Source organism: Polyodon spathula, chromosome 1 (assembly GCF_017654505.1).
Source record: "Polyodon spathula isolate WHYD16114869_AA chromosome 1, ASM1765450v1, whole genome shotgun sequence".
Taxonomy (NCBI): domain Eukaryota; kingdom Metazoa; phylum Chordata; class Actinopteri; order Acipenseriformes; family Polyodontidae; genus Polyodon; species Polyodon spathula.
In genome coordinates, this window is record NC_054534.1 from 61,071,463 (window position 1) to 61,309,866 (window position 238,404).

At 37.2% G+C, this 238,404-nt stretch overlaps 8 protein-coding genes and 1 pseudogene across 17 annotated transcripts in view; 7 read left to right on the forward strand and 2 right to left on the reverse strand.

The window, feature by feature from the left end:
* The window catches only part of si:ch211-197n1.2 (EF-hand calcium-binding domain-containing protein 6), a 34,594-nt gene extending 26,834 nt beyond the window's left edge, over positions 1–7,760 (forward strand). The window contains exons 13-18 of the mRNA XM_041258802.1: positions 1,542–1,677; positions 2,370–2,494; positions 3,797–4,040; positions 4,447–4,619; positions 5,895–6,063; positions 6,853–7,760. Coding sequence (XP_041114736.1) covers positions 1,542–1,677; positions 2,370–2,494; positions 3,797–4,040; positions 4,447–4,619; positions 5,895–6,063; positions 6,853–7,095 — 1,090 coding nt within the window. The 3' untranslated portion in view covers positions 7,096–7,760. The remainder of the gene's footprint in view (positions 1–1,541; positions 1,678–2,369; positions 2,495–3,796; positions 4,041–4,446; positions 4,620–5,894; positions 6,064–6,852) is intronic.
* Positions 7,761–13,751: 5,991 nt separating this feature from the next.
* Positions 13,752–16,047, reverse strand: LOC121297625 (hairy and enhancer of split-related protein helt-like). Of its 2 annotated transcripts, none has more exons than XM_041224176.1 (4): positions 16,018–16,047; positions 15,208–15,312; positions 14,679–14,775; positions 13,752–14,236 (listed from the first exon to the last, which is right to left on the reverse strand). In XM_041224176.1, exons 1-4 carry the CDS (start codon positions 16,042–16,044, stop codon positions 13,752–13,754), a joined length of 714 nt encoding a protein of 237 aa, XP_041080110.1. In that variant the 5' UTR covers positions 16,045–16,047. The 2 variants fall into 2 exon arrangements, with proteins under 2 accessions (XP_041080110.1, XP_041080032.1); XM_041224098.1 differs by having other exon boundaries at positions 13,752–14,233; positions 16,018–16,044.
* An 8,478-nt stretch (positions 16,048–24,525) lies between these two features.
* Positions 24,526–59,820, forward strand: LOC121320469 (long-chain-fatty-acid--CoA ligase 1-like). Of its 3 annotated transcripts, none has more exons than XM_041258832.1 (21): positions 24,526–24,621; positions 30,389–30,602; positions 43,332–43,446; positions 43,655–43,719; positions 44,010–44,111; positions 44,926–45,025; positions 45,716–45,891; positions 46,234–46,266; positions 46,363–46,414; positions 46,643–46,716; positions 47,428–47,505; positions 48,505–48,639; positions 50,099–50,233; positions 50,489–50,584; positions 51,309–51,381; positions 54,221–54,309; positions 55,227–55,343; positions 55,891–56,034; positions 56,535–56,636; positions 57,622–57,693; positions 58,256–59,820. In XM_041258832.1, exons 2-21 carry the CDS (start codon positions 30,408–30,410, stop codon positions 58,394–58,396), a joined length of 2,094 nt encoding a protein of 697 aa, XP_041114766.1. In that variant the 5' UTR covers positions 24,526–24,621; positions 30,389–30,407; the 3' UTR covers positions 58,397–59,820. The 3 variants fall into 3 exon arrangements, with proteins under 3 accessions (XP_041114766.1, XP_041114749.1, XP_041114758.1); XM_041258815.1 differs by lacking the exon at positions 24,526–24,621 and adding an exon at positions 28,411–28,516; XM_041258824.1 differs by lacking the exons at positions 24,526–24,621; positions 47,428–47,505 and adding exons at positions 28,411–28,516; positions 47,550–47,627.
* A 2,877-nt stretch (positions 59,821–62,697) lies between these two features.
* Positions 62,698–96,256, forward strand: LOC121320481 (myb-like protein V). 6 transcript variants are annotated; one of them, XM_041258845.1, is made up of 23 exons: positions 62,698–62,789; positions 63,897–63,924; positions 64,330–64,372; positions 64,953–65,085; positions 65,301–65,469; positions 66,398–66,491; positions 69,433–69,585; positions 69,994–70,182; positions 73,376–73,528; positions 73,939–74,127; positions 78,141–78,293; positions 78,703–78,891; positions 82,939–83,091; positions 83,501–83,689; positions 87,083–87,235; positions 87,567–87,755; positions 90,262–90,334; positions 91,418–91,517; positions 91,963–92,041; positions 92,887–92,934; positions 93,405–93,466; positions 95,140–95,296; positions 95,739–96,253. In XM_041258845.1, exons 1-23 carry the CDS (start codon positions 62,765–62,767, stop codon positions 95,847–95,849), a joined length of 2,832 nt encoding a protein of 943 aa, XP_041114779.1. In that variant the 5' UTR covers positions 62,698–62,764; the 3' UTR covers positions 95,850–96,253. The 6 variants fall into 6 exon arrangements, with proteins under 6 accessions (XP_041114779.1, XP_041114797.1, XP_041114823.1 ...); XM_041258854.1 differs by lacking the exon at positions 62,698–62,789 and adding an exon at positions 62,956–63,297; XM_041258863.1 differs by lacking the exon at positions 87,083–87,235 and having other exon boundaries at positions 95,739–96,256.
* Positions 96,257–105,689: 9,433 nt separating this feature from the next.
* Positions 105,690–115,005, forward strand: LOC121320508 (caspase-3-like). The gene is made up of 7 exons (XM_041258902.1): positions 105,690–105,812; positions 106,901–106,991; positions 107,330–107,469; positions 108,317–108,445; positions 109,586–109,761; positions 110,318–110,435; positions 112,313–115,005. The coding sequence occupies exons 2-7, from the start codon at positions 106,912–106,914 to the stop codon at positions 112,540–112,542; spliced, it is 873 nt and encodes a 290-aa protein (XP_041114836.1). The 5' UTR covers positions 105,690–105,812; positions 106,901–106,911; the 3' UTR covers positions 112,543–115,005.
* Positions 115,006–124,019: 9,014 nt separating this feature from the next.
* Positions 124,020–127,952, forward strand: LOC121320517 (caspase-3-like). The gene is made up of 6 exons (XM_041258914.1): positions 124,020–124,157; positions 124,757–124,918; positions 125,563–125,691; positions 126,146–126,321; positions 127,031–127,148; positions 127,711–127,952. Exons 2-6 carry the CDS (start codon positions 124,795–124,797, stop codon positions 127,938–127,940), a joined length of 777 nt encoding a protein of 258 aa, XP_041114848.1. The 5' UTR covers positions 124,020–124,157; positions 124,757–124,794; the 3' UTR covers positions 127,941–127,952.
* A 4,013-nt stretch (positions 127,953–131,965) lies between these two features.
* Positions 131,966–176,529, forward strand: LOC121320524 (interferon regulatory factor 2-like). 2 transcript variants are annotated; one of them, XM_041258926.1, is made up of 10 exons: positions 131,967–132,208; positions 146,046–146,120; positions 156,550–156,642; positions 157,554–157,653; positions 159,323–159,499; positions 160,213–160,253; positions 161,030–161,138; positions 168,361–168,516; positions 172,346–172,389; positions 175,593–176,529. In XM_041258926.1, exons 2-10 carry the CDS (start codon positions 146,079–146,081, stop codon positions 175,902–175,904), a joined length of 1,074 nt encoding a protein of 357 aa, XP_041114860.1. In that variant the 5' UTR covers positions 131,967–132,208; positions 146,046–146,078; the 3' UTR covers positions 175,905–176,529. The 2 variants fall into 2 exon arrangements, with proteins under 2 accessions (XP_041114868.1, XP_041114860.1); XM_041258934.1 differs by lacking the exon at positions 146,046–146,120 and having other exon boundaries at positions 131,966–132,209; positions 156,548–156,642.
* Positions 176,530–194,789: 18,260 nt separating this feature from the next.
* Positions 194,790–218,194, forward strand: LOC121320538 (glycerophosphocholine cholinephosphodiesterase ENPP6-like). The gene is made up of 8 exons (XM_041258947.1): positions 194,790–195,087; positions 206,177–206,356; positions 206,635–206,746; positions 208,361–208,502; positions 209,039–209,218; positions 209,342–209,479; positions 215,919–216,042; positions 217,632–218,194. The coding sequence occupies exons 1-8, from the start codon at positions 194,844–194,846 to the stop codon at positions 217,832–217,834; spliced, it is 1,323 nt and encodes a 440-aa protein (XP_041114881.1). The 5' UTR covers positions 194,790–194,843; the 3' UTR covers positions 217,835–218,194.
* A 2,885-nt stretch (positions 218,195–221,079) lies between these two features.
* Positions 221,080–221,987, reverse strand: LOC121322255 (annotated as a pseudogene).
* Positions 221,988–238,404: the final 16,417 nt, after the last annotated feature.

Here is a 238,404-nt window from a genome sequence, read left to right on the forward strand (position 1 = left end):
AAACAAGACTTTAAAATAATATCTAGCATACAAAAAAAAAACCTCAAGGGAAGAATAACATGGAACTGATCTGCTGTATCTCAGACCTTTTCTATAAGGTTAAAACTAATCAGGGATTATTCACGTTTCCATTAGTATGCATTTGCTATTTTTTTTCCAAATTTTTTTTTTTTTTCAAAATAAACTATGTGGCCTAGTCACCCTGGTCTCCCTGGTGAATATTAAACACGAAGAGGTTTAATATTCAGGTTGCTGCTGTGGTACTTTTACTAATCTAATGCACACTTTCTGTTTTGGGGAAATGCAAAAGAATAAGTTAAATTGAGCAATATTTTAGCTCAGGCTCTGAAAGTGTGCCTCTCTGAAATCCTCAGCACCTGCAGGAGAAATGCGGGTCATTTGCACACACATAAGTGAATGGGCAATGAATAAATCATGTATCCTTGCCTCCAACAATACCACCTTGCAGCTCCCTCTCCCGTGTCAGTGAATTTGACCATTCCTAATTCTTTTTGATAAAGTCTTCAAATTCTTGCCCACTGTGAGGCTAATTTTTTTTTTTGTCTTCGCTTGATTGATTTGGCATGATCCTGGGTCAACCTTTAAAACCCACATCTCTCTCCAAGACCAGAGTGGCCCTTATTTCCAAAGGCAATGAAAGTGTCTGCCATTTCCCCAGACAAAAGCTTGGAGGCTTTCAGCTAATAACACCCAGAGGAGCAGCCATGTGGTTCACTGAAGCGCACAAGAAACCCATTAGGGATACCTTTTTTGTTTTGTTTTTTATTTGGATCTTATAGAATTGACCGGTGTGTCAAGTTTGTCAGGTGTTTCAAGTACTTGACTAGCCCACTTTTTTAATAAGGTGAAGGTATTTACAATTTTGTAACTGCCTTGTCAGGTTGTTTAAGTGTGTTTTATAAATTGGGAATTACATTTTTTAAAGCTGTAGAATATCACACAGAGTACATTAATATATATATATATATATATATATATATCTATATATATATATATATAATATAATATATAGTATATATAGATATATATATATATATGATCATACACTGCATACTACATTTAGAAAACATTTTGGTGAAAAATGTTTTCAAACTTTCAAACAGTTACTTAGCTGTCTCAAGAATATAAGTTTAGCCAAAAGCACATCAATATGATGTTTATTTTATGTAAGCTTTTATTTATAAAGTTTACTTTAAAGTACTACAGAAAAATGAATCTTGGATAAGAGTTTTTATAAGAAGTTTTTATCTAGGTGTGATGTTTTTAAGATAACTTGAACTTCAGCAGCAGCTTGTACAATATCAAATGCTAAATTGGAACAAATACTGTAATGGTTCTTCAGTTTAAACATACAAAAAAAGTTTGTTGTCTTATTTATCCAGAATTAAAATGATACACTAAACTCTCTGAATCCCAGCGGTCTGAGCTGATCTATAAATATAGAAATCAAACATTAACGACATATAATTAATGTGTAAAGTCTCTGGTTTTTGTAAACAGTTTTATTTTTGGATTTGCAGGAAAGGAGTGCCCAGCCTATTTGATGTAAAGTCTGAAATAACATCCACCACAAAGAGCAGTGTGGAGGAGATGAAGCAAAACCCCAGTCTAAAACAAGAGAGGTCCCAATACAAGCATGGGAGAACACCAGGCCAGGTAAAAAAAAAAAAAAAAACTAAGCAAAGACTGCAAGTCAAACGAACAAACAGTATGAGATGTCATTTGTTTGACAGTAGATACAGGAAAACTTTGGACTAACCTACACTTAGTATTAGTAGGAAGGCCTGCAAACACACATATGCAAACAAGCAACCTGCATGAACTAAACCTTCATATATATATGGTAATGAGCTACCTACTAAACCAGGTATAGCAGTGGCTAAAAGTGAGAACTATCAAGATTCTAATCAGTAAGGTAGGATTCGTTTATCAAGCATGTTATAGAGTATATAGTAAGTTCAATGGTTCCTACATTTAAACTATGTCTTTCTTCTGTTTGTTAGTCATAACCAGCCTTGGGAAGAATACATACTGTATGACAAAAATGATTAAATGTATTAATCTAAATACTGTATCAGGTTTATATTGATGTTTAAACAGCGTTATTCCTAAACTTGCAAACCCTGTTATAACTTAGACCATTTTCCTCTGTACTGTAGTAGTATTTAGTGATGTTAACACTGGGTCACAAAAACAAATCAATGGTAGTGACATAGTCTCTATCTATTGTTCTGCAATAATACATTGTATAATGCAGAGGATTAATTTCATCAAGGTAGTCTGTCTCTGTTCTTTCACAACGTTACGTTTTATGAAATCCATCTTTTCTTTTTTTTTCTTTTACACAGCTCTTCGGGATTATAAAAACTCTAGTAAACAAAAACTACCAGGCTGTTGAGAAGACGTTTGAGGAGCTGGATGAAAACAACACAAAACGCCTCACACAAGAAGCCATGTACCAGCTTTTAAAAGGGTACTTTTTACTTTACCAAAGAATATAAAATACCAGAATTACACAGTCAAACAGAAGGCAAATATTTGCTCAGTTATGTATTAATTTCATAAATGAAGCCGAGTGTGATTTTTCTTCTTGCCATTTCCTTTTGCTTTTCGGATACTGTCTTCCTTTGACCCTTCTGTTATTATTCCCCTTTATCTCTCTATTCATTTCGGTATAGAGAATTTTGGTCGCTGCCCTAAGTAGAGTTTGAGATGAATAGGGCATCTCTGCTGATTTGCATAATCAGAGCTGTGGCACCAGTTTTCAGACTGGTGAACACATCAGGATTGTGCCAACTATAGAAAGGTAAGACCCTGCTGGAAAGCTTTCCAAAAAAATAATGACACTAGAGGGTTTAATTAAACACGCATGTTGATAGAGGTTACTACATTTGATATTTATGTGTCTTGTATTTTTTTATTATTTTTTTTTTTATTATAACAGTACAAACAATTGTGTTGTATCACTTTTGATTTTCATGCAACCAAGTAAAACCTTTTGTGCTTTTCACATATATTAAATCTGTATTTATTTTGTTTCCAGCACATTTCTATTAAAACTGTTACTGAGCTGTTCATAAACAATATGACTATTATTTGATTAATTATAGAATTAATATTAAGGAATGCAATGGTCCATATTTTGAAGAAAAGGCAAAAGCCAATCTTCCAAAAAGTATAAAACTATCAAACAAATTAGTTGCCAGAAGCAGTTCATTTATTGTTCTTGCAAGTTTTATAGATTAAGAACATTATTTCATTCCTCTGATTAAACCAGGGCCCTTTGTATTTAGAATAAAGAAACCATTTTTTTTTTGTTTATCTTGTTTTATTGTTATTTGTTTTACTACAAAACAAAGTGTTCATATATTTCAAATAAAGTAAAAATTACTGTTATTGTAAACAACAAAGAAAACCATAATGCTAATTTGAAAAAAAAAAAATCTAAAAAACAAAAGTCACAGCCCAATTCACAAAGCTTTGAATAAATGCTCTATTTAAATTATTCTCCTATCCCCTTGAAAAAAGAGCATTCATTAATTATGGAGCTATGTTATCTTATATCTTTCTAAATATATTGTATATTCCTCAGTCATGGTCTCTAATACATTCTGCTGGCAGACAGTTTTTTAAATTCTCGGTAGCCTGCCAAGTTTTGGCATTGCTGTTCTTAAAGAGGTACATTCCCAGCTCCCTTCTTGCTGTGAGATACTTGTATTCATCGTTCTACAGCAGCATATCCCACTTTCTAAAGCTGCCCTTTTTTATTTTACAGATTTGACATCCACCCAGAAGTTAGCCGGGGGGAGATCCGGAGACTTTGGGAAACTTTGATTACGAACCAAGACAAGACGCTCGATTTCTTGGAGTTTGTGAGGCATTTTGGCTACTCTCCCAAGTCAGCCTGTTTTCCCAATGCCAAGATCAGTCCACCGAAGAAAGGAGATGATAATTTCAGGCTCCGCTCCAAAAAACTCAACTGCGCCTCGGATATACTTGTTGATAGTGTGCGTGCCAAGGTAAGGCTGCTAATAAGAACTTGCAAATTTCATGGTTTGTGCTTGCATGTCTCTTTGTTTTTGTGATTAAGTGCTTGTTAAAGTGGCAGGCTGGCTGCACTGGGGACAGAACTCCTCTGTTTATCAACAGAAAATGCCTGCTTTCCTTGACTCTTTACTTATGCCCCATGGCCACTGTCTTAGTTTTCGAAATTATAGTCTATCCTCTGTACTCACCCAATCAGTGGTATCCCTGAACTACAGTACAAAACTATACAGTCCCAGTAAGCAGTAACAAGAATGGGTCTATCATTTGGAAAGTGGTTTTACTTTAAACAAGATGGTGACCACCTTTTGCTTTAAGCAAGTCTTTCTTCTTTTTCTTTTGCACCATTCTCCTGTTTCATTTGCACATTTTGCACCTTAGGTGGAGTACTTGTGGGATGACCTCCAAAAAGAATTTGATGCACTGGACCCTTACCACACTGGATTTGTGACCAAGGAGGAATTCAAAGACATTCTGACTGAGCTCTGTGTGCAGCTCAATGCATACGAGTGTGACATGCTGGAAAAGAAATTTGAAAAAAAAGGAGATGGACGGTATGGTTGACTTCAAATAAAGTATTACTCTGAAATTGACTTGTGAGTATAGAAAGAGACTATCCCCCTTCTGCATACCTATGCTAAGCAGTCTGGTCTAGGGGTCAGGAAGGATGACTTGAATGGACAGCTTAAACACTGACTTCAGACTATGTCATTTCACCTTCTTGTGACTAAATTCATCCAGCTGTAAAACAATATACAGAGTGCTCTATAGCATAACTCAACTGCAGCTTTTCAGCTAGTGCTTACATAATTTAAAAGACAACTAGCATGGTCCAAAAACACACCATGATGCTCTACAAACGAGACCTTAATTAATTTAGTATTTAATATCTAAAGCATAGCTACACTGAGGAGTTTAATTAAAGCAAATTAGTTCAATTACATTTCATCCAGTAATTCTGAAACGTCCTGAAGGCAAGTGCACAAAGCTAGTTTAACATGTCAGGGTACAATATCAACCACCTTCTGTCAGTAAGAAATGTTTACTTGTTATTAGAATCAGTTAAACACTTTCACCTAACTTAGCATTTGAGGTGCATTGCTGCCATTCTTCTTTCATTATGAATATCTAAAGGGACTTTGTGTTGTATTTTTGTTTTCGCTTGTTCACCATATTGGAGACATCCTATCTGGTAAAATATATTTTCAGTTCTGTGATTCCAAGCATTACTTAAAGCTCTAGTAGCTGCTTGCGCAGACTCTGGCCATCCTGCAGCTTTAAAAAAAAAACCTGTAAGAGCGAAGCTGTGGTTGCAAACCAAAGATGCTCTAGATTTGCCTGCCAATCTAAATATAATAATGAATAACCCAAATACTGCCATCTTGGGGAAGAACAACATTTAGGTTAGCTACTGTATTTGCTATAATTAATTGTATCAGTTTAGTTAACTTTGTATTTAAATTATGTGTAAGTGTTATTTCATCTATGCAGTTAGTTTAGGCTGGAGCATGGGGTGTAACAAGTCTTGCAGTTAGAGTAGCGTCAGGCAAACTTCAGCTGAAAGCAGCCAGTGCAGATAACTTGGGCCAGCAAAATAATGGTGTGGTTGCTTCTTTGTCTCAATCAGGTTAGAGTTGACAGGGGTGCCTTGGTGCTACCTGACTGAAAAAAGGCAGTACTGAAAGGTATTTCAAATGAACCAAGGAAAAATCAATATAGTCACACTTTTAAATGTGTCTGAATCTGGGGATGAAGTCTGTCTGAAACGTATTGCAGGGATTTGTATGAATGCTCATGCGCACAAAATGACAAAACATGCATTGTTTCAGAGTAAGCTATCTGGAGTTCTTGAAGCCATTTGCACTGCAGAGACAGATGTGGAGGAATGGCACGAACATGGCAGCCGTCCTACAGCATTCCCACAGAGATGCCAGTGAACCACCAGCTGGCAATCACACTTCAGGACTGGATACTTTTACAACCAGGCTGAGGAATAAGGTAAGAGAACAAATAAAAAATGTAGAAAACTATTTTGGGACCAGTTCAAAAGATGCTATCCTTAAAAATGGAAGCAAACGCCTTTTGGTAGGACTTCAACAGATTCCTACAAAAAGTCATGCAGCCTTTATGAGGGTGTCATGTTTTGAGAAGGGCTCTTAATCTTCTAATGTTGGTAAGCATTTAAATTAAGCATAATAGCTGCCCTCCCCCTTAGACAAGGCCAAAAAACAGGTGGAGGCTGGGAAGGAGGAGACGAACTGACTTACAGCGAGGATGAATGGATTGATTTAATATATAAACCCCTTTCTAGCTGATCATTGGACGTGTTGTCTATCAAATGATGAATGAGATACTAGCCATTTGACAGACGAATGTTTTGTTAATGAGGTTGCCTAATATGTTTGATGTTTACGATTTTAATCTGTCTTAAAAGTGAGTTCCCTTCCTGAACCACTGCTTTGCTAAATGTCTTGTTTGTCTGTATCTGCTTCTACTGCTATTACTCAACAATAACTTGAAATACAGTACGTATACAATGACTGCTTCAGTTATTCCTTACATTTCTACTTCTGCATTGTCTTCTACTACTGCTTCCACTGTAACAATTTAGGACACCCAATATGAGAAACATCTAGGTGGACCGGGACACCAGATGACCTGCCCAACGTGATATAGCAAACAACTATGTTCCCCAGGACTATTAACCCATTATCCTTTCCCATCTCTACCCACCAGATTCCTTCAAATATTAATCTCTTTGTTTCTTTTCTTTCTGTTATCCGACAGCTTCAAGGGGAGTGGAAGAATCTCTGCAGAGCTTTTAAGAAGCTGGACAGTGATGGCAGCGGCTTTCTCTCTATTACAAAGTTTAAATCTGTCCTGAAACTCTGCAACCTTGTTCTGGATGAAGACGAAGTTTATCACATCTTGTCAAAGTTTGATCACAACATGGATGGGCACATAGAATACAATAAATTTCTGGAGGAGGCATGCAAGAAAGAAACAGCCATTGGTGAAAATATTGAGTAACATCTGTAGTTCGCATTAGCATAACATGAATGTTACATATAAAGTTACTTTATAACTTACTTACAACATTGAAACTATTGCACTTAGTAGGACATGCTGAAAGGAAAAACAAACACAAAACTTAAATGTTGTAAACCTGAATGTGTTGTAAAGGTTGAGAACTGTTAGAAGTGTGCAATTAGTGTCATATTATAACAGGGTTTGCTGTGGAAATTAGATCAGGGACCAAATACTATAATATTTATCATTGAATAACTAACTGCACTGTATTCTCCTTTTGATGTTGACTGGAAAATGTTGCTCACCTTCACTGTAATAAATTGCATTGGCATACTTGTTTAAAGGGCATTCAGATGCAATCTGTTAATTTGATAGTGTTGATACGTTGATATTGTCCCCTTTCAGGGCCATTACAATGTGGTACCTCCAGCAAAAAAAAAAAAAAAAAAAAAAAAAAGTGTTTTTCTGTTTTGTTGGGTCACTTGATAAATTAATCCATTCGTTCAGTAATCAAGATGCTTTTAAACAATTGATCATTTAAAGCAACTTTGGTTAATTAATTTGTTTAACTGTTCAGTGTTTATTTGTTTAAGTTTTTTTATATAGTTACTAGTAGATACATTTGTTTTAAAGAATTGTGAGATTAGCTTTGTAACCCAAAATTGTCGGAGATATTACTTTAAAAACTAAAAGAAAAAAAATAAATAGAAAAAGTTTATATATGTTGTAATAGCATCTGATTCTGTTAAAAATCAATTTTATTGGAATTATGGAAATTCTAAATATAATAAATGTTCTTCTTTCTGGAGTATTTTTAGTGATTGATGAGTATCATGGTTCTCCTGTGTGCTGTTTTTGAATTATGTTATCTGTCGTGTAATCTCTCAATTTAGCTAGTATAGCGACTACACCATCCAGGAAAGTTAAACACAGGAAATTAATAAACAACAATAAACGGGCTATTTTGATCTGTGTAGTCAGGTCAGTATTTCCCCCCAAAGAATGCAATACAGTAACGCAGTTCAACCTGGCTTTTATTGGATACAGCACTGGGTCTTAAAACAACACTATGGCCAAACTCACAATGAATATTATTTAAAAAAAAAGAAACAACACCACCACAAGATTAATCAATATAAACAAAAAGAAAAAGGCAAATGCAAAATCATAACACTTGTGAATAAATTGACAAATATAAATAACAGAAATAAATCATGCAAGTTAAACAATATAATACATAAATAAATCAATAAACCAATAACTAAATTGAATTAAATTCAAACTCACAGACTTGAAAAGTAGATTACAATAGATAAGCAAACAATGATTTTAATAGATTTAAAACAATGTATTAAAATACTAATACAACCATGTAAAATACCAAGAACAAAAGATACAAAGGAATAAAACCAGTTACCACAATCGAGAAGGAGGCACGGAGCATGTTCAGATTGACTACAACAAAGCGAGTGGATTTGTTATAAATAACTTTGCTATATAAATAAATAAATAAATAAATACATAACAGAGGGTTTACAACAGTTCTTCATTAAATGCATTGAATAGGACTAGTTATACATACACAGTGCATGTAACCTAAATATTTAAGAATATAGCCCGTTAAAGGGGATTGTAAAACAACAGGACACTGCTCTGCCATTGTTTTCTATGGAGGTCAACCCTTCTGTTATTACTAAATAAAGGAACAGGAAAAAGAGCACAGCTGAAATGATGACACTAATTTGATACACAGGTTCTAAAACCCCTGCTGATGAAACACTTTACATGGACACTCTCAAAAATTGTTTGTCAAGATACCTTTTTTTTTTCAGGCAAACAGAGGTAAATAAATAAATAACTTTAAAAAGTAAATGGTGATAATGGCATTGCTATGGCGTGTTCCTCGGTGATAATGGGACTTCCTTGTTCCTACAATCTCAGGCTTTCTTGACTGAGTTCAATCCATACCTCTTCACGCTCCACAGCAATGCTATTATCTCTTGATTCTAGCACAGTGGTTTTGAGATAACACTTTGTATGTATATATTTATTTATTTTGAAATGTAGAGAGAATCACATGTAACAGCCCAAAACATCACCGTGTGGACCTTTGACCAGAGTCTTTGGATGTTTCAGGTATGTCTCTAATTTTTGTATATCTAGAGATAAGAAGAAAAATGTGTTTTCAGATATTTTAAAACCTTGGCTTGTCGTTCTGTACAATTTTCAAAACGGAACTATGGTAACTCCACAAATAGACCGAAAAGGATGAAGCGCGTGGACAGACAGGTATATCAGCGCTGCTTCTTCGTTGTCATTGAAAAGTCTGACTCATTTTCATCGACACCAGAGCCGGGATATTTAGGAATAAATAAATATCACATTATTTTACAAAAGAAAAGGGTGTACTTCATCAGGCTACACAAACATAAATAAATAAATAAATAAATAAACAAAAAATAAGTAAACAATTACTGTTTTTAAAATAAAGTAGCCTACACGTTCAGTTTGCACTGAAACACAATTGGTCAAAGGACTGCGTTGGAAAATATGTATTTATCTTGGTAATTTTCTGTGCTGACTGATACTAACTTATGCTTCAGAAATAAGTATTTAAAATGGAATTTAGAAACATATTAAGCTATCCAACGTGCTGCCTTCTGCGTCTTACCCCTACCTGCACGCTCGCATCTTTTTGTCATAAAAAAAAGGTTTATGTCTATCGATCAGATTAATGCGATCATGTTTACAGCTGACACCTGCATGCCCCCTTTACATTTAGTATAGCTTTGGGTTTTCCAAGAGATTTGCGTGTGTGGCTGGAACACGTTGATCTGTTTGTTCAATAACGCTTGGGAGCACAAGTGAGCTCTGTATTAAGGAAACCTCGAGCTGGGGCAATCCCGGCTGAGGGCTCCTTATGCCTTAGGACAGCAATCGGGACCCGGAGCACCAGCAATCGGCTTTGCTCCTTCCTTCTACGGAGAACCTTTGATTTCATGTGGGTGATTATTTTTATTCCTGCTCACTCAAGGGTGATGCCCAAGGAATCAGAGATTGTCCCCATTCAGCGTCATTACAAAGGGGCACCTCCAGCAAAAACCACTATGAGTTTTTCTGTTTTTGTTGGGTCTCTCTTGGAAACTAATGCTATACAACTTACTTAAAGAAAGAGCGAGGGGAATCAGGGAGTAATTAATTAATGCATTGTGGGAGAAGGAACACACATTTAAATCACAAGCTGGATTGAATCAATTCCCTCCTGGTTTGAACACACATGTTTAATCTTTTGGAAAGTCAAGCTATCTGCAAGTTCGACTTTTGGCCAAAGTTGGAAAATTTGGGACTTTGGGTAGAGATTTTAAATGGAGGTGGGTGGCGAAAAAAAAAAAAGACTTTCTTATCTTTAGTACGATTGTAGATTCAACGAAGGGTTTGATAAGACTGTCATGGATCACTGAAAGTTTTCAAAATTCTATGTAAATGCTCTAAATTTAAACTGTGGTGACCCTGCATTTAAAACTTTAATCCCAGTTACAATAAAGAACGGTCTGTCTAATTTGCCTAAATATATGGAAATTGCTGGGCTTGCCAAACCTTTGAGTTAGACATTGAAAGAGACATGGTGTGAGATATGTGTATAAACTATAGAAACGAGATGGGTAAAACTATTCCACATTAGTCCGTGTAATCATACATTACAAACAAATATATATAATATATATATAGACACACACACACACACACACGCACACGCACACGCACACGCACACACACGCACACGCACACGCACACGCACACGCACACACACACACACTCGTATATTTAGAATTATACTTCGTTTTGAAAACGACATATTTTCATATGGGACTTCATATTTTTAACGGGACATTAAATATTTTATGCATGTTTACTCCCTGTACCAGAAGAAGCATACAACCCTGAAAGAGACAAAATCCGTACCTACAGTTGATTCTTTGAAATGAATTAGGCCTAAACATTTCAATTCAATACGTTATGACTTATAATAACCCATGGCTGTTACATTGAACAAGGCCTTATCCCACTGTTTTGTTAAAGTTGTTAAGGTTTACAAATTGAGGGTCAGTTGTCGGGTGACCTCGGTCAATAATGTGTCAATCCCCCTTGCCTTAACACACGGGATTAACTCTTAATGTTGATTTTCCTTTGAGTGAAAGTATTTACTAACCGTATTTGTTATTTTCATTCTATTTAAATATAGGTGGTGGCGCATGCAATTTAAATATAGGTGGTGAACATAAGACGCTGTCCACTTTCTCAAACTATTGAAACTAATTTTTAAATTTAAACGATCACATAGACGACGATAACAAAAACATACCAGTCTGATTCCAAATTGTACTGGTTGCTACTGTGCAACTAAATTAATGATTAAAACACCTGATTTATAAATACTAACAATACTACTACTACTAATAATAGTAATAATAATAATATCATCATCATCATCATCATCATTATAATTATTATTTGAACATAGTAAACGTGGGGTATATGTATGTATGTATATATGGCAAATATATATATATATATATATATATATATATATATATATATATATATATATATATCTATATATATTATATCATACTATATATATATATATCCATTCAACTGCGGAACAGCATAGACTACAAAAATATCTACTAAATATAGATTACTAAAAATAAATAATAGGGTTTATTATTTCATAGTAATGTATTTACTTATTTATTTAATATTATAAATAGTTATTGTTTTATTACTCATTCACACACCTTGCCTGGGTCAAACGCAGACACTGATCGTCATACTGGCCACGTGGATCAATAAGATAGATAAACCATAAAATCATATTACAATTGCATTAATAATAAACAATAGAATATAGTTCCAATAAATGTATTCGTTTACATTCCAGTTACAATTTAAAAACATCTGTGGTATCTTTACAAATCCATTAAAACACAGTATTGGTACATGACAATTGGTATAAACAATGAGACCACGTCGGTTTAAGATACATCTGAAACATTCTGAAGCAAAAATAATTATAATACAGATTTTACAGTGTTTAATCTGTGGATGACATGAGGACAGACAGGTGAAAAATATATGATTTTATTATTTTATGACCTATCCACGAATGCGTAAAAATAATGCCCATGAACCCGAATAATTTGAATGCAATACATTGTAAAGAAATCCATGTTTAGTGAATTTGTTTACGTGGGATCATGTTCTTGTTATGTTCTTGTTATGTTTACAAAAAATGTCCAAATCACTTTTAACTAGAAACCTCCGTAAATGAACTGGCGACGGTGTGTTCGCCTCCATTGGCTGAATGATGGCAAACAAGCCACATTTACGCAACAAGAACCATACCTAATATTAGTCATTCAGTTATCACGAACTATGCTTTTGTGTAAATCAACCGCATGACTATTTAATCTGGGCGTTTGTCACAGCATTGCAATGTGACACCAAATGTACAATATCTATTAGATTATAAACACATTTTAGGGTTTATGTTAACTGCTTTATAGACATATTTGGATGTACAAAAAACACGACTGTTACCATAATAAACATTGCAGGGTGAGGCATATAAATACTAAACTGTGTATAGCGAGATGAATTTGAATCCTACATGTTCGTTTTTGCAGTAGACTAAGGTATTCAACCGCATTATAAAACATAGACCTTATAGAATAGATTATACACATTTTGTGTTTATTGTTTTAGACATTTTGATATTTACAGCTAAAGAGTAAAGGATATAATTAAAATGTGTTCAGAATCAGTCGTATAGTTTTTTTTTGTTTGTTTTTTTTTTGTTTTTTTTTTGTTTGTTTTTTTCCCCCTAAACACTTGATTTACAGTGTGGATCACTGCCCTTTTTAAATTAAAATTATGCTCGCTGTCCATGCGGTTTGCCACGATTTAGAGGAAAACTGCAAGTAGGTAGAAAAAAAATATATAATATATATATATATATATATATATATATATATATATATATATATATAATATATATATATATATATATATATGTTGGTAATGCAGACATAATTTCGTTACTGCAATGGAAACCTGATTAAATAGTCTGAGTGCATGTGTTTTCATCAAAGATAAAAGAACAATAATAAAGCGAATTAAACTTTTTTGCCCAATTCGCTTCAAACCACTATAGTATTTGAATTTGAAGGTGTATGCGTATCAGCTAAATTATTTTCTTCAGAGCACCATATGGTGAACAACTAAAACATACTGACAATCTACAGGTTGCCCGTATACACACGACCAGAACTGAACCATTAGTGCACCAGTCTCCAAATCTCTAATCAGATTCTACTGGAATCATAGTTTATTCGTGTTATTCCAAAGTCTTTGGCTGTTAATGACGTTCTTATTCTAAAGTTATTACTGAATAGGACCCATTGTCAGCATTATTTGCTGCATGGTAGTTTTAGAACAAATTCAAAGTATGATACTTAAGACGTCAAAGCAACAGAAAAAAGCAAAAAACATGAACACAAAAAAGGCAATTTAATGTTTTATTAAAACGTATGTATACATGGGACTTCGTGTAACAGATAACTTAAGTAACTATATAAATATTAGACCAGTTGTATTTACAATGCAGCATGTTGTGCACTGTGCAGGCTGAATGCGTTTGCATGGGATTGTCCAATGAAGTTGATGTAGTGGTGGTCGAGTCCTTGCACAGGCGACAAATAGCTGCCGTGTTGCTGTCCATGCGTTGTCACTGGCAGAGCTGAATTTGGTAAATAAGGGATGGCTGGGGTCCGAGCAGAACCGTGCCATGAAAAGTGTCCGGGTCCTTGCTGAAAAACAGAGTCACTCGGGTTGTGACTTTGGAAGTCCGTTGTGGAGTGAAGCTGGCACAAGAACTCTGAGGGGTCGGGCAATGCGCCTAGTGGACTAAACACCGGTTCCGTGACAAAACGTGACTTTGACTGGAGGAAAGTCAGGATCCTGGCGTACTTGGTGTCTTTTGTCTCCATCCTTTCAACTGTGGTCAGGTAGTGAACTAGATTCTTCATACATTCGTGATAGCCGTAGTGAAAATAGTTCGCAAACTCTGCCAACAACTCTCCTGGGATAAAAAACAAATGGGGAAATTAGTACATTGAAATTAACAACGCTTTTAGAATGGTTTACATTTTATCATAACAGGCTACACTAACACATTGGTTTTCCAACCCACAACCAAATAGTGTTTGTCTATGAATGTGTCCAAAAAGGTAAATAGATGTAACAACACAAATGATAATAAAAGTAGTCACATACTGAAAAGGAAAAGTACCCTTCCCTCTCCACATGCCACCCCTTTGCCACATTGTACGACACGTAGACAGTAAGGTAATCAGTGGTGTCTGTCTGGCTAATTGAATATTTAATAGCATAGATGCTTATTTCTATCACTTATCTTATTGTAACAACAGACCGTAATATAATGCACAAAAAATAAATATATCTAGTAGTATCAAACGATGAAAGGTAAGACAAAGCACTTTACAAGTTGCATTCGTATATACCTTTCTCTCTTCCCCGGGGAAAGTCAGCAGAATGAAGGGCTCTTAGATACTGCACGGTCATCTCCAGGATCTCTGCTTTCTCCAACTTACCAGAGCTCTGCAATTAAACCATTATATCTTATTACAAAATATACCAGGGGAAATCTGAATTGAAATGAGAACAAATGCTGGCGCCTTTGTGAATATAACACATACCACAATATAAATAGCCTACACTGTTAACCTAAAAGTTAAAAAATTAAACATACATGTAATGCAACGGATTTTAAACACATATAGATCATGTCTCATATTTTACATTTTATTTTAGTATTACTTCTCAAACAATTAAAATAAACACTAAACGCGTTTAAAATTGTTGCACGACATGCATGCTTAATTCTTAAAATCTGGTTTTACATTTTACCACATCAAATAAGAATCATAATACACCAAATAGAGTATAACACACCGTCTCTAAGTATTGTATACACGTATTCCCTGAATATATGACTATTGCACACAGACCAATAGGGTACCCCATATTTACCTGTTTTGCAAGAGCCATTGGTACGGTTTTGCTAAGTTCATTAAGGCATCGGTTAATACGGTCTCTCCTTCTCTTCTCAATCACCTTGTGCGAAACTGGAGTCTTCTGCTGGAAAATGTAATGAAAGCATTTGTAAAAAAATATATACAAAAGTCAATAATAAAAATAGATACAGACTTAATAGCTGTTATGGCACAGAGGTTGGGTGAAATGTAAAATCACAAGTTGTTACGGGATATAGAAAAGTGCGGGTTATTAAAGTTCTGTCACAATCGATGTAGATATATTTATTCTACTCGGCTTATTTGTGATGTGTATTTAAATAAAATAATAACTATAACTCGAATTCTTAACATTGGTAACATTGCCTGCAAAAACGTAGATCAAATTATTATGTTTTGAAAATGAGTGAAGTGTCTGAGGACTCAACATAAAATCTGTAGATCACTAGCAGAGTGTTTAAAATACATTATCTTGTCCTGAGTTCGTTTACGCTTTGGCATTCTTTATGTTTTCAATATTTTATATTATGTTATAAACTAAGTATACCAATTGTAATTAAATATACCAATTGTATATATATTATATAATAATATATATATATATATATATATATATATATATATATATATGTGTGTGTGTGTGTGTGTGTGTGTGTGTGTGTGTGTGTGTGTGTGTGTGTATATATATATATATATATATTATATATATTATCATATATATATATATATATATATACGTATTTATCTACAAAGCTATTTTCAAAGAATATCCACATTCTCAATACAGAGCATAAAAGGGTTCCTTTACCTTGCGCTCCTTCGTCTTGGAGGACATCGTTTGATAAGAAAGTGAATAAATGAAAAAAAAAAAGAAATCTCTCTATTAGTGGACAGTTCGTCTGTTAGCTGTGTGTACAGCCCTAAGTGGACAAGGTCTGAGCGGCTCTGCCTGAACGTTGCTCCTTATAAAGCGATCATTTGGGCCACTAATGCATTCATAGCTTAAATTATTCCATAGGATTAGAGAGGGGGGCGTTTGGGAAAAATGTGTGCATTTAGGATCAGTTAAAGAAATAGTAAAAAATCTGAAGCTATCGGCTGGGGGGGGGGCAGAACTGCTTTGTTAATCCACGTGGCTCTTCAAAAGACACGTGATTCATTTTAGAATATTATTTGCATAGTAACAACCCAGGCGGGAAATGTGAACTGAGCTTTGAGTCAGCCCTGATCCTTCAGAGCGCAATGCGCATTAGAAAACAAAGCTAAACAAAAAAACTTTCTTTATTCCACCTCGCGTTTCTCACACGATCGCCTGTTTATAAATCCCAGCAAGCTATCTTAACTTCTATCCAAGCCCTGTCTGAGTTTTAAGGCCTGTCCAGAGTCATTAAAGTAATTAAGTAAGCCTTTAATAGGCTGTTCCGCCAAGTTCAAGGGAGATCTTTTGGAGATGGAGTCCCCTCGTTTGTTCTCAGGGTTTCTCACACGACTTGGTGACACGTCCATCTTTTATGAGAGATGGCAAGCTTTTTGTTTACATTCTTTATTTGTTAGAGACCTCGGCAGGTGTGGGATTGGGGCTGGCACCCGAGCTTTGCCTTCCTCCAAGCCAGCGGCTCCAGCAGTCTTTGGCACACGAGGGTTACCACCACTGGATTCTTTTTGGAGAGGCTCAATTTGTAGCCTATTATCCTATAAGAAAATGTCTATTGAAATGAATGAATAGTTTCATTGGCCCACATTTTATTAATGCTGGGAAAGAATGGGGTAAATAAAAAAAGAATGCAGCTGGTCCAAACGTGCATTATTCACTGTCACCTGCGAGAGGGTAGCCTGGAGACCCCTATTCATTTGCCTAATTTTGGTCAACTTAACAAACTTTAGGAGAAATTATTCTGGCATTGTTAGGAAGGGTAAAGCTTTCTGGTCGAATTAACAGCATGTTTTGATCCGGTAAATGTCATTAGAAAGAAAGAAACAATCGCGTTTAAAGGGGTCTGGGTAACGCGCCAAGTGGAGACGCCAAAGCGCAAACATCACAAAGGGAGCAAGTAAATGCCACAGGGGACTTTTGTAGCCTCACATTGCTCAAGTTTTCACAACAAAGGCCATTATTTTATACTTGAATACATTTCATACAACAATTGCCTATTTTCTTCAAACATATTTTCACAGCAAGGTTGACAACAGGTTTATTGTGCCCGGTCTGGCTCACAGTTATAAACTTGGTTTCATGCGCCAAACGGTTTGCTCGTCTGTTTTTTTCACGGGAACCATTTAAAGCTTTAAACAACGTCTGTGTTTTAAAATAAGAAATCGTGTGTACGATTTTAAAGAAAAGAAATACAAGTAGACGTGCAAATTTTAAGTACTATACAGGCTTTCGGAAAGTAATGGGGAGGGTTTTTTTTTTTTTTACAACACTTTAAGAAAAGCACAATGAACAAAATAAATGACTTACATCCCAGCACTTTAAGTGTGGCATTTTCCACATGTTTTATTACAATCGCGCGTTGACATTGAACAACAAATGCCTTATATAGTTGTTTTCATTTTGAAAAGTTTGGAAGTGTGACTTTCACCCATATTGTTGTAGTAACATTCTTCATGGTTCATTGTTGTTTGAATTATGCTGTGCTATAAAAAATGGCATACACCGCTTTCAAATTGCTCAAAAGAAAATGTTATCATCGTATTTTTATTTTATTGTTATGTCTGCGTATGTCTGCATTTTTATTTTTATTTATTTTTTATAATGTGTAACTTGTTTGGTTACACGGTAGTGGCACAATGCAGGTTATATATATAATGTTGTTGTCTTGCTCTCTATAGGATAGCGATGCACATGTAGTCGATGAACGAGCAGTGTTTTGTTGGGAAGTGCCAGTACATTTAAATGCAACCTTACATTTAGACCACTACAAGTCTAAGAACTCAGTAATACATTTGTAAACACTTCCGTGTTCATTTTAGTTCACTTTTTAAACTATATTTACAATTATATTACTGAAAACTGAGAACGGTACAGCAACGGTATGCTTATACAGCATATGACGAATACATCATTTCTCCTGCATGATTTAACACACATACATTTTCATTCTGCATTATAACCATCTTTACTGTGATCGGGGCCAATGCGTATTAAATAAATATTTCAATGTATATCTGTTTTACTGAGAATCAAACAAATAATAATTATCACATTAATAAATAATATAACATTCGTAAAGCTGGGAATTGCTTTTATGGTAACCTGACAATTGTTTTATTTATTTAACTTGGGAATAAAACGAAATTGAAGACGTCTTCATATATGGTTGGGCAAAGAACAAACAAAGGAACAATCTGTTTTTTTTTTTTTAACACCGCCTATCCCATCCACAGGCCAGTCAAAATCTCTAGACGTCTCGAAGTGAAAGAGTTAGATACATTTTACGGTATGGGTATTCACAAGGCTGTGGCGCATGAGTTATGACTTCAACAACCAATTAGAACAGTTTCGTGAATACAGTATTACATGTTGTTTTCAGCATAAAACATAATATTTACGAATTGGAGACAATAAACGTACAAGGTTACACGAAACACGTGTTTTTATCTCAATAGAAATATAGCAATTGGCGAGCCAATAAAACAAACATGCAGAGCAAGTGCATTTTCTTTTTTTCTACTAATTGTTAAAGACCCAATTGAATATACTTTATTTATTTATTATCAATAATTTCTTCTGAGGACCAATCTGACAAGAATGTCCTCACATGCAGCAATTAGGTCGTGAGACACATACATTCACATCCTCCTACATTTCGCTGTGGAGACAGAGAAAGGGGTGTTGAACTGTGCCAGCGGTTAATCAAGGTAGCTAGGGCATTCCTGACTTTTTGCAGACATCCTTTCAGTGACTGGACCTGGACACTCAAGGGATATCCACATGCTGAGAAAAAATTAACAGAAGCCAATCCAGAAATACTACGAAAAGATGTATCTGCTTCAGGAGACATGAAGGCTAACAGCCTCTCTTGCTTGGAGGTCTGAGTTTGAAATAAGCTACATTATTGAGCAGAGACAGTCTGTTGCGCTGGTATAAGTGGGTCAACTATTATGCCAACATAGTGTTGCAGTTTCAAATGTAACGGTTTGGAAGCATGTGCTCAAACTGGCAACAATGCAATCTTAAAGCAAGCATCTTAACCACTGCACAAATAAGCATGCACTCGTGGTTTAAATTATTATTCATATATCAGATGCCACAATCCTTGTATCTATCATCTTCCCCTATCAGTGACCCATTGCTACTGACTGCATATCGACTGGTCCTGTTTGCCGTTCATAAAATAATGTGCTGCACAGTGCTGTTGATATTTAGCCATGGAGATAGTGCTCTCTGTATGTGGATTGGATAATCATACTACTACTACTACTACTACTACTACTACTAATAATAATAATAATAATAATAATAATAATAATAATAATAATAAATAATAATACGAGGAACACATATGTTACAGCAATATGGAGGGGAACCTTAACAAAATCACCAGCATCAGTATGACACGTGTAATTCACAGTCACAAGAGGGTAACTTTGAAGATCAAAATCCTCAGATCAATTACAGATGGTTGAATTGGATGCTACAAGTAAGTAGTCAATTTACGCCCCCATGTGGCAAATAAACGGAACCGCAACTAGATTTAAAAAAAAAATAAAATAAAAATCTAATTGGAACATTGCATACTTTTTTTTTCTCCAGCGATTACATTGAATTTTACGGTTAAAGATTCTAATCCTTTGAATGAAAAAAAAAGACGTTTTAAATCTTTACATACCCACAAAAATGTTAAACAATATTTACCTCTTCCCCAAATTTACCTCTTCTTTTGTTAATATTTTTGGTTTCCAGATTTAATTTGCACTTAGTGAAGCCTATTTATTATTTTGCAATGCCAGAAGTGTGATGTCAGTGCTTGGTTATCTCTTCCCATTCGCTTCCAGTATAACGTCACCCCGCATATGATCTCAATTAGCACCACTGGTATTGCAGCATTTAGTTTCTGCAGCATCCTGTAATAATAACAATGGCAGCGGGCGTTAAAGACATATAACACAAGCGCACTGTCTCTTTCTAGTCTTCTGAGAATTCACATTATCAGAAGAAAGTTCTCAGAAGAAAGTCACCAACAGCTTGTATTCAGGAAGCCCATTTCTGTCAATGAGCAAAAAATGCCTCACACATGTGTACCCATACTGCTGTAGGGTGATCAGTAGTGTATTGTATGTACTGTAGCTATCTGGCTTATCCAAATCCTTTCATTGGTAAAATTAGGGTTGCGTGTGTTTGCAGACTGTTTTTACCGCGCAGTGCCACCGTGTGGCCAGATGCTATAAGACATGACAAGGACTTTAAAAGCAGATCTGACTTTCTCTTATAAAAAAACCTCTTGTAAAAGCATAGAAGAGCAATTAAAAATAAATAAATAAATAAATTTGAAAAAAACACAATAAAAAAAAAAAACAATGTAGGATTTATCTTTTTACAGAGCACGTCTCTTTCATTGTGACAACAATGTCCCCTGAAACAGAATTTAATATATTTTGGATTCTCTTTTTTTTTTAAAGTAAAAATCTAATTATTAAAAATTAAAACATTAAAAGGGAATTATTACACCAAGTGACTTCTTATGGGTCACACTTATTTTATATAAAGAAATTTCAAATCACTGACTCATAGTTGTTAAGAATATTCCTGATTATATGCAAGATGTTACAAGGACTAAATATGTTCTACAAGGGTTCCCTTTACGCTCCCCGGGACCTCGACATGGGGGGTTGGGGGTGGTGGTGGGGGTTACGTTGTATTTGTTTTGCAACATTTACAAAAACAAACCATCTACCACTTTCACTGCAGTGAATCACTTGCTTAATTAAGAACATTTTAAATGTAACAGTATAAAAACAGAATAAATGCCACATTATAGATATGCAACACATATGGTGGTAAACAGGATATATAAAGGTTAGAAATATTATGGCAATGGATAATCTCAATTATCACACATTAAAAACAAGTAGAAATTTGAATATATTGTCCCTGTTGGATCACATCTAATTAAAATAATAAATATAATATACAGCATATTGTAATGAATTAATGATGAATTAACAATGAAGGAACAATCTTCCAAAACAATAACTTGTTTATTGTTACAGCAGGGTATAACAGGTTACAGTAATTCTGCAGGGTACTCACAGTGACTACACATAGTACTTTTCTAATACACCACCTCCAACTGCCCCCAGCTAACTTGCATGCTGCGCTTTTATAACCCTCCCGACCCTACAGCATTTACAACAATGTAATAAAGGGAGAATTGTACTGTCCAATCAGGAGGCTGTCTGTCTGCGCCCAACGATCCCCTGAATCCATCGAATCCCTTGACTCTGTTCTGGGTTGGGGTCATCACTGGTGCAACGTTGCATGCATAATCCCGAACAGTGAAACATCAGGCTACAGACAGAATCATTCCCACGCATGTGGACAGCACAGCTACGGGATTGTGCAACAGCCTTGCACACAATTTGCTGAGAGCAATGCAATATACAGTTCAACACAAACGTACGTAACAAACGCAATATACAGTTCAACACAAACGTATGTAACAAAGTCGTTGGGATTGGAACACTCTGGCTTGTGTCTTTCTCCTTTGCGCCTTCAAAGTCTACCCACCTCGGTTTCCAAAACAGCCAAAAGGGGACTAGTCAGAGAAAATCTGTGGTCCAGTCTTTGTATGTGCTATGATTCAGGCAATTTTACTCAGATGGGGCTTCTTGGCAGGCCTCTCTGACACCAGATCATTCTCCAAGAGTCCCTTTTCTTTTCATTGTCACATTATGTGTACACTACTGGCCGCCCTATCTCTCAAACTTGACCGGTACAGATGGCGATCCTGGTGAGCAGTGCTGACTTTTGGGCATCCAGACCTGGGTGCAGCTTTAGTCTTACATTTCTGGATAATCCTAGTGCTGCCACGTTGTCCCGTGCCGCTGCCAGCGTTGGGGCCAACCTCTGTAAATAAGCCCTGAGAGGTGAAAAGTCAAACGGGTCAAAAGTCAAACGAAAAAGGTTAAACTGGCACCCCTTATAAAAGCCCAGGGGTAACCACGGGGGTTAAACGGGCGCCCCTGACAGAAGACCCAGGACCACCTCAGCCGAAGGAGGAGGTGAGGGGACTGCTAACACCACAACTGTGACTGGCCCCCGTGTCCCAACTCAGTGCCTAGGAGTCAGAGCCCTTGACCACCTGGGCTCCTGGACACCCGGCATTGGTGTCCTGACCTCTAGTCACTGGGACTGGTTTCCGATTCTCTGCTTCACCAGGCACAGTCGGTCACCTGGTCTTCTGCCCTGCTCCCCCTAGTGGCCCAGACGTCACTCCATGGTGGCCGGTTCATGCACCTCTGCCAGTTGATGCACCTGCCGAGTCACCAACCTGCTCTCCCAATGCCCTGTCCACGCCACGACCAATCCACTTGCCAAGCCACCCAGAACAATCCAAAGGAGGAAAGATGGACAATGTTGGAGAAGGCTGGTGTTTCAAGGGAGCAGGTGGCCGGTGGCAGCCATGTGTGGGGGGAGGTAAGTAAATAGTCTAAATAGGTATATGGTTGGCAGGGATGGGGTTAAATCTACCCCTGCCAACAATCACAGGTGTGACCATTCCCTAATTAGGTAATTGAATGGTAATTGGTGAATGGCCACATACTGTGCTAAAACTGTAGCTTCTGTGTCTCTGAGTCTCTTTCCTGCCAGTAAAATCTAGGGCCACAGCGCTGTCCTGCCACACCTAGACAATGTGCTTTGGCTGGCATAACCTCTGTTGGCTATCTGACGACTGCTAAAACCTTTTTTATTTTGTGCGATGATGGCTGAGCATGTTTCCAAGGAGGTGTGGCTCTTCCCCATGGCTTGCAAAACTGAACATAGCTGTAGGGTCTGCAGCACTAAGCTTTCATTTGGTCCTATTAGAACCAGTCTTGGAAGAACCTAAAAATGGTTAAGTTTTAAGTTCGTTTCACCTTTACTGCATCCTTATCACTCTAAGAATGACCTTCAGCTTTCTACAGCTTTCCAGTTTTCTTTCTCAACCCTAAAAGTTTCCTGTACAACCAGCAATTAGACCTATGGCTGAAATCCACCAAATGGAAATTAATGGTTTATACATAGACATTTATAATACTGTAGCTACAGGAGGAGGCCAGTTGTAGGCAGTTAAATGAACATAATTACCAATCACAAAGATGGTGCATTATTGGAATTATTAGAAACAGGCCTAAATATAATTGTCATGGGGAATCCTCTCTGAAATTGGAACCACCTCAGCATACACGAAAGACAGTTGTTACTTAAAACAGGCTTCAGTAATAATACTCAAACAGATTTGTAATTCTAGACTGTATTCTATCTCGTATTTGTTGTTTATGTGTGTACATATACAATAAAGTCACTGCTTTTTGCTCAGGAAGGTCTCAAAGTACTATAGTACTGACATACTTGTTTGGCAAAGCTTTGTTTTACATGTGCAATATCACTCACATTACATATTATTAAATGCAAAATTGCACATGAAAAACAGGCTTCATCAAAACCTAATTTGCTAATTGAAAAATGTTTATATATATATATATATATATATATATATATATATATATATATATATATATATTAATAAAATAAAGTTTTAATGCTACTTGAAAAATATCATGTTGACTATATATATATATATATAGTTGTACTATTTTTCATTAGCATTTTGAAATAAAATAATTTTATTAGCCACTAGAGGGCATGGAAAAACATTTGTTTTTAACTTTCAATGTGATTTACTCTTTCTAATAGCATTAAAGTAAGTACCAGTAAAGTGTGTTTACCTTGATCAAGTTTCCTTGATTTGTACATTAGCTTATTTGTGACATCTAAGTGGAACAGACACTTTGTAAGACAAATATCCCAACGGTGTTTGACTAACCAAACAGTGTGTGAGAATATCACACAATCGTTGTCCAATACCAAAAAACGCTCCAAACGATATTATTTAAAATGACGGTCGGGTGACATTGTTGGGGTAGGGTAAGTAACTTCTGGACTTGGAAGTATGTACAAAGGTCACGGCAACCCCCCCCCCCCCCCCCCAAAAAAAAAAAAAAAACAAGGCTGGATTTGAACGGCACCGGAGTTCAACCCAATCACATTTCGAGTTTGATTGTGACATACAATGTCGATAAAAGAACGCTTTTGATTGGCTAAATACCAGGTTTGCGAATATTGAAGACAAGAAGTGGTTTTCCCGGTGAAGATATATACACATGGTCTGGTCTCTTCTAAAGAAGGAGTTGCAACACACTGTATGAGGTTGGTACTGTAATTTAAACAGCTTGTTGTTTTAGTACGCTTTTGTGCATTGGGCAAAGTATTCGTGATTCAGTACTTTATGGCGTTACAAAAATTTATTTTGTTTTTAGATTCCTTTTTTTTTTTTTTTTAAATCTAAAGCTTAATTTAATGTGATGTGAAGTCGTGTGAGTTTTGGTTTTATACATTACTATATTTCCTGTCGAAATCAATCTAGGTCCTTTGTGGACACGGAATGTAAACAATAGTAAGATCCAAGTTGACTCAGATAATTTCATAAGACACTTCTCATTCTAGTACAATGGGCTGTTTCGGTTTTGGCGTGGGTTTAGAAATGATTATCAACTGACGTGTCCCAGTCAAGGGTGAGGTAGATTATGAGTCATTCGCGAATAAGGATTGCTGGCTAATCAGAACTGTACACACATTGTGGCGATTAAATTGCAGATCCAATAAGTATTGAATTGGATGTGCTTTTCACAGACAAAGCTGGGAGAATGCGAAACCGCGAGAAACCGTCCGTACCTGAGGATACCGGTGTAGGGCCAGAAAGTGATACATTGTCAGAGTGTGATACGTGTACCAAAATTTGACTGTTTTAACGTCAGAAAGTGGTACTATGTCAATGCTGTGATTGACTACTGCAAAAATCACAACGAACAAGACAGGCTGTACTTTACTCATTAGTTAGTCACATATGTTTGCTGAATGTGGTTTTTTTCATATATATATATATAATATATATATAATAATATATCTATATTATATATAATATATATATATAATTGGGGCACGCAAACTCCATTCATGGTACACCTTTCAGCTGGGCGTTTCCTTTTTTGAGAAGGCATTTGCGCATGCCCGGGCAAGCGCAGTACACGCAATGTTGCCAGGTCCGCGGAATTGGGCTACTTCAAAAACAGCCGCGGGAAATACTAAGCGGTCGCGTGTTGGTAATGTAATTAGATTAGTGGAATAACTTTAAAAGATTGAACTGTTTTCATGTTTTAAATATTGTTTGGGATACAGTACTAGCATTAGTATTTCAATAAAGGGATCACGCTGTAATTTCGTTGCTGGTTTGGGATGAATGTTGATTAGGATGTACGAATTTGTTGATAGTGACGTGTGGATGGGCTGTACTGGGGCTTGTAGCTTTTATCAAATTTATACTAGGTATCTATTTATTAAAGTTTTTGATTGTTTTTTTTGTTTTTTGGGTTTTTTTTATGAAAAGTCCTGCATGTTAATAAGCTTGCTTTCAGTTATAACATAATTGGGCTATTTTTTAAGTGACTTTGGGCTATAAACTCTGCAGAAATATGGCAACCCTGTGTACACGGTATACCACTTTAACTCGTACCAGAAAATAACACAACACCGGTACCAGGTTGTAAATACATAACACTATTGTGAATGGTCAGTTGCCGGTAAAGCCAAAGCAATACAAATAGAGTTAATGGTTGTTTATTATTATTTGTTGTTGTTGTTGTTGTTGTTGTCCACAAATAGCACATCTCAGTGGATGTACAGTATTTTGTGATTTCTGGAGATGAATCCAAATTGGCCGATTGCTAGTGAGTCACAGTATGCTGAAAGCCAGATGTGAACATGTTTAGCCTGACAAGTTACCCACAAGCTTCCTTTTTCCAGATTGTTAATTTTGTGTTTCGTTTACAAAATCTTACCATAGTTTATTGACAATGGCTTGTTGCAGTTGGTGGTTAAAATGAACTTCAAGCTGTTTTTTACAACACCTATAGAAAGAGTCTTTTTCAGCCTAGTGTGTGTGTGTGTGTGTGTCTATATATATATATATATATATATATATATATATATATATATATATATATATATATAAATAACATGCTAAACACTGTACATGTAATAGCTTTTAACCTTGCTCCATTGTAACAGTACATGGTAGTACAAGTGGCTGACAATTAAGAGAACAGCTTTTTTTTTTTTTTTTAAAAAAGACCTTGATACCTTTCTGACTGAAATGATTTCCACTCACTCTGACAGGGGTCAGTTTTAGTTTTTTGGGTAAAAGGTGACTTGCTTTCTTTGGTGGCAGTTGCTGCCACCTGCTATTACTATTTTAAAACACCCATTGCACGGCTTCAAAGGTTATTAATGTGCTTGTTATGCTTAGGCTGTGTTTTAGAAATCGGTACCAATGGAATTCCCTATAGGTTGTGGAACCTTTGGAACAGTCGTTCTAGAAGCTCGTAACTGAAATCACCTTTTTGTAATTCCTCCAAATAGTAAAAGAAAAAAATGGATACATGTAGAGGAAAACTCAAAAGATGGTGTACAAGTGATTTGATAATACTGACAGGCTTCAACTTGCAATAAGTATGTGTATTTGTGTTTTGCAGTGTTTTGCAATGGAATGCCATTGGCCAATAGGTTGTTTTAAATGCTGCTGTTCTGTTCAGAGTTGCGGTATCCTTGGGAGGTCCAATTTAGTTTCCGTGATGAGGAGAGCCCCCTCCCCCCCTCCACGTTCCATTGAACCTGGGTGCACATTCCTGTGGCAGCACAGTTCACTGGGTTTGCCTGGTTAACCCCTGGATATACAAGGTCGTACATGATGTACTGAGTGTTTATGTAAGGGAACCAGGTGTTGCAGTGCACAAGGACTGTGGTGGACTTTTCCAAAATACCTACAACGCGTTGTTACGTACTGTAAGTAGCCTATTTATAAACTCCCTGGTCTGTTAGTCAGAAATCATCTCCGGGCAAGGCAGTGTCTGCCTGTCTGATAGAAGACTGATAGTATGCTTGGCTACTAGATTGTAACTAGCTTTAGTGCTAGTTTGTGTCCTGCTACCTTTTGCAGAATGTAAACATTGCACTGGCAAAACAACAAAATGTAAACTGATTGAATGTATTCCCAATGTACCGTGTACTTTGCTTGGAACCCCAACTGGTACAAGTCAACACGAATAAGGAAAAAAAATAACTCTTATATATTTAATTAATATGCATAAACCAATGTAATCAATTTATTATTCATAATAGTTTTTAAAGCGTTACTAGAATAGTTACACAATAATATACGGCTCCACATGTATTACTGTGGGTTACAAATTAGGCATCGCCACAGCATTTGCTTTACTTGTGTCCTGAGTGAGACCCTGGGACTGTGGAGTAATAATGAAACAACTGTTCTCTCTCGATATTTTTATTATTGTAATTGCGCCTTAGATTTTAGGTTTGGAGTTCAAAACTGACTTGCAAGGTTACAGTTCAGAATAACTTAGCTAGAATCAAAAACAACCCAGGAATTTAAATATTTCTTCTTCATCCTGCTTTTACCCAGACAATGTTAAAACTTGTTGCGTCTTACACTGACACATTGGTCTAGTAAAAGCTATCAGAATCAACTTGGCACTCCAATGGCATTCCAGTGATGTACCACCAACATATATCAAATGCATGATGTGGAAAAACGAGTGACTTTGGTTGTCAGGTCAGGTCTCATATATTTAAACAGCTGACAGTGGAGACATTGGGGAAGTATATTTGATAGCTTTTGTAATGTCACAGAAGTAGCTGGCTGAGTTTCTCTGCCTGTCCACCCTGTCACAACGTCTCCTGCCAGTGCCCTGTTGTGGGGTGACTCTTTGCCTTCCCTGTCATTGGCTTGCTCTCCTCATAAGCCAAGTAAGGATTGCGGTTTGCTGTCTAGTTACCTTTAGCCTGGTAGGCGTTTTTTTTTTTTTTGGGGGGGGTGGGGGGGGGAGCTTGCCATGTGACACATGCCCTCACAGACCTTGGCTAATGAGGGAACACCAGCTGACAAGCCACACTTCTTCATGCTTTGGGAGCCTGCCGAGGTGCAGCAGTGTGTTAATGTCAGCTAAGAACTGGAGGATCACACATGGTGGTGAGTGGGATCACAAAACATTTCTTTCAGAAATACAGTGGCATTGTAGTTACTGGGGAACACTGCTGCAACTGTTGCAGAAAGCTGCCTGACATAGTGGCTTTTTATCATCTTTCCATTGGCATGTCGTCATTTTTATAGATATTTTTTTCTCTTTGTCTAACAGAGTCATTGTGATAGGCTGAATGCCAATTCAAAAACAATTTGTAATGCATTTGCAGTGGATTCCATTAGCGTTTGGTTTTCTATTGTAATTCCACGTTTCCCCGATTCTGTGGAATTTTGAAAGTTTCGACGCAGGAACGCCAGAGTTTTCGCTGCAGTGCCAAATATTGTTTAGGTTGTAGATTAAGCTTGGCTTAATGCTGTTGGTTTTGGAGTATTGGGTAGAACCATGCCTGAGTTGCTGTGTTCTCCTGACCTTTAAAAACAAATACCGGAGTTGACATTGAAGGGTCCTATGACCTGGTAAGCTTGCCGGCTGCTTTTTAAGCAGTCACTGTGGCAGTGACAGAACACTTTGATTCGGTTTCCACTGAAACTGAGTCAAAGGCTGTCCCTTGAAGAAGAGAAACTATTGGAGAGCAAGGTGTTGTAAGGTCTCTGCAAAGATGTCGGTGTACTTGTTTTTTGCCGATCAGTTCAGAGTGAGCTTATTGTTCATTTTTAAATGATCTTGAATTTTTCATTGCCGTCATTTCTAGACAGTTGAGGTGTATTGAAAATGCAGACAAAGACGAGAGATTGAGCTGTTTTATACTACTGAATATGACCTTCTTTCGCTTTATAAACAGATTTGATCTGTGGATGCAGTACGGGATTGACAAATGTAGATTGAGCAGTTCACTGTTTGTACAGCTGTAGTCGGACCGCAATACAATTCTTCATTTGACTTGTCAAAACACATTCAGAACTTTTTTACAAATTGCTTGTTCTTTCTTGCAAGGCTGGTAGTAAGAATTGGTAGTTTTGTTTGTGTGTGTGTGTGTGTGTGTGTGTGTGTGTGTGTGTGTGTGTGTGTGTGTGTGTGTGTGTGTGTGTGTGTGTGTGTAAAAAAAAAAACAAAACAAAACAAAAATAATAATGGTATGTATGATAGAACAGGTTTTTCTGGAATGAGTTAAGTGATATGACTCTCCCTTTGCACCACAGTGTGTCAAAGGTTTACCCTGTGTGATCTCTCTGACTGAAATAGCACACCTTGGTTGTGGTTGTGTAGCAGTGGTGACAGAGCTATCGAAACATCAAGAAAGCCTAACTAAAGTTTGAAGTTCAGTACTTCATCAATGACATGGAAATGACAACCCTGTAGTTTCTTTTGAAACATATCTTGAAGAGCATTTGTTTATTGGGTGCCAGATCAGCAGAATATTGTAGGGTGGAAATCGCGTCTAGAAAAGTCCAAGCATGTACAGTACACGCTGCATATCAGAAACAATGACCAAAAAAGAAAATGTGCAAACAAATCCTGCTTCTGAACATAGTGAAGCATTTCAATACAGTAATGAAATTAAAAAGGAGAGAAGTCAAACAGGTATCAGCCCAGCATTGATCGGAATGGTTCAACCTTGTAATGAATATAGTTTACACGAACTGTACTGTAAATGTTACTACTCTGTTGATGCAGGTTATGTCATCCACGTGACTGTTTAGCTCACATACAGTAAATGTGGGGGCAAGCAGATTTGCCCTTGGTGAAGAATTTAAATAAATGAGGAAGTCAAGTAGTTTATACAAATGTGCAGAAAAGGCTACGTTTTTGTTAAGGCACGGTAGAATACTATTTACTTGTATTATTAAATTAAACATGTTTGTGGGGCGCTGCAGCTTTAAGTTCTGAAGTTAAATACTGTCCTTCTTTTGTCTTTGCAGATTCTGAAATAGTCACATAATGCAAGCACCTGAACTGCTAAGACAACTGCGACTGCCTGAGTTTGGAGAGGTCAGGCAATATGTTCGAACTCTTCCTACAAACACGCTCATGGGCTTCGGAGCCTTTGCTGCTCTCACAACATACTGGTATGCCACCAGACCCAAAGCTCTGAAACCGCCATGTGACCTAGCGCTGCAGTCGGTGGAAATAGAGGTATATAAAGCTTATTCAAAAATCAAATCTTTCTCTTTTTACATATTTTATTGTAAACTTTAAACACCCCCGGGTGAGCATGCATATCACCAGCGGTAAGTATGTAGTGAAAGCGGGCTTTGTATGTACTGTACATCCCTCCCACTTTAGAATTTTGCATATGTAGAGAATCACTGGTCCAAATGCTGTAAAACGTACAAGACATTCTTAGTCTGGGAGTATATGTCTATGTATCTACAGAAGAGATTGTTCAACTGATGGAACTTCAGGCATTCTTTTTGCACAACTCATTGAGAGTAGCGGAATGTTTTGTGTGTGTTAGATATCTACTTTTTCATGTTACTGTTGGTTAAGTAATACACAAAAATATTCCTAACCAGGACTTTTTGGCAATCCTAGGTCCACAGCTATTTCAAAGGTTGCCGTTTTATTACTTTAATTTCTGAACAGATCTAGTTACGCTAACATCTTATGAAAAAACATGTTAACACCCGTTATAGATTTATAGATTGCAAGAAATACACCATTTTTGTTCTTCGCCTTGTTGAATGAAATTTTCAATTTATCAGGGAGGGTTTTTGAGCTATATAGTAGACAGTTTGGCTGAGGCCTTCACCAGAGGTTATTGTAAGGAAGGGGATGTTCTGGGATTTATTCAGTAAGCCACTTTAACAGTACAGTGTATGATAGAAAGCCTTTGAAACAAGCTTTAACGTGAAACTAGAAACTAGTCTAGGCCAAAGGTCTTTATGTATCATGGTGGAAATGCCTATTGGTCCACTTGAACTGGAATTCTACACATAGCTTTCACTGAGGGCATGTTCACTGGGGAGGTGGAATAGACAGCCACATGGTTTAGATAGGAAGTTGGTGGCTGAGCTAGGTTTGCAAACCTGTAACTTCAGTTCTATACTTCACACACACACACAGCATCATTCTTCCATACTGTAGATGCCAAATACCTGCCTGTGACCACACCCTCCCCCACTTACTGCTCCCCATCCCCCACAAAGGCAGGTATTGAGTTAGGAATTGCCAGCTGGAGGAGGAGATTACAGGTCTTAGAAGTGGCTTTTGGAATGCTTGCCTCAATAGGTTGAGCCTTTGCCATGCCTGACTGTTTGTTTGTAGAGAAAAAGACATATATATCCCAGAAACTCAACCAATATGAAAGCTGAAGACTTATTTTATGAAATCTTGTGGTTTCAATACTATTATCAGTAAGTTACCAAAATGCTGAGCATGTTATTCACAGAAGGGGTGAATGACTGCAGAGTGGTCTGACTTAATTTCCTGTTAATTAAACACAGCTGTTACGTTCTTAGAAACATTCTGCTTTTGGTTTAATATGAAATATACTGTTTAGATGTTTGTTAGCCTCTAGTTTGCTGCACATTGCAGACCAGTGGTACGCTCAGTAAGCAGAGCGTTAAGTGGAGCTTTCTACTGAATGACCTGCATGCCAAGAGCGCTTCATAACGTTGGCTGACATTCTGAGGAGCTGACTCGTGCCCGTTTCAAAATGGTACAATACCAGTGTGGTGGTTGTGGTGTTGTTTCCCCACATTGGACTTTTTGACCAACGTATCTGTATGTATTCTTTTTTGTAAAAACAAGAAATCTTTATTTTAATTAACAGCAACTTTTTGTTTAAGTTTTTTTAAATAAACAAAAATCTATTTAAGGGGGGTTTGGCGTAGCTTGACAGGTTTTTGGAGAGTAAAATTTGAAGTTTATTCAAAGGCTGCAGCTGTTGCCAGTAATAGGAAACTTAGCATGATGAGATCACAAAATCTGTAAAGCAGATAATTGTTCCAGCTGCTAAAATAGAGGGCAGCCATCGCTAAAAATGCAATTCAGCACGGAGAATCCGCAATGAAGGATTTAATGAACTGTGATGGGCGCTCGGGGCATGAGTGAAAGATAAATTTGGCCATAGGCTTCATCCGTGGTGCTTAATTTTTGATGTAGCCCTTCCTCCAGGCTCTAAGCGCGTGACTGAGAGGCCGAAACAAAAGAAACCACACGGGAGAATACCACACTGAGCTTTTGTGCGCTTGCTAATGACGTGTTGGTTAGGGGCGGATTCTCTTTCCAGAAAAGCAGCCAAGTTTACAATTCAGGGTTTGGGTCAACGGCACAAGAGAAATGAAAATGGTAAAGGATAAGTAAATGCTGGAAAACCCCAATACTCTAAGGGTAACATTCCAAAGAAAGGGAATAGATTTTATGTCAATAATAAACCCAGAATGCATTTCTTGCTCTGAAGCTGTCATGAATACAGAACATGCTTCTTTAACAGGGGAGTACAACAACTCGCAGCTAAAAACTTCATTGACATAATTTGGCTTTCAGCTGGCAGTGACAGGCACCTCCCTTCACAGCTGGCACATACAAATCAGCAGCATTACAATAGCTCGTTTGCAGGAAAAAAAAAAACCTAACAAAAAAAAACACAGTTCATTGAGGGAAAATGTATGCTTTTAAGAATATCTTATTTCTTGATGACCGAAGAGTAGGCTGCCCTATGTTTTTAGTGTTAGTGGTCTGATCTTATTAAGAAACATTGCTCCACTCCTACTTAGCCGACAGGAGACCAGTGAGCTGTCGCAGGATTGGCTAATAAAGCCTACATGAGATAGGATGATGATGGGGAAAGAACAGAGACCCCTGTTGGCATTTTCCCAGTCTATCAGGAATGTAGGCAGCAGACTTTTAGTTTAAGCTCTTGGTGGCTACTTCTTATCGTTGAGTGTACTCTCAAATTGATTTACAGGTTAGCCATTGAACGCTTATAAACATATGACATAATTAAATCTAAGTTCAAAAGAAACAGATGAAGTGCTGATAACGTATTTAGTCTGGTTATTGTGATTATGCTCTGATTTAAGTGTTTAGAATTTGAGTATGAGATTTACCTAAGTGTAGCTGTTGCTTATGTTCTAATGGGGATGCGACTTTGAGTGTGTGTACGTGTATTGTATAAGTGTAGTAAGCAGTTTCAGGTACACTGGGACAGACTTATGAAGGTGTTTGCACCAAAATTTTACAGGTACTGTAAACATTTGCTCATACTGTACATGTTAAAGCAAAAACCTGAAAACTGAAAACTTCACTGGAAGGGATAGCAAAACACACACAATATTTAAGGAAATCCATTAAGGAAAGGGGTGTTTTAATTTGACTTTTCAGGCTGCTTGGATATAAGGATCTGACCCAGATCCAATTATTTTTATATATATATATATATAAATAATGTTAAAGAAACCTGGTAAGAAAATGTGTGTGTGTGTGTGTTTATATACAGCTCTGGAAAAAATTAAGAGACCACTGCAAAATTATCAGTTTCTCTGTGTGGCAGAGCAAAGCTCTGCCCTTTTTAAATTGGCAGGGATGGTGTTAATTTCTCCTACCTGCCTGGGTTTATTATGTTCAGGTGGCTGGGGTTGATTAGGTTAATTAACGATCAATCAGCGCCCAGCCACCTGACATAAAAGGAGGCCTCTGCTTCTCATTTAGGAGGAGGGAGCTGAGGAAGCAAGTTGGTGGGGTTTTTTGGTGGTTTGTATTTTTGAAATTTTGAATCCAGTGAAGGCATTGCCCAACCTGGAAACCTTATTTTTGTAAGTTTTTTGTTTTCTTTGTTTAGGTATTTGTGTTTAAACATCTTTGTTTTGCCCTTGTGCCCTTTTATTTTTATGTATTTATAATAAAATAATTATTTTTTTGAACTATAGACTGTCTCTGGGCCTCTCTCCACTCGCCAGCCTGCCACACTCTGGTTTTACTATTTATAGGTATGTGTTTGGGTAAAATGAACATTTTTGTTTTTATTCTATAAACTACTGACAACATTTCTCCCAAATTCCAAATAAAAATATTGTCATTTAGAGCATTTATTTGCAGAAAATGACAACTGGTCAAAATAACAAAGATGCAGTGTTGTCAGACCTCGAATAATGCAAAGAAAATAAGTTCAGATTCATTTTTAAAAAACACAATACTAATGTTTTAACTTAGGAAGAGTTCAGAAATCAATATTTGGTAGAGTAACCCTGATTTTCAAGCACAGCTTTCATGCGTCTTGGCATGCTCTCCACCAGTCCTTCACATTGATGTTGGGTGACTTTATGCCACTCCTGGCGCATAAATTCAAGCAGCTCGGCTTTGTTTGATGGCTTATGACCATCCATCTTCCTCTTGATCACATTCCAGAGGTTTTCAATGGGGTTCAGGTCTGGAGATTGGGCTGGCCATGACAGGGTCTTGATCTGGTGGTCCTCCATCCACACCTTGATTGACCTGACTGTGTGGCTTGGAGCCTTGTCCTTCTGGAAAAACCAATCCTCAGAGTTGGGGAACATTGTCAGAGCAGAAGGAAGCAAGTTTTCTTCCTGGACAACCTTGTACTTGGCTTGATTCATGCCAAAGCTGCCCGATTCCAGCCTTGCTGAAGCACCCCCAGATCATCGCCAATCTTCCACCACATTTCACAGTGGGTGCGAGACACTGTGGCTTGTAGGCCTCTCCAGGTCTCTGTCTAACCATTAGACAACCAGGTGTTGGGCAAAGGTGAAAACTGGACTCATCTGGGGGTGCTTCAGCAAGGCTGGAATCGGGCAGATTTGTCTTTGTGAAGGGCGCATGAATCAAGCCAACTGAATTTTGCAGTGGTCTCAATTTTTTCCAAAGCTGTATATATGCGAGTACAATGAAATGAAACTTTTTTTTTTTTTGGGTGTAGCTTATAATTATGTGCTGGATTAAAACATTTTTCCTGTTTTGAAGCAAGGTCAGATTGTGGGCATTGTTCCTATTTTTTACATGCCAACCTCAAACCTCTCATTAACAGTTCTGGATTAAACCAGCCCTTGACTATTGTGGATACAGAAGCTGTGTAGCAACAGCAGTCACACTGTGAAATCACATGAATGACAACAACCGTCGTTGTCGTTTATTTGATCCCTAAAGGAGCATTGAGACACAAACGCATACGTGTCACTGCTGGGCATGTTTACTGCAATACTGCCTGTCATTAACTGAACTGGGCACGCTTGAGCAGTGTACACTACATGACTTTCAGCTACAGTATTGTAGAAAAATGTAACGGTAGTTGTTAGTACCACACAATAGGCTATGTGCTTTGGTGGCCAAAAGTTTTGCATCATCTGGAATTTTAGAATTAAGACTTAGAAATAAATCGCTGTAGATTTGATTGAGCACCACTGTTCAGCGACACTGATACTGCGGTATTATATCTCTGGTCTGTGCAGCTCCATTTAATCACTGGCAGCGATATTAGTGGTAAAATAGCGCCTGATAGCCGACAGCATCTCCCAGTGTATGTGTGACCTTTTGTACTATAGTCCCATTGTTATACTAGTAAATTTTTAAACGGTAAAACAAAAATCCTAAATATCGTCATTTAACACATTCGTTTTTATATGCATCTCGTATTATTATTATTTATTATTATTTTTAAATGTATGTAAACAGGGTCTTGATGCATTGTGAAACGCTGTAATAGAATACTAATATATAGAAATAAATCCAATAGTAAAATATAGCAGATGCCTATAAATAGTAAATCAAGTCAAGTTTTTCATTGACGGTTTAAGACTGCTAACACAGGGTTTAAACATTTTAATCGAATAAGGTTTAATCTGAGCCCTACCAATTAACCTCTATGTAAAATAAATAAATAAATAAAACATTTCCTTCAAAGATGATATGGCCACAAAACATTGTTTGTTTATCACTCCTGCACAGAGCAGTGATTAATGACTTCCCTTTGCAACTTGAGAGAAAGTGCTATGTTGATTTTTGTATTGAAAAGATCCCTTGGTTTGAGGCTAAATCTCGACGCTTGCAGTAATTTGATACATATCGTAACTACTGTTCTGCACAAACAAATGTCAAAGTAGCCTGCTGTGAGCATTCCCTGGCTATAAAGGAACTGCTTGCGACATGTTTCCTTAAGCTTGGATTGTTTTCTTGGAATAACCCAGCTGAGGTGGCCATTCACATTTCCGAAAGCATCTTGTGTGACTGTTTTTACACCTAAAAAGGTCAGTCACTGGGAAGTGTGACACTAACAATAACATTCTGTGAAGACACAAACTGAAATTTAAAGAAATGAAATTGAAGAAAAAACAAAACCGCACTCATTTATCCAGTTTATATTTTGCAAAATGAAGTAAATATTTACATTGGTATAAACTACAGGAGTGTACTGCATGTTTGTTTGTTTTTAGTGCCTCCTGTAGTTAACTTACTTATTTTGGTGGAAAATCAGTATTTCAAGACATCCTGATATCAAATTTTGGAAGATGAATAAAAAAAACATGTTCACCATGAAAATGTTACAACAATTAAAATAAGCTATGAAGACGCAATATACAAGTATACCTATGAGAAACTGTTAACATCGGGGAAACTCATTGAATCGGTTACAACAAATATAGTGCACACAGTATGTATAATATCTATGTACATTTCATTTTGTCATTCATTATATCACTCCCCCATAGGCAGTTTAGATAGCAGGTTTGTGGTGTGCTACTGGAAGATATTTTATGATAAATGATATGTATATGATAAATATTTGCCTGGGAATTAAAGTTGTTTTTTGGGTTGTTTTTCACTTGCCGAACCATGGTGATGTCGCTTATTCCCAGGCAAGTGTTTCCTTCTGCCTATTATTAATAGCACCTTTTCAGAAACAGTAAGAGAACTTTCACATTTTGTGCTGGTAATCAATTTTGTATCTTCCTAGACTCTTGACTTGTTTGTATTTTGGAACACCAAATATTTTAGAGTTCTTCTTATTAATGATAATGACTAAAGCTAAGGTTTACAATTTTAAAAATGCCAGCTATCAGGGAATGAAACAGACACTAATAGAAATAGACTGGAGCAAAATAGAGAACACATCCACAGAAAAAGCATGGCTATTTTTCAAAAATGTAGTACTACAGGCACAAAACAGACATCCCAAAAGTAGACTAATCAAAATATAAAACAAAATGGTTTAATAGATCAATTATAAAAAATATCCAGGAAAAAAGGCACTTTTACAGAACATTTAAAAGGAACCAAGTACACAAAGAGTACTTGGAATTGCAATCGCAAGTCAAAAAGGAAGCTAGACAGGCTAAGAGAGAGATAGAAATTAACATTGCCAAAGGGGTTAAAACCAATTCCAAAACTTTCTTTCCAATATTACAATAGCAAAAGAATATTCCATGAGGAAGTAAAATTCATGATTTCAAAAGTACAGTTTAACATAATACACATTCAAACAACTAACACACTAGGAAATTAACTACTTTCTACCACTATTTATCAGTAGTCTGACATAAAATAAAAAAGGTCAATTTGTTTTATATGTTAGTGCTAAAATGTGGCTTGCTCTTATGTTCTTAGCTTGTGTTTTTTGCCAGTATTAAACTTTTTTTTTTTTTTTTTAATGAATAAGTAGAAACTTTGAACTTAACATAAACAAATCAAGTGCAGAGACAACATTATATTCGATCAGTAATTGCGCATTAAACAATTTGATGCTAGGACCAGAAATACTCTCCTTGCGATTTTCCATGCAAGTGTCGAATAAAATGTCTCTGCAAGTGAAAAAAATAAATAAAACCACCTCTAGTGAGCAAGCTTGTCATGCGAGTAAAAACTTAAGTCGACGTAAACCATCTTCCATAGCGTTTGTCGCATATATTTTCTTATTTGCATAAGTTTTGCCGAGCTTAAAAGTTGGATGGAAAAAGGCCTAGCATTGATTTCCACAATTGTCGCTTTCACAGCTACACACGAAGCAAAGTAGTTTTAAACGCAGATATACAAATATCATGGATGAAGATAATAGTTCCTGCACAATACAATGGTACCTGTATGAACAGTTATTGTTAAGACTGCAGTAGTCTAACTTCCCCTAGCAGCAAGAGTGATGATGATTCAGACGAAGATAGCCGCCAGTTCGTTTTAGCAACAGTCGGTGGATAAACCCACCCGCAATTCTCTGTGCAAATATGAACATTGACTGTTGAGTAATTCTCCAGATTTGCACGCCGCTGTACAGCCGCTTTTTAATGCTTCTGATCGTTCAACCTTCCCTTTAGTCACACCAAGTGTCATTTTACAGTAATAAGTTACATATGGTAGTAAGACAGCAGCCTGCATGAAAGTACAATATTCTGTTATCCCAAGACAGGTTCTGGGGACACTGGGACCAGTGTTCCAAAATTGGGACTGTCCCGTCCAAAATGGGACGCCTGTTCACCTTAATCAAGAGGAAAACGACGTTACTCGTCATGTGGAAAGTGAAACTCACAGCACGAATCGCAGAGGAGCGTCGTCGCAGCAACACATTCCATTTGTACCAGTTTCGAATCCCCTCGCTTATAAATGAAGCATGTTTAAAAAATTCTTCTTTTGTAGTAGTTTGTATCATATTTTTAACATGCATGTGGAAATATTATTACATTAAGTGTTTCACATGCACTAAGTTGTGTACATTTTAAAATAAACTCTTACGTGCTGGTTGGATTAAAAACCTGGACCATATGTGAGAGGCCCTACCTTAAGCATAGCACACCAGCTAGAAAGTCTTACCCTTCGGCCTGAAAATCTCACTCTTTGGGACTGGAAGTTCCACTGTTTGATATAGTCAACCCTTGGCAATATTTTTTTTATAAAGCAATTGTTATTTAAGTGTACCGGCAACCTAATTATGAATTTATTTAGAATGTGCAATGAGCCAGCCAGATGCTTCTGGAATTTAAGCGGGAGTAGAGGAAAGAATGCTGTTTTATTTTTATCCTGTATTCCATTGCTAGCAACATGGGCTACTGTCACTACTAAAGGCTTCAGAACAGGCTGCTGAAATGCTGCCTGGCCAATGGGAGTTGAGACAGTTGTGATTCTGGTCAATGGGAGTGCAGAGGAGGTGGAGACAGTCTGCCTTGTTGTAGACTGAGAGAAATGAGGACACGAGCAGTGTCTCTAAAAACTCTCTTACACACACACAAGGAAAGCCTGTCTTTTGTGAGGGAGGATAGGCTATAAGAATTTTGAAGTGTATCTGACTACTTGGGTGGAGGAGCTATGGTACATTAAACCATTGACTCTGAAGGGAAACTGCATGGCATCCGCGAATTGGAGGAGTGGTTGCACTCGGTAACCAAGGGGTCATGGTTGACGGTATATCAAGGAGACGTAGTGATGTGATCTGTTCCTTGTGATGGTTGCGCTAAAACTGAGGGGACCTGTGTTTTGTTACAAACTGTGGTGTTTGTCTGTCTAAACGCACTGTTTTTGTTCAGTAGACTAGATGGCCAACACGGTCCGAAGCCATCTCGCACAGCCAGCACTAAACCCAGACAACACTGCACCACTTGTTCACCATTGTTGTACGTAATAAATTGTACTTCAGCACAAGCACTACAGCACTAATTTTGGACTGGTGACCGTGTGTATGTCTGATTGTGTAAGTACTGTGCTTATTTACGGGACTGCAACCCTTTATCGTTGCTGTGCAGTGCACATAGCTGTGTATTGTAAGCTCTTTTATTATTTACTGCTTGGTCATCAGACCGTTGGATTACAAATAAAAGAAACCATTTCACCCACACTTTGTTTGTCTTTCATTGTTGGATTACTGCACCTGTTCTACACCTGCTCACTAATTACCACTTTGCCACAGCACACTAATAATGTTTTTATTTGGTTGAATGATCCTTCTTGTTTGATTTGGTTGAATATGTTGCTTTCTTTAAAGAAATGTGTTAGTCCTGATGAAAATTACTTCTTTAATGCTAATGTTATCATTAATTTAAATCTAATAATTTTGAATTTTAACCATATTTAAAAACAGCACAGTATAGAATAGTATACAAAATATTATGATATACTCAACCTTAACTTAAATACAAATAATGAGAACATGTATGTGTTGTTATTATTATTAAAGCTTTTCTAATAATCTGTTGAGTTAAAGTTAAGTATGATGCAAATCAAAAACACTAATATACTTATAAAAAAAAAAAAAAAAAAATCACAACTTAATGCTGAAAGACTGGATAGTTTAGATTTTTCTGAAGAAACACAGTGTGTACTTTTAATAGTTATCAAACACATTGCTTGGTATTTTTTTTCCTCCCTCAGAAATGTGGTAAGGAGATTTATTTAATTCAGTTAAATCTGATATTCCAGGAACTCTAGCTGACATACTGCTTTGTCTTTAAACTCAGACAAGTGCTGTACTACTTAGTGGTAAATAAATACAACTGATTTTCAACTGAATCTGTATAGATCTGAAATAGTTAAGTCTGTCAAGCAGAGATGAGTTTTTCAGAAGTAATGTCTCATGACCTTGGTGTATTGTCTCACCCCTAACATTTATATATATATATATATATATATATATATATATATATATATATATATATATATATATATATATAATATATAAATGTTAAAGAAACCTGGTAAGAAAATGTGTGTGTGTGTGTGTGTTTATATACAGCTCTGGAAAAAATTAAGAGACCACTGCAAAATTATCAGTTTCTCTGGTTTTACTATTTATAGTGTTTGGGTAAAATTAAAATTAGTGTTTTATTCTATAAACTACTGACAACATTTCTCCCAAATTCCAAATAAAAATATTGTCATTTAGAGCATTTATTTGCAGAAAATGATAACTGGTCGAAATAACAAAAAAGATGCAGTGTTGTCAGACCTCGAATAATGCAAAGAAAATAAGTTCAGATTCATTTTTAAACAACACAATACTAATGTTTTAACTTAGGAAGAGTTCAGAAATCAATATGTGGTGGAATAACCCTGATTTTCAAGCACAGCTTTCATGCGTCTTGGCATGCTCTCCACCAGTCTTTCACATTGATGTTGGGTGACTTTATGCCACTCCTGGCGCATAAATTCAAGCAGCTCGGCTTTGTTTGATGGCTTGTGACCATCCATCTTCCTCTTGATCACATTCCAGAGGTTTTCAATGGGGTTCAGGTCTGGAGATTGGGCTGGCTATGACAGGGTCTTGACCTGTCTGTGTGGCATGGAGCATTGTCCTGCTAGAAAAACCAATCCTCAGAGTTGGGGAACATTGTCAGAGAAGAAGGAAGCAAGTTTTCTTCCAGCACAACCTTGTACTTGGCTTGATTCATGCGTCCTTCACAAAGACAAATCTGCCTGATGCCAGCCTTGCTGAAGCACCCCTAGATCATCACCGATCTTCCACCACGTTTCACAGTGGGTACAAGACACTGTGGCTTGTAGGCCTCTCCAGGTCTCCATCTAACATTAGATGACCAGGTGTTGGGCAAAGCTGAAAATTGGACTCATCAGAGAAGATGACCTTACTCCAGTCCTCTACGGTCCAATCCTTATGGTCTTTTGCAAACCTCAGCCTGGCTCTTCTTTGCTTCTCATTGATGAAGGGCTTTTTTCTAGCTTTGCACGACTTCAGCCCTGCCCCTAGGAGCCTGTTTCGAACCGTCTTCTCCGTGCACTTCACCCCAGCTGCAGTTTGCCATTCTTTTTGTAGGTCACTTGATGTCATCCTACGGTTGCTGAGTGACATTCGAATGAGTTGGCTGTCATCCCGGTCAGTTGTTGTCCTCAATGTGTGCTGCTTGACCTTGTTCTTATGAACCGCCGTCTTTGAAATTTTAAGGATGGAAGCAACCCGACGCTCACTGTATCCCTCTGCCAGTAAAGCCAGAATTGAACCCTTCTTTTCCTCACTCAAAACTTTCCTTTTCAACTCTTTGGGCATGGTCAATAGTTATTTTTTGATTCCAATTACTTTTGAGGTACTACTAGCACTGTTTTGCCATCCAGCTGGTCCTATTGCAAGAGGATAGTGATGACCACAGGAGTGGTTTTTATACTTTTCCTTGTTAAATAAGATTTGGTTCAGGTGATCCCCTAATCAGTACCTCATTCAGTAGAATGAGGTGTGCCTGTGTTGGAATGCAACAGACACTGGAATGGAATGGCTGCCATACATGTAGAGATGCTGATTTAAGAAAAATTTGCAGTGGTCTCAATTTTTTCCAGATTTTATATATATATATAAAATCTATCTCTGTCTCTGGACAGTATTAAACTTTTGTATTGCGTATTTCTATACGCAATACAATGAACTGTATCAATGTATCTTCTTGGATGTGTCTGTCTTTGTCATGGAATGTACAGAGTACTATCCCGCTATTTAAATAAATATAACTTGTGTTGTTTTTATCATTCCTCAGAAGTGACCCCCGCCCCTCTGGCCCGCCTGAAAATTTTTACTAAAACCAATTAATAAGTAGAGTCCAAAGCATTAGTGCTGTACTTTGCTGAATATTAGAGCTCAAATTTATTGTCATTCCTGGTCAGTGACGTTATGTGAAAATCAAGACTAGGGGTGTATTGGTTGGATTGGATTTGGCAAAGTTTGATTCTTTCAAGTTTGTATACACCTCATATGACACCTCCCTATGAATAAAATATGTATATATATATATATATATATATATAATATATATATATATATATATATATATATATATATATATATATATAGATGCCATCTGTCTGTATGTCACCCTTACCTTTTTCTGTGTTTCCTGTGGACGTAGGTCAAGCTGATTTTAATTGTTAATGAAGCTGTTCACTCTGAAGCGGGGTGATGTTACAGGCCTGCCTGTTTGTTTTGTTTTTCAGGGAGGTGATTTTGCTCGAAGATCAGTGCTTCTTGATAGTGACCAGTCCTTGGCTTTCTACTACAGTGATGCCAAGACAATGTATGACATTTTTCAGAGAGGCATTCGTGTTTCAAGTAAGTGGACACATCCTTTACTCTAAATATTTATACATGTTTTTTTTTTCAAGCTGGTAAATTCAGCATGTTACTTATCTCTTATGATTGTAATGTGCCATGGACCAGAGTCTTCAGGTGTACTCCAAGGTGTGACAAGCTCCTTACAATAGAACAGGCAACACTATCTCTGAAATTGACTGACTTTTACAAACATTTTGTTTTAAAGACAATGGCCCCTGTCTGGGATCCAGAAAACCAAACCAGCCATATGAATGGATATGCTACCGAGAGGTAAGAACCACTTTCATATGAAAACCTTTGTGTAGTTGAATTGATCTATGTCTGTCGTGTTCCTAATATAAAACTGAGGCAGACTGCCACCAAGTGGAACAGCACTACTTGCATGACACCCTACTGGCAGAGCCCTGCACTGTATGAACCTAGGGGAGTTTTCTGAAGCTTGTACTCTGAGTAGCTATCAAATACAAATGCCTTTGAAATGTTTATGATAGAGAGGGTAAAGACAGTTACCCTTGTACAATATTGCTTGTTTTAATGAAGTACCTGATTTTAATCTTCAGGTGGCAGACAGAGCAGAGTTTCTAGGATCTGGATTACTGCACAGAGGACACACACCAACCTCTGAGCAGTTCATTGGAATCTTTGCACAAAACAGACCTGAGGTAATATATTGCTTTACAGCAGTAAATATCTGTATGAATAGCGAGGCAACCTGACACCAACTTATAAAATAGAACTCTCTATGTATAATGTAGAATGACTGCTCGCTTCTGCAATCAGGGGCTCTTTTAAATGACATCATAATACAGAATCGGAGACCAGTGTGGGATGACCCATTGGAAGCTGAATGGAAACGCTCAGGGTAGAGGGTAGTCGGCACTTTTTACACATAGTGGTGGGTGTGTGGAACTGGTTATAAAGACATCTTGTAGCTGCAGATTCGTTGGATTCTTTAAGAGCCAACAATTACCGTAGCCATTATGAACCTGATAAGTGTCAATGGCCACCTCTTATGTGTATCTTTTCTTATGTTATGTAGAAACCATTCGCTATTAAAGTTGGTTATAAATGTAAACAAACAACCAAAGTTTGGTTGCTTCATTAGGTCATTTTGTTATTTTGTATTCTGTGGTTGAGGAATAGATTAACTGTCAGTTGAATCATTTGCCCATTGTGAATTTAAAATTCATTCCAGCTTTCGGTCTCAAAAGTCCAGTTGCATTTCCATGTTTACAAAACGATACCATCTTGTACTGTTTGGACACGTTAACAGACAGGCACGTGGAAACAAGGCTAATGTGACGTGTTCAAAGTCATCATCTAGATGGCATTTTAGAAGCTATATATGATAATAAAACATCCGATCGTGACACAAGCAAGTATGGGGTATTTCTTGTTTCGAAAGTGGTTGTGTTCATGTGAGTGAAGTCATCTGATGTATCTCTGTCATAGCTCTGTGTGTTTTTCTTTGCTCAGTGGACCATTGCTGAACTCGCCTGTTACACCTACTCCATGGTGTCGGTCCCTCTGTATGACACCCTAGGGCCTGACGCCATTGCTTACATTCTTGAAAAAGGTAGGTGGATCGGTGTGACCAGGGTGGCTTGGTTGTGACGTCAGACCGGAAGTAGACAGACTCAGTACTACGAGTAAAGCACTGGTGCAGTTTATTTATTGACAATAAAAGGTTTGAACAAATGGAAACAAATAATTAAATCAGTAGCTTGCTGGTGTAAAAACGGAACATGTTATTTTTATAACTCTTGCTCTGTCGTTCCTCCTCTTAACCACCCAACCCCAGAAACAAAACCAAAGGCCAGTTTTATATACACATGGCCATCTCTGAATTAACAATAAATTAACCAGTCCACATTCTGCACCAGAGTTTTAACTTGTGTGGTCGACAGCCAGTCTGTCAGTAATCAACAACTGCCAACCATACATTCTCACAAAAGGCAGCCTGACAGAGACGAGCTGCAGACATTGCCTCTGCCAAACTACATTTGCTATAACAAATTCACGCGTAAATAATCCCACACAATACATTTAAATACACCCACAATAATACATTTCTCAGCAGGGCTCTTCTGCCCTGCCACTGTCGGCTGTTAAAGCATACAGCTCATCTGCTTCTTTAAAATGAAAATCACCAAAAATGTGCAATGGTTAAGGTGTTATCCCAAGTTTTAGGAACCTTGTCATTTATTAGACAGTATGTATGTTTATTTAACCAAACTGATACTGAAAATGTATAATGTGTTTTCAGCGGAAATCTCCACAGTAATCTGTGACACTCCTGAGAAAGCCCAGCTGCTTCTGGAGTGCACTTCTAAAGGAGCGCACCAGATGAAAACTATCATCCTCATGGATGCTTTTGATATTGATCTGGTGGGGCAAGCAAAGAAACTGGGGATTGAAGTTATCAGTCTGAGGGAATTAGAGGTGAGTGTTTATTTGCTTTACCTTTTTATATGTGACAACCAATGGGAATTAATTTATTTCAACAGTAAAGCAAAAAAAAAAAAAAAAAAAAAACACAATATAGGAACCACTTTTTTTCATTAATCTAGTTGAGTAATATTGGTTGTATACGTTATCTGTACCTCCCTAACTTTTTACTTTTGTATGTAATTTGCTACACTTTTCATTGAAAAAATAGCCAACAGCCTTATTAATTTTTGTTATTTGCTGTATGAATAGTCTTGCTGTAAGATGGTATGTGGAAGTTAATAATGTTGCAAATACTTGGGACAACCTTAAATTACAGTCTGTTCATTTTTTCAGTCTGTTGGAAAGTTAAACCGAAGGAATCCAGTGGTGAGTAATATATCTTAACGTTTGCTTGCAGCTTTTTATAGCTATTGTAGGAACGTGCAATTGGTTGACATCAGATTTTCTTTTTATTATTTGTAGCCACCAAAGCCGGATGATCTGGCGCTTATATGTTTTACCAGTGGAACCACAGGTAAGCAATTGTTTTTAATAAAACATATTCATTTTACATACTATATTGTAACATTTCAAAACAAATGACTTCTTTGAAAAAGACTTGGTGGAAACATTTGTCATTAACTTATATTTGATCATAGTACTTCTAATTTTTTTTAATTTTTTTTTTTTAATAGATGTGGATACTTTCATTTTTATTTGTGTTGTATTAAGCTCGCCGAGCCATGTGTGTTTTTCTTATTAGGAAACCCCAAAGGAGCGATGCTTACTCATGCAAACGTTGTATCCAATGCAGCTGCTTGTATCAAAATAACAGAGGTAAACTCTTACTTATAGGTATGGGGGGTACATACTTTTTGCATAAGTTTATTTTTTACTATTAATTAAAGCTTAATTGAGGCCATCAGGTGGGGGGAGAAGAAAATAAAAACCTTTGTTACGTCAAGGTCTCAAGATAATTTATCCCGGAATCTCGATAAAACTGAAGTGATCACTTCTGTTTTCTTGATCATTTATCTATGGAGATCCTGAGATAAATGATCTCGTGATTACGAGATAACGGAATGGTTTTCTCGTGAACACAAGAAAAATTATATTGTGATCTTGACATAACATTTTATTTTTTTTTGTTTTTCTGATGGCCTCAGCAAGCCTCCGTACATTAATTAGTTTATGCTGAAAATAAAGCAAAGTTTACAATGTATTTTTTCTGTCTGTATAAGGAGCAACTCACTGAAGCCTCCTTCACATTAGCAGAGTAGGAAGAATTAGATGTTGAATCAAGCCATGGACAGGTTTACTAAGAGTTTGTCCAAGTGCAGTTGCAAAGCATGAAAGGAGGCTCTGCTCCCCCTAGCAACTGTGAAACCAGAATCCAAGAATGCAACCCTATGCTGTCCTCTACCTAAATGCCCTGTGTTTCTGAACTCTTTCTTCATTTACTTGTGCTTACTGTGAAGTGTGGCTCAAGTTACATTTTATTTCTGTCGAGCTCTCTCCTCCTTTTCCCCGGTGTTCTCTTCCTTTCAGAATCTGCACATCCTTAGTCCTGAAGATGTAATGATGTCATTCTTGCCTCTCGCCCACATGTTTGAACGTGTAGTTGAGGTAGGCTCTAATCGCCTTTCTCGCCTATGTGTTTGTTTTTCCAGACGTCCTACTGTATAAGCTCCAGTGACACTCATGTTTCCTATTTACCTCTAGCTCATATGTTTGAGCGGTTAGTACAGGTATGTAAATACAAAAATCATCTTCACATTGCAATATCTGGTCTTGAAATGTATGTTTTGTCAAGCAATGTTAGACATGCAAGTCTACGCTCCCGAGTGGAATCCAGGTTATGTCATTGCCGACCGTGACCGGGAGTTCCTTGGGGACGGCGCACAATTGACTGAGCGCTGCCTGGGAAGGGAGGGCTTAGGTCGGCGGGGAAATCCACAGCTAACTGCGGATCAGCTACCCCTGTGGGCGACAGGGCGCCTGTGGTTCTGCAGTGGAGCCACCAGATCTGCGTTGTCGTCCGGCATTATAGGTCTGGTGGCATCGCTGTGGATCTGCAGTACGAAATGACAGATTGGCAGGAGCATGTTTTCGGAGGACGCGTGCTCCAGCCGCCGTTTCCCAAGTCAGTGGGGAGGTTGCGAGCAGTGAGAGGGGGGGAAAACCGGGGTAAAAAATTGGCGACAACTAAAATAAAATAGACACGCATGTCTAATTGTAATTATTGACCAGGCTCTATGTAGGATAAAAGCCTATTGACACCTGACCCGAAGCGACAAGCAAATGTGTAGTACGACAAAAAAAAACTAAACCTGTAGTTTTGAAAATAGCCTGCGATACGACGAGTGACACCTGAAGCAATGCAAAAAAAAAAAAAAAAAAAAAAAAGTTGGATTGGGGTTGATTTTTGGTGAGTGGGAGCTAGGGAACTAACCAATGATCAGAGAAGAGTCGCTTACCACATTGCACATGCCTGACGCTGATTCTCTCATTACTGGTGGTGTCCAGTAGACATCAACCATTTCGCTGCCACATTATTTTAAGGAATTGCCTAAATATTTCAATTAAAACAGTAGACCATCAAAGTTCTGTGCTTCTTCCCAACAGTTTGTCATTTTGTGTCATGGTGCCCGGATAGGATTTTTTCAAGGTGACATCAGACTTCTCATGGATGACCTAAAAACGTTACAGCCTTCTGTATTTCCGGTAGTGCCTCGTCTGCTCAACAGAATGTTTGACAGGGTGAGTTTTTTTTTTTTTTTTTTCTTTTTAACCCTATCATTGTTTGTCCCATAGATATAAACTTGGCAGTAGTCTACAGAATTAACAAGTAAAACGCTACACATTTTCACACATGGCATAATTTGAAAGTGGTGAAAAGGGTTTGGTTTTTATATAAACCAAATATGTTTGTGTGTTGACAAAAGTAGCATCAATGGAACTAAGTCAAGTCAAAAGTACTGTGCTTCCAGTAAATTTAGTTTGATTTGCATGGGCTTAAGCAGTATTTGGTCTATTTATGTATTTAAGTATTTATTTATTATGTTGTGTTCTGTGCCAGAACCAAAATTTAGCACACAAGTTAATCTACCCCAAGCCAGCTCTTTACATGTACATGACACTGATAGCTCTTATATTACAGCCGTGGCAGTAACCTGCTTGTATTTGTAAATGATTGCAGAGGGTACACAGAACTGTATAATTTGTTTTGTGCAGTCAGCCTAACTTTAGTATAAAAAAGCTGAAAATGAGTTCAGATGACAGTTGACGACTACTGTATGCCTTTGAATTTGACACCCTCGAATTTAAGACACCGTCCAAACTTCCAACCCTCAATTTGAGGAAAAAATAGCATCAAATAAATATGAATTTACAAAGATACAACTTCAGTTGTGCACATGGAGGCAGTTTGCGGCTGTCTGCTGTCACATAGAGCATTACAGTTATGTGGTGCTTCTCATTTCCAGTCGTGATTACTCACACCTGTTTTTCTCCCAGTTTGTGAACTATGGTATTGCTTGACATGTCAAAAAATGCGGGGGGTCTGATCAGCGTTTCTGATCTTTCCAAGCTGATACTGTTTGTTAGAAACGCGGAAATTGTAAAAGCGTATCTTTGAATTCCTCAGGAAGCTAATGACGCTTCTTTGAAAGTGGCTGCATGTATGTCATGGATGTTTTGAGATCGGGCAGCATCATTTTGGTTTGTCTTTTTTTTCGTACTGTTTGTGCTACTGCTGTTTGTGTACTCAGGTAGTCGCGTCTTTTATTGCCAGAGTTTTTTTTGTTTTTTTTTAATCGCATCACTACTCAAATTGAGGATGCAGGGTATTTTTAAGAAGCAAAAAATTGTTCAAAAAGTGTGTCTTAAATTCGAAGGAATATGGTATCTGGGTCAGGAGGCAAACTGAAATGAGAGAGCCAAGGTGTTGGCGTGTGATTTATTTATCCTACAGCAGATCATAACTCTGAAGTCTTTTCCAAATCTGTCCATTATCAGCAGTCTTGGAAGATTTCTTTTTTTATTTGACCTGGACACACAATGGCATGCCACAATGAAAGTAATTTCAGCTTGCTGACAGAATACAGCAGTTTTAACCAAACTTCATTCTTTACGTTAGTGTTAAATAATAAAAAAAAATATATAATTGTAGTATGATGTGCCATTTCTTTTTTAATTGTGGAAATGTAACTGTTTTAAGATATTTGGACAAGCTAACACCCCTTTGAAAAGGTGGCTGCTGGACTTTGCGACTAAGAGGAAGGAAGCAGAGCTGAAAAGTGGAATTGTGAGGAACGACAGCGTGTGGGACAAGCTCATCTTCAACAAAGTACAGGTGGGAGTGTAAATCTACTACAGTCTCTAAAATGATCCTCTTTGGCTAGGGTTGCTACATGCTAAATCGTTTTTGTGGTGGTGTTCTGGTATGTTTTTGTTTTTTATTGAAACAGTTTTTGAAGATTTTTTTTTTTTTTTTTTAATATAATTATGATTTTTGAATTAAGACCAAAGTTGCCTAATTTAAAATAAACAAATGGTACTTGTCAACCATTGTCTTGAAATTCAACAAAATGTTTTGTCCCTTCTGTAGGCTAGCCTGGGTGGTAAAGTAAGGCTCATGATCACCGGAGCGGCTCCTGTTTCTCCAACAGTTCTGAGTTTCCTCAGGGCTGCCCTGGGATGCCAGGTGAGTTATATTTGGTATTTGCCATTGGAGTTTGTAATTGGAGCCAGTGCTGATGTTACACACATACAGCTTTTTGCAGTGGGAGGTCATGTGGTGTGGTGTGTCACATTTCAGTAGTATTTAATCAATGGTCTCTGACGTCTTAAACAATTTGGTTCCCGTCCATAGCCTCTGTGCACAAGTCACTAGTGCCTGCTATTTAATTTACTGTATTACTACAATTTTCCATTCAATACAATGGTGTATTAAAAAAAACACAAAAAAACAAGGGTCCCCGGGTGGCTCATCTGGTCGAAGCGCAGACATGTGGTGCGCAGGTAAGTCATACAGCAGAGGTTTGCATCGTGGCTGTGCGAAGGGAGCGTCGCATTGGCTCAGGCGCTCCCGTGGACTAGGGAGGTAAAACCGGCAGGGACCGTTTCTCCTCATCTCTCTGCAGTGAACCCTGCTGGCCAGGCGCCCAGTGAGCTCAGAGCAGACACCTGCAAGGCTGGTCTATGTCCTCCAGAGGTCAGTAGCTCGCTGATATCTGCTCTTGAGTTCCTGGGTAAAAGGAAGCTGGCTGGTCGTGGGATCGGAGGATGCCTACTGAATCTTTGGGTCTCCTGAGCCATGAGGGGAAAAGCGATTGGACATTCCAAATTGGGGGGAAAATATTAAAAAAATGATAACTTAACAAGTTAGCATTCATTAATTTCTGTTTCCTCCTTTTGTTTCTGTTCAGTTTTATGAAGGCTATGGGCAGACTGAATGCACAGCTGGGTGTTCAATGACATTACCTGGAGACTGGACAGCAGGTAAAATACACCAACACTTAGCACTGGTAAAGCAGACCCAGAAATGCAGTATCTAGCAAGTATGTGTAACATGCCTTGATGATTTTTTAATTTGTTTCTTTCTTTGCATCCTTAAACATCTCAAGATTCAAAGACATGTTACCAATGTTGCAGTGTCTTTATTTTCAAAATCATCATTCTTTTATCAGAATTCTGTTTGATTGTAAGAAGACCTTTTAGAAGGGTTGGTTTACTGTATGCTCAAACTTGAAAATACAGCTGTTTGGCTTCTTAGAACAGGTTGGAGGTTTAACTAAAATGATGTCCTGATGCCCACAAATTTGGTGTGTGTGTGTGTGTGTGTGTGTGTGTATATATATATATAAAGCTAAAAAGCCTACAGGATCCCATCTCATAATAATTTCCAAAACAGGTCATTTATTTGCAATTAAATACATTAATGAAGATTACAATATTTTTCTTACAGTGCGAATATGATGCTCTGCAACTACAGTTGTTCAGTTTAAATCTAGTTTTCTTCATGGGCCCGATTTTTATGAATGGGCAAAGTAGTGGCCCTGGCGCTGTTAAAATCTTTAGGGCCATGCAAGGACGTGTCCATTATACAATTTAAAAGTGCAAGTAATCACAGAATACAGGTTAAAAAATAAACAAAAAGAAAGATATGCAGCACCACATTTGTATTTATTAGTTTGAATAGAGCGCATGATATAATTTATCTCTTCGTTAACCTTTTGAACAACACGCAGCTTAATAACTGTGCAATACACAGTAAGCTAAACATTATGGTATTATTACATGAGGAAAACAAACATCAATTTCTATAAACTAACAATTAAAATCTTTAAGGAAAACCAAAAAAAAATAAAATAAAAACTCTTCCAGCCCTTTTAAAATATCTTAATTCTCACCAAATTGATGTTGCACTGTGGTGATGCACGACGACCAAGCAACCTGTTTTATTGTGAGGCTTCTGAGAGGTGCTGATGCTTCAGGAGAGTGGTAATGTCTTAGTTTGGGGTGCCGGCGATCAGGGTTCAACTCTAAGCTTTGTTTTTGTATTCTTTTTTAAATGTATGTATGTTTATTGTGTAGGGTGTTCCGTTGCACTTTTCTTACTCCTTTGTGACCTTGGGAAATTGCAAATGCAAAGCAATGCCATTTTCAGTGCAAAGGGTTACGTTTGCATTTCAAAAGATACTGGTCGAAGAGGCTCTTTCAAAACTCAATCGGCTGCGCTTATAATAAGTTAACTGTAAAAAGCAAATGTTAATCATAGAGGGACATATCCCCTTGCTTTTTCAGTAATGGGTGATTCCCCTTCACATTGCAGCAGTACTAAAACTTGTATTTGTATTACAACTAATCGCTGCATCATGCCCTCGCGGTTAAGGAGAGCCTGGGTTGTTTTTCCACTGCAGAGCCAAGCCGTGTTATTGACGTCAACGAAAGGACAGTTGTTAATTATTGTTATTAATTAACTTTTTGCCAAAAGATGTGCAAACAAAAGGTGTTCAAAAATTAATACACCAACGGTAGAGCTGTATCTTGTATTGCTATATTTTTTAAATATATTTAATTTCTTTAATACACACATTTTACAGATTATATCTAAAAAAAAAAAAAGGTTTTAAAAATATGATCTGCCAAAGATAACCTGTTTTTAATGTTTTTGTTTCTAGAGTTTTTTGTGTGGGTGCTTAAAAAAAAAAAAAAAAAAAAAGGCTATGCAGGTCATCAAGAGCTGTAGTTGTATGTATCATACAGCTGTATTTTGTTTTACTATATTTTATGTTGCATTTCCACATTTTTTTTATATTAAGATAATTTTGTTTTTTTGAGTGCAAGTAAGTGTACCGTACCTGCGGTTTATGTCCATTTGCTTCAAAACGTCAGAAATTTGGGCATAAACTCTCATTTCTGACTCGCGACCAAATCTTGCTGAACACTTCTGTCTACCCACAGAGAAACTAATGCCTGCACTTCATCAGCGCCCCAAGGCTGTAGTTCTCTCATCGCACTCGCTGCCCAGCATGTTGCTTGTTGTTTGTCTTTGTGGAGTGTACTGACTGACACGGCATAATGATGAAAATCCCTAACCCTGCCCCTGGCTCGGCTCGGCTCGCAGCCGGATTCAGAGGTCTTGAGGCTGGAGTTTCAAGGTTTGGTTCTCACTTGGCTCGCCAAACAGCCAGTGGAGAACCACCCGTACCCGTATCGTACCGCGCCCTCACGGGTCGGATATGCCAGTGGAGCAGGGGTGTCAGTAAACTTGTATATAGATCAACCTAACATGGTGTCCATCTCATTCTCTCCAAATACACAGCAAAACACCACACCATCTAAATGAAATGAATGTTTATTTAAAATTGTATTATACTCCAGCTACAGAAACAGCCCAACACCCCGACACACACACACACACACACACACACACACACTTTCGCAACCAAAAAGTTACGCCACAGATTATGATAATAATTATGCTGCTGCTGCGGGTTGAAGTGCTGTGCGCGTATTTCTTAAACAAAAATTAATTAAATAAACAAACAAAGGCACAATGGGCAAAATAAACAGACCCAATGGCTTCAAAGAAAAACAAAACCGTATTGAGCTGGTCTTAACCCAGCACGCATAACTGTTTGTTTCTCTCTCTCTCTCTCTCTCTCCCTCCTGCTGTCCACTCTGAACAGTTTATCCCCAACAAAGATAAGCTTATATATTCGAGCATCACACTCCATACAAGCTTCTCTTGGTCTGCACTGCACAGAATAACATGGGGCAGGTTGGTTTTTACTGCACTGCACACTCCGCTAAACTGCTACACCTGCTTTTCTAGGTCATGTTGGACCACCGATGCCATGTAGTGCTATCAAGCTGGTTGACGTAGCGGAAATGAATTACTTTGCTTCTAAAGGGGAGGGGGAGGTGAGTAGAGACTACACTTTTTTTTTTTTTTTTCCTTAACGTTAAAACAGTATACAGTGTATAATGACCGTAATCTAGTGGGCCTACAGCTATGGCCAAAAATTTAGCATCACCTACAATTTTAGGATTGAGACATCATTTAAAATAAAATATATGTATATATGAACATAATTCAGATTTATTTAACATAATTTTAATCAAAGAAACTACACAATTTGAGTCTACCAGAAGCCATACTAGTAGTATAGCATTTCATGTTAGATTTCAAAATGTCACATTCTTTACATTTTTAAGTATATGAAAAACTACAAAGCGGAATGTAATTCAATATGTTAATGTAACATTGTTCAGTAGGTTGCATTCGACTTTATGAAGCAAAATTCGTTAATTCTATAGGGAGATGCAAAAGATGGAAATGTGTGCCATTGGAAAGCTGTCCAATTCTTTCTTAAAGCTGTACGTTGTTCTGGTTGTCAATAGGCAAAAAAAAAAAAAAAAAAAGGGATGAACTACCATCACCTAACCTTCATTAAAGTCAATTTGAAGTCTGTTCATTTACTAACATCTGGTGCCCCTTAAAGGCACTAGTCACAGGTGATTTATAACACATATACTACTCTATTGGAACAGTTGCAGAACCTTTACTAGGACTGTGATATTTGTTTATTGCTGTAACCCTTGCATACTAAATATCTTGGTATAACTGAATCGATTTATCAGTACTTGTGTAGAATTTTTTAATTTTTTATTTTTCATGCAGTGTGTCTCACAATGCAATGGTGTAACAAATCTAATTTTGGGACATTTCTATTTACCCAAAATTAGATGTGTTTTTTTGTTTGTTGCCGATGCAGTATCTCTTTATATGTCATAATTTGGGGTTTGCGCTTCATGCAGTGTTGCAATGTTGTTTCTAGGTTTGTGTGAAAGGGGCAAATGTATTCAAAGGCTACCTGAAGGACCCTGAGAAAACGGCTGAAGCTCTTGATGAAGATGGTTGGCTGCACACAGGAGACATTGGGAAATGGTTACCGGTAAGGTGACTGAATTGTTGTGGTTCTTACACAGGGTCGCTGCTGTATCTTTTGACCTGATTTGTATATATCGATCAAGAGTCACAACACCTGCCCAAGATCGACGGATCATTTTGCAGCATCTTTGTTATGTCAATTGTTAATCGGCACAATAAAAAGTCACTGCTCTTGCTCTAAACAGAGTTTGTCATTTTTTCGATCACATCTAGTGAATTTTGTCCAAATATAGGCGATACGTTTCTTTTGATGCTCAGTATATTTTAGCATTGTTTTACTTGACAGTGTTATTAAAGGCACAGTGTCCACTGAGTTTCATGGTTGTTGCTTGAAAATATCAGAAGTGTACATGTTTTGGGTTGTTGTGTTTCTCTACAGCTAAAGCTGTGGTTTTGGGAAATGTAAACAAACCACAAGGTTGTCTGCTTGTAGATTTATAGAATACACTGCAATTTTTTTTTGTTTTTTTTGTTTAATGGCTGAAACAATAATTCTAGTTATCCCTTGATTTGAATAACACTGTAGTAAAGTGTTCTCTCTTTACACACAGAATGGCACTCTGAAGATCATTGACAGAAAGAAGCATATCTTCAAGCTGGCCCAGGGAGAATATATTGCACCAGAGAAAATTGAAAACATTTACATTCGGAGTGATGTTGTCGCTCAGGTGTTTGTCCATGGAGACAGTCTTCAGGTGAGCATCATCACTACAAAACATTTTCACGCAGCATATCCTTATCACTACATTGGAGTGAATTACTACATTCCCTTTCTTTTGAATTGGGAACTAATATCCCACTCTCCTGCTCTGCCTCACTCCCCTGCTGTCTGGCTTTGCCTTCCTCCCCTGCTCTACCCCGCTCTCTTGCTCTGCCTCACTCTCTTGTTTTGCCTCACTACCCTGCTCTACCCTGCTGTCTTTGTTTGCCTCACTCCCCTGCTCCTCCTCGCTCTACCCCACTTGCTTTGCCCCACTCATGGATATATCCTGCTTTTCACATCTTCAGTACTCCTCTCCGATTAGTCAGATGCCTCCACTGTTCAGTGACACCATTAACTTTATTGGACTTTCCATTATTCAGGCACTGCCAATGAGTTGCATTGCAATGGCCAAACATGGAACTGAAGTTACATACATTGCATAGAACACTAAGAGGTTTATATGAGTGGTTTGGTTTGATTGTTGTGTTTCAGGCGTGCCTCGTGGCAATCGTAGTGCCAGATCCTGAGGTTTTGCCTCGCTGGGCTAAGAAGAGGGGGTTTGAGGGTTCATGCACAGAGCTGTGCAATAACAAGGTGGGTGTTTTTTAATTTCTTATTTTTTTGTTTATATTACATATTTGTTATCAGTCACATAGTAGATGCATATATATGTATGTGTGTCATGGAACTGTTTATATAAGTTTGAAGAATTCTGGTTAGGGCATTATTTAAGCAAGAGAACCCAAAGAGAGAGCTTTACTGTCTGGCAAGGCCTGCCTCGTGCCGCTAAATGCCGGGAGCCAAAGCCCAAGGGCATTTAACATAACGAGAAGAGACTTGCCAGGCATTTCTATTGCTATGAGAAAATAGATACGTTTTTAAAAAAAATAACATTTCATTTTTCTGTCCCCCCCCCCCAATGTTATCCAGCACTTGTTCTTGTTGCTAATGAATACAAATGTGTTCTTCAATATTCCATGAGCAATGTTGTTTTCTCAGAATTCTATCTGTGCTCTGCTAGCCTTCAGGCTTTATTTTCCCAGCGGTGGACTACGTCACTTGGGCATTTCCAATAGCCTAATAATAATTATAATAATAAAAAGTTATTATTATTACAGCTGTTAATGTAAGGATTATTGCCGTCATTGTCAAACAGGTAACACTGCATTAACGACCCATGATGTCGTACGGAACACACTTTTTTTTTTTTTTTTTTTTTTTGCTAATTGCTCTTCTGGCAGCGATCAGAGGACACACCCCTGATCTCAATCCAAGTGCACTAGAGTTGACATGTTGTTGGAAAGAACTTTAGACCTTGAAACAGACTTTATACTCCATTTGTGAAAAGTTGTCAGGATGTTAACGATGCAAACAGAAATTTCAGGTATGTTATTTAACCAGTTATAGCAACATGTGGGGACATGTAACACTAGATTTTCCCATCCTTTTGATGAAATGTGATTTTAATGTAAGCACTGCTTGTCAAAATTGAGTGCTTGATGTCTAATGTGAAGCATATATTAAGGAGTCTCTTACACTGCCTAGTAGAGACAATAATGTGAAATTTACCTTTTTAAAGGAAGTGAAGAATGCTGTCTTGGAAGACATGGTAAAACTGGGAAAGGAAGCCGGTCTGAAATCATTTGAGCAGGTGAGGTGTCATTGACCACTTTTCTTTGCAAGCCAGTAAAGTGCATTATAAAGTTGACGATCCTTCCCAACTGTAATATAAGGTACCCATTCAGAGCTTAGTTCTATCAACAGGCTTCTATTGAATGCCAGACTGGGACTTTCAATCAACTGTTTCCTGTGCTGCAACCTAGTGCTTTATTGTGTTACTCATATCCTAAAGACATGACATTATTTCCTTTTTGTGTTGCTTCATATGGTTGGTAGCATTATAAATGAAATTGTTTACTGCTTGCCCTGGTACTAGTAACATTGTTCTTTCCAGCACATTTCCTACTATTCCACCCACTTAACCATCTGAAAAAAACATATTTTAGTAGTCTGTATTAATTACTGTACTAAAGATTCCCATACATATAGAAATTGAACTTTGTTTAAAGCTAGAACTGAACCTTAACCTGTTTTAAATTGTTTTCTTAACCCAGTTTATGATTAGTTGTGTTTATTTTTATTTTATTTTTACAGACCTTTGTTCCATATATCCATTGTCTGAAATGTGCTTTTTTTTTTTTTTTTTCAAATAGATTAAAGATATAGTGCTTCATCCAGAGATGTTCTCCATTCAGAACGGCCTGCTAACTCCAACACTGAAGGCAAAAAGAGGGGATCTGAGAAGCTACTTCCGGGAACAGATTGATGGTTTGTACTCCAACATCAAAATGTAACCGACTGGATTCAACGGGAAGAGCAGCAGACAAAGCCAGGAAAATAAACAAAAGGAATAACTTTTTAAACAAAACTCTTTTTTTTTTTAAATGTTAGCCTGCACTCAAGACTGAATTTGTATGTCATATGAATGAATTTAACAATAAGAGCACAGAAAAAGGAAAGCTGCCTTATCAGTTTACTGTTTATACAATTTCAAGGAATGCCTTGCCCTGTCAACGACATTACGTTTTATTTTTTATTTATTTATTTTTTTAATATTCTTGGTAGGTGAGGTTGGTATATGGGTTTATCAACAGTAACAAGCATTGCAAAGTGCTTACACTCCTTCCAGATCAACTGAAGCTGAATATTTCGTATATTTGGTTGTCAATCACTGACCATTGTTACTAGACTGTATTTTAAGACATGGGCTAGATTCTAAAAGCTGCAATATTTATTCAAAATTGTGATTTGTGGAATTTTTATTTGGGGGAAAAAACAAAACAAAACAAAAACACCACTGTCATTCTAAAATGAATAAGAAACAATTCAAGACTACTTACAAGTCCCGAAGTTAAAGATTTTTGTATCTGGTTTGAGTGTGTTTAGCCCATGATCTCAACTTTTATTCAAAAATACAAGATTATATTGGTTATAGATTGGGGTGTAAACTTTACAGTTGTCTGTACATTTTTACTACCATTTGTACTTTATTAAAGGGATGGGTTCTGAGGAATATGAGATGCTGCAGTGACCTTTTAAATATAATCTGCATGCCATGTCTGATCCTCAATTTTCAGTGTAAATATATATTGAAATGCAATCTTGTTGTTTTGTTTGTTTTTTAAACTTATTTTGTATGCAAATGTAGAATATTTAATGACACCTGGAAGTGCAAGTTATGTAACTGGAGAGAGACAACAAGATACCATCGATGCATTCCCTATGTTTTCGTATAAAATATTTTGGACCTGTTGTACAGCAAGGGAAATGCTCCAACATGTCAGATGCAATATACAATGGAATGCTGTGGGGTGGGGGTGGGGGGTGAGACACTGGGGACCCACCATTTTGTTGTTCATATTGATCATTTTCATGAAAAAAATAATCTAGGTTTGTTATCCTTTACTAGTCAACTTCTGTTATTTTAATGAGAGAATACATTGTATGAGTCATTTACAGTGTGTCCTGTTAATGTACTAATGACTAGTTTTCTCCATATGTGCACAGCTGCTGTTAAATTGATTTATTAAATGGTGAAAAATGAAGATTATATGCTAAAATCTTTGAGAAAAGCCAAAACTGTCATTCATGTCCTCCTTTCTGAATTGTTGCTTTAATGTCCTGGCTTTGTATATGTTTTGCAGAAATAGCAGATACATATTTCTCCCAAGAAAAAAAAAAAAACCTGCAATACCAAATAAACTATTTTTTGTGTGTATTTCTTTTTTTCTATCAATCCTGTTTTTAAAATGAATTCAGTTTCATTTTAACCTGTAAAAGACATCTGTCTGTAACTTACAAACGTATATTTTCCCACTGACTTCTACTTAATCCTCCTATTATGTTCACAATTTAGGTACATCTGTTATGTTTTGGGTCATATTGACCCGATGCAATTTCAAACTAATTTAAACAGCCTTAAATTGATTAACTGTTTTTATTTGCAAAGGTTTTACTCTCTTATGCTCTTTTAGTCCAAAACTTCTTTGACTGCCAACCTGGGAGCTCCTCATTTTGGAGTGTCTTTACCAGTGAGGTGCTGTTGCATTACTAACAGAGAAAATTAGGCTCTGCCTTGTAGATATATATATATATATATATATATATATAATATTATTATATGTATATATAAATATATATATATATATATATATATATATATATATATATATATATATATATATATATATAATATATATATAATTGAAGAATATTGTTTTATTATGCACATATATATATATAGTTTGTTTTGTTTATATAAATATCTTCAGACAGGTGCAGCAATTTCCAGAGATAATAATACAAATCTAATAATAATAACAAAATAACAAATTGAAGAATTTTGTTTTATTCCTGCACACAAATCTACATAGATAAATGCCATGGGTCACAGTGACCCAAAACATCTTATTTGTATATATGACCTGTTCTTGGGGGGGGGGGGGGAACACATCTCAAAGGTTCTGTTTCCGGTGTACAAGTTCATGACCCCAACTTAAGAAATGTCATAAAATATTATACAGAAAATGGAAAGAAAAATAGCATTTAAGCTAATTGGAAACTTGAGTCAGGTCAAATAAACCTGAAACCTAATAGGAGGATTAATAAGGTATGTGTTTACAGATTCTATACTATTTACTATTTGATCACAATACAGTGCTCAAAAAAATACAATGATAACCTGAAGCAGACAGGTTAACCTGAAGGTGATTGGTAGTTTATAATTAAACATAAAGGAAAATAAAATACATTGCAGCTGTTCATTGGTACAGAGGAATAATGAGTTACTTAATCTGTATTGATGTGCTGTTACTTGGAGACCACTGGATACAGGACACAATCAACAAAGATTAAATGACTGCTTGGTTATGCTGCTTGTGGTGGCTAAACCAGTAAAGTCAGGTGTCAACATAAGACTTTTTGTATTTTAAGATATTACTAACATTTGTATGTGTTTCAGGACTGTTCAGTCTTTTACTGCTTTTTGTCGTCTTCTCAAAACCCACTTATTCAATCTTTATTTCCAAATTTCTATTTATTTATATTTTGTATTTTCTTTATTTATAGTTATGTATATATGTGTTTGTTTCACATTGGTATTGCCTGTATAATTTATATACTTTCATAGTTTCTTTGATTTTCTGTAAGTCGCTTTGGATACAAGCGTCTGCTAAATTATGAAATAATATTAATGTTTGTAAAGGGATTGATTCTTCTGGTGAATATAAGATGTTCCAGGGAGTTTTTGGCAAGTTAGCAGTAATGTATATTTTCCTGTTATGGCAAAAAGCAATCCTAGGCACTAGTATAAAAGTGTTGATTAAAGAAGGTTAAAGCTAGTTTATTTTACACTTGTGCTAATGCTGTTGGATGTGCGGGCAGTATTCCTGTCAGAGACGTTGAATGAAATAAAAACAACAGGGGCTCCGAATAGAACTTACAATAACAACAGAAATTTAGATTATACAGCACTTTAGTGCAAAGGCACCCTGGTGCAGAATCTATAAACTGTTCTCGAGATATATGAAACAATGTAAGTATAAATACAGTTGAATGGGTGTGGACCGAGGAAACATATATCACCATAATTTGATTTTCTCAATAATTTATGCTAAATACTGTATACCGTTATACACAATTTCATGACAATTGGATTAGCCATTCCCTGGATATAATGGAAAAATGCAAAGTGTGATGTACGTAGTGGCGACTGCCCCTATACCCCATTTGGAGGGGATTTCATCCTCATTGGAGTATCAAACGTTAGGTAATTACCATAACCCTGGTTCCCTGAAAAGAGAATGACAACCATTACCAAATGGGAAGAGCCTCTCTAACCGTCAACCTCTGAGCAAATATACAAAAGCTGCCCTATCAGGGCCCTGTTGTAAGGGGAAGTCCCGCCCACCTCCTGCTAAAGAGGGACGTCCTCACAATAGCACATCGCCATTTTCTTTCGAAAACAGAGGTCAGCTGGGGACACGACCTCAAAGGGTAATGGTTGTCATTCTCTTTTCAGGGAACCAGGGTTATGGTAATAACCTAACATTTCAATTCGAATGACAACCATTACTGTGGCTCCAGATTACCAACAGTACAGCCCCACGGTGATAGCAACAGAGCCCACATGAAGCCTAAGGGCATGCCGCCTGCAAAACTCTAGAGCCCAGAGAGGGTCTCAATCGGTTTGTCACCACTTGGGCATGTCACCAGATCATGACCTTCGGCAAGGCACCAGTCTTGGAAAACTTTCCATTTAAATGAGTACTGGGCTACAGTGCTCGGCGCCCTAGCAGACTGTAGTGTTTCTACTGCTGCATCTGGCAAACCTCAGGTTGTCAGGATGGAGCCACCACTCCAGTGTCTTCCGGCATTGTCTGGACACTCACAAACGCAGAAACAATTTACGACCTGTCTCAAAGAGATGAGATAAAAAAAATGACAATGTGCTACTGTGAGGACGTCCCTCTTCAGCAGGAGGTGGGCGGGACATCCCCCTCATAGCAGGGCCCTGATAGGGCAGCTTTTGTATATTTGCTCAGAGATTGAGGGTCAGAGAGGTTCTTCCCATTCGGTAATGGTTGTTATTCGAATTCAAAGGGAACCAAGAGAAGCTAACGTGGATTCGATGTTGAAGTCTAGGTCACTGATACGTCTCTTTGATGTTGTTCTACTCCTCCCCAGCAGGTGGGAACAGATTTTCTGAACACAACCAATGTATCGTCACAATATACTTGTTGGGTAAAGAAGAAGAGTCCATTTTTGCATTTTTCCATATGCTAATACAATTTATTTTTCTAGAAACAGAATATAACATTTGAGTTATGAATAATTAACAATTACACTAATACTTAAAATGTAGTGGAAATATAGATGACATAGTTATTTGTTACTTTGGTGATACTACGTCAGTATTGTATTATATTTTGTGTCGTCCCCCCCGCCCCTTCTTTTTGAGCTCCCTGGTGGTTCATGCAGTTTCCAATTTCTAGCGGGAGAAAAAGGAAATTAAATAGAGTCACTGTAAGTATAGTTTTGTAGTAGAATTGCCAGAAGAGGGGAATTATAGTGGGTCATTTTCAACGGGATTAGAATAATGAGAATTACGTCCAGAAATGTTGTTTTGTTCATAAGACGTGGATAGTTAAAACTAAACATACAGTTTGCTGTTCCAGTTCCGCCTAATGTAAAAACCGTAAGTGATTATTATTATTATTATTATTATTATTATTATTATTATTATTATATTATTATTATTATTATTTATTACCTGTATTTCCGTTATGCAGTTGTATTTTGCCTGTTAAGTGTATTAATTGTCAGAACCTTCGTTGATCACCATGGCTACCCGAGAGTAAACAATAGTGTCAAAAGTGGTGAACTGTATTATCGTTGTGATGACAAATAGTGTAGCTGTTTGAAAACAATAAAAATCCTTCCCTTCTAAAAATATGTATACTTCAGAATATCGTGGTCCTGAGTTGAGTGACATACTGTATGCTCTACTGACACTACAGCTTGTTATTGTATACCTTACATAATCTGGACTGGAGCATCTTTTTCCTTTGCAGGGAAAGGGTGTGTGTGGTTTTATACTTCAGAAACGAAGAAAAGGGAAAAGGATCCTGCAGCTAAGGGCCCTCGTCAAAATTAAAATCTCCACACTCACTTTTTTTTTTTTTTTTGCATTATTTTCCTAACAAAAACCATTTTCCTAGCTAAAGTTTTGTTTGTGTGAATTTGCAAACCAAGTCTTTCTCTGTTTCAATAACCTTTCTTTCTTCTTTTCTCCAGACTGGGTTCCTGCCAAAGACAAAATGAGGTATTGTGTCCTTAGTGCTTTAATACATGATACGCAACCCATTAATGAACAATAAAATCAATTTATATACAAAGACATTCAATGCAATTTATAACATTTTATTAACACGTATTTGTCCAGTTGACATGGATTGACATCAGTCATATTGTCTGTGTTTGTTTGTTTGTTTGTTTTTATTATATTTGGTTTACCTTTTGAGCTTTATCAACAAAGAGAAAACAAGTTTGGGTTTGGCCACATTTGCCCTGGCACTGTCAGTCATTATAATGTGTTGGGCTATAGTGTTTGCTGCCCTCGCTAAGTATTTATTTAAACAATCTTCTACATGGAGAGTAATTAATGTTTTTTTTTTCTTTTCTTAAACAATACCAACAAAACACTCATTTACATTTCTTGTTGAAACAGTGCCATTAAAAACATCCTGAGAAACATTCGAAATGAATTTGAAGTAAGTTTATGCCTAATGTTTATTTAATTTACCTTTGGTATGTTGTTGGCGTGATCCAGACCAATGTGAATTCATGTTTAACAAGCAATAGAGAATGTTTAATGTAAATATTGTTTTTTTAAATTAATTTTTAATTCAATGTGTATTTTTTATACATTTTGTTGGTAATAGTTTGCAGTTTATCTGAAAAAATAATATCCACTCTGGCTGTTGTCCCAGTTGATTTGTTATGCAAGTCATATGCTTACAATGAAATGTGTAACAATATAAAACAGTACAACCCTATTCTATATTGTTAACACTTAAACTAATTAAAAATATTTTATTTTTAGCTCTTAGTTATCTCCAGTGGAGCTTTCTTAATTGCTTCTGTGTAAAGAAACAATTTAAGACTAAAACACAGAAAGTATGTTTTTAATTTATAAGACATGTACAAAACTATTACACATTTATGGCCAGAACAGAGCATACAATGTGTTTTGAATTGTGTTAGTTATATTCTCATACTTTATTATTCCCACACTATTCAAACGTTGTCTTGTATTGAACTTTTGTCTGCCCATCTTTGTGCATTTTGTAGTCAGATTCAAGGGATGAAATAGATTATGAAGCTGCACCCACACAGAAGTTCCCGCAGATTTCACATCATGAGACTGATATCTCATCAATTACGAAGACTAGTTTCTTGGAGGATGAAGATAGTAATCTTTATGGTTAGTCTCAATCTCTGTTTTGTTTAGGTACTGTTTGTAGTGCAGGATGAGCCACACAGCCGTCGTTCAAATCCCATCTGTACCAATTAGCTGATCTTGCCTGGGGAGCTAGAGCAGGATTTGGACCGCCCTTGTATGGCTCAGCCTGAGCTCCAAACAGCAGTGTTAAGGTCAGCTGGAAATAAACCTGTATCTCTTGTTCCATTATTCTCTAGATAACCCTCTCCACAGCACTGCACTGGGGGATGAGCATAGTGCACAGAAGAAACATGAAGCAGTGTCTCACAATAAGCCAAAGAAAGATAAGGCAGTGTCTAAGAAAAACAAAGGAGTTACTAGCAAGACACTGAGACCTGTGGCAAAGACACAAAAACCAACCTCACGGTAAAATGGAAAATAATTTGCTCCCATACCAGTCTAATTAAAATCGGAATGGATTTGAATGCCATTAAGTTAGTATGTGCCGTTGTTGCTGCACCATACGAACATAAACCAGAGGCAAATAATTCCGACTTTTTTAGTTATAGCTGTAGTTTTTTTTTTTTTTTTTTTTTGTCTAAATCGTTGTGAGTAATAAACTGAACAAGCTGTTCAGTTATATTCATAACTGAGCTTGTGAACAGTTATGTTTTCATCTGCATTTATTAGTTAATTCTAAGTTAATTTTCAGACATCACTGCTCATACCCACGAGTAACTGTATCTTTACGCATTTCTAATTATTCGTAATGGAAGATGAAAAGGTAGTTCCATCATGATTGAACTTGAAGTTTCCTGAAGAAAATGTAATTGCTACAATAGTGTGTTACTGCATTTATTAGGCAGAAATGTTGAATGTGTGCTCATGTAATAGTATTGACACAGATCAGATTATCCAGTTTTGGTTTTCCAAAACAGTGTTTGTTTTCATGAGTTAAAACTTTCATACAGCACATCTACTTTTGCTTATGACTGCAAAAAACACATGATCCATATATTAATGTTTCAAATACACCTGTGTATGTTATTTCTATGCCACTTGGCTAAATGCTGTCAAGCCAGTCAATTAGTAAGACTCAACACAGCTAAAGCAAATACTATTCTGAGCTAAACCTGAATTAAAATAAACATGACCTTGCTGCATGTTTACCTGTTGTAATCATAGAGCAGTTGTGGTTGGACAGTTTCACATGGTTATTGCAAACCTAACCAACCAGAGCATGCATTTATTACAAAGTTTAATGTTAATAATACTTACTTTTTTAGGCCAGTAAATCAGCCTTTAGTCAAATCTGAATTGAACTGTAATTTGTGTTTTTCTTTGTCATTTGTAGCTCACTGAAGCGTCTTTCTGAGAAGCCGGAAAGAGAGGATAGTAGTGATTTGGAAAGTGAAGCCTCGATCAAAGAACCTGATCCTGTAGACAATGTAAGGTTGAAGATGGAGAACAACATACCCTTTTCTTGATAATTAACTGCCTTATGTTTCCTGGAATTTCCCAGTGAGTGTCAGTGGGTAACCCTTCTTTGGGCTCCACCATAGATAACCTTTCCTTCTTTTCCGTCCTACGCTGTCTGCGGTTTTTACAAGGCTTTCCGCCCCTCTGACAGAGCTCATCGTGAACATCAGGCAGGAGTTTGACATCCTTTTTCCCGCTCTAGTTAAGACAGCACATGCAATCTCCGTTCTGTGCACCAAATCTGCTAGTATGGGTAGGTCTTGCATTAAAAAAACCTTATAAGGAAGATGTTCTACAACCCCCTCCCTCCCAACCCACCCTTTACAGATATGCCTGGCCATCCACCTTGACCTTCAGTTCTGCCGCTGGGTATTTCCTCTCATCCCCATGAACACAGAGAATAACTGGTAAAAGTTGGCTTTCGATGTACCTGCTGGTACCTCTCAGCAAGGGTGGCTGTCTCTGTGCCTCTGGTGGGAAAATATTATTTTACCCAGACCCTGGTGTCTGGTCCCAGCAACCGCAGTAGTTTCACCAAAAAGTCCTCCTTGGTATGTTGGTTGAGTCAAATCCACCACTTGTAAAGGCCATTCAGACGATTGTAGGTCTCCCTTGGTGCTTCTCCAGCATGGATCTGCCGCGAGCAGAAATGTTTGCCGATAGGTTTCCTTAGCAATGTCTTATTTCTCCAGGATTGCTGATTTTTATGGCTTCATATGAATCTGTTATGTTCTCGTCCATCAGAACATAGGCAGCAAGAGCTTTACCAGTGAGGATTGGGACAAGCCGTGGGGCCCATCCAAGTCTGCCCAATCCAAGTCTGTATGTTCCATATGCTCAAAGCGTACTAAAAAGTCCTTAACGCCTTCCCCTCTTGGAAAGGCAGCAGTTATGGCTCCCGTCTGGTAACTGCTCCTGTTGTCTACAGTGTTTGCTGTCTGGATGCAGGGGTTGGCAAGACTAATGGTGAGCCAATCTGGGACATTTGTTTTCAGTCGCCCCCCCCCCCCCCATTCAGTTCCCATCAGACACAGGTAAAGACTGGGACAAATTTGTTCTTTGCTTACCATGAGGTGCCCCAAGAGTGGTCTGTGTTTTCCCTATTTCAACGGCTTTATGGGAGACAGGTGTGAGGGCCACTTGATATGCTCCGGGAAGGTTGGAAGGCACACCAATCAGTCCTCCACCAGTGTAGTGTCCTGTGTTTTACAGGTGTGGGGGCAACTGAGGAAAGTTTTACTCAAAGAAAAGGAGAATTACATGGTTGAAAGTTTGTCAGACGTAAACCTGTCATAATGACCTCTCCCAGGTCCATTCCTGTGATTCATGTAGAAATATCATATATTTTTATTGTGGCAAACTAAAATGTTTTCACACATACTTGATTTTTGTAACCTGTTGAACTGTAACTTGAGTGAGACCATAGGCGCCTAACCCTTAGGGCATAGGCGGAGATATTATATTTTGCCCATGTACGTTTTTTGCTCTGTGTATACACAATATTATTCTATGTTTTGTTATAGTTTTGACTTTTAAACAGTTTAAATTGTAATATAAAAAAGTGGAAAGTCATTCAGAAAACACTAGAAGTCCAACAGTAATAACATAATAAAGAACACTCAATTAAACGCACCCTACACAAACATTAGTTTCACCCGCAGTCTGCATTGCGCTATTTACAACAGCTAACATTAGCAGCGGTGTGCCGAAGATGCTGGACAGTTTGTGGTGACTACAGTAATGATGAATCAAAAATAGGCTAGGTAGTTGTTAGATTAGTTTGTTTTTATTCCGTATTAATTAAATGATATGCATTGAAAAAAAAGGCAAGAGAACCAGACAGTTATTTTTTATTTATTTATTTATTTATTTATTATTTTTTTTTAATATGTAAGCGAGTAGGTTCATGTTGCTGTGGGCTGTGAGCGGGTTTAAGTTCAGCACCAACTCTAAATAAAATGTTGTTACTGTTATTAAGCACTAGTAATAATCTGAAGCTTGGTTTTTCAAAATAACAGAAGCCTATTTTTACTTTAGTGATTGGGCTAGAATGTTGTTGTGCTTTTACTGAAATCCGCAAGTAAACAATATGTGTATCAATGCCTCGGAAGCAGTTACATTATTGTTTTAAGTCATTTTATTATGGGCAGCCTTTTAGCCTCTAACTCAATAGAGCTTGTCTATACTCAGTGAGTAAAAGTTAGATTTGTTTTATTATACAGTAAAACTGTTAATGCAAAAGATTTATTTTTACAGTTGGATATTAGCTATTAACATTGGAAATGGTCACAATCCTTAAATTAGGTCTTTGAAAATGGTCCTTAAAGTAATCAACGTTTGTATCAGAAAAACTGCATGAACCCTGTATTTACTGATTTAGTTAAGCAGATATTGTGTGATTTTTGCAGCTGATGTTTTATAAAATTGATATGTGATTTGGGTATATATGTAAAAGGTTTGAGGAACATTTCAAAGACTATGTTAACTAGCCTCATGTGTAAATTGGTCAGGTCGAGCCATCTGGTAAAATGACAAGTTGTACAACCCCAGAGCTTAGCAGCCCCCAGGCCCCCGGCCAAAAGATTGATTTTGCCCCAGGAGTTTGTCAAAATGATCATTGACCATTTTCACCAATGTAGTTAGTATGACTGAATTGTTAATTAATTTTAACAAAATTATGCACTAAAATGTCAGTCAAACAGTTATCTCTGTAAATCATAATCAATGATAAAGATGTTTTACTGAAACTGCTTGGTTGTGGTTCGTCTGTGCTTAAAGTACAGGAAACCGTTTGGGGTAGAATGTTTTACTACAACATTGAAAATGAGACTCAGCGTAAGTAGCCCAGCAGAGAAATCTATAGTTCCTAATGTTCCTTCAGAATTGTAATTATTTTCCCCACATTTACAGACCCTGCCGTCGGAGGCACAGACAGATGCCACAGAAAAGTCTGATCTAGAACAAAGCAGAGCAAAGGCAGGGAAGAAGTATGCTGCTGTGAGCAAACCCAGAAGGCCGTCTCCCTCTGTAGAGGAAAGCTCAGATCAGGAAGAGTCTGAATTGGTGAGCAGGGATGTGTTGTTTTGAGCTCCACAAAAAGATCAGAGTATACTACCATCACAGAGATGTTCTTTCAGGACACTGACATGCTTAATCCACAGTAGTAATAAAAATAAACAATTAGACAAACCTGCAGTTTTAGTCGTTGCCTTTGTGTTATGCGGCTGTTGTAGAAATGAGGTGAGCTGGCTTAAAGCATGAACTACTGTGCCTCATTCTCGTACCTTACTAGCAGTCCTACGTATGAGACTGGCAGTACATTGCCATACAGTATGTTATAAAAACAATTCTTAATCCCCAGGCGTTCCTTACTAACTTTTGCAATGAAAATCTAATAAAAAGACAACAATGTGAAATTGACAGGCAAGAAAGTAAACAAACCGAGTAAAGTATTTTTTCTCTCATTTACAGGGTTCTCAGAGTCCAGATTTATTGTCACAGTCACAGAGGGTTGCCAGAAAAAAGTCCGGACAAGTACAGAGCAGAGCAAAGGCAGGGAAGAAATCTGCTGCTGTGAGCAAGCCCAAGTCTCCAGGAAAGCAGACAAGGAGAATGTCCCCAGGTGTAGAGGAAAGCTCAGATGAAGAAGCTTCTGACCTGGTGAGCAATCATGCGTTCCTGATTGTTTTCTGTTTTTTTTTTTTGGATATTCTGTTAATTCCACTAATTGCAGACTAATTGTTGGGTTTACCTAAAACACAACAAAAACTGACCTAATATAGCATTGTTACCTTTAAGTGATGCAAAGCACTAGGTGTTGTGTATATAAAAAAATATATATTTTGGTTACTGTCTATTTCATCTCATTTTTTTTTTTGTTTAAACGATATATTATTGGTACACAGCTGTAGTCTGGTTCATTCAGTGAAGGTCCATTGAAGGTGTACAGCAAGGCTCTTCAAGTGGTGGCCCGCGGGCCCCGTCCGGCCCACAAGGGACAACCAAGTGGCCCGCCTACAGTCAGCAAAAAAAAATAAAAAATTAGCAGTAGCATCGTAAATCAATTTGTGATTAAGACGTGGTCTTACTTTTGTATCCTGCAAAGCAGCCTGCGCAGCACACCACCCCTTAACAGTCACTAGCCACTCAGCAAGACTCACGCAAGTCATTTCTTGTGAGTTCAGCTTTGCATACTCTGTGGGTGATTTTTAGGGTTTTACTTGTGTTGCTTTTAAAAGTTTTTTTTTTTCTATCTTCTTTTGAAAGTCATATAAACATGACTGCCTCTCTCTCTCTCTCTCTCTACTCTAGCTAGCAAGAAGAGAAAACTTGATGTTGAAAATCATAGATTCAACAATGAGTGGACCAATAAATACTTTACCAACTGTAATTTACCAGCTGTACCTAACGCAAAGCCAGTGTGTTTATTGTGCAGTGAATGTGTGTCAGTAGTTAAGAAATACAATGTGATAAATGCGGCTCAAGGAAAGAAGTGCAATTTTTCACATTGAAACTCACTATTATCTGTTCCCAACCCTGGGATAGGACTGTCAGACCAGCCCGTCCAAACAACTCTGTTCTCGCTGCTTAGCGCCCTTACAGGTCGGGATGGAGTTTTACAACCAAGAATCGCTGTATTTCTGCTACAATACCATACAAAGGAGATTAGCAGTTTGGTCAGAAACATCAAATATCATTAGTTGGGAAATTAACCAAAACTTAGAAACATGACTACATCCCGTGCCATGGGACTAATCTGTTTGTTTTTAACTTAACTCAAGTTTTCATTTTTGTGTCAGAGATGGAATAGAAACAAAGACACAAGTTTATTTGTATTAAGTGGCACACTTGCATATTATGTGATGAAAGTTTCTTGTGTACATTCTTATTCTTTTTGTCAGTCGCACAATTACATTGCTTACAACCAAATTGCCGCACAGTTCTCGTTTTCAGACTGTATATAATAGTATATGTTATAGTTAGGGCGTCTGATTTTTGGGGTTTTACCCTGATTTAACCCCCTACATGCTTTTTTCTGCATTCAGGTTAAACCTGAAAACTCCCTGAATAGACACATACTGTACAGTGGCTCTCAAAAGTATTCACCCCCATGGACTTTTCCACATTTTATTGTGTTACAACATGGAATCAAAATGGATTTAATTAGGAGTTTTTTCCACTGATCAACAGAAAAAAAGTCCATAATGTTAAAGTGAAAATTAAAATCTACAAATTGTTCTAAATGAATTACAAATATAAAACAGAAAATAATTGATTGCATAAATATTCACCCCCTTTACTATACGCCCTATACCCAAATAAGCTCTGGTGCAACCAGTTGTCTTTAGAAGTCACATAATTGGTTGAATGGAGTCCACCTGTGGGCAATTAAGGTGTTTCACATGATTTTAGGTTAAATACACCTGTCTCTGGGAGGTTCCACAGTTGGTTAGTACATTTCCTAACAAAAACTACATCATGAAGACGAAGGAATGTTCAAAGCAAATCCAGAATAAGGTTCTTCAAAAGCACCAATCAGGAGTAGGATATAAGAACATTTCCAAAGCATTGAATATCCCCCGGAGCACAGCAAAGGCCATTATTAAGAAATTGAGAGAATATGGACAACTGTAAATCTGTATAGAACAGGCCGTCCTCAAAAAATTATTATCCGGGTGAGAAGGGCACTAGTCAGGGAGGTCACCAGAAGGCCTATGGCAACTCTAAAGGAGTTACTGTCTTCCACAGCTGAGTTGGGAGACACTGTGCATACAGCAACAATAGCCCGGGTATTTCACAAAACTGGCCTTTATGGGAGAGTGGCAAAAAGAAAACCATTGTTGAAAAAAATACATCAAATCTCAGCTAGATTTTGCCAGAAGGCATATGGGAGAGACTAAGATCAAGTAGAAGATTCTATGGTCTGATGAGACCAAAATAGAGCTTTTTGGCCTCAACGCTAAGCGCTATGTTTGGCTCCAGCATTACACCGCACATCGTCCTGAGAACACCATCCCTACCGTGAAGCATGGTGGTGGCAGCATCATGCTATGGGGATGCTTCTCTGCGTCAGGGCCTGGAAAGCTTGTGAAGGTAGAGGGCAAAATGGATGCAGCAAAGTACAGAGAAATCCTGAAGGAAAATCTGCTGAATTCTGCAAGAGACCTGAGACTTGGGAGAAGATTCATCTTCCAGCAGGACAATGACACCAAACTTACAGCCAAAGCCACATTGGAGTGGCTTAAAAACAAAAAGGTCAATGTCCTGGAGTGGCCCAGTCAAAGCCCGGACCTCAATCCAATTGAGAATATGTGGAAAGAGTTGAAAATTGCTGTTCACCGAAGGTCCCCATCCAATTTGACGTAGTTTGAGCAATTTTGCAAAGAAGAATGGGCAAAAATTGCAGTGTCCAGATGTGCAAAGCTGGTAGAGACTTATCCAAATAGACTCATGGCTGTAATTGCTGCCAAAGGTGCCTCTACCAAATATTGACTCAAGGGGGTGAATACTTATCCAGTCAATTATTTTCTGTTTTGTATTTGTAATTAATTTAGAACAATTTGTATATTTTATTTTTCACTTTGACATTATGGACTTTTTTGTGTTGATCAGTGGCATAAACTCCTAATTTAAATCCATTTTGATTCCATGTTGTAATACAATAAAATGTGGAAAAGTCTAAGGGGGGTGCATGCTTTTGAGAGCCACTGTATATGAATAAACGCATGTGCAGTTGTCTGTGATTCAAATATAACAGAGCAGAACTGGTGCCGATGACGTAAGTAGCCCAGCAGAAAAATCTATAGTTCCTAATGTTCCTTCAGAATTGTAATTATTTTCCCCACATTTACAGACCTCGCCATCGCAGGCACAGACAGATGCCACAGAAAAGTCTGAACTACAACAGAGCAGAGCAAAGACAGGGAAGAAGTATGCTGCTGTGAGCAAACCCAGAAGGCCGTCTCCCTCTGTAGAGGAAAGCTCAGATCAGGAAGAGTCTGAATTGGTGAGCAGGGATGTGTTATTTGAGCTCCACAAAAAGATCAGAGTATACAACCATCACAGAGATGTTTTTTCAGGACACTGACATGCTTAATCCACAGTAGTAATAAAAATAAACAATTAGACAAACCTTTGAAGTCTTAGTCGTTGCCTTTGTGTTATGCGGCTGTTGTAGAAATGAGGTGAGCTGGCTTAAAGCATGAACCACTGTGCCTCATTCTCGTACCTTACTAGCAGTCCTACGTATGAGGCTGGCAGCACATTGCCATACAGTATGTTATAAAAACAATTCTTAATCCCCAGGCGTTCCTTACTAACTTTTGCAATAAAAATCTAATAAAAAGACAACAATGTGAAATTGACAGGTAAGAAAGTAAACAAACCCAAGTAAAGTACTTTTTCTCTCATTTACAGGGTTCTCAGAGTCCAGATTTATTGTCACAGTCACAGAGGGTTGCCAGAAAAAAGTCCGGACAAGTACAGAGCAGAGCAAAGGCAGGGAAGAAATCTGCTGCTGTGAGCAAGCCCAAGGCTCCAGGAAAGCAGACAAGGAGAATGTCCCCAGGTGTAGAGGAAAGCTCAGATGAAGAAGCTTCTGACCTGGTGAGCAGTCATGCGTTCCTGATTGTTTTCTGTTTTTTTTTTTTGGATATTCTGTTAATTCCACTAATTGCAGACTAATTGTTGCGTTTCCTAAATACACAACAAAAACTGACCTAATATAGCATTGTTACCTTTAAGTGATGCAGAGCACTAGGTGTTGTGTATATAAGAAAAAATATATTTTGGTTACTGTCTATTTCGTCTCTCTTTTTTTTTTTTTTTTTTAAACAATATATTATTGGTACACAGCTATAGTCTGGTTCATTCAGTCAAGGTCCATTGAAGGTGTACAGCAAGGCTCTTCAAGTGGTGGCCCGCGGGCCCCGTCCGGCCCACAAGGGACAACCAAGTGGCCCGCCTACAGTCAGCAAAAAAAAATAAAAAATTAGCAGTAGCATCGTAAATCAATTTGTGATTAAGACGTGGTCTTACTTTTGTATCCTGCAAAGCAGCCTGCGCAGCACACCACCCCTTAACAGTCACTAGCCACTCAGCAAGACTCACGCAAGTCATTTCTTGTGAGTTCTGCTTTGCGTACTCTGTGGGTGATTTTTGGGGTTTTACTTGTGTTGCTTTTAAAAGTTTTTTTTTTTTCTATCTTCTTTTGAAAGTCATATAAACATGACTGCCTCTCTCTCTCTCTCTACTCTAACTAGCAAGAAGAGAAAACTTGATGTTGAAAATCGTAGATTCAACAATGAGTGGACCAATAAATACTTTACCAACTGTAATTTACCAGCTGTACCTAACGCAAAGCCAGTGTGTTTATTGTGCAGTGAATGTGTGTCAGTAGTTAAGAAATACAATGTGATAAATGCGGCTCAAGGAAAGAAGTGCAATTTTTCACATTGAAACTCACTATTATCTGTTATAGTATAACAGTTATGCTCTTTAATGTCGGACACAAGCAAGGGAGCTGTTGTTGAGTGAAGCTCGGTTCGAATAACACAGAGAGAGACAGTCACAACTCAACCGCTGTGAGTGTATGATGAACAAGAAGCTTGTGTTTTCTATTGTTCTTTATACAGTACTGTACTTGCTTTCGTTCATTTGCTCTGAAATATAAAAAAAAGTAGTCGTTTTTCATATTGTATACTTGCACTGACATCAGGTATTCAAATATTAATTTTAATGAATGGACTTTTTTTTTTTTTTTCATTATACATTAATTGAAAATAGATTTTAAAGAAATGTCAGTTTAATGTGCATACGTTAGTGTAGATTTATTTTCCTTCAAGTATGCCTGTGGCAAAGTGGTTGATAGTGAGCAGGTGTTTAAAAGAACAGACAGACAATTGTAAATTGTAATCCAGGTGAAAAGGTTTGTTTTATTTATTTATAAGTCCAGGGCCTGACTGCAAAACAAACAGTAAATAATAATGGAGGTAAGTAATACAGTAGCATGTATTACTTAATGTATAGTCCCTGTGTTGCCCTGCAAATAGTAGTACTGTTTTTATTACACACTCACACAAAAAACATACACAAGTCTGTTAGTGCGTGAATTAGTGCAAACACTCACGATTATCCATCAGTGCAGGCCCTTCCGGGTCGCTTAATACCAACCAAAGCGAAGGAACAGATTATGATTTTCCGTCCCCTTTTATGCTTTCATGGATGACCCCTTTGTAAACGAGTGCAACCACCTCTCCAATCTGCGGCTGCCACGCAGTTTCCTTTCCGGGTCAATGCGTTTTTGCAACGGAGTCTCGCCGGCTGGCCGACTTCCCGACCCTGGGATAGAACTGTCAGACCAGCCCGTCCAAACAACTCTGTTCTTGCTGCTTAGCGCCCTTACAGGTCGGGATGGAGTTTTACAACCAAGAATCGCTGTATTTCTGCTACAATACCATACAAAGGAGATTAGCAGTTTGGTCAGAAACATCAAATATCATTAGTTGGGAAATTAACCAAAACTTAGAAACATGACTACATCCCGTGCCATGGGACTAATCTGTTGTTTTTTTAACTCAACTCAAGTTTTCATTTTTGTGTCAGAGATGGAATAGAAACAAAGACACAAGTTTATTTGTATTAAGTGGCACACTTGCATATTATGTGATGAAAGTTTCTTGTGTACATTCTTATTCTTTTTGTCAGTTGCATCATTACATTGCTTACAACCAAATTGCTGCACAGTTCTTGTTTTCAGACTGTATATAATAGTATATGTTATAGTTAGGGTGTCTGATTTTTTGGGTTTTACCCTGATTTAACCCCCTACATGCTTTTTTCTGCATTCAGGTTAAACCTGAAAACTCCCTGAATAGACACATACTGTACAGTGGCTCTCAAAAGTATTCACCCCCATGGACTTTTCCACATTTTATTGTGTTACAACATGGAATCAAAATGGATTTAATTAGGAGTTTTTTCCACTGATCAACAGAAACAAAGTCCGTAATGTTAAAGTGAAAATTAAAATCTACAAATTGTTCTAAATGAATTACAAATATAAAACAGAAAATAATTGATTGCATAAATATTCACCCCCTTTACTATGACACACCTAAATAAGCTCTGGTGCAACCAGTTGTCTTTAGAAGTCACATAATTGGTTGAATGGAGTCCACCTGTGGGCAATTAAGGTGTTTCACATGATTTTAGGTTAAATACACCTGTCTCTGGGAGGTTCCACAGTTGGTTAGTACATTTCCTAACAAAAACTTCATCATGAAGACGAAGGAATGTTCAAAGCAAATCCAGAATAAGGTTCTTCAATAGCACCAATCAGGAGTAGGATATAAGAACATTTCCAAAGCATTGAATATCCCCCGGAGCACAGCAAAGTCCATTATTAAGAAATTGAGAGAATATGGACAACTGTAAATCTGTATAGAACAGGCTGTCCTCAAAAAATTATTATCCGGGCGAGAAGGGCATTAGTCAGGGAGGTCACCAGAAGGCCTATGGCAACTCTAAAGGAGTTACTATCTTCCACAGCTGAGTTGGGAGACACTGTGCATACAGCAACAATAGCCCGGGTATTTCACAAAACTGGCCTTTTATGGGAGAGTGGCAAAAAGAAAACCATTGTTGAAAAAAATACATCAAATCTCAGCTAGATTTTGCCAGAAGGCATATGGGAGAGACTAAGACCAAGTAGAAGATTCTATGGTCTGATGAGACCAAAATAGAGCTTTTTGGCCTCAACGCTAAGCGCTATGTTTGGCTCCAGCATTACACGCACATCGTCCTGAGAACACCAACCCTACCGTGAAGTATGCTGGTGGCAGCATCATGCTACGGGGATGCTTCTCTGCGTCAGGGCCTGGAAAGCTTGTGAAGGTAGAGGGCAAAATGGATGCAGCAAAGTACAGAGAAATCCTGAAGGAAAATCTGCTGAATTCTGCAAGAGACCTGAGACTTGGGAGAAGATTCATCTTCCAGCAGGACAATGACACCAAACTTACAGCCAAAGCCACATTGGAGTGGCTTAAAAACAAAAAGGTCAATGTAATTGAGAATATGTGGAAAGAGTTGAAAATTGCTGTTCACCGAAGGTCCCCATCCAATTTGACGTAGCTTGAGCAATTTTGCAAAGAAGAATGGGCAAAAGTTGCAGTGTCCAGATATGCAAAGCTGGTAGAGACTTATGCAAATAGACTCATGGCTGTAATTGCTGTCAAAGGTGCCTCTACCAAATATTGACTCAAGGGGGTGAATACTTATGCAGTCAATTATTTTCTGTTTTGTATTTGTAATTAATTTAGAACAATCTGTATATTTTATTTTTCACTTTGACATTATGGACTTTTTTGTGTTGATCAGTGGCATAAACTCCTAATTTAAATCCATTTTGATTCCATGTTGTAATACAATAAAATGTGGAAAAGTCTAAGGGGGGGTGAATGCTTTTGAGAGCCACTGTATATGAATAAACGCATGTGCAGTTGTCTGTGATTCAAATATAACAGAGCAGAACTGGTGCCGATGACGTAAGTAGCCCAGCAGAAAAATCTATAGTTCCTAATGTTCCTTCAGAATTGTAATTATTTTCCCCACATTTACAGACCTCGCCATCGCAGGCACAGACAGATGCCACAGAAAAGTCTGAACTACAACAGAGCAGAGCAAAGACAGGGAAGAAGTATGCTGCTGTGAGCAAACCCAGAAGGCCGTCTCCCTCTGTAGAGGAAAGCTCAGATCAGGAAGAGTCTGAATTGGTGAGCAGAGATGTGTTGTTTGAGCTCCACAAAAAGATCAGAGTATACAACCATCACAGAGATATTTTTCAGGACACTGACATGCTTAATCCACAGTAGTAATAAAAATAAACAATTAGACAAACCTTTGAAGTCTTAGTCGTTGCCTTTGTGTTATGCGGCTGGTGTAGAAATGAGGTGAGCTGGCTTAAAGCATGAACCACTGTGCCTCATTCTCGTACCTTACTAGCAGTCCTACGTATGAGGCTGGCAGCACATTGCCATACAGTATGTTATAAAAACAATTCTTAATCCCCAGGCGTTCCTTACTAACTTTTGCAATAAAAATCTAATAAAAAGACAACAATGTGAAATTGACAGGCAAGAAAGTAAACAAACCCAAGTAAAGTATTTTTTCTCTCATTTACAGGGTTCTCAGAGTCCAGATTTATTGTCACAGTCACAGAGGGTTGCCAGAAAAAAGTCCGGACAAGTACAGAGCAGAGCAAAGGCAGGGAAGAAATCTGCTGCTGTGAGCAAGCCCAAGTCTCCAGGAAAGCAGACAAGGAGAATGTCCCCAGGTGCAGAGGAAAGCTCAGATGAAGAAGCTTCTGACCTGGTGAGCAGTCATGCGTTCCTGATTGTTTTCTGTTTTTTTTTTTGGATATTCTGTTAATTCCACTAATTGCAGACTAATTGTTGCGTTTACCTAAAACACAACAAAAACTGACCTAATATAGCATTGTTACCTTTAAGTGATGCAGAGCACTAGGTGTTGTGTATATAAAAAAATACATATTTTGGTTACTGTCTATTTCATCTCTTTTTTTTTTTTGTTTAAACGATATATTATTGGTACACAGCTGTAGTCTGGTTCATTCAGTGAAGGTCCATTGAAGGTGTACAGCAGGGCTCTTCAAGTGGTGGCCCGCGGGCCCTGTCCGGCCCACGAGGGACAACCAAGTGGCCTGCCTACAGTCAGCAAAAAAATAAAAAATTAGCAGTAGCATCGTAAATCAATTTGTGATTAAGACGTAGTCTTACTTTTGTATCCTGCAAAGCAGCCTGCGCAGCACACCACCCCTTAACAGTCACTAGCCACTCAGCAAGACTCACGCAAGCCATTTCTAGTGAGTTCTGCTTTGCGTACTCTCTGGGTGATTTTTGGGGTTTTACTTGTGTTGCTTTTAAAAGTTTTTTTTTTTTTCTATCTTCTTTTGAAAGTCATATAAACATGACTGCCTCTCTCTCTCTCTCTACTCTAGCTAGCAAGAAGAGAAAACTTGATGTTGAAAATCGTAGATTCAACAATGAGTGGACCAATAAATACTTTACCAACTGTAATTTACCAGCTGTACCTAACGCAAAGCCAGTGTGTTTATTGTGCAGTGAATGTGTGTCAGTAGTTAAGAAATACAATGTGATAAATGCGGCTCAAGGGAAGAAGTGCAAATTTTCACATTGAAACTCACTATTATCTGTTATAGTATAACAGTTATGCTCTTTAATGTCAGACACAAGCAAGGGAGCTGTTGTTGAGTGAAGCTCGGTTCGAATAACACAGAGAGAGACAGTCACAACTCAACCGCTGTGAGTGTATGATGAACAAGAAGCTTGTGTTTTCTATTGTTCTTTATACAGTACTGTACTTGCTTTCGTTCATTTGCTCTGAAATATAAAAAAAAGTAGTCGTTTTTCATATTGTATACTCACACTGACATCAGGTATTCAAATATTAATTTTAATGAATGGACTTTTTTTTTTTTTTTCATTATACATTAATTGAAAATAGATTTTAAAGAAATGTCAGTTTAATGTGCATACGTTAGTGTAGATTTATTTTCCTTCAAGTATGCCTGTGGCAAAGTGGTTGATAGTGAGCAGGTGTTTAAAAGAACAGACAGACAATTGTAAATTGTAATCCAGGTGAAAAGGTTTGTTTTATTTATTTATAAGTCCAGGGCCTGACTGCAAAACAAACAGTAAATAATAATGGAGGTAAGTAATACAGTAGCATGTATTACTTAATGTATAGTCCCCGTGTTGCCCTGCAAATAGTAGTACTATTTTTATTACACATTCACACAAAACACATACACAAGTCTGTTAGTGCGTGAATTAGTGCAAACACTCACGATTATCCATCAGTGCAGGCCTTCCGGGTCGCTTAATACCAACCAAAGCGAAGGAACAGATTATGATTTTCCGTCCCCTTTTATGCTTTCATGGATGACCCCTTTGTAAACGAGTGCAACCACCTCTCCAATCTGCGGCTGCCACGCAGTTTTCTTTCCGGGTCAATGCGTTCTTGCAACGGAGTCTCGCCGGCTGGCCGACTTCCCGACCCTGGGATAGAACTGTCAGACCAGCCCGTCCAAACAACTCTGTTCTCGCTGCTTAGCGCCCTTACAGGTCGGGATGGAGTTTTACAACCAAGAATCGCTGTATTTCTGCTACAATACCATACAAAGGAGATTAGCAGTTTGGTCAGAAACATCAAATATCATTAGTTGGGAAATTAACCAAAACTTAGAAACATGACTACATCCCGTGCCATGGGACTAATCTGTTTGTTTTTAACTTAACTCAAGTTTTCATTTTTGTGTCAGAGATGGAATAGAAACAAAGACACAAGTTTATTTGTATTAAGTGGCACACTTGCATATTATGTGATGAAAGTTTCTTGTGTACATTCTTATTCTTTTTGTCAGTTGCATCATTACATTGCTTACAACCAAATTGCCGCACAGTTCTTGTTTTCAGACTGTATATAATAGTATATGTTATAGTTAGGGTGTCTGATTTTTTGGGTTTTACCCTGATTTAACCCCCTACATGCTTTTTTCTGCATTCAGGTTAAACCTGAAAACTCCCTGAATAGACACATACTGTACAGTGGCTCTCAAAAGTATTCACCCCCCTTGGACTTTTCCACATTTTATTGTGTTACAACATGGAATCAAAATGGATTTAATTAGGAGTTTTTGCCACTGATCAACACAAAAAAAGTCCATAATGTCAAAGTGAAAAATAAAATCTACAAATTGTTCTAAATTAATTACAAATATAAAACAGAAAATAATTGATTGCATAAATATTCACCCCCTTTACTATGACACACCTAAATAAGCTCTGGTGCAACCAGTTGTCTTTAGAAGTCACATAATTGGTTGAATGGAGTCCACCTGTGGGCAATTAAGGTGTTTCACATGATTTTAGGTTAAATACACCTGTCTCTGGGAGGTTCCACAGTTGGTTAGTACATTTCCTAACAAAAACTACATCATGAAGACGAAGGAATGTTCAAAGCAAATCCAGAATAAGGTTCTTCAATAGCACCAATCAGGAATAGGATATAAGAACATTTCCAAAGCATTGAATATCCCCCGGAGCACAGCAAAGTCCATTATTAAGAAATTGAGAGAATATGGACAACTGTAAATCTGTATAGAACAGGCCGTCCTCAAAAAATTATTATCCGGGTGAGAAGGGCACTAGTCAGGGAGGTCACCAGAAGGCCTATGGCAACTCTAAAGGAGTTACTGTCTTCCACAGCTGAGTTGGGAGACACTGTGCATACAGCAACAATAGCCCGGGTATTTCACAAAACTGGCCTTTATGGGAGAGTGGCAAAAAGAAAACCATTGTTGAAAAAAACTTACATCAAATCTCAGCTAGATTTTGCCAGAAGGCATATGGGAGAGACTAAGACCAAGTGGAAGAAGATTCTATGGTCTGATGAGACCAAAATAGAGCTTTTTGGCCTCAACGCTAAGCGCTATGTTTGGCTCCAGCATTACACCGCACAACGTCCTGAGAACACCAACCCTACCGTGAAGTATGCTGGTGGCAGCATCATGCTACGGGGATGCTTCTCTGCGTCAGGGCCTGGAAAGCTTGTGAAGGTAGAGGGCAAAATAGATGCAGCAAAGTACAGAGAAATCCTGGAGGAAAACCTGCTGAAGTCTGCAAGAGACCTGGGACTTGGGAGAAGATTCATCTTCCAGCAGGACAATGACCCCAAACATACAGCCAAAGCCACACTGGAGTGGCTTAAAAACAAAAAGGTCAATGTCCTGGAGTGGCCCAGTCAAAGCCCGGACCTCAATCCAATTGAGAATATGTGGAAAGAGTTGAAAATTGCTGTTCACCGAAGGTCCCCATCCAATTTGACGTAGTTTGAGCAATTTTGCAAAGAAGAATGGGCAAAAGTTGCAGTGTCCAGATATGCAAAGCTGGTAGAGACTTATCCAAATAGACTCATGGCTGTAATTGCTGCCAAAGGTGCCTCTACCAAATATTGACTCAAGGGGGTGAATACTTATGCAATCAATTATTTTCTGTTTTGTATTTGTAATTAATTTAGAACAATTTGTATATTTTATTTTTCACTTTGACATTATGGACTTTTTTGTGTTGATCTGTGGCATAAACTCCTAATTTAAATCCATTTTGATTCCATGTTGTAATACAATAAAATGTGGAAAAGTCTAAGGGGGGGTGAATGCTTTTGAGAGCCACTGTATATGAATAAACGCATGTGCAGTTGTCTGTGATTCAAATATAACAGAGCAGAACTGGTGCCGATGACGTAAGTAGCCCAGCAGAAAAATCTATAGTTCCTAATGTTCCTTCAGAATTGTAATTATTTTCCCCACATTTACAGACCTCGCCATCGCAGGCACAGACAGATGCCACAGAAAAGTCTGAACTACAACAGAGCAGAGCAAAGACAGGGAAGAAGTATGCTGCTGTGAGCAAACCCAGAAGGCCGTCTCCCTCTGTAGAGGAAAGCTCAGATCAGGAAGAGTCTGAATTGGTGAGCAGAGATGTGTTGTTTGAGCTCCACAAAAAGATCAGAGTATACAACCATCACAGAGATATTTTTCAGGACACTGACATGCTTAATCCACAGTAGTAATAAAAATAAACAATTAGACAAACCTTTGAAGTCTTAGTCGTTGCCTTTGTGTTATGCGGCTGGTGTAGAAATGAGGTGAGCTGGCTTAAAGCATGAACCACTGTGCCTCATTCTCGTACCTTACTAGCAGTCCTACGTATGAGGCTGGCAGCACATTGCCATACAGTATGTTATAAAAACAATTCTTAATCCGCAGGCATTCCTTACTAACTTTTGCAATAAAAATCTAATAAAAAGACAACAATGTGAAATTGACAGGCAAGAAAGTAAACAAACCCAAGTAAAGTACTTTTTCTCTCATTTACAGGGTTCTCAGAGTCCAGATTTATTGTCACAGTCACAGAGGGTTGCCAGAAAAAAGTCCGGACAAGTACAGAGCAGAGCAAAGGCAGGGAAGAAATCTGCTGCTGTGAGCAAGCCCAAGTCTCCAGGAAAGCAGACAAGGAGAATGTCCCCAGGTGCAGAGGAAAGCTCAGATGAAGAAGCTTCTGACCTGGTGAGCAGTCATGCGTTCCTGATTGTTTTCTGTTTTTTTTTTTGGATATTCTGTTAATTCCACTAATTGCAGACTAATTGTTGCGTTTACCTAAAACACAACAAAAACTGACCTAATATAGCATTGTTACCTTTAAGTGATGCAGAGCACTAGGTGTTGTGTATATAAAAAAATATATATTTTGGTTACTGTCTATTTCATCTCTTTTTTTTTTTTGTTTAAACGATATATTATTGGTACACAGCTGTAGTCTGGTTCATTCAGTGAAGGTCCATTGAAGGTGTACAGCAGGGCTCTTCAAGTGGTGGCCCGCGGGCCCCGTCCGGCCCACGAGGGACAACCAAGTGGCCTGCCTACAGTCAGCAAAAAAATAAAAAATTAGCAGTAGCATCGTAAATCAATTTGTGATTAAGACGTAGTCTTACTTTTGTATCCTGCAAAGCAGCCTGCGCAGCACACCACCCCTTAACAGTCACTAGCCACTCAGCAAGACTCACGCAAGCCATTTCTAGTGAGTTCTGCTTTGCGTACTCTCTGGGTGATTTTTGGGGTTTTACTTGTGTTGCTTTTAAAAGTTTTTTTTTTTTCTATCTTCTTTTGAAAGTCATATAAACATGACTGCCTCTCTCTCTCTCTCTACTCTAGCTAGCAAGAAGAGAAAACTTGATGTTGAAAATCGTAGATTCAACAATGAGTGGACCAATAAATACTTTACCAACTGTAATTTACCAGCTGTACCTAACGCAAAGCCAGTGTGTTTATTGTGCAGTGAATGTGTGTCAGTAGTTAAGAAATACAATGTGATAAATGCGGCTCAAGGAAAGAAGTGCAATTTTTCACATTGAAACTCACTATTATCTGTTATAGTATAACAGTTATGCTATTTAATGTCGGACACAAGCAAGGGAGCTGTTGTTGAGTGATGCTCGATTCGAATGCCATAGAGAGAGACAGTCACCACTCAACCGCTGTGAGTGTATGATGAACAGGAAGCTTGTGTTTTCTTTTGTTCTTTATGTAGTACTGTACTTGCTTTCGTTCATTTGCTCTGAAATATAAAAAAAGTAGTCGTTTTTCGTATTGTATACTCGCACTGACATCAGGTATTCAAATGTTAATTTTAATGAATGGACTTTTTTTTTTCATTATACATTAATTGAAAATAGATTTTAAAGAAATGCCAGTTTAATATGCATACGTTAGTGTAGATTTATTTTCCTTCAAGTATGCCTGTGGCAAAGTGGTTGATAGTGTGCAGGTGCAGGTGTTTAAAAGAACAGACAGACAATTGTAAATTGTAATCCAGGTGAAAAGGTTTGTTTTATTTATTTATAAGTCCAGGGCCTGACTGCAAACAAACAGTAAATAATTTGGAGCTAAGTAATACAAAACCTGAAAACTCCCTGAATAGACACAAACTGTACAGTGGCACTCAAAAGTATTCACCCCCTTGGACTTTTCCACATTTTATTGTGTTACAACATGGAATCAAAATGGATTTAATTGGGAGTTTTTTCCACTGATCAACAGAAAAAAAATCCATAATGTCAAAGTGAAAAATAAAATCTACAAATTGTTCTAAATGAATTAGAAATATAAAACAGAAAATAATTGATCGCATAAGTATCTACATACCATACTCCACTGTTTAAGGGGAAAATAAGTTTTTATTGTGAAAAAAATAATATATTAAAAATACAAACCTGAAAAATCATAATTGAATAAGTCTCCACCCCCCTGAGTTAATACTTGGTGGAAGAACCTTTGGCAGCAATTACATCTGTGAGTCTGTTGGGATAGGTCTCTACCAACTTTGTACACCTAGATTTGGCAATATTTGACCATTCTTCTTTACAAAACCATTCAAGCTCTGTCAAGTTCCTTGGGGAGTGTTGATGGACAGCAATCTTCAAGTGCCCAAGTCCCCATAACATGATGCTGCCACCACCATGCTCCACAGTAGGGATGGTGTTCTTTGGATGATGCGCTGTGTTGGGTTTGCGCCAAACATAACGCTTTGCATTTAGGTTCCATTTTAGTTTCGTCAGACCACAAAACTTTTTGCCACATGGCTACAGAATCTCCCAAGTGTTTTTTTGCATACTTCAAACGGATTCAAGGTGGACTTTCTTGAGTAATGACTTCCATACAGGCCAGACTTGTGGAGTGCTTGGGATATCGTTGACACATGCACACTTTGACCAGTCTTGGCCATAAGTTGCCAGTGGCCTCTTGATAGCCTCTCTCATCAGTCTCCTTCTTGCTCAGTCATCCAGTTTGGAGGTACGACTTGGTCTAGCAGGGTCTTGGTGGCGCCATACACCTTCCACTTCTTAATAATCGTCTTGACCGTGCTCCAAGGGATATTCAAGGCCTTTCCTAATTTTTTAAACCATCCCCTGATTTGTGCCTTTCCACAACTGTCCCAGAGTTCTTTTGATAGCACCTTGGTGCTCATGGTTGAGTCTTTGCTTTGAAATGCACTAACCAGGAGAAGGAACCTACAGGAACTGTTAAATGTATCCTGAAATCATGTGAATCACTACAATTTAACACAGGTGGAGGCCACTTAACTTGGTGTGTGATTTTGAAGGTGACTGGTTACACCTGAGCTGATTTTGGATTGCTATTACAAAGGGGATGGACACTTATCCAACCAAGCTATTTCAGTTTTTATTTTTAATTCATTTTCTACAAATTTCTAGAATATTTTTTTCATTTGGAAGTTGTGGAGTATGTTGTGTACATAAATGAAAAAGAAAATCTATTTTAATGCATTTTATTTCTGGGCTATAAGGCAACAAAAGCTTTTTGGCCTCAACGCTAAGCGCTATGTTTGGTGCAAGCCTAACACCGCACATCATCCTGAGAATGCCAACCCTACCGTGAAGCATGCTGGTGGCAGCATCATGCTATGGGGATGCTTCTCTGCGTCAGGGCCTGGATAGCTCATGAAGATAGAGGGCAAAATGGATGCAGCAAAGTACAGAGAAATCCTGAAGGAAAACCTACTGAAGTCTGCAAGAGACCTGGGACTTGGGAGAAGATTCATCTTCCAGCAGGACAAGAACCCCAAACATACAGCCAAAGCCACACTGGAGTGGCTTAAAATCAAAAAGGTCAATGTCCTGGAGTGGCCCAGTCAAAGCCCAAATTCAATACTCCTAATTTAAATCCATTTTGATTCCATGTTGTAACACAATAAAATGTGGAAATGTCTAAGGGGGGTGCATGCTTTTGAGAGCCACTATATATAAATAAACGCATGTGCAGTTGTCTGTGATTCAAATATAACAGAGCAGAACTGGTGCCGATGACGTAAGTAGCCCATCAGAAAAATCTGTAGTTCCTAATGTTCCTTCAGAATTGTAATTATTTTCCCCACATTTACAGACCTCGCCATCGCAGGCACAGACAGATGCCACAGAAAAGTCTGAACTAGAACAAAGCAGAGCAAAGGCAGGGAAGAAGTATGCTGCTGTGAACAAACCCAGAAGGCCGTCTCCCTCTGTAGAGGAAAGCTCAGATCAGGAAGAGTCTGAATTGGTGAGCAGGGATGTGTTATTTGAGCTCCACAAAAAGATCAGAGTATACAACCATCACAGAGATGTTCTTTCAGGACACTGACATGCTTAATCCACAGTAGTAATAAAAATAAACAATTAGACAAACCTTTGAAGTCTTAGTCGTTGCCTTTGTCAGCCTACGTATGATGCTGGCAGCACATTGCCATACAGTATGTTATAAAAACAATTCTTAATCCCCAGGCGTTCCTTACTAACTTTTGCAATAAAAATCTAATAAAAAGACAACAATGTGAAATTGACAGGAAGTAAAGTAAACAAACCGAGTAAAGTATTTTTTCTCTCATTTACAGGGTTCTCAGAGTCCAGATTTATTGTCACAGTCACAGAGGGTTGCCAGAAAAAAGTCCGGACAAGTACAGAGCAGAGCAAAGGCAGGGAAGAAATCTGCTGCTGTGAGCAAGCCCAAGGCTCCAGGAAAGCGGACAAGGAGAATGTCCCCAGGTGTAGAGGAAAGCTCAGATGAAGAAGCTTCTGACCTGGTGAGCACTCATGCATTCCTGATTGTTTTCTGTTTTTTTGTGGATATTCTGTTAATTCCACTAATTGCAGACTAATTGTTGGGTTTACCTAAAACACAACAAAAACTGACCCAATATAGCATTGTTACCTTTAAGTGATGCAGAGCACTGGGTATTGTGTATATATTAAAAAAAAAATACTTTTGGTTATTGTCCATTTCCTCTTTTTTTTTTGAAAATATATTATTGTTACACAGCTGTAGTCTGGTTCATTCAGTGAAGGTCCATTGAAGGTGTACAGCAGGGCTCTACATCTGGCGGCCTGCGGGCCCCGTCCGGCCCACAAGGGACAACCAAGTGGCCCACCGACAGTCAGCAAAAAATATAAAAATTAACAAAAAAATAAATAAACAGTAGCATTGTAAATCAATTTGTGATTAAGACGTGGTCTTATTTTTGTATCCTGCAAAGCAGCGTGCGCAGCACACCATCCCTTAACAGTCACTAGCCACTCAGCAAGACTCGCGCAAGCCACTTCCAGGGAGTTTTGCTTTGCGTACTCTGTGGGCGATTTTCTTTTTGTTTTTTACTCATGTGTGTTTATTGTGCAAGGCATGTCTGTCAGTAGTTAAGGAATACAATGTGATAATTGTGGCTCAAGTAAAGAAGTGCAATTTTTCCCATTGAAACTCACTATTTACTGTTTTATAGTATACAGTTATATTATTAATATGACAGACACAAGCAAGGGAGCTGTTGCTGAGTGAAGCTCGGTTCAAATAACACAGAGAGAGACAGTCACAACTCAACCGCTGTGAGTGTATGATGAACAGGAAGCTTGTGTTTTCTTTTGTTCTTTATACTGTACTGTACTTCCTTTTGTTAATTTGCTCTGAAATATAAAAAAGTATTCATTTTTCTTATTGTATACTCGCACTGACATCATTTTAATGAATTTAGTTTTAATGAATGGACATGTATTTCTTTTTCATTATACATTACTTGAAAATATATAGATTTTAAAGAAATGTCAGTATAATGTGCAAACATTAATGTATATTTATTTTCCTTCAAGTATAACATACAAAGGAGATTAACAGTTTGATCAGAAACTTCAAATGTCATTAGCTGGGAAATTAACCTAAACTTAGAAAATGATTATATCCCATGCCATGGGACCAATCTGTTTGTTTTTAACTTAACTCAGGTTTTCATTTTTGTGTCAGAGATGGAATAGAAACAAAGACACAAGTTTATTTGTTTTAAGTGGCACATTTGCATATTATGTGATGAAAGTTTCTTGTGTACATTTTTACTCTCTTTGTCCGTCGCATCATTACATTGCTTACAACCACACTGTCGCACAGTTCGCCCTTTCAGTTCAACCCATGTTCGAAAAATGTGGCTTCTTAGTGTATGTATGTGTGTATATCTGTGTGTGTGTATATCTGTGTGTGTGTGTGTGTGTGTGTGTGTGTGTGTGTGTGTGTGTGTGTATATATATATATATATATATATATATATATATATATATATATATATATATATGGTTTTTGCACACTTTTATTCCTAGTTATTTGTTTTATGAGTGTGTTTTAAGCAGTCGTCGTTTCTCTTTGTAAAACAGCATGGAGTAAAGTTGTTAATTTTCTAGTACGTTCTGTGCTCAATTGTACTTGTAACTCCACTACAAAATAAATATTGATTGGAATGGAGAAATGTCTCCATATACATTCTGTGGGTGAAAGAGAGAAAGAGAGGGTGGAGAGAGATAGATGTCGTCAAAAGTTTGCTTACCCCAATGTGTGGAAATATATGTACGTTGGGGATTTAAACTGTTGACCACAACTTTGTTGTCAACACTGTGCTTCAGCATTTGTTCATTTTTTTTTAAATAAAACCCAGTTTCTACCCGAACATGTATTTATTCTTTCTTGATTACATATATAAAAAACAACCTGATTTCACCCGATTTTTCATTAAATTATTCTACCCGATTTTTAAAAAAGCATTTCACTCGAATGTCAGACACCCTAATTATAGTATAACAGTTATACTATTAATATGTCACATGCATTTCAAAATGTTTGTAATGATTCTCTGTTCAATGTTCACTTTGTTCTATTATTAAAGTATTATTCATATGGTAACATTTTTAAGTGTTGTTCAATATACTAACATTATATTATATAATATGTATTATATTGCTTAAAAATATGTAGAATACAATACTTTTGGGCCACCGACATCTAACTTTTTTCCATTCTGGCCCCCTTATAAATCTTGGTTTAAGAGCCCTTGTGTATAGGCATCCGCAAAAATAAAACCATTTCACTTCCATATCGTTTTAATCTCTGGTCATACCAATGATGAGATGCTACACAGCTGTCTTTTATGATTCTTGTGGTGACCTCCTAATTTTTGGTATTGCCTAATCAAATGAACTCCAGCAATTTCAGAAACTGTTGACTATACTTCCTTAATTTATACTTTCCAATTTCTATTAAAAGTTGTCTTAATTTAACAGGAATGTTCGAACCCAAAAAGCAGCTCAAAGTCTATTGGGAAGAAGAAAAATAAACCTTCATCCACATCTTCGGGTAATGTGTGACTTTGGGTCTGTCAAAAGGGGGATGGGGGTGAGGGTTGTTGACATATACATTCAAATGAATGTACTAGTTGTTGTTGTTGTTGTTGTTGTTATTAAATTATAGGAGTTGCGAAACTTGGTTCTGAACAACGCATACAGTTTTATGTATATTCTTCTTCAGCGCATACTTAATCATCAATTAGGTTACAGGGGTGTGCAATTAAAAAAAAAAAAAAAAATTATTGTCCAAGGGACAAAATGATGAAAATCTACTTGTCCTTAAAAATCTACTTGCCCCCTCCCCATCGCACAAAACACACTCAAAAAAGAATATAACTGGTAGGATTTGAGTTTTATTTCACGGTGAACACAATCAGTCAATGATTAACAGGAGCGTGTCTAGCCTTGTAGCTTGACGGGTTCACTAAATTCTTCATGATACACAAAAGGTTCCCTGTGACCCCACCTCACCTCAACACATGTATAGCATACTTTTAGGAAATGTTCCTTTCAGTGCAGTTTGGAACACAATTGCTAGTAAATTTAAGTAACCTACTAAGAGTACAACTATAATAAGCATTCGCTATAAGTTCAGTTCAAACAACGTAGTGTCTATGTCTCAGATAACGGTTTATAAGCCAAATATTCCACCTGCTTGTGTGTTTTTTGTTTTTTTTTTTTTTTTTTTTGTTTTGGTTTTTTTTTTTTTGACATTATTTCGGTTTTGTAACTGCTGAACCCCAGATATTTAAAGGACTTGTGTATAACCTGTCAAGTCTCTCTGCATTTGTTACTATTTTCTACCAAAATGCACACAATATTTACAGTAGGCTCCATCAAATTCATCAAAGACAAAATAGTTCAGGTTTTACTTATTACATGTACACTGAACTTCTAAATGGGATGCCTTAAACTACTATGCAGCGGGAGTCCATCCATAATTTATAAAATCCATTCTTGATAAATAGTAGATTAAAACAGTATGCATTGCATAGAATACAAAGTTCCCACATTTTAATGATCTTCTGTCCTGTGATGTTCTCAAATAGCTAGAACTTCCTCTGATTACAATTTATTTTATTTTTATTTAAAGATGAAGCTGGACCCTCCAAAAAGGTTAAGAAATCACCAAAAAATATCACAGAGCTTGATGTGGTGCTGGATGCATTTCAAGGTTTTGTGTCGGAATACAAGTAGGTGTTAAGACCCAGCTAATCCTGTCTGGGCTGATTTTATATATATATGATTATGATTTTAAAGCCTGGTAAAATAGTTGTAAATCCAGATAATCCATTATGCAATCCACTTTATATTAAACTTATACATTTGCCTTTTTCACTGATAAGATTGGCTTGTTAATAATCCATCAAACAGGGAAACAAAACTTCTACATTTGGTATTTACTGTTAGTTTGAAGGAAAATTATACTTACAATTACTTAAGATAAAAATATCTAGGACTTTTCGAACTAGTTTTTAATACACAAATGTAATGTGGTTACAGAGGACCGAATACTGAGTTCTGTTGATGCTTGCAGTCCAGCAGAAAGAATGTCCAATAGCTGTAGATATCAACCTTTTGGATGAAAGTGGTTATCTAGTATATGTTCTTTATTAACTTGGGCTTCACTCTTTTTAGGGAGACTGTGGAATCCAGTGTGTGCAGAAAGGCAATAGAAAGACTGTATAACAAGGTTTCTGATCACCTTATTGAAACGGTAACTGTTTGATACTTTCCATTTTGTATACTGTTAATATCAATATTTACCACCTGTCATACACAATAAATAATTCATATCTGAACATGCACTATTTAAGCTATTGCAAGTCAAAATAAGGCAAATAACACTGGATAGAGTTTTATTTGTATATTTTACAGTTACTTGCACAGTTAATAGATTATGTTGTGCACACATATTCTCTTTGGGATATAATGTAGCTTGCACTGATTTTTTTCATCCACACAGAATCTCAAAGCTCTTTACATACACTAAGCAATGTAATTAGACACTGGACTGCAGTCAGTGGTTGATTGCAGTGTGCAGATGCAAAATTGCAGCTGCAAGCACCTGAACACGAAAATACCTTTTCATTTTTTTGCATTTGTTTTTATTTATTTGTTTATTTAACAGATCTTTTATAGTTAGTATTTTGTTTATGAAAAAAATCCACTGATCAGGTGGTAACCTTCAGAGCTCACACATTAACTTATTTCAGTCAGAATGAGTCCTTTGTTCTTGAGGTGGAAGGTGTAAATGCTAAAGGCTCAATTTTCTATGTCTGTACAATGCTGTCACTTTTTTATGATCTACAGTATGTTATCTCTTGGCTTTTCACAGCTCTAAAACAGACATTATTTTAAATAAATAAATAAATAGATATATTAAATGGTTCTTCAGGATTAACCTCACAGTTTTAAAAACATAAACAAACAATATTACCAGTTTGCAGAAGGAAATGCATTTATGACCGTCCAATGTCTTGTCGTGTTGAACTGATAACAAAGTCTGGTTGTAATTTTGACACAGCTTAATTAAAATATATTTTTTTTTTGTATCTTCAGATAAGTGAAGTGAAGGAGTGCACAGAACTAAAAAAGAAAAGCACAAAGGTAACAACATTCTCTCTGAACAGCATACTGTATTCTGTATTGCTGGTGTTATCGCTACCCTGTCTGTTAATGATCAGTTATTGCTATTGTAGCACAAAATCCATGTTATTTCTTTTTGGGGGGGGGGGGGGGGGGGGGGGTTCCCTCACTGTCACTGTCACATATGCTTGCTTTCAAGACAAGGGATTTTACTACTTTTAACTTTTTAAACAAATTTATTGTAAGTATTGGGAAAAGTTTTCTCTACTGATAAAGGTCCAATCAGTTGATTTAGATGTGTTTAATGTTTGTTTGTTTTTTTCTTCAAACAAATTAAGTACTCTGCATAAAATAATAATAATTAAAAAAAAATAATAATAAAAATGTAAAGAATCAAATTACTTAATGTAAAAAAAATGAATTTTTCTTCTAGAACACACTGGACTCACCACCCTCCCTTAATGAGTTTATTGTTCTGTTTCATTGATTAGATTGTGAATTCTATTAATAAGAAAAGAAGAAGCCTGATTGAAGTCAAAAGTAACTTAATAAAGTAAGTTATACATTTCTGTATGGCTGTATGTATGTGATTGTTGCGTTTACAAAATCTCAAAGAATTAAACATATAGATGGAAGTTACCATAATACTATACATTATAGTGGCAATCCACAGTCCATTACAGTAACAAACCAAAAAGCTACAGTACCAGTAAAACGTTTGAGTACGCCTGCTTGAAAACAGGTTTTTCATGATTATCTATGCTTTTAACTGTATACACTTGTCTATAAACACTTAATATTTCATTATATGATACGTGTACTTATATAAGATGATAATCATAAGTGAATTGCATTCAAAAATTTAATTTTAAAATTAAAATGTAAATCTTTTCAATTTCAATGAAATGGTCACCCAAAGCAAGGGGATTTCAGTCTGAAGCCCAAGTCAGTTAAAAGTCTGAAATGTGTATAACACTGTGTTAGAACACTGGCCTAAGTATAAAAATGTCTTTGTTAGATGTTCTCTGAGTTAACTAGCATGTTACCTAATTAACCTTTTGTCACCAATTATTGTTAACAGGTGAGGGTTCATGATTATTATAAACATAGGAGCATAGGCACAAGTTTGTCATTCCTGAATGTAAGGGAGCAGAAAATGGCAAAATATGCTCAGTTAAGCAAATGAAGGTCAATCTTTAAGAAATACGCAAGAACTTTGCAGGTGTCTGTAACTGCTGAGGCCAAGACCATCAAATGATTTGAAGAAACTGGCACTCATCGGGACCTAACAAGGTCAGGCAGGCAAAGGGTGACCTCAGAATCAGAGAACAAGTTAATTCGAGTCACAAGCCTGCGAAACCGGCAATTAACTGCCCCTGAAATACAAGCTCAGCTAAATGCTACTAGAAGTACAGATGTTTCAACTGTTCAGAGGAGATTGCGTGAAGCTGGCCTAACTGGAAGAATTGCTGCAAAGAAACCATTGTTAAGAGTCCACAATAAGAGGAAGAGACTTGTCTGGGCCAAAAAAACACAGAAACTGGACGTTTGAGGAGTGGAAGTCGGTCTTATGGACTGATGAGTCAAAATTTGAAGTATTTGGGTCCAACCGCCGAGTATTTGTAAGACGCAGAGAAACTTGTTAAACGAATGCCTCGTGTTTGTGAGGCTGTTATTAGGCAAAGGATGGCAATTTTGAGGAATCCAAGATTTAGAGACAATTTTCAATTTTCTTGAACATTGCTTTGATACTCCTTATGTTTTGTTTTGTTTTGTATATTGTAACATGTGTTTTCATTTTCAAGTATTTACAGAAATGTGTACAACGTAAAACATTGTCAATTATGAAAAAAACCTAGTTTCCAGCAAGGGTACTCAAACTTTTGACTGGTACTGTATAGCATACTCTAGAACTGCAGTGCTAACCAGAATGCATTGTGTTGATATTATTGTGACATTATTCATAATTTAAAAAAAAAAAAAGAGCAATTAGTAACAAGTATGGTAATAATGAGGTTCTGCTTGATACACAAAATCTTGCTGAGCCATTGAAGTTCCCAGGTTTGAGGTATGGAGAATAACATAATTGTGCATGTATATTATTTTAAATATTTAGACAACTTGGGGTAATTTAAAGACTTGACATTTACCGTAGGACTCTGTGATCATTTCTATCAATTGGTACTCCCTAACAAAAATAAGAAAGGTGTTTGTTTTTTTTTACAGGAGGGAAACACATCAGAGAAAAGTGCAGAAAGCATATGAAGAGCTGGAAGAGAGATATGCAGATCTGAAGAGTGGCAAAGTTTTTTTAGACGACTTCAAGGATCTGCAGAGTCAGTATTTGGAGCATAGAAATAACAACCCTGGAGAGAGAGAAACGGTAAGGAATGACATTCACTGGGAGCAGTTTAATTACTAGCAAATGTAATGAATGATGTGGTAGATTTCCAATGTTATAGTGTGTTTAGTGCAATCGTTAACATAAGTACAACATTAATGTTCATGGAGTGCTGTTTTTCATCTCCAAATAAAGGGATGCCTTGTGCATGTTCACTTCATGCAAGTCCATGTAGTTATATCTTTGTGACAAATAAATAGAAAATGTAGGAAAATATGTACACTGCTGATTAAACGTTTATGTAAAGCAAAGCCGTGACTTAGTTTGTAACAGTTTTATCTTCACTGGATTGGGCATAGCCATTGGTCTTCAGAGAAAAGCAGTGTTGATTTTCTTAAAGTAACCATTACAAATCCTGTCTGCAGGTGCTGCTGCTTGATCTGTCTTACTGAAATCCCTTACGTTGCCTTTGTCTGTTTCATAGTATGGTCTCTCCAGTCTTCCTTCATTACTGCTGGAAGCACGAGGCGTTTTGGGAGCAGAAGAACAGCTCCAGAATATCAACTTTAAACTACAGCAAGCTATTGGAAATTAGGCAATAACTAAACCAGACCGTGTGTGTCTCCTGTCTCTCTCTCGCTCCCGCTCTCTCTAATTTGTTTTTGTACATATTTCGAAGGTACTATAAGCCAAGTAAAAGTTTTTATTCATATTTATTTCTATGATTCATAAACACCTTGTGCTGCACTGTTTGCAGGAGTTTGCCCTGTTTAGTTAAGAGAATTGATCAGTTCAAAAAGAGGAATAAGCATGTGTGCATGTATCTGAAACTACATTTAGAGAATGTAAGCAGAATTTAGTGACAATATTTTGCAATAAAAACATGTAACAAACCATTGAGTCTGGCCTGCTTGGCATATGATAAACAAGAAAGAATGTAGATTATACAGTAAAGCCATTGTTAAAATCTAGAAAAAGTGGCACACTCCTCAAATAGTGACCACTGTGATGAGGTAATTTAGGCAAACCACATGTAGTAATTGATAGCCTGAAAAAAAACACATAATTGCCACATCAGAATCTGAATCAAAGTTTTTTATTTGAATGTCAAAATATAAAATAAAACATACTTTCAGATTTCAGAATTTTCTGCTGTACAAACAGAATCATGGCACTTCTGGTACCAAATTTTTATTATATATATATATATATATATATATATATATATATATATATATATATATATATATATATATATATATATATATATATAATATATATATAATATATATATATGTATATAATATATATATGTATATATTATAATATGTATATATGTATGTATGTATATATATATATAAAAATCTACAACACGCCTGGTAAAGATAACACATGTTTAATTTCACAAACTCTAGGCAAAAAAACTATCTTAATCAGATCACTAATAAATAAAATGCATGCTTAACTACAATAATGTTTTTTTTTTTATATAAATCTAAAGGTATTAATGTTAACCAACAGAATCGAGATCCATAAAGTGCGGCATACTGTACACACATAGTGCCTACAAAATCTAATACATTTCACTCACATAATGTTGCTTTTATGAAACCTGCCAATATCTTGACACCACCGGGATTTTAAAATGTTGTAAACTAGAAGTTTGTCCAAGAAAAAGTAATTCCACTGCCTTATACCTGTTGAAAGGGGAGGAAAGTAAATCACAGGTGTTGTGTACATAAAAAAAAAAAAAAAAAAAAAAACTTACAGGATGATAAGCAAAGTTATTCTTACCTCATTGAATGTTGTCTTTGTTTACTAAAGAAAGGACAGAGTTATCAACTTCTGGTTAAGGTGGATACTGATGCCCTCCAAAAAGAATTAAGAAAAGATTAATCTATATTCTGAGGCACACAAAAGAAAGTCTCATATACAATGAGGGCTCAACCGTTATTTTAAGTAATGCCTACAGAATGTATTTTTTGTAATATGGCATTCTGCTTTTTAACAATACTGGTTCAGGCAGTATTGTTAAATTGGAGTGGGAAAGAAAACGGTAAAAAAAAAAAAAAAAAAAGACAGGGACAGATGACGGTTAGTTTGTAGCTAGAGCAAATAGTTTTTCTACCATATATACCATACAGATATGCTTTAAAATCACACGTAGAGTAAGAAATACAGACGAACATAGAGTTTTAACTGCATAAGACTTTAAGAAGATATAAGCCGTAGTTAAACTGAAGACTTCGTATGAAGCTGTATGCAGTTATTGTTGCCGAACATACTGCTGTACAACAATGGAAGGATTATCCACCCATTTGACTGCCATGGGTGTAAGTAAATAAAACGTATTGTTTCTGAAGGGTCTGAAATTATTCTATATGAAATAAGAAGTTGAATTAATATGTGAAGCACAGTAACTGGATGATGCATCGTAATGTATAAGCAACCTACTACAAACTCTGAAGTGGTGCATTTGTTTATTGAGAAGCCACCGCACATTCCACATTTTATTAATTTGCCCTGGTGATGTATTTCGAGCTTGTAACACATCTTCATGTGTTGCAAGTACTGCTTGTACCAGAATCTCCAATTCCATATTGGTAAATTTCAGTTTTCGCTTCTGAGCATCCTCATCACCATGGCTAGTACCAGGCTGAGGTCTTTGTGTGCCATTCAATATCTTTTGGAATGTGTAGCCTACACTTGCAGGGTTGACCCAAACCCAGTATTTATTGTGAGAGGTGAGTAATTCTCTCATTTCAAAACTGCCATTTACCGATAATAACCTGTGGAAAATGAGGCATAGCAAAAAGGCTTGCAAAGTCATTAAATAAACTTAATTAGGTAACAACAGAAAGGTGAACACTTTAGACACTTTTAATTATGGGGTCATCAATCAATTTGGCGATACAGTTCAACATTTATTCTGGAGTGTTTGCCAGAACACACTCCCTCCTACAAGGCGGCTAATTTTTTTGTTCCTAGGAATACGCTGCTCATTTCAATCAGAGCTTCAGCAGAGTTGCTGGAGGATGCATGAACTGGGTGCACCTCAGTGTTTAGAAGAAAAAACTTTCTACTTGTGGGGGTGTGTGCGAAAATGACAACTAGTAATGTGTTTCTAAGGGCCCAGTATGAAATTCCTCTGAAAATCTTGATCCGCAGCAAAAGTTGTAGTACATATAAACTGATTTTATCAACATTATTTAAAAACACTGGTAACTGGACTTCCATGGTTATTTATTTTAGAACAGGAAGCAATAGTGTGTGCTCATTTATTCTGGATCGACACCCCTTTATGGGTGATAGGTTGTTTAACATCCATTTCTATTCAGATACCACTATTGCTGAATCTATCAGATTTCTCACAATTTAGCACCTCTGCCACCTGACCAATAAGCAGATACTGTAGAAAAAGTCAAAAAAGGTGCATGAAAGACTGTCTATAGGTCCTGTTTAAAACCACAATATAAAAAATGCATGTATTTATCAGCAACCACAGTTTTCCCTCCCCAGTCCTGCCCATGCCCCAATCACCTGAAACTACCCACCTGATTTATGGCAATTTCAGGGACTCTGTGCAGTATGAGTAGTGTCGTGTGTAAGCAATCCCGCCAGTTAAAACTGGACTCTTATGGCCTATTCTGACTACATCTCTCATTAGAGTCCTGGTCCTGTTTCTTTTATTTTTTTTCCCCCAACCCACCACCGAACACAAACAAGTCGAATTCCTTTGCTCTTGCTGGCTGTGCGTCCAACCACCACTCCAGACAAACCTGGGTTCACATCACAACGACCAAATCCAATCTCTCGAAACTGATGAAATCAGGAACTTTATACCAGGTGCTCCGAACAGGAGAGCATCAGCGTGCCAGTGAGATCTGGGCAAATCTACAAGTAATATGCCACAATTAAATGTGCTCATAAAAAGTGATCAAATAAAAACAAACTAACATTAACTCAGATGTGAATAAATAAAAATGTGAACATATTACAAAAACAAAATCAAATGTGCCTAAATAAAGTGACGTGGGTCACTCTGTTACAGTTGCATAATTACATCTTCTATTTGAAACAGGTACTCTCAGAATAAACTCTATGTTCCAGCTGTGGATCCCCGTCTTCTCGATCGAAACCACAGTAATAACTTTAATCATTGCATCTCTGGAAACTTAAACCATCTTTCTACAATGGCAATTGTTTTTCACATTCTGGGTTCTTATTGTCATAACATCTGGTACTTTCGTTCAACATTACCTACAGGTACACATTAATATAGTATTATGTCCTTAACAGCACTCCAAATGATCCATTGTACCTCTCTATCATGTATGACAGATAAAATGTCTCAACAGTGTCACCTTTAAATGTCATGAACAACACAAATATTATACTCCCAGTGTCTCTAGAGGGCAATGATACCACCTTTGCAGTTTTCGTTATTTCACTAAGTGTAATTGCTAATGGATTACATGATACCTTCCCATCTCTGTACTCCACGATCGCTGACATATTGCCTTTGGTATCTTAAACTGAGCCAAACCTTTTAACCAATCTTTTTATATTACTCACAAATCTGTACCCTATGTTTATAATATGCAGTTTCATTATCAGGTATATTAACTGACTGGTTAGCCACCTTCTGTAAGATGCCATTCAGAATGTTCCACGATATAGTTAAATTAACAGTCCCTGTCACATCCACAAAAATGTCACTTTAATGTCTTCATAAACATTTCTTCTTTTGATATGCAGACCAGAATCGTTCCCCATATGTAAGAATGTTTTCTGTGGTTTCGGATACTTCCTCATAATAGTCTCTCAGCAACTTATACTCTTGTTCCAGTTACATGGTATAACTTGATTACAGAACTTAATTTTACAGAGTTGAAAAAATAGCCAAATAAGCTGACTAGTTCCATCAAATACAAATATATATATATATATATATATATATATATATATATATATATATATATATATATATATAGACAGACACACACACACACACACACTGTATATAAAAAATATCTCATGGATAATATCTGATCTCATTTTAAAATTAAATAGGGTAATTCTTTCCTTCATCTGCATTAATAATGATGTTGCAATTCTAAGAATCACCACCAAAATGTCTGCTAATTCTGCCTTGGGTTCTTTTCAGCCCATATTGTGAACATAATAAAAAATATCAGTTCCAAAATGAACGTGTAGGAGAAGAGAAAGCCTCAGACCTGCGTCTGTACTCTGAAAGTAACTCCAAATCGCTATATCTAAACATCTCCTACTTGCTCACAATTACCACTCTAAACTAGCTGCATCAGTTCTCAGCAGGCTTGCGTATAAATGAAACTAGTTTCCAAGCCAGTTTTCACTCCTTTGTTTTTGTATTCCCAGTTTGTCCATTATCTCTATGGACCTTTCCAGTTATCCACTGTATATACAGTGCATATAGAAAGTCTACACCCCCTTGAACTTTTTTCACATTTTGTTGTGTCAGTGCCTCAGATGACTGCATTTAAATGAGGATTTTTTTCCACGTATCTACATACCATACTCCACTGTTAAGGGGGGAAAAAAAGTTTTTATTGAGAAAAAAATTATATATTAAAAATACAAACCTGAAAGATCATAATTGAATAAGTCTCCACCCCCCTGAGTTAATACTTGGTGGAAGAACCTTTGGCAGCACCTAGATTTGGCAATATTTGACCATTCTTCTTTACAAAACTGTTCAAGCTCTGTCAAGTTCCTTGGGGAGTGTTGATGGACAGCAATCTTCAAGTGCCCCAGTCCCCATAACACAATGCTACTACCACCATGCTTCACAGTAGGGATGGTGTTCTTTGGGTGATGCGCTGTGTTGGGTTTGCGCCAAACATAATGCTTTGCATTTAGGCCAAAAAGTTCCATTTTAGTTTCGTCGAACCACAAAACTTTTTGAAACATGGCTACAGAATCTCCCAAGTGTTTTTCTGCATACTTCAAATGGGATTCGAGGTGGCCTTCTTTGAGTAATGATTACATGCAGGCCAGACTTGTGGAGTGCTTGGAATATTGTTGTCACATGCACTTTGACCAGTTTTGGCCGTAAGTTGCCATTGACCTGTGGGTAGCCTCTCTGATCAGTCTCCTTCTTGCTCGGTCATCCAATTTGGAGGGACAGCCTGATCTAGGCAGGGTCTTGGTGGTTCCATACACCTTCCACTTCTTAATAATCATCTTGACCGTGCTCCAAGGGATATTCAAGGCCTTTCCTATTTTTTTATACCCATCCCCTGATCTGTGCCTTTCAACAACTGTCCCGGAGTTCTTTTGAAAGCGCCTTGGTGCTCATGGTTGGATCTTTGCTTTGAAATGCACTACCCAGCAGAACCTACAGGAACTGCTGAATGTATCCTGAAATCATGTGCATCACTACAATTTAACACAGGTGGAGGCCACTGAACTTCGTGTGTGATTTTGAAGGCGACTGGTTAGACCTGAGCTAATTTTGGATTGTTATTACAAAGGGGATGGACACTTATCCAACCAAGCTATTTCAGTTTTTATTTTTAATTCATTTTCAACAAATTTCTTGAATATTTTTTTCATTTGGAAGTTGCGGGGTATGTTGTGTACATAAATGAAAATCTATTTTAATGCATTTTAATTCTGGGCTATAAGGCAACAAAAGGTGAAAATTTTGAAAGTAGGTGTAGACCTTCTATAGGCACTGTGTATATATATATATATATATATATATATATATATATATATTATATTATATAATATATATATATATATATATATATAATATATATAAAAATAAATATGGTCTCCAATTTGAAAGAAAACCCTGCGTGGGCGTTGGAATCAGTGCCTGTTTTAATGTCTCAAACGAGGCATGTGACCCATAATCACATTGCAGTGTGTCTTGCTTGCCTGGCTTACCCTTCAGATGTTCATAGAGGGGGGCAGCTTATTCGCTGTGTCCTTCTATGAAGTCCCCACAGAATCACAGTATGTCTAAATATGATCTCGGGGGCAGATTTTAAACCAACTTAATCTTTTTCTGGGTCAAGTGTGCCTCCACCAGCTTCTACCTGTACTCCTAAGAAACAAACAGATGACTTCATTAATGCAGCTTTCTTTAGGTTTAATTTCAGGCCAGTGTGCTCCATGAGGTCCAGGATCTCCTCCAGCAACAGGAAGTGCTTCTTCGCGGTTCCTGTTGCAACAGAATGTCATCCACATACTGTATGATGTTGCCTGGTTGAGAACAATTCTGCAAGATGTTAGCCATGATTCGATCTCTCCCTTCTTACTGCCTATTCTTGCTGCAATTAATAACAGCATATATTTTAGCAGATCAAAATAAATCAGGACCTATAAGAAAAAGAAAATGTGTGTGCACGAAAACCTGACCTTCATGAGCACCTGTTTGTGATGCTTCCTTTTTAGAATGTGGTGCACCAGCTCTACCAACCCAGAGCTCTCTGGGCGCCGGAGGACGTGGGATCACTGTTCTACGCCAACCAGGGCACTAAGGTGCGTCATGCAATAGCCAGTGAATGTGTTCTTTCTTTAATTAATTTACACAGGCATTTCCCCATGGCCAATCGTGATCAGTACATTTTTGCTACCGTGATTGCATTATTACTTTGGCTGTCTGTTCTGTATTAGACAGATAAAAGCTGAATTTATTTTGTTATGCATCACAATCTTGCCATTAGCTCAGTGTCCTGTGCTGAACTTCCACAAGAGGGTATTCATACCCTATATTCACAGACAATCAAACATTAACCAACGGACTATGGCTATCATACCAGTACTACAATCCACCAAGCCTGCAGTCCTATACTGCACTGTCAATCCCTCGCACCAACACTCTGATTTCATTTCTCATCTTATATATGGTTTAATCATCACATGAATCTATTTATCATCACCTCTTTTGTGTTTGACTGACTGAAAAAGCAAACTCACTAGAAGCTCCGTAAAACATGAATTGTGATAAACCCAAAAAATATTATATCCTAATGTGCAAAGGGATCTGACACCAACATGTATCTGATACTTCGAGAACACCTTTAAACTTCCTTTAAATGGTTTTAAACAGAATTACTTTTAAGCATAATTATACTAAATTTTCTTAGTGTAATGTGCACTCTCCTTATTTGAAGGAAAGCCTTAATTACTTCAATGCAGACAGGGTAGCAATGAATTTAGCCAAAACATTGTGACAAACCCTTCTGGCTTTGGCTTGTCCTTTTTAGCTTACATCAATAATACAACCTCTATTACTCATGAAATCTGTGGCAAGAATAAGGGGAATGTTAAAAAGCTTCCCAGTAAGTATAATATATCTGCCATCTGGGTCTGCAGTTATGCTAGAAGGTGCAAATTGAATACTTTTATGTATCCAAATTGCTATACCCCTGGATTTAGCATTTAAATTTGAGTGGAAGATCTGCCCCACCCAGCTTTTACACATCCGGGAGTGGTCTGATATGCAAAGGTGGATCTCCTACAGAAAAGCAATTTCCTACACTCAGTCTCTGTTACGTTTTGTTATGTTTTAGTAGATGGTTTAGCTCCTCGACATTCCAGCTAATTCAGTGATTGCTGCTAGCAGCCATAAGATCTGAGGCACTTTATATCAATTAAAAGGGTTACTGATGTAAAGTTCTACTGATAGAAGACTAAAATTCCCACACCAGACCACACGACCGCAAATGCACTACACAGGCGCACAGAAAGAAAAAAGTCAGAAAAACAACAATAAAACCAAACAAAACAAAAAACAAAAAAGCCTTTCCTGTAGCTGTGTGCAAGCGTGGGTGGTGCTAGCTGTTGTTGGCTCCCAAATAAACCACATTGTACCTGCAAGAACTGGTGTGTGTGTGTGTGTGTGTGTGTGTGTGTGTGTGTGTGTGTGTGTGTGTGTGTCCACTGCTCCCATGCTCGCTACAATATGTAATGGCATTTTTTGACATCCATTAACCCTCCTATTAGGTTTCAGGTCTATTTGACCCGACTCTAGTTTCCAATTAGCTTAAATGCTATTTTTCTTTTCATTTTCTGTATAATATTTTATGACTTTTCCTAAGTTGGGGTCATGAACTTATACACAGAAAACAGAACCTTTGAGATGTTTTATTTTTTAGAACAGGTCATGTATGCAAATAAGATGTTTCGGGTCACCGTGACCCGTGACATTTATCTATGTAAATTTATGTGCAGGAAAAACAAACTTCTTTCATTTGTTATTTTATTATTATTATATTTCTATTATTATTTCTGAAAATGGCTGCACCTGTCTGGACATATTTATATAATATATATAATCTACAAGGCAGAGCTTAATTTTCTCTGTCAGTATTGCAACAGCACCACAAGCCCAGGTTGGCAGTCAAACAAGTTTTGTCACAGCTCCTGGACTAAAAGAGCAAAAAAGAGTAAAACCTTGGCAAATTAAAACATTTAATCAATTTAAGGCTGTTTAAATTAGTTTGAAATTACATCAGGTCAATATGACCCAAAACATAACAGATGTACCTAAATTCTGAACATAATAGGAGGGTTAACAGGGATTGTTTGATTTCTTAAAGCATGACTTAAAATGTATACTATATTCTGACTAATTCCATTACAATATATTCCTAATGTTTGCTACTTTAGTAAAAAAAAAATAAAAAAAAAAAATAGCATATTATTATTATTATTATTATTATTATTATTATTTATTATTATTATTATTATTATTTGCACAGGAAATAGTTCAGGCACCTACATACCTATGGCCCATTTGTTGTTTAAGGGAACAGTCTAGGTCACACAACGGCTTACTATTCTTTTTAGTGAAATTGTTCAATTTCCAGTTAAAATGTATAAGTAAAATATACAATTCCTATATGAATACAGGGTGCAAGGGCATGGTATTAAATACAATTAAATTGAGAACTTGCACACTAGTTATACAGTGAAATAAAATCTGTTTTTCACGGCATCGAACATAACATTATCTAACTAACATCGCTGGGAACTGGTTGTGAACGTATGAAATATGAATGATATATTTCAAGGTATAAGTTGTTCCCTTGTTATATAAATTTATGTCTATGAAATCAACTGAATTTATTTTATATTTAATCCAATAATTACATCTTTTTAAAAATGTATTTATTGATTTATTTTATCAATACATTATTCAGGTTCAGATCCGCAGAAACTATCTCCAAGCAGCACACTCTGTCCTAAAAGCTTCGACTTTTTTAAAACACGTTATTTCAAAACAATTTACCTGCTACCCAACGTTCAAGAGATAAGCCATTAATTTAAGACAAAAAAAAAAAAATTACGCACGACGCAGCGTGGCTCAAACAACTTTGACTTTCTCTGCCTCTTGGTTGACATAAACCGACTCGGAATCGACAACTGCGCTAATCTGCTTAGGTGACTCAATGAGAGGAGGGGCTTGGAGGGTCGACACGAAAAACAAAACCGAGGCATAACGAAAGGGTAAAAGCACTGTTCATAAAGATCTCGAACAAGGAAGCAGATCGTCCCATTTGTAAGTATAAGTATTTCTTTTTTTTTCAGTATGAAAAACATTGCAACATTTTATTGTACAGTTGTTGTACATCATGTTATTTAATTACGTTTTTTTTTTCCCTCAGGATAATTTAAAACCAAACTCGTAATTAAAATTGCCGATTTGATAAGAAATACTATATTCAGAGGAACGTGTCACATTTGTTACATCTACTGTAAATATAACTCCTGACCAAAATTCCAAAGAAGGGATTTATTAAGTTATTTCCATACAGTGTTTGCTTTAACACCCTTTAACTCAAATTCATGACATCAGAGTTTTAGTTTTACTATCATTACATACTATAGTAAAAAATAATAATAGATCTCTAGTAATATTCGTGAAGTTACATGTCATGTAAAAAGTGAAAAGTTAATTGGACCATAAAGGGGCAGGAATTATTTATGAAACATTACGAAATATAAAAGTGAGCCTCTACAACCCTTTCTTTTGGTGTTAACACCAGGGTTTTGCAGTGTCATGCCAATGAAATGTGTTAGGTGTCATATGGAAATTGAAAGAGGCTCTAACTTGCAAGGAGATTTAAAAAAAGGAAGGGAAACCAAAAAAAAAAGTATTATTTTAATTGTGTATTTCAAACTGTGTAAAAAAAAAAAAAACACCTGTACAAAAAAAGAAATGTCAAAAAAATATTACAAAAACACTTAAAAAAATAATGCACATGAAGCACAGATAACAGTCTGTGACTCGCACAAAACCATTTTTAGATAAAAACAAAAACATACACATTTGTGACCTGACGTTGTTGCTTTCCTTTCCATTGTACTGGTCGCCCTGTCTTCACAAGATAACAAACATAGTGACCTTATTATGTTAAACACGCCTTTGTCATATTTAAGACCGCTTGGGGAATATCTGCCTGGTTTATATTCACGTGACTAAACATGACATCACCAGCATGTCTGTTTGCAGTGGAACAGCAGCTGCTATTGGCTATGTAGCTCACTTAGCAGCAAAGATGTAATGTAACCATGAGTACAGGAATAGTCCCATTAGAAGCCAGTGTTATCTTCTGAGTGTCTCACAGAATATTTTCTTTCTTTTAGAAGAACAAATAATGGCAGAGACAAAGGACTTAAAAGAAGATCTTAAGTCTGGAGGAGATGCGGTAGATGCTAATCCTGTTACTGTAAAAGAGTAAGATGCTATTGTGTTTATTGTCTTATTTTGTTGAAAGATTGTAGATGAGCTTTTTTGACATTATTGTAAAGCTCATTTCCATAGATCATTGTCAAACTTGAGAGCCTTTGCTTAAATTACTATGTATTACTTATGGCACTGTGTGGCATTTTTTAACAGACCTCATTAGTTTTGAAAAATGACAGTTGGATCGGTATCACATTTAAAAAAAAAAAGTTCTAAGATAGCAGTTTGAATTGTGGAGAAGAGGTTTTGTGCAAACCGTTGAACTCCCCAGTTGCATTGCTGCTCCACTTACTGTACTATGGGTCTTGAAATGCATCTTCTTCCTCTAGGACCATTGAGCAGCCCCAAGATGAAGACATGCAGGGGGATGTCAAGCCAGACCATGCACACCCCTACAGATATAACATGAACTATCCAAGCATCGGCCAATGTGTTATCATTAACAACAAGAACTTTGATAGAAAGACAGGTACTGTATATTATATACTCAATTTAGGACCTAAATGCTACCTTCATTTCTAATGTCACTATGTAGGCTTCATTATTTATTTAGTTTTTTAGGAACCATTTAATTGATTTAATGGATTATTTTATTACTTTGTTCCCAGATGTGATTGTTATTATTGGTCAACTTATTAAAACAAAGAAACGTCATACTACAGAAATAAGAAACTAGTATGTGGCGCTCCCTGTCACTTTGACTAAAATTAAGGTGAAATAAAGATGACGTGCCATCAATTTCCAGTTGTTCTGCTATTTCTTGCCATGTGGCATCCTTCTTTTTAACTATGGACACTGCCCTCATAAAGAACGTTATATTTGTCGACTTTAATAATTCAGTTCTCATTGATGTCCGTTTTTTAATTTTTTATTTCTGTGGTAATCTCTGCACCAGCGAGACAGTCACAGTCTGACAGGCACTACATTTGACCTTATTTCTGATTGGTCCATTGCGACACAAATAGCTTGTGGCGCAAATAGAAATAAAACAAATGTATTTCTAAATTAGCTCGCTTCGTTCACGCTGCTTGCTATGGCTGCCTTGTGCATTGCTACATTTAAATCAGTAGGTTTCATTGTTTTTTATTCGCTCGCTGACTTCATTCATGTCCGGTGTGCATAGCCCTTAGTAGGTCCATTTAATAAACCCAAGGACCCTGCAGCAGAAAAATATGTTTTCATTAAGTCTGTACTAACTATATATTAAAACCTATATTTACCATACAGCAGAATTCACAAATACTGTGTCTTTTAAAACTAAGGAACTAGAGTGTATTCCTGTATATGTGTGAATAATTTCTTTCCGATTCTAACAGAAATGAATACTCGAAATGGAACAGATGTGGATGAAGAAAATCTCTCCAGTTATTTCAAAATGCAGGGTTATGAAGTAAAGGTTTTCAAAGACCAGACCTGCAGGCAGATTGAGCAATGTTTACAATCGAGTAAGTGGAAAATTTCTGGGGTCTAGGGAGAAATCCCATCATGTTATGCGAATTACCATCCAAGCAGAATTCTAGCCAAGATGGATTTTTTAAATGTTAAATAATTAAGCAGGAGAACCTGAAAAAGAGTGCTTTACTGTCTATTAAGGCCCACCTCATGCCGTTAAATGCATTAAAAAAAGAACTTTTTTTTTTTGGTCTGTTTTTTATGCAGCACTAGTTTTTGTTGCTAATTAATCCAAAGTTTTCCTCAGTAATCCATGAGTAATGTGGTTTGCTCAGAATTCCGTATGTTGTCTGATAGCCTTCGGGCTTCAGTATCCCTGCGTTGCATCGTGGGTATTTCCGATAACCTAAATAATGACGCGATACTTAAAATAAATAAATAAATAATCAAAATTTAAAAAATCTTTTACTTATATGGAGCTGTTGTTCAGTTCAGGTACTTCCTATAGAAAAAAAACAGTCTATGTATGTTTAAAAAAGGATGTAAAACATATATAGAATAAAAGTACCGGTAACTTTTTATTTTTTAATTAGGGGATTTACGTAAACTTGTTCTCGACTTAAAAAAAAAAAAAAAGAACGTTTGTATTATTATTATCTTTTTTAAAAAAACATTATTTGTTATACTAAATTTTAATAGATTAATTAAATGTATAGGACAGCAAGGAAGCAGACTTAACCTACAACAACATTCAGAGGGTGTGTATCAGAATGGATTGTATTTATGTATTTTCAGGTTGATTTGGAACAGAGATTTAAAATACATTTGAGGTCCTTTACCAAAGATTTGTGTCCTCATATTGCCCAGTCAGGTCAAATGAAGTCTCTAATATGTTTTCTAATAGTAATTACACAAAGCAGACATTTACCTTGGAGTCTTTAATAGATATTTATATACAATATAATAATCTAATTCCCTCCCACCTCCGTACCAAAAATTGTAGGCATATGTTCAGTCACGTTAATGTAATGTGCTGTGTTGTTGAGTCAGTTATTTTCCTGTTCCCTTCACTTGAGAAAATCATATGTAGACCTAAGTGGGAAAATTTACACACTTTTTAATAAAAAAAAAAAAATAAATAAGTAAAACGTTATATTCTCAATATGCCTGTCAAGTTTAACATTGTGTTTCAGTTGCCAAGGAAGACCACAGCAAAGAGGCCTCTTTTGTGTGCGCGCTGCTGAGCCACGGAGATGAAGGGGTGATTTATGGAACGGACGGTTGTATCGAAATCAAAAAATTGACCAGCTTTTTCAAGGGACACAACTGCAAGACATTGGTTGGCAAGCCTAAATTGTTTTTCATACAGGTAATAGTTATTATTTGAGAACATAAAATAAAAATCCATGATGAGTCCATGTTAGAAACTAGAGCTTCAAAATATCACAATTAGATTATTTTTTACTTGTTAGGATTAACTCTGTGTATCTATGTGACAAAGCATAGGCTCTGCACATGGGGGTGCATGTGTGTGTTTGTTGGCTGGCGGTCATCTTGGTGAAGGGAAGTCTGGAACCAAGTTGGCCGCCATTTGCACAGCCACATGGTTTGGATTGTTTAGTTAGTTAATTAATTAATTGGTTGATTGAGTGGTAGAGTGTGGAATGTGGCCAGGTGGTGATTGGTTGAATGGTTCATTGTGAATCAACCCCTGGCCACATGGTATAAAAGAGAACAAAGGATATTTGGTTGAACTAAACTGCAGTTTCTGTGTCTGGGTTCACTTTCAAAGGGCGTAGACCAGCCTTGCCTGGATGCCAAGCCACAATCTAGTTAATGTCCAGTTTAGCTTTAGGTAGACAATGTATGAGTTAAATAACTCAAATATTTTGGACTATTAATTTGTTGTTTTATTTCTTGATTAGGCTTGTAGAGGAACGGAGCTAGATGGAGGTATTGAAGCCGACAGTATTGAAAGTGACAGCTCTCCCATGAGGATCCCTGTTGAGGCTGACTTCTTGTACGCGTACTCCACTGCTCCAGGTACATTTCATCCAATTTTCTGACTTTAAAAATGGCTTAATACCAAAGGAAGCTATAGCAGAAGGATCACATATTGTATAGATCTTTCTCTCTGTCTCCTAAAAGTAGATTTGTAGATCTGACTAAAGACAAAAGAAGATGTGGAGAGATTCCAAAGCTACAAGCTTCTTACATATGTACAGGCTATCTTTACTATTCCGAACCCTTCTTATAACAATTACCGGTTTTTAATGATCCCAACAGAAAACACTGTTTTTTTTTCAATGCAAATTAGCCCTATTAGAACGATCACATACAGAATCGACCCGGATACAACAATCTCAGTACTGGCTGACACTGAACTTTCTCAAGTATCAAGTGTGTTATTCTCTCAGTGAAAACAAAGACCATGGTTGACTAATTCAAAGATAAGGCTAATTCAAAGATGACATATTGTAGTACAAATCATGCATGACGAATGCAATCGTTGCCTGTCATTCATCTTCACACAAACTGCAACCAGGCAACGGGCATGAGGAGCAATTTACACTGGATAGTTTTTTCAAGAGAAAGGACATGTAGCTACTTTATTCAGCATGTAAGTGTACATGGTTTCCTTTTTCATTTCTTTACTGTTTTCTTTTAAACATACCTGTAGCAGGGTGATAGCCCTGTCACAGGGGAAATTAGTGTTGGTGTAATTTATATGTGGAAACAGGTTTGTTTTGTGTGCTTTTTGGAATTGTTATGTTTGATCAAATGATTGTTTACAAACGGGCGCTCGATTTGAGACTTGCTGCCTTCTAGGTTTGGTTGAGAGGAAGGGCAGCGAGTGATTGGCTGTGCCGGTCCTCAATCAGGTGTAGCAGGTTCCTGGAGCGGGACGCCTCATTCAGTGAGGCTAGCACGCGCCCTGTGTGGCACTTTTTATTTGTAGTTTTTGCACTGTGTTTTATTTTGCCTTTTTGTACAGTCTTCTGTATGTGTCCTCTGTGCATTACCATCGTTGGTCACGTCACATGACCTGTTTGTTTACTTTCTGTTTTGTGTTTAATAAGACCTGTGCCATCGTTTCAACTCCAACTCTCTCTGTCTTGCAATGCCGTTACCCACAAATGTGATACGAGTACCTTGTCACAATACTGTTTAAGTTCTGATCAATGTGAAGGAATTTTCATAAAAATACTAATATATAGAATTATTCTAGAAATATAGTCATTATTCTAATATAGAAAAATGCCAAACCCTCTTATAGTGAACACCCTGATGTAACAAACATTTCTCCAGGTCCCATGGGGGTTTGTTATAGTGAAGTTAGCCTGAATATATTTTAAGTTAGCCTGCATATATTAAATGACAGTATAATAAAGGCATCCACCATATTTATACAAAACCAAAGGGGAAGTCTCAATGGGGATCTTTTTGATTATTTTTAAGTCTAAAATATCTGAAATGCATTATTTTCTTTACATGTTATAGACATGTTGTGCCATTGATCACATGATCAAAAAGATTGTGTTACAAGCGTATGTAGAGGTTAACTGTCGACTCTGCAAGGATTCCTTAGTGGCTGTAAATATATGTGCACAATGAAAATGTGAGGGGCGTGCCAAGATCGTGTGTAAGTACAGTATATGTAGGGTTAACAAGAGCAGAAGTTATATAAGACAAATTCAGTTTGAATGAGGCGTCCCATTAAGGTTAAAATGATCTTGCAGAATTTGTCAATACATGGGTTGCAGGTAACCCTTTTAGCTTTGACATCAAATTCTAACCCTACTCTCCTTAGTATATTTTTTGTAAGAATTGTTTTTTTGATCTGCTTCTTAATGATGACTAATTTGGTATTAACAGCATGGCAGGGGAAGTATGTTCCTAACATGCTTGTTCATTTGCAGGCTACTATTCCTGGAGAAACAATGTGAGTGGCTCCTGGTTCATCAAGTCTCTGTGTGATATGCTGAGCAAGTACGGCAGGGAGCTGGAGCTCATGCAAATCCTTACACGGGTCAACCACAAGGTGGCACTGGAGTTTGAGTCATCCTCATACATTCCAGGCTTCAATGAGAAAAAGCAGATTCCGTGCATCGTCTCTATGTTAACCAAAGAGGTGCATTTCTCACATTAATTTGTAACAAGAAAATGTCAAAACCTTACAAAGACAACAAAGAATACATTAACTGGGAAAAACAACTGTATCTATACCAACAGGCTCTTACTGTTAAGCTGTGAAAATACAAATTTTAACCACTGAATAGGTAAGGGATGCAAATTTGTTAAACAGATATTAAAAGTAGGGGTTATAATTGATTAATGATTAATCACACCTGTGGGCTTTGACTGATACCTTGTCTACCGGAGTGTGGAACTGTATCACAAAAATGTACGCGAAACAGAAATCTTGAAAAATGTTGAAGGGTACATCCAAAGATATTCTGTATTACCAAGATACTCAATTCCGGCTTTACTTGCGGCGTGCAAGGAATCATGGGATATAAAGAGAGCTTGGGGTCTGTTTTTCTATTCATGCCTTTGGAGAGGGGTCGGATTGGGATTTAAAAAAAAAAAAAAAAAACTTTTGGAGCCTGTTTCACTGTTGCCCAGGATCCATGGAAACACATACTACTTTGATGAATGATGACATAACGCAACTGATAAGAAAAAGTAACTGCATGCACAGTTAAGATTACAGGTGTTCTAGTGCTGTGTAAAATCGTTTTTGTGGTTGCAGCTTCATGTTTACATGTAGCAAAATAGTTTATTTACTGGAGTTGTATGGTAATAAGCATGTGCGGTAAACAGCGTTATGTTAATACTTTATATAACTTGTAATTGTCTTTCAGTACAATTTTATATCACTAGCAGACAGGTGTGATTAATCTATCATAGATTGGATGATGACTCGATCAACAGAAAATATCAAGATCAAAACCCCTAAATTTAAAAGTGAATTTATTGAACAGAAATACAATTTGTGAAATACAGGGCCGTATTTATAACAATTAGGGCTCGGCTGGTACTCGTACTAGTTATTGCCTTTTAAGAAGCATTTATCAGCAGGCATTAAATAAGTCCATTCACTAATGTGTTGATTTCAAAACAACAAACCATGTGCTTCCCTCAACTTTACAATTGATTTCTTAATCAGTGGCAACTTCCACATTGAGTGTTTTAAAAGCCACTCAGAAGCAATTTGGGAACTTAACATTTTTACTGCCATACCGAGACGGACATGGATTTATTTAACACCTGCTAATAAATAATTCTTAAAGGCAATTACAAGTGTGAGTATCAGCAGACGCCTAATAACCTTGCATGCTTATTTTATTTTTATGGAGAGCAATTGTATGTATTGTGGCTTACTGTATGTTGGGTGCACTTCAACTCTTACCAGTTTTAAAGGGATACTTAATTACTCCTCATCAACTTGAATAGCCATTTCTGTTAGACTGTTTAAGGGGGACTTTATAAATCTTGTCTTTATATTTCTAGTCATTTTTTTTGTCATTGTGTTGTTTTTATCTGTCATTAAATGAAATGTCTGTTTAGCAGGAAACTCTTCTGCTTTTCTTGGAATCGGTTTCCATTTCAGTTTTACAACTCATCCTGAACAATCTGAATGTATCACCAGCATATTTAGGTAGCATTTAAACCACCTCAAGGTTAATGGTGTATCAGGGAGATTTATCCTTTAAATAAATAGACTACAATATTCTGGAGATGAATATGAAAAGTAGACTTTTTAGAGGAGCCAATTTGCATTGTGATATATCTTAAACTAGGCACCTGCTGTATGCACAATCTTTATTTCTATCACTAGGATATTATAAGTAAATTAAGTCACACTTTTCTCAAACTACTCATTTAAAAATATTATCTGAATAGTTTGTTGCCAACCTTAATAATATATATTTAAAAAAAAAAATGAAATTCCTTCTGACATTTCTGTACTGTAGGAGGTTCAAACACTTGACTAAATATTTTTAAGTATTTTATCAGACTTTCGCAATTAGATATTTTGCTGTGGGAAATTTGTAAGACCATAAATCCAATATTGGATTTTATAGTACAGAATTTGTGTATCCTACCTAAAAAAAAAAAAAAAAACCCAAACATTTCAAATGCTAATGTAGAAAATAAGCAACAATGCATACTACAGTAGATTATTGTGCCACTCAAAAATGTGATCAAGAGGAATGGCACACAATCCCCCAAACATCTATTTCAGTCACATTACTATTAGATGTTTACCTTCACAATAATGTTCTATTTTCCTTGAAGAAACAAAGGTCTATCTTAATGACATAAATTATGGTAGATGTAAATACCACCACTCTTTGAAAGTGTATGATGTGGGCAAATTACTCGCAGTGAAAAAAATGGCCCTTTAACTCTATTAATTCAGCTGAGGTTTAAGGACTGGGAACAGAGCACAAGCTATTATTTCTAGACTAATAACTGTATGTTATCTGTTTTTTTTAAAAACATTTTTAGTGTTAATTTAGTGTGCTGTTATCTATGCAAAAATGTTTTTTTTTGTGTTTCTGTAAGGCAAACGGGAAACATTTACAATAAAGAGAATTGTCTGAAATTTGTTTGAAATGTGTTTGGCTCGGTTGCTGCCTTGCTCTTGGCGTTTGCCGTTGGTAGCCCTTAAAAGGACGGCGGCTGTCGGGACCTTGGATGTGTAGGAAATATTTGCAGTGATGGCAGCGACTATCGCGCTGGCTTCCTGCCGCTATTTCAACCCTGGCCGACGCCTTTTGCAGGAGCCCTTGAAGGGGCTGGCATGTACCAGGGTTCCCACGAAGGTTTTGGGGGTGGTTCCTCTAGAAGGAGCGGCCTGCCTGACCCTTAGGTCACCATCCCTTTCGCCAGATCCAGCCGCCCTCTTGCCTGTTGAAGGAAATCTAACCCCAGGATGCATTGGTCCTGGATGTCAGCAACCTGAAAGCGGTCAGCTGCAGCTGCAGTCACCCTCTCCCTCGCATCGGGGATAGTTGTCCCATCACTGTCCGCAGTTGCACCATCGTAGTTGCCACTTTAGCCTGGCTGGTCTGGTCAGCTTGCTGAAGGATGTTGGATCTGACCAGGGTGACAGTGGATCCAGTGTCTATAAGTACGGTGAAGGGCGCTTCCCCAACAAAGCTGAGAGCCAGGTGGCGGTGGCAGTCCGGACCGTTCTACCATGTCCTGTTGAATGGCTCTGGGCTGCGTCACCTTCCTCTTGTTCGACCCATCGGTCGGTGGGTTGCGATCGACCACCTATCTCTTCCCAGGTCACGCCCTCCCATTCTTGGGTGAGTTTCAGAGCAGTCTGTAGCAACCGGGGCTTAGCAAGGCGCAGGTGCTTGAGGAGCTCACCCGGTCCCATGGCTTCAAAGAACTAGAACCGGGCTTGCTCCTCTTGCTCTTGGGTGGCAACATTCTTCCAGCTGGGCAAGTTCCACCTTGCATTCCTGGATATACCAGGACAATTGCTCCATCTCGACGCTCGTCTCTACATCTCCTAGCCGCTCCTGCTTGATGCTCGGGTGGTCCATTCTTGATCTCACTGCTGACGCCAGTGAGGTATTCTGCGCAGGCAGGTAAGGAAGAAGGGAGACAACGTGCAGAAATCAGTTCCAAATCTTTTATTTCGGGACGCTAATCTCTAGCACCCACTCAGAGACCACTGCTCTGACTGCTTCACTGCTTTCAGGAAGGCAACCAAATCAGGACAGCAACAACAACACATAATTGGCGGTGCAGGGCCCTTTTATAACATAGCCCCACCCCTTTATGTTAATCGGGTGCCTGAGCTTTACATACATCCAATTACACATAGACACAGAGACAGGGTTATACAAGCAAACGACTGGAAAGGGAACACAGTAAGAACACAGTACAAAACATATTTGCAAGGATCGCTACTATATATATATTGTATTTTAACGCACAAAATAGAGAATATTTAAATGCAGTAGGCTACCTTGAAACTTTCAATGATGTTGAAATAGAACTCCCCTCAGAACTGTATAATTAAATGAATCTGTAATATTAGTATGTATATAGATGTATGTTCTTGTTACATTTTCAGTGAAGCGATTTCAACTGAGGGAGTCTGAGGGACTACGGGGACTATATAAAAGAAAGCTAAGCGCGAGCAAAATTAAAATGTGAACTGTTGGAGTCATTCATTTGAAAGTAACGATAGATCTTAAAAGCTTGACAGGGAAGTGATATGGGATGGGAGAACACTCAGGAACACTTGTGTGCCAGAGTCATGACGGCATTAGGAGGCATATTCACAAAGCATTTACCACTGCTCACTGTGCACCATTTATTTGAAAAACAAACTTCTAACAGAATTTGTGGAAAAAAACAAAAACAAGTACGGTACATTCAGGAACTTATAAAATAACCACTTGTGATATTTGTTTGAAAATGTGTAACAGCAACATTTAGTTTTTTAAAACAATAAAGAAAATAGTATTCCTAATAATTTCTTGAGGAAATATACATAATGAAACTGAGATAGAGGTTGATTAACTTTTCAACAGACGTACGTATAAGAAGTTTATTCCAGTACCGGTTGTAGGAATTACTACTTTAATACAGTCGGCACGCCTAATCAGGATTCTCGGGATTGCTTCTAAATGGATACAGCTCTGGGGGTTCTTCCCATTGGTATTTATGTCGTTTAGTTGTGATACAGTATTTTTACATGAAGGACAGAGGTCGCTTTTCAAAGCAAGTCACGTCGCGTAGCACAGACCTGTGACTTGCGTAAACTGCGTTTAACTCGTGAAGAAGTTGATTCCTGTGGTTTCTCAGGCTGCTGTTGTTTTGTTTAGGAATTAAACAAAACAAAAATAACATTGACTCGTATTTTAAATTGTGTATTTAGCATTTAATCATAATGTGATGAGATTTAATTATTTTTATCTTCATTAAGAATCAGGTCGTCTCAGCTGCTTATTCGGGATATTTTTCCTGCTCCTTAGGCGTCCCGATAAAGCAGCACTGACCGGACGTTGTTGGTGATAAAGGACAGTCCGAAGTCTGAATGAAGGCCTTGAAAGGACACCGTTGTTGTCATACTAGCCTTAATGCAAAACAGTATAAAAACTCAAAAAAGCTGACAACTGGAATTGGCAATGTCTTCTGCACATGATTTATCAAATGCAACTTTTATTATGGAAACGTAAAAGTTACATCCAACTCCTCCCTCCAGAAATCCTGAGAAGATTCGATGGACCCGATTTTTTGCTACAAATATAGTACAGCTTACCCAAGCATTGGCCAGTTTATTATAATTAACAACAAAACCTTTCTGCGGACGACAGGTACTGTATGTGTGCCTACCAGTGCAAAACTAACAATCTAAGTGTGTGTCCTCAGTTTCTGCTATCCACATGCGGTGCAAATACTGCTTATTATATTACATGGATATAACACTGTAAATAAAGTGTACTTTTTTTTTTTTTTTTTTTATAGAACAACACATACTGTATTTGTTTCTTTATAAATTTGCTTTTGTATTGAGCTATGGATCTAGCAGCTGTCCGAAAAACAAAGTACCAGAAAATAAGATTTTTTTTTTGTGTGTGTCAGACTAAAGTGATTTAAAATTATTTTAAATATTGGTTATCTCTCCTTAAGAAATCTATGAGCTTTAAAGATTAATTGACTTGTGTTGAATTAATCATTCTTGATTCATAAATTAAAAGGAAATATCTAAATCAAAACCTTAATGCAGGGATCACAATATCTGTGTTTCTAACAGACATGCTTCCTCGGATGGGAAAGGAGAAAGATGGGGAAAATCTTAAGAAAACTTTTGAAGACTTGGGATATGAAGTCAAGGTTTTCAATGACCAGACATGTAATCAGATTGAGAGCCGTTTACTAGTAGGTGACTGTTATTCAGCAGGACTCTATAGGAAGAAATTATAGAACCATTCAGCCTCAATGTGAGGCAGAACAAACCAATCTAAAAAAAGGATTGGCCAAAATGCAAAACAAGCAAGGACCTAGCAGTGAATAATTCCAGGTGTAAATGCATGGCCCTAGGTTGGTTCCAATGAAAACTGTTGTTGAGGTGATATTAGGGCCCTATTATAAAGCAATTGGAAAAGCAAAGGCTGTTTTCCAGAAAGATTAGAATGGTAAAAAAAACAAAAAAACATGGGCCCTCTGTAGTAGTTTGATTTGGGAAGTATATTATATTCCCTGGCCAAAGCATCCATCTTCAGTCTTCTACATAAATAGTGTGTATTCTCATTGAGGATATCGGTGATATTTTCCAATACATGCCAGTATCTTTTTAATAAGAACATATTGTCATGGACTACTACACTGTTTGGAAAGCCAAAAATGTTTTTCATACAGGTATTATTGTTAAGAGCTCACATGAAAAGCTGCTTGATTATGAACATTTTCAAACACAGTATTTGTTCAGGTTGATATTGCTCAATACACAGAACCTACAGTGCACATACTTGTGTGTAGGAAATACATAGCTATTTCTAGCTGTATTCATTTATATGTAGAATGTCTAACCTTATGTTTTGTTTATATGAATTGTTAACTGTCAGGCTTGCAGGGGATCCGGACTAGAGGCAGGCATTGAAGCAGACAGTGCTGAAGAGGAAACACATTATAACATTATAACCTAGTTTAATGAGAATGATTATACAGCAAGCTCAATTTACTGAAATTAACACTGGAGAAACATACAAGCATTTCCTTGTGGGTCACCAATATCTGATTTAGTTCAAACCATGCAGTCTAATTCAATTTAGATTACATAAACAGTAAACAAACAGTAAGACAAAATGTCAATTTTACGTATACAGGAACCACTACACTGAACTGCTAAATAAAGTTACAAAACACTGGTTATGCTGTTTAATAGGGTAATGCAGCGATATGCTGTTATAGGGTTAGACTGAGTACTAATTTTAACAGAGTGGAATCAAATAGTATATATATATATATATATATATATATATATATATATATATATATATATATATATATACAATTATGTATTTGAAAATGGCTAGTGCTTTATTTGTGAACATACTGTTTCTTAACAATGCTGTGCACTGTACTATTTAAAACTATTTATTCATTTTCTAAAACGTTAATGGATTGCAACAGAAACAGCACTTCTGTTTATCTGAAACCACATGCTTGACAATCACATTACCTGCTGCTAGTCAGCTATTCGGAGACCCCTGTATTTCAAGGTGTGTCCTTCCCTTCTTCCTTTTTTCTCATATTCTCATACTGCTTTTGGTTCACTGGTAGGCTATTTATCCTTCAGCGTAGCCTCTCCTGTAAGGATTGTAAGGTTATTGTTGCTGGTTACTTTTCTTGGAGGAGCATCAACAATTTATTTCTAAGGTTTACAAATTTAGTTTTGCTAAAATGGAAACATCTGTTACTGTCTCTCCAGTCACAAGGAAAACTCAAAGAGAACACTAGTAAACCTGATGGACATCATTATTAAATTGGTTATTTTTGTTTGTACAAGACCTTCACGAAATAGGAATAAAAGAATGTAACACAATTTTTGTTCCTGGGTAGTAAGTGTTATTTCCTAATTGCTTATGCCTCAGAAGTATAGAAAATGGCTATTATTCCCCACAAACTTTACTTTTGTGACCAGGACAGTGATATTTTGAAATGTACCTATTTCCAATGAGAAAACAGGCAAATTTGTGTCTTTTCGTTCACATAAAGTCAGAAAAAAAACAACATATGAATCCAAATTAACATGTATTTATACTAAAGTAATACAAAAATGACTACAAAAGATTTAGAAGTGAGTAGTTTTTTGAGATTTACGATTATACTGTAAATCACTTTCACAAATCAGCCCCCAAATGTAGTCTCCCATCATGTTCTCGTTATACTGTCCTTGGTAGCGGCGTTCAAAGTCCAGTATATCCTGGTGGAAGCGCTCGCCTTGCTCCTCCGAGTATGCTCCCATGTTCTCCTTGAATTTATCAAGATGAGCATCAAGGATATGGACTTTGAGGGACAGCCTACAGCCCATTGTGCCGTAGTTCTTCACCAGAGTCTCAACCAGCTCCACATAGTTTTCAGCCTTGTGATTGCCCAGGAAGCCCCGAACCACTGCGACAAAGCTGTTCCAAGCCGCTTTGTCCTTACTAGTGAGCTTCTTGGGGAATTCATTGCACTCCAGGATCTTCTTTATCTGTGGTCCGACGAAGACACCGGCTTTGACCTTTGCCTCAGACAGCTTAGGGAAGAAGTCTTGAAAGTACTTGAAGGCTGCCGACTCCTTATCTAGAGCTCTGACAAATTGTTTCATAAGGCCCAATTTGATGTGCAGTGGTGGCATCAGCACCTTCCGGGGGTCCACCAGTGGCTCCCACTTGACGTTGTTCCTCCCCACAGAGAACTCGGTCCGCTGTGGCCAGTCCCACCTGTGGTAGTGCGCCTTGGTGTCCCTGCTGTCCCAAAGGCAAAGATAGCAGGGAAACTTGGTAAAACCGCCTTGGAGACCCATCAGGAATGCCACCATTTTTAAGTCTCCTATGACCTCCCAGCCATACTCATCATACTTCAAGGCGTCCAGCAAGGTTTTGATGCTGTTGTAATCCTCTTTGAGGTGCACCGAGTGAGCCAGGGGAAGAGACGGGTACTTGTTACCATTATGGAGCAGCACGGCTTTGAGGCTCCTGGATGAACTGTCAATGAAGAGGCGCCACTCATTCTGGTTACAGGTGATTCCGATTGCCTCGAACAGACTGATCACATTGCGGCAGAAGCAGAGCCCATCTTGATGGGTGAAGAAGCTGGAAAAAGGTTGGTGACGCTTCCTCTGATCTGCGACTTGCACACTTTCATACAACAAGTTCCACTGCTTGAGCCTAGACGTCAAAAGCTCGGCATTGGACTTGGTGAGACCAAGATCTCTAATCAAGTTGTTGAGGTCTTTTTGGTTGGGGTAGTATGGGTTTCTCTCCTCAGCTCCACCTCTGAAATTGTCATCTGGATCTACAGCGTCTTCCTCGTTCTCTGACTTGCTGCTCTCTTCTAAAGACAGCTGCTCTCTCTCCGGAGGAATGGGTACGGGGAGCTCATGGCAGTGTGGCACTGGGTCCACCATGCAGAAGTAGCTGTTGCTTGAGTGGTCAGTGGGTTCCCGTCATATTCTTGGGATAGCGAACTTCATGGCTGTCTTTTCCCCTCTGTACCATCCTACAAAAATACATTTATTTCACCTATGACTAATGTGTAAGAGATTCTCGCAACATTTTTCATATATGATATCTTTTTTCAATAACACTGAAAATTGTAAAACATTTTAAAATTAAAAACTTTTACAATTTTAACAAATTTTATAACATAAAATTCTAAGCAACAATTGTCCATCTTACATTCCAGAGTTTTTTTGCAGTGCTCACAGGTGAAATGAGGTGCCCAGGGTTTGTCTTGATCCCCGACAGGCATGCCGAAATATGCCTTGTAGGCCTCACACATCTTAGCAGATGCTTCCACGGAGTACTTTTTCGCTCTTGTCTTGATAAATTGGCCGCAGACGTAGCAAAATGCGTCTGCCGGATGCTTGCAGCCTCTTGATGCCATCTCAGAAAAATGCAGATATGTATCCACTTAGGCAGCTGGAACTGAACTGAACTGGTGGGCTTAAGGCCCCTGTATTTATACTACTATTTATATTACTAGAAAGTTCTAGAAGTTACTCCAAGTTTACTCAGCACTGAATCTATCTGGAATGTTCCGGAAAATAGGTAAATTTCAAAATATCACTGTCCTGGTCACAAAAGCAAAGTTTGTGGGGAATAATAGCCATTTTCTATACTTTTGAGGCATAAGCAATTAGGAAATAACACTTACTACCCAGGAACCAAAAAAAATAAAAATAGTTACACAGTGTTGTTAATAAAACATTTCAATTGACAACATGACCCTTTTTTTTTTGTTTATTGGATTTTTAATTACCCTCATCAATATAATATTGCACATTTGGCCTCTGACCTATTCTTGATGGTACTATGAAGGAAGACTGTAAAAAAAAAAAAACATTTATATTAAATGTGATTGGTTTAAGCAGAAGAACTCTATTAATGTACTGGCTGAATAAAAAAAGAAAATGCATAAACTACAAATACAATTCTAGCAGTAATATAACCCAATATTCTAAAATAAGTTTGTGAGCTAATCTAATAAATCCAGTACAAACTAAAAATGAACAAAAACAAAGTATCACATGGGACATAATATTAAGAGAATGTCATTTCAGAACAAATGGTTTGTAAATGTAGTAAAATGAATATGTGTAAATCTAATATCATCAATATGTCCAGAGCTTAAAACAATGCAATGAAATTATTAATATTCATTGAACACCACCTGAAATGGAACTTATTGAGAGAATCATAGAATGCAGGTGGGTACCAACTGTAAAGACACTTGCTGAAAGCGAATGGTAAGCATTATTAATATAAACATATAAAACCAACAGAAGCTGATTTTGTTTTATATACTTTCGAAAGTTGGCTTGTGACAGGCTGGCCAATATAATCAGGTATTAATGATTGTTGTGCAGTTTTATTTGTGTGCTTTCTTACTTTAAAATTCAGAACAGTAAGTCGTTTGAAACAAAGGTAAAATCCTCCCCCCCCCCCAGTATGGCAGGTGGTTAATCAGTTTCCCATTGTTTAATAAGGTGTGTTTCCTTCTTGTAAAATATTGGCCTCTTTGTTGACCTTTCTTTCAAGATACACAATAAAGGGACAGTAAATTGTGACTCAGCACACCTTACTCTGTAGATCCAAAGTTCATTAGAATTAACCATACTTCACACTAAACAACCCCAAGTAGACAGGTTACAAAGAAGGCAATGGAAATCAATCTATAAATTAAAAATCATTTTAGAAATCGTGTGGTAGAATTACATTGCAGTGAAGGCTGGTCAGCAGCAGAAATAGCAGACTCAGAAGCGGAAGACTGCAGTTCAGTGCGGCTAAGCACTTTTATGAAATAAAACAAAGATTTAAACAAACCAATCCAAAATACAAATCAAAATCCCACACCCAAACACCGCAATCAAAACACATTATATAGAATAATGTTAGTGACCACAGACTAAATGTTGTATATAATAAAACACTTTAATTGACAACATGACCTTTTTTTTTGTTTGTTTATTGGATTTTTAATTACCCTCATCAGTATAATATTGCACGTTTGGCCATCAGTATAATATTGAACATCTGACTCCTCTTTTAAACCTTGTGGCTGGGCTTAATTTATCATCAATTAATCAATTAAGACCCAGCCACATTCTGCACGTGGATTTGGCAGGGATTTAAACCTCATCTGTGCCAAATTTACATTCAAAGTATATCAAACATTATTTCAACAAAACACACAATATATTAATTTTTTTACAGGCAGGCTTCCAGCCTCGCCACACCATGTCAACACGAAGCCTCTTACAGTGTACCAGAGGGCTGGGCTCGTTTGTTTTGAGAGTAGTTCAAATCTACTCTATAAAACATTAACATGGAACATAAATCCTTTTCCTGGACCCTGGCAGCCATCCTTACGAATGGGCATAGTAGTGCTTCGTAAACTCTTTACTGTGCACATTTAAGCTGAGAAGTGAGAGGATACTATCGATGTGCTGGTGTAAGGCTCTCAGAATATTCCTTGCACAAGCAGCATTGCATTTACTGGATTATCTGTAAAACAAACAGGGTAAGGTTTTTTGTTTTTATAGTACTAACTTGCTTTGTAATTGATAAAATAGTAATGTTTTAACTGATCGAAATGTCGTGAAAGGTGGTTTAGAAATTATTTTAGTACAGTAAAAGTTTATACCAAGAGATACGGAAATTTTCATTAATACATTAGGGTTGTTTGAAAATCATGTTGCAGATTATGGGAACTTAAAAAAAAAAAAAAAAAAAGTTAGTACTTGGAATCTGATTGTGAGTCCCTAGTTAACTGTTTTTCTAATTTTGCAAAGTGACCATCTGCACTGTGCTTGACTGTAGCCAGTACCAGTACTTTTATTCTTCATGGTGCACGACCAGTAAAATTCACAAGCACCAACATTACCAATGAACCCTTACGACACCCCCCTAACCACCTTCAGGGATCAATTTGGTCAAAAAGATTAAAACCGGGGTTCCAACTGGGGTCAGACGTGACACGAACCCCCCCTGACAATCGGTCATGGTCAATGAAGAAAAATAAAGAAGGGTAAAAACAATACAGCATCAAAAAACATGTTGAAATTAAAGATGACAAGACCATTTGCTAGTGTGATTGTTTCTGCTGTACATTTTATATAGCATCCACCAGCATGTCATTGATACTGTGAGGGAATACCATGGATGAAGGCAAAAATACTTTGAGCTGTGAACAAAAAACAGAAGATCCTTGCACTTACCAGTACAACATGTACTATAAGAACATTGGGAAATGCATCATAATTAACAATGAGAATGTCCAAGGTAAGGGTTGAGATAGATTTCAGTATTACCTTTTTCTTCAGTACATTACTAAAAAAAAGTAAAGGATACCCAATTTATCGGTAGTAGTGTAGAATATAAAGAAATGCTTATTTGCCATTTAGATTAATTAAAGTGCAAGATTCTTGGATAACATGATTCTCGTAAAAGCTCTGCAAAACTGTTACTTCAAAAGTGGTTACCTGAGGTAATTTTATTTTCAACTAAATTACCTACAGTATATAACTTCAGACATTCAAGTAACCACACAAATATTTTCAAAAAAGTATTGTATTAAATTATCTCAATTAAATTTACACAACCTCATGCAAATACAAACCTGATTCAAACCTCACTGTAGGTGAATGAGAACTACTTATTTTATAAGAATAACAATCCTACCTAGCCAACACTATCAGCAGACCAACAATACTCCATAAGCCGGACAGCTAAGAGCCTTCAACAAAACACAATAGACATAACATTCAAATTGCCAATGTTTGCTAGAGTTTTACAACTAATGATTTCATGCAAGTGAAAAAAGCTACTAATATTACTACAATTCCTACTCTACAATTCCTATGTATTTATGTTAATTATGTATTCCATTGTACAATGCTAATGTTCTGTTTTGGGTAACTTCTAAGGTAAGTCTAAACGGCATGGCACTGATGAAGATGCAAGAAAGTTGGAAGTTACCTTCAGAGCACTGGGGTTTAAGGTGGAGGTTGTGAAGGACCTTACAGCTAATAAAATGTATGAACTCTTAGAGACAGGTATGTACCGAATATATCAACAATATCTGATGTTTATAATTAAAGCCAACAGGCACAAGGGTCTTTAGGGAAAATAGTCATTTAGTTTATCGGAAACTGAGAAATATTTTATCACAGCTGTCTGTAACTATCAGCTATCTAGTTGACAAGTATGCAATACATAAATAATTCCAGTCCTAAATAACTGAGGAAAGTGGCTGCTGAAAATACATTTTATATGAAACTAATTGTTGAAAACAATCAGCTGTTCAGAACATCAGTGATAGAAGCTATTTTTTTTTTTTTTGCTTCTCTAAATACTGCAATTCTGACAAACAACAATAACTAAGATTCTTCTGAAACAACCACTTGCTTTTACCATAATAGTGCAAGTCATGTTCTTACTGGAAATGAAGTTTCTCTTAGGCACACATTCACATTAGCTTACATGGTCTTGTCTTTTGCTTGATCCCAGTTGCCAAAAAGGACCACAGAGAGCTGGCATGTTTTGTCTGTGTGCTTCTTAGCCACGGAAGAGAGGGGCACATTTCTGGAACAGACAAGGAGATTAAAATAAGACTGCTAGCCAGTCTCTTCACAGGTGAAAGGTGTCCAAGCTTGCTTGGGAAACCAAAACTCTTCTTTATACAGGTACAGTTGTGCTTGGAACATTCTGGAATGGCAGTATTCCACAAACATATACTCATGTTACAAAATGTATAACAAAATGACTTTTTTTTATATTGTTACCGGCAAGAGGTATGTGGCAAACGAGACAGTTCCTTTTACAGTATGTGTGATTCATGACATATGAAGGGAAGATACAAAGAGCTTTTTAGTGGTGTCAGTCTGACCCCAACATTTAGAACCCTTGTGCTGGCTGAACTTATGTGATTTTCTGTTATGTGATTAAAACTGTTGTTGCTGTACCATGTTAGCATTTTCAGGCATATATTTGCTACCTCTCATTTTATTCAACCAGCTCCTTTAGTAGAAGTGGCCGACAATGGACATATAACCCAATGTCCCTTACCTAGCTGAAATACTTTGATATTGAAGCCTCACCCACAGTCTGTTTTTGTATAATGTAAACTTGTATAATATAGTCTTGAGAGAAGTAGCACAACAATTACCCAGATGGCACATTCAATATAATATATGGTGACAATTTGGCTCCAGTTGCAAAGCTTCAGTTGGTCTGTTTATGATGCCACAGTGTATTTTGGTCCTGCTAGTCCTGCATCACTAAAACAAAAGACATAGGTACAATGTATCTGTGTTAAAAAATAATAATAATTGTCCAAAATCGTCATAATTAACCTGTGGCCACCCTCTTCTAACATCCTTCTCATCTTACCAGGCCTGCAGGGGAACGGAATACGATTCAGGCATTGAGACAGACTCAGCAGAACAGGAAACTACTGAAATCAATGAAACACCAGAAGCTGACTTCTTGTGTGTGCATTCCACAGCTTCAGGTAGATACATACAGTACAATTTTGGGGAAGTTTCTTTTAAAAGGTAATCCCTTCATTACAAGTTACTTATAAAAAAATCTAGTTACAATATCTTATTACTTGAAATTATTTTACTAATTACAGTTTACAGGCACAGTTTGCAATTCTTAATACAAGGGTCTTAAGAGTTTGGCAAGTCTCCATGCAGCAAGGACCTCTAGATTTATGAAAATCTATTATACAGTATACACTGCTGTTGCCTTACAGGGTCAGTCTGTAGACTAGCAACAGGGATTATTTTGGCTCTCCCTTTCCTGTTCACTCATGTTTTGGTGAGCAGCTGCTTGGCAGTGGTATTCTACATTTAGCTGTAGGAGTATGTAGGGTGTGTCCTGTTTGCTGATCAGCCTAGATACACTCATAACAAAGACCTACTTTTCTTCTCAGTCAGTCTAGTTCAGGGGTGCTGAAAGTGTATCAAAAATCCTAACTACTAAATATACCAAACACTGTGGTAGTTTGATGAACAGAAGAAGAGTATTTGGTTTCTTATTCAAAGTGTTTCCGCATTTACTTCCTTCAGGATATTACTCTTGGAGAAACCCAGTTTCTGGTTCAGTTTTCATCGGGACCCTTTGTGAAATGCTAAATGAGCACAGCAAGAAGCTTGAGCTAATGAAGATCCTCACAAGGGTTAATCATTCAGTGGCGATACACTTTCAGTCTGCTACATTTGTCGATTACTCCCATGCAAAAAAACAAATGCCATGTATTATGTCCAGGCTAACAAAGGAAATGTATTTTGTCAAATAAAACCACCCTTTCACAAATCCAAAAAATGCAATTACAGTAACGGTGATAGGATTACAATAATAAAAATATTTATTTTAAGTAACAACACATACATGTATGATGCAAATATTACATGACTGAAGTTTCCTTTATTTGTTTTATATTTATATGACTTTATCAAGGTAAACGTGCATGGTAATTTAGCAGTTTTCCCATGGTTTTTTAATGGTATACTTAACCATGCATTACCATACCTCTCTGGGCTTTATTACAGTTTGCTATACTTTTACTATGGTAAACTTTTATAAGGGAGTGCGTAGTTGGTTTGATGCCTGTGCCTGGAGTGTCTAGGAGATCTAGAACAAAGCTGATTCAAATTTTAATGAACAGACTGCTTTTGAAGTTCTAACCTTGTCTGCTCTCTTTTTGTTTGTGAGTTGTGTGCATAGTGAGGCACAGCAATGGGATGAGTTTCCTCAGCAAGCTTGCCCCATAGAGTTCTGTGAATGTCTTTGACCCTACTGTTATATGTTTAATAGAATAATCAGTTCAGCAATACTGCAAATTGTAATTATTACTACAGTAGCTGTTCAAGTGGAATTTGCTGCCCTCTTCTGGGTATGTTTGCTGTTGAACTTCACCTCCATTAATTTCATTACTTTTATTAGTGTAGATTAAAACCAAGAACACTAAGCTTATCAGCTCCCTACCCTGATACAGTGTTCCCTCATTATTTCATCATTTGCTTTCTTTACTGTTAGGCCATGTTGACAGTAAATTGTAAAAGTCCTATATTTTTACGTATTGGGGCCCTTCACTAAATTCATTGTTTTTAATATGTCACATTAAGTTGATGTAGAAGTCAGATATATTCTATATTAAATAATGTGCAGCAAAATTGAACAGAACAAAACAAATAATGTTTTCCTGATTTTTTTTAAATTGGACTTCCAGTGGCTCAGAGGTCAATACCTTGTTTGGTATAAGATGTTAAGATATTTACATTTTACTCAGAAGACATGGGCATAGTGTTTATAATAATAATAATAATAATAATAATAATAATAATAATAATAATAATATTATTATTATTATTATTATTATTATTATTATTATTATTATTATAGTGAAAGTAACTAGTGATTCCCGGAGCCCAAGTACAGTACAGTGCTCGATTGATAATTTACAATTAGATAATTTATGAAATTTGTTGATTCACGATGTCGACAGTAACTTGTACAATTACTATGTCAGATAGCAAAATAAAGAGCACTGTACAGGGCCTATTTGGCTGACAAAGAAGTTTTTTTTCTTAAGTGTAATGTTTTCAGTTGATCTCTTAGTCTAACTCCTGTAGCAGCAGGGGAAACCCAACCAAGCACCATATTAAATTGTGATAGGTTGTTCTGTTAACTACGTAAGCTGCATTCTGGCCAAGTTAAATGGTTTCTTTGTTTGTTTTTTTTTTGGAACACCACACACGCTCTGTTGTGCTGACTACACCATTGGAAGAGTAGCAAGGCCCAGATCCATCATAATGTGCTGTTGGGAAAGGGAGCAATTCCAGGGCATTCTAAAGGGGTTTGCGAATTTCATTTTGCATTAAAGATAACGCTTTAGGGGAGTGCTGCATCCCTGCCAACTCTGGAAATCCGTTCCAGTCCAGGCCTTTATTCCAAGCAGGACCTAATTAGAACAAAACCCTGACCTAACTGCGCCTCGAAGGCCTGAAGTTGTGCACCACCACTTTAGGATAAAATATTTGCTGGGTTTAGAAATTTCAACAACCAAGAGATATGGTAAGGAAGGGGCATACCTCAGGATTTCAATTAACCAGACAAATAGTGTGTTTATTCATGTTCTCTTTCAAATGGAGACCTAACAATCACAGTAGTTTATTTGAAATAGATATGGATATCTACAATTGTTTAAATAGTATAAAGTGACGTAAAAGCTACAAGTTTCGGGCAACTTTGTTGGAAGCAACTGTATCAAAGGACTGCTGATTTTGTAGAAGCAACATTGCAGCGCAGAATAAATCAGCCAATGAAAGTGAGGTAAAAAGTCACGTGACTAGCTTCTTCGCTGGCAAAAAAACAAAAAGAAATGGCGGAGATGATGAATGCGATGCGGATGTGGGATATTGTGAGAGAGTGTCTTTATCGATTCTTTTTCAGGGTGGTATTTTTTCTTTTATAGGTGGTATAGGCCCATTATTAATATTATATTCCTTGAAACATTTGTGTTGACATTATAGTCTATTGAAATTACTAAATAAATAAATAAATAAATAAAAAGCCGGTTCGTTACCGATGCTGAAGCATTAAAATGTTCATGTTAAGCTGCAGCGGTGTGTTACGTTTACGTTCCCAAGTTGTGCTTTCAGTCGTCTTTTTTGATACAGTTGCTTGCAACAAAGTTGCCCGAAACTTGTAGCTTATACGTCACTTTCTTCAAAAAAACAGTATCCCTTTCTACATTTTTATAGCAACATGTAGACTAGTGTCGCCTTGGCAAATTAATTTAATAACAGTTGCAAAATGCATTTAGTTTACACGAAGGTTCCCTCCAGGAGATACAGATGATATGGTGACTGTGCTATTCCTTTCTTTTTCCTTGGTCTAGTCAGCTAACTGTTACTATTTTCACAATCAAGAGTTGAAAAGTGCTTTAAAATAATTAGGTTATTGGCATATATATGGTGTAATTGAATTTTGAAAAATACTGAGCCTGCTGGGAATAAATTAAAAAATGTTATAGCAAACAACACTTTGTTTGTTAATATAGTTCTGTATCTGACACTAGTTTGAAGCCGACACCCTGGGATTCAATAAAAGTAACTTTATAATGGCATAGCAGCAAAATAACACGATGAGAAGTAAAACCGATGTCCTATTGCGAGTGACTCTGCAACAGCAGTTGTGATGCAAAGTTCACCCCCTAGTCTCTGTAAAGCGCTTTGGATAAAAAGCGCCTGCTAAATGATTACTTCATAATAACAGAAGCGTGACCACGTCCACAGGGAGGAATACGGGACAGGGTCAACATCAACGTCATAGTAGTGTCAACATTGACCAGTCTCTTTAAAGCACGCCACTGGTTTATAACAAAATCGAAAATGTCATTCATAGGTCTCATGTTATGGTAATAAAGTGTGTAACGTCACGGTCGTCGTTTTCACTGAAGCTTTTGTGTTTTTAAAGTCGGCAAATACTTCAAAACTTTAACCTAATTGTTCTGCTAGCTTCTGGTACCCCTTATGTAAACATTTCACAGACTACTCCTAAATTAAACAAATATCGGGACCACATAAATATTTGTAATCGTGTTAGAGTACTATTACAGATCATTAAAAAAAGAAAACATGTTATATATTGCATGGGCTTTTAAAGCCAGAATAATGCAGTTTAACTTTATTTTGGAGAATCCATCAGAATACCGCTCACCAGATTTGATGCATACTTACGCTACCACCTCGAGATCAGTTTGATACATTTCTCCTGCTTTCCACAAATAATTGTACTTTTATGTGTAATTATTATGAATATGAAGTGCTATGTTAGTGTCGTACATCATGACACTAAATACAATATTAAAACTATGAAAATCGCTGCAATATACAGTAAACCTTGTTGAACCAGTGGCCAAAACAAAACAAGATTTTGGGGCTATTATTAACTCTGAAAACGAGTAAGACTTGTGCCTGCAGTAATGGATCACAAAGTAAAATAATTCAATAATACGAATGATTGCAAAGTACATGCAGCAAGCACATACAGCACAAACCATTGTGTGTGTTCAGCTGTTACAGCAAACATCGCTGTGTCGAACAATCAGGTTGCTGCAGAAAGAATGACCTTTGAGTTCCAGCAACAACGAACCTGTGTCCCTCTCCTTAGCCGCCGTGCACACACTGTAGCACAGCAGTGGTGGTGGAGGGAAGTGAAAATGAAATTCAGTTTACTAGAAATGATGAAAGCAGATCTGTGGACCAATAAGATTTTATCAGACTTCCGTGCTTCTCAGATCTCTTGCACAACGCCCTCTAAAGGCGCAGGCTAACGCGAAACAAACAAAACGGGAGGGGATTTCCAGTCAGATCACAATTTCCTTTACTTGTTTTGCTTTCGATCTGGACTCTGAACACAACCAAATTAAGTTTTAGTTTTGTTACTGGACGCCAAAAACTTTTTTTTTTTTTTTTTTTTTTTTTTTTTTTTTTTAACGAGAAACGTTCAACAGTTGCATAGAACCAAATAGCCTTGGATAAAGAGAAGTGACATTATTATCAGTAAAGACGATTCTAATATATTATATAAGATATATTATATATATATATATATATAATATATATATATATATATATATATATATATATATATATATATATATATATATATAACAGGAAGCACTCTTATTAAGGCCAGTGATGTTTGGATCATGTGAAGCTGTTGTGTGGCTGAAGTTTAATTTCGCTTTTGGATTGAGACCTAAGTTATGGTCCTACTGTACGCTGAAGTTTAATTTCACTTTTGGATTGATACTAATTTATGCTCGTACTGTACTTGCGTACCACACAAGCATAGGTTTCCTTAAATTGAAGAAGGAATGGGTTGTTTACGAAAACAATGGAATGTCTATATGCAGGGAAAGATAGTGTGCTTTTCTGCAAGGTAAATAAACATATTTAGCCTGTATGATTATTATGTCAACATATTAACATGCGTTTTGAGAATGTATTGTTTTGTTATTGTTATTTTTTTTCAAAGCTAGGGGTAAGTCATACTTGGGTGGTGCCAGTCAAGAGAATATATATTATATTTTTCTAGGAGTTTTTTTTTTTTTTTTAGCATATACAAATGATCAGACCGCAAGCCTTTATTTTTTCTTCGGCCAAGTTCATTTTGACCTCTTTAATCATGTGATCGTGTAAACAATACACTTAAAATTAACCACTGATTTGCACAAAGAAAATATTGTATACAAATGCAGGTTTACATTTAAAAAAAAACTTTAAAATATGTCGCAGTTTACATGTTATCGAAATAGGCTTGTTTTTTAAATGTTGTAATACGGACTTTGTACCCTCGCTGCCTCGGTTTCCTTTTCTCTTGCATCACAAGCCTGATATGACATTAGTGACAGCGCTCGCAGCCAACTACAGTTCCCCCTGCAGAGATCGACCAGTCAACAACAGAGATTCTAGAATGAGGGCATAACTGCAGTCGACATGGTGCACATGTTGAACAAACCAGCACACATCTGTGAGGTACATTTTGTGCTGTTGCTAAGTCGTGCCAGAACTACAAAGTAGCAACGGACTGGCCACCTTCAATATAAGAGCATGAGGACCGACAAGTAGATTTTGTTGTTACGTTATATCATTGTATTCTTTTACATTGTATTCGTTTACATTTTTAAACTGGCCTTTTGACACCACACACAATACCTTTCTATTGTTTATGTTTAGAATATGCGCAAAGAACAATAGTATGAAAAACGTGCGTGTATAATTGCGTGTTTTTTTTTTCTTTTTTTAAAATATGTTTCATGAACACACCTGTAGGCAAAATTGCTTTTGCTGTATGCTTATGATAACCACCGCTCCAGATAAGGTTTTGGGTCATTGAGTAATTTACTCCCCAGTTTAAACAGTATGTGCATAAAATGTATTTTGGGTGAGTAATATGTAACATTACCATGAGTACTTCTAAATAAACAGTATATAATTTAACGACAACTTATGAGTTATGCATTAACTACAAGATTGCATTTTAAGTGTAACGTTACTTTGAATTACTGTTCAAAAATTTAGTTTTTACAATAAAAACTTACATTCTATTTTCAACCAGAAAAAAATCCAACAATGTCTTCTTCGCAGGCCTTTATTTCAACCTTAATAATATCAATACAGTCCAAGAGGTCGATGTAGTTATTTACTGCGTTCACTGAGTCTCCTCCTCCCACTAGTAATAGGCTGTTACTGTTTTTATAGGGAGGGAATCATATCGCAAAATATTAAACACGTTTAAACTTTACGAGTTGACTGAAATTGATCAGCCAATCCTGTAAAATCGCATCGCAAAGCGTAACACACTGCTCGATGATGTGACTGAAAATCGAGTAGCAAATTGATCGCATCGGGCATGTGCGCTCCCTTGCCTCACTCCATAATACAAATAAATAAACGATTATGTTGTATTCCTTATTGCTATAGCAACTTAAAACATTCCGACTCCAACTCAGAATATTGTATTTATTATACAGATTTACCTTCCAAAAATCCGTTTCACAGATAAATAAATTGGTAGGTAAGGTTAAGACGGCGCCGAGAAATCCTGAAGATCAAGAATCCAGTCGGTATTTACCAGTCACAAACACTCATTAAAAGTGAGTTATTACACAGACTTATTGGTCACGTGGCTACAATTAGCTGTCCCAACATTTCTATTAACCATTATTTATTTCCGCTAAAGCTTTATAACATGTGAACTTAAGATGTTCAGCAAAATTGCTATTCGTTACGCATTAGATTGAAATATCATATGTAATTCATATTTTTTTCAATGTGTAAAACACCCAGTACGCAGCTGATCTGGTGCTATATAAGTATTCCTTTATAAACCGTGCGTATGCACATTGAAACAGAAAGTGATTTATCAACACAGACGTTTGCGTGAGAATGTTAAACTGTAATTTCAAACTGAATACCGAATACTGTTTTGTTTTCAGCCGTATTGTTTTCTATATATATAAAGAAAAAAAGGCAGTGTATATTTTAGCACTAGTACAAGAAAACCATGTACGGAATTAAAATGAATGGACTATAAAATAGTCGTTTTTTGTAACGATTTAATTGGTTTAAAAGCGCGAGGTTTCGAATAAATATGTAAAGAAAAAAAGGCAGTTTATATTTTAGCACTGCTACAGGACCCATGTACAGAGTTAAAACGAATGGACTAAATAATAGTACAGTAATTGTTTTGTAACAGTTTAATTGGTTTAAAAGCAAATAAGATTATTCATAAACTAATGTTAACAGAAAATAAATGTAAAAAGAGAATTTCGACAAAAGCTGCCGCGACGCATTGTAGCTGCTGATTGGTTGTTTCTACGCGCTTTGAAAAGGGAGTCTCGTCTTCCAAAATATTAGCATATATTTCGTGTGCTTTTGAAGGCGTGGAGTTCCATAACAACTTTCTTGTTGAAGACTGTCAAAACAGGAGGAGCGGGTAGTGCGAGAGTATTTCGGGATATGACGTTATTCACAGCAAATACAGATAGTCCAGCAGACTGGTGCCGATATTTTAAGGAAATGTGGGTTTTATGCTAAAAGCACCAACTTTTGCACATGTATAGAGGTTGACCTAGTAATATTAGATATGGACCCAATTGAAATGTTTTTAAAAATGGCCGCTATTTTCAAGATGGCGAACTCATGATGATGCCTGCTTAAAATTCAGACTTTTACTGATGTTTGGTTGTAAATCACATATTGATCACTGTTTTTGGTTATAAAGCATACACTTAGTGTAACATACACTGTTAATCACTCTGACACATGATTTAAAAACATTGTGATCATAACTAATCATTGAGCCCAAAGGCTTTTTACTTACTCATCCATAAGAGGGGTTTAAGGTGTGGACAAACCTCTTATAAAGTTTGTTCAATTAATATAGTGCTTAATATTTCTGGATAGCTATTTAAATTGCTAAAGAAACACACATTTGTTGGGTATGTGTTTGATAAAATGATTATTGTGTAGGGATCTTTAATATGGTCCATGCAAATAGCAATGCAAAACATCCTAAAGAGTCATTACGGTTTGGAACTTTAGAGCTATGAAACAGTTATCTAAAACTTTGGCAGTCAGCCTCACTGAAAACACATCTCAGCTGCTATGTTGGATGGTGTCTGGGCCAGAGATGGCCACAGTTATCAATGAGTTTGAGTCATCCCAAGAGCTCATCAAACGCAAGCAGAGCAAAGGGCCGGACATTCGCAATCAGGAACAAGTGAAAGGAGTCCAGGTCATTCAGGAAACAATGAAAGCTTTATGTGACACAGTTGAAGAAATTGGCAACCCATTTATGGAACACAGTGAAGACCTATTTTGTGTTGGACACACAGGACATAGTAGATTGTCATGTGGCAGAAGCTGTTTGACACATTAAGAAAATGGGTCAGGAACAGTATAAGAGCTTTGTGGATGAGCGACTTGACAAGAGAACCAAGTCTCTTTGTTCCAGTAAAAAGAAACAAGTTCCCCCTCTTCATTTGCCATCCACCTAGAACAATGTCTAAAGAGGAACAATAGATCGCTTCAATGAAGCAAAATTTATCTTTGTTCTCACAACTTCATGTGTCCTGCCAGGTTTGTGATGGAGATTTGATTACATTTTTTCATCATGAAAACCAAACTTTTCCACCTGCACTGTCACAGTGTGGAATACTACGCTCTGGATGCAAGTCAGACTTGTTGCAATGTCTAGAAAAGCTGTCTCATGCTCCAGCAGAGACCCCTGTTGTTGATGTTCTGCTTCTTGATGGTGCTGCCATTATCAACATGCTGAAGCCTGGTGCCTCCAAGACATTTCAGGAATATGCTAAAAAGGTCTTCCTGCTATATGTCAAAAAAACAACTACAACATGAGAGCAGAGTAGACATTATCTTGGATGAATATGTACCTGACAGCCTCAAAGCTATGACACGCAGCAAATGAGGTAAAGGGTGTGGAGGCATATCCAGCCTAATACAAGACTACCAGGGCAGCATTACTCAGAGTTGATGACAAGAAATCTGAGCTCTTCAACTACCCGGCTGAGCAAACAGCCACAACTGAATGTGAGCAACAGCAGCAGACGATTTCAAATAAAGGAGAAGAGGTCCTCTGCAGCAAATCAAGGGTTGATACAAGTGGCCTATCGCCGTGCAGTCATGAAGAAGCTGACACCAGACTCCTCCTCCATGTGGATGATACTGCCAAGCAAGGCTACACAAAAGTGATGGTATGCACAGTTGACACAGATGTGTTGGTGTTAGCCATTGCAATGATCCGGCAGATGAACTTGATTGAACTGTGGATTGCATTTGAAGCACTTCAGGTACCTCCCTGTACATGCCATTTCCCAATCATTGGGCCCACAGAAGGCAAGATCTCTACTTGCATTTCATGCCTTCACTGGGTGTGACCAGACATCTGTTTTTGCAAACAGAGGAAAGAAAACTGCATGGGAGACATTAAATGTGTTTGAAGATGTTACACCAGCTTTTGAATCAACAACAACTTTTTTCCAGAGGTCTTCAGGAATTTCTTTTGATCGTGGCATGATGTGCCTCTAGAACCTATGTGCTGACAACTTCATGCATGGTGGCCATCTTGAAAATAGTGACCATTTTGAAAATGTTCAATTGGGTCTATATCTAATATTGTTAAGTATGTCAAACTCTATACATGTGCAAAATGTTGTGTTTTTAGCATAAAACCCACCACTTTTCACCATTCTGCTGGACTAAGAAGAATTCAAAGGTACCCATTTCCAAAGGCAGTCCTAAGAAAATTGTGTGAGATGTTGGGTCATAGGTTGCACAGACACACTAAGCGCACACATCCGTCACATTTTCAAGTTCTGTCTCCTATTATTGGCTTTTTTGACCTATGATAGCTTTCAAAGGCAGATTGGAGACATAACTGGCATTTTACAAACCTCCTTTAGTGCACTGATGCCTGGGATTTTGGATTTAGTCATTTCACCCTGTCCACAGTACATTCAATTTCCCTACATGGAAGAACAGCAGATTGGAGTAAAAAGGGATTTACATTCAATTGCTAGGTTCGCTAATACGGCGCTGTAGGCTGTACTCATGTAGCAATTAAAGCACAAGGAGTGATTTCATTTAATTTCTTAAACAGAAAACAGTACCACTCAATTAATGTGCAGGTTATATCTGATGCCTGTCACCGTCAACTAAATGTTGTGGTTAAATGCCCAGGTGGAACCCACAATTCATTTATTCTTCAAAACAGCAATGTGGGCACTCGCTTAGAAAATGGAGCAGTGGCAGATGGCTGCATTTACCATACATGGCTATGTAGCGGTGCTTTAAATGCAAAATTCCATGTGCGGACATTTTTAGCGACATTGCGATTTATTAACACCTATCTAGAAATGTAGATATCATGTGCAAGATTGATAAATCAGGATTTAAATTATGCATGCGACAATTCTGAACTTCATATGAACAGCATCTAACCAGAGCTGACATTCTACCGAGGTCAAACTTAGGATTCAAGCTCTAGCTGGCAGTATTTATATGACTGCTTAATATTGACTATTCAACCTCCAAATCTATGTTACACAGCAAACCAACAGAGAAAATTAAGAAGTCTTTTGTACTTTTCCATGTCCTTATAGCTGGTTACCGCCATGTGTGTGGCCTGTGTATTTTGTACCTGTTTCGCGTGTGTGTATGTGTGTGTGTGTGTGTATTAGATTAACACAGAATGCTGAATGTGAGAAAAAGTTTAACAGAAATCTTAATAGTGTAGTACATCTGCAAGGACTGACTGAATCCTTGTAAGTACCCTAACTTTTAATTAGTAGATTTTAGCCACCAACGTTTTTTTACTTTGTACTGTAACATAGCATCTATATAAGAGAATATTGTGTCAGGGTGGTTGCTCGTTATCATAAATTCCACATTTTGTTGTTAATGCATATTTATTGTAAAGATTATATTGGGCTGTGCCTCGTGGGTTTTTGTATTCTAACAACCCAGCCTTCTCATGTGTTATTACTTAGTTGCAGTGGAGGAGGCAAGGGAGGCAATGCCTCCTGAAAATTTAGTGATTTCACGTTCAATCAATAAAAACATTTTATTAAAAGGTTTGTATTTCACTTGACCCCTGTTTTAAAACCCTGCAATTAATTGTTATTCACCATTGAGCAGCATCTTCAAAATCTGTTTGGGAACTGTGCATTTGCTGAAATATAGTTATGCAGTATTATAATATATGAATGTTCAATAAAACAAAAACTAAAATATTGTCTAAAATGCAAGTAAACATTACATTTTAACCTCAACCCTTGATTCAACAGCTATACTGACTCCTCAGAGGAGGCAAGTCTCAGTTATAAACTCCTATCTGCTAGTAACCACAGTACTAACAGTTGCAGATCACATGATGTTCACAGCACAGGTTTTAATTGGAGGCCAGAGAGTTTTTTTTTTCCTCAGAGGAGACAAGCCTCCATTACAAACTCCTATCTGCTATATAACCACAAACAGTACTAGCAATGACAGGTGATGTAGTCAGATCCCTAGTTTTATTTTGAAGATCAACTCAGCCCCCCAGAATAAAAAAGAAATTCATCGTAATGGTAGGAACATTTTTAAAACGCAATATATTTAAAGCTTTAAACACAGCTGTTTTATCATCATATTAGCTTTAATTGGTACTTGTCTCTTGCAGGCATTTTCAAAGATAGAATACAGTAAGTATGTTGTATATTTAAAAAAAAAATACAGTACGTCATTTAAAAATATTGCATTGAAATATAATGACCTAACAATTTGTGCTAGTATTATTAATAATATTTAACTCATATTAGGCATACATGCAGAGTATGGAAAATGGCGAAGGATGTTTTTTTTTTTTTTTGATGGTTTGAAATAGTTCTACCTTTAATTTTAGTTTCTAAATACATTATACATACGGTACTTAAATATTACATGAGTTACCTGAATGGAAAGTAATCACAACTGTGTTAATTTAAATTAATCTTCATCTTGTTTTGTGTTTTGGTGTTTTTATACTGTTTTGATGTCTAAAAAGTACATTTCATTTATAATGCCGAAAGTTCACATTTAAACCATGATGATGAATAAATTAATATGAACTGCTGACACATCTCAAAGTAATGCATGGTTTGGCATGACAAGGGACTCACAGAAATAATTGCTTGCTATAATTGCTGCTAACATTAAACAAGCAACTGTATGCAACAGTCTCTTGACACAGGGGTTGTACCGACAGACTGGAAAATTGCAAACGTAATACCGATCCACAAAAAGGGAAACAAAACTGAACCAGGTAACCACAGACCAATAAGCCTGACTTCTATTATATGCAAACTTATGGAAACTATAATAAGATCCAAAATGGAAAATTACCTATATGGTAACGGTATCCTGGGAGACAGTCAGCATGGATTTAGGAAAGGGAGATCGTGTCTAACTAACCTGCTTGATTTTTTTGAGAATGCAACATCGATAATGGGTAATTGCAAAGCATATGACATGGTTTATGTAGAGTTCCAGAAAGCTTTTGACAAAGTCCTGCATAAAAGATGAATTCTCAAACTGAAAGCAGTTGGGATTCAAGGAAACGCATGTACATGGATTAGGGAGTGGTTAACATGTAGAAAACATAAAGTATTGATTAGAGGAGAAACCTCAGAATGGAGTGTGGTAACCAGTGGAGTACCACAGGGATCAGTATTAGATCCTCTGGTATTCCTAATCTACATTAATGATTTAGATTCTGGCATAGTAAGCAAACTTGTTAAATTTGCAGACAACACAAAAATAGGAGTGGCAAACACTGTTGCAGCAGCAAAGGTCATTCAATGATCTAGACAAGATTCATAACTGGGCAGACACATGACATTTAATAGAGAAAAGCGTAAGGTACCTCACGCAGTAAATAAAAATGTGCATTATAAATATCATATGGGAGATACTGAAATTGAAGAAGGAATCTATGAAAAAGACCTAGGAGTTTTTGTTGACTCACAAATGTCTTCATCTAGACAATGCCAACAAGATGCTCTGATAGATTTTGAAAAGTATTGAATGTAAATCAGTTAAAACTGTACAATGCATTAGTAAGACCTCATCTTGAATATTGTGTTCAGTTCTGGTCACCTCACTACAAAAAGGATATTGCTGCTCTAGAAAGCGTGCAAAGAAGAGCGACCAGAATTATTCCGGGTTTAAAAGGCATGTCATATGCAGACAGGCTAAAAGAATTGAATCTATTCAGTCTTGGCGGCAACCTAATTCAAGCATTCAGAATTCTAAAAGGTATTGACAGTGTCAACCCAAGGGACTTTTTTGACCTGAAAAAAGTAACAAGGACCAGGGATCACAAGTGGAGATTAGGCAAAGGAGCATTCAGAACAGAAAATAGGAGGCACTTTTTTACACAGAGAATCATGAGGGTCTGGAACCAACTCCCCAGTAATGTTATTGAGGCTGACACCCTGGGATCCTTCAAGAAGCTGCTTGATGAGATTCTGGGATCAATAAGCTACTAATAAGCTAACTAACAACAAACGAGCAAGATGGGGTGAATGGCCTCCTCTCGTTTATAAACTTTCTTATGTTCTTATGTTCTTATGTATTTAATAGGATGCAACAACAAAAAAAAAAAAAAACACCACACACACAAAATGACTTGATTTCATTCATTTCCTTTACTTAGCTAGATGAAGAAATGAATAAAGCTCCTTTTTTTGCATGGCAGATTGATGAAACACCAGTCATGTAGTTTTGCCTCTTCTGATTTAGAAGTCACCAGTCACCACTGGTACAGAATGGAATATAATTATGTTGTTTTTACATTTCATATATTAAGTATGAAATGTGCTGGAGTTTTGTCTGCCTTTCAAGTTTGCCGGCCTTAACAACTTTGTTTAGATAATATTTTATGCAAAGTATGTTAGCAGGGTGCAATTTGACGTGGCGCGTCGCTGACTCTGCTCTTTGTAATTTTCATCCCCAGCAGCGAAAATAGATTTTGTACTGACAGTGTCTTTCTGCTGGTAAATGTCGTTTGTACGGATTATATTCAAACATTTTGCATATAGTATGTCAATTCTGTGTACATTTTTGTTTAATAATAATAATAATAATAATAATAATAATAATAATAATAATAATATGAATTAAATGACAATACCATTTGCTTGGTGGTAGGTATTAGCATATTAGTGATGTATTAGTGTATCTTTACTGTAGGCTTCCCTACTGTTTTGTAGTTTGTGTGTATACAGTGCATTTTTAAATATGTACAGGCAGTGTGTAACAGATACGTTTATGAGAATAAGCTATGATGGGCTACGGTATTGTTTTCTCTGCTTGCTAGTAGAGAAATGTGTTTCACAGCCAAATTGGGGTAAAATGTTAAGAAGAGATGAAAAGTGTTGCCAGTCAGAATACAATAATAAGATTCTGCTGTTGCTAGGGGCTTAATGGGACCCCCTAGCTCTCTGCCTTTTTTTCTGCCTCCCCAATTTTTTTTGGCCACCAGCCACCACTGGTTAGTTGATACTTGTGCCACTGTTACTTAACAAAGTGTCTTTTGAAATACAGTACTCAGAATAGAAATTTACAAGATAACAGAATACATTGCAAAGAGTGTTTAACACTGTAATTCTATAACACGGATATGAGCACTGTTCATAAGACAACTCAATCTTCTATCTTTTTTTTAAATGTATTTGTTTTTATTTTTATAATATAAATAATATATAATAACTATGTCTTGAACTAAACAATTGGGCCCACTCCATGGCCCAATGGAATATATTAGTTAGCCATGATCATCTGATTTAAGGAGTGATGTGACAAAGGTACTGGATTAACAAGCAAAGAGCCAACATTTTCAGGTGGGCTATGGACTTTAGTACCCATAGTGCACTGGAAAAATATGAGGATCTTGGAACTGAACTTGGCAAGCTGCAGTGTATGCGTTTCAATCTATAATGGTGAGATAGAGAGGTTATAAAAAAAGACTAAGGGGTAGATGTACTAAACTGGGCCAGTCGCAGCGCAAACATACCGGAATTTGCATTTTTGATGCGACAATTCGCAAAGTATACATTTTGTTGTATGTGCTAAGAGAAAATATGTTAATGAAAAGAGATGCAATATACTAATTTCAATATTTGTTGCATCTCTAGCATACATTGCGAGTGTTGCGCGGTATTTTTCAAATAAATAGCAGGAGTTGAGCTGTGGTTTGCTGCAGCAGAGGGCGTCTGAAGGATAATGTCTATACATGCAAGGGTGCAAGTATCATAATAAAATTGTTTTTGTTCAGTGTAAACATCATCTATACAATGCATTCTGTTCCATCTTCATTTGACCTATTATAATACTGTTATATATGTAAAAAATGAAAGGCAATTTAGTCCCATCAGATTCTATAGAGGGGCTTAGATCGGCCAAGGTGTCCTCGGCTCACCTTACACCAGCGACCCCTGTAGACTGGCCGGGCGCCTGCGGGCTTGCCTGTATACTGCCCAGAGCTGCATTGTCTTCTGTAGCTCTGGGTTGGCTGCATGGCAGACCTGCAGTGAAAAGAAGTGGTCGGCTGATGACACACGCTTCGGAGGACAGCGTGTGCTCGTCTTCGCCACTCCCGAGTCAGCGCAGGGGTGGTCACGATGAGCTGAGCCTAAAATACAATTGGATATTTCAAATTTGGAGATATGCGTTGCTTGAAATTCATTTCATTACTTGAAATGTTAGTTTACATGCTGTTTGAAAGGGCAAAGTAGAAAGGGCATGAGGGTTGGAAAATGAAATGAGCCAAAAGAAAAGCATGTTCTTAAGAGAAAAATACAGTTAGGTGTGGATTGCATAAAGTGCATAAAATGCAAAAAGTGTGCAATGTAGGTCTTATAAAAGAGGTTCAATTGTACATACAAATATTTTCAATTAGTTAATCTCCAATTTTTTAAATTAAAAAATGGTTTGTCCCTGCCAGTGATGTTATCACCTGGAATCTAGTCAATGTTTGTGATGACAGTTACAGTAACATTAGATGTACTGGAATCTGTGTGAATCTACAGTTTTGATTGGCTGGGAGAGTTTTTTTTTTTTTCTTTTTTATGTAGCACAAATAATATGATATGAGATCGGGCTAACTTTAGTCCCAGTGAAATATCTAGGCTAATGGTGCTTTTTAAGAAGGACGATTAATCAAAATATTATTTGGCAGCACAGCTTGTGATGAAACAAATTCTACTAATTGCATTACTTCTGATGCCCATACATTGTTTAACAAATGCTTTTTGTATACCAGGGCAGTTTCCTTTATACAGAATCTTCTCACACAATGTAAATAATGTGTGATCAAAACATTTTGTACCTGTGGGATTGTGATTCACTGCATTCACAATCATGTTTTCAATATGTGTTGATCGCACATTATTTTGAAAGAGTGAATAGGGTATTAGTACAGCCACGATAATGTCATTATACCTGCTACATTGGTACACATCTGCAAAGCATTAAGGGAAGCATCATTTCGTCAATAAATGCATTTAAAGTACACTATAGTTTAAAGTGCTTTTCTTAAGAATGCCTATGTTCACTTTTAGCAGACTTTTTTTGCTTTCTTCTAAAAAGTGGACACTGGACAACATAAAATCTAATTGTATCTGTGTTAGTATGGGACAAGTAGTAAATTTCGAAAAACGCAGCAACATGTATCATGTGGGACAGTACTGTGTTAACATTATTAAGGTTGCCTTTGTACTGATCTGTGTAATCATGTCTAGACGTGTTCACATAGATCGATGTGACTTGATGGAAGTGCCTCGATGTGAAGAAAAATGTTTTATTTTTAATTGAGGGTGGTGCTGATGCTGTGTACATTATAGAACGGGAACATGTAAGAAATACTAATAGCAATAATAGGGATTTAGACACGTTATATACTGTATATTGTAGCATACATTTTATTTTGAATTTGCAGGGAATATTTGAGGCAATAATTCAGAAATGGTAATGTCACAAAACATGTAGTACTGTATAGGCAATCTCTGACCGTTGTGTAATGTCCAGTTATAGAATATATTGTAGATTTTAGATGGAACCGGCAGGAGCCCAAGTCTTTACAGCTGCACAAATATGGCTTTGCTTTCTTGTTTGCTGTTCTAAAAAGTTATTCATATTAAAAATAGGGAAGCATTCTCCGTGGCCTCTCGCTGTAGTTAATCCTTTGATAAGTTTGGTCTGACCTATTTCAAATGCTGTCACATTATATGTGGCTCTCTTTGTTTTCTTGTAAATATGTGTAGTGCAATAATTACATTGTGTGAATGCAGTTTTCTTATCTCTTTAGTTGTGGAATTCCAGGAAACTGAAGCATCATAAGAAAAGATCCTTCCCCCCAAAAATAAAAAAAACATAAACCATGTCAGTTCATACTCCCTCCTGCAACAACTCTGATGCTCTGAGTGAAATAAGGGCCATATTGTGGGAACAGAAAATCAGCACTGTTGCAGGAAGGAGCGTGGTCTGGATACACTGAGATCTTTAAAATACATTTTATTTTTTCTTCTGGTGATCTCTTCCGAGTAAATGTTGAGAAATTAATTCTCCAGTTGATTTAGACCCATGATATGTGATTAAAAATGTAAAAAGAGTCAGCAACATGTTTAAAAATATAACTCTGCCACGTGGACAAAACGAGACACAGCAAAGGTTACAAAATATGCTCTGTAAACTTTGCAGCATGTAACAGTTTTAACTGGCTTCATTTAAGGGTCATTCTGATTGGCTGGGATGAACTCCAGCAAATAGAAACATGGACATTGTAGTTTTGGATGCACAAGTAGCAACCAGTCTCGTGACTGGTGTGAATAGGAATGTCCTACATTAAATACAATAGGTCGAGTACCCTCCTTTCACCATTAAAATGTGTTGTAGGACAAATAAAAGAGTTCAAAATGTAAATTATTTATGAGGAGATCATCTTTAATGAAATAATAATTTGTTGATTCTCTAAAGCAATTTTCTGCAGCATTTTGCTTGTAACTTTAGCAAGGCAATGTGACTTTCAGCAAAATACTTCTATAGAAAAGCATTGCGTAGTTATTTTCTGTAGTAGGCATCAGGTCAATTATACTGAGCCTGGGAAAGATAGTGGGGGAAAAAAAAAATGTATCTTGTGCACACAATTTAATTATCTCGTTATTTATGCCATTATAATTACCCCCCTACCCCCACCCCTTGCAGTATTTTTTTCTTGAAAAAGTTTATTTTTCATAATATGTAATCAATAGTAGGTTATGAGAAATGTTATTCCAGACTTTCCTTTCTTATTGCAGAATCCATGCACACAGCATTTCCACATTTATATGGCAGACATTGAAAAAGGCATCAGAAAGAAGCTACTTGGTGTAAGTTATTTATTTTACTATATATTGTATTGGATTTTATTTAAATAGTTTTATTATTGGTATTATATGGTTTCTTCAAATTTTGCCTTTGATTGGATAATGTGTGGTTAACTAACCACACCCTTATAAAAGGAAATACCAAAAACATGTAGCAAACTTGGCAGTGGCAGCTCTACCACAGAAAAACAACTTTATGATTAGTCTTTGTGGGATGTGTTAAGAAATGATGAAACAAGGTTTTCAAAATAGCATTTTACTGGAAATCCTCATCAGGGATTTCTTGGGGAAAAGTAGGTAGATTTTTCTCCTTACAGAACATACATACATATATATATATATATATATATATATATATATATATATATATATATATATATATATATATATATATATACATATATCATACTGAATAATCATACACCTGACTATATGCCTACAAAATCGCTGACTTTGTGCAAGTGTACCTAGAAAAATTGATGTTGTTTTGAAGGTAAAGGGTGGTCACACCAAATATTGATTTGATGTAGATTTTTCTGTTCACTCACTTTGCATTTTGTTAATTGATAAATATAATCTATTAACATGTCTATTTTTGAAAGCATTCTTACTTTACAGCATTTTTTCACACCTGCCTAAAACTTTTGTACAGTACTGTATATATACAATTGTAGTCAAAAGTTTACATACCCCAATGGAAATTAATAATTTCTAATCTAAAAACTTTCTAAAAATCTTCTGTATTAAAGGTATTGCTTTTGTGGATGAAGAAAAACGTTACAAGAAATAGATGTCTACAATTATTTATTTCAGCATTTTTTTTTTTTTTGCACAACTCCATAAAATGCTAATTCAAAAGTATTCATACCCTTTGATGGTATGATAGTATTGTCTACAAGGTGCTGAAAATTTTGATATGATGCAGACCGTAATTCTAGAGTCTCTAAGTCTATAAAATGCTGGATTGTAGGTGAACATTCTTAGAGCGTATAAAAGGGTTAGGCATATAATGATTGCTGTCATTAATAATAAGTCAGTATGGGAAAAAGTAAATAGCTAGCTGAAGACCTTAGGCAGAACATTATTTATTGTCATAAAGTTGGAGAATGCTACAAGAAGACTTCCAAGCATTTGAGTATCCTAATGTCAACTATCGTTTCTATTATCAAGAAGTACAAAACTCATGGTACTGTCACAACGCTCCCTCGGTCTGGATGATAGAAGGTTCTTTCACCAAGAACAAGTAGAAGAATTGTGAGGAAGGTTAATAACAATCAGAGATTGACCGCCAAAGATATTCAAAGTGAATTTGCTGTAAGTGGGACTGGGGTTTCCATATCAACCACAGGTCTAGTATTGCATGGTGAAGGTCTCAATGGTTGTAGGCCAAGGAAAAAGCCGCTCTTAGGAAAACGTTGCAAGGACAATCACTTGAAGTTTGCAAAACAGCATTTGAATGATGGATATGAGTTCTGGTCAAATATTTTGTGGAGTGATGAGACAAAAATCGAACTATTTGGTCATGTTGATAGTCATTACATTTGGAGAAAGTCTGATGAGGTGTACAAAGAAAAGAACACCATACCTACTGTCAAGCATGGAAGTGGTAATATCCTTCTATGGGGCTGTTGTTCCTCTAATGGCATAGGACATTTCGTTCCAATACATGATAAAATGGATTCGATTAACATAACAAAATACATTGGCCAATCATTTGAAACCCTCTGCTACAAAACTTGGTTTAAAGCTCAACAAGACGTTCCAACACAACAATGATCCAGAGCACACATCAAAATCTACTTCAGAATGGTTAAAGAAGAATAAAATCAAGGTTCTGGAATGGCCTAGTCAAAGTCCCGATCTAAATCCGATGGAGAATCTTGGGTATGAGTTGAAGATGGTTGTGCACAAGAGAAGTTCTTTTTTTGAATGACCTGGAACAACTTCGTGTTGAAGAATGATCAAAAAAATCACTTAAGAATCATGCCAAAAACTCATTAACAAATATCCTAATCATTTGAAAGAGGTTATTATTGCTAAAGGTGCCTCAAATTAATTTAATTGCCCTTGTCAGGGTATGAATACTTTTGAATTTGCATTTTTTGAGTTTTGTAAAACAATTGCTGAAATAAATAATTGTAGACATTGATTTCCTGTAACTTTTTTTTTTTTTTTCTCATTCACAAAAGCAACTTTTGCTATAAAAGATTTTTCCTACAATTATTTGTTTTTGAGAAATTTCTTGAAATGACATATTTCCATTGGGGTATATAAACTAAGGTGATATATAATTAGGGCTTCAGTTTTTCAGGGTTTTATTAATTGTATTTTTCGGTGCTTATTTTTAGCTATTTTCATGTTTTATGTAAATCTATTTTTTCTGGGCTTTGAAATTAGTGTTTTCGGTTACTTTCCAAAATGCTTGAGTGTTTTATTTTTTTTTCTGTCAAACTATGTATAGTAAGTTGACAATACTTGCACGCTTAAATTGTACCTTCTTTTCTTTGCTGTCTTCCACAATGAAATCCCTGTGGTCAAGGGCACATTCTTCTGGGGTTTTTGTGTGTAGGCAGTTTTGTACATTTTGCAACAATTCTGTTTTAAATCCTCTGTATCTTAACTGTAACACAGCTTTAAATCCCACTAACAAGCCTCTATCCTGGTTGCAGTCTCATTATAAATCTCGCAAGCAGAGTCTCTAATAGAAATGTAGGAATGTGCTGTCAGTCAGTAGTTGGGGCGGGTTTAAAGTATGCAGAAGGAATCAATGATAGATGCAAGTCATGAAGATGGGACATTGCCCAGCAGCATTGGTAAATGTATTTGTTATTATTATTGTAGTAGGTTTTATTTTTTAATGGGAAAAGAGAAACGTCAAGTCAGTTAACCATTTCCAGTTTTTCCCGTGTTTTCCGGTGTTTAATGACTATTGACTGATTTCATTTTTTTTGTATTGGGGATGTTTTATCGGGTTTTATTGGTTAAAAGCGAATATCAGAAGCCATATATATATATATATATATATATATATATATATATATATATATATATATATATATATATATAAGGTTCAGTACGATTAGTTGCACAAATCAATACCAGTCCACCAGCACCACCATAATCCATAATCCCCAAGCCTACACATTCTGAAATACAGATGTACCACACCCCTGCTACATTTTTTTTCCGACAGATATTCTTGTTATTGATCATTGGTCCTCGTGATGGGGCAGTGTAAAAAAATGGAGTACTGTTTTTGTACATGCTTTGCTACCTTTTTCCAGTAATAAAAAGCTAGTGTTTAATTTCCAGCTCTGTCAGAACTTTGGTTTTAATTGCAGACTGTGGTTTGTGGTCAACAGTTCTTAGTTTGATATTTCAACATGCCATGTTTCCAGGATTTTTTTTAATATATTTTTTTTGTTGACTGTTTTTTTCAATCAACAAGGATATTGAGTCGGATTAACCTGTTTAAAATGTTTAAGTATCAAAGTGTTTGTGTTTGCCACATGTTTGTTAATCTTAAGAAACTGACATAGTACTGTCGTTTGTTTGTCGGTGGCAGTAGTTATGTTATTGAGAGTTTATACTAAACACCACCTCCATGTTAAATCTTTCTTTAGAACATGTACTTTAAGACTCATCCTCACAAATATTCCTGCTTTAAACCCCCTTAGTGTGTAAACAGAGCTTCCAACAGTGTGCTGGGAAAGGCATGGAATTGCAGTATATTTAATGGCATGCAAATATTTTAGGAAAACAGCACAGATTATGTATATTACAAACTAATACAGAATAACTAGGGCTTCTGTTTTTCAGTTTATATTAATTTCATTTTTTGATGTTTATTTTTTAGCTATTTTCGAGTTTTATGTAGATACCCTGAAATAATTTCTTTTTCAGGGCTTTAACTTTTTATATACTGTATGAGATTGTTGTTTTCAGTTAATTTACTAAATTCTTGAGCGTTTTTGTTCTTGACACATTATGTATAGTACATTCTTTCTTTTGTTGTTTTCCTCAACAAAATCCTTATTGTCACGTGTATATTCTTCTGGGTTTTTTTTTTTGCTGCCACTCAGTAACTGGGGTGGGTTTAAAGTATTCAGAACAAATCCATGCTAGATATGCCAGGAAGGAAGGCTAACTACACTGGGAAAGGGGTGAAGTCAATGTGAATTGAGTAACCATTTCCAGTGTTTTTCCGGTATTTATTGGTTATACACCAGTTACATTTTTTTGTAATGGGGGGTGTTTTATCAGTGTTTATCAGTTAAAACTGAACATTAGAAGCCATAACTAATATACCACTCTGCATCATTTTCCTTTATAGTCTGAATTTACCGATTTAAAAAAAAAAAGATGCTGTCATTTATTATGTTTTTTACTGTACAGTGGTATACCGCAGTCAGTTCTTATATGGGACCAAATCGTTATCTGGCTCAAAATTATGATGGAAGTCAGATGGCATTGGAGGTGTGCTAGCCCTTTAAAAATTCCCAGCAAGGTTCGTTAGTGAGTGAGATCGTTATGTGACAAGCCTTGTGCAACCTGTTATTCTTCAGCCAGATGTCCACCAGATCCACAATACTCATGAGGTGTGATTCTATATTCTGCGTTTAGTTTCAGCTGTCTTATTAAACAGACTTGACTTTCACTTCCTTTTACTGTTGGGGGTTGGTTGCCCATCTAGGATGAGGATTAGTCACTAATCTAAGTACAGGAAGTATTTGGCACTAATTAAGTTAATTTAATTAAGATTATATAACTGTATTTTTTAATAATGTCTGTTTTGGTGGGAAAAATCTTTAAAGGAGTGAATGCTTTGCGAGGCCCATGTAACTTTCTGATTGTCTTTATAAAATGTGTTAAAAAAATGAATGATGGAATCAACCAAAAATTTAGAGTAGAGGTTCAGACCAATAGTCACAGGACTTCATGTGGTCTATGAGTAAAACAAGACCACCTGGCCCTTGTAACATTCCTGAAATCTCCTCCGAAGATTAGGAAATATTTGTTCATGCTTAAATTAATCTTTCAGATAACACATTCTAACATTATTTTTGTGTCAGGTTTATTTTTTTTTTATGAGCATACTACTATAGTTTTAACAACAATAACTACTATAAATTAAATGGTTATAGTTTGTAGTTAAATACAAATACTTTAGTTCAATTTAGAGCACTGCCTTTTCTCAACCTACTGCCTTTTCTCAACCTAACATCATGCATCAATACATAGTGGATGTTTCTGATTATGGGTATTTGAATTGTATGACATTTATCCTTTAAAAATTATAAAATGTGACTAAAACCAGGATTGGTGTCAATTCCTTTTTTTCAATTCCAGTTCCTTTTTAAAATCAATTTCTAATTCCAGTACCAATTACAATTGAAATTGAAAAAAAGGAATTGACCCGAAAACCTCTTAGCTGTTTTGTTTTCGTCATGTCTGGATGAACAAAACTTGAAAGTCCTGTAACGAGTGTTTCCTCAATTTTGACTAATGTCATGCTTTTGTGATTTCATGATTTCATTCATCTGCATTTAGGAACTTAAAACACTTTGCGCACAGAAATGATATTGGGTTTCCAGTTTTCTGTTTACTTCTGGTATCCCTGTAAAATAGTAATTTAGCTGACAATGACATGCATTACCATAGTAATCCTGCTGCAGATCTCTATGCAGGCTTTCCATTGTAAAGGCCCTGTTTATGCAAAATTCTGAGAAAAATATCAAACCATTAACAAAGGGTTGTAATGTGTTTTAGTAACAATTAAGCATACTGTATGTTTATATTCAGTGCAAGTACTTGGAGCTAAGCTTTGAAAATGACCTTGAGGTTTAGTTCTCAGCCCACAGCCGCATTACAAATGTTGTACTGTTGCCCCAGGAAAGCCTAGTCTAGGTCTGATGGGAATGGGTGCTCGACAATGAAAACGATGGTACTTCTACATCAGTAGCGGCTCCTGACTTATATGTACTTTTTATTATACGCAATAAAGCGATGCATGTTTCAAAAGGTACTTCGTAATTTAATAAGAAATGTAATACAGTCAATCATTTTTTTTTTTCATACCATGAGCAATTAAAAAGGCAATTTTGTTTTGGTCTTTCCTGTTGAAGAAGGTCCAATTTAGGCTTTGGACAACCTTCATTGTTCATTTTTATTCTTATTTTTTCCTCAATTGATAGCGAGGAAAATGGCGTATGAATTAAAAGTATACTACGTATTGTGTAAGGAAATCGAAACTCGTGACCCGTAACCTTCCTGGCATTAGACATGTCAAGATTAAGTCTAATTATGAGTGGTAGAGGCTAGTCGCAAGCTTGCACCATGTAGCCAATAAATAATACAGTAAAGCTTGATATACAGAAGGTGATTGCAGGTGGAATACACACAGAATCCCACCCATTTTTAAGCTACATTTTAGCCAATAGCAATACAGTAGACCTTGGAAAGCATGACGTAAGGTAAGTTTTTTTTTTTACTTTTTACAAAATTACACGCAGGCTTAGCCTCCATAGCTTCTTATCATGTTCTATATCTAGATAGTGTACAAAGTGACCAACTTATTTTCTTTGGAGGGTCATGCTTACAGCAGTTAAAAGGATAGCTGCACAGGGCTTCCATCCTCAGCTAGCAAAATCACTGTTGCCTGGAGTTTGGGTGAGTCAAGCATGCAAGGTGTGAATCCTGTTTGCACCAGTTTCATGGCTTTCCATTGCTTAGGTTAGGTGGATGAAAAGCTGTTGGCTTAACACCGGGAGTGCCTGTTGATCAACTCTGCTCCTGATTGATAAGTGGGTTGCAGTAGTGAATGGGGATAAATGGATTTAAAAAAAAACAGACAGCTACTGAAAGGCTAGAGGCAATATTTAGCAACAATTGGAAGGGCAACGGCACATTGCCGAAAAGGAATAAAACCACAGAAGCATTTTAATGGTAGAACACTCGCAAGGAGCACTTAGTTGCAAGTAAATGACTGTTCTGAGCTGTTCCTTTCCATTTTATACTGATACAGAGTGCCTTTGCCTTTGCACTTCTTACTGAATATAATAATGTTTATGAATATAATCGGCAGTAATACTTTTTTAAATGATTTGTTAAAATCTGTTTGGTTTTTTTGCAAACGTGCCTTTACAAAAAAAAAAAAAGCACATTAGGTGGGTGATTTAAGTATATGCACAGTGCAAAGCGAATGGAAAATTCAAATTGCATTTTGGCCAGGCAATTATTTTGCACTGCGCCCTATGTAAGAGCAATGCAAATTACTCAACATGCACAAATAATGATCTGCAATTATGTTATGAGGGTCTCAATGAGCGCATCTATCTGTTTAGCAGCCACACTTGCAGAGTTAAGAGTACAGAGAGCAGTAGTTGCTGTATGAGATTTGTGGAGCGTGAAAATACAAACCAAAAAAAAAAAAAAGAGAAGTTTTCTGAGAAGGAGCTCAGTGTCCTTACGGCTGAGGTCACAGCATTGAACTAAATTGTTTGGAAAAACCTCAGCATGTGCGTGTATCCATAGGAAATTATATGTATTGGCCTGACCTTTTCAGCATGACATCCAGAAATGTGCCTAGCACTCTGGAAAAGGTGGATTGGGCTACCCCTCCAGACATTCCAACTGTGGTCCGAAAGGAAAGTAGAGCAGAGAACACAGCACTTTCACATGTGCAGGGAAAGCAGTCCCTAGATTGACAAGGGTCTAGCTCATCCCTTCTTCATCTTGCTCTTCTCCTCCAAACGTGTTCCTGTCTCTCCTCAACAAGAGCCCAGTGTCACCGCATCAGGAAGTGTACCACAGCAGCCACCCTGAGGCCAATGACAGGTCTCTGAAGGTGTGTGTTTTTATACAGCTCTTAGTTACTCGCTTCTACAATGGTTTGCACCTTGTAAGAAGAGGTGTAAAGTTTTTGGAGGGTCAGCAATTGCTTAAGTGAAAAGCAAAATCCTTGCATCACATTATACTGTTTGCACCCGCTTAGTATCCAGGTCCCACCCAATTCCATGCTCTTTTCTTCATTTGAATGCATTTCAATATAATTTTAACGGATTAATGATGGCAAAGTGCAAATTTGATAGCGGGTGCAGAACGCCCGGTGAACACCATTTTTTACGGCTGCTAAAAACAATTTAAGGCAGCATTATGGGGGTTTTGCACCCGCAAATCACTTTGCGTGTATCCTTACATCACCCCGTGGATGTGATCTTGAATAGAAATATTTACAGTTCAAGCACTGCACTGATAGCAGTGGACACAGAGGGGCTGTGCATGTGCAGAGCAGCTGCATACTGGACAGTTTGGGGCTCAGAGAAGAGAAATTGTAGATTTCTTTTTACTACCGTAGATAAATTAATTAATCCTTCCCCTAATAGTCCTACCCTTGACATTGGCTCCTCTCACATCTGCAATGACTTCTTACATTTCTTTAAAAATAAAATACTAGACATCAGAAATGAGATTCCACAGACACCTTCTATTAAGGAGGACTCCAGCACAATTTTACCAACTACACCTGTTAAGGCTAAGATTTTGTTTTCTTTTTTTACCTTACAGGAACTGACAGGGCTAGTTCAACATATGAGAGCTACTGCATGCTCTCGTGATCATATTCCTACAAAACTATTAAAAGAAGTTCTCAGTCCTATTAATACCCCCATTTTTAAAATTATAAATGGTTCACTTTCCTCTGGTAGAGTTCTCTCAGCACTTAGCTGGGGTAAAGCCTATGCTTAAGAAACACAATTTGGACCCTAAAATCCTCAATAACTGTAGGCCAATCTCCAATTCTTAGATAAGGCTCTAGAGAGAGTTGTTGCAATTCAATTACAAAAATTTCTAACTCTTAATGGTATATTCGAGAAGTTTCAGTCTGGTTTTCGTGCTGCACATAGCACCAAGACGGTTCTTATCAGAGTTGTAAATGATCTACTGATAAGCTCTAACTCTGGCTTTCCATCAGTTTTAATTCTTCTAGTTCTAAGTGCTGCCTTTGATATTGTAGACCATTCCATCCTACTGAATCATCTTGAAAGCATAGTAGGACTGTCTGGCCTTGTCCTATCCTGGTTCACATCTTATCTTTCAGTTTCAGTCTGTCTCTATTGGGGAGGTAGAATCAGCATTATCGAAAGTTGTCTGTGATGTTCCACAGGTCTCCATTCTGGGTCCCTTGTAGTTTTCAATAAATATGTTACCGTTGGGTGACATTATCCGCAGACACGGATTGAACTTCCATTGCTATGCTGATGATACCCATCTATATTTGTCCCTAAAGTCAGGAATTTGTTTTGCCTGGGTGTTATTAGCTACTTGCCTTACAGACGTCAAGCATCGGGTGTCGCAGAATATTCTAATGTTGAATTCAGATAAAACAGAGGTTATGCTAGTGGGCTCACAGAACTAACTAAAAAGTAAATTACCCTTAGCTCAACCCTTGCAGTCTCTCATCAAAACTTAAGCTAGAAATTAAGAGTTTGGGGGTCACCTTACATCATCTCACATTTGAGACTCATATTAGGGAAGTTAATAAAGTATCTTTTTTTGAGAAATATAGCCAAACTTAGACCAATTATTTCTGATGCCAAGAGACTAATGCGTGCCTTTTTTTTTTCTAGAATTGATTATTGTAATGCACTTTTTTCTGGTGTCCCAAAATGTGTGGTATCCCGCTTGCAGCTTTTTCAAAAAAACACTACTAGAATTCTGACTAAAACCAGGAAAGTTTAACATATTACCCCTTTACACTAGCTCCCTGTGCAGTATAGAATTGATTCTAAGATTTTGTTGTTAACTTACAAGGCACTGCATGGATTAGTTCTCCTAAATTATGGAATGCTCTGCCTTCGCTTGTCAGGGAAGCTGGGACTGTTACAGTTTTCAAGTCAAGAGTAAAAACACACTTTTATAAAATGGCTTTCTTATCTTAGTGGGTTTTAATGTAAGTTTAAAATTGCTGCTTTTGTATTATTATGTGTATACTGTTATTTAAATGGTCTGATTATGGCAGTTGTATGTGTGACATTCTATACAAATGTATTGTGGTTTGTTCTTTTTTCCTGCTGTGCATTTTACAGTACTTTGCAATACTTTTGTATAAAAACTGCTATAGAAATGCAATAAATAAATAAATAAATAAATAAGTCCCTGGTCTCATTCACAGACTGCTAACAAAGCTAGCAATAGGTGCTAATTCTGATGGGGTTTGTTTTTTCTGTGAATTGAGATATTGTTATAATTTGAAACTGGGAGCTCAGTCTTGGCCTTTGACAATACATGGAAATGGGTTTTGGTGACTGTATACTGATCCAACTGTACAGGTAATTATTGAGTATCCACAAAGTTACCTTTTTCAGAATATACAGTAATGAGACAGTTTCTTCACACTCAGATTGAGTGACGCAGTGTCTCTTCTTGGTTTTAGGTCACCATGCCAGTCGAAAGAATGCGTATGCGACCGTGGCTGGAAGAACAAATCAATGCAAGTAAAATACCAGGGCTTAAGTGGGTAAATAGGGTGAGTATACGGGCTGAGCTACTAATTTCCATTCATGTGATCACCAAAGAGTCATTGATTACTATGGAGTCACCCCACAATAAGAAAACATTGAGATTAGACTGTCCCTGTAGATCCTAGGCACAATTTAAGTGAAGGGACTGAAGGGAGAAACCACAGTTACAACCTAATTGTGGTACTGTGTCATATTTAAACAGTCCCAGTACAATTAAAGGGGGGATGGCTTGATGTTACATCTCTGCAGCCGTTTAGGTTAAACTCCATATTAAAAGATTATAGCACAGTCAGCTGATTTCTGGAGAATGTAAGTGAAACACATTTCTCAAGTGTTTATTGATCCCCAGTGGAACTTTTTAAATTGTGTCAATGTATGAACCTGCAAAGGTTATTTCACTGAAAACGCATCATTTGTAAATTCTTCAAAGCATTTAAACTAATCTGATATTCAATATTGGGTGGGGACTTAGAGTATTTACATTACATTAAGTGGTATAGAAATAATTTGAACTTTGCTGTATTCATAATGCAGGGTGCAATATTTCATTCAAAGCCTTTTCCCAATCTGTGTTACTGAAAATAAAATATTTAAAAAAAAAAAAAAAAAAACATTAAAAGGACATTATCAAAACAGTGATCCTGCAAATCAACAAACTTGAAAGGTTTGTATCTGTATCTCTATTTTTTTGTTCAGTTAAACTGCAGACACAAGCCTGTCCATATATTGATCCTGGGGGAATCTAGGACCTGTTCTCTGAAAAATTCAGTGTCAAGTTCTGCTGCCTGTTTTGCTGTAATGAGTTTGGCAGATTGCTTGGCAGGGAATACAGCTTCACAATAACTTAATGACACAGATATCTAACAAACTTGGTGAGCTGCCAGCAAGTGTAACAATCCCTGTGCTTTACTTACAGGAGAAAAAGATTTTCCAGATTCCTTGGATGCATGCCGCTCGACATGGTTGGGATGTGGAAAAAGATGCTCCCTTATTTAGAAACTGGGCAATTCATACAGGTATTGAATATTTGTGTGTGTGTGTGTGTGTGTGTGTGTGTGTGTGTGTGTGTGTGTGTGTGTGTGTGTGTGTGTGTGTGTGTGTGTGTGTGAAGATACTGTTTTTTTTGGTTTGTTTTTATCAAAAACTACTGTACCAAAAACAAGAAATGTAAAAAAGGATGCAGTGTATTACTGAAAGAGTATGGGATCAAAGCCAGACAACATACCTCAGCTCAGTACAATGTACTACCCAATAAGAAATTTGGTTGATGCGTAGGTGCAATGTTACAAAAGGATATGTTGCAACATGTCCCAGATGGATTACTGGTAACAAACATTTTCAATGACTCACCGCTGGTATAATAAAGCAATGTACTTTCTTTATTTATGTAGCTACTAGTGAGTTAAAAGACAAAAATAGAGTTGACTAAGCTGATTCCTTTAAAACTTTTTTTATTGAGCCAATAAATATAAAAAGAAATGAAACACAAAATGGCTAAGAATGAAAGGGTTTCCAATTACTCTAGACATACAGACTTAAGCATTATATTAAACACACTATAACAGATGCAAAACCAAGTTATACCTTATACAAAACAACATAAAGGGCTGCACAGTAAGTCAATTCAAATGTATTACAATGATTAGCAATATCCAATCTTACAGATTTTAATATATTGCAAAGTTTTTATAATATCCAAAAGGACGGCACAGATTCAAAGCATTATATTGCCAACTCAGTTAACCTTTTAAACAGTAGGCTGATACCATTAACCAAATAAAAATAAAAACTAACTCATCTAATTTACTAAAGGGGTACAGTGTTTAATACAGGAAAACTGAATGCTCATACCTGTGGCTTCTCTGACATTTACCCAAACAGCTGCTGTCCAGAACACTCCATTGTCTCCAGCACGAACACACACACTGGCCGCCCTTAGTCTAATATAGGTAGTAGACAACCATAAAAGAGATGTGTCTGAGAAAGGTTAAGATGTTCAAAATAGGTACATTTACCAAACGCTTTGTTCCCACTCGGTCCATTTCTGACATTTAGGTGGGTAATATATTCCACACTTTTCCAAAAATATGAGTAATGATTATCACCCACAATCATAAACCCCCAACTCACTGCTCAGCAGCACATGCTGTCTCTGCAGATACTGATCTGTTTCCTTTTATGTTTAAATACAATTCCCTCCCAACCAAGAATAGCTGCTCTTTTCCATTTAAAAAAAATCGGACTGTAGACTAAAGAAGTGCTTTTATTTAGACAGAAATGTGTCATCCCTTCTAAAAGCTTAGTAAAAGCATACCAAAGTGTAATTAAGCATGGTAAAGCATAGGTAAGCATTGTAAAGCCCAGAGAGGGATGGTAAAGTATATTAAAAGCATGGCAAAAAAAAAGCATGCGAAAACTGCTCAATTACCATGCAAATGCACTGTGCTAAACATTAAGGGATGTGACGTATTGAAAGGAAATGAGTATTCTCTACTGAGACAGTAGGCATAGTGGGGAAGTAAAAATCTTTGGTAGCAATGCCCCACTAGCATCCTTTGTCACCATACTGTCTCAGTACTTGTTGGATAAAATAAACCAATATCTGTTTTTGACGAACTGTACAAGCCATATAAAGCAGAGTCATGTATTTGTATTTTGAGCACCATTTCTTGCCTGCGATTGTAGGAAAATACCAACCAGGCGTCGACAAGCCGGATCCAAAGACATGGAAAGCCAATTTCCGCTGTGCGATGAACTCCTTGCCTGACATAGAGGAGGTGAAAGATAAAAGCATTAAAAAGGGGAGCCATGCCTTCAGAGTCTACAGAATGCTAACACTGACAGAAAGACCTACAAAAAAAGGTAATTTAGAGATTGCATTTACAAAAAAAAAAAAAAAAAAAAAAACTTTATGCAGTGAACATATCTGTATGTGTTTTTGTTTTCTATTTTTGAGGGTAGAAAATTGCAAAAAAAAAACACACACACACAAACACACACACACACACACAAACAGGATATAGAAAAAGAATATACTGAACTGCTTGCAGATTACATTATCGCTGAGCTTTGTTTTTCTTTACAGCTTATATGCAAGACCAGGCATTTTGTAGCCATGCAGTTAATTAGTCATTTGTTTGTATTACTAATACTTTGTACTAATTGTATTAATTCAGCTCCATTGTAATATAGCCTTGTTGAGTATCACAAAATTCTTTCAGTTGGTTTACTTTATTGCTTTATCTATTAATTTATTATACATGCAGATAGTATCACAATGCTTTGAACCAATACACCATGGTAATCCATCGCAGTGCCACGATGACACACACTACCAGTAAGCTGCAGGATCAGCAACACTGTGCAATATCAATTCCATAACCGTTGTGTTGTGATTGCTGGTACTGTGCTCTGGAAAGAGTTCTGCTAGAATGTATTTAGGGTAATACACTTGGAGTATAATTGTAACAACACAGTAACAATAACCAACATCAATTTAATCGTCTTTGTACCTGTTACCTAACCCCTTTACCCAGCTAGCAGTAATACATTCAGTAATTCTTTTTGTTGTGCAGGAAAGAAAAAAGTGGACAAGGACAAGATTAAATTAATTAAGGTAATGTACTTTTATTTTATTTATATATTTATTTTTCTTTAACTTTTTTGTGATGGTATTGTAAGAGCTTCACTCAAAGCCAGTTCAACTTCAGCAGCCCAAGAGTTCAAAGCAAATACACTGAAATCTAAAATAGTGTGTCTGTTATATTCCAGCAGTATATAGTGCTTTTAATTTTTTCTCTGATTTTGTGGTTTAATATTTGTAAAACAGAATGATTAAACATTAAAGCCTATTTAATTTTAGCAAATTTCACTATGTTCATTTATATGCTAGCTTAATTGGCTTGTATTTGCATACAGTCGTACTGTATTGCATATCACTATTCAACCTTCACTAAAATGTAGTTTTGTACAAAATCGAAAAAATAAAAAGAGCTAAATTAGCTAAATATACGCACAGCTTCAATTTCTTTTAATACAATAAAAACCAATTAACTTCCTTGGCAGCCAGGAGATATTTTTTAGATATCTAAATAGTGTCTAATACAAAGAGAGGCAGAAGTTTTTTGTGCAGTATAAGGCAAAAAAGTGCAGAATTCCCAAAGTGGTGAAACTTGACAGATGGAAGTAGGATTCTAGGAGTACCTCCATACACAGCTACAACTTTGTAACATGAGAAACATCTGTCTGTTCTATAGGCACAGTGATATTAAAGACAGTGAAAGCATATGAAAATCAGTTCAAAGTGTTAATTAAGAGCATCTCTTCCACACATACACTTCTGAGTTTCTATAAAACCCTACAAGTCCAACTATGTCTTATTTTCTTCAACAGCTGGAGAGGCCCAGTTCCCCAGGCAATGGGACCAATAAAGCTGAAGCTCAATTCAATGTCATAATTAAAGAGGAAGTAATGGTGGACAGTACTGTCGACAGTCTCTTAGGTAAGCAGATTCGGCTCTGTCTCCTGAAACTATTCTTCATCATATAGACTCATACAAAGTCTATAGAATGGCTATACCAGTACATTAAATAAAAGAAAAAATGCATATAGGAGTAAAAGGCCCAAAGCATAAGCCGTCAAAAAATATCAAAACCATTCAGGGTTTGTTATTTCTTAAAAAATTAACCACCCTGGTGTTTAAGAGACAAAAATATAGACAATAGACATATGGAAATCCCACTCCCCCCAAAAAAAAGGGGGGCGGATATGAGCAATACAGAGGCCCTGCACCACAGACCTAACACGGACATAAAAAAACAAGATAGCTGCTTCCGCATCCAGCGCTCAAAGAATATCATGGACATTTGCAGAGCTTTTTGAGATGTTATAGTAATAAAATAATGACTTGGATCACATTATTGAGGAGTTTGGAGTGATTAGGAGAGGATTTATCTATATGCACATCTATAAAGAGGTATGAGATAAAGACAGTGAACAAGGGGTGGGGCTTGGCTAGAGATGCAGTACTGAGTATCCTGTTCATATGCACTGCCTTTTAAACCTGTTTTAATGTGAAAAAAAAAAAACTTTTAAAGAGCATGTGTAAAATAAACAGCGTGTGTGAAAATAAATTGGACCAGACGCGCCTGACAGGCACTGAATAAATGGACTATTAAGGGTTAAGGGATTTTGTTATGAATAAACTCATATGAGTCAGCTTTTAAAACATTTCATGAAACTGTCAAAAAGTTTGTGGTAGACTGACAGTTTACTGTGCACTTTTGTGTTGTGTATGTGTGTTTTCAATGGGACACAATGAAAGGTCTGTGTGGAGTAGATAACACCAGCAGAAAAGAGTTCAGTCACAGTCCCAGCAGGCAATGGGCTGGTGTTGTAATTCACTGGGCTGGTATGGTGTTACAAAAGTAATGTGGCCTCTGATTTAGCATTAACTGTATTTGTATTTTTTAAAATGGTTTGTAAAATTAGGTTTGCTGAGCCTAACAAATAATATGAACTGTGCCTGACCCATTCAAATCAATTGAAAATCAGAACATTGATTTAAGAATGCCATGGGAATTATCTTACTAATAACCATGAGCCATTTCCCCAGTTACTAGGCTTATGGTTAATGCTTAATGATGGTTGATTAAACTAAATATATTGCATTGTTTTTCTGTGTGACAGTTTTAAATTGCTGTTCTTACTTCTGCTACTGCTAAGGATAAATAATGCTGCTGAAGAATGAAAGAATGAGGAGGATTGGGAAATCAGCTGTAGTATTTTCCTCTAAGTAATACATGTAGGTTTGCCTGGTCACCAGCATAACAACCGCAGGAAGGGTGATGTTTGCGCACTAACAAGTAATGTTGTCTATACAGGGAATTATGTTTTGTTTTTTGTTTTTTTATGGTTGTTGGGTTCCTATGTACAGGATGTTCTCTTGAGAATTAGCTCCTGACTACAAGATAACAAAAACACAGCGCACAAAGAGTGAACCGTGTAGAAGTAATAGAGGCATGAGCATGTTGCTAATACTTGGATCGTAACTCCTGCAGCTTCTATCCACAGATTCTTTGTGTTTTATTATTTCGTTGGTTGCATACCCCACAAGTGTGCCATATCAAGTTGTTTTGTGGAAGTGCATTCCCACACATATGAAATACACATGATGAAGGACAGAAATTAAACTAGATATGATTTGTCATAACTCTTCCATGTTTAGAATGTTGTGAATACAGTAGTCCCTCGTTAATACAGACACCGTTGTGCCATACATTCAGATATGCCAGACACAACCAATTCATTGTGACTGTGAATAGCATGATCCAAAGAGACACACACAAAAAAAAAATCCCAAAAAACAACAAAACACAAACAAAAACAGCTGTTATACTGACACCAAAGATGAGCACTATAAATGTATGTATGATTTATTTATTTTTTAAACAGGAAACTTCGTTATTTCAGACAACCTGTTGGTTGTCTCCAGACATGTCCAGATTACAAGGGATTACTATATAAGGAAATGAAGAATTATTATTTATTTCTTAGCAGACACCCTTATCCAGGGCGACTTACCGTTGTTACAAAATATCACAATGCAAAGTATCACATTACAAAATATCACATTACAGATATGAGCAGTTATAAAGTACAATACAATCAGTAGCAAATAAGATCATTTTCAAATAAGAGCAATTACAAAAAAACATGAATACGGATACCTATAACAGTAAAATCAAGTACAAGATAAGGAAATACAGTTGCCACCACTTAGAATGGACGTGTTTGTGTTAACGTGATTAACCACAGTAAGCGATGGCTGGTATAAACTCCCACACAATAACCTGACATTCAAACTGTCCCCCAATCACCAGTACAGTAATCAAAACAAACAAGCATCCATGCGGTTAAAAATCTTTATTAAGACACTGTGACAGGGACAAAATTATTCTTGGTGATACATCTCACTCCCTGCCTGTAAGGGTGCTGTGTACAGGGAACAGAGTGCCCTGGACTGGAGGGCCCGACAACTCAATCCCATGGTTAGGCAGAAGTTGGTCATCCAGAAAGGGTACAGTACAAGGGAAATCGCTCAGTAATGAGGTGCAAACAGCTGATTGATCGATTTGTCAAGCTTTTACTACAGTATAGTGCTGTCTTTTTTATTGAAATCTATGTGAATGGCAAGGTAATAAGGGGAAAACAGCTGATTGGTGGATTAGTAAGAGTCTTTACTACAGTAATAAGCAGTGCATTTGTTGCTGAAATCTATGTGAATGGCACATAACGAGATCCAAACAGCTGAGAAATATATGGCATGCTTAACATGGTATAAACAATACAAGTACTGGTACAATTGGGTACCATATAGTCTAGTATAATATAGTGAGGTTTACAGATGCTGTTTGAACAGGTGTATCTTGAGGAGGTGCCCTGGAAGGTGGTCGGGGATCTGAGCGGTCCTGATATCCATGGTTAGGTCATTCCACCACTGAGGGGCAAAGGGTGGAGAAGGAGTGGGCTCTGGAAGCAGGGGAGCAGAGGGGGTGTACACTTAATCTGACAGTGGTGGAGAAGCAGGGGTGAGAGGCGGTGTAGGGAGAAATAATAGTCTGAAGATAGGAGGGAGCAGAAAGGTAGAGACAGCGATAGGCGAGTACAAGAGTTTTGAATTGGATGCGAGCAGCGATAGGGAACCAGTGGAAGGAGAGGAGCAGCGGTATAGTGTGGGATAAGACAAGGCGAGCAGCAGAGTTTTGGATGAGCTTGAGCAGATGGATAGTAGAGGCAGGGAGGCTGGCCAGGAGGGAGTTGCAGTAATCAAGGCTGGACAGTATCAGGGCTTGAACTGGAGCTGTGTGAAGTAGTCGGTGAGGAAGGGGTGAATTCTGCATATGTTGCTAAGGAAGATTTGACAGGAGCTTGCCACAGTACAGATGTGCTGAGAGTAGGAGAGGTAGGGGTGGAGGGTGACAGCAAGGTTCTTGGTGGATGAGGAGGGAGAGAGGGTGATGGATTCAAGAGGAATAGAGATAGAGAGTTCAGCGGTGGGGGAAGAAGAGGGGGAGAAAAGAAGGTCTGATTTGGAGAGGTTGAGTTTGAGGAGATGCAAGTGCATCCAGGAGGAGATGGCCAAGAGGCAGATAGAGATACAGGAGGAAGGAGGAGATGTCTGTCAGAGGGGGGAAAGAAGAGGAAGAGCTTGGCATCATCAGCATAGAAATAAACCTAGAAGCAATGGGAGGAGATGAGGGGACCCAGGGAGCGGGTGAAGAGAGAAAATAGGAGAGGTCACAGGGCTGAGGCTTGGGGGACATCTGTCAAAAGAGAGCAAGGATGAACCATGCCAGGACACCCGGTACATGTGATCAGAGAGGTAGGAGGAGAAGCAGGCAAGAGCAGTGCTGGAGAGTCCCAGGTCAGCGAGGAAGGACAGGAGAATAGAGTGGTCGACTGTGTCAAAGGCAGCAGAGAGGTCGAGGAGAATTAGAACGGAGGAGAGGGAGGCGGCACGGGCAGAGAGTAGAGAGTTGGTGACGGAGAGAAGAGCAGTCAAATAGCAAAGTATTTGACTGCTCCAATGTTTGCTGCAAATGTGGTAGACTTGGGGTTAAGCTAAAAACAGAAGAAAGATTCATATTGCATAGGAATAGGTTTAGTGTCCCTGTAAAGTATTGTTTCTGTAACATCTCTATGTTATGATCATTTTAATTACAATGCAAAAGCTAGGAGTCCGGGTTTGAGGTCCTGCAACTGAATAATAAGACTGCTAAGTTGTTGTTTTTTTTTCCCACATACCTTCTTGTGGTTACAATACAAAACAGAAAGCACCTTGTGATGTCCCATGTTCTGTTTATTCTCTCATTTAACTTGATGGAGCAGATTTAAAATTTAGACACTTGGACAGAACACAGCTCAAGTCCAGATGAACTGAACCTACACTTATCTTCTAAAAGTCTGGACCAACAGTATAGATTTAACCTGAAAGGAGTCCTGTCTGTAAGCTCTTTATATAAAGTACCAGTACTTTTTCAAAATGTATGACTTCAGAGCCTTGGGTATATTACATACTCTAATGGTTTTACACATGGTATCTCAGAAGGGACTGATGAAATAGCCACTAACATTAAGTAATGAATGGCCAAATAGGAAGCTTCAAAGTTTTAAAGACTGGGGCATCACTTTGCTTTTATATGATGACTGTTCTTTTGAATTCACGTTTTCTGTAGTCTGTACACACTTGAAATGAGTTACTGTTATGAATCAGAATGCAGGTACCTTCCCAGTTCATGACACTACTAGAGAATACTGAACAATCCCTCTCTTATAAAAGCTATTTTTATAGGGGAATAATATTTGGCTTGTCATATTGATGTTCTCCAGTTATGCTGTAAGCTGTTTAGTACAAGAATCATGTTAACATCCATAATTTGTTATGTCTCCAGTTAATTTATAACCTTATTTGTTCAGCTCAATATAATTACTTGCCTCTTGGGTGCACTGTACATGACATCACCAGAGGAAGAGGAAAATTGTTCACATTTACAAAATCAAAACAACCACAATAGATAATAAAGGATTCAGTCCAATTGTGAATACATCAAATCATATATATGCACAATAACAACCTATCAATAAGTGTGTTTTTGCTGCATTTCAAATCCTGTTTAAATCCGATACAGAGTAATCAGATTTGGAAATCCTGCCATGTAAACTTTGCAATCAGATTTGGGAATCAGATTTCTCTCCGTAATCCGATTCCAGGTAATCAGATTTGCGGAGGCGGTCGATTCAAATCCGATCTCGCTGCCTTGTAAACGTGGTAATCGGATTACAGTATTATTTCTGCAGTGCACATGTGTACTAAAAATCAGAGAGCAGTCGTGCGCTTGAGCAGTTGTGTGTGTTTGGGTTGAGCATGATGTCTCATCAGAAGGAAGCAGTTTACTAGTTGAGTGACAAGTTCTCCGAAATGGACAAATTAAATGGGATGGGGTCTCTGACACACACCTTTATATCCTTTGGGATCATAAATGGCTTTACCATTTTGCAGAGCTTTTCAAATCACATTTGTGTCATACTGGAATGCTCTCTTCAATCTGCGCCTGTACATTTCTTAAGTACAGTTATGTACCACCAATCCCTACCTCTTCCTTGACCAGTAAAGTATGACTGGGTTCACTAAAAGCAACAGCTGTACATAACAAAAATGCGGTGTAATCGACAGTTTGGCCCTGTCTGTCTTGCTCTAGAGCTAAACGCTGACAACGGAAAAGCATGAGCATTCCAAGGTTCGCATTAATATTTAATTGCATCAACATCATAAATGTTGAGATGCACATTAGGAAAAATGTGTACTCAATCTGCATCCTGACTGGAAAGAAGTTCTGAAACAAAAAGAGTAGAATAGCTGTCGCCTCGGAGCCTTATCTGTGGTGGCGCTGCGCATGCAGGTTTTAAAAATATCATCAGTAGCATTTAACGCCTATCAGGTAAGACAATGAATCAAGAAAACAGACACACACACACACACACACACACACACACACACATAATATATATATATATATATATTATATATATATGACTTATATAATAAACTTATATATTATTTTATATTATATGTTTATATTGTTGTTCTAAAGAGATTTAAATAGTTAATGATGCATCCTTTTTATCAATTTCTAAGTAGTAAAATCCCTCTATCAACACCATGTATACCCGATACTATCAATTGGCGGTACATTTGAGACATAAGGTTAAGGTTTTTTGATCAATAAATCATAACAATAACAAAGTATATATATATATATATATATTATATCATATATATATATATATATATATAGATATATAGTAGCACCGTTATATATATATATAGATATATATATATATAGTGGCAGAGTAGGGGAGGAGAGAGGAAAAATGTAGTCCAGGGTTGTGATAGAGGACTACATCACCCAGAATGCCTTGGGGTTTGTAATTAGAGCCAGGATGGGAAACACCTGGCTCTAATAGAATGAGAGACTGCAGTTAGGCAGGCAGGTGTATAAAAGCAGGTCAAGGACTATGTGAAGGTTGTCTGTATAATTTAATATATTAATATATAATTTATTTTCAGCAAAAACAAGTTAATTTAACTCTTCAATTAGTGCTAACGTACCAGGGTGGAGGCTGGGCGCAAACCGGCGACTTTGCACACTGCAAGCGAGTGTCTTAACCATTATTCAGAAGAGCCTGGCTTGTGTGCATTCGCGGTTATAGAGTTACCTTCATCTTGCCGATGAGATAAACGGCGTGCATTACATAACTGCCCGTTACACTAGTACAGTTTTTCTGCAAAATGACTTATTGCTGAAAGAGTTAAAGATAATAATGAGCATGCCCCTTTAAGCATTCTTTTTTTTTATGTGTGCTGCAAACGATTATCCTCAGAGCTGTTCCGTCTTTTACTGCTCTCCACAGTCTTCTCAAAACCCACCTATTCAACCTTTATTTGTAAATTTTTATTTCTATGTTTCTGTTGATATATCTTTTTGTATTTTCCTTTATTTATATTTATGTTGTATATATTTCATGTATGTGTTTGGGTTTTTCTTTTTTATTGCCTGTAACTTATATATTGTTATATTTTGTTTAATTTCTGTAAGTTGCTTTGGATAAAAGCATCTGCCAAATAATAATAATAATAATAACAATAATACATTATTTTGAAGAACACGGGAGTTCATCACTATATGAAGAACCGATGATCATCAGCAACCCCCCGGATGTGTGTCAGGTGATCGAGGTGACGACGGAAAGCGAAGACCAGTTAGTCAGCTCAAGCCATGGCTACCCACTCCAGATATCACCTGTGTCTTCATATGGAGGTGGGTGCACTGATCCCGTTCTCACAAACAGCACCCATTTAATCACAAAGTTGTAATTCGGTATTCACTTCTCAACTAGTTTATGCATAATCCGCAATAGGGAGCTAGTCCAGAATTTGCAGTGCGATAAATAAATAATTCACATTTGACATGTGCTGGTGTACAAATAATGTAACAAAAAACAACCCACTGAAAGTGAGTGTTGTGCACTTTTCAGTTATTTTTTAATGATTTGGAACTGTTTAGCGAGACTTCACACCCTCTCCCTCATAATAAATTTTGTAATTCTGTCACCAGTTTCAGCCCTGGTTCAGTGCACAGGAAAGCATCCACAAAAAAACTAGAGAGAGTGGAGGTTTAAGGAACAAATGTGTGCAACAAGGATTCTAGGTTACTGTGCTTTTACTGCTCTATACTTCATGCACAATACTTAGAAATAGCTTTGTGTAATTACTTCAAGATATTCATAACTACCTCGCTGTAGGAAGAGTTAATCCCCCCGCAGTGCGTAAAGTCTCTGCACCTATACATACATATCCACCAAAAGCATTTTTTTAATTAAACTGAAATGCTTAAATATATAACACTGAGAAACAACTGTAAGCAATGAAATAAGCTTTAATACATGTATTAATGAAAACTACGCTTGATAAAGTTGCAAATAGTGAATGGGTACACCACCCAACGACACAAATAACGTTCTGCAAATTTATAATTTATACATGTATACAGTGCTGTGAAAAAGTATTTGCCCCATCTGATTTTCTGCATTTTTGCACATTTTTCACATTAAATTTGGTCAGATCTTTTTGTGGGTTGTAGTAGTATATAGAGGGAGTCTGAGAGAAAAAAAATGACACCAAAGTTTGGTGCTTCTTTCATTTGTTTGGTGTGCAAGGTAATCAAGCATGAAATCTTCATGTATGAAAAAGTTATTGTCCCCCTAGTTAACTCAACCAAATTAAAGGGATAATTAGGGTCGGCTGTTTGAATACTTTGGTTAACAATCAGGCCTGATTTGGGCCAGCTCTGCCCAATATAAATCTGACTAACCTCAGCCCTTACCATCAGAATGAAGTTATAAGCACACAGGTTCTAGAGGCACATCATGCCATGATCAAAAGAAATTCCTGAAGACCTCTGGAAAAAAAAGTTGTTGATGCTTATTAGTCTGGAAAGGGTTACAAAGCCATTTCTAAGGCTCTGGGGCTCCACCAAACCACAGTCAGGGCCGTATTGTCCAAATGAAGAACATTTGTGACAATAGTGAATCTTCCCAGGAGTGGCTGTCCTGCCAAAATCTCTCCAAGAGCAAGGCGTAAAATCATCCAGGAAGTCACAAAGAACCCTAGAATAACATCCAGGGATCTGCAGACCTCTCTTGCCTCGGCTAAGGTCATTATTCATGACTCCACCATCAGAAAGACACTGGGCAAAAATGAGATTCATGGCAGAGTGGCAAGGCGGAAACCACTGCACACTTAGAAGAACATAAATGTTCTTCGCAAGTTTGCCAAAAAGCACCTGGATGATCCTCAAGAGTTCTGGAACAATGTTCTATGGACAGATGAGTCAAAAGTGGAACTTTTTGGCTAACATGCCCCGTTATGTCTGGCAAAAACCAAACACTGCTTTCCCACAGTAAAAACCTCATACCAAAAGTCAAGCATGTTGTTGGTAGTGTCATGATTTGGGGATGCTTTGCTGCATCAGAACCTGGACGACTTGTCATCATTGAAGGAAGCTTGAATTCTGCTCTGTATCAGAGAATTCTACAGGAGAATGTCAGGCCATCCGTCCGTGAGCTGAAGCTGAAGCGCAGCTGGGTCATGCAGCAAGACAATGATCCGAAACACACAAGCAAGTCTACATCAGAATGATTGACAAACAAGAAATTTTAAGTTTTGGAATGGCCTAGTCAAAGTCCAGACCTAAACCCCATTGAGATGTTGTGGCAGGACCTGAAACAAGCAGTTTATGCTCGAAAACCCGCAAATGTCACTGAGTTGAAGCAGTTCTGCATGAAGGAGTGGGCCAAAAGTCCCCCCAGGCACTGTGAGAGATTGATCAATAACTACAGGAAGCGTTTGGTTGCAGTTATTGCTGCTAAATGTGGCGTAAACAGTTATTGAGTCTAAGGGGGCGATTACTTTTTCACACAGGGGCATTGGGTCTTGCATAACTTTCTTTAATAAATAAATGAAATAAGTATCAAAATGTTATGTTATTTGTTCACTCAGGGTCCCTTTTATCTAATATTAGATTTTGGTTGAAGATCTGATAACATTCAGTGTCAAAAATATGCAGAAATGCAGAAAATCAGACAGGGTGCAAATACTTTTTCACGGTACTGTAAATTAGTTTGAAAGTACATTGAATCTCAACTGTGACATGCAATCAGTAGTAAGTAATAGCTGATTGGAGATTCGTTTCCAAGTGGTCAAGGGCAAGCAGTTGTTATTACGATAATGATTATCTTGCTTTGCACATACTTCAGCTATCATTTATGTATGCAAGTTAATATACAACCTGGAGTGGGCCCACCCGTAACAAAATATACACAATAACAGAACTTAAAATTGTTTGTGGTGTAATGGACACGTTTGAATATTTACTGCACTTTTTACTGAAGTAGTTTCTATAAAGGATATTTTACTGCAGTAACTGTCACAAACCCATAGGATGCCCTACTGGAATTTGATTCCTCAGATCTTACAGCTAAATATTTTAACCTTTTTTTTGTATAAACATATCAAACATGTAAATGTTCCAGTCATTTGGGCTCTGGCATTATTCTGTGTTACTGTGTTCTCGCACTTTATTTTGAAAGTTGCTACTGGGAAAGTTACCATTATTGTGATTGATTGTGTCATTTAAAGTACATTGTAAAATTGTGGTTTCACAGAACATGTCATTTGAGTATGCAAATTAGTTGCAAATAAACTTTATCGTCCTCTGCTAGCCATATCTCAATGTGATTAGAATACTTTCCAGTATTTTTATTATGGCATTCTTTAATGTTGAGGTTATACTATTCTATGACTTGGTTCAAGGTGACTATATTCTAAAGGAGTTACTGTGGCATGGTGTTTATTTTAGGATTTAGAAGTGTACTTTCAAGAAGGTTACACTCACCTGTTGTATTTACAATTGTCGGTGTATTTAAATTCAGTATTTGCAAAAAATGAATTAAATTAAACATTTAGTGTAGTATTCTACTAACCACAGTAAATGTTGCCAAGTACTGTAATATACCCAAAGTGTAGCAAATGAATGTTGTAAAGTGTAATATTTATTAGAGAACACAGTTCAGAAGGCACTATTCAGTTTCACTTCTACATTATATACACTGAATTAAAACAAAAAATAATATACAAAAGAGGTAAATATTATCTCATAGCAGCAGCATTTAAAGTATATAGAGCAGTAAATTACTGTGACATAATTACTATAACAATACAGACATCACACCAAAATTATTTGAAATTATAAGTAACATACAGAGGCTACATATTTTTTACATACCAACAATTTCAGCAGGGTTAACCAACTCAACAGAACCATTTCTAAATATCAGAATTTGCCTGTAATACATCAGTTTAATGTTAATATTTATTATCTGAAGCAAATATCCAACCAGAATATACTGTCTATACAAATATGTCCGATCTACAGTGTTCATTCCTTGTTTCATAAAAGGAGAATACGCCATGCTCTTTTACAGCCTTCCTGATTTTACACAGATCAGTCAGGAGTCGTGATGTGATGTATAACAGCCAACTTAAGAATGCCAGCAGTTTCATTCTGCTTTTCACTTTTGTTTTTCCAGCTGAAAGCGAAACAGACAGTGTGCAGAGCGATGACGACACAAAGGTAAGAATTCCGACTGGCTTTTGTACCCATTTAATCTTAACCTATTATTATTATTATTATTATTATTATTATTATTATTATTATTATTATTATTATTATTATTATTATGAGCAAACATATTTTTAAACCCTAGGATAGTGTTTTGACTTTTTTCTTGTAGAATGAATCAGCAGTTTCCACGCAAAGCTTGAGTGTATTAAACCCTGGAGTGTATAAACCCTGGAGTGTATTTTGCCTTCTTATACAATCAATTTGGAAGCTGTGAAAGCAGATATTGCATCTGCAGCTTGCCACCTGAACTGTTATTCTCTGATTTCTTTTGTTGAACACCCAGTAAACACAGAGCAGAGGCCTCATTCTTACAGTTGTAGTAACCCAGCTTTCAGGAGAGAAAAGCAGGTAATACTATTCTAGTTTGGCATTACATTGTATACTACGGTACAGTATGTGAAGAGCAGCACAGATCTATTCTGGTCAGAGCTGGACGTTTTCTGGTTTTCAACTGGTCATGCTGGTTAAGCTGGTTTTCTGTTACAGTCTGTGAGTGTAGTGGTGTGGAAACAAATTAAATAAACAGTCCAGCAAGCGTGATTTGGAAGTAAGTAAACAAAAGAGGTTTTATTAATTGTTTACAAAATAATAAAGAACAAGTATACCGGGATCCTGGAATGAATCTGTATGAGTGTCATCCTCCAGGAAAAGAGTAATTTACCAGACAGTCCTTTGTCTGTTTTTAAACTCCCCCAGGGTTATTCTGGAACATACAAACACTTGTAATTAAACACAATTTTTTTACCTTCCTCCCACATGTCTCCTCCTCATGTTTCAAGAAACCAACCTTGACTAAGGCAAACCTGCCCCCTGTATACTCAGCCCCGCCCCTGTAGTCAGTGGAGCACCAATCCCGTTGGGACAAGTTTTCTTAATCTCACATGACTAGAGTGTGTACTCACCTTGCCTTTCCTTCACCAAAATGGCACCCCCTGTAAGGTGACTTGCATCACAGGCAAGTAAGAACACAAGAAGAACATAAGAAAGTTTACAAATGAGAGGAGGCCATTCGGCCTGTCTTGTTTGTGTGGTTGTTAGTAGCTAGCTTATTGATCCCAGAATCTCATCAAGCAGCTTCTTGAAGGATCCCAGGGTGTCAGCCTCAACAACATTACTGGGGAGTTGGTTCCAGACCCTCGCAATTCTCTGTGTAAAAAAGTGCCTCCTATTTTCTGTTTTGAATGCCCCTTTGTCTAATCTCCATTTGTGACCCCAGGTCCTTGTTTATTTTTTCAGGTCGAAAAATTCCCTTGGGTCAACATTGTCAATACCTTTTAGAATTTTGAATGCTTGAATTAGGTTGCCGCGTAGTCTTCTTTGTTCAAGACTGAATAGATTCAATTCTTTTAGCCTGTCTGCATATGAAATGCCTTTTAAACCTGGAATAATTCTGGTGGCTCTTCTTTGCACTCTTTCTAGAGCAGCAATATCCTTTTTGTAGCGAGGTGACCAGAACTGAACACAATATTCAAGATGAGGTCTTACTAATGCATCGTACAGTTTTAACATTACTTCCCTTGATTTAAATTCAACACCACAATATATCCAAGCATTTTGTTGGCATTTTTTATAGCTTCCCCACATTGTCTAGATGAAGACATTTGCGAGTCAACAAAAACTCCTAGGTCTTTTTCATAGATTCCTTCTTCAATTTCAGTATCTACCATATGATATTTATAATATACATTTTTATATCCTGCGTGCAGTACCTTACAATTTGCCATGTGTCTGCCCAGTTATGAATCTTGTCTAGATCATTTTGAATGACCATTGCTGCTGCAACAGTGTTTGCCACGCCTCCTATTTTTGTGTTGTCTGCAAATTTAAAAAGTTTGCTTACTATACCAGAATCTAAATCCTTAATGTAGATTAGGAATACCAGAGGATCTAATACTGATCCCTGTGGTACTCCACTGGTTACCTCACTCCATTCTGAGGTTTCTCCTCTAATCAGTACTTTCTATTTTCTACATGTTAACCACTCCCTAATCCATGTATATGCATTTCCTTGAATCTTTACTGTATTCAGTTTGAGAATTCATCTTTTATGCTGGACTTTGTCAAAAGCTTTCTGGAAATCTAAATAAACCATGTCATAAGCTTTGCAATTATCCATTATCGATGTTGCATTCTCAAAAAAATTAAGCATGTTAGTAAGACACGATCTCCCTTTCTTAAAACCATGTTGACTGTCTCCCAGGATACTGTTACCATATAGGTAATTTTCCATTTTGGATCTTATTATAGTTTCCATAAGTTTGCATATAATAGAAGTCAGGATTATTGGTCTGTAGTTACCTGGGTCAGTTTTTTTCCCTTTTTGTGGCTAGCTATTACATTTGCAATTCTCCAGTCTGTCGGTACAACCCCTGTGTCAAGAGACTGTTGCATGATCTTGGTTAGTGGTTTGTAAATAACTTATTTCAATTCTGTGAATACTATTGGGAGGGTCTCATTTGGCCCAGGGGATTTGTTTATTTTAAGAGGTCATAGTCCCTTTAACACTTCTGCCTCGGTTATGCTAAAGTTATTTAAAACTGGATAGAAACAGGTTGACATGTGGGGCATGTTGTCCGTATACTCCTTTGTAAAAACTGAATCCTCCTTTGTAAGAACGTCATGGCTGCCTTTAATGACAGAAAGCTGACCGAAACCCCCTTAGCTCATCACAAGATCCTTTACTGTAAACATCTAAAACCAATGAATATGTTGACAGTTCTAATTGAATCAAATTGCTCTAAACCTGCACACCTTGTACATACTTGCTGGTTTCCAATGGCTGGAATTTTCAGCATGGATTCATAATTAAAACCACAGCTGCCAGTGTTGTAGGTCTGTATTATAGTTACTACACATGATATATTCGCATTAAAACTACTAAAGAAACAATTAACGGATTGAATGTTTAAAATGATGAATAAAGGTATATTATACCGAGTATACTCATTCTGTGCTACAAGTGTTGTAGATCTGTATAATGGGTGTGAGACAGACATTGTTTTCATGAGGACCTTTTCCTATGTGTGAAGTGCCTGGGCTTATGGCTCTGAAACCGGTGATTCTCTTAGAAACCATACAGTTAAAATGAAAAAAAATAAAATTAAAATAGAAAAGTCTGCTTTTTACTACAGTGACTTTTTTATATTCAACAGGGGGTTTCGCTGTGGCAGGCGAGAAGCGGGGATGGGAAGCTGTTCTGCAACAGCACAGGGAACAACACGTGTCAGCTGCCAAGCATGGCCACCTTTGTAACGTCGGGCAAAACTAACTTCAGAGTCACCAGCAACAGAGAGGAGTCCCCCCTGATTGCCTACAAAAGCACCCCTCCATGGGCAAACCTTCCAGCTTCCTTCCCCCCACCTCCCGCACACAACTCCACGGTCACAAGGGCGGGCCACGAGACACGTGCCAGCGTAATCATGAAGACATCGGACGTCTCTAAGCCCGGAGTGAAAACCTGCTAAGTCCGTCGTTTTTTTTTAGTTGAGACACAACTCCTGACTACACTTACCCAGACAGTGCCACCACAGGGCAGTGAATAACAAGAAACTCTTATCAGGCATTTGCTAAAAGACTACCATCTCTAAGCTCAGGACAGCTCACTATGTCATGGGAATGCCACTAGATACTTTTCCCTTAACATGATACTTGTTACAATCAGGCGGGAAGAAGGAAAAGTTCTGATAGCAAGAGGACCAAAAAGAAGCAGTATGTTAGAGGAGTCACATAATATGCATTGTTATTGGGGATGGTATTGCAACTCGGAATCGCTGGCATATTAAAAAAAAGTTGTTTTTATTGTGAATATGTACATAGTGCAATATAAGCTTAATTGAAACTTGCTTCTGCACCTTATTGAAAGCACTGTATCATAGAGCACTTCTAGATGTGTCATCCAATGACACTCAACACGCCTTTCAGGTTTTTAGAGTTGATCGTTGCTCTGGAGAAGAAGATTGCCCTATAATCAGTTGATAACTGCTTTGGCTAGCCTTTATTTTTCGCTCATGTAAAAAGAGGTGCAATAGGATCACGATGAAGTGATTTAATGCAGCACAGAAATGTTTTAATCTTTTCCTAAGGATTCCCAAGCTTGTTTTGTATTAATATATATATATATATATATATATATATATATATATATATATATATATATATATATATATATATGGGAATGTTTTTATTCAGGGTGAATTCTAAATAAGTAGATGTTTTATCTTTTCTACCAAAAATATATGTAATTTTATGATTTTTTTTTTTTTTTCTTAATTAACAACATTTTGATTGTGATTTCATGTCACATTTCATATAATAATGTACAAAATTGCCTCTAATAAGAAACACGTATGTGGCTATTAATCCTGTGGATCAATAAATATGCGAAGCTTATTCAAGATTATGTTTTATTATTTGGGATCAAATTAAATTTGATATTTATTTTTAAAAAGTGTACACAGTATAACCTTGATTATCTACACTTATCTAAAAATAGCACTGGTAAACTGTCATGTTGTGTGAGGTCTCCTCTGCCTCACTACCAACGTACTGATCAGTCCTGTATACCCCTGCTATTTACTCTACAGCAATGCATTAAGGTTTCTTAATCGTGAATATCATATTAATAATTTTACAGTATAACTGATTTTCTAATTATAACTTATATGGGGAATTACTGTCACAAAAAGCACTTATTTTTTTTATGTACATGTATGATATATATATTATATATATATATATATATATTCTGTAAAATATAATTTACTGATATTTACACTATAAAGAGAATATATATAGAAATATATTAAGTAATAATAAATCTCTCCTATGTTATATTTTTTTTTATTTATTTATTTATTTATTTATTTATTTTAGAGAGGCTACACGTAGGCCAGTCTGCAACGTGGTGCTTTGCACATGTACAGTTAAGGAAGCTGCTGGGCTCAGCAGCACTGCGCAGGACCAAGATATGTGTCCATCGCTGCCTCTATGGAGGTTCCCATTAGAGGATGGGGAATCTGACAGCACTTGCCCTGCAGTTAAGCTTTCCCTGTTGGCAGCGCTTCTATCACTGATAAAAAGGACCTCTGCAACCTTTAAATGCCCTGGCCTACAGAAGGCGAAACAAGACTACCACTTCTCCTGTCCCTTCCAGTTCACCAGGATTTTCTTTTTGAGATCCTCCTGGGATCATCTGGCTACAGCTTCTGCTGTTTCCCAGGCTATGGTTGCTCTATCTAAGGTGCATGAGCAGGGTCTGGCCCATTTTCCGCCAGTGGAGGCCGTAATTGCCGCCTTGGTCCAGGCGCCTAATTTAGCGGTCCTGTCCACTAGCTGCCCCAACAAGCATTGCCTAGTCTTGGAGGTGATCCTCAAGCGTGCCTCAGTACATTCACTGCATGGCTAAGCAATTATAGTAGCATTCTGGTAGCCTGCTAGTCCCATTTCCTGAGGTCCCTCTCTGAGAGTAACAGTTCCTCTCCACAACAGCTTGATGAGCTGCACCTGGGCTGGCAGTAGGCAGGTTTGGCTTTCACAGGCATGCAAGGAACTGAGAACACAGAAATAACAGGGACTGTAGATCTTACCAGTTAGCATCATTGATTCTAAACGGCATGTATTTTATTGCTACTGATAATTTGACACTATTGTGTAAGTTGTACAATAGTGGTAAATTTTACAAATACAGGTAGTAATTAATTAATTTTAAAATAATGGTGGTTCAGTGCTTGAAGAACAAATTGCCAGGAAATCTAAAGTAAGTGGTTGTAAAATTCACAGAAAGAAAAGCAAAATAGTAATTAGCATGTGAAGCGTCCTCCATCCCGGTAAAAGATTCACGCAACAGAGGGACTGTGGTATTATTCACCTTGGTCTCTCATGTCTGTCTGATTAATGGCATCATCATAAGTGATTCAGACACTTAAGTTGATCTGCACAGCCTGCAAGCTCTATTGATCTATCTTACTAAGTAAATGAGACTGAAAACTGAAACATGAGAACATGTTTTAATTTGATATACAGCATGGCTGTTTGCACTGTTTATACTGATGAGATCCATTGTAATAACAATTGAAAAAAACTATGCTAAAGGACTTAATTGCTTCAAAATTGTAACTGAAAACTTTCCTGGTATTATTGGCCTGGGTTTTTTTGTATAATGGTTTACATCCATGAAGAATGCCTAATACCATCCTCTGTTATGACTGACACCTGTTTTGAGGAAGGTGTCCCAGGACTTTAAAATATCCAGTCTTTTTGTATTATTCCAGTTTTTAATATTTTATTTCCACATCCATGTAAATTAATACAGCAACACTGCAATGCCAGTCCCCTAAATTGAGTTGCATAAATCAAGACACAATATTACTGCAACAGACGCACAATATTACTTGGTTGTCAGTACTAAAGTAGTGATATTATCAGTGTTACCAATTAGATGTATAGGATTTTTAAAGGGAGTTTAAACTTTTAAAAAACATTTGGATGTCCCGTTTTTTTGTACCTTTGTTTCCTATTACAGTATGTACAAAAACTCCAATGAGATGTATTCAAGCCTGGAAATAAGAATTCAAGAAAGGGATTATATGCAAATGAGGGATTTTGCTTCTTTGCCAGTACATTTGAATGACAGTCTGTCTGCATATCAACCTTTCCATTAACCTGGACTGTATGTGTTCCTGCTAAAGGAATGGTCAAATACTGAGATTCACTGTCCTGGAGGACCATTCCACTCCAGCAGTTTTAACAGGTAAAATGATATAATTAACAACTTCAGGGTCTGGATGGAGGTTTCATTGGTTCGATTGACCAATTTAGAACAGGGTTGGAACAGAGATCAGGAACGGAAGAGCCAATTTAATATTCCCCAAGTGCCCTAGTGGTTTATTAAAGGCGGTTTGTTGCTATCAATGAACAAGAAACATTTAAAAACATTTTTATAATGTACCTCTCTAACACAGGACACATGTTATTTAGTGCTAAAGAACATCTATAACAGTGGTGCACAACTCGATTCTGGAAGGCCGGTGTCCCTGCAGGTTTTTATTCTAACTGCACCCTAAAGTACCTTGTTGGACCTTATTAGAAGCTTAATTGGTCCACTTAACTAATTTAGTGTATGGTTAGAACAAAACCCAGGAGGGACACTAGCCCTCCATGACTTGAGTTGTGCACCACCGCTCTATAAGAATGACATCAAATATCATAGATACACAGTCAGATTCTCAACGCTATTTACTCCAAATTGTCTTTAGCATGTCGTTTTTTTAGAGCGCAAAAGACACCCAATAAAGTTGGTAAACCAGAAACAAGCCACTCAGACTCTGAATGCAGGGGCTTGTGAGTCATCTTAAGCCTATTATTATTAGTTTTAGAAATGTAAGTAGTGTTTTTTCCTTCAGACAAAAATTGAGCTAATGACAATTTGAAGTAAATAACATTGAACATCCAGTCCATAATCTTAAATGTTAAATTAAAAAAAAAAATGAAAAAGAACCACAAAGGATGAAGTTCACATATGGTGGCAGGCTCTGAAAGGATCAGTTAAACTAATTATAAATATGTCAAAAAAACTGAAACCGAAAATGTGTTGATGCTTTAGTGAACTGCACCTGCATATTTAATTACGACCTCATGCTTCACATACCGTTTGAAAAGGTTTCAAATTTTGGACCAAAAGTTGCAATTAATGTAATTGATTTGAAAGAACTAAAGAAAGCTGCAATTGTTTGATTTTCATCCCGGGAACAGAAAGTAAAGCAAAGGAACTGTTGAAATGAAAGAGGAACATTTCAATTTCATCTCGACTAGTGTAATACTTCTTCACTGAATCTGGCTATTTACTCCAAATTGTCATAGCACTTTTTTTCTGAATGGAAAAAACATCAGTTAATTTACTAAAATGAATTTAAAAAAGACTTGCTACTTCATTCAAGCCATATATTAAGTCTTACTTTATTTCTGGTTTTGTAACTGAAACATTTGTGCTATCCTTTCTGAAACAAATTGTGCAAACAACAAATTGTAGTAAATATCTTTAGCCCTGACTGTTCTATATGATTTTGTTTCTGCTTACATTATTTTCCATACTTATCTATTTAAACAAAAGTTCCTTCTAAAAAGACTCATCGGATAAGTGAGGTGGGAAATCCATTAAATATCCATGTTGGACAGACTTTCAGTCCATATCTGCCTCCTATCTGCCCAATGCCTTACCCACAAATAGAACCACAAAAGCCTTTTACATACACCTTTATACTAAATGGGCTATTTCAAACATGAACTATTTGAATCTGTATAGATAATCCAACTACGTCACCCCTTTTCTAGAAAACTGAATTTGCATTCGTTCAGGGAGGATAGATCCAAAGTACTTTTTAAAGCAATACAAAATAGTTTTTAAGACTCTCAATTACATTAAGTGAATCTTTACATAAGTTAAATCATTAGTATGTCATTTTAGAGAAAATACAGCTTGAGGTAAGAGATTGAGACTAATTGTATTATTAATGTTATTAGTACTAATTGTATTACAGGTGCACAATTCCCTGCTGACAACTGTGCTGTGGCTAGCTGATTTAACTGATGTTCTTAAAAATATTAGATGAATATGTAATTATGGACTTTCCTGCATCAATTTACAAAAATGGGGTGGAGATGCAATAAGGGTTCTTTTGAAAGCATGTTTTAAACAATCGCAATTGTTGTTGGCATTTCCCAGTCTGATTTTTCTCGTGCTTTGCCAGTCGTGCACAATGCATTTTTTGAGGCAAACACCCAAGTACCTAATTTTCACTAAAGTCAGGGTGTACTTACAAGCTTTGAAAAACAATTTCTTTGACATTTCTGGTTTTCCCAACGTGTTGGGAGCAATAGACTGTACACATGTGCCACTAACCCCTCCAGCTCATTGTCAGCATCTGTACAGGATCATGATCTATTTTGTTTTAATTGTCTAGGCTACTAAGTAGGCCAAGTTAAAAATAATAACAATAAAATAAAATAAAAAACATTTAGTTTCAGTTTTAAATAATATTTTATTAGCAGTATATATATATATATATATATATATACACACACACACACACACACACACACACACAGTGTACATATATATATATATATATATATATATATACATATATATATATATATATATATATATATATATATATATATATATATATATATATATGTGTGTGTGTGTGTGTGTGTGTGTGTGTGTGGAAAATGAAGACAGAACAGAATGCATTGTACAGATGATGTTTACATTTAACAAAAAACAATTTTATTTTGATTCCTGAACCCTTGCATGTATAGACGTTATTCTTCAGGAACTCTCTGCTGCAGCAAACCACAACTCAGCTCCCGCTATTTATCTGAACAATGTCGCTTGACTCTCGCTGTGTATGCTAGAGATCTGGCTAAGAAGACGCAACAGATATATAAACAAGTATATTGCGGCTCTTTTAATTAACATATTTTCTCTTAGTAGATACGACAAAATGTATACTTTGCAAATCATCGCAACTAAAATGCTAATTGCGGTATGTTTGCATTGCGACTGGCCCATCTTAGTACCCCTAAATCTGGTACCGCTAGATAAAGAAATCGGCTGCTTCCCCTTTTGACTGAAATGCTTTCAGCCAGTAATTTGCTTTGACCCATACACTGCTGGTGTGGAATGAAAATACATGTCTGCTATAACATGCATTTCTCTAAAAACTGCACACTTGGGACCTGTGCTGTATCTATTATGATAGCTTCAATTACAGTTACTGACTGGATTCTCCAATGAAACCTCTCCCTAGTCTCTCCTTTCACCTGTTACAGTGACCCAGAGGTGTGCCAGGTCATGAATGGCTGTAGATTTGATGGTGAAGTCAAGTGGGGCCACCTCACATTTATTCACTGCACCATGTGTTGACTGTGATCCTCTGCTTCTCCTGTGAGCAGTCTGTGCGAGGTTAAATAAATCATTGAAACAGACAAACTCATCGATGTTGAAGGGAAAATGTGTGTCTACTGAAAGGTTTGAAAAGTGTTATTGCATTGCAATCAGTATTCGGAGAGCAACAATGAACAATGTTAATATGGGTGTGGCTTTAAGATTGTCTGAGATATTAATGCAGAAAAAATGAGGCTGTTAGACTAGTGTCAAACTTTATTTTATCACACAGTCTTAAACCAAAAATTTGCAAATCATCTAAAATATTAGGACTTAAGACACCCAGACATATCTTACTTACCTGTTACTGTTTGTTTTTTTTAACAGTTCAATGAAGATAGGTGAAGCAGGTTATTAATGACAGTAAAGTTGTGACGTATACAGACAAACACTGGATATAAAGAGCAGAGCATTTTTTTTTTTAAATTTCTGGGCTAACCTGAAAAACTGGTCTGTTGCTAAAGGTATACAGCCACCTCATGTCACAGGTACAGTAACTTATTACCTTGGTAAACAAAACTAGCCTTTTTTTTATAGAAAGACAGATAAGATTACAGGGGCTCTGTTTTAAAAATACTGCACCTACAGTAGGAATACTGTCCTGTTTATGTTATGCAGTTACTGCCAGTCAAAGTCTAAAACAAAAAATGATATTAATCACTTGGTGATATCTTGGTGAGATAACATGGTCTATATGTTTAAAGTACTTCCTCCAGTCTTTAATGAACTCTTATTTTTTGAAAGAAGAAAAAAAAATCATGTCAATGTTATGAAATGAAAAACAAAACATATTGAGAGTGCTTAAGAGAACATGAAATTTATGACTTAGTTGCCTGGCTCTGGTTTTGTAACACAGAGCTCTTTTTATATCTTGTTTTGACATGTTCTGTCTTACAACCAAATGACTATATATAATTCAAGGTCTGTGAATAACGAAGTTGTTTGTTTCTCGTTTGGCAGCATTAATTTGAATTGTTATCCTTTTAAAAAAAAAAAAAAAGATCTTAATGCTGTTTTTTCTTTTGTATTTAGTCTTGTTTAATATCTACAGGTAGTTTCACAAACTCTGTTCACCAAGCTAAGGTAATCTAAATTAATGCTAATCACGGTCTGTGAAATTAGCTGTTTACAGTACACACAATTTGATGTGATAATTTAACTGGTTCACTGCATCTTGCCCTGATTATTCCCAGAAAAAAATCAATATATATATTGATTTTTTTTTTTTAACAAACAATTATACAGTTGTCATGGATCATCTCAACAAATCAGGTTCTAAGTTGGGTGGTCTTTATTATCTACAGCTTAAGTGGCTTAAGAATCTTAACATTTGCTTTAAACAGATCCATTTCAAGTAGCCTCGGCATTGTATAGTAATATTAATATCCTCTGCAGTAGTCATTACTTACAGATTAGATATTGACCTTCTTGGTGTTCTATTGACCTTCTCCATCCAAAGGAGGTCTTTCAAAATGTTATAAAAGATGTATCGCGTAATTGTTTATTGATTTTTATTTATGGATTAATGGTAATAGCAATACATTATCATTGAAGGTTATGTATTTGATTAAATAGTGACAGTGCATGCAGACCACATGGTGTCAGTACTTATGGGTATCACTTTATATCTCAAAATATTGGAAACGTGCTGTATCATGATAGTCCAAAGGTGGCATGAGGAACAACAAAGCCCAAGATCAAATTGATTTGTGGACTATTCAAGAAGACTGAGCTCTAGCTTGACTTGAACTAGATACTTTATATTATGGTTTACATAAAATAACCATGACAGTGATTGAGATCAACTAATATACGGTTTGTTTCTGTTGCTATGCAATAGATAAAAGGTGTAGTTTGTTTTTGTTAATGCCGTATTTGTTTTTAACTTTCCTTTTTAGTCACTCTTTATTTTCTACACAAGCAGTTCAAGAAATATAACACGCAGTTTGCAATTACATTTTTTAATTGTGAGTACTAATCGGATTAATATATTAAGCTTCCAAGGGAGGTGCCAATTGCCTTAAATCAGCGGATCTAATTAATAGCTGCCAGATCACAAGTATCATTCTGACAAGAGTATTCTCAGAGAGAAGATTTATTAAACTAACTAATTATTTAAACCTGACAAGTGGAGTGCTAAAATGAATAAGATTGTAAATTTACTTGTCATAAATTTTCCTGACACCTACAACTGCCACAATATAGGCACAGAAAGGGTCCCTTCTACAAAAGAAAAAAAATAAAAAACCTTTTTGCACAACGGTCATCTGAAAAACTGTAATGGAAGCAAGTCAGGCTGATGCACTGGGATTTTTATTTTAAATCGTCCCATATGCAGCCACAATAATTGTTGATAGCTAATGAGCAGTTGCTAGGGTTTCTGGACTCACTCTCACAATGATAAGACTCCCAGGAAATAAAAGGCAGTCCCCTTAAGAGTTTACTGCTGTACAAACACAGGGAGGGGGTTGCAGTCCGTGTTTTGTATTTTTTATATGGAGGTCACAGCCTACCTGATTTTCTCAAAGGGCTATCTAGAGAGGTGAACGTAAACTACGGGCTTTGGGGTTACACACTTTGTGACTGACTCACTGATTGTTGGGGCAGGGATTGCAAACGTGGCAGTTGCTCTTTGTTCAAAATCCAGTCCTACTTGATGAGCTAGAGTAGTAATTAGAATTTCTGTGTACAGCAGTAATATAGAGATAAACAGTTGTTGTCAAAGTGTGGGAATATACCACTTGTATAGCAAAACTGCATTTTAATTAAGCATGAATGGTTCTAAAGCATTTCAGGTGTAAATATCATTGACAAGGCTTGGGATTATGTTTATAAACTAGCACCTTACTGATATTACACCTCTATTTTCCCTGGCAGTTGTCCTGATAACAGCCCTGTAGCTAAATGGTTAGTGAAATGCAAACTGAGAATGAACTGCTTCCTCTCCATTTACTTCGTCTGGGGGGTGGAACAAAAAAATTATGTGAAACCAACTTATTTAATACACTTTTAAGCCAATAAATTCACTCATAAAATACAAGTACTATACATTTCTATGGTTACATAATCACTACCGTTCTTTATATATAAATCAATTATACTATCTATACTAAATTTGACTGCAAATGTCCTTTGGCTGCAGCAGCTATAACCACATACAGTAAATACAGATTTAAAAAAAAGAACATCTCCACTATCCTATAACATAGCTGTGCCTAGACTCCATGTCTGTTTTCTTAGCTTGCCCACACCAGGTATGGCTAATTGAAGTAATTCAAGACTTAGATGGTGTGGTGAAGCACAGTATTCCTTTCCTGACATGTAGGGTTATATTATGTGGGATGCAAGGCGGTTTGAGCATTCCAGAAATATTGTCTTCCAACCATTTGTGACACTTGACAAAGCAACACTTTGACATGTTTTTACTGTAAGAACCTTTTATAAGGGTATGTACTATTCCTTCTTGGAAACAAGAAAGTTTTAAAAAAACATGCTATAGGTCACTGTTATTATAAACAGTGGTGCCCTGTTGTACTAGCATACACAGCTGCGTTTTATTCTAGAAAACTAGTCATATAGAAACAGCTTTAAACAAATATCATACTTCCTCACATTTGCTGAGGGGATTTTCATGGAAGGAATAAAAACAGACAACTATTTAAGAGACAACTTAAAAACATGTTGCGAAACGTACTTGTTTATAGTAAAGAAGAAACAAGTGTAGAACTCTCCTTGCTACTGAAGGAAAGTTTCAATGCGTTTTTGCACATGTTCATGCCATAAACTCATGTTTTAATACAAACCACATTGAAAAAAATTAGACGGTCCGCACTCGATCATTTTACATTTAAAAATAATTCATTTAATTTCTAAAACATATTGCAAAAATTTAACACAAAGAAAAGAAAAACAGGCCTGTTTCGCCCATAGGCTTCATCAGTGTTTATTGCCATAGCACAACACAGAAAAATGAATCTGTAATGCATGATGGCAGGAAGCTAAAGGTAAGCTCTATGTAAAAACTACAGTGACTTTTCCCATTGATATCAAAAATGATCTACTGGATCATAGAGCAACGTTTCCCCAGTGCTCTTCTAGTGGATCTTAAACCCACCCTGATAACATGCCATGGTTTCTTAACTGATGAAGATCCTAATTGCTGGTCTTGGTCTGGGGCACCTCAGAACAGAATCTCTGAGCAAGATCAAACTGGAGATCACTATGCTCGGGATTGTTTAAGAGACCTAGCGGTGATTACAAGATTTATTGCACATTCCAGATCTTGTTTACTTCCTTATTTATGCCTAAACACATATTTACGAAAGGCTTTAAATGCATTATTTATTATTATTATTATTATTATTATTATTATTATTATTATTATTATTAATTATTAATAATAATAATAATAATAATAATAATAATAATAATAATAAAAGGGATAGCTTGAGTTGCAACAAGGCAAGGAGGATTGTGATTCAAAATGAGTCATCAGTCAAGCTGTTAAATGTGCAGTCTGAAAATTAACACATTCTTACCTGAATTTTGCACCGTGGTAGTGACTTCATAAATTAGAAATTATGGACATTTTTATTACAATTTTAACAAAACTTACCCCATTGGAAATGGATCTCTCTGACAGACTGGTTACATCGATGTAAGGTAATATTACAACTGAACTCAGTACTGCGTCTCTGTGCAATAGTGCCACCTGCTGGAATAGACAACATAAATTAAAAAAAAAAAAACTACAAAATAATTTCTGTGGCTGCAATTTTGTGGATACATACTGTGGCGCTGCGGTATGTCTCTAATTTAGTTCCCCCTTTTCCTTTTGTTAATAACGGTGAGACAACTGTTTCTGTTTTGGATGCACAGGCCTGTTGTGGTGTTCGCAGAGCCACTTCGGGCTGAGCCAGGAGGAGAATTTGAATCTTGCTGGGAACAAGCTGAATTATCAGATATGGATTGGATGTTATAGAATTAAATACATTGCTAATTGTAATGTTGTATGATCCTGTATTTATTATCCTTTTGAATAAGTCTGTTTAAGGTCTGAAATAGAGAGCTCCCAGCATCAAAAGGTCAGGCCGACCTGCTGAAAGTTCCAAACTTCCCTTATCAGGCAAAAGTACATTTTTTAATTAGACTCAGAGCCTCAAAACATTCTAATCCAGAGAGAGGAGAATGGCAAACTATATGAAACAGCAATTGAACTAGGAGGAGAATTTGAATCTTGCTGGGAACAAGCTGTTTTTCTGACAAAACAATGCATCACCTACTATGAGACCCATCAGTTTTGATGGGGTTTTAGTGCAGAACTGGTTTGTTTTGGGAATTTGCAATTAATGCCTGTATATACTGTATTAAGTGTTGTAGCAGGACAGAAGAGAGCCCTACACATAGTTGGTGGGGCCCTGCCCTACAAAGTCCTGCTTGTAAATAAATGTATTGGAGTGGTTGTATAAAAGTGGTGGTTTATTGATGTATTATTGTGGGTGTATTTAAAGGGATTATTGGGTGTAAATTATATTATAAATAGTGTATTATGATTTACAATGGAAATGTATTGCTTGGGAACAGGTGTTGTTGTTGGGGTATGATTTCAATCTATGTTATGTTTGTTTAGTTATTGTTTGGCAGTGTGAATGGGGTTAAAGCTCCACCCCCTAAACATGTGTGGAATGTGACCATCTCCAGATTGATTCATTTATTGTTAACTTGGAAATGGTCACATATATAAAAACCTGCAGCTTTTATCGTTCAAGGTGGAGGAACGTGAGCGAGCAAAAGCTGAAAGAGAACAAAATGAAAGGAAAAAGAGAGGAAAACAAACAAGTGCTGTTTAATTACTTTTGTTTCAATAAATATGCGTGCCCCAGCGATTTCAACCCTGCAAGTACCTGCCTGTGTCTCTCTATCAGTACATCACTACTGGAGCCAACCCCGTCACAGTATAAACTAATTGGCTGTAACTTGTAAACTGCTAATTAATGCTTGTTAACGGGTTAAATAATATAACTTGCTGCTTTGCAGTCTGGCCAAAGTATGGAAAGATGTTTTTAGTTTGTTTGTCTTCAATTATAAAAAGAGAAATAGGTTTGCACCTGTTGTTGGTCATGTATATATTTGATAAAGTCCTGCATAAAAGATTAATTCTCAAACTGAAAGCAGCGGGGATTCAAGGAAACACATGTACATGGATTAGGGAGTGGTTAACATGTTGAAAACAGAAAGTACTGATTAGAGGGGAAACCTCAAAATGGAGCAAGGTAAAAAGTGTTGTACCACAGGTTGTATCCTCTGCTATTCCTAATCTACATTAAGGACTTAGATTCTGGTATTGTAAGCAAGCTTGTTAAATTTGCAGATGACACAAAAATAGGAGCGGCAAACACTGTTGCCGCAGCAAAGGTCATTCAAAATAATCTAGACAAGATTCATAACTGGGCAGATACATGGCAAATGACATTTAATAGAGAAAAGTGTAAGGTACTGCACACAGAAAATAAAAATGTGCATTATAAATATCATATGGGAGATATAGAAATTGAAGAAGGAATCTATGAAAAAGACCTAGGAGATTTTGTTGACTCAGAAATGTCTTCATCTAGACAATGTGGGAAAGCTATAAAAAAAGGCCAACAAGATGCTCGGATTTTGAAAAGTATTGAATTTAAAACAAGGAAAGTTATGTTAAAACTGTACAATGCATTAGTAAGATCTCATCTTGAATATTGTCTTCAGTTTTGGTCACCTGGCTACAAAAAGGATATTGCTGCTCTAGAAATAGTTCAAAGAAGAGTGACTAGAATTATTCCGGGTTTAAAAGGCATGTCATATGCAGACAAGCTAAAAGAATTGAATCTATTCAGTCTTGAACAAAGAAGACTACGTGGAGACCTGATTCAAGCATTCAAAATTCTATAAGGTGTCGACCCAAGGGACTTTTTTCGACCTGAAAAAAGAAACAAGGACCAGGGGTCACAAATAGAGATTAGACAAAGGGACATTCAGAACAGAAAATAGGGTGCACTTCTTTACATAGAAAATTGTGAGGCTCTGGAACCAACTCACCAGTAATGTTGTTGAAGTGGACACCCTGGGATCGTTCAAGAAGCTGCTTGATGAGATTCTGGGATCAATATGTTACTAACAACCAAACGAGCAAGATGGGCAGAATGGCCTCCTCTCATTTATAAACTTTCTTATGTTCTTATATATAATATATTTTATGGTGTTTTTTTGTTTATCTACTAAACTAATATTCATATAGTTGCACAATGTTCTTCTTGATTGTTATATATTGGTCACGTAATCATGTTTAGTTATATTTACAATTTAGTTCACCTCTTCACCTTGTACTCAACTGCACTGTTTGCATAATTCAGGGTTTTAAACATTGTAGGGATGCTGGGTTAGTTATTGTATTTCCATCTCTTTTTGTAAAATAGTATTTTATGGGACACTTTCTCTAGGTAGCGTATGCAGCTTTTAAAACAGTGTTCCAAGATAACGCCGTTTGTCTGAATTGATTGAATCAATGAATTGTTTGAATTGATACACTAAAAAGAGGAATAATAAAAATGTTTATTTACAATACAATGTAGCGTTAAGTCACGTATGACTCACTGCGAAAAATAATCCAGTAAAAGGTGCTCTCTGATGTTTCTTTTATTTATATTGCCCTCTTTTCATGTTCAACTGTTTATTAGAAACATTCCCCACCTGATTGGGGTGTCTTTGTTCCTGATCACATTTCCCTGTACCCTTTATGTGGAGTGTTCAAGCAAACACTTAACTTATACAGTACAGCAGTACACACAACAACTGAAGTTATACCTACTGTATGTGCTTGTGGCAAGGATTACTTTGAGGGGCGTGGGAGGTGACATCAGGAGGGGAGCCCCTGGTCAAGCAGGCAGCAGAGGGAGCTCCACTTCTTTCTCTGGTGGTGGAGGCGGGAGCTGTCGGTAGTCTCCCTCTGGTGGTGGAGCAGGGAGCTGCAGTTAGTCTCCCTGTGATGCTCAGAAGTGGAGCTCCCTCTCCTCCTCCTCCTCCTCCTCCTCCTCCTGAAGGACGGGGTAGCAGACTACAAAATGGCTCCATTCCCCGCAGACAGGGCACAGGTTTTCAGCCTCGAGAGCACTGAGGCAGGTCTCTCAACTCCCCTCCAGATGTCCCTCCTCCTCTCCAGGCCAGGGGCAGTTGCTGATGGAATGGCCCCTCTCTTCGCAGGAAGGGCACCAATTGGAAGCCTCCACCATGCGGAAGTATTTGTCCCAGTGGCCCGTCCCTCTTGGGTTTCTCTTGGTGGTGCGCCACTCTCTTAGGTGCTGGAGACAACGATGGGAACATTGGGACGTCTCGCCTGGATGACGACAATGGGCACAGCAGACTGTCTCCTCCTTGCAGTGGATACATAAACAGCCTGCACTGGGGCTGTGGATGCTCGCCACTTCTGGGGGCTGGGCGCTTGTGCTCCCCCTACTGGGTGCTGAATACTCATGCTCCCCCTTCTGGGCACTGGACACTGGGGAGGTCGCTGCTGCTGCCTTCTTCCCATTTTCAAAAAAAGAAAATACTCTCAATAAAAAAAGACCCCCCCCCCCCCCCCCCCCCAAAAAAAAAAAGCAGCTGCTATATTCGAGGTCTGACTCGTGGTGGCGCTGTTATCCCACGATGACACCATATGTGGCAAGGATGGCTTTGAAAGGCGTCGGTGGTGATGTCAGCGTCCAGGAAGCAGTACACAAACAAAACGTACGGGGCAAAACTGAGCTGCTGTGCTCAAAACACAAAGGGCACATTGGCCACAGCAAAACAAACACAAACAATACTAAATGTTACTAACAAGAGTACCTTTGAACCTTGTAGTTGTGGTAGCATTTGCTCTCTTTCTCTATATTTATGTCTTTCTCCTAAGCTTTTCCATTAATGAGCCCAGAGTGGATCCTTTTATATTCTGTGGCTGGAGCCTTAATTACTTATTAATCAAATGATTACCTTATTAAGGCTCCAGCCACATTCCCACAAGATGGATAGGGATACACATTGTATGGCCAGTTTTTTCACCAGTCTCAAATAATAAACAATAATGGACAGTTTTTTCGTCTGCCCTACAAACAAACATCATATAATAATAATAATAATAATAATAATAATAATAATAATAATAATAATAATAATAATAATAATAATAACCATGCAAATGAAAACAATATTAATACATAAAAGGGGCAGGAACCCAGTCAAAATGCTATCATTTCTTACCTCTGATTAGGACGCACAACATTATCACTGGTTTTACGTCCGTCCGTCCCCCAATGTGTGCTGAATATCACTTTATAAAACAGCAATTTAAACTTTTAACCGCCTGTGTTTTAAATATCTTCTCCTAAACAAGGGCAGCAAAGAAGCAAAAGATCCCTAGCATAGCAGAATACAAGTTGAATGTTGCTTATGTAACTAAAAAAGTATTTTTTTTAGTCTGTTATAGCTAAACTTTTGTTTACTTAGTTTAATAAACACAATGCCCCCTGGTGTGCCACAGTAAAAAAACAACAATTTTATAACTGTTATTTCCAGGTTACAAGGTCAAAAACATGTCCATAGATTACTGGGGAAAAAAATCTATGTTTTTGTATGTTCCCCATGCCATATTCTTGTCGATTACATACTACATCAGCTTTTTGTGTTTTAGCAAAAACATGCATGACGAGGATCAGTTTCATTGGTTCATTGATCATGGCCACTGAAACAGTTTTACATAACAAATGAAGGGAGATCCTGGGAATAGAATGAGTTTCTGTGGGTGTGGCTAGGACCAAACAGCAATTCAAAGATGTGTCTGAATAAATCTGCTCTTGGGATTGCAGTATTCATTTATTATTTGCATTGGGGAATAGAGGTCACAGCTGGCTTGTAATGAAGGTTATATATGTTTCTTGAGTTTGGCTTATTAGACCATCAACAATACCCCATTTTAACTATGTCTCTAATCTATTGGTAGGAAGTTCTACAGTACAGTATGTCAAAATCAGACACATTTTTGTGGTAATATTCAGATGTTTTTTTTTTTTTTTAAAGGAAATGGGTTATTCCAGTTCATTTTAATCTAATTAATACTTTTTTTGGAACTGAGCACACCAGCAACAGACTGAGCCAACAGTGTCTAACAATATTAATATTACATTATTTTTTATTTTGTTTGAGTCCATGCCAGTAGTTAAAAGGGATATCATATAGTTATAGATTCATTATGATGTGTGAGTGCTGACACTGAAATTAAATATGAAATGGACAGCAACTGTAGTAAGCTTTTTCACTGTTCTCTGTCGTTAACTTCAACTTTGGCATGAAGATACTTTGATACTTTGATACTTTGATACCAATTGACACAGGTCCTATGCGAGATCATGGTTGTCCAACAAGCCATGTTGGGATGACTCACCCAACAACCTGGTCACATCCGCGCCTATTGCTCCCGGCTGGAGTCACGACCCCAGCCTGACCAGCCACTGGCAGAAAACAGGGAGTGGGCCGATGTAGAAGGGGAACCATCAACTTGCACCTCCAACCCTCATCCGCACGTGACCTGTACTGCATCAGCTATTGTCGGAAGGACCGGTATCAGGGCTCATCTCCATTTAAGCTGCCAGGTGGAGGGCAAGTCCTCCACCACGCTGGTCGACACTAGGCCCACCATCACCCTGGTTAGTTCTAACATTCTCAAGGGGGCCAGGGAGATCATCCAACCTAGCAACAGACCGTGACTGTCACCGATGAGAGGGAGAGGACTGTTACAGCTGCGATTTGAGCTTACCTCCTTGATGAGATGGAAAGAGGAGAATCAGACTGGACAGAAGTAGCTCCATCTCCCAAGCTGTCATAGGGCAGTGGTCACAGTGGGAATCTTTGGAGCTCCTGGATGTTGTGCACTGACGATGGCAGTTTCCTGCCAGTGGAGAACAGCAGAGGCAGGTGGTGGTGCCAATACGCCAAGCAAACCACGACGCGGCAGGGGTGCGCCACTTCGACATTACCAAAACACAGCACACCTTTGTGATCAAAGCTATTACTGGGGACACTACCACTTGTATATTTTGTAACCATTTTCTTTTCCATTTTTAAAGAGCAATGTTTTGGTCAAGGCGGGAGACTTAACATGTGGAAAATTCACCTCTAATTAAACACCAATATGTGCAATTAATATAACACACTTTCATGTATAGATCCAAGACACACATCTTTTCCACTGCCTTTTATTTTTTGGTTTCTGAAATATTAGCATTTATTTTTTTATCTGATGAAATCATGTTTGTATTTATACTTTATTGGCTGGTTTCACAGACCCAGATTAGCACTGACATCGTCAGAATGTACAATTGTAAGTCGCCCTGGATAAGGACGTCTGGTAATAAATAAATAAATAAATAAATAATAAATAATAATAATAATAATAATAATAATAATAATAATAATAATAATAATGGGGTATGCGTGTAATATCAGAAAGCGATACATTGTCATATTGAAAGTGGTACACTGTCAGAATTTGGTACAGGTGCAATCAATTGGGATCTGATGGGTGTTTTCCTATAGTAAAACAGATGTAAAACATTAGAAAATATGATACATTCAATTGCAAACAGATGCAAAAGACTGAAAACAGCATAACGTACCAGATTTGAATGGGCACTTCCCTGCTTTCTTTGGGAGGTTGTTTAAGCATTGTTTAGGCAGGTGTGAGCATGTTACAGTTTTGAGAAAACGCTAGGCTTCTATGTAGAAAATGTGCATTTAGCGTATAGGTGCATTTTTTCTTTCTTTTTTATTTAAACAAATGTAACTCCCTCTGTAGTACACTTTATTTATGTATTTATGTATTTATTTATTTATTTATTTTTAACAGCAGCTGTCTGTATTTAATATAAAACAAATTGGTTACACATGGAATAAAAAGTAAGTTTACAAAACACGTATTTAATATCCAAAGACTCGGGCATTGTTTTTTGATGAGCGTCCTCGATCTGCAAGGAAAAGTAAAATCTGGGAATGCCCAGTGCAAAGTGAAAATAGTCTGGGCATGCGCAGTACTCAAGGTAGGGAAATTTGATAGGTATTAAAAATGGATGTGACACCGGTATCGTGATTTAATATTGTTGGTAATTTAGGTAGGCATGAATTTGACGAGTTGCAATTTTATCCAATAGTTTAAAAACTCCTATGAAAATACTTCAAAGCAGAAATCTTAAGCATGTAATCCCTTTTTTAAAGAGGAAACTTCTCTTTCGTGATTCAGTTGCAGGTTGTGTAGCTGTGCTAAAATTTAAATTTCGTTTAAATAGAGAGGATAAACTCACTGCTGAAACAGGACCCGCCCCTGATAATGTCTGTCAATCCATGGCTTTCCAAACCCGCAGTGTAGTGGAGAAAGTACTAGCGCAGGACCATCATGGCAAATCAAACAGCAGTTTGTGCCATTTTTCTCATTGTCTGCGCGTTATCTGGATCATGCCTGGCAAGCAGAAAACTCTTAGTTTTTCTAATAGATGGCTTTCGTTATGATTATATAAACGACAATGAGTTGCCCTCCCTGCCTGGTTTCAAGGGAATTGCAGACAGTGGTGTTAAAGCGGATTACATGACCCCTGAATTTCCAAGCCTTTCGTATCCTAATTATTATTCTCTCATGACAGGTAAGCGTTTCTGTTTTAGAGTGTACCGTAATTTAAGTTATTTAAAAAAAAAGAAAAAAAAAAAAAATTCACTGTATTGCTTAGGGTACTGTTGTATTTGATGATGTAAAAGTTTCCCTAGGTACTGGTTAAGTTTGTTAACTTGTTTAAATAAGTTTGATTGTGAAACGTGAATTTCATAATTTACTTTATCATTTACAAATTTGGCAGGAGTCTAGTGAATCACACATTTGACAGGATAACTGCTTTTTTTTTTTTTTTTTTAAATGAATCATTTAAGAATCACTATTGTAAAACATAGTAACATTGTAATTGTGGATATGACATTTAAGTAGTAAGAAATTGGCAAAATAAAGGGTGAGATGAACCACAAAATAACAATGAAATTGCACCTCACAGATATTGGAATCTGCGTTGTATCATACATGATAAAAAAAAGAGCCATGAAGAATCATTTCTTCTGCTTGTGGAAAATGCACAAAACTCGTATGTTTTTCGATGAGGGGTAAATAATGAATCCATAAACAGTGATAACGATAATAGAATATTTCATTATTTAATTGAGCAATCCTTGTCTAGTATGGCAGTGAAGATACAAGAGTATGACTTTTGTATTGAAATAAATAAAACAATATATTCCCCCTCAAAAAAAAAAAAAAAAAAAAAAAACGTTGACAGGCTGTGGTTTAAAATATTATTTCTGTTTTTTTTTTCCTATTTAATACATAAAAATTCTGTTCACATCTTTTCCAAGAAAATTGAGCCATTCATTTGGGGATATTCTTTGGGGATTGTACAAAAATGCATTGCGTGTGTGGGTTTTATTACAAATATACTGAAATTGTTTTCCAAAACATCAGAATATCACATCTTTCAAAATACGTGATTTCAAGATGCCAACTACAGTATTGAAGCTGCCAATTTGAAGTTGATTGTTGTAATCTACAGGAGCAATACATTGTAGGGGGGTTGGGTGGTAGGTAGACACAGTAGTATTATGTTGGAGCGACTCTTTGAAGTCAATTTATAATATTGTAAAAGACAGAAACAGACTAGATTGAGCTTCCTATATTTATGGAGCTTTTGATATGCTCATTGGTGAACTAAGCTCTCGCTGTCTTTCTAGTGTTCACACACAAATAGCACAACCAATGGATATGTGAACTTCAAACTGTGAATCTCTGGCCTCACAACACATTTGAATCTGTCTTTGGCCAAGCAGGGCCAGATTTTTGTCATTACATTGCTTCAGTCAGTACGCTCAAGGAAGATGAACAACATGGCGTGCAACTGCATTTCAGTTGTAGTCAATAATATATGCCTCTTATTACCGTATCATCTACATGCAACTTCACATTGCACGTGGCTTACGTTGCATGGCTCGGGCCCTGCAGTAGAAAAACAACTAAGCTCCTCCTAAACCTCACCGGGCTGGCTCAGCACGGTCCCAGCTCCGCTCGGTTGTATAGTGGAAAAGAGGTATAACTGACAGAATGTTTTTTACAATCGTGTAAAAAAAAGTTTGTTTACGTTTAAAAACTACAAGTACCAAAGACGGGTTTGTCTTGACTCGTAGAGCTTTTAGACTTTAGACTTTTCTGATGTTCTACTTTACAAGATTTATGTACAAACAGCACTTGCACTGTATGAGATAATTTTCTATTGCTTACTTGAGTCATTGTTTGTTTGGCCCAGTACCCTTTAAATCTATAGATCTGCAGAAATAAGCATGTTCACATTTTATCTTAACTGCTTAGTGGGGCAAACTGATAAAATCTATCTTACAAACAACAGGTTTTAGCAAGGTTGTTCCAGCTAAAAATATTGTTCAATAGAAACCATAAGAGTAGAGATGCACAATGTTAGCAACGATTCTACTCCTTCAAATCAATATTATTCCCATTAATCAACAGGGGATTTTTTTTTTTTTTTGTTAAAAAGACAATAATACCTAATGAATGGTCACTTGCCCTGAGAGACTTCATCCCTTCCTTTCTAAATTTCCCTTGTACTCTTTCTACCCTGTATCTATTTAAGGAAAATAACTTGTATTTATAGAAATTCCTTACAAACATCATGTAAAAGTTGACTCGTACGACCGGGTCGTAGGAGAGGGCTGTACATTCGTCTCATATATATATATATATATATATATATATATATATATATATATATATATATATATATATATATTTAACAGAGATGGTTTAAAGAAGGAAAGCTAACAAGAGTTAAAATAAATCTGTTGTTTTTTTTTTTCCTGCTACGATGATTTTTAGAAAAATGTTTAAAAAAAATAATGACACAAAATAATTATAATGGTTATCATTATGTGCCAGTTGATAATTACAATACCTCTTTTTGTTTGAATAAAACCCTTTGCACCTATCTACTCACAAAGCATGCCGGTACATATAAAGGCAACAGAGTAACAAAGCAATCCACAAATTAGAATGAAACAGGAATCTCAACACAGCACAGTATTGCCAGGGACAACTGCCAAAGTAGCTGTGTGAAGCCCCCTTTGTGCATTAAAAAAAACAGAGAGGAAATGCAGCCTTATAAAAATGAAGTAAGACTCCAAACCTTTTGTAACAGGATGAGGAAGGTATAAGCAAGGAGATTACAATTAATTAATCCCAGTCCCAACTGCCCAGGGCAAGCCTGGAGGCACATTTTTAGTGTTTAGAAGTTACCCAGACAGCAATTTTTAGTTGGGCGAGCGTTGGGCTTGTGTTAGCAGTTTGGCTCGTCGGACCAACGTTGGAACAGCGTTATATAAAAGTGATGCAGGTCGGGCCAATGTTGGTGCAATGTTGTTTTTGGTGGTTATGAAACTGGGTCAACGTTGGCATATATTTGGTTTTTAGTTGTTAAAAAAATATTGTTCTGTAAATGCTTATTTTATTGTTTCACTTCCATGACTAACAAGCCCTGTCCTGCTGCAGATATGGCTGTGTCTGCTGAATTATTTCACAGACTGTTCTGATGAATATAGTTTCTGTTTAAAGTAGCTCATATTGTTTTACTAATCACATATCGGACACACATTCTTGTATATATATATATATATATATATATATATATATATATATATATATATATATATATATCAGACCCCTAACCAATTCTCTCATATTACCGAATTACAAATGGTACATTGAAATTTCGTTCTGTTTGATATTTTATTTTTAAACACTGAAACTCAGAATCAATTATTGTAAGGTGACATTGGTTTTATGTTTGGAAATATTTTTAAGAAAAATAAAAAACTGAAATATCTTGCTTGCATAAGTATTCAACCCCTGTGCTGTGGAAGCTCCCAGTTTGCACCGATAAAAGAAATTGCTCTAAAGAGGACACAATTACCTTACCATTGGCCTCCACCTGTGAACCATTAAAGTTGCTGTCACATTTTCTGGATAAAAACCCCACTATTGAAGGATCATTGGTAAGGCTTTGAATCTGAAGGAAAATGAAGACCAAAGAGCATTCTACAGAAGTTAGAGATAAAGTAATACAAATGCATAGATTAGGGAAAGGGTTCAAAATAATATCCAAGTGTTTGGATATCCCAGTGAGCACAGTTGGATCAATAATCAGGACGTGGAAGCTGCATCACACCACCCAGGCACTGCCAAGAAAAGGCCGTCCCTCAAAACTCAGATCTCTAACAAGAAGGAGACTTGTGAGAGAAGCCACAGAGAGGCCAACAATCACTTTGAAGGAGCTACAGAGTTCAGTGGCTGGGAGTGGAGTAATGGTGCACCAGTCAACCATATCAAGAGCTCAGCATAACACTGGCCTGTATGGGAGGGTGGCAAGAAAGAAGCCTTTACTCAAAAAGTACCATCTGAAAGCACATCTGGAGTTTGCCAGAAAGCATGAGAGTGACCCAACTGCAATGTGGGAACAGGTTTTGTGGTCAGATGAGAGCTTTTTGGCCAAAACTCAAAGTGCTATGTGTGGCGCAAACCTAACACTGCCCATGCCTCAAGACACACCATCCTTACAGTGAAGTAAGGGTGTGGCAGCATCATGCTGTAGGGATGCTTCTCATCAGCAGGGACTGGGCATCTTGTTACAATTGAAGGAAGAATGGATGGAGCAAAATACAGGAAAATACTGCAAGAGAATTTGCTTCAGTGCACTAAAAAACTGAAGCTTGGGAGGAAATTCACCTTTCAGCAGGACAATGATCCCAAGCACAAGGCCAAAGCAACATTGGAGTGGCTCAAGAACAAAAAGGTTCTACAGTGGCCCAGTCAAAGTCCTGATCTCAATCCCACTGAGAATCTGTGGCACTATTTGAAAATTGCGGTCCACAAGCGTCATCCAACCAACCTGAATAACCTGGAGCAAATCTGCCAAGAAGAATGGGCCAAAATCACTCCAACACTGTGTGCAAAGCTGATACATACTTACCCTATAAGACTTAAAGCTGTTATTGCAGTGAAAGGTGGCTCTACCAAATATTAATGTGTGGTAGTTGAATACTTATGCAAGCAAGATAGTTCAGTTTTTTTATTTTTATATCAAAGGATAGAAAAAAACGATGTTGTCCTTAACTGAGAGCAACGTTAAGGACATCAATGGATCAAAACAAAAAGCAACCCTATACAATTGCAGTAACCCACCCCCACCACCTTCATTGCTTTACTTTGTAACTCAAAGCATTCCCCTGTCAATACAAGTAAACAGATATATACAAAAAATATATAGTAGTTTTGTAAGTTTTTTCATCTGTGTTTTTATAATGTGTTTTTATAGTGGAATATACTATATCCATTGTGTTAACGGTTTGGAGCCTGGCACAGCTGTCTTGACCCAGACATGCAAATGCGCCCTGTTCCAGCTAGTCACTGACACAACATTGGACTGGTTGTTTAAATCAAGGAGTGATCCCCATTGTAGTCTGTAATAGGCATTACATATCTGTATGACGAGTTCACTGTACAGTATTTTAGGACCTACTTCAACACTGACACTATTATCAGTTACAGTGTCTTTGTCTGTGTGTGATGTAGATGGTAGCAAAAGAAGAGCCACTTGAAAATTCTGTCAGATGTAACAATGAAACAATGCCCTTGAACAGAGTCTAAATGGGCCAGGTAGGGTGAAATTCATTCACTAGGATAACCCTCAAGGCTCTTCTTAAAATTGTAGATGTTTTTTCTATTGGCCAGCAGTTATAAACACACCTCACATATCTAATGTTTAAATCATTTAATATCGATGATACAGACTTCAAATAAATCTGTTCCCTAGTTTATTTCCATGATGGAAAAACAAGTAAATTGTCATTAAACTCAGATGTTCTGTAATATACATATGCGTGGATAAAAGTGCCAGGGGTCTGCAAAAAATATGTTGGGAGTAGGACATTTTTACCATACTTTGGCAACTTATTTCTCTTACTGTATGACTGGTTGTGGCAAAGTGGTTTGTATTGCACAGGTGCAGTGGTAATGCGGTGCTCAGGGATGAGCATCAGTGTGGAGGATGAATCTCTTGGTGATGAGAGTGGGGGCCTGGCACAGTCTCTGCTTAATAGTATCAAACACCCCCTGACATTCTACTGTCCACTTAATCGAATTTGGTGCACTCTTTTTGGTGGGGTCAACTAAGGGATTGACCACTGTGGCATACTTGGGGGTAAATGTTTGGTAATAATCGGCTAACTCCAGTAGAGACCTCACCTGAGCCTTGGTTTTAGGGATTGCCACGTCCATCAAAGCTTGGACTGGTGACAATGGGTTTCACCCTTCCATTCCCCATTATAAATCCCAAATATTGCGTCTCTATTTTGGCAAACACACATTTTCTCAATTTGGCTGTCAGCCGGGCTACCCTTAGAGATTGAAGGATGGTCAAGATCCTAGCCAAATGCTCTCACCAGGTGGAGCTGTAAATAACCACATTGTCAATATATGCTGCCACATATTCACGATGTGGGCGTAAGACCTGGTCCATCAGTCTGTGAAAGACAACAGGGTGGACCATGTAGCCCAAACGGCATGGTTATGAAACAGCCCGTCAGGAGTTGAAAATGTGGTTTATCTCTAGAACTGTGGGTTAAGGAGATCTACCTGTATCCCTTCATTAGGTCCAGAGTGGAAATAAACCTAGCCATTTCTATCAAGAAGCTCGTCGAACCGAGGTATGGGTTAGGCTTCGAACTTGGCAATAGCGTTTATCTTACGAAAATCAATGCAGAAACGGTTGGTGCCGTCCTTTGTGGCAACCATCACAATTGGACTGCACCACTCACTCCTGGAAGGCTCAATCACCCCAAGTTCAAGCATCGCCCGTACCTCTTTGCTAATGCCACTTCGTCAACTTTCTGGGATCCGGTAAGGTTTCTCTCACATCGTGATACCTGGGGGAGAGATAATGGCATATTCAACAAGGTTAGTTTTACCGGGCAAGTCAGAAAAGCATCATGAAGCGATGCCCAATGTTTTTCCTCTTGGTTCACAAATCATCTCAGTATTTGCTTTAAGGTCTGATTAAAACGCTCCACCAAAGTATCTGTCTGTGGATGATAAACAGATGTCCTAATGGGATATATTTTTTGGTTTTTGTAAATTTGTTGTAATGTGATAGACAGAAAGTTAGTTCCATGATCAGAAGATTTCCTTGGGGATCCCTGCCCTAGCCATAATCTGCACTAGTTCTTTGGTTATTACGGCTGCACTAGTGGACCTCAATGGAACTGTCAGGGTATCATGTTGCATAATCTACCACCACTAATATATGCTTATACCCAGAATCAGAAGGTAGCAAAGGGCCCACTGTGTCCATTGCAATGCGTTCAAAGATAGTGGAAATAATTGGCATTGGTCCCAAAGGGGCGGGGTGCACTCGACCCAGCGCTGCTCTCTGTCAGTCGAGGTATGTGGCTACATATTTTAATACTTCCTTATGAAGCCCTACCCAATAAAATTGAGCCAATACCCGTTCCCTCGTTTTATCAGCTCCGAAGTGCCCTGCAAAGGGGATATCATGCACCAGCCTCATGACCTCCAGCTGACAAGACGGGGGAACCAGCAATTGTGTTACAGGCTGTCCTGTGCCCATGGCATGGTTTAGCCTATGTAACAATTGCCCCTTGATAATGAAGTGTGGAAATACTAAATACTAGATTGGAGCTGTTTCCGACTGTGCACCAGTGTGGGGTCATTGCTTTGGCCCAACACTAAGTCCACGCTCACTGCCCACTGGTCCGGTATATTGAGAGGGGCTGGAGTAGCCTCTGCCCTGGATGGCCCAGTAACCTCTCCGTCTCGGTCACACTGCGTACCAACTCCCTTTGATTGGCATTTATTACCATCCTAGCATTCTCCCACCAGACCCCAGCCTTTGTTTTTGTAAACTGCAATGTGGATAGGGCGGCAGGAGCACAGCACGGTGACTCCTTCCGGTTCTGCACACAGCAACAGCTCCTGTCTCTACACACAGAATCAGCTCTTGTCTCTCTGGCTCTGTACACTGCAGCAGCTCCCGTCTCTCTGGCTCTGCACACTGCAGCAGCTCCTGTCTCTACATACAGAATCAGTTCCTGTCTCTGGCTCTGTACACAGCATGGCAGGGCAGACTAAAAAATGTCATCAGCATCTCCAGCTCCGAGGATGAAGGGAACCTGACGGGGCTTGAGACGCTCCATTTTCTTGAATTTTTTTTCAGTTCCCGGTGGAATTAATAGGGAGCGCTATCCCATCCTGCCATCATATTTGGTAACGTTGATGTCGGTCAAGGCTGGCCAGCGGCAGAAATAGCAACCTAGACACAGTAACTGCAGTTAAGTGCTTTTGCACACTTTTAATGTTTACAAATAAAATCGTAACACATACAGGAACAAAATAACAGTTTAAAGAAAACACTCCTAAATACACACAGCACAACTACAACACCCAAGCACAGCTATCCTAGTGTTCTACCCTAACACACTTTTTACTCAAATGTTTGTTCTTATTTATGTCACTGTGCTTTGAATTCATTCTAGTTCAGTCCAGCCCTAACTGTGATTTTGGCTGCTACTGAAGATTTTTGGCTTGCTTTTTGTAACACTAGTAACACTTTGGCTTTTACTGACTGTTCTGTGGGAGGTAAATCCAAGTTAACTAGGTCATTTTCTGGAATGAATTAAATGAGTATGCCTCTGTAACACTTTGCTTTCCCCAATCAGCTCTAAATTAATTAACAGTTGTAATTCATTCTGCTTTAGATTTCTCCCACTAATGTACCCATCCACACACAGTTGAACAGTTAGCATGGAATGAGGGAAACACTTTTCAGGTGTCCATGGAGCCGGCCTGGTAAAAGGGGAGGGAATGAGCCACAGGAGGCAACTACTCTACTGGGCTTAATTGCAGTAAATCTGGGAATGGAAAGGTATGTTCTTAAGTCAGTCTTTATGTAATCTGTATAGTAGCTTTGTGGTAAGTGTTTTATATTTTAGTAGGAATAGTCAACCAATGACAGTGTCAAGCAGATATCCAAAATATATCAGCTAAAAGAGGACACGCATTGTGACAGGTTGGTATTCCCAGACCAGAAAGCTGACAGAGAGACACACAGGCAGGTACTACTGATGAAAGAGTGCTCTGGTGCGCCATTTTTATGGAAACAAAAAGTAAATTAAATGTTTTTACACAAAACATTGCTCACCGAGCAAAAATAAATATTTAAACAAAACAAATCTTGCACGCTAATCCCACGAACAAATACCGTATTGGTCTGCCCAGTACTAGTAGCTGGCTTTCTTACTGTTTTACTTTCAATTTTCATTTTTCTGTCTTTGTCTTTACCTCGCTCTCTCTCGCACACACTCTTGAACACCCCTCACGGAACAACAAAAGCTGCAGGCATTTATACCTGTGACCATGTGACAAAGAGCAAATGAATCCTAGTCGACAATCTCCCTCCCAATCTGTGAGGGCACTGTCTAACAGGAACAGAGTGCCTCGTACTGTTTGGTCTGGCAGTTCATTCTAGGGTCAGTCAGAAGACAGCCATCCAGGAAGGGGGCGGAGTCATAATAACTGAAGTCATCGCCCTACAGCGGTACGCGATGTGTCAGTCATGGATTGGAGGAGACGTGACTAAACTAACTATCGCAGGGGGCGTGACTAAGGGTATAATTGGGGATGTGACGATGTAATCTGTTCCTTGATGTGTTTATGAGAATGACTGAGAAAGGAAATGGACTGTGAAAAGCGTATCGTGAGTGTTAAGTGTTTTATTTGTTTGTTGAAACTAACTGTCTATGTTTGTCACTGCTAAACAGCTAACACAAACCATAAGCTGTCAGTACAAGCCAAGCCCGGACTACACTGCACGATTGTCACTGTGATTACCTTGCACCGCACCTGCACTCGGAGCACTCATTGTCAGGAGAAGTGACCATGTCTGTGTTGTGTGCTGTTTCTTGTATTATTATTTCGGGACTGAACCCCATGGTTTAAGTGCTGGCAATACACATTGTTGTGTAGATCCAGAAATATTATTTAACGGTCTCAAACAGAAAAAGAAAAAAAAAATAAAGAAGTGTTTTGAACCGTGAACCGTCTGTCATTGCTGAAGCACCTGAATCACCTGTACACCTGAGCACTTCAAAGCACAAATTAACACTCAATTATTCAATTCGGAGATGGTCACATTCTGCATGAGTTTTAGTTTGCATGGCCGACAGTTAATCACAGACTGCCAACCATGCATTTGCACAAGCTGTCTGGCAGAGACGACCTGTCAACACCGCCTCCGCCGGACCACATCCAAACCACACGCTGGTTTTAAATAAACAAAAAATACCTTCAAATCATACAATAAGAACATCACCCATTCCCAAACAATATGTTTCCTTTTAAACAGTAATACAGTACACCACAATGCATTTGAAATCATAACAGTACATTCACCCATGCTAAACAAACACAACACCTTTATTTACATGCAGGGCTTTTCCCCGCCCCCTCTAATTATGTACAGGGCTTTTCTTCTGCCCAGCCACAGGCATATTATAATCCCCTTTCTAAACTGTGAAGATAATGTTATTTAAGTATCATGTCTTAGCAGTCTTAAAAATATTGCTGTCATTAATTGTTATTTGACAGTAATGTTTTTTTTTTTTCATTAAATGTTTTTTATTTTTTCACCTTGTAATGTGGGTCTTTCTAACATTCAGGGGTCGTGTTAATATTTGTGAATGCAGGTTGGAAAAAAGAATCCAATGAATCAGTGACATGTATTATACTGTACTCATATCCAGCAGTGAGACATAAAAAAAACAGTTGACTTAGGTTATACTTTTACATACAGTAGGTGGTCTTTTTTTCCCCTAATAGTCTATAGAGCAAAAAACTCTCTGGCTTAGTGGACACCTTACCTTTACTAGTCCAATAGGCACAGACACTAGTGTCACAGTATAACATGCATCATCAGGAATTATTGGTCTCAGAGTGTCTATCAAACTAGTAAATTCACGGTTACATTTTTATGTGAACTGTGGATGGAGATTGGAGGTTGCAGGTAAAATAAATTAGTAGATTTTTTCTTGTTCCTTGCTGTTTTTGTTAATAAATATTTGGTATATTGTTGGTTTCTCATTCCAAAATCTTTATTCAGCACCCAGTCACACACACAGCTCCCTGTCACCTGCTCCGGAACCATGGCAATCACAACACAACCACCACCACAACAAAGCGTCGCAGCGCCTTTTATAACCCTAGCCCCCCCCTCCCCCCGCTACTCTATTCAAAACTTGCACATCCCATTGGTCCTCAGCCGCACGCTTCGGGCCAATGAGAACACACTACAATCCACTTCCTGCCAGCTTGATTGATGTCCCGCCTCCAACAAGTAGTTTTGAGTCTGACTCTATACTACACGGACTGTTCAACGATCCTACAGTTCATTCATCTGGTAACGTCCTGGTAAATTATAATAAGAAAGAGTAAGACCACAATAAATAAATGAGTATATTTAGGAATGTGAGTGTGGGAAGGTCTTGTGTCTCGTGCAGCCAACCAAGCAGATTGTCCAGTCCCAATTGTCCCACTTGTATGCGCTATGTTTCCTTTTGTTTTAGGTCGAAACTGTGAAGTCCACCAGATGATAGGAAACTATATGTGGGATGAGAAAACAAAAAAGTCTTTTGATATCGGAACCAATAACGACAGTCTCTTGCCGATGTGGTGGGATGGATCAGAGCCATTATGGGTCACTATGCAGAAAAGGAGAAAAAAAGTGAACATGTATTACTGGCCCGGTTAGTACCATGTCTTAACATTTTTCTAGTTATTTACGTTCATGTTGTTTGGAAGGTCACAGCATAACACTAACTCAATTTTCAATTCCTTTACTAAATATAAATCAAAGAAAGAAGCTCTATAATTTGAATAAAGGGTGCATATTAAACAGGGGCAGATTATTGTCCTCCCCCTCCCACAACACTCCCTGCTATCTGCACTTTTAGATATTCACCTGCTAATTCAGATTCCCTTTGTAAAACGTAATATCTGACTTTTCCGTACTATTTACTGGCAGGCTGTGAAGTGGAAATTCTAGGAGTTAGACCAGATTACTGTCGGCTTTATTACTACTATCCGTCAGATGCAGACTTCAGAGTTGCTGTTGATGACGCTGTGGAATCTTTGCGGTAAGAAATATTCTGCCCCACAGTGCAGAGGATTTTGTTGATATTTAGAAAGTAGCAGTTGCTTATTTTATTCGAAATAAATAATTTTCAATTAATTGTTTTAAGATCTAACATTGGGCAATACATCTGATTTTACTCTTAATACTTCTCAATGAAGTTTAAAGTAATACATTTGGTGTGAAAATTTACTGACCAGCAAAAGTAATAAACCAAATAAAGGATAAAGTTTGGTTGTGTTCTTCTGCTATACTATTTTAGTTTTTCATTCAATATCATGAGCACATTATGATTCAGTGCAATACATCATAATCAGGGGTTCGCATAGCTTTTAACATTAGTTTCTCACATGAGTACCAGCAAAAATGGTTTGATATGCACCAAAATGCAACCAAAACCTCCTCCTCTGACAGTTCAAACAAGTGGGATGGCAGTGTCACAACAATAGTTTATGAATGTTTAAGTAGGACCATGGATTGCTTGGTTATTACAATTTTTAGCAATTTTTATCCTACCACCATATTGCTGCCAACCCCCCAAAACTTTGTCACTTTATTAGTGTCATTGAACATGTTAGCTTCACGGCACAACAGTATTTATATAAGGATATAACTGAGGGTGAAAAATATATTATTTTAAGTAAAATGGTTAAGAAAATGTATTTTTTTTTCAACCTCACATTTAAATGTAACAGCTTTCAAACACCTCTTCTCATCCCCACTGCATTTGGGAAACAAAGTGTCAGCGAGTTTCCTTAATGCCACTCCTCGTAACTTCATCCCTCTTCTCTGAATGGATGGCTTAATAGAGATCCCTGCTATCATTGGTTGTTTCAGGTGCCTATTAAAAGAAAATTATCACTCTTATGAACTGGAGTGGTTCCACCTATCAATCTGCATTTAAAAAAAAAAAACTTGAAGCAGCCATTGATAGTGCTAGCAGGAAGGGACTCTAGTTAAATTTGAACCATGACAGAAACAGAGGTTAGGCAGGTAAGGCTCACACTGCAAGCGTGAGCACCCTCGCTACCTTTATGAAAAAATACTTTCCTGTTAAAAATGTGCTGACAGTACGGCTTTGTGTCTTAAAGAACATTATGGAAGTCCACAGTTTTCTTTATTGGTTCACATGCGTACCAGTTATGTGAACCCCTGATTATAATTCATGATGGTATTTGAATGGAAAAGTGACTTTTATACAAATGTGTAAAAATGCCTCATTAATAACTCATTTTAACAAGTTTTGCCTATGCACTACTTCCATCTTGTTTCTATTCAAATTATCAGCTGCTTGTGCCAAATGCCTTACTTAGTGTACAGGTATCTGCAATACACAGACAGATTGCGTATTCACTGGGCCTCAGCTGAAAGAAACATAATCCAGGTGACCCTTTGGTTCAGGTAACCACGAAGATATGTTTTACTGTATTTCCAACTGTGGCTACAAAATAATTTTTTTAACCCCTTCATTTCTGTTTTGGGCTTACATGTAAAGCAGCATGTCAAGGCTGTGCAAAGACATTTTGCATATGGTTTAAAGTTGCCTGTGAACAAAGATAGCCTTTGATGCCTATGCCATTCTAGTTTCAATAATATTTTCATGATACTTTTCCATTAGCAATGGCAGTGCAGACATGGCAGCTGTTTACTATGAGAGAAACGATGTGGAGGGTCATCACCATGGCCCCTTGTCAGCGCAGAGGAAGGAGGCCACAAAAAAATTGGACGAGGTGCTGAAGGACATGAATCAGAAAATCAAGGTCAGTCATTCCAGCACTGACAGCACACACTGACAAACCACTGATAAAGAACTGAGGTAAAATACTGTATCTTATAACAAACGTCCTCCTACCCATTGTGATACTTCTTGAGAAATTTTAATTACATTTAATCTTCAGCAATGACTTCTGGCTTTACAAACTACCCTCCTACTAATTTTGTAGTACTATGGGAATGGACTCAAAAACAAGGTGGCAATTTTTTATATTTGTGCAATTTAATAATTTTGTTTCATGAATGCAATATACTTTAGAGTTTTGCATGGGCAGTTGATTCCAAGGGGTTTGGTTTTTTGGTCAAAAATTCTTAATGAACAATAGCATCGGTAAAACACAAACACCTGACAAAGGAGGAGGAATCTTCTAAAATAATCAATGATGTGTCTGTAGTTTAGTAGTAGCTGAATGAACAGTAGCAGAAAAGTGGCTGCAGTATAAAGAAAACCTTGGCTCAGACAAAGCTTTGTTTTACTTCATGAATACTCTGCTAATCTTCTTGACTTCTTCATTTGTGGCAGGCGAAAAATCTACAGAATGACCTCAACGTTATCCTGTTTTCAGACCATGGCATGACAGAGCTTCAGTGGATGGAGAAAGTGATTGAACTTCAGACCTATATAAACCTGACAGATCTTGTGAAAATGATGGACAGGGGCCCAGTAGTCAATCTGTGGCCAAAAAAAGGCAAATTGGATGAAGTGAGTTGATCCAAGTTTGGGTTCCAGCTGATCTCTTTAACATCTCCGGTGAGACATGCTGTAGTTTGCATGTAATTTTAAAATTACAGAAACACAGTGCTTAAGTTATTTTATTTTTTTTAGGTTTACAATAAGCTAAAAGTGGTAAAAAGCATGACTGTGTATAAGAAAGAAGAAATCCCAGATCGCTTCCATTACAAGAAGGGGAGGTTTGTGTCCCCTTTGACCCTTGTAGCAGAACCAGGATGGTTCATTACTGAGGTAAGTCTTAGATCATAAACAACCTCTATATGAAAAAAAACACAAAAAAACCAAAACAAACAAATGTGCTTGATAGAAGTTTCACATTTTTTTCAAATGTATTTATTTAACTAGGATAGAACCCTTGAGGGGGTCGTCACAGGAGAAGGTGGCAGGAAATATAATTATAAAAGAGCAAAAGTAGAGAAACTATTCAAACAGGACAAGAACACTTAAAACAATCACAAAAACAGTAATACAAAATACATGCATAAATTTTTTTTTTTAAAAATTGAATTCCTGATTATAGTTAGTATTTACAGGATTTACAAACCTGGTCAGATTTTAAATACATAGTTATGAACAGTATTGTGAAGAGGTTGTTTTTATATTTAAAGGCAATGAGTTACAAAGATGAGATGCTTGATATCCAAAGACACTTTGTTGCATATTAGATCTCAATTTAGGACACATCATTTGATCTTAGTGAATAAGTAGAGTTACATGTCTCTAACAGTGATGTAAGTGAGGCTGTATGTTATAATATACTGACCAGCAACACATCAGACAATTCTAGAATATATTAAGCTCAAATAACAACTAATTTTAATAAGTTAATAAGCTAAAACCAATTTAAAAGAATACATGAGAATTTTGGTATTACCTGTAGCATACCCCCTCAAATGCCACAAACATCAAACCATTGTCAGTCCATTTGCATCTCATGGAATCAATCAATCTGTGAAACTTGATGTACTCCAAACATACTGTAAAGTAGACCGTTATCACGTAACTTCTTTTTTTTTTTTATCAAGTTGAGTAATTTATAACCATTTTGTGAATTTCACAATTCTCTCAGAACTGAGTATTGATTTATAAGTATTTGGAATAAAGACATTTTCAGCGCAGGAGGCTTGTGGGTGTTTTAGTTCATTCAAACTACAGTCATCAGTAACCAATCATTACTTTTCCAATGCCTCACATGATTTCAGTGTCCCTGTAATCTTCATGTGACTTCTTCAGGTGGAACGCAAGGACTGCACAAGAGAGCTGTTATCTTAAAGGAGTGTTCAGTACATTTTGTTCATTAATAGTTTTAGAAAGATACCATTAAAATATAAAAAATGCATTTACCATAACATACATCTTTTATAACAGAAAATGTGAAACCTATAGATTTACTGCCATTACTTGATTAGCTCCACATACTTTTGTAAGCTCTGTGTGATTAAATGTGATTTATGGTGTTATGTTTACAGCACTACTTAAAAGTACGTGTTTGGGAGATGGCAGATTACAAAATAAGCAAACAGGCCGTGGTCTCAGGCTTTTCAAAGGGTAGACGCTTCCCCTAATAAAGTCATGCCACTTTTAGTTTTAGTTAGTAGCACTTAAGTCAGTGCTCAAACAGCTCACTATTAGAGCCAATCCTACAACCTGCCCCGCACACTACTGAAAAATTTGGAGCCAGCTTTTTACCATTGTCATTTGAAACCTGTAAGCCACAGACTTACAGGTTTCACACCTACTGAAATCAACTGCAAGAATGTTAGGTTGCTTACTGTAACCCTGGTTCCCTGAAAGAGAAGACGACCACCAACAATACTTTTGGGATATGCCTGCCACAGGTCAGGTATTCACTGAGCATTTTATGTCAGAGCTGCCAGTAGTATACAGTGCAATAAAAGTGACTGTCAACACAGTATGTTTCCCAAAAAGACATTTATTTTAACACAAAAATAAAGAAACAATCCACCCCTTTACCAGCAACGGTATCGGGTGTTCACGGCGGGCTTGCAAACCCAATAATAATAATAATAATAATAATAATAATAATAATAATAATGCCAGTCCCAATCAAAAGGATTTAGTCCGTACCGCATCCTCTGTGCACAAAAGTGTACGTGCTTGACTCCGGGAAAGTGTGGTGAAAACTGACGTGGTGTTTGTGCAGGGCAGTGCTCTGGTGATTGCTGGCTTTGCAGCGACAGCTCCATGGTACTCTGTCCTCCTCTGTTAACACAGAATAGACACACACGTAATACAAAACAAACAACACAGGCTCCGGCCGCTTGTTTACGTTTCTCAGCACAAAAGCAGCATACTGACGTAGCTGCTTCCCCTTTGTACCCACAACCTCCTCCCTTCATAAGAACATAAGAACATAAGAAAGTTTACAAACGAGAGGAGGCCATTCGGCCCATCTTGCTCGTTTGGTTGTTAGTAGCTTATTGATCCCAGAATCTCATCAAGCAACTTCTTGAAGGATCCCAGGGTGTCAGCTTCAATAACATTACTGGGGAGTTGATTCCAGACCCTCACAATTCTCTGTGTAAAAAAGTGCCTTCTATTTTCTGTTCTGAATGCCCCTTTGTCTAATCTCCATTTGTGACCCCTGGTCCTTGTTTCTTTTTTCAGGCTGAAAAAGTCCCTTGGGTCGATACCTTTTAGAATTTTGAATGTTTGAATTAGGTCGCCACGTAGTCTTCTTTGTTCAAGCCTGAACAGATTCAATTCTTTTAGCCTGTCTGCATATGACATGCCTTTTAAGCCCGGAATAATTCTGGTCACTCTTCTTTGCACTCTTTCTAGAGCAGCAATATCTTTTTTATAGCGAGGTGACCAGAACTGCACACAATATTCAAGATGAGGTCTTACTAATGCATTGTACAGTTTTAACATTACTTCCCTTGATTTAAATTCGACACTTTTCACAATGTATCCGAGCATCCTGTTAGCCTTTTTTATAGCTTCCCCACATTGTCTAGATGAAGACATTTCTGAGTCAACAAAATCTCCTAGGTCTTTTTCATAGATTCCTTCTTCAATTTCAGTATCTCCCATATGATATTTATAATGTACATTTTTATTTCCTGCGTGCAGTACCTTACATTTTTCTCTATTAAATGTAATTTGCCATGTGTCTGCCCAGTTCTGAATCTTGTCTAGATCATTTTGAATGACCTTTTTGCTGCTACAGTGTTTGCCACTCCTCCTACTTTTGTGTCGTCTGCAAATTTAACAAGTTTGCTTACTATACCAGAATCTAAATCATTAATGTAGATTAGGAATAGCAGAGGACCTAATACTGATCCCTGTGGTACTCCACTGGTTACCACACTCCATTCTGAGGTTTTTCCTCTAATCAGTACTTTCTGTTTTCTACATGTTAACCACTCCCTAATCGATATACATGTGTTTCCTTGAATCCCAACTGCGTTCAGTTTGAGAATTAATCTTTTGTGCGGGACTTTGTCAAAAGCTTTCTGGAAATCTAAATAAACCATGTCATATGCTTTGCAATTATCCATTATCGATGCTGCATCCTCAAAAAAATCAAGCAAGTTAGTTAGACACGATCTCCCTTTCCTAAAACCATGTTGACTGTCTCCCAGGACCCTGTTACCATATAGGTAAATTTCCATTTTGGATCTTATTATAGTTTCCATAAGTTTGCATATAATAGAAGTCAGGCTTACTGGTCTGTAGTTACCTGGTTCAGTTTTGTTTCCCTTTTTGTGGATCGGTATTACGTTTGCAATTTTCCAGTCTGTCGGTACAACCCCTGTGTCAAGAGACTGCTGCATGATCTTGGTTAGCGGTTTGTAAATTACTTCTTTCATTTCTTTGAGTACTATTGGGAGGATCTCATCCGGCCCAGGGGATTTGTTTATTTTAAGAGCTCCTAGTCCCTTTAACACTTCTGCCTCAGTTATGCTAAAGTTATTTAAAACTGGATAGGAACTGGATGACATGTGGGGCATGTTGTCAGTATCTTCCTTTGTAAAAACTTGTGAAAAGTAATCATTTAATATATTTGCTATTTTTTTTTTCTTCATCTACGATTTTGCCATTTGTATCTCTTAAACATTTAATCTCCTCTTTGGATGTTCTCTTGCTGTTGTAATATTGGAAAAACATTTTGGAATTGGTTTTAGCTCCCTTAGCAATGTTCATTTATATTTCTCTCTTGGCCTTTCTAACTTCCTTTTTGACTTGCGTTTGCAGTTCCGTGTCCTCTTTCTGCGTACTTTCTTTTTGGTCCTTTTTTAATGCTCTGTAAAATGCCTTTTTTCACTGAATATTTTTTTTAATTGATCTATTAAACCATTTTGGCAATTTAGTTTTACATTTAGATTTGTCTACTTTAGGGATGTAATTGTTTTGCGCCTCTAGTACTACATTATTGAAAAATAACCATCCTTCTTCTGTGGGTGTTTTCTCTATTTTACTCCAATCTACTTCTGTTAGTCTCTGTTTCATACCTTCATAGTTTGCTTTTCTAAAATTGTAAACCTTAGCTTTAGTCATTACTTTTGGGGTTTTAAAAAACACTTCAAATGAGACCATGTTGTGGTCTGAGTTTGCCAGTGGTTCTCTGACCTCTGTTTTAGTTATTCTGTCTTTGTTATTTGAAAAGACTAAATCAAGGCATGCCTCCCCTCTAGTCGGTGCCTTGACAAATTGTGTTAGGAAGCAATCAACCCGTTGCCATGGTTTCTCCAATAGAGGGCCATCCCGCAGCTGATTGCAGTGGAGTCGTTCCGGGTACGTGCAACTACACGCTCCCCCTAATATAGTCACCTTCCTGTTTCCACCTACCGTCAAAGCGGTCAATCTAGGAGGCAGCGTACCGCTGTCCTTACACAGCGCCCTTTCTAATCGAGAAGGATATTTACAACATCGGTCCTTTCTCCCTTTATCACAAGGCATATAACGACCTAGTGGAGCCTGTCCTAGCTTTCTGCAAAGTGCCCATGACCGCATCAGATAGCCCTACGGTCCCGTTCAGGGGCCAGACCCATAATTGGAACCTGCCTGGTTCTAGATGCCAGAGAGTACCATTCACCTGACTGAAGAGAGCCAGGCGAAACAGGATCTCCCAGGGTTGGCCTTGTAGGAGCTGGCACAGGGTCAAAAACCAGATTCTCCTGGACCACCGGGGGGCCACTAGAAGAACTGTTTCCTTCTCTAACCGGACCTCCTGTAGGAAGACCGGGAGCAGCTGTATTGGTGGGAACGCGTAAAGGAGCGATAAATCGTTCACAACTCCAGTGCATTTATATGCAGGGATGTCCAACAGCCTATCCAAGAACCACAGACTCAGACTGCACCCCAACCTGAGTTGGATGCATCCATCATCACCACCTGACGGCATCCTTACACTTTTGCGCATGTGAAAGACTCACCTCCACCAGCACAGGGCTACCCAGCATACGTGTTACACAGTCAGCCGACGGTGTGTGTTGCGTTTGAGATGTATCTGGAAGGCATTGAACCACGCCTGCAGCAGTCGCATATGGAGTAACCCCAGCTCCCAGTTGGAGGGCTGATGAAGCCACGACCATCAGACCCAGCAACTTCTGACACTTTTGAATGACATCCACTCTCGTCTGACAGATATTCTTGCATTGTAAGGGAGGCCAGCCGGAGTCCCAGGTAAACCGTACAGTGCTGAGAAAAAGTTTGTGAACTCCGTAGGATTTTCACATATTTCGCATATTTCAAGCCTAAAATGTTATTAGGTGAGGTAGAGCCAGGGCCCGGTGGAGGATCACACGTCTCTTTTTATTTATTTATTCATTTATTTATTTTTAGCTGCAATAGCATAGAAAAAGCACAAAACATTCAGCGCTGTAAGGTTAGAAAGCAGACTACAATCACAAAGCGATGTAGGCTGTTGTGTTTATAGCTGAGTTCACAGTAAAACAATATAACATGACCTTGTCTTTATCCATGAATATTGTGAAGCAAAGCACCACTACGTTAAAGTAAGTTATTGCTTTTCATATGTAAATATCCCATAAAGTCTTTATATGTATATATGTTTGATATTGCAATTGTGTTATTGTACTTTTCTGAGTTTTGGAAGACTTCGATATTATCGATATCGTAATATGTGTACGATTTCGATATACAATTTTCACATCGTTGCCCACCACTAATTAATATCCAGTAGATAATTGAGAGAGGCTACAGTTAAGCAACCTATACTTATTTAAACAGAAACTTGATAAACAGAGAATAAAAACAGTTGGCTAAAAGTTCAAGTAGGATATACTCAATGAAGGTTAGAAACTGAAATTTATGTAGGGAAAACCTCTAACATGTCACTTTTTTTGTGTTCAATTCCGCATCCCTGCTCCCCATCTCCGCCCTTGCAGCTTCTTTCCTTGGTTTTCCTACTTATTATCCACGTTTTCTTGCTTGTTGCCAATTTGAAAATCCAGGTGGTAGATAGCACAATAATGTACCATCCTAAAATAAACACTGACACCTCATAAGGCTCAACAGACATACACAATTCCATATCTCAGGGCTGTTCTCAAAGAATGCCAACTCACAGTAATGGATAGGTGCCAAGACAAGCATGTGCAACCCTCTTAGCGCCTCTAAGCATGAAACTGTGCCACTGAATGTCTTTACTGTAATCAGGCCTCATACAATTGTTTGTTTTCAGAGTAAAACAAAGCTGCCTTACTGGGAAAATGCCACTGGGATAAGGGAGGGCTGGCAAAACGGCTGGCATGGCTATGACAATGAATTCACTGATATGAGAGGATTCTTCATGGCATATGGGCCAGGTAAAGCAACTTGTACAACTTGTGTTGCCTGATACCTTCTTAGCTAAAAAGTGTATCTAATAAAACAGAACGAGAACCACGGCAACAATGACTAGCTCACTATAAGAATTGTTTTAATGTTATTTATTTCCAGTTTACCCTTTAAAGAACAATAGCAACGGATGTAAGCTTTGATGTATCTGAGATGTCTTATCACTTGCTCCTTCTTAGTTTGAGATTACTTCTGGGAAACTTTCAAGACAACTAATATTATGTCCTTTACAGCTTTACAGAAGTCTAAACTAACTGCACTAAATATGAAAACCTGTGCATGTAGCTAATACTGTATGTTGGATGTTGCTCAGTTCACATGGAGGCTACGTTAGCCAATTTCCAGTTATTTCACCCTATCACTATATAAACTGTAATGTGCCTGGAGGTGCAGCAGTTTTGGAAAAGTCATTATTTAAATGCAATAATGCTTTTCCATTATTACAAATTACGCAACTCCTAGCACATTTTGATGGCCCGCAAATCAACTTTCTACAATAGTTTTCTACAAATTGGTAGGAATGTAACTCCGATAAATACAAATAAAGGGACGTATCATTGACATTACACGGACCCCACAATACGTGGTAGTTACTCTTTCATAAATGACTCTATGAAGAGATACTTCCCCCCTCAATGGGGGAGTTCAATGTCCCCCCTCAATGGGGGGGGGGGGGGTTAATGCATGTCATTGACTAAGAGATTAATGGTGGTGGCAGGTTTCGTATTATAGCTTACTCCGAGGTTTAAATCAAATGGCAATGTAAGTTAGAGGTTAAACAGTTTGAATGGATGAAGCCAAATCTCATCAAACAGGCTGGGCAGGCACTTTCCTTTGTAAGCAATGCAGAGGGGAACATTGGCTCAAAAACGAAACAAAGGCACAGATGTTTCAGGCATAACTTTCCATTCATTCCAGTGTTAGTCCCAGTTTTAGAAACAAATGTAATTTATGCATTTGTTTATTTATTTTTTTTATATTTATAGAAGATAAATTCCCCTAAAAGTTGGATTAGTCAGCCAATATTAAAATATATGGTCTGTCAGTGCTGAAACACCAGATGCAATTTGCAGCAGGTTTTTTTGTTAACCATAATCATATATTTATATCTGCAGCTGGGTGCTTTTGATTTAGTTTTATTTGACCTGTATTTTATTGGGCATGCTTTCCAGTATTTTTATGTTGCTTTACAATATTGGAACTAGAGTGGAGAGATGTCAGTTTAGTCATTTTCTATCTCAGACACACCTGTGTAATCAGGTAGTGGATTAAACTGGTGATTATTAAAACCTCTCATGACTTTCTCTAAGATTGCCAAATAACAAAACTATGCTAACTGTGCTATTATTTAATTCTACAACTGCTTCTATTGGTGCAACTTTTTAATTGGCATTTGAGAGAATATAATATGCAATTGAAAAGGTGAAGCTGCAGAAGGTAAATGTACTTGAAATACAAAACACAAAAGAATCAGAATTATCCATCCGAGGCTTAAAGGTATGAGTCAAACTTGCCTGTACGTATGTCGCTAACTTCATCTTTTTTCTTTTTCCTACAGATTTCAAAAAGGCCTATAGAGCTGCTCCAATCAGAGCGGTCGATGTTTACAATGTCATGTGTAATGTCGCAGGGATAAAGCCGCTGCCAAACAATGGCTCCTGGTCCAGAGTGGAATGCATGCTGAGCAGTAGTGCCAACTTGGCACAGCCCTTTGCACTAAGCAGCTGTATGCTGGCTGTCCTCCTGAGACTGCTAGCATAACACCCATATCAGCATAGCGCCCTTACCTCACTCCTTTAATAACGGAAGCAACATTTTATTCAATGTGTTTTTTTATAACTTAATTTTGTATTATTATTCATTTTACAGATACCTTAACATCTCCCCCCTCCCTTTTTAAAGTAATATTTGTAAACTGCATTTAGTTTCTTTTCATATAAGTTCTTACCAGCATAGCTAGAATTAAAAGAGGGGCGAAAAATGAATGCGGTTGCAAAAAATATATATCTTTTTTTTGTAGTTATTTTTGCTGCTGCAGAAGTTGCACTTCAAAAATTATATTTTAATAGACTGCAGTTTTTAATTTAGGAAAAAAAAAACTCTATAAATAATAAACATTTAACAACATTTCTGTTGTCTTCAGTGCTTCCTTCTTGAATGATTTGGCAATGAGCTGGGGGGGGGGGGGGGGGGGGATCCAATTTTTAAGAAAATTACTTGAAGGTCTGTTTTCTTTGGCCAGTGATGTAGTGATGTAGCCAGATCTGAACAGAGAGAAAATCAAAACTTCAGCCAGGCCTGAGGGACAAGCATATTTCATTTACAATTCCTTTTTAAAATCAATTCCCAATTCCCAATTATAATTCCATTTGGAGGACATGGAATTGGAATTGGAATTGGTTCATGGATGGTTCAACTGGATGGTTCATGGATGGTTCAACTGCTTTTATTTGAAGCCAATGTAATTGACTAACAATGACTTCAATGTAAGTAATGTGTTGCCTCTCTGAGAATCTCATTTGAACAGAATACTGTTTATTGCTATTTTGATCAATGATGTGTGGAATTGATTAAACAGGAATGGAAATTGGAATTGATCATAAAAGGAATTTGAAATTGCAATTGAAAAACAGGACTTGATCCCAACTGGTTTTCCACATCTCATCAACTGTCCTCTAGAAGAAGAGGTTTTAGCATCACTGTGATAATTACTTCAGTGAATCCACAGTCAGGGTGGCTCTGTAGCACACCCCTCTCTGAACTTGCGGCTCCAAACAGCTATTTTAGGGGCATCTTTCTTACAGCAGCAAATGGGAACAAATCACTGGACTAGAAAAGCTAGTTCTTGTGGGTACTATGTTCAGTCAATTTGTTTGCTGGTTTAAAAAACATATATATATATATATATATATATATATATATATATATATATATATATATATATATATACACACACAAAATAATAATAATAATAATAATAATAATAATAATAATAATAATAATAATATTTGTGCAAACTTTAACCCAATAAAACCAAAAATTCTTCAACTAAAACCGCCTGAAGAGTAGAAGTCCTTATGGCATCTACAGTTGCCTCACAAAATGCTTTGTGTGAATGACAAGCAGAATAGATTTGTGAAAAGCAGTTACAGTAGAAAACAGTCCCACGGGGCCATCATACTAAACAAATGTTTATGCTTTTTATAGAGTTTAGGTATACAATGTGACCACAAGCTATTAGTATCAGAGCCTGGGATATATGGAGAAACCTGTCCATCTGTCTGTCTGTCTGTCACACATACAGTCTGCATGTAAATGCTGAGCCTGTTGGTTGAGGTGATCTACTTTTTTATGAGCCACTGATTTTGTATTTACAATCATTCTTGTTTTTGTTCCGTTATGCTGCCAAACTAACCATTTTGAATCATCAGATTTGTTTTTCTTTTCACAGAATCAATTCTTGCTCTGTGTCATACCACATGCTTAGTTTTGTTGGTGAGCTGGCAAAACAAATTGCTAAAATTAACTGGCTAGGATGAAAGTGAAACATAACCTTTATGTCATGTTTTATTTAAAACATGTGGAAGATCTGATTTTAAATTAAATACAGAATAAAACATGTGCAAAAATGGCCTCACGAGGGAGTTAATAGTTCATGGTAGGAGCTGAATCATAACAAAAGTGATATTGTGGAGGCAAGTCGTACAAGTTAGTTCAGCCAACAGTAATCAAGTCACATACATGCAATATTAGTAATAAAAAAGCCTGTGTCTTTTTACAAGTAAACCATTTTAGCAGCACTTTTAAACCATTTTACCAGGAACTGAAGTGACCCCATTCTAGCTAAAACTGAATTCAGGAAGTCTTGTAAAACAACCCTGGAACAATTGTACATCCTCTATTTGCGCTCATTTATTTTTCAGAGCCCACTGAGATGACACCTGCCTTAAAGGAAAAACCTCTCAGCTGTTCAGGAATCCCACGGAGATGTTGAGTTATTCATAGAATAAAGTTAATTTTTTCTTTAAAAACTGCCCAGGGTACCCAAGACCTGTGAACAATGTTCAGCATCAGCTACTACATATTAATGTAGTGTTCAAGTAATCTTCATGAACCGTGGAAGATTGACTTATCAGCCCACTTACCTCTTACCATTGAAAATGTGCACATTTAGACAAAAATTGCAGAAAGTAGGAATTCCCTTATAAAAGTTTATCATACGATAAGCGTAGCGAAATGTAAGAAAGCAAATGTAAGAACTGTAAAGACCATGGTATACTATAGTAAATGCATAGTTTAACCATAGGGAAGGCATGGCAAAACTGCAAAATACTGCAGAAATTTACTGGTGTAAACTTATATAAGGGTTATCTGATAACAGTTATCACTGCTCCCCTTATCTTTGAGTATAATTTATTCTTCTCGTGTTATGTTACGGGGAGTGTATGTTACCTGAGGTAAAGGTACTACATTGTACTACATTGTGGTAGAGGTACTCTTCTTTGATTTTGCCATTGGGAAGCCCATGCCATTGAGTGTGACACAATGATTCATACAGCACTAGGACAAGACAGTGAAGAATCATTAAGTTGTAGAGTGGAACTTGTAAAATGAAATGCAAGGAACAAACACATCTTCAGCACAAAGATCAGTAACAATACAAATAAGTCCATTTGACAAGTGAGCTATAAAATACATTTGTGAAAGGCGAGTGGACATTTTGCAAGGCTCTTCTGTATACAAGGCACTTCACTGCCTTCTAATCGTTCACACAGGCCCAGAACAGTTGTCTATTGTGTCATGTTTGCTGTTGTTCTTTTCAGGGCAGGATTCTAATGAGTTCCTGTGCTTGTATTTCAAGTGGGAATGCTGCTGAGAACATTTCTGTAGAAACAACAAACTGACTATATTATTATTATTATTATTATTATTATTATTATTATTATTATTATTATTATTATTATTATTAGTAGTAGTAGTAGTAGTAGTAGTAGCAGTACTTTTTTTCCAAGAACAAGACATTTTATTGGTGCACAGCAGCTTCTTCAATCCAATTATAAATATTTTTCTGAAGTTTACAGATGCATAATTAATAGAAAAAACAAAAACTGAATAGGCACCTCAGTCTTTCAAAACGTTCACAAAGCCACAAAAGAAATTTAACATTTGTCTTGTTTCTTTCCTGCAGAAATTTTTACAATGGCTCTTAATCGGCATTAGTGTTATCCATAATGAGAGAGATCAAGGTCTTTGAGGGTGTTTCCATTTGCAAGAGAGACCCTGAACAAAGGTGGACAGTCCAGGGGATGGCGATTCATTTCTTGGCTGCCTTCACCATAGACTTGGTGACCTTGCCAGCTCCAGGAGCTTTCTCGTCAACAGACTTGATGACACAGACAGCGACCATCTGCCTCATGTCACACACGACAAAATGACCGAGGGGAGGGTAGTCTGAGAAGCTCTCTACACACATAGGTTTCCCAGGCACCATGTTCACAATGGCAGCATCTCCAGACTTCACAAACTTGTGGTTCTTTTCCAGCATTGATCTGGCCAGGGTGGTTCAGGACAATAACTTGGGCAGGGAAGGAGCCGGCCTCCATGGGTGCGTTGTTCTTGCTGTCTCCTTCCATGTTGCCACAACAGATGCCCTTGACAGACACGTTCTTGATGTTGAAGTCAACGTTGTCTCCGGGACCAGGGTCTCATGGTGCATTTCCACAAACTTGACTTCAGTGGTCACATTGGCAGGGGCAAATGTAGCAATCATGCCAGCCTCCACACAGCCCACAGAAACAGTTTCAATAACTCCGATCTTGTAGGCATCCTGCAGGGGCTTACTTGTGGGGCATTGTGGGGCGTTGTTGGGGGGGGGGGGGGGTGTAGTAATAGTAGTTATAGTTGGTAGAAGCATTTTAAAGACAGCTATTTTGTTTTAAAGATATTATTTAGCCAACAGTTATCTATAAAATGTTTTCAGACATGTTGAAAATGGTAAATCAACCAAAAACATATAATACTGTACATTTTGGTTTACTGAGTAAACATAACTTTATGTAGAGAGCTAATAAGCATGTGAGTTGCAATTTAAACTAGAAATATCTTGCAATAAAACCTTTGGACACAGTTTGTACTCTGAAATTGAAACTGCAAATGCAAAAAATCTTTTCATCATAAAACCAAGAGACCATGTGTTTCAGATGAGGGCACAGAATTTATAATTTATATAGACACAAAGGTGTTTTGTTAACCGGAACTGTCAAAATCAGCTAAAATGGAATGTTCACTCATCTAAAAAAAATCCCTTGAATTGTGTTTTTTTATATATTCCTAAAGCAAACACTTAAACTGACTTTACCAAGACAATCATCATAGAGTTAAGCCGAGGCCTATTCTTAATATAGTGGATGTTAATGGGTATTCTCAGAGTCCAAATAAAATATTATACCAGTTTTATATCCCCACCTTTTAAATTATCGATCAAAATAAACCTGAAAGCAACTTATTAAAACCTGAATCATCTGCCAGCAAAGTAGCTGTTCTTCTGCAGCTATGATGAATACACACAGTAAGACAGCAAGCTTTTTTAACATATAGGGCACAATTCTGAAGCAAGCGCAAAGATGCATTGTCAACTATGTTTAACAATATACAACTACTAACTGCATTCTGGTGAGCGTAATCCTGCTTCTCTTAAAGGAAAGAGTGGTACCTGAGACAGGTAAAATGTACCAGAATATATTGGGTGTGAGTTGAAAAGCCTGAACTGTCCTAAACTGTCCCACTGAACACTGAGCCATAAGGTCACCTTAAATAAAAGGTATCACATTTTGTTCTCTTTGTCTATCATCTCTGGAAAGATACGGCTACAATTTTATATATATTATATAAGTCTGTTGAAATAGTAGATACACAGACTTCCTGTTAGCTGCAGGGGCCGCTGAAGCATTCTTTAACACAAATGAGTAATTTCTTCACCAACATGGCTGCCTGCTGACTTCATCTTTGCCTTTGCTCAGGTGGGAGTTCACCCTAAGCAGCTGATCAAGGCCAGTAAAGGGAATTTCAGAGAACAATCTTAGAGCTCCCTCTAGCAGGTATAAGGTGATATAACACCTCTTTGTTGCAAAGTGCTCGAGCTGCAGAAAGGCCTTTCATTTCACAAGCACTATGTTTGATATGAGCATATTATCCCAAATTATTTTAAAACAAGCCAACAAATAAGCAAGGATATCTGAGCAGCATTTGCCCTATATTAGATTAAGTATGTCAAGATTAATCCTATCTATCCATGACAGATTATAGTATCAAGATGGATCCATTTCACTATTTGCATGCTCTAGTATAGTGGAAATAGACCTGGTTGTCTTTGGCTGACAAAAAAATCCATTAATACCACAACTAATTGAGTAACCTATAGTAAACCTACGTGTGTGAACTCATGCTGTGATCAGTTGTGTGACTTCAGAGCATATTTATCTGGGACTTGATTCCTGACACCTGATTATTTCATTAATATCCGAAACCCAGAAATGAGTGCAGGACAAGTGTCTCATCTTGTATTTATCAATGGTGGTACTATAGAAGAACACAATCAAAATCAAAACTATCAGTGTTTCCTGTAATAGTAAAACAAAAAATTTAAATTTAAATTAAAAAAACATTGCTTAACAGTATCCTTAATACCCTAATTCTGTCCCCCTGTTAGCAGTTATATTTATATATTTTTACTTATGTGACTCATGTGTTAGGAAACCATGAACCCCCTTCACTGTAGCATCGCCCAGGCAGAGGAATGTACAGGAGACCTGAGGCAAATGCATTTATATTGGAGATTTGAGAATTTATAAATATCAAATATTTCAAGATTTCAGCTGCTCTCCAATATTTATTTGAAAATATTTTAATATTGGTCAAACTTTGTGAATCATTTTCAGATTGTATACACACTTTTAAAGTTAAGTCAATCTCCTTGGAAGCCTATATCCCTCATGTATCTTTGATCAGGTTTCACAGAGTCATTGTCAAACAGTAACAGAATGGTTTAACTCCTCACTTTATAGCTCTTGTCTCTTCACCTGGGTAATTGGTTCACTTTGAAGACTTGTGTAAACTAATATTGTCCTCATTTCAAAACCTTCTCAAGCATCTCTATTACGAGTCAACCAAGGGGACTTGATCTATACAAGCTGACTGTGCATTACATTGTACCAGACAATGCTTTGGAAAATTAGAAGCTACTTATAAATATTGTAAACAACAAATTGTCACCTCAGTGAAATCTCCCTCAAACCTCCTGGTGCATCTCAGGGTAAGCGCTTCTAAGCAATTACATAAACTTTCTTGAGGGCCTTCTAAACACACAGTGGAAAACAATAGGCCATTCTGAACATAGCAGGTGACATTTTAATGAGTAGTTAACATCTTGTTATGATTCAGTTATAGATGTTTTGAAACTGTAAATATGCCTGCTAATACTGGATAATATTTAGTGTAAATATTAATGTGATACAACTAAATAGACATTCATATAAAACTTAATGTGCTAGGTTTCACGTTATTGTAAAACATTTAGAAATATGTTTGAAACCAAAATGAAAATATTTGAATATGTATAAATATTCACAACATTATTTGAAATAAAAATCAATGTTTATGCCAGGTCTGGTGTACTGAGGTCTATACCTGGGCAGCCATGGCTATTAAACAGTAACCACAGACAGCAGAAAACAGATTTAAAAACAAAAATGTGTTACTGGGATGTCAATTCACTACCCCTAGTTTATTGGGATTACAATACTGCACAGAACATACATGTTTCATGGAGTCACTGCACTCCTGGTTACCTGATTGATATGATTCTGGCCTTGTCTATCACAGTCCTGACGTTTTCATAATTCATAACAAAGTGTTATTGCAAAGGCTGTCTTAGCCTCACTGATTTTTTGGAGAAAAATATACTTTTTACGATTACAGAAACACTTGCCAATAAAGATGTTGTGTCTAAATTTTTTCACTTTGCAATTCGTGTTTTTAAAATTACTTCAACATCAGGGTTTTATACATTTCAAACTATCCCTTTTTGTTATCTATTTGTTATTGTTTCCTATGTTGAAATTAAAGCATGTTTTTAGTAGTGTTAACCAACAGGTGGCAGCACTTGATACCTCTTTGCACTGTGGTTCTGTTTTCGGTTTACCATCTACAGTGCCGAAAAAATAGATAAAGATAACCTGATTAAACAAATGACATAAAAACATGATACTTTTTCAACATTTATTTATCCACAAATGATTCAACGTTCAATATCCATGTGTGAAAAAGTATATGAACCTTTAGATTCAGTGACTGGTGGCTCCCCCTTGAGCAGCAATGACTTCAACTAAACGTTTCCTGTAACTGTTGGTCAGTCTCTCACATCGGTTTTGAGGAATTTTGGCCCACTCGTCCTTATAGAAATGCTTCAACTCGGTGGCATTTGAGGGCTTCCTTGCATGGACAGCTCGATTCAGGTCCTGTCACAACATTTCAATGGGGTTTAGGTCCGGACTTTGACTAGGCCATTCTAAAATGCAGAATTTCTTCTTCTGCAGTCATTCTTTTGTAGACATGATTGTATGTTTAGGATCATTGTCTTGCTGCATGACTCACTTTAGGTTCAGCTTCAGCTCATCGACGGAAGGCCTAACATTCTCCTCTGGAATCTTCTGATACAATGTAAAATTCATGGTTGTGTCAATGATGGCAAGCCATCCAGGTCCAGAGGCAGCAAAGCAGCCCCAAACCATCACACTCCTACCACCATGCTTGACGGTTGGGATGAGGTTCTTCTGTTTGAACACAGTGTTTGGTTTTCACCAAACATAACGTTTCTCATTGAGGCCAAAAAGTTCTACCTTTGACTCGTGTCCTGACAATATTGTTCCAGAAGTCTTGTGGACTATAAAGTGCTCTTTGGCGAACTTTAGACGGGCAGCAAGGTTCTTTTTAGAGGGCAGTGGTTTCCTCCTGGCTATCCTTCCATGAATACCATACTTGTTCAGTCTTTTTCTGATAGTTGAGTCATGAACCATCATATTAGCCAAGGCGAGAGTGGCCTGCAGATCCTTGGATGTTCTTCTTCCTCAATGATTTTCCGGTTTGTTCTTAGAGAGATTTTGGTAGGACGACCGCTTATGGGTAGAGTGACTGTGGTCTTGAACTTTCTCCATTTGTAGACTACAAATGGAGAAACAACATTTTTGGTCTTTATATAGGGTGGGGCCTCCCAAACTCACCCTTGAAGATCTACTTAATTATTTAAACACCTGATTCAAATTATCCCCTTAATTGAGCTGATAAAACTGTCTTAATGACAAGGTTGCTGTTGGAATTGAATGCACTGCTTAGTCCATTTTTAGCTTATGAATCATTTTATGAATCATTCTCTTTTAGTAATGTAGATGATTTCTGCAGCATTGGTGCTGGTAAGAACTTGATGTACAATAATGCTGACACGTATATTTTCTTCTCAGAGAAATTAGAGAGGTGAGTCACATACCCTGAATCTTAATTACTCATTGTTTGTCTAATTCATACATCATTTTATTTCAAAAGGAATAGAATTGGTTAATATAAACCCTATTGGATATTTAAGAAAATACTTTTTGATTCAAGAAGGCTATCACAGTAAAACTGTGGAATTTCCATAATTATCACTGGGGTTCACAAACTTTTTCTTGGTACGTGGCAAATGGTGTGGCCAAAGTGTTTAAAATAAACAGTTAATACAAGTTTTAATTGTGAGTTTCAGGGCATGTCAATTTACAGGCTAGATTTCACCTATCAATCAACTAAAGGGATGTCTATGTTTGATGTTCTTATTAATTCTCTTTATTGTGTATACTCCTATAGCAGCCTAAATGGAGGGATCTTCACAAGGGACTGTGTATAAATTGTATTTTTATGCTATGAAAAATGGTTGCCGTGTAATGACCTTTGGAGCGCTACAATATGGTTAAAAGATAGACGTTAATGGCAAAAAGATTATTTAATGAGGTATCTAGTATCTGCCTGCTTTGACCTAGATAGAGGCTTTATGTGATGAACACTGAAAAACTTCAGTGATTGGGGTTTCTTCTTTAGTTCCTTCCTATACTGTATGCACCAATGTAAGGGTATTTTTCACCACAAACACACACTTTGGTGAGAATATTTGCCTAATGCTTATCAGTGTGCTATCTTGGAAAATCAACTGGCTTTTAAAGAGTAGGTAGTGGGGTTCTGAAAAACTGTTTAAATAACGTACCTGTAATTTTTCTTTTCATTGTTAACATCCTGACAACTTTTTACATGTATAACTTTAAAGTCAGTTTCAAAGCTCTTTTCAAAATGGCCGCTTTAGGGCACTACAGCTGTTATTTAAACAGTTGTAGCAACACGCAGGGACATGCAGTGCTATATTTGTCGGAAGCCCGTTGTCTTTCTTACAAATGCTTAATCTCTCTGAAACTCTCCCTGTCCAAAAGGCTATCAATATGTACAGTACTGTGCAAAAGTTTTAGGCAGGTGTGAAAAAATGCTGTAAAGTAAGAATGCTTTCAAAAATACACACGTTAATAGATTATATTTATCAATTAACTAAATGCAAAGTGAGTGAACAGAAATAAAATCTACATCAAATCAATATTTGGTGTGACCTTCAAAACAGCATCAATTCTTCTAGTCAGGGATTTTGTAGGCATATAGTCAGGTGTGTGATTAAACAATTATACCAAACAGGTGCTAATGATCATCAATTCAATATGTAGGTGTGAGGCGTGTGAGTAAAAATGGATTTTCCAGACAGTGATTTACGTGTAAAAATTAAAATTTTATTTAATATTACACGGAAAAAAAAAGAAAAATAATAAAGAAGGATGTGAGGGAGGGAGTGCTGGAGTAATCAAAAATAAAGGAACGGAAGCCTCTTAGTCCTCTTCGCGTTCTGCTTAAATCCAAAAATAAAACAAAAAGGAATAAAAACAGAAAAGAGCCAAGTTAGTAAGGCCTCCGTTCGTGACACAGTCCAAACTACCAAGTACTTCCCTCCAGCCTTTTTTCCCCGCCTCTATTCCTTAGGACCAACCCCGAACACAGTAGCACGTTCTCTTTAGTATGCAAACTCCGCCCCGGTAGTCAGTGGATCACCAATCCCAAACTGACAGGTATCCTTAATTTCACTTGACTCCAGTGGCTGGAATTACATACTCGTACTTCCGCCCCTCACCAAGGTGCCACCCCTCAAAAAGATGACTTTTGTCATGGTCACAAGACCTTGGTAAGGGAAATCCCGAGTTGGTTTGATGCCTTCTACTGTTGGGAGGCTGAATTGCAGACCGAAACCCCTTTGACTCATCACAGTAGGTTTAAACACAATCATTAACTGAAACATAAACAGCTGTGTAGGAGGAATAAAACTGGGTGAGGAACAGCCAAACTCAGCTAACAAGGTGAGGTTGCTGAAGACAGTTTACTGTCAAAAGTCATACACCATGGCAAGACTGAGCACAGCAACAAGACACAAGGTAGTTATACTGCATCAGCAAGGTCTCTCCCAGGCAGAAATTTCAAGGCAGACAGGGGTTTCCAGATGTGCTGTCCAAGCACTTTTGAAGAAGCACAAAGAAACAGGCAACGTTGAGGACCGTAGACGCAGTGGTCGGCCAAGGAAACTTACTGCAGCAGATGAAAGACACATCATGCTTACTTCCCTTCGCAATTGGAAGATGTCCAGCAATGCCCTTACTTCCCTTCGCAATTGGAAGATGTCCAGCAATGCCATCAGCTCAGAATTGGCAGAAAACAGTGAGACCCTGGTACACCCATCTACTGTCCGGAGAAGTCTGGTCAGAAGTGGCCTTCATGGAAGACTTGCGGCCAAAAGGCCATACCGCCGAAGTGGAAACAAGGCCAAGCGACAAAACTATGCACGTAAACACAGGAACTGGGGTGCAGAAAAATGCAGCAGGTGCTCTGGACTGATGAGTCAAAATGTGAAATATTTGGCTTTAGCAGAAGGCAGTTTGTTCGCCGAAGGGCTGGAGAGCGGTACATGAATGAGTGTCTGCAGGCAACAGTGACACATGGTGGAGGGTCCTTGCAAGTTTGGGGCTGCATTTCTGCAAATGGAGTTGGGGATTTGGTCAGAATTAATGGTCTCCTCAATGCTGAGAAGTACAGGCAGATACTTATCCATCATGCAATACCATCAGGGAGGCATCTGATTGGCCCCAAATTTATTCTGCAGCATGACAACGACCCCAAACATACAGCAAAAGTCATTAAGAACTATCTTCAACGTAAAGAAGAACAAGGAGTCCTGGAAGTGATGGTATGGCCCCCACAGAGCCCTGATCTCAACATCATCGAGTCTGTCTGGGATTACATGAAGAGAGAGAAGCAACTGAGGCTGCCTAAATCCACAGAAGAACTGTGGTTAGTTCTCCAAGATGTTTGGGCCAACCTACCTGCCCGGTTCCTTCTAAAACTGTGTGCAAGTGTACCTAGAAGAATCTTCTGTTCACTCACTTTGCATTTTGTTAATTGATAAATATAATCTATTAACATGTCAATTTTTGAAAGCATTCTTACTTTACAGCATTTTTTCACAACTGCCTAAAACGTTAGTACTGTACATGACCCACCTCTCTAATTTCTCTTAGAAGAAAATATGTGTCAGCATTATTGTACATCAAGTTCTTACCAGCCCCAATGCTGCAGAAATCTTCTACACTACTAAAAGAGAATGATTCATAAAATGATTCATAAGCTAAAAATGGAATAGAAATGCGTTCAATTCCAACAGCAACCTCGTCATTAAGACAGTTTGTACTTGTAATATTTAATCATTAAAACTGCCGGTTGTGTATTTTATTGTTCTGGTTCTTTTTAAGGAGGGGGGTTGTAAATAAATTATATTACATTATTTTTTAATCACATCTTAGGGGTTTCCCAAAGAACAGACAGTTCTTCCACTGTATAACAATTTAGATTAAGATAAGCACAGTGGGACACGTAGATGCAGTCGATCTGAATGGCACTAAATATAAATACTGCCACTGTTTAATAGCTAATAAAAGTTATGAAAAATCAAAGATCCAACAGTGAATGTAAATGCTATACAACTGGTATCTTATCTATGGGGAAATGGGTGATGTTTAAATTTGACTGATAAGAGTTCTGCAAAGGCTAAAGGCTTGACGGGTTACTGGCATTTGCATCACATTATTGACCAACTAATTAGGATGAACCAATTGCTGGGTAATCATTCTGTTATTGATGGGATTATAGTTTTGAAAACCAATAGGATAATCTACTGTGGTGTAAAATCTGATGAGTTTAGTGACCACTGTTTGTGTATTTGGAAGACAGATGATTAAAGGTCCACCTGAAATGATCTCATATAGATCTTTCCATAATTTTGATTCTAGTGTTTTTATTAATTATATAGTCAATTTAAGATGGGATAGGTTTAATCTCATTCCAGATGTGCCATCTGCGTGGTTTTCTTTCTTTCAGAATTTTTAGCAGGGTGCAATAAACGTGCAACTTTCAGGAAAATAAGAGTTAAGTCACATCATTTACATTGGGTAACCCATTAATTAATAAATCTGCTTCATACAAGGGTGGAGGCTTGACAGAGAATTAGTACAGCCAGACTGCAGATTAAGTGCTTCTTGTGCACTTTTATTATATAACAAAGATATCAAAACTGGAAAAACAAAAGGCTTAAACAAAACTCTTCTTACACAAAACAGACAGAACAGCACCCAACTTTCAGCTATCACGTTGCAATAATGATCTTTCTCCATTTCTTATTCTTACTTTCACTCTCGCATCATCTACACACCCTTACAAACAAACATCCCTTTGTCCTTTTACACCATGTGACCAGTGGTTGATTGACAATTCAACCTCCAATGAAAAAAAAGACTAATATCATATTGTTTAGTTCAGAGAAAATTGTGCAGAATGTCAGTTCACATTTTAATATTATCACTTCTAATAATGTTCTCTTGGAGAAAGATGATAGTTTCAGATGCTTAAGTGTTCATATTGATACATCTCTTACATTTTAAAAATACATTATGGCTATATGTAGCAAAACTGGAGCAAAACTTGAATTATTGCATGATCCGTGCCATTGTCAAGAGTTAGACTATCTAAACAAATCCTATTTCCAACTCTGGATCATGGTGATGTGATATACGTGACCAATGTTAAAGAAAATAGATACAGTGTTCAATAGGATTTGTAGATGTATTCTTCAGTGAGTTCCTTTAGAACACATAGAAGGAGTTTTCACTGGAACCAGATCCTTCTTAATAGTTTTAATTGTCTAATTAATAGTCTTAGAGTTTAATTGTGTTTATTCCTTAAGGAATGTTGGCGATACTGAATATTTCAAAATGCCAACATTGAGAAGTATTAATGGAAAGAGAGCTTTTTGCTTTTGCTGCTTCCTCAGACTGGAATAAACTGTGCATAGAACTCAGATACACAGTGTCACTGTTAAACAAATGAAACACATTATTGGTTACAAATGTCACATATATTTATTTACAACCCAAACCAAACTATATTTCATTTATAAATCCAACACAAATATATTTTTTACTGGGGCAGGCCTCCACCCTGCTGCAGTCACCTTCTCCTTTTAATAGATTGTGGTTTGATCATTTCAACTAACTTTGTGATTTAATTAATACAATAATAAATGGACTAGAATTGTGTGGTTACTACATACTTGTATGTAATTGTAACTTGCACCTGCCTTCCTCCCGAGACACTTTTGTAAATAAGTTGTTTGTAGCTCACATGGCTTTTCCAGTGAATACAATTTAAAATAAATAAATAACATTTGCTGGTTACAAACAGTACCAGGGTTCATTTTAAACCTCTGTTGTGTTCGTTATAATACAACATACAGGTTACATGCAGCCTATGGGAACACAAGGTGCATCTCCCTGCTCTCTCCATGTAAACAGTACACTAACATTTGTGACCAGGACTGCTGAAGGAGCAGTTTGTGTCAAGATTCAATGCCTTTTTAAATGGAAAAGCTTGGAAATCTGTGATGTTCGAAAGCAAAACAGGTTGACAGGTTGTATGTGGCTTTGTGGCCAAGTGTCTGAGTGGAAACAGGTGCAGGAGTGATGCAGTACATCAAAGAAGCAGACAAAGATAATTGTAATCCGGCTTTGAAATGTTTTCATTTTATTTTACAGGTCTGGTGACCAAAACAAATTCCTTCTCGGTTCTAGCAAATACAAACCAATGTGAAGAAAATAGATTGCGATTCTCTGTCCCCTTTTATGCTGTCATACATGACCCCTTGGTAAACGAGTGCAACCACCTCTCCAATCTGTGTCTGCCACGTCGCTTCCCTTCCGGGTCAATGTGTTATTGCAACGGAGTCCCACTCCCTTCCTAGCTAGCTGACTTCCCTTGAACCCTGGGAAAGAACTGTCAGGCCAGCCCGTCCAGGGAACTCTGTTCTCGCTGCTTAGCGCCCTCACAACTAAGAATCGTTATATTTCTGTCACAGACTCCCATAGTGTATTGTTCTTAATTGTAATAATGTGTTCAAGACACTCCCAATGATACCATGATGTTTTTGAAAATATGTTGTTATTTGTTGCCTCAGGGCAATGCCATGCTGTGTAGAAGATCAAGCTGCCTCTGATACCCCATTCTGCAGTGTTGCTTAGCAGTCTCATTAGTGCCGTTTTTTGCTAAACCCACCAGTTTTTGTCCCAACAGCTTTTTTCTCCTCAAAATGTCACAGAGTTAGCGGTATTAATGGTGCAACAGGGGTTATCAGTTGCTGCTGAACAGCTTGGTGCTCAGTTATCTGTCATCTCCTTGACGAGCAGATCTTGCTCCTCAGCATTTCTTTTTTGGCTTTATCAGCCTTATTCTTTATAGTAGACCAGTCTTGCTATTTTGCTTCCTTTATCAACTATCACATACAGGGGTTAGAAGATAAGCTCATAATACCTATGACATGACAAGAAACCCTTGGGTCAAGTATCTTAAATCTGATGACTAATTTTGGACAACCTTACCTAAAATAACATTAGGTAATTCGAGAATAGTGCTAACCATGCCTCTGTTCTCAGAACAAGTTAGAGTCCAAAGTGTTGTTAGTACTATATCCACTTTTTACCTTATGTCCACAAATGTTGATAACATGATGTGTTAAATATATAAAATGACTTGTGCATAATATTGAAAAGTGTTTATATATATATGGATGAAGGCTATATTTGCTTCCTGAGCCATTCGATAAAAAGGCATAATACCACAGTAGTGACTTAAAAAAAGCGATAATTCCTCTAGAGGAAATATACATGAACTTTGACCCATTTGACTCCTTGAGACCATCACTTTCAATTCAAACACAAAATGTCTTGTTTCAATCATTCAACAGCACCTACAGTACATAAATGTTCATTAATGATAAACAAAATGAGAATATGTTAAAAAACAAATGATGGCGGAACAGGAAATTAAAACAAGGTAAAGGCAATCATCCAAATAAAGCTGAAGCACTAATGAATAACGACATAGAACGTCTGTACAGCACTGAAACACTACGTTTAAAAAAAAAAACAACTGTACTGCTGAACCTCGTCTTCTTTAATAATACCATCACAAGGGTATTCATGTATTATAAAAAATAATAGATGGGCCTCTTCAGTGAGTTACAGGAAAACAATTCCGTCTCTGGTTTTTGTGACAGTTTATAAATTACTTGACCTTCGGTCTCGTCACTGTAGGAGTTATGCAGTAATAACACAAATATGTTTAATTCAAAAAGTAAAACTGTACATATGTTTCACTGTAATGTATCAGCTAATTGATTTTGCTTTCACCCTGAAATATTGCACTCTCATTTGTGACAGATTGTCTTTTGTGATGCCCCTTTTATTCCCTAATGTTTCCTAATAAAGTGGAAATGCTCTGTAATGTGTATTAATTTCTAATCCAGACGGTTAACTCAAGTTATTTCAATTTGTTTTTCTCTTTCGGCTAATTAGCTAATCTTGCATCTTCACTGTAATAAAAGCATATTTGTTGTCGTTTTTTTTTTTTTTTAATGTACTATCGGGTACAACAACATAGCAATGACCTTGATTTTAGAGAGTGCATGACAGGGTCATCACAAAGAGCTGTTCACCTTCAGTAAAGGCTGATCAGTGTGTAGCAAGTCTGACATCAGCAAGGCACAGAACTAGTTCAACAGAGGAGCAGCAGGAAGAACAGATGACTGCATTTGTCACGTTTGGCAACCTTAGATAGAGTGCTACAAAATGATGACGTGTAAAACTGAGGTACTGACTGGGCTGTAATGGTTTTCAACAATTTACTGCGACAGACACTAATGCATGATCTTATTTTCCTTTTATCGACACTGGAAACATTAACACAGGTCAATTTCTTCTGTTAATTTTACTTGAGTTGAAAAAAAACAAACACAGTTGACATTATTTTATTTTCTTTTACTGTTCACTTAATATGTTGTCATTAAAAAACACAAAACAGCAGTTGACATTTGTGCTGCATTTGAAAATGTCTGAAAAGTAAAGAACCAAAAGATCTGCAGACACTATAAGGGGGTGGGTGGATATGATTATGTTACTAATGCTAACAAGAACCAAGGAATTTGATTTTAATGCTAATGTCAATATAGTTACAAAGCTGGGGAGGTTTTGCTTAATACGCCTTTTTCAATTCTCTTGACAATATTACTGATGTGTTAGACAAAGAAAAAAACAGTATTGTGTGGCATTAGATTTTCAAAAAACACTTGAGAGGGTTTTGAGATTAGTGGCTTAAATTTAAACAGAACTAATTTATAAAGTGGTTCCAACTAACAAAAGATTTCCACAAATCTTACCTACCCTGCACATTCATTCAGTAAGTAGGTCTCAGGTGTAATTGTGACTGTTATAGCAAGCAAATATTTTAATTTAAGAAAATGGTATTTGGTACTACAGTAGGTTAAATAAATTACAACATTTGCTTTACTTAAGTTTTGGGTTTTGTGTTAGGGGAAGCAACAGTTTGGTTACAGAAAATATGTAGTTGCAGGTGTGGGGACAATTCGAAGAGCATGGCAGGTAGATAGCTACAGCTACTTTAAAAATCAGGAAGCAGGATAGCCATTTATTGAACCTTTTCTGTTGTTATGAGCGGGGTGACTTCCTTCAGTATTAAAAGGGCAGAAACTTTGATGCCCGCTGACTTACCACTGATATCACTGTACACACTTTACTATTACAAGCAAGAGGTGGATACGCTGTCTTTTACAGACTAGTTGTTTCGTAGCGTGTGATGTCTTCCTTTTACCATGTGACAATGCTGTAGACTTCATAAGACAAGCATTTAGTTTAGATTTTTGCAAAAAGCCTATATGAGTCTGCACCTGCTCTCAAGCATAGCAAACATACAAATGATGACATGGTAGTTGCTTAAGAAGTTTTTTTGCAATGCATCTCTGAAAAGGTGATTACTAACATGTATGTAACATGGCTGTCTGATACAGTGTGGACTGTTTCATTTTGGCACATGGGGCAATTCAACGATGCATTATATAATTCTGTAATACTATATAATATATTGCCCCAATGCAGTTGGAGTGATCATGGTTATGTGAATACGAGCACAATATCTCAACTGTCATTGAAACCCAAACATTTCTACAAATAACTGACGTCATTTGAAACATATAACCAAACGTTATTTTATTGTCTTAAAAAGTAACACAATCCCAAATAGGTATTTCACATACATTACAACAACAGTAAACACCATTATTACCACACAAAAGGGACTTTCAAGTGTTATAGACATTAAAAAAAAAAAAAAAAAAAAAAAAAAAAAATTTTAAAGTTATGCTAAGCATGACAGATAAGCATCATTTACAGTATGGTACATGGCCACAATTCAAAACAATGTTATTGTACGCGGTTATAAATCAGTTATGTTAAGGGAAGACATTTCGTGAACTCTCATTATTTCATATGAAATATTATACAATATAAACAAAGCATCCATCTGGATGGACTTTACAGCAACCAGAGACCAGGCTATTCAGTGCAAACATGTTTATACAAGGCAGTCTTGCCTGCAATACTCCTTTCTGACAGACCAAAAATCTGTGCGCATTTTTAACTCATTTGCAAACGCAAGAGGTAACGGCAATCACTCCAAGCATCTTCATTACGAGCAGGATCAAGATCACTTGATTATGGCATTACATCAATTTAAGAAAAATAAAACTAGAAATAGAATTGTTTTAATCGAACAAGAAATGAAAATAATTATAGCATAGTAAAACAAGTACTGTGCTGTTTGGTTGTTTCTCCTTTCTGTCCACTGAAACATAATAAAGGGCGGATGGCTGTGGAAAGCTGAGTTTTCACTCTGCTTTCAGCCAACCCACTTGTGACTGTATCTAGCAATAAACAGTAAATCTCAATCAAATGTCAAGTTTGTAATCCTTGTAATTCTCAGTGAATCTGTGTTCTGCTAATTCTATATTGAGTTTTAATCATTTTCTGTACAGCAGTATTTGAGTAGTTTTCAGCTTGTTTGACTTCTGACAGTGGACAGATAACAGACTGACCACTCGTGATGTTTTCACCTTTCCCCTCTCTTGGTTCTTTCAGCACAGGTCGCAGAACAATTTGAGTTGAAGAAATGAGAGTTGCTTAGTAGTTTTAAGATTGTTAAGCTTATTAAAGACCCGGACCGTCCTCTCCGTTTAACACTCTGGGTAACAGTAAACAAGAAATGTGGCGGTTTTGGAAAGGATGGTGGTTTATAGAGGAATTCTAAGAATGGGAGCAACATATATAGTGAAAATGAATCAAACCCTATATTAGTGCAACAAACCTCCGAGCCACACAGAATAATTCAATACATTACACATAATGGATAATATTATCATGGTGAGGCCCCCAGTTGTGACATAATAACAGCAGACATATAGTGCACACGTTTAAAATTAATAAATACAATAATAATTATGTGTGCCTTGGCTGGTGTGGTTAGTAACAGAATGGAATTATTTGGTACACCCAGAAAGTACAGAGTCTAGTTCCCAGTTGTCCAATTATCAAATGTTTTACTGGGAAATTTATTTTCAGCAGTAAAGGAGAACAACCTTTTTTTTAATCACTGTATATAAAAATGGTATTTATTTATTTATTTATTTATTTATTTATTTTAAGGAAAACAAATAGGACACTACATCTTTATAGAGATGTACAGGGTGAGAGACTTGCTTATTTGTATACCAGATCAAATAGCTGCTGTGAGAACATAGTAAAATCTATATTGACCCATAGTTTAGAGTTTATAATTTAATTAAAACCTATAGAATTCTCAACAAAAGAAAGCTGTCAGATAGAGCACTGATTTAATGCTTTTGTTGAATAAGCAAGCCGAAAAGATCTATCTCAGAACTCCAACATTCAGGAAGGAAACGGGCTGATATGAACATCTAAGTTTTTTTTAGGCAAAGAATAGTTACAGTATTACAAAAGCTTTGGATTTGTTATGTATGCATGTAATATAATACTAATGATGTAAAATCATAACTGAATTGTAGTGTACCTTGTGTTTGGAATCTATACAGGTCTGGCACACTCATCTGGAAGATAGTCTTTTGACATTTCACCAGCCAGCTGTAGTAGACAACAGGTTAATAAAAAACAGATAAGAGGGCGACACTAGACATTTAGCACCTGAACGAAATGCAAATTCATACATCTGTCTCAGAGAAAAAGGCTTCACTGTTACACGTTGCCATGCCCAAAAGCCAACAGTAGCTATGATTATCCAAAAATACAGATATTGTTTCCTTACTTGCGATTGTCAGGGGAAGTAATTTAATTTAAAACATGCTGTGTGCTTTCATAAATTAAGCCTTATTCCCTTCCAAAACAAAATAAAGAGGCCTGTCATAGAGATTACAGCCATGTTCATCTGTATAACAGCAGATAGCCACCCTGGAGCCCTGCAGCTGTCATGAGCCGTAATTGTAGGCTGGCTTGCCACCAGTTGTCATTTTGATTGGTTTGCTGGAGACAGCCAGAGGCGTTTTATATGGGGGAAAAGGGTTAATTATTTTGTAAAAGTCCCACAGAGTCAACTACCAAATAACTAGCTGTTTAGATACCAAGCTGTCATTTACTGACTTTGAACTCATTGTGAAGTCAGCAGACCAATAGACGTGCCAAAATACCAGAATCCTATGTAAACATAACTTCTTAGAACCCAGTGCATTCAGCTGGATTTAT

What these genes read in the sequence shown, in the direction of transcription:
- LOC121320538 (XM_041258947.1), top strand. Translation starts at nt 194,844, where the DNA reads ATGGCAAATCAAACAGCAGTTTGTGCCATTTTTCTCATTGTCTGCGCG. An exon ending in TTATTATTCTCTCATGACAG is followed by an intron (nt 195,088 to 206,176) that starts GTAAGCGTTTCT and finishes CTTTTGTTTTAG; the next exon opens with GTCGAAACTGTGAAGTCCAC. An exon ending in GACGCTGTGGAATCTTTGCG is followed by an intron (nt 206,747 to 208,360) that starts GTAAGAAATATT and finishes CTTTTCCATTAG; the next exon opens with CAATGGCAGTGCAGACATGG.
- LOC121297625 (XM_041224176.1), bottom strand. Translation starts at nt 16,044, where the DNA reads ATGTCCTCCAAGACGAAGGAGCGCAAG. An exon ending in CCAAGACGAAGGAGCGCAAG is followed by an intron (nt 15,313 to 16,017) that starts GTAAAGGAACCC and finishes ATTTTCCAGCAG; the next exon opens with AAGACTCCAGTTTCGCACAA. An exon ending in TCCCCGGGGAAGAGAGAAAG is followed by an intron (nt 14,237 to 14,678) that starts GTATATACGAAT and finishes TTTTTATCCCAG; the next exon opens with GAGAGTTGTTGGCAGAGTTT.
- LOC121320469 (XM_041258832.1), top strand. Translation starts at nt 30,408, where the DNA reads ATGCAAGCACCTGAACTGCTAAGACAACTGCGACTGCCTGAGTTTGGA. An exon ending in ACCTGGAGACTGGACAGCAG is followed by an intron (nt 51,382 to 54,220) that starts GTAAAATACACC and finishes CTGCTTTTCTAG; the next exon opens with GTCATGTTGGACCACCGATG. An exon ending in CAGAGCTGTGCAATAACAAG is followed by an intron (nt 56,637 to 57,621) that starts GTGGGTGTTTTT and finishes ACCTTTTTAAAG; the next exon opens with GAAGTGAAGAATGCTGTCTT.
- LOC121320481 (XM_041258845.1), top strand. Translation starts at nt 62,765, where the DNA reads ATGTTGTTCTACTCCTCCCCAGCAG. An exon ending in ATCAGGAAGAGTCTGAATTG is followed by an intron (nt 69,586 to 69,993) that starts GTGAGCAGGGAT and finishes TCTCATTTACAG; the next exon opens with GGTTCTCAGAGTCCAGATTT. An exon ending in ATGAAGAAGCTTCTGACCTG is followed by an intron (nt 70,183 to 73,375) that starts GTGAGCAATCAT and finishes CCACATTTACAG; the next exon opens with ACCTCGCCATCGCAGGCACA.
- LOC121320517 (XM_041258914.1), top strand. Translation starts at nt 124,795, where the DNA reads ATGGATGAAGGCAAAAATACTTTGAGCTGTGAACAAAAAACAGAAGAT. An exon ending in GTATGAACTCTTAGAGACAG is followed by an intron (nt 125,692 to 126,145) that starts GTATGTACCGAA and finishes GCTTGATCCCAG; the next exon opens with TTGCCAAAAAGGACCACAGA. An exon ending in CAAAACTCTTCTTTATACAG is followed by an intron (nt 126,322 to 127,030) that starts GTACAGTTGTGC and finishes TCATCTTACCAG; the next exon opens with GCCTGCAGGGGAACGGAATA.
- LOC121320524 (XM_041258926.1), top strand. Translation starts at nt 146,079, where the DNA reads ATGGCAGACATTGAAAAAGGCATCAGAAAGAAGCTACTTGGT. An exon ending in AAACTGGGCAATTCATACAG is followed by an intron (nt 157,654 to 159,322) that starts GTATTGAATATT and finishes CTGCGATTGTAG; the next exon opens with GAAAATACCAACCAGGCGTC. An exon ending in TACTGTCGACAGTCTCTTAG is followed by an intron (nt 161,139 to 168,360) that starts GTAAGCAGATTC and finishes ATTATTTTGAAG; the next exon opens with AACACGGGAGTTCATCACTA.
- LOC121320508 (XM_041258902.1), top strand. Translation starts at nt 106,912, where the DNA reads ATGGCAGAGACAAAGGACTTAAAAGAAGATCTTAAGTCTGGAGGAGAT. An exon ending in TGAGCAATGTTTACAATCGA is followed by an intron (nt 108,446 to 109,585) that starts GTAAGTGGAAAA and finishes ATTGTGTTTCAG; the next exon opens with TTGCCAAGGAAGACCACAGC. An exon ending in CTAAATTGTTTTTCATACAG is followed by an intron (nt 109,762 to 110,317) that starts GTAATAGTTATT and finishes TTTCTTGATTAG; the next exon opens with GCTTGTAGAGGAACGGAGCT.